General features: G+C 41.8%; 4 protein-coding genes and 1 pseudogene across 6 annotated transcripts; 4 read left to right on the top strand and 1 right to left on the bottom strand.

Annotated features, from left to right (window-relative positions):
- Window positions 1-7305: 7305 nt before the first annotated feature.
- LOC108102991 (zwei Ig domain protein zig-8) lies at window positions 7306-165327 on the top strand. Of its 2 annotated transcripts, none has more exons than XM_041819047.1 (9): window positions 7306-7612; window positions 44701-44781; window positions 82025-82098; window positions 106411-106560; window positions 120673-120842; window positions 143558-143768; window positions 154558-154685; window positions 155825-155993; window positions 162419-165327. In XM_041819047.1, exons 4-9 carry the CDS (start codon window positions 106512-106514, stop codon window positions 162739-162741), a joined length of 1050 nt encoding a protein of 349 aa, XP_041674981.1. In that variant the 5' UTR covers window positions 7306-7612; window positions 44701-44781; window positions 82025-82098; window positions 106411-106511; the 3' UTR covers window positions 162742-165327. The 2 variants fall into 2 exon arrangements, with proteins under 2 accessions (XP_041674981.1, XP_041674980.1); XM_041819046.1 differs by lacking the exon at window positions 7306-7612 and adding an exon at window positions 7722-8547.
- Window positions 73070-74585, top strand: LOC108102894 (tol-Pal system protein TolA-like). 2 transcript variants are annotated; one of them, XM_017208097.2, is made up of 2 exons: window positions 73070-73146; window positions 73212-74585. In XM_017208097.2, exon 2 carries the CDS (start codon window positions 73237-73239, stop codon window positions 74296-74298), a length of 1062 nt encoding a protein of 353 aa, XP_017063586.1. In that variant the 5' UTR covers window positions 73070-73146; window positions 73212-73236; the 3' UTR covers window positions 74299-74585. The 2 variants fall into 2 exon arrangements, with proteins under 2 accessions (XP_017063586.1, XP_017063588.1); XM_017208099.2 differs by having other exon boundaries at window positions 73102-73146; window positions 73196-74585.
- LOC108102885 lies at window positions 133717-135972 on the top strand (annotated as a pseudogene).
- Window positions 165328-178497: 13170 nt separating the features above from the next.
- Window positions 178498-186427, bottom strand: LOC108103021 (trithorax group protein osa). The gene is made up of 3 exons (XM_017208347.2): window positions 186092-186427; window positions 180649-181839; window positions 178498-180582 (listed from the first exon to the last, which is right to left on the bottom strand). The coding sequence occupies exons 1-3, from the start codon at window positions 186092-186094 to the stop codon at window positions 178828-178830; spliced, it is 2949 nt and encodes a 982-aa protein (XP_017063836.1). The 5' UTR covers window positions 186095-186427; the 3' UTR covers window positions 178498-178827.
- An 18100-nt stretch (window positions 186428-204527) lies between these two features.
- Window positions 204528-206723, top strand: LOC108102896. The gene is made up of 3 exons (XM_017208101.2): window positions 204528-204773; window positions 205174-205413; window positions 205596-206723. Exons 1-3 carry the CDS (start codon window positions 204689-204691, stop codon window positions 205712-205714), a joined length of 444 nt encoding a protein of 147 aa, XP_017063590.1. The 5' UTR covers window positions 204528-204688; the 3' UTR covers window positions 205715-206723.
- Window positions 206724-286695: the final 79972 nt, after the last annotated feature.

Genomic DNA, 286695 nt, shown 5'->3' on the forward strand with positions numbered 1-286695 from the left:
TTTACAAGGCATTTTGGAATGATTGACAGGTGCCCAGAATAGTTTAGGGAAGTCCTATTTATGTTACTGGCCTAATTGGAAGTAGTTTTGAGTGACAAAAAGTAGTCTTGACAAAGGGAAAGCCAAGTATTATTAGAGAACTTGCTAGTTAAGTTGGCTTCAAAATGCTGAAAAGTATGGCCAAACATTAGAAATATGCAGAAAAAATCATATTTTATTAATATTAAATTTAATCAATAATAAAGATCAGACTTTTATCATTTTAGTACTTGATCTTGGTCAGAGAATGTTTATGCTGCTGTTTTCCTATTTACAAAATAATTATTTCATTAAGTTTTTGGCCAACGGAAATTCGAAACTTGCATAAATTGAGCAAAAAAATTCGATTATTTGATTCAAAGCCAAAATGTCAGTGTCATGTTTCGTGTAATTATTAAATTGCGCTTCGAATTTGTTGATTTCCCACAATCAATTTCCAAACGTGTGCTTTGTATTAAACAAAAAATAACAATAGAAACTAGAAAATCCATCTCCCTCTCTTATTTTTCGTTATTTTCACCATTTAATTGAGTTGCTGATAAAATATCACGTTTACACTGTAATTAGCAACTATTTGCCAGCAAATAATCAAGCGATTAACAGGGAAAAGCTAAAATATGTATAAAGTAATTAAATATATTACTTAATTTTTTTATTTTTATATTTTATTTTAGGTTTTTTGTTCGAAATGTTCTTCTTTAGAATATTATCTTACATTATACACGATAATTATAGCTATTTTATTATTATTATTTTTTTTAGAAAATGCACAGACAATGCATTGAAATGTTGGCCTACTTTCCACACCGAATGTTGCCACTGCCACTGCCGCTGCTGCTGTTGTGTTGCATTCTGTTTAATCAAACCCAAAACGCAATTAAATGTGCGCATCGTGACGTCGTCGTCCAGTTGCCACTTGGGAGGCAATCCAAGACAATGGACGTTCTGTTGCAGCCCCAGCCTTCTCTCTGCCCACCGAAAATGTAGCACTAATGAGGCACATGCCACACGCACAAGTCTGCTCCTCCAACGCACCAGCCCCCTTACCCCTTGCCAACCCATTAGTAACACCCACTTTTAAACACTCACCCTCCCTCAACCCCATCTTCCTTACTCACTTTTTGTCCTTTTTTTTTTCTTTTTGTTTTTGTCGCCCGCGAAGAAGTTGCGCTTTGCAGTCGCGGAATTGTCAACAGCAAAACAATATACAAATAAATTGTATTTTATTTCACTTAAGTTGAAAGGCGGCAGCAGCGCAAGGAGCCACGCGCAGCTACGGCAACGTCTTTTGGCAGCTACACGTGGAGAAAAAGGTTAGCTTCTTTATGGATATAACCAAATCGCTTTCGCTAAACGCCAACAACTCAATGTCTCGTTTCACCTCCTTTCTTATACACGCTTATCCGTCAGCGAGGTAGATACACAGATCTCTCTTATGCTAATACATAAGGTAGAAAACGATAACAATCTAAAGCTTACAGTTTTATTCCGCTTCTACCTTATACACTCTTATCTGTAAGCAAGATCGAACTTTTAACCTTATACATATGGTAGAAAAGGATAACAATATAAATATTATAAACACATATCCGTCGCCAAGATTGATAAGGTAGAAAAGGATAACAATATAAATCTTACAATTCAGTTTCGCTATTTCCTTATACCCACATATCCGTCAGCGGGATCTAACTTTTAAGCTAATACGTATGATAGAAAAGGATAACAATATAAAGCTTACAGTTAATTTTTGGCGATTCTATTTGAATGTACAGTGGGCTTCGTAAGCTTATCCTATACCATGAACATTTAGTACAGTGGGCCTATTAAATGACCTACCAATGACTTACCACATATTCTAAAAACATGTCATTAGCCATAAGTTGAGTTCGCAAACTTAATATTAATAATTATAGTTTATTTCCATTTCAATTTCGTTTTTATTTTCAGTATTCTTAATTTTTGTGATAAATTTACATAAAATTTGCCACTGTGTATGACAACAAACTGGCACTGAGACGCAACGAAGATGTTCCAGATGCGGGACTTGGGATGCCAGGATCGGGAATGATGATGGTGGCATAACGAAAAGGGGAATCATGGGGCAAAGCAACTTCAGGAGGCGACAGGAGGCGTTCAGGTGAACGTCGTCACTGACAATGCCGCGTCTTCGTTTTGCTACTCGTCCTGGTCTTCGTCTCCCGGTCTCCAGCCGCCCCAACGTAGTTGCATTTCGTGGCTGTTGCACTAAAACAAAAGAGGCGGTAAGGACAATGGCGGCAGGATAAGCAACAACCAGAGACTGCACAAAAGGCAGGACCAAACAAGGTGCAGCAAAAGGCAGTGGCAGTGGCGGCGGCTAGCTTTTTTGGATACACTTAACCTGCAACATGGAGACTACTTAATCGATTAGGAAAACCAATGGTTGGTGTAAGTATTATAATTACTAATTAAAATTTAATACAGAGATTAAGTTATTAGTGACTTCCGGTTTTGGATAAATGCCAAAGGCAGTTCTCTTGATTGTTGGCTTGTTTGAGTTTTTAGAAAGTTATTAGTTTGGGAAAATTTAGTTAGTAAATTGAGCAATTTTTGAGCTGTTTTTGATATGAAAATTAAGAATTTTCCTTAAAAATATACACTTAACAAGTTATCAAACCCAAAACCCATTAAAACACACTTAAAACTAAACAAAAAGACTAAATTTAAGTCACAAATCTATATTTACGTAAATCAATTTAATGTGCCTTCCCAACGACTTACAACATTCTCTTTCTTCAGTTTGATATGTATATATATATTGATATATATTAGTATATATATTAAATTTACTTATAAAATTCCCTTGAGGGAGAAGGATAAAAAAAAGTTCAGGGACAAGTTCGGCCTATACAGTCAGATATATATTTTAAAATAAATGTTTTCATTTTTGTAAAAGCCTCGAAAAGCAAGTATTTTGCTTATTGAAGAACAGATTCCACCAGGGGATACAAGAGGTCATGGACATGTGTGTCTCGTTTACATATCCCCCATCCATCTGAATATATATATATATATACATAAATTTATATAAAAAACATTTATAAGAAGGGGGTTGGGATGGGTGAGGCGTAGCAATGCGTGGCAGTCGAAGGCGAAACTATATGTAATACACTTGATGGCGGACGCTTAGCAGACTGCTCTTGATTTAAATGAGACCTTAATGGCTCATAGAGAGCGGGGGGAGGCAAGCGTGTCAGTTCGAAGAGGCAGAAGGTTCTTTCCTGCCCCTAGCGACCCAGCCACCCAGCCACCCAGGCACCCAGTTGCCAGTTTGTGGCAAGAAGAGAAGAGGCAGTGGGCCGGATGAATTCATTGCAACTACTGCATAAATGCAGAAAGTTTCCTCCAAGGTAGCCTTGATGTTGCTGCACTTTTTATGCCCAATGTCGAATGCCGCAGAAGCTGGAAACAACCTGCTAGCCTGCCCCTCAGTCTGCAACTTTTACCCACCTGCATGCAACAGAGTTGCAGCTCTTTTTGGCTCGCTGAGTGCAATTTTTTAATGACAACTTTCAGCGGGGTGGTTTGAGGAGGGGTAGGGTTGGTAAGCAGGCAGGCGGTGGGCGGTCGAAAATCAACTTGATGCTGCTCGACGATGCGCGAATCAAGCGAAGTGAGTGCAAAGGGCTTAGGACTGCCACCAAAAAACCAGCAAAAACATCAAGAAAATCTGGGGGAAAATAGGTAGTAGAAAGAACAACAACAACAACAACAACAAAAACAAAAACAATAACGACAACGACAACGGGGAAAAACCGTTCAAGTGAGCAGCCATAAGAGATTTCCCCGCCGCAACAGTCAAGGAATCTGAATCCGAGTGGCAAGTCAGAGCAAAAGTAAAGCAAAGTCAGCAAAGTGCAACGCGCAGGGAAAACAGCCTGAAAGCAGGGCACTGTTAGAAAATAGGTAGGAAAAGGTTTTACTAAAAAAATATAAAAAAACAAAAGTAAATGGGAATTATTTCTAAATTTACAAGAAAATAGTTAAATTTAAGTCCCAAATTTCTGCCCCACTTTTAGAGCATCTAGAGGGGCATAGGGGCATCCTAAGGCTGAGTGACACACTGGCCGAATTCGAGTAGCTGAAGCTGAAGTTGCAGTTGCAGTTGCAGCTGAAGCTGAAGCTGAGGAAATGCCAGCTGAATCTGCGGCTGTCATCTTAATTTGCATGCACTAGCTGGCGGTGCGTGTGTAATTTATTTGTCGCGCGAAATTCCCTTGAACTTGTCCGATGGCATCAGCATCAGCAGCAGCAGCAGCAGCGGCGGCGGCAGCAGCAGGCTTACATGCAACATGCAACATGAGGAGCACTAGCAGCGGCAGCAGCAGCAGGAGCAACAGCGAGTGCCGTGTCCCGGTGCCCTCAGTCTGTCCCACATCGTGTTTTCTTTTTTTTTTCTCTTTGGGCTCGTCTCCTTTGCTGGCTACTTCGTGCCTCATTTGCAGTTGCAGCGCTGCTTGCCTCTCGGCCACGACTGTCGCTCGGAGGTGCCACACGAGCTAGAGGACCCAAATGGAGTCCACATCGAAAACCGCCAGCGCTGACCCGCCCCTTCGATAACGAGTGGGCGAACATAAGCAGAGGCCTCCAGGAAAAGACTTAATTTTTGGGTTAAAAATATAATTTTTTAATTGATTAAGGGGTTAAAAAATATTTTTTAAAATACTAAAAAAACAAGCTAATTTTTATAGAATTTTCCATAAATTAAATAATTTTTTACAATATTTATTTAATTTTTAATAAAAGAAATTGCTTAAAATACAGTCGCGGTCCAAAAAACAGTGCCAGTCCACCAAAAACTCAGCAATTCCCTTATACAGTCGTGGTCCAAAATATAGTGCCACTTGTCGTGCAAAATCAAAACATTGCCTAGAGTTCTTATCTCTAAAAAGTGCGTAAACATCGAAGAAGAACAAGTCAACAAGTCAGAAATTGCGCAGTTAAAATTACGTATATCACTGCATTTGCATATACACATATATACACTTACATATCCAAATGCAAGACCAAAAATTAAGACGCAATTTCTAATTCCAGAGAGCGAGAGTAAACAAAGCCGGCAATTAATCGGAGATCGGGAATTACAGGGAAAACTAGTTTAAACCGGATCATAGAGTTCTTATCTCCAAATAGTGCGAAAACAACGAAGAAGAACAAGTCAACAAGTCAGAAATTGGGCAGGTAAAATTACATATATCACTGCATTTGCATATACACATATATACACTTACATATCCAAATGCAAGCCCAAAAATTAAGACGCAATTTCTAATTCCAGAGAGCGAGAGTAAAGTTCGGGGAGAGGAGAGTCAAAAATTGAGACGCAATTTTTTATTCCAGAGAGTGAGAGTGAAGTTTGGGGAGAGGAGAGTCAAAAATGCCCAAAGTTACACGTACACACCCATGCGCATGAAAGCTACCATCAAAATTTCCCAAACAATGCCGGCTGAGATCGGGAAAAATTCCAGTGCATACTTCCAGTGAATGGAAGATCAATGGAAGTTATGGGAAATGGATAGCTGCTGAGAGCGTTGACATTCGCAGTCGACGTCATAAAGAGTACCAATTTTGGCAGCGGCAGAGGTACCAATTTTGGCAATTTTGAGCATCAGAGGTAAAAATTTTGGCAGGTGAGCATCAGTTTTTGGAGAGCAGTCGTGGAGTGCAGTTCACTGACTTGCAATTGAAAGTGCTTAAAAGTGAAAAGTAGAAGTAGTGTAGTAGTGAAATAGTGAAGTGAAGTGAAGAGAAGTATATATATATATATATATATATACCGGCAAAATGCATCAGTTCCTGGGTTCCTGACCTTCGACATCATGGATTTTAAGGTCGTATTCTGTTTTTTATTATAGTTAATTGGCGTTTAAAGCAGTGAGTGAAATGCAATTAGAGTTTAAGTGATTTAAATATATATATATATATACATATATATATATATGTATATACAGTGGAGTAACCACTTGGTTAGTGCAGTGTCTTTCAAGGTTATTTCAAAGACTTTTCTGAGTTACTACCTGACATTCAAGAAGGCGAAGTAGCTGCACTTTGCAAGGCAGCTTAAGTGATATACATAGATTAGTATATATGTACATGTATATAAAGTGGCGTACCCGAAAAGTTAGTAGTGCTTTTCAAGGTTATTTCAATGACTTTTACGAATTACTTGGTATCCAAGGAGGTGAATAGGCTGCATTGGTACGTCATTAACAGTTATGTAGTAGAGTGATATACATATACATAAGTACATATATATACATAGGCGTGCTAATAGAGTTTGCATAGTGCTTTTCAAGGTTATTTCAATGACATTTATGAATATTTGACTTAGAAGAAGCTGAAGGCGCTGCACTGGCAAGGCGGTTTAAGTGATCTATGTATACATATATATATATTTATGTACAGAGGCAAGGGTATTTCAGGGACTTATATGAATTACTTGGAGAAAATTGCAGTTATGCTTAAGTTGTATATATATATAAAGGTTCATATATATATATATACAGTGGAAATCTGAAGCAGCCAAAAGTTATATATTAAAGTGATATAGAAAAACATATATATAGAAGTGGACATGGAAAGAGCTTGGATTATTAACCCTTTAGGTCCACTTTTTAGTTTTTAAGTTTTTTTTAATCCAAATCTTTGCATGCACACCCACTGTATATATGTTTTTTTTGTAAGACTTTAATATTTTAGCACCCTTAACCCTCAACATCATTTTTTTTTTTTTTTTTTTTTTTTTTAAATGGTTGGTACCTTAACCCTTAACCCCTAACATCCAATATTTTTTTTAATTTTTTCTTTTTCTCTGTGCTTTGCAATTAAATATCTAAATTAAAAACCATATTAAAAATATTCAATATATTAGTACTCTTAACCCTCAACATTATTATTATTTTTTTTTTTTTTTATTTATTTTCCTGTGCTTTGTAATTATAAAGAGTTGAAAACAAAATTTGAAAATTTGAAAACAGGGGTCATTAACCCTTAACATCCAAAATTATTATTATTTTTTTATTTTTTTAAATATGATTTGAGCATGGTTGTAATTTTAAAACTTATTTTAAACTGAAAACAACATTTAAAAAATTTAAAAACAGGGGTCATTAACCCTTAAAATCCAATTTTTTTTTTTTTTTTTAATTAAATTCTGCTCTGCATTTTAGTAACAAATACAAATACAAAATTTAAAAACGAAAACAACGTTAAAGTAAATAAAAAAAAAACAGAGAAAATTGCAGAGTTTTTGAGTTGTTAAGTGTGACAAAATACTAATAATGTTTTTTAACGGGGTTACTTAACCCTATTTCAGCCTCCGGCATTTATCGAAGTTTTTGCTCATCTCACGTGCCAATGAGATCCACACATTGTGTCCACAGATGCCACTTGGCGGCTGCGCAGTTAGCGGAAATGCCACACGAAGTTGGGCTAAGTTAACAGGAGAGGGAAACGGATGTGGAGCAGTGGAGCGCCGAAGGAACACACACTAGCGCACGCACAGCAACGGCCTTCGTGTGTGTCCTGTGAAAATGTAAGTAAGCATGTGGAACACAAGTTCCGAATTGGCCGAATAGCGGCACGAATTGTTGGCCGAGTTTCCAGATTCGAGAGTTCGGGCAATTCAGTTTCGTTTAGGTTATCGAACGTAGCGGTTTGTGCCACGCGACTCAAGACGGATAATCCATTGGATTTGATTCGTTTCGGATCGCCTTGCGCCTCAAAACTCGAATCTGGAAATCTCAAATCTCTCTCTTTCTCTCTCAATCATAATTTAAACTGAATTCTGTCGGGAAATCATATGGAAATTGATATCGTTTGGCCAGAAGGCTTTTGAGAAAAGCGGTCGCGATCGCGATCGTTAAATTGCAATTGTGGCTGGCTCGTCCTGTACCGCCCCACGACGACCTGCCCCCCTGTCCCCGCCAGTCCAACCAGTCCATTCCACCCCCTCAAAGTATAACCGTTAAAGCGAAACCAAACCAACTACTCCTCTCCTCCGCCCCCCAAACAACGCCAACCTCCCCCGCCTTGCGGGAAATTCAGAAAGCGTCGTGTCGGAAAACGCGTGCCGCCGTCGCCGCCGCCGCCGCCGCTGCCTCTGCCGTCGCCGCCGCCAAATTGCATCTGTTGTTTGTTGTTTTTTTCGGTTGAGTGTGTGAAGAGTGTGCTGTTCTATATAAACACACACACAGGCAAATATAACACATATATATAAGATATATATGTATGATTTTTTTTTTTGGGTTTTTCTCTCAATTGACAAGAAAAACACGAAAACAAAAGAAGAGGAGCAGCGGGTAATTCACAAGTGAAACGTAAACAATGAAAAGTGAGACGACAGGCGGAAAAGTGAATTCCAGTTGAGAAAGCATTTGCAGTTTGCATTTTGCATTTTGCATTTAGCATTTTCCGAAGCGAAAGCGAAAAGCTAAGCATACTTTTGAGCCTGCCCCAATAACTCAAAACGTAAGTGTTCTCTCTATGTGTGTGTGTGTGTGTGTGCATGGTTTCCCTGTGTGTGTAAGGATGAGCCTTTTAAAGTCCTGCGGCTGTTGCTGCCAAACCAAAACCAAAACCAATTCTAAAGGGAAATCTATTTAGAAAAAAAGCGCCAAAGCAAAGCGTTGTGGGAAAATACTTGTGGTTTTCCTTTTAAGTGATGTTAAAAATTAACTTGATGTTTGCTTAAAAATAAAGATTTTCTGCTAAGTTAAGAAATTAATGAAAATTGTGTTAATAAAAGTATAAAATTTGTTAAAAATATAACTTAGAAATAACTGAAAGTGTCTTAAAAAAATTTATGGAAAATCAGTTTAGTTTTTGCTTAAATTAAATGTTAACAAATACTAAAAACTGTTATTATTAAAAAACCACTAAAAAATGTGCCTAAATGTTGGATTTTTCTACGTTTTTTAACTTTCAAAAACCACAAATTTTGACTTCATCTTTGGGAGTATCAAATATTTATCAATGTATTCCGTTAGTGATTAATTTACAAATGATTAAAAATCATAATCAAATCATATTTAAAACCAAGTTTAAGGTTATTGACCAAAAACAGAATCCAATTTGGCATTTTAGCAGCCAAAAGAAAACTTTCTTTGTCACCTGAAATTTTGTGCTTAAAATATGAAAAACTTTCCCAAACAAAAAAAACCCTCAAAAGTGCAAGAAAAATTAAAAATTTATATAAAAAAGCCAGAAGTAGGCTGGGGAAAAGTTTGATCTGCGATCTCTCATCTCCTCCAACTTGCAGACAAACAAATTTCCATCGACACTAATAAATATGCTTCACATTGCTGTCTCAATTTTGGATTTTCCTTCTACTTTCGTTTTATTTTCTTCTTTTCTGAGCCTGCTGCCAGTATGGAAAACTTATTTGAAGAATTTTTCAGAGCCTGGAAAATAGGAAAGAAAAATGAAAGCCATCCACACCTGAGGCACAAAAATTTTCAAGTTGATTCTTCTCCATGTGCCGTCGCCTAAAGAGTCGGCAAAATGTTTAAGGCAAAATGCTGTGAACTTTCACTCAATTTATTCGAACTTTTCTCGCCTGCCTACGGATTTGCTTTCCTTATTTTTTTCGTCTCTTATTTATATATATATATATCTGGGTATATATATATATATTATATATTTTTGCTATACCATTGGGTTGTTGCTTTCGTTTTTGGTTAGCAAAAATCGAATCAACGAGAGGCAGCAGCAGTAGGGGCATAGGCAGCAGCAGCAACAGCAGCATTGGGACAAAAAAAAAAAAAAATATATATATATATATATAAAGAAAAATGCGATAATTTAATCTGGTTTAAGCTGCGAAGGCTATAGCCAGGCATAGCCTCGGCTCGATTCTCTCAGGACTCTTGCCTAGCAGACTTTTGGTCGCGTCTAAGCAAATTAAAAACTTTTGCTCCCGGGCACCTCCCGGTCGGTCGTTCGTTCTACACATTCCCATTTCCCTTTCTATTTTTTTTTATTCTCATTTTTTGATATTTTTCACCGAAGAGTTTGTCACGTCTTTTTTTGGCAATTTCTTGTTGTCAAATTTTTCTTCTCATTTTTCTACTCGTTGTTGTTGTTGTTGTTGTTGTTGTTATTCCTTAGTCGTGTATATTTTATATGCATAAATTGTGTTTATGCTAAAAAATCCAGTCGGCAATAAAGTCCGCCTTCAATTTGGCGCAATAAAATGTGAAAATGTGAAAATGCGAAACAAATGCGTGGCAGCTGACGAGAGCCTAAGAAGGGAAAAAGATCTTCTTGGCTATCAGAAGGTTGCAAGATGTCAATTGTATGGAGTGTAAATGGGGTTTGGGATTCGATTCGATGTAGGAAAAAGAAGAAGGTACCTTATCTATATGTATATATAAGATATATACTGGATTATATGTACTTGGGCCATAAAAAGCTGACATAAAGCAAAGGGGGGGAAACCTAGATGGAAATCGAGAGAGACGGGCACGGCTTATAAATATGCGCGACTTTATGGCCTTTTTGGGAAGTGTTATGTGCGAATTTCCTTTCGCATTCGCATTCGCATTTTCCCCGTTTGCCTTGCTAGCTTGCTATCTGTTTTCTGGCTTTTCTGGCCAAGCAGCAGCAGTAGCAGCAGTGTAACACCTGCCCCGCTTTTCACTCGCAGGAAAAGCTAAAAGGAGCAGCTGGCATTGCTGATTAAAGTGCCAGTATATAGATATATATACTATATACTCTATACTCTACCTATATTGAAGGCAGAACGCACACTCGGCAAAAGTCAAAACTCAAACTCAAACTTGAAACTTTTCTGTGTCGCCTGCCGCCCACCTCGTAGTCAGCGACCACGCCTACGTGCTCTCTAAAACAACAAAAAAAAAAGAAGAGAAAACGTAGGCGGGAGGCAGGCGCTAAGTAGCAGGTAAGTGCGGCAATAAAAATAAATGGCAATCGCGAGCCGCGCATCAACTTTTTCGCACATTTTATTGGATACGCCATGAAAGAGCTGCACTGGGGGAAAAGAGAAGGGATAAGAAGGCAACAAGTTTTTCTAGCTAAATGATAAATTTGTTCTACGATAATCGGAAAATTTAGTCGAAGATGGAAACTTCTTTTAAAAAAGAAGCTAAGTTTGTAATTTCTTTAAAGTATTTTTAATACCAGAATGTGTTGTATTTATTTAAAACTTATTGTTATTTAAAGAAGAAGTTTCTAATAGAATTTTATGTTAATGTTAATGTTAAAACTTGTTAATTTTGTTTAAAAATTTATTAAAAAATGTACAGAAGTTTATCTTTATTGGGAACTCATTTTGATTACATTCAATTTGCTGATGTTTTTTCATCAAAATTCTTATTTCTTTCATAGTTTTTCTCTCACATCTAAATGTCTAAAAAAAAAGTATTAAAATTCTTTTTAAAAACATCTCGCTACATACTTTTGTTAGCTATTTTTTCTTTCTGTGTAAACATAAAAACGGAACATGAACCTGAACCTCAGTGAGAACCTTGCCATAGAAAAGGCTATTGAATGTGGAGTGTGGCAGCGCTTCTAGAAATGGAATAATATTGAGAGTTTAAGGGAGATATGCATGGAGATAGAGTTGAAGTGGGAATCAGAATCAGAATCAGAATCAGAGTTTATATATATAAAAAGTTGTTGTTAAGTTGGGGAAAGGTATCCTCGAAGAATATGGAATTAACGGAATAAATGAGGAGAAACTATAATGGGAATGCTTATAGAAATCACTTTAATGTTTTATAAATTAAAAAGTGATTTATTTCAGTCTTAAAAACTGTGGAAAATCCAATATTTATCTTTATTTTCATTGTTCATAAACATAATTGTCTATTTCTTTATGAACTTTTTGTGAGGAACATTAACTAATGAAGTTAATGATGAAAATATTTCGTTATCCTTCAAACTATTTAACGAAGTTCCCACTTTCCACATTCAATAAAGGAAAGTCTAGCGGAATAAACCCTATAAAATCTCCTATAACCCCCCTCTCTCCCAATCTGTGGAGAAATCGTCGCTTAGATATTCAACATAAATGAGCTTCTTCTATGAGTCTCGGGCTGATTGTGCTTAAATATTTCATAAAGGTGAACGCATTTTCCGCGTAGTTCTCGAGGGCCCTTCAATGCTAGTTTAATTTATTTCGATCTTTTATTTTTCGAGTCAAGTCGAGCTAACATTACCTTCCCAACAAGCAGAAAAACAGAAGTAAAAACAAGGTCTGTCTGTCTGTCTGTCTCCCAGGGAAACGTTGTTTGCCGCGCTTATAAATGCCATAAAAAAAAAAAAAAAAGAAAACGTCCATTACGGGCTAAATGTGTTTGCCGTATATATTTCGTTTCGTTTCGTTTCGTCGAGTGGGTTACACGAGAGTTGCCAACTCCGGCGGCCATATGGGCAATAACCCAAGCCGCCTCCCCGCGCCCCGGCAACTGCTGGTGAACTCCTGAACTTCCTGAACTCCTCCTCCTCCTACCCCCCCCCCCGAACTCCTCCTTGAACCAACAAAAACCTCGCAACCATTCACCGACTTATTTGCATTGTAATGCGAGCCGGGAGCGGTGATCACTCATGGCAGGTGTCGACAGTTTGTTTTTGGACAGCTATACATAGCAGGAGAAGGAGGAGTAGCAGCAGCAGGAGGAGTCCTTCGAGTGATGAGGACTTAATGCTTACTGTTGTTGTTGTTGTTGTTGTGGTTGTTGCTGTTGTTGTCCTTGGTCGTAATGTGTTATGTTATGCGTTGCAATCCACGATTTGATTGCCCCAGATTATGGTCGTCGTCTCTGTTTAGGTTTGGAACGGTGGATTATGGCCACGGATTCGCATGCCATCAAGAGTCGTCCTGAATTTGACATTCCATCAAGGGGGGGGACTACGCTTTTGTGGAATAATTGGTCATTACAAATGCATTTGTTGAGGGGGCGATGTAATGGCTGGAAATGAGGAAATTGTTGCAGCCTTTTGGGGGGTTTTCGATATTCTGGGTTTTATTTTTGAAGGAATTTAAGATAAAAGTCTTGATTGGGGGGGAATAATATTAGAAGGGAAGCTATTTTTATTTGATTTCTTAATAGATATATTATCACTCAATACTAAGTTTAGTCTCTCTTCGAGGTTAGTTGGAGATTTTACCATAATGAAAGCTAATTTGTTGGCCAAATCATAATGGCTTTGACCATCCAATGGCTATCCATCTGTTTGGTGTCCATCTATCAATACGGCGGTTTCCCCTTTTATGTTTTTCTATTTTTTTGTTGGTGTCTTGACACCCCGCTTTCATCCTTTGGCCATCGTTCAGGCTTTTAGCCAAGTGGAATCCATAAATTTGGCTTGGCTTGGCTTGGCCAACCAAGTTGGCCGCATTAAATTTGAATTTGCCAATGGTAAATCTTGGCCAGTGAGGGGAAGTATGGTGCACATCGGATGGGATCTAATAACGGACATATATCATTCTGGTAAATAGTGGACACCGCACTACTAGTACTACTGACCCAGGCTTCTACCATTCAGGCATCTCATTTCGTTATGCAATCTGCCACCTCTTTACCACCGCCCACCGCCCGACCCTCTCTATTTAGAGAAGGCGGCGGCATCCTTCTGACCGGAAAGACCGCGAGGACAACGGGAAAAGCAATAAACTTGTTTGTATTTGTATTGCACTTATGCGCTGATTGCTTTTCAGCGCAATTTGCTTTTAAGCGATTTCTAGTGAGAGGACTGTAGGTTGGTTTCCCTCTCCCCCCTCTCCTTTTCTTTTTTGTAAGTCCCACCCCTGTTCAATGCCGCCCACCTGTTCATCTAGAAATACTCTACCCTACCCCTTCGGGCCTGCATTTTGGTTAGTTAAGACGCAGCTCATCAGCGTTCTGCATTTTCCATTCGCCGGCTCATTACAAGACGAGTTTCCCGAAGACAAGAAAGGAAAAGCGAAAAAAAAAACACCTTCTACACACACCACACATACATGCACATTGGTAGGATAACACACACATACTCGTAGTAGGATAGGAACACCCACACATTGACTCTTACATCCTGGCACTCAGCGATGTTTGCCAACGCCTCCAACGCTCCGCAGTGCACACAATCCCATACATTCCACAATCGAGGCTCTCGAACCAAATTTACACTGAACGGAAACTATGAAGGGGTTTGTGCTTGCTGGTTTTCCCATTTTCCAAACGGGAAAATGTCCAATTTGGGCGAACATCATCTCCTAATAAGTTTTAACTTTTATCAAACTATTTCATTTCATAGACAAACTATTTAGTTTTCTCTCAGTGCAGAGTTGGAAGTTTAGAAGGTGTAGAGAAGGTCCTAGTCCTGAGTATGGCTCTTCGTCCGGGTGCCGGTCATGTCCATGTCCGTATCCGTGTCCTTGTCGGTGTCCGCCGCTTTCCCCATGTCCATGTCCATGTCCGTGTTCGCTCCGCTTGTTCATTTTCAATTTCGTTTACAGCATAGAAAATTTTGTGTAGTTTTTTCTCTGTTTCTGTGCTTTCCATTTTATTTCATCTTCATTTTCATTTCAACGACTGGCCGGCCATCCCCCTTAACACCCACACCATCCACACCGCCCACCACCCAGCGCTTTTCTTTTCTTCTTTATTGTATTTGTTGTTTCGATTGGTGGGGAAGGGGAGGGAGACTAACCCAAGAAGGATGCTTGCCTAGTTACTTACTTTAAAACACATCTATCTCAGAAATACGGTTCGAACGGCTCTCCTGCCCGTTGCTATCGCTTTGGCCGTGGCTGTGGCTGTATTTTTAGACTCCGGCCATTGTCATCTGATTTGGCGTAATTGTTTTTGCAGCGACCACCGAGAGGCAACGAAAGCAAATCGGTTATCTTTCCATTCCGGCCAGTAATGGTCCTGTCATCTGGTTGTGGTGGCTGCAGCACCAGGAGCAGGAGCAGAAGCAGAAGGATTCAGGATTCAGGATTTTCTATTCTGTATTCTGGATTGCTGCTGCTGCTGCTGCTGCTGCTGCTGCTGCTGCTTCTCCTCCGTAAGCAACCAAAAGCTGGCAAAACAAACCCACTAAACGCTGTCGGGACATTGTTGTCCCTCGTCCATTGGAACACGTTTGAACGGGTCGTCCTGAACGTCCGAACGGTGGAACGCCATTTAAAAGGATTAGGGGCATCCTCTGGTGGCTTGTAATCTCATCGCATGCAATGCTTTTTCCGCTCTTATGGGGCCAATGATATTCTGTGAGTGTTTTGTAGAGAAACTCTTTAAAGGATTGAAGGGAAATTTCATGTGATTTTCTTTCAAATTAAGCTGATACTTTCCCCAAACTAAAACTAAAACTAAAACCTTCATTTATTTGTTTTAAGTGATTGCCAGTTTTAAATTTTAATTTCGAAAGCATTTAAGTTAGACAGCTTACGTCTTTTTAAGTGCCATCATCACTTTATCAGATTCCATTACATGCCTATCTATATATGTAGATATATAGATATATCTATTGAAATAATAATCTGTAAATCCTTGAACCTTGACTGATTTCAATCCCGAATCCATTTGGCAATCCAATGCCCAAAGACCATTGAGAGAATGGCATGTGCATGCAGATTGCAACATCCATCGATGATGATATTTTAATAATTTGCAGCAATCTATTTGCTGTCTTGCATAGTTTATAATGTTATTTGTGTTGGCCTCCTCGGACAGGGCTAATCTGTTGCCTGCCAGTCAGCCAGCCCGCCCGCTCTTGGTCAAATTGTTGTTATAATTCCCGTGTTGGTCCCTGGGCTTGGGGATTATTATTTAGAGGATGGCACTGGAAAGTATGCAACAGAAATTGTTGCCATTGTTGCCATGCTGCTGCTGCTGCTGCGAATTCAATAAACGAAAAATGGGAAAAACGCAAACGAAATGAAGAAATGAAAAGGCCAAAGAAGAAACATTTCAAACATTCCAAATTTCCATTCTCTGCCATCTCTCCATTCTACCAAGTTTCTGCTTTTCACTTTCCCCAGCTCTGTCAGTTTTCTCTGGGTTTTTCTTGTTTTCCCGGCATAGTTTCGGCTGCTGCATTTTTGTTTATTGTCATTTCGGTTGCTCTTTGGGCCTGTTTAGTGCTGCCAGGAATGCCCAAGCGCGGGCTTGTTGCAATAACTGCTGCGCATTATCCTTTATTATATGGCCGGCATTAATGTTTCCGTTTGTTGTTGCCACATGGAGAGGAGCATAAGGGGGCTGGGCTTTGCACGGAAAGAAGATAGGGGGCTTAAGATGGGGGAAAATGGAAGGAAAACTGTTGTCCTTTAACAAGTGATGGTAATAATACCCCAATTCATTATCCATTTCCCTCAGTGCATTGAGATGAAATATGCAAGTCGAGTCGAAGTCGCTTGTCCACGGTTTACTCTGGCTCAGATTCCGATTTTTATACTGTTATATTTTGGTCTTGAACCCGCACCGATAAGCTTAAGGATACTTTGGCCCTGTTTGTTTGTTTGTTTGTTGCTGCCTCTCTTCTTCTTGTATTCCTTCCTTCCCCCCTCATTTGCTTATTCTTAACTGATTTCTGTGTGTTATTTTTAAAAAGGAATTTCAACAATTGCACACGCAATCCAGCTCTTAAATAATAAATAAGCCAAGCCACGCACAAGGCTCTGAATTGGGAGGGAGGTAGGTAGGTAGGTAGGTAGGTCAGCTCCTTTCGTCCTGAGCACATGGCCAGCCGCAGGACGATTGTCCTTTTGGCCAGCTCAGCTGGAGTCTGGGTTAAGTGCGGCATTAACAATCAATTACAAGCATTACGAGCCGTAAAACTGACGCATTGACCAAATACCAACTCCTCATGTCCTGTGAATGCTTGCTTGCTTGCTTGCTAGCAGGACATGAGAAGTTGGTATTTGTATGGGGTCCTGGGCGAAAAAAGGATGGCATTACTTACACACACACACAGACATTGCCATGTACCGAAAATGGCGTTCGCTGTGAAAAATGTTGCGTGCAAAGTAAACCCGAACGAGCAAAAGGGAAATAGTAATGGGAATGGAGATGGAGGATTGAAAATGGGAATGGGAATGGGAATGTGGATGGGTATGGGTATGGGTATGGGGATTGAGAATGCGAATGGGATTGGGATTGGAAGCTGGAACTCGGGTGCTTGGTAGAGAGGAGCAGCAACCTCAGTCTCAGCGGTGTCTGAGTTACGGTTTGTTGGCTCCTCGTATAATAAGCCAAGGGATATGGCCACGAGGAGAAATGGTGGCTGTTGTCTTACAAACGGCAGCTGCATTCGTTCCGAAAGAAGATATATACATATATATATATATATATTATATATATTTATTTCTGGATCACTCCCCAGCTGGTCGGTCTTGGGCTGAAAGGAGCCAGAAAAGTTGGAAAACATATAAATAGCACCTCGAATCATTTCCATTTCCATTTCCATGTAATAAACGTATAAAGGATGCAACTTAAGTAGCAAAATAATGGGGTAGTTAAGTTGAAAATAAGAAGAAAATGCAACAGGCGGATGGGAAGGCAATTGAAAATATTACGTATACGTAATGTGAAAGGTCTTTTTTTTTTAGATAGTTTTTAAACTGATTAGTTTTTAACGATATGAACTTGAATTTCTAATTAAATTTCATGAATTTAAGGCAGTTTAGGGAGAAAATGTTTGAAATATATTAAAGAGAAAGAAACTGCAACAGGCGGATGAAAAGGTTATCAAAAATATTACGTATACGTAATGTGGAGGGTCCTTCTTTAGTTAGATTTTGAACTGATTAGTTTTTTATGATATCAACTTGAATTTCTAATTAAATTTCAAGAATTAAATGCAGTTAAGGGGGGAAATTTTTCTCATCTTCGTTAACAATGGCCTAGGAATGCACCTTATTGCATTTCTAATTTGTCCTTAGAAGAATATTTTTAATAAGAAACACTCTTTCGACCACAATAAAGTTGAAATACCTTGTTCTGGTTATTTCTCTGTATATTTTTTTTATTATTTTTCTTTCACTTTTCATTACGATTTCGCTCTTTGAGATCGCTGGATGAAAATAGCCAACTAATTTGAATTTTTCGAAAGGCAAATCATCGAACGGAGACCCAAATTCTCTTTGCCTTTTGTCAGGCTATAATAATCTTGGATATATATTTCTATATATGTATCTCATCTTATATCTCAGCCTTTTTTCTTAAGAATAAAACGGCAAGTGCGAGATGATAACCTCAATGCACCTACGCATAGCTTTTGATTCGAATTCTGATTCAGATTCTTCACTCTCTCTCCATAGAGTCTCTTCCATTTGTGTTCAATCCTATTATATGTTCGTTTTGCCGAGGATTGGGGCTGGAATTTAATTAACTCTCGAATGGCAGGAAGGAGGAGGTGGAGGTGGTCCACTTGGACACCCCCTCAACCAACTTGGCCAAATGAACCTCTCCTCCAGCTGCTCCCCTTGCCAGGGTTCCTGCTCATTAGTTGATGACATTCTAAAGGGGCTCCCAGACATTTTTCCTTTGAAGTGCATTTCGAAAATCGTTTTCGTTCTTTGTCTTTGGTCCCCCGAAAAGAAAACCCTGTCTTGTCTTTCTTTTCTTTTCTTTTCTTTCCATTTTTATTTCTGTTTTATTTTCATTTTTATTTCTGTTTTTGTTTCTGTTTCTGGTTGTTGCTTTCGCACTTGAAACGACAAAACAAACGACGACGCCGAAGCCGACGCCGGCGAAATAATACAAATAAATTTTATTGTGGTCAAGTTATACACGCACATTGACCCCCCTCCCCCCTATCAGTAGCGCACACAGTTACAGTTTACACACACACACACAGACAGACAGGCAGGGATAAAGATGCAGAGAGAGAAATAGGATATAAATCTTAGGGAAAATCATGTTTGAGTTCAACTTGGAATAGAAATGATTGCCATAGAAAGAAGTTACCCAAAAATACTTCTCCTGTCTTTATTTCTCTCACTGTACCGATATACAGGGACTGAGACAGTGTCGGCCATCAAGCAAATGCCAGACCAGACGCATTGTGCACAGATTTATGCCGCCGCCTGTCTTACCACACCACCCTCCCCACCCAATTCCCATCCTAGTTGGCCATAAAAAATGAGTTGCCTTTGGTCCGTCCGTCAGCTGCTGTTCGACTCGACCTGCCCCAGTGGTTTTATTCTATACACCCGCCATGGTGGGTGGCCCACCGCCCCCGCAGCACTTTAATGGCCATTGTTATGCCCGTTATGTTGATTATAAGCTTCGCTTTTCTCTCTCTCTCTCTCTCTCTGTCATACAAACGCCCATCTCCATTTCCATCGTTTTTCTTTTTCCCTCCAAAAAGAAGAGGGGAGAAAAAAAAGGAAGGAAAACCGACCACTCCAAACTTAAACAAGCTAACTGCATAGAAGCGTGTAAGCCTCTGACATTTTTGGGTCTAAAAACGCTGCCATGCTGTGCCCCCTTCCCCCTTTCCCACCCCAGCGCAGCACCTTTTTGGAAATAGAAAAAAAAAACAACAAGGAAAATGAAAATAAAAAATTTACTAAATTTGAATTTTCGTACTGCGCCGAAAGGTGTAAAGCCTGATGAGGGTTAAGCGGTGTCCAGCTCTGGGCGGCGACTATGTGGGATATATGCACTGAGAGAAATTTCTAGGAGTTTTGCAAGATTTTTGAAAACTTTTTATGTGAAATTTAAAAAGTTTAAATGTTTGGAATTTAAAATTAAAAGTATTTATAAGACTTTAATTGGTTTTTTTAGATGATTTTTTGGTGGAAAATTCTTTGATTTTATAAAAGATTTTGGAAAGAAACTTGGAATTTATTTGAATTAAATAAGAGAAAAGGAAGGAACGAGGAAGGAGGAAGGAAGGAGAAAGGAAAGGAATAAAATCTTAAATATTTCTTAGATTTTTTTAAAGAAATCAACATCAAAATCAAATCAAATTCGTTACTCAAGCAAAGTCAACTTAACCAAGAGCAAGGATCTGTTTTCTTTGATTGTTTTGTTTATTCAAATTTACAATTTAATAAAATGTTTAAAAGTAAACTTATTCGTTAATCTTAAAATGTAAAATATTAATATTAAAAAAACAACTTTTTTGGTTTTTAACTTGATTTTTAAAGCCTTTTAGAAAACCTAAAACAGAAATATTATAATTTCCTAACCTTTTGTTACTTTAACCAAAAATCAAAAAATTCCAAATAAAAAGTTGAAAGAGGGTTAGCGGGGGGTTCCTAAACTAGATTAGATATATCTACCATATCACTAGCAATATCCCCCGTTTTCGCTCAGTGCATTCGGGTGTGTGTGGTGCTGTGCCAGCGGAAATGTTTTTGCCTTGTCCCGCTGACGGAGCACAAACCCGAAAAGGGGTGGGGGGAGAGGGTTAGGGAAAAGCTAATGGAAAGGGCACTAGCGGTGGTTCCAGGAGGGAGGGGGTAGAAGATTAAAAAAGTATATATAAACAACATTTCATTGCCGGGGCAACACATTCAGCTTTTCCACTAAAACTCCCTCTTACCCCTTATCCCCCCTTAACCCACCCACCCTCTGTTAGAACCCTTCTGACCATCCAACTGACCCACCTGCTGGACGCTTTATATTGAAATATTTCTGTGGCCATGCAAATTTAATTCGCTGTATGAGAGGAGAACAAGCGAAAACCGAAACCGAAACCGAAACCGAAACTGAAGCCAAAGCCTCTTGGCCTGGCCCCATGTGTGCTAATTGGCGGTGCCGCCAAAACCAGTGGTTCTAAAAGGGGGGTGGGGTAGAGGGTTTGGTAGGTTGAGAGGTTAAAAAGGGTAGGGGGTGTATAAGGGGGGAGGAGTTGAGGGGGGATTGAGGCAAAGTGCGGTGGCGAAAAGAGCGTTACAGAAACAAACGAAAACAAACACGGGCGGGGTGGCGGAGGGCAAGTTAGTTAATTTTTTAGCATGCAGCTAAGCTGCAAAACTGCTCTTCAGGCGGCACAAATGCACAGCCAGAAAATAAGGGGAGAGGTATTAGGAAATATAAACTCGATCTTAAAAATCATATAAAGCTATATATCTCAGATAGAAAACGATGGCAAGATTGTCATCTTTTGATTTTCCAAACATGACTGTTGGAAAAGTGTCAAAATCCATCGCCTTTTCTGATCTTCACCTCTTAATTTTAAAGTCCTGCAACATCAACTGGCTTTTCCTGAATACTAGTTGGTTTTGGCCAAAGAAATTTGTCAGTTTTTGCCGCCTCGTTTTTTCCCTGCTTTAATACCTTGATTTTTTGGCCTTAAAGGATGTCACAGTCACGCCCATTCCGACTCACACCTTTTCGGAGGCTGCAAAATACATATATATCCCTTTTTTTTGGGGGGAACTTTTGAGCCTGTCTGCTTACTCAAGGCGGCCACGCCTCTGCTGCCTGCCGCCCATCTGCGGTCGACAAAAGGCTGCTGAAGTGGGAAAGGGGAAAGGTTAAGGAGGGGGGATGCCTAAGGCTTTGTGGTTGGACTTTGGCGTTGTTGCTGTTGTTTTTGGTCCTGTCATTCCCAGGATGATGCCGTAGCCACAGGATCAGAGGAGAGGAGAGGAGTGGAGTAGCCAAGAGTCCACAAGGAGGCAGGACGGCAGGCTGGCAGACCGGAAGTGCTGCATTGCGTCCACTTCCGGGGCTCTCTTGGCCATCTTATATAGAGCCCAAGCCAAGCCAACCCGAAAAACCTCATCTCATCCCTGCTACTAGCTACTTGGCTTGACTTCATTTAGTTATTCCCTCTCTCTGGCCATCTCTCTTGCCTGTTTTCAGTTCATTTAACATGCCATTTGTGTTTGGGCCATATCAAGAGTGGATTTATTGTTGTAGTTGTTGCATAAATTATGCCGCTTTTCACGCACTTTTCCACACGGTGACCGCCGCTGGATAAGCTGGGCTTGCGCCATGCCCATCCATTTTCCTTTTGTCTTTCGCGGCAAACTTAAGTGGCCACGATTTTGAAGGACACTTAAGTTGGCTGGCAATGCAAATGGCTAATAGAAGAGATTTTTTAATCGGTTGTTGGGTTAGTTTTGTATTGGAGGGGTAAAGAAAATCATCAAGGAAAGGGGTTAAGGAATGTTAACCCATAATAGCTGAGACTTTTATGTCTCTTATTTGATAATCTTTTCGATTTCGTGGATTATTCTAATCTTTCCTCTAAACTTTAACTTTTAGCCTGCTAAGAAAGCAAGAAAAGTTGTTTTATCAAGCATTTTCCTTAACCCTTCTTAATAATTTCTTTAACTGCATATGAGGAAAATTCCTTATATAATCCCGTCCATTGCCCTAGTTCTTTGCTCTTTTCTCTTTATCTAAGCCAGTTTCGGTTCCGAGCCAAAGTCATCGATCAATCTATCTCGTGGTCATATCTAAAAACTCCAGCCTTTTGTCAGCCAAACTGTGAGAACCTATCGGAAAATCATTGCCTGAAAATCCCCATTTCGGGTTAAACAAAGCTCTGAGCATGCAATTCGTTGTCGTCGCTGCTGCTGCTGCTGCTTCCGTTTGAACTTTTCCATCTTTTCCAGGCAGAATGCAAATTGCTTTCGAAATAATTGCACTGACACGAGTGGGGGGGGGAGGTGGTTGGGTTTTGGGTGTTTACGGATTGAGTTCAGATTTCGGGCGGCTGGCTAGTCACCTGCCAAAGCGCTCAAAATATATATATTTTCTGGCCATTTCCTTTTTGCTGTCAATATAGAGATGTGGGGAATGTGAACTTTCTCTCGTAGCTTCTCTGTCGTTTTAATATCTAGAGGAAAAAAAGGAGGAAAAATAAAATAAAATAAACCACTAAACAAAGGGGGGGAAGGGGGGTGGTTGGGAAGGAAAATTCGAAACAGATTCCAAATCTATTTAAAAGTTATGGCCGCAACTATTTGCGGGCTGCAATGGAAACGCCTTTTTCTTTTTGCCTTGTTTGGTTTTTCTGGTGGTAGTGGGGTAGAGGGTGGTGGTGCCGTGTGGGTTGCTGGGTTATAAGGATGTGTAAGGATGTCAGGTGGACTCGACTCGACTCGACTCTGTATATGACCAGGGGCCAGCAATGCAAAGTGCGACATGCAAAATTGTGCAAACTACCTACCCAACCCACCCCATTGCTGCAACGCCATACCACCCTCCCCCCCCTGAAAAATATCTCTTTCTCTCCCCTCATTCTCGATGGCCACTGAAAGTGGCGCTGTTGATGATGCCGGGTGACGTTGCCCAAACTTTTTGACACTTTAAAAACTTTGCCATCACACAGACACAGACACATGCAACACATACTAATACCTTAACACCCAGGACATACACACACACACACACACACACTCTGGCTCACACATATTTGGCAAGCCTGGTTTTGAAAGTTACGTTAAATGGTTTTAAAGGTTTCGGTTTTAGGGTTATGCCAGGGTTGCCAACTTGTGGCTGCCACTAAAGTCCTTTCTCTCTCTGTGTGTGTGTGTGTGTGTCCTGATGATCCTTCTAAATTCCTCTCACCTATGTGAATTAATTTTCCTTCACTCTTTTTTTTTTTTGTTTTGGGGAATTTTGCAAATGCTTTTCCACACTGCCTGACGTCGTCGTCGTCGTCCTTCTCCCTTGTGGGTGTTTCCTAACATTTGTCAATAACTTTCCCATTGCGACAAATTTTTCTATTAGCCCAGAAATTTTGCGGCCTAGCGCTGGCATTTTTGTGTTTGCATTTTTCATATTTTTCTATTGGCCAACCTAATGAGAGAGACGAGACTCTGCCCGGTGATGAATGACGTTTGTTGGGCAAATATTTGGGAGTTCTGTTTGGCTTTATGCTTATTGGTAGTATTAGCTTTGCTTTTTGGTTTATTCAAAGTTGGTATTTAGGCGAAAATTGTTGCGGGAAATCTGGGAAACAAGAAACAAGAGCTTTGATGATGGTTGGTGTTAAGTCGATGGGATTACCAAATTATTTGATTTATTTTGAAATGTTTTTAGGGGAGTTTTAAGGTTTTTTTGTGTATTTTTAAATCTTTTTTTTACATTTTTCTAACTATAAAATGTTTAAAGGGCAGTAGAAGTTTGAGCTATATAGGTTTTTATCAGGTTAAGCTAAGATTTGAATTACTTTCCCCTTTTTTTTATTTCTCCAAAACCAAGGCAATGTCCTGCCAAATCTTTATCCTCCTTTCCTTTCTCCTAACTTGTTTGGGACTAGCAAAAGGATTTCATTGCTGCTTTTGGTTAAAATTTGTTCTTAAACAAAAGGAAAAGATTGGAAGAGAGCAGAAGGAGGCATTCCTTCTTTGCGGCTCACCTATAATAAATACATGAGCTTCCTCTTTTCTTCCTCCTTCTTCCCCCCACCCTTTTCATATTCATAGACTTACTTCCGCTGCTCAGATCTGGTTCTCTTCTATTACTACTCCTTCGAATAGGGTAGGGCATGGCTAGGGCTTCTTTGACTGACTTTCTTTGCTTATTCCATAAGCTATATAGACCCAGAGCCGCCAGCTCCTTTGGGTTTTGGCTTTGATTAATGAATCTTTTGGCAAATGGTGATGGTGAAAGAAGAAGTCCTGCCGCTGCTGCTCGACTGCATTTTGCCTCAATTTGTCAGAGATGGAGAGGGGAGGTAGAGTTCTTTCTTTCTTCCTTAAAAAATATTTAACAAAAAAAAAAAAAGGTGACAATCTCTGGTTGAGGTTTTCTCATTAGAACAGCCAGTTTTGGGCCAAACACTCTTCCTGTTTTTTCTTGGCCACACTTTTGACATTTTCCGGCGTGTAATGAAAAGCAATAACATTTTCATAATTCTCGCCACTTCTCGCCCGTCCGTCCGTCCTGTTGTGTTTGTTGAACATCATTCAAATATTTGCCTCAATGATTCGTTTCATTATTCTTTGTGTGTTGCTTTTTTGTGTTTGTATTTCCTTTTTTTCGTTTTTTGAATGTACAATAAATAAAATGATGATGGGAGGTTGGTTTGGGGTGGTTGGTTGATGGAGAAATCTGCAAATGAATCGCTCTATTATGGTTGTCCCGTGATGTCCTGTTCAATGTCCTGTCACATACAAATATATATATATTATATAGAGAGATATATATATATATAGAAAGAGAGACAGACTGAGGTACAACTACAAACGATGCCATTTTTTATCGACTGTCATTTATTTATTATTTATTTGATATGTCCAACTCGATTTTTTTACTCGCCGTCGCCGCCGACACCCGCCTTACAGCTTCATTTCGTCATTTTTTTTTTGTTTTTGTGGCTGGTTGTTTGAATTTATGCTCAATAATTTAATAGGACATCAGTTTTATGGCTTTGCTGCTTGCTTGCTTTGCCGCAGGAAGGGGTAGAATCAGCACCACCACTCTGCCGCATGGCCTACGCAGCACTAGCATCAAATTTTATGACTGAGGCGATGCCAATTTGTGAAACGCAATCAAACAAATAAACAAAAAACACAAAAAATATATAAATAAGGAAAGGCGGTGAAGGATGTGAGAGATGTGATGTTGCTGTGACCCCGGGAAGTTGTAAATTTCCGTAATTTACTTGATTGCCCCGGCAACCCTGGCCACCTGTCGTTGCTTCCTTCTCTATCCTTCAAGTAGGAAGGGGAGGAGGAGGCTGGAAGAGCTTTTGAGGAGCACCATCATCAAGGTCCTTGTGCGCGCTACTCTTACTCTCTCTCCCAGAGAAGCCGACAATGGCACATAATCAACGAAATCGCGCATATTAAAATTCTGAATGAACGCGCATTACGACTTCACACATCTCTCCGGGAGGCGGGGGTAGGGGGGTTGGAAAAGAAGGAGGAGAGGGTGCACAGTGATGATCAATCCCCATTAAGGTGGCAGAAGAGGATGGGGTTAGGGGTAGGGAAATTAAAATGAAATTAGATATTAAAAACATTTTTAAGCAGCAAAATAGGTCGAACCTTTGTAGGTAAGGCTAGAAAAATTGTACAGAAAATGTTTTTTATATTAAAAAGCATACTTTTAGGCTCTTCTAATATAATTTATTAACTAAAAAAACTTTAACAATTGAAATAAAAATTTATATTAAGAAAAGCCTCTAAAAAAAAATGGGTTTTCAAATTATTATAGCATACTTTTATGCGCTTCTGCAATATTACAAAAATTTTCTTAATAAATCGAATAATATTTATAATTCGAATAAACCTTCAAGTAAATACCTTAGAAATAGCAGCATAACCTTTGATATTTCCCACACAGATTTTATCACAAAGAATAACCTTAATAAGTAGTCTGACATTTTCAACCCAAACAAAGGGAACAAATTTAAGGCAAACCTTGTAGAAAAGAAGCCGCCCGATTAGATCTAGATCTAGAGCCCAAATCCCCATGAATGCGGCGGGTGCTACCCACTCATATTGCTCTCGCTCTGGCAATAAACTTGGGTAATTGGAAATGTTATTTCTACCCAACAACAACAACAGCAACAACAACAATAATCAAAACCCTCTAAACTCCTTCCCCTTGCCAGGCAAGGCCTAAAATATCGCGTATACGCCACCAACCGACTACTGGTCTTTTGTCACTGGGTGTTGTTGATATTTCATCGGCTCGTTTGTGCTGCCACTGCCTCCTCCTTTGATTACAAACACATCAACATTTAACACAATTTGCATTTTCATAGGTTCTAAAAAGCAGAAAACAAACACAGATATACAAACACACACAGACACAGAGACACACTCCTACATACATAGACAGTGAAATAAGAAATGAGCCGAAAGTGAAACAAAAACCGGCAGAAAAAAAAATTGGGAATGGTGGGTATGGAGTTTCCCAAAGGAGGCAGCGGGTAGGCGGAAGAAGAAACGGAACCGGAGCCAGAACCCGAGCGTTAAAGAGCTTTCTGAAGAAGGGTAGCAGAGGGGTGAGAGAGGGGCGGTGGGACAGCTCAAACGGAAACGGAAGCGGGCGCTTGCATTAGCGGAAGTTGTCTTACAAGCGACAGGCGGTATTTCTGGGCTGTGCTCAACTGCCAGGGATATTACGAAAATAATTCGCGAAATGAGAGAAGAAAAACCAAAAATAAGGAAAACGAAAAACGAAAAAAAATAAAAGGAAAACCCTGCTCATGAGTATTTCCCGTACTCCTCTTCCACCTCCATGGAAACTCATGCGGTTGATTTGGCAGCACCAACAGCCAGCCAGCCAGCCACGCCCACCTCCGCCTCTGCTGCGGCTGTCATATTCATAACAACATTTAAACATGGGCTCAATTCGAAACCAACTTTTAGTCACATCTCGCAGTATGTGCTGCGGCATATTGGGATTTATCGTAGGTGACAAGGGTGGGGGAGGTGAGGTGAGGTGAGGTGAGGTTTGTAGTGCACTGAAAAAAATGGTTATATGAAATAATGATTAGTAGGTTGTTTAGTCATGTTAAAAGCTTTCTTAGGGGTTTTCTTTTTCCATCAAATTGAAAGTTTTTCATTATCAAAGTGAAGCGAGAAAGTCATATTAAAGGTTTTTCAGAGGGAAATCTATCTAGTTTTGCCCTTGTTAAACGGTTTATATGAAAGTTAATCTAACAGCTTAAGATTACTGATTATAAACTGAGCTAAAAAGAAGGAAAGGAAAGTTTATTGGTGGTATACCATGGTAGTTTTCCATCGTATTCACTTTTTCTATCCCTTTTCTAAGCTGATCTTTCGATCTTAAGGCCTTACTACCTATACATTAATCTCTTTTTCTTGCCTTTAAGTGGCTGTTAAGTTGTTAGCTTTTAATACCCCTCAATCTCTCTCTCTAATAATAGGTATCACCCATTCGATCACCTTGTTCTCCGCTCGAAGCGTGTGTCATGTTCTTTTTGAGTTAAAGTTTACTTTTCTTGGTGTTGCTCGACATTGTCTTTTGGCTCCTTTTGACACGTGCGTTTCGCTGGGTTGTTGTTGCCACCCCAAAAGGACACCCACTCTAGACCTCCCTACCCCCCTCCTTTACTACCCTGCCAGGACCTTTATTTATGATGTTCATTTGCAGAGCTTAGCATAACTGCCAGCGAGTGAGTGGGAAAGACAAAAAGACAGAGAAAGAGAGAGAGACAGAAGGCGGCTCATAATTCAGGACATGAGCTGGGAAATGTTTGGTTTTCAGCGGGGGTTGGGGAAGCAAGGCGAGGGCTATTCCAGAGGGAATTCCAGGTGGTTCTATAGGGGAAACTCCCATCTGAGTTTTAGACCAGAAGGGGGGCGGTAGTAGTAGGTGCTATAAAAAGAAGTTACAATGCCAAAACAACGGAAGCGAATCGGAACGGGTAGCAAGGCTAGGGCTTGGGCTTGGGCTTGGGCCTCTCCTGGCCATAAACAAAGGCGAATTGTCGTTGCCTGTCGCCGTTTTGTCATCGCCTTCTAAATTATGTCACGTAATTAAGCTGCATTAATGTGATAGTCCATCCGTCCCCACACAGACAGACATCTTCTTCTATATATCTTTCTATCTATCTATCTCTCTTTCTGTCTATATATAATATCAAGAAGTGTGGAGGGTAGGCAGGCTGCCAAAGGGGGCAGCATGTTAAATGCGTAAAATATTTTTATGCCCAAGCATTTAATTAAAATATGCTCGTTCGTGAGCACCGTGCTTGGCTGGCTGCTACTGCTGCTGGATCTCTAATAGCCCAATAGCCTTGGCCCGAAAATCATCATCATCCGGCCGAGAACTGGCTTGCTTGGCTGGTGGCTCTCTGATCCATGAATCCTTGGCCGAATCCGTTGTGTTCATTCAATTCCAGTTGCCAGTTGCCAGTTGCCAGTTGCCAGTTTTTATATTTTCGCATTTACTCATTCTCGTTATTCGTGCACTGGGAATAAAATTGTTGAAAGATTAAAGGGAATTAATTGGTATTTGGTAAGGGGAATAGCTTAAAGGCTTGCTTAAGGTGAAAGGTGAAACATTTTAAGGGACTTTACAAGAATTTGTTTGGCCATAAAAATCAACCTAAAATATTTCTAAAAAATATTTTCATGAAAAGACAGATATTATTCTGACTAAAGATTGATCTAAGCTTAAAGTTTCTACCTTACTTTGATTAATTTATTCCTTTAACTTAATATTTTACTTTATGAAAGTTTCATTTTCGGTTTTTAAAGCGGAAAAACTGAAGAAAATTACCCACTTGATGAATTTCTCTCACTGCTTCGATTGTGGCTATCTCATTCCGTAATGTTTCCACTTCATTGCCTATCCAAATTTTGATTCATAACAACAAGAAGAACAACCACAACAACAACAACAGCAAGGGGGTAAAATACAGCAAAGAGAGGCCAAATACCACTCCCCCTTTGAAAATTTTCATTAAATTTTTAACCAAATCTGGCCATAACAGGCACCAGAAAGAAAGAAAGCAAAAAAAGTGGAAAACAAACCACAAATTGCCAGAGCCGAGCCAGCAGAGCGACTCTCGCCACTCGCGACTACAAATTGTTATACAAAATGGCCAATTAAACTGCCAATCGCGACGCCAAAACGACGACGCCTCCCAGGGGGGATGGGGGGTTAGGAAAATTCTAGGGAAAATATAGATGTTTGGCCGGCAAAAAAGCGAAAGCCAACGATTTCTAATTCGAATTGCATTTAATGCACAGTCAGAGGCAGACGCAGAGGTACAAGCACAAGGCAAACAAGTTGCCAAACAAACAAACAAGCAAGCTGACAAATAGAAAATAGAATATGGAAAATGGAAAATAGAAAACAGAAACAAAGAGTGAAGAGTGAAGAGTGAAGCTAGAAGCGAAGATGAAAGCAACAGCGGGCAGATGACAAATAAATAAACCAAACAAAGGATGACAAAGGCCTAATGCAAAATTTAAAACAATCGAATGACGAAAATGTTGTCTACGTTTGCAGTCATTGTTGTAGTTGTTATTGTTATTATTGTGGCAATGTGGCAATGTGGCAATGTGGCAGCCACCTCCACTTGTTGTTGCAAATGCCAGCTAAAGTGTCCACAAGTCACAGGCCTGTCAGCCATATATTATACTCGTATATAGATTTAGGCTAACAAACACACGCAGAGATATAGAGAAAGAGATAGTGATGTGGAAAGACTTTCCCTCTCTCACTGTTGATATGATATTGCGTATACGCCGCGTTGAAATGTTTAATGGTTTCCACCACCCTCTTAAGATTTTCCACCCCTTATTTTAATGGATAATTTGTTTAATTTTTGTGTGTCTCTTTTTTACCTTTTGTACCTTTACAAGGGGTAATAGGCATGTCCCGTTATTTATAGACAGACACACCGACCGTTCAACCCCCAAAACAGGGCGGCCAGCAACCATCGACCACCACCTCTTCCGGCTGCCTTTATTCCCATTAATTATTTTCTATTTTGGTTTGAACGCTGGCAGACTCACCTCTACTCGTATTTATAAAATGAAAACGCGACGACTTTAAATAGTTGCCGTAATCAGAAGTAGGTGAAGAGTGGCGAGGGGGAGGGGTTGATATTGATTTTCCACTTTTCCAAAAAACCCAAAATACTTGCTTTGTGAATTATTTATGAAGTTGTATAGCCTAGCAGCAGCAGTCTTATAACAATAGATACTTCTCATTGCCGACCCACTTGGAAAAAACCTGCCGAAACTCGCAACTTTTCAGACAGAAAACTAATTTTCCCTGGCACCCTACTTAGAGGGCCAAAGCAAACATTGAAGTTAGTTTTGAAATTTGTAATGGAGAGAAAGTAGCTACATTTCCTTTGGCTCATTCTGCGTTCGCTGTTCGCCGTTCTGTGAGATGTGTGAAAATTTCACTTGGCGCGCAGCTGAGTCAACGCTGCGTATGTGTAACCACTTGGCCAACCTTCAACCGCCGCCCTCCCTTTGTATTTTGAAGGCGTCCAGCGTTTTGCTATTTTAGAATCGTTTCGCTGGTTTCTATATATGGTATTATATATTCTATATATATATTCCTATTCCAGTTTTACACTCCTGCGTCTCCCTTTCTGTGTTTTTTATTTAAATAAAAAATTCTTTAATTCCAGTTTAATTTCCATATTTCTATATCTCTTTTTTCCTTGTTGATTTGTGGTTTCTCCCCTTCTCCTCCTCTCCTCTTCCTTTGACAAAAAATATCTCTAAACTAGCGGTGGTGTGGCTGCAAATTAAATGTTGTTAGAAATCTATTGCCTTGCTCTCTCTCTCTCTCCTTGTCTCTCGTCCTGCCTACCCGCATCTAAACAATCCTGGGCCAAGGACCTTCAACCCACCTGAGCCAAGGGCAATATAAGAGGAGGTTTAGCACAGGGGAGGGGGTGTTATTGTTGGGACATAGGGGGTGCTATCCAAACAGGACGCCCTGCAGCTGTTTATTTGTCAGACTCTAAATGATTTTTAATAGCGCAATTGAAAGAGTCGCCAAGTCGCCAAGTCGACTCGACTCGACTCAAGTCACTGCCCGCGGCGGCTCGAATGCAGGTGGAATGGGGTTGGTGCGGTGGGGGGGAGGAGATTGCCATTCCCGGTCGATTTTTTGGATAAGGAGGAGGGCGGACGATGTCTCTGCCAGTACCCAGTACTGATATGTTTTGAGGGTGTGATGGGTTTGGAAGGGGTTTTCTCTTTGATATTTGACTGGGAAATCTGGAAATGTGGTATTAGAGGTAAACATATATCAATTTGATCTTTAAACCTTCATATATATATATAGTATTAAGGATGATCAATAATCCTGTAAACCTTTCATTAGATCTATCGATCTTGTAAATATCATTCAGCAACCTTGATTTATGATCCATAAATACCATAAAAAGTTTAACATTTTCCTCTAATAGCACCCTTGATTTCCCCCATCTTGTATCTCTTTCAACTTTGCTGGCTGGCTGGCCATTATAATAATTGATTAGAAAGTTTATGGAAGACGAAAGTCAGTCCGAGTGTATTCCCTAAATCAGCGTTTGGTCAATTGAACGGCTAACAAGCCGGGAAAAATGTACATTTTTGGGATAAGCCATTTGGGGGTATCTTGAGGTCGAAACTCAGAAGTTCTTCGAAGCTGTCTTGTTATTGTTGTTGTTGTTGTTGTTGTCAGCACTCGCCCTGTGTTTGCCCTTGAATATGAAATGGAAAACTCAATGGCGCAGGCAAACAAGCTGGCAAACAAACAGACGAACAGCAGTCCGCTGGGGGGCAAACTGTAGGGAGGGAGGCGGTTGGCTGGCAAGGAAGAAGAAGGCAGGGCAGTAGAAGGGCAGGATGGAGATGCTCAACAAGAAGATGCCAAGGAGCAGGGCAGAACTGAGCTGAGCTGAGAACAGCAGACAGGAGGACACACCTCAGGGTTGTCAGGTAGCCGTCGTTGTCGTCGCCATTTCTGTCGTTGCCTCGTTGTTGTCTCATTGTTTTTACCTTCTGAATGGTTGAATCCTTCAAGGCGAAGGTGTCCTGGTGTCCTGGTGTCCTTTTCCCGCTGTCTTTCTCTCCTGGCAAGTAGCTGTCATCAGCTGGAAAGAAAAAGGATAACATTACATTTCGATATCGATGGCAGTATGAGCTGATGGAGAGTAAATAATTTTCCGCTCTTAGTTAATAATGATTGGTAAGCCCCCCCCGTTAATACCACAAATGGGAAATAAAATAATAACTAAATATTGTAGTTCGGGGATGGTAGGTCGGTGACTAAATGCCAAACTGCATTACATGGCAAATGAATAATGCATTTCCACGCCAATTTCCAAACAGAAATATTATTTATTTACTTAGAGTTAATGGCCCTGGAAAAGCATTCATTCATTTATGTTTTGTGCTTAGTAGCTTAACTTTTTTCGGTTTATTTTATAGAATTTCTTACTAGCTTTTAAATTGGTTTGGTTGGGGGAAAATCAAATGAGAAGATGGAACTGAAAAGCGTTCTATGTGTGAAAACTCTGAGCTATCTGTGCCAAACTCCTTGATTTTATGAATTGGATTTAGCAGAATCCATATCGTCGATAGACTAAGCCATATCTTAGCACTTGTCTTATCAGTTTTACATTTTCCTTTCCGGTTTTTCCGCCCGCTTACTAAGCACTTAGTCAGTCATCGCTGGTTTCCCCTCCTTGTGTGGAGTCTTTGACGACACCCCTACCTACACACACTCCACTCCATTTTCCATCATCGCTGGCATTTCCGCGGGCACTTTTCCGCACTCTAATGAGCTTTGATGAGCGATGGGGTGTGCGTTGTGATTGCGACACTCCCATAGAGTTTTCCGCACCCACCCTTTGGGGGGAAAAAAGAAAAAGAAAAACGGAATGAATGATGAATTTCAATTGATTGAGCCTGCATTTTGGCCAACGCATCAACGCAGATTAAATCTACGTAAATAGCAAAGATACAAGAAAATAATACAGAAATAATATCAAAAATGAAGAGAGGAAGATGGGATGGAAAATGGGTGGAAGATGGGATGGAAAATGGGATGGAAAATGGGTGGAAAATGGAGTGGGTGGGAGCCCCATGAAAATGGCATTTGCTATTAAGACGCATTGCGCGACAATCAGCCGAAATGAAAATATATTTCTACATGGCTAAGTCAGTCTAGCCGTGGAGGAGTATATAAGCCTCCATCGAAGGCAGCTGGTTTGATTGATTGATGGATGATTGGCAAGCTTGATTGATGCTTCTGCTGGGCTTTTGTTGTTGTTGTCGTTGTTGCTGTTTGTTTTCTTTTTGTGGATTTTGATTGACAAGTCGCGTGGGATTCGTCAAGGCAAGGGCGGCGGCCCCTTCTCCTCCCACCAAAACCAATCTTGGTATAGAGAGAAGTCCTAGAGAGGCTAGAGAGTCTAGACACATAAGCCACAGAGCCAGTCATAGACTGAGCCCCAAGGCAAAAGGTGAATGAGTTGCACGATTGGTAAGAAGAAAGTCAAGTCAAGAAGAAAGCCAAGTTAAGAAGAAGAAAGTGTGGTAATGGGAAAGGGGAAATGGAAATGGAAATGGCTTGTTTGAACACCGCTAAGTGCTGCATAAAGGCCCGCAAATAAGTTATTGGCTTTCCTCTTGGCCGAGACACAGCCAAACAGTTAACAAACGCGACAAGTTAAGCGGGCCAAGTTAACCCCTTTGCGACAAAGTGTCATTCGATATCGAGACAGTGGCACGTAAAAGGCTTAACATCCTCGCTTAACTCGCTGCCAGAAAGCTGAAGAAAAACCTCTGCAGGGGGGGGGAAGTTCTTATGATTAGTCAGTGAGTTGGTAGATGAAGGTGAATCTATGATTGGATTTGGGAAATGGAGGGAAAGTGTAGGTTTTTTATAGGAAAGTTATTTAGGGACAAGTTTTATGAGGGAATTACAGATTTTTCTAACATTTTCTGAGTTTATTCCTCATTGGTTTTCTTTCCCATAAAACTTGAAAGATCTTTCAAAGTCCACGAGTTTTATGTTAAATGGCAGCTAAAGATCAATTATTTTTTAAGAGGCCGCCCTGCTTTCTCTGTCATTTCTCCAAAAACCACTTAGATAAGAGCCTTTTGAGAGCCTTCCTAAACCATCCCGAAAAAGCCCAAAATAAAAGAGAGATTTGCTGGCTAGGCAGGCAGGCGCAGGCAGGCAGGCTCTGGGAAATGTGGAAAATTCTTAGCAAATCCAGCGAATAATCGTATTACACGACGACCATCCCAGCGACAGACATTACTCGTAGATAAACTGGCTCTGGCGTCGGTTTGTTTGTGGCAAAGACAAAAACACAATCAGGACATCAGGAAAAAGCACAAAAAAAAAATAAAAAGAGAAAGTAAAAATGTAGAGAGAGTTGCCACCAAGAAAATAATAAAAATAAAATGGAAAATAAATAATAAAAAGCGGGGCAAGGCAGGCAGGCAGCTGGGCAAACAAAAAGCAATGGGAAACGATGCCCCAAAACGGCAAGGAAAATCGCTAAAGGCCTCTGGCAATTACCACATGCAGGAGGCCGCCCCCTTCTCGCCCTTGATTTTTCCTACGAGGCGGCTCTTCTTTCATTTTTCGACCCCTTCCGCTCCCCTCCCCCCCCCTGACACCCTCGCGTAATGGCCAAACCAAAGTGTTAAAAAATGCTTTAAAACGAAAACGAAGAGGAGGGGAGGGGAGGAGGTTTGGGCGGAGGAAAAGCCTGCAAGGAAAAGGCCATACTAACAAAGCCAATTCACATTTTTTTCGAGGGGGGGGGGAGGGATAATGTTTTTGGCCAAAGCAAAACCGATGACAACTCGTAAAGGACATTCCGCTGCTGTTGTGTGTGTGTTAGTAAAAGTGTGTAGGAGTATGTGGGTGTGTGTGTGTGTGTGTGTGTGGGTATTAGTGCGTCCTTGCAGATTGGAACACTTGTTAAGTCATACGCTCGATTCGCTCGTAACAAGCCACAGTGAAAGAAGGAAGGAAAATGGGAAAAGAAATGTGGCGGGGTTGGGGGAAAAGCCCACTCAGCCGCCGAATCTCCTTGGTTTCTCAGGTTCTCTAGTTCTAAAGTTCTCCAGTTCTCGCAGTTCTCGCAGTTCTTGCCTGTTCTCTGGTGCTGTGGTGGTTCTCCAGTTCTTAGCTTCTTTTCAGGAGGTCCTCACAAGGACCTCTCGCAACTCACATCTCTCGTCCTTCGCCTCGCCCCATTGCGTTTCAAGTGTTAATTTGAGATCCCTGTGGCATAACCAGGACACCAGCACACAGACACATCCTGGAGGTGTGATATGTGCCTCCATTGTGAGGATTGCTAAAGGGGCATGAAGGAGCAGGAGGTTGGGTTGGGTTGATGGGGGCAACTCAGACACTCAAAAGAAAGGAAACGAAGAAGTTGAGTCAACTATATAGAGCCCAGCGTTGATTCCTTTGGCTCAAACGCTGCCAACGCTTCGCTTGCCTGCCTGCCTGCCTGCCTTGGCAGAACGAACGAAACCATCAGCCATCCATCCCACATCCTTTTGTTCTCTTGGAGTGTTCCATCACTACACTCCCACTTGGAAGGGAAGATACCCAAACTCAAACTCAAACCCAATCCCATTCTCATTCCCTTTCCCTTTCTTATTCCCATTCTCCGTCGCCACATCTCGAGTGTCTATCTTATTCTGTGTTTGAAGTAGTTTAAAAGCTTCAAATTTTCATTGACATGATTTGACCACGTTGGCTTGGGGGGCAGGCAGGATATATATATCCTGGATCCTTGGGAGAAGGTACTTGAGAAAAGGGAACAAGGCAGGGGCTAGCCAAGTGTTGGGTGTAATTAGGTAATATAATATATATTGAAGTTATTGTGATGACCAATTGGGTGAAGAGAGGAGGAGGAGGAGGACGAGGAGGTGCATTGGAAAGTCGAGAGTGAGGAGTTTCCATTGGTGTTGTAGTGCTGGCAGCTCTGAGAGGGTGCTAAGGATGTGTAGGTCCTTCGACTAGTGTGGTTCCTGTTGGTGATACGAAATCGATATGAGGTTTGGGTTTTGGGTGGTTTGGGATGGATGAGTGAATAAGTTTAAGCCTGAATAGGAGTTATTTCTGGTAATATCTACTACCAATTGGAGGCAGTTTTCCCGCATTTGAATGCAGAGTTAACACTCATTTTTAACTCCCTTTTTTTTAATGTAAAAACCAAAACCAAAACACATTTTGGCATTCACATTCATTGGCTCGAATGACACAACCAATCCATAATGAGCCCAATGTGCAAATCCCCAGCGCGGGCTTTTCTCGTCAGATTAAACGATTTTCAAGGTTGATCCGAGAGTTTTCCTTTCTTTATTTTCTTTCCTTGCCATGACATGGCACGCACTGTACTGTAGCCGCCTACCTGGTCTGGTGGTGGAACTCAGCACCTGGCTCCGGGACTCTTTAAGCCCTGTCGTTGGGTTTTGGGGAACGTTCTCGCCTCGCCTCGCCTCGCTTCGCCTCGCTTCGCCTCGCCTCGCCGTTTCATGACAAACGTTTGTCAACATTCTTTAAATTGAATTTCAATGGATTTTCCTTTCGCTTGTCAACGCACGCAAACAATGCCATCCATACCACCACCCACCTACACAAATACACTCTTCATTTTGTGTGTGTGTGTGATGAAAAGGTCACGGGTTACAAGGGTTAGGCAGCAGAGGCAGCTGGTGCCACCCACATCTTCTACTGTTACACCGCCGCCCCCTTATCAGCCACCTCCAGCTGACATCCGAGCCGGCAAACAAAAAGATCTCACGCATCGGCCCCTTTTTCATCTGGAGCTCACCTGGCGCGCTTTAGTGCACTTGGCAAAAAGCTATTAACGGTTTTATAAAAATAGAAAATGGCACAGGGGGAAAATTTGGGAGGGTAGGAAAGTGTGTGTGTAAGGAGATGGGAAATTTATGGAAAATTAATGAAATATTTTAAATATTTTTATTTGCAACTTTATAACATTTTATTCTTCTAAAAAATGTTTTTAAAATTAAAAAGTTTTTGAAAGTTTTAAGCAGTTTTTAGTAGCCTCTACAAGGAGTAGGAATCTTTGATTATTTTTCTTTGAAAATGTTAAGTTTCTGATCTTAAAAAAGGGGAAAAAGTGATTAGTTTTGATGGAAATTTTGCATGTGAAGTTTTATGGCAGCTTTGCAGCTTTCCCTCTTGCAAATTTTAATTAAAGATTTTCTCTAACTGTAGGCTGCATAATCCGACGTTTGACTTTGTTTCGGTCAGCGGGGGTGCTGGAAGTTTTTTTTTATTATTGTTTTTGTTTTTTTTATTATTTTCCGGCACTGCTGCTGCTGCTGGTGGCTGGCTGCCTGGCTCGCTCGCTCGCGATATTGTTTTGTATGGCGGGCGGGCGGGCGGACTACACTTTGAAGTGCATTAGCGCGTAATTGATTGAATTGAAGTTCCAGTTTCAGCGGCTAACATACATACAGGGGATGGGGGATGGGTGGCTAACACACACCAACACACATACACACAAACACATACTAAAAAGAAGGCTAACACATATACAAAGTCACAGGACGGCCATTTTCGTTTATGGGGCATTTTGTATTTTGTATTTTGTATTTTGTATGTGAGTCGCATGGTAAAACAGCTTGGTTAGCGACCAAAAAGCGAAACAGGCATGGAATTTAAATTATGTGAGAGGAAAATGTAAAAAAAAATAAAATAAAAACAGGGTAAAGGACATTAGAAAGAGAGAGCAAATAGGGCGAGAGGAGAGGGAGGTAGAGGGAGGTGGGTTGAAAGGAGTTAAAGGCCAGGATCGGCAACAAAGCGTTAACATTAAACGCCATTATTTGCTGTTTTTTTGGTGTTTTTTCTTGCCTTTCTTTCCAACTTGATGCTTTAGCTAAAGGCTAAAATGTCAAAGGAAAAGTTGTTGGCTACGACTGCCACGCCCCTTTAATTTATGGCAAATTCTCCAAGCTGCTGCTGCTGGTTTTTGTCTCATGTGGAAAATTTAAAGCCTTTTCCGCATTGGAAAAGAATATTTAAGAAGTTTTTTGATTGAATCGAAAATTGAATTGGAAATCCACTTGCCGGCATTTTCTATGCAATTGTTGTGTGAGGAAAATGCCATGGAAAATTCTTATTTGGGAAAAAAAAAACATGGAAAAGTTATATATTTTTTAGATTTCGTGAAAAGAGTTTTGGTCCGTCCTTGAGCTTTGTTTTTTTTGTTTATGAATTTTCCTTTTTCCTTGAGTTTTTCCTCTTTTTTACTTTTTCAAAATCGAGAAATGGAAACAATATCAATTTGGCTTTGGAATTACCTCGAGCGAACTGGTTAAATAAAGGCCTTTCGGCTGAGAATCAGCCCCTTGGCCAGTTTGCTTGCTTTTCACCTGTGAAAATCTTTGGATTTTTCAATGAAAATTGATGAAAATCCCTGTGAAATGGCCGCAAATTTGCCGCACACAGCCACAGCCTCACTTGGATTGCTTAAGTAATTAAATGCCAGAGTTATGTGCTCTCAGTTTAGGCTATATATAGAGGCAGGCTATCTATATAGATATAGATATAGATATATATTTACCTATCTATCGAGTGCTAGAAACTGCAAAAGGAAAAGTCAGCTGTCGTGCATAAATAGCTTGAGCTTAAAAAGCCCAAAATAAGACAAAAAAAAAGGAAAAGGAAATGCAAAAGTGAAAAAGAGAAATGAACGAAATGAACTGCAACAGTTTTCCGGGCACAAAAATAAATAAATAAATAAACAAACTTCATAACAATTTCCACTCGAGCTGAGATTGCAAATCGATCGATGTGTGGTTGATGATTGAGATATGGAAAGGGGGAGTAGGAGTAGGGAAGGAGCAGGAGGTTTTTCCACTAAAAATTTGAATATTTTACCAGTTCATCATTTTCACTTTTCCTCTGCAGAATGTATAGGCATTGGAAAATAAATAATTAAGGTAATTCCATCTCTGCGAAGTTTGTCGTTGCCAATACAGTAAGGACTCTTAAAATGTCATCATATCAGTGTGAGGAGGTGAGCTGAAGAGCTGAGCAGAGGCGGCAGCTTTGGAATGTGGCAGATCTGCCAGCTCTTCCTTCCTTCCTTCCACAAGCAAACTCAATTAAAAACCCATTGATTGAGATGAGTAGACTATATAGTAGATATATCTCTCTCTCTATATATATATATAAGATGTATGAGTAAATATAGCAAGAACATATGCTCGTTGGCATTATTTATAGCCCAGCAGCAGATTGCTGAGAAGCTTCGCTGCCATATGGTGGTGTTTTCCCCCCCTTGGAATAATCCTTCAAAACGCAAAAAAAGGGGGGCAGACTTGATTCTCTTGGCTACTGCTGGCTGGAGGATTTGCGAATGCAAAGTTGATAATAATTAGATTGATTACAAAGGGGTGGAGGGAGGGGGTGAGTAGTTGTAGTAGTTAAGAATGAAGGGTCTCTGGTCTAACCGTCCATCCATCCATCCATCCATCTGCTGGCTAGGAAAGAGGATTACCCTCGACCAGCGGCTGCGGCAGGGAGATGAGAAAACCGAGAGAAGGAGAAGGCTTAAGCTCATATCCACAATATTTTCTACACTTCAAATTCTAATTCTTATTCAAATTCCAGACAAAGCACAGCCAGGGAGAGGAGGAGAGTTGTTGTTGTTACCAGCAAAAGTTTGGTGTCAGAAGAAAGTGTGTTAATATTTTAGTATGTGCTGGGCAACAATCATCTTGTTTTTCCAACTATTTGGTTTAAGTGAACCTCCCAACCTCACTCCCTTCCCTGCTGGTTTGTTAGGAAAACTGATATAGCCCTAAGTCAGCCAGCTCTCTCGATTAGTCCCAGGTTTTTTGTGTTTAATTGATGAAAAAACAGAAATGGTTTTATGATTTCATGGGAATGTGGATTAAGTTTTAGGTTTTTTAAAGTGAATTTGGTTTTGAATTTAAGGAATAAAGCGAAGGAATAACCTATTTGATATAGAAATGAGTTTTGGTTTAATGTTACATCTTGAATTTAAAGGGAAATATAGTCTCGAAATTCTGATTTTAGATGTAGGAGAACCCAAATAATCCAGCCCCTCTTTGAGCTTGAGATCTTAATTTGGAACTTCCATGAAATTTCTTTTCAATTCCGTTGAAGTCCCTCGAATATTCCCCTCACTACCTTAATACTTCTTCTTACCACAAACCACAAAGCAACTTTAAGAGTTATCCTTCATTTTTCCACCTTCAAAAACATCCACATTCGAACTCACCTCGCCGGATCCTACGAATGACCTCCGGCTGTGGCAAGCAGCAGGGGCATTACGAGGGTTCACAGGGTCGCGTTCACATACATCGTTGGGAGAGTCATGTCAGGGAGTCAAATGCAGGCGCCGTGGCAAGTGATGCGTGTGGTAAATGCTGCAGGACACCACCTCCCCTCCTGGCCACTTTTACAGCAACGCCTGTCCTGTCCGTTGATTTTTTCTGTTCTGTTGTTGTTGTTATTGTTGTTGCAAAGGCATTGGGCTTCAGACAGGCTCCGCGCGCCATCGCTCGTTACAAATCATTTTAATGCGGTTACAACACAGCGCGCCCTCTCAGAGAATCCTGCAGCCTGGCTGGCCTGGCAGGGCTGGCAGGGCAGAACCTTCACCGCCGCCCACAACCGCATCATGTAAATAAAAATTATGAAAAGTTGTCGCGGCAGCGCGTGGCAAAATTCCACATAAGTATGCATTTAAAAATAATTTATGGCAAACGAGAAGGAATGAATCAGCGGTAGGAGAAGGGGAGAAGTGGGAAGTGGTGGCAGGATCGCCGGAGTTTTCCTTTAAATGGACACAGTCGGCGGGACAAAGTGCGCTTAATGAGGCTCAACGCAACGCAACAACATGCCGCAGCAGCAGCAGCAGAAGAGAAAGGACGTGCCGCAAAATTTCAGATGCCTTAGCATTTTCCAGCTGCCATTTTCCTTTTTCCTCTTCTCTTCTTTTTTTTTTTTCATCATAATTTTTCAACGGCATTTTTGTGCAGCACTTAAAGCCTGTCAACCGGTGTGCGAAATGCCATTGGGTTTCGGTTTCTGCGGTCCATCAGGATCAACGTTTTGGGATTAATTAATGATGCCAAACGTCCATTGTCCGCTGTCCCCTGTCCCCTGTCCGCTGTCCGTTCAAGCTGCTCTCTTCTCATCGCATGAAAAATGCGCATAAAATATGAGCGTAAAATATTTATAAAATCCATCCCCACTATACATGCGAGTGTGTGGGTGTGTTTGTGTGTGTCCCGTAACGTTAACTGTCATTGCAGTTTGCGGCTTTTCATTTTTTTTTTGTATTTTTAAATATGCTTGCCCTTTAAGCGGAAGGGGGGGAGTGAGGGTGAGGGTGGGTTACTAGTGTGCATGAGAGGGGGGAGAAATGAGTGTAGGCAGGTCCTGCTGGGGACATCCAAGTCCTGCCAACGTCCGTGGCCTAGAGCCGGCAGCGTAGAAATTACATTACATTTTACAAGCGACAAGAGGGCGTTCTCGGGACATTCAGGAGGCCAGCCAGCCAGGCAGGACATCATCCTGGCCAATAACAAACAACTAGAGGGGGCGTTCAGTTTGTGTGGCAGCATAAAAATTTCAAATATTAACATAAATTTGTACAATGAGGCAACAATTTGCAGGCAGCAGGACGAGAAGAAGAAGGGGGAGCGGGAAGGGGGAGCCTCCTGCAGTAGTAGTAGTGACAGCGCGACGGTGGGCGTGGCCTGGTGTTAAATATTTTGTAATAAGCACAGTAAACCGAAAGGCAAAACAAGCTGGAAAATTTATACATACGGAGAGGCAGGCAGGCAAGGCAGGCAAGGCCAGGCAAGAATATGGCCATAAGGATGTATCGGTGTGTGTGTCTGTATGTGTGTTAGTGTGGTTCAGGATACGCCAGACTGCCTGATAATGGTTCAATTATTTTTCCGCCCTATTTAACTGCAAGTAAAGCGGGGCGGGAGCGGGGTTGTCCTGCTCGCTCTCCCCCCCTCACTTTTCCCCACCCACCATTTTTGCACAATGGTCAACCAACCTCAACGCTCCCGGATATGTTGGACAATTTTCCGGCCATAGACGAGAGGAGACGTGTGCAATATACTAATACACACACACACACACACACACACACACACTAGCACTCACACACACTCTAGCACTCACACACCTACAATACTCGGACGGATGGACGGACGGACAGAAGGACGGATGGACTCTCTATCGTTGGCTTTGCCAACCGCAAAAATTTGTCACACGTCATATATATACATATATAAGGTTGGCCAGCCACGCCCTCTGTTCTGTTGAAGGCTGGCGAGGGGAAGTGAAAGGCCACGCCCCAACGCGCCCACAACTGCCGACGAAGTGGAACAAAGCGCTTTATATGCGACCATTGTCAGTCCGTTAAATGCGACTCAATTGGTTTGCCACAGTCGTCCGCTCAAAAGGATATGGCGAGGATGGGGGAGAGAAGGGAGAATAGAAGAGAGAGAGAGAGTCCTCCAAAGGTGATGTCCATGAGTGACCTTTTGGGAAGCAACAAACATTTCCTTCCACTCCTTTCCCCGATCCTGCATCCTGCTGCCTGTCGGCCAAGCAAGGCGTCGAATTCACAACTCGAACTAATTAACAAATTATTAATGATGTTGATGGGTGGGGGAGGGGAGTAGGGAGAGGTGTGATGATGGAGGCGAGGCAGAGAAGGATGGAGAAGGTGTGTCCGTCCTGTCCAGGACAGTCGAGTGAAATTTGCAAATGATTTTCAAACGCCTAGGCATTTAACATTAATTAACATTAATATAGCCATCCGGCTGAGCTGTAGCTGTAGCTGAAGGTATAAATAGAGTCCTTGACTTGTGCCCCCCCCCACCTTCCGATAGCAGCTTCCTCTTTCACCTCTTAATAACTCAGTTAAACAGCTTATGGGCACTTTAAGGGGTCCGCAAAGTGTTGGATGTTGAACTCAATGGATGTCTCCACCAACAACTATCCACTATCCACCCACCCACTGCGAACATCCGCTTTCTCGCCAAGGCTACCTCCCTCCCTCCCTCCAAGCCGCTGCCACTTCTCCAAAGGATCCGCTCGTCGTTTCCTGTGTGCACTTTTTTGAAATTCTTTGCGGATACAGAAATTTAATTTCCTTTGTAGCATTTTTATTGCTATTTATTATTATGATTATTATGTAGCACTATAGACATTTTGTCGGCCCCGTGTTTGCCAGACTCTGGGACTCTCTCGCTTGGTCCAGTCCGCCATCGTTATGACGGTCATAAATTTGTTTGCCCGCCCGCCGCCCCCTGGCCGATGTCGTCGGCCGGTTGGGTTTGGGGATATCGATGGTTGCTTTGGGATGTGGATGGTGGATAGGTTGGATGTTCTCTTCTCGATGGCTGCAGTTTGGTGGAGAGAAGGGTTCGATATGCAAACAACAATATTTGCGCAAATTGTTTGCTGTTCAACGATGGCAAGGGGAGGAGTGCCTGGCCCACTGTTGCTTCGCCTGATTATGTTAGGCATTGTGTGGGTCCAACAACTGCTTGTAAAACTATAAAGTTTCATGATTTATCCGAAATCGGCACTCGAAGGGGGGGTGTAGAACCAAAAAAATGTCTGACTTTGTAGAGCTGGAAGAGTGGATATACTAACAGGAATTAGTAACAAGGATTAGGACTTACTAAGCTGATTTTATTTGGAGTTTGAAAGGGTTTTCCATGGACTCGAAGGTTTGGGTTTCAGTTTTGATTGTTAATCAGGTGAAGGGTGAAGGGTGATTCATGGATGGATGTTTCATCTGTTTTCAAGAAAGAAAAGGCTTTTCCTATCTGTGTCAAATAATGATGTATCATTATGATGATGATTTTGTTACATTAACTCAAAAGTTCATAAGAAACCTTCCTTTTAAGCTGAAACTTACAAGATTTTCCTAGGGATTAGAGACCAAGTGTGGTGTGTCCTTGCCTTTGGCCATCAAGTTGGTCGCCTGATTGCGAATCTTTTTGGGCAGAGGCAAGTTCAGTCGTTTGGTGGCAGCCTCTCAACCCTTGACTCCTTATCCTGGGATTGGGCCAACGCCGCAGCTGCCGCCGGCACTCAAAATTAAACCGCAAAATATTCGCATATGAATATTCTTTTTTCCTTTTTGTTTTTTTTTTTGGATCTTCACAGCTTGAGCCGTAGCTCGTCATAATTTCCTTGCGTCTCCTTTCTCATCATTTTCTTTGCTGTTTTCTCTTTTTAGGCCGCGCCACAAGAAGGAAAATCAAGCAGAGGAAAAATAAAAAAAGAAACGGAAAAGTAGAAACCACAACGACGACGACGGGTGAGTTTCAGACGCAACGGGGAGCGGCCACGTCGCCGGCGCTCGATAATGAAGTTGAATGTGTTGACAAGTTTATTTGCTTAATTTTTGCTCGGCACGCCATTTTTGAGATTCCATTTGGCGGCGATGGCGGGCGGCTCTCTCTCGGGGCCCGTTTCCCGAAAGAGGCCACCGGGAGCAGCGCGGCCTTCGGTCCAAGTTTTCCCCAATACAAAATGGTTTCCCCCAGGGGGGGGTAGAAAGAGTAGGCGGCCGGGGCGGGCATATAATACGCATTCGACGCGGGGCGCGGCCTGCTGACAGGCGGCCCTCCATCACAATGATGAGTCGCGTTGATAAATACGAAACGAGGTTATGTACACGGCGATTCGTGGGCGTCTGTGAAACAAGTTCAATGCGATCCAAAAAACAGTGAAAACCGAAAAAAAAGGGGAGAGTTCTCGGAAAAGCCAAACCTGAAACCAACCCACCCATGAGGGGCAGGTGGGCTTGGTGGGCTTGGTCCTTGAACTCACTCATTTCCCTCTACGGATTTTCCCATAGCAAATAAGTGGTTATTCGTGAAAGTCATAGGGGTTACTACCCACCGGTTACCGGAAACTTGTTTTCCAAAAAAAAAAAAAAAAAGAAGGAGGAGGAAAAACCTCTTCTGTACAACATTTGTCCGTTGCAGATATGCTTTGTGCTCAAATTGCTTTATATAACCAAAAGGATTTTCCATTTTCCTGCCAAGTTTTTTCTGCCCAAGTTAAATGATAGTGTTTTGCCTGCTTAAAGTTTTAGGTTTAACTTTAATACAAGGCTTAAGACTTTAAATCATCTACGAAAGCCGATTAGAGTTTATCATTCGTTTTGGTTTTGTTTTTGTGGGGCGGTAGAATGGGTTTCTTTCCAAGACTTTTGTCTGTTTGTCAAGGAAGTTTTTAGAAGGTTTTTCTGTTTTAAAAATATATTTAAGATAAAAATCAAGGAGTTTCTAAAGGAAAAACTGCTAAATAGTTGATTCGAAAAACTGAAATTGAGACCCAACTTGTAGTACTTTTTCACGTGCCACGAATTCAGACAGCTAATCATGATGGGGGCGGGGGGAAGCCTACTCCTCCGCCCACCTACCCTTCTGCCCACTCCAAACTTTTTAGCCCCTTCATCCGTGTGGCCCTGTCGTTGGCTTTGTGCGGCCAATTAGAGCGTTTTGACGCCGCCTCGGGTCACTTTGCGTGCCATTTGCTTATTTTGCTTTATGCATTTCATTTCCCAAATTGCGGTCATAATTTTGTAGCTCACGGCCTGCCCTTTGTGGTGAAAGGGTCTGCCTGATTCGCTATGTCAATTGCAAATTGAAAATGCTCTCTCTTCTTCGTTCGTGGCTATGAAATGATGAGAAATTGCTTAGGAAAAAAGAAATATTGGAAAGAGGAAAGAGGAATCTTCATGTTTTTCAACTTAAATCAAGTTAAAGAGTATCCAATGGCTGGCTAGCTGTGAGGTTGAACGACTTTGCCCTTACTTTGCTTGTGAAAGTAATAAAATAATTATTAATTATGAACTGGCATAAGCACACACACATTTACACACATCAAGGCGCCTCTATTTGCGGCGTGTGTAAATATTTAATTTGAGCATTGTGATGAGGAATGATGTGATGACCTGGCAAATGGGCATGGCTAGGCTGTGGGCGCCCATGAAAATAATGTTCGTTTATTGATTTGAAAGGGGGGACCAGCAACCGCCAACAAACGCTAACAAACGCCAACCTGAATGAAATTATATTTTAAAAACCAAACAAAACGAAACGAAACAGTTCGTATGAATATCACGTATGAATACGACCCAATGTACTTTGCTCATCTCTCTCTTACTGCCCTTTCTTTGGCTGGCTTTCTCTGACAAAACGAGGCGGTTAAGGGAAAACCGAAAGGCCAATTACTTATGCCATTATAGCAAAAGGAAACCAGGGGCGCATTAAGTACATTATGCACTCGGTACTCCTGCTGCTGCTGCTGCTGCTGTTCGTTCCTACTGTTGCCTGTCACACAAGCTGCCAGGATCATCTGGTTGGTTGGTGGGTGAAGAAGAAGAAGAAGAGGTCCTGTGAGGGGGGGGGGGCGGACATAACTGGCAACTGGCAACTGGCAGCTGCATATATTAGCCAAGTTTCGCCCTCGTTTCTAGGCTTCTTCAACTACTTTCTCTTGGCTCACGTTCGTTCACTGCTCCGCGCTCAGTTCGTTACACTCTTTCCTGGCATGTACGAGCTGGGCACGACGTCCGTTTCCAGGCAGTTAGTGGAGGAAAAACCACTACTACCCAACTACCCAACCACCCACTATCCACATCACCTCAAACGATGGCAGCCACGCCTCGAAGTTCGCTCAACGGAAACGGAAATAATTTGTCATTTTATTTCTATTTTATGATTATTTATTTTATTCCAACGTCGAGTTTTGTGATTCAACTTGAGTCTTAACACAGACACAGACACAAACACACACACTTGATCACACATACATTAGCATTTGGCTTTTGGCCACGCTAAGGGACTTCCGTCAGTCCGTCAAGCGGCTGCCTTGCGTTTCAAGTGCCACAAATTGTTGCATACTTTACAGGGCCTGTCCTTTCTTGACATCGCACAGTGGTGGGGAACTAGCTGGGCAATTCCTGTAATTAAGATGTTCGAACTCTAGACTTGGCTTAGCTTGAGGAATTTTCTGTTAGAATTTTCTGCTGGTTAGGTAACAAAAATGATGAATTTTCCTGGCAAAAATAAAATTTCTTAAAAATCTTTGAAATTTCCTTTTTAAATCAACAAGCACTTTAAGGTTTGTAATTTGTAAAGCAAATCCGAAGAGGGGCAAAAAAGTTTTTATCATTTAAAACTATAAATCCAATTCACAGTTTACATTCATCATCTTTACTTTTTAGCATTTACATTGGCATTTCCCTTTATTCGTTGGCCACACAAAATAATATTTACCAATGCTGGCTATTTGTTAAATAAACAACAAAAAAAAAATTGAATTTTTCATGTCGATAAAAAAGGCTAACCAGAGGATATATTTAGTATGAACGAAAAATGACGTTAATCGCTTTTTATATTCAGTCAGTTCCAGTCCGGACTTGACTATCATCTTTCCTGGCCATGGCAAAATGTTCTCTCATCGTTTATATTTTATAATGAATTTTCCATCCTCCTCTTTTTTTTTTCACTGACACTTTAAGTGATTATATTTAACGAGCAATTGAGCTTTCGAAGTTTTGTAAGTGCAAAGGCGATTGATTAATCGTTCAATTATTTTCGGATTAAAGTAAAAGGTTTTTGGCCACTGTGCTCTGCTGGTCAGCTAGCTATATGTCTATGTTGGGTCAGGGAAGGGGGTGGTTGGTAGGGGTAGGGTTTTATCCGATCTCTGACTGTGACTGCGACTACGGCAGAGCCTATCGCTTACTTGGGCGGCATACTTAGTGGGCAGCCGCCAGTCGGGGGGCAGACTTGTTGTTTATGTCACATTCCTGGGAAATATATATTTTCCACTACTTTTTCTTCTTCCTTTCTTTTTTTTTTTAGCTTTGTTTTGACCACATTTCTGTCGTCGTCGTCGACGTTCTTGTTTGCTGGCTTGTTCAACAATCTCGTGCGTAATTTTCACCCCTTACCCTGCCTCCCTCTTAGCCAGTAAAGTGTGTCTGTGTGTGTGTGTTTGTTGTCACTTTATTTATGGGCTCGCTTAGGCTGTCCCCGCCGTGCTTCCAAGTTACAAGTTCCCAGTTTCAGGTTTAGTTTGGCATCCAGTTACTACACACAAACACACACACACAGGACTCGACACTGACTCTGGTTACTCCACTGTCACTCTGCCACTGCCTTTGCCACATTGCGATTCTGTAGCTGACCACTGATACAGTGATTTTTCATGCGATGATTAATTAACTAAAGTCCTGGCCAGTCCACGTTCATCCTCTACACTTCTGGCCATTATTTAGGCCCGCCGCCGACCGACGCCCATAAATATTTAGGCCAGGTCTGAAGTGGGTGTTCGGTCATTGGGTTGGGGGTTGCTCTTGCTGTTGGGGTGCTGCTGCTGCCTAGGTGAGTGGGCGTGTGCTGGCGGCGTGTTTAATTTCCACTCGAGCACCTTCAACACGCCGCTGCAAAGCGCAAAGCAAATTGAAAAACGCAAAAAGAAGAAGAAAAGAAAGAAAAAAATATGACAAAAAAAAGAAGGAAAATAATAACGCAGCGGCAAGGCGGCTCTGCTGCTGGCTTTCTGTGTGGAAAATACATAACGAAGAGCAAAGCGAATTACTCTTAATGAGTTGGAAAATGCAAACAAAGAGCTGCATAAAGTTGGCAGAAATCGCACAGCCGCCAGTCCGACGACTTGTTGGCCAAAAGTGACGCTGAATAAAAAATGAACGCCGCCGACCGCCGCCTCCCTCTGCTTTTTGGCCAGGAAGTGCGACCAAAGCGGCCGGATATTACAATACAAAACGAAAGAGTCAGCCACAAGGAGAGAGAGAAAAAAAGGAAAAAGAAGATGGAAAATAATAAAAAGGAATCAAATTAATGCAAACAGTTGAGTGAAAACTATGAGCTATGTCGGCCGGAAGGGGGGGCGATGGAAGTTTGAGGGCGTGTCTTGGCCCGACCCCAGTCAAGCGACAACTTTCTGGCACATTGTTTGCATTATATTTGAATATTATTAACAGAAAAAAAAGAAAACGAAAACGAAAAAGAAAAAGAAAATAAAAAGCAAAGCCAAGTGGCTGCTGGAAATCCACAGAGAGATAGCGAAGATGGACATACCCTAGAAGCTTCGCCAGGCATCTGAGGAATGTCCTTTAATCCAAGGAATTTGCTTTACTTTGCTTTGCTGATTGTTGATTGCTGATTTACCATTGGAAGGAAAAGATGCCATCGAGAAATCAGATCGCCATTGCATATTCCAAAGTGCAGGAAAAAGATGACAACAATGCAGCCACTTTTAGTCCTCAAATCTGAACTCTGGCCTCTAGAATCTGCCGCTGCCTCTGCCTCTGCCTCTGACTCTTTGTGAGCTCTGCCCCATTGCCCAGTTGACAAATGCTATTGTGCCCCGTACCCCGTGCCCCGTGCCCCTTGCTGCTTGCCCTGTTAGAGTATACATAATGGATGCCTTCATTTCCGCTTCCGAATGTTGCTCCATGGCCTGACTTTCATCGTCCGCAAGTACAAGTACAAGTACAAGTACCAGTACGAGCGAGTGTACATGGAGAAAAGGGCATTATTAAGTCATGATTTTGCTACTCAAGATGTAAGCGCAGTGATCATGATGTGTCTCGGATTTATTTCGAAAGCCCAGATGAATATTAGGTTTTTTTTTTAGCTGTCCTCAGGGGGAGCTCAAAGGATATCAAGTTTAGTAGGTTGTTATTTAAATCTTAGAACGCCTTAAGAAACTCTGCAAAGTAGGTTTCCTTAAGGGAGTTCTCTGTATTGAAAGCAAAATTCGTAGATCCTGATTTTTTATGCTTGATTAAAATCAGTTTTTTGAAAAATGAAACAAATGGGCCAAATATGGAATGTGATATCGGTGTTATCGGTTTTAAATTTACATTGCAACTGCATTCACAGCTAAGAATCTTAATTTCTGTCAATTTTTCTCAAAGAAAGATGATGTTACCCCTTAACGAAAAAGCCAAACTGGGCTTATCCCGATTTTCCTCTCACAACGATAGCATTTTTCTCATAACTCCGCAAATAGTGGTCGGCCCATCGTTGAGTTTGTAATTAAATTTCCCAGAAAATTGCATTCGCTAAAAAGATGATGTTACCCCTTATCGAAAATGTGATTTTCAGATTTGCTCCCTCAAATGGTACTATCTTCCCCATAACTCAGGCAATAATAGTCCAAACATGGAATGGCATACCTCATTGAGTTTGTAATTAAATTTCCTACATAACTGCATTCCCACCTAAAAATGACAAATTTTTGCAATTTTTCGCTAAAAAACATGATGAACCCCTTATGAAAAATTTGAATTTTGGCTTCCTTAAACTCGACACTGTTTTGCTTATAACTTGGTCAATAATGATCCAAATAGGGAATGTAATACCTCGTTGAGCTTGTTTTCTTATTCTTATCAAAACTGTATTCACAGTTTGAAATATTAAATTTGGTTCATTTTTTGAAAATTTGGATGATGGACATAAACCCGTTAAAAAAGATCACTTCTTTTGTCAGAACTCATAATCCTGATTTTTGCCCCAAAAACATTCAGAATGCTTCCCACAACAAAGTCAAAAATTGTCAGAGTATAGAATGTCATATATCGATAAACTCGTAATTTAAATTCCAACAAAACTGCATTCACAGTTTAAAATGTGAAATTTTAACCATTTTTCAAAAGAAATGATGATGTTACCCCTTATCGAAAATGCGAATTTTGGTTTCTCCAAGCTCGATAGTACTTTGCTCATAACTTGGCTAATAATGGTCCAAATATGGAATGTAATACCTCGTAGGGCTCGTAATTTGATTGCCATGATTCCCAATTGGCTTGCATTCAAATCTGGGAAACTTCATTTTTGGCCCATTTTTGAAAATTTTGATGATGGTACCCCTTATCGAAAATGCGAAATTTTGGCCAAAATTTAATTTCACAAAATCGTAAAACGAGTGATAGGGGTGGTTAGTATTGGTCGTTAGCAGCACAAAACAGTCGTTCTTTTGGCTGTGAGTTTTGTTTTGACCCAGCAGCTAGAGCTAAAAAGCCGCAAAATTGCAAAAAATTGATTTTTTCGAAATCAACCCAAAAGGAGGGATTGGGCTCGCAAGGTTAGGTTTTTAGGATAGTTTGTAGCCAAGTTACGATGGAAAAACTATGATCGAATTTATACAAAAGTTTCAGTTTGATGAAAGGTAACATCGAAGAGTGCGAATCTTTTAAAGTTTTTTATATGGGAATCTATTTTTTGAATTGCTCTAAAAAACTCTCAATTTCAAAAAAATCTTCATTAAAAAAAGCCCATCAAAAGTTGACCTAATTTTAGTAACCTCTTTGCCGAACTCTACCCTCTTTTTTCAACGTGTACTCTGGCGCATGAGGCATGAGAGAGGGCAATCAAAGCGCCAGTCATGCCGCCGCTGACCAGTTTTGGTTTTTGGCCAGTTCATTTTCGCTGGCCACTTGAGCAGCTTCAAAGCCATGAGTTGCTAGTTGCCTGATGCCACATGCGGCGGCCGACGCTGCTGCTGCTCGGCTAGCTTGGCTGTTTAATAAAAATGAAAAAAGGAAAAAAAAAAAAATATATCAGAGTCTAACATATACACTCGCATGCGATACTTGTCGGCTGTGATGAGGATGCTCGGATGCTCGGACTTTGGGACGGACTGCAGGGGACTGTAGGATGGCAACAGCTGCGGCTGCCATAGTTGAAAGCACTTAATTATGTGCGAACATTTTGTGTAGCATACTTCAAGGCCATTGGCCGAGACATGGACATGGACATGGGCATGGGCATGGACATGGAGTATAGCCCTTCACAGTCGAGTCATTTATAATCGCCTGTGCTTATGGCCTGCCATGCCTACCCCAAACCCCGCCATATACCATCAAATTGTGGCAAGGTCAGACATTCTCCTCTGAGCCACCCCGCTCAGTCAATGTAAATCAAAGACACTTTCTTTTTTGGTCACTTTATCAGTCAACAGAAATCTGATTGGTTTTTTTTTTATATTGCGAGCGGAAAGGACAAAGAGGACCTCGACGCTATGTCAATGAAGCAATTTCTGGGCACACTGCGGCTATCAGGCAATTATTCCAGTTTTCTGACTTGCGGCCTGGCGTGGTTGGAATGTCGAAAATGTAAATGGAACCTCAGTCAGTGGTGGTGGTGGTGGTGGTGGTGGGGCATGGAAAAAAGTTGGTAAATCACATTCAGACAGTTGAAAATTCACATCAATCTAAAGTTGCACATCGTGTGGCTGAGGGGGTTATAGGGTAGCGAGAATATGTTACGGGAGTGAGTTATATATAGGGAATGATGATCGATCTGGAGATCCCTATAGGTTTGGTAATATTACGCTGAAAAGTATGCTACATAAAAACTAACTTTGATGTTAACTAATTTTGTGAATATTTCCAAGTCATTTGCTACTTTCGAACTTCCCTTCTGTATAGTTATTATCAGAACTTACTATCTATATAGCAACCTATCAATCTAACTTCTATTTCAAGTGCGATTTTCTAATGAACCCATCGCTCATGGCTGGCACCTTTCAATTTATTAAGTCTGAAGGTCTTCTCCCTTCGCGTCCACCACCCTCTTTCCAAAGCAGCAAAACAGGGCTTCTCCGAATTGGAGGAGATTTGTTGACTTAATTTGTGACCTCCTCGCTTGGATCACCAGCTTATCCTGTTGCTGCTCTGGCTTTTGGCTTCCCTCCCCCTCCGCCCCAAAAAGAAAAAAACTCCCGGGAGAGTAGTACCCCTGATCCCACACACCCAACCGAATCCAATCCATGGAAAAGCTCTTACCCGCCTCGAAACTCCTCGAAAGTGAATCGCTGTCGCGCACATCCCGAAAATTGTGAAGTGCTCACTCTCACTCTCGCACTCCTCCTCTGCTCCTCTTGGCCATAGTCAACGCTGTTTATAAACATTTTTATTTGCACATTTGTTTTATGGGGCATTTGCTTTGCTTTCCGGATGATGCACTTGCTCTGTCCGCCGCCGCCATCCATCCATCCCCCTGCATCTCCTCCATAACACCGCCATCCCCTTATATTCCCTCACTTGCAGTTTTGGGATTCGCTTTTGCTTGTTCGCTTGTTGATGTTGCAATAGCCAAAAAAAAAGGAAAGTGGGGAAAACGATGGTGTTGCTATGGTGGAGATACCTCGGGTTCTTGTTGTGGAGATTATAAGGATTAAGTCCTGAAAGTCCTTTTAGGTATTATCCATGATCTTTACTTTTCCCCTTCCTCTTGCCTTTCAAACTTGAAACTTTCTTCTGAGAATCTTTGATTTGGCCTTCTTTAACCAAAACTTCCTTTAAAATAATATACCCTTTAGACTTTCCACAACACTGGGTATATAATGTGGGTGGGTGAGCGATGGCCAAAAACAAGCTGTGCATAAAAGCAAATGGCAAAGGGCGTGGCAGTGTGGCAGTATAGCAGTGCCATGCCGATGATTGTCGGGAGTGCTTTATTCGATTTTGGACCCCGGCAATGGGTTCCGTTCCGTCTGTTCCGTCCGTTGCGATCCTTTCCTTTCCGTTGTTTTGCTTTAATTTGCAATGGCGTGGTAAATCGTTCATCATAAATGTCAAGAGATTTTCAGCGCGGATTACGATGCTATGGGATATATACTATATATAGATATATATAGTATACTATATATGATGGTGCTGCAATATGGATGTGGGGTGGCAGTGGTGTTGGTGGTGATGGTGCAGTGGGGCATTAAGTGCATTTAGTCGAGTAAAAATTCCATAACAATATGACAAGAGGAATGGAATCTTTGTGAACTTTGAAGCTGAGTATCGTCAAGATGATTATGGGGATAGTGGGGGTAGGGGGTGGTTGGGTAGACCTTTAACCTTTTTACTTGTTGCTCGTTGTGTTGTGTAGTCTCTGGGGGAAGGAGGGGGATAGGGATGGAGATGGGGATTAGGGAATGTCATGTCCTGCAAACATCCCGCCTCGACGTCATAGTTCAATTTTAAGCATCACAGACAGCTGAAGCATTTTTGCTTGGCATTCTTTTTGGTTGTTGTTTGGTTGTTGATGTTGACCATGGCATGTTTGACAATTTCCACTTTCCGCTGTGGCTCCCAACCGGCTCTGACAGCTCTCTCTCTCTCTCTCTCTCTGTCTCACCCTCTTTCTTTCTTTCTTTCTTTCTCTCTGGCTGGTTGTTTCTGTTTCTGTTTCTGTTTCTGCTTTCCCTCGATCTGTTGTCACCCTAAACATGCTTTAAACAATCAAAACAAACGGCTGGCAGGGAGTACCAACATCACAAACTGACACAACATTCACCAACACACACACACACACACACACACACACATGCAGACACAGTTTCTTTCTGCGTTGTCAGTTTTAATAAATCGTCATGTGTGTGTGCGGGTGTGTGTGTAGGAGGATGTGCATGTATCACAGTGAAAAAACACACAAAAAATGCAAAACAAACTCCTCTTGACCATCAACAAAATGGGGCAAGCGAAGCTTAACAAAAGATACTCGGATGGATGGATAGATGGATGGATGGATGGATGGCGAAATGCATTGAAAAAGCGATGGAAAGATGGTTTTAGCAAGGGTTTTCCCCTCCCCCGATAGTTGTCATTGGAAAGTAGGAAATGCGTTGAGAATATGTCAATGGGAGGGAGGGAAGGGTTTAGGGAAAGGATATTAAATGATGTTGAAAGAATTTGAAGGAACATTTTTGTCCTTAATTAATGTGAAATATGTTGAATGTTTTTCACAGCTCGAAAGGTTAAAACTTCTCTCAAAAAAACCTTAAAATAGATTTTCTTTTAACCCTATAAAGCCTAATTTCCAACCACATAAGAACACGGAACCGGAAGTGGTTAGGCAGCAAATGGTAAAGGAAATTGGAAGATATTTATGTGGCAACTTTAAAAAAGAACATTGGCCTCCTCCTCCCACACGCAACTTAACCCCCTTCGATTACCACACTTTTTTTTCTTTCTGTTTTTTCCACATTGGATTCCGTGCGTGATATTTGCGGCCTTTGGCGGCTTTGGCGTTTCTGTTTCCGTTTCGGTTTCTGTTTCTTGGGCCTCGTCGTCTCGTGGCCTTTTGCTGTAATTCAACTAATAAAATATTTACGATTTCGCCCCGCTGCCAGGGACAGGGACCTGGAACGACCCCTAAGAAAAGCGTGTGGTGGTAGCAGTAGTGTTAAGAAAAAAGGGCCATACCAGATGGGTGGTGGTGTGTGGGGTTAACGAAGATGAAGCCAAAGTTAAACAATCGACGCATTCGTGTTTATTTTTACTTTCAATTTTCTCGGTTTTCCCCATTTCTGTTTATTCATTTTTATACAAATAACACTCTAGACTATTGGGTATTACCACCTAGCTGTGGGAAAGCTTTGGGGGGGTTGGAAATTAATTCTTTTGATTTTGAAAGGGAAATCTTGTATGCAATTTGTAGATTTTGTGGTGGGAAAGTTTTCTGTTGTTGTTTGAAAATAAGTTGGAAAATTTTGAAATTTGTATGAAATTCCTAAGGAAACTAAAGAAGAAAAGTATCCTTAACTTTTCTTTGATTATCCTTCAAGGATTCCTGTAAATTTTTCCCTCACTTTCCCATCTTAAATACTAGTTGACAAATCTAATTTGAAATTAACTTAATGATGACGCTTGGCAAGGGTATAGAGGAGCCTTCGTTAGCCTTCATCTTTTCACTGTTTGCCCGCTGCCGTTTAATAATTATCAACGCATTAGTGGGCGTCTCTCTCTCTCTCTCTCTCTCTCGCTCTGCTTTCCTTGCTTTCATCTACCTTTCTTCATCTACTTTCTACTTGCTCGCCATCAGCGCTTTCTCCACTCCTTTTGGCACATTCTGTGGGGCCAGGTTGGCAGCCTCAGGAAATGCTCTTGCCGCTTAATTATTCACGTTTTGGCTTGTAATTTCCCGAATGAAAAGGGGATTGGTTGGAGAGAGAGAGAGGGGGTGTGGGTGCTTAAATGAGGGGGTGGTGGTGCGGCCTGACACTTGTTGGCCGCCGCCAGTGTGGTTAGACGGCGATTAAAGAAGGAAGCTGCTGCCGCCTGCTGGAGGCCAGAGCACGCCGCCGCCGCCGCCAGCATATTTAATTAAATTCTAAACTCAGCACAAAATGCAGTCGAGATGGAAAGAGTGGGAAAGAAGGATAGAAAGAGATAGAGAGAAAGAGAAGAACAAAAAAAAAGTAGAAGAAAATTATAGAGACAAAGGGGGGCAAAGGCGGCAAACACAATCAGTGGGAACTTGGCAAAGGGCAAATACGAAGAGAAGTTTTTCTTCTTCTGCTGTATGTGTGTGTGTCTGTGTGTGTATTCTATTTGCATATGTATATGTGCATGTATCTGTGTGTGAGGTTTTTTTCTTTACCTTTTCGCCATTTCCTCCATTTTGACTTTGTCCTTAAAAGCGCCTAGAATTATGCAGCGAAATATTCAACAAACATTTTCACTTCATTTCGCCACGACGTCGGCCATCGTTAGCAGCTGCTCCCTGCCACGCCCCCTAACTGTCCACCAACGCCTCCGCGTCCGCCCATTGTGCGCTGCAACTGATTTTAATTACATTTAATGCGAGACACTTTTCTTTCTTTCTTTCTATTCTTCTTTTTATTTTTTACATTTTCATATACCCATCCCCCCCCCACTAACTACACTCCCCCAGGCAGGCAGGCAGAGACAGAGCCGCCACCTGCTGACTACAAATTTTTATTAATGTTAAACGCTAGTTATGCCTCTGCCACGCCCCCGTTGGACTTCTTTTCTTATGTTTTTCCCTTTGCATATTCATGACAGGCGGGGGGCGGATGGGTCCATGTTTGTTTGCTCATCAGCCGAAGAGACCAACTGTCAGGGTGAAAGAATGAAGGAGAGGAGGGGGGAGTTAGCAGAGAGGAGACAGAAACAAGTGTAACCTGGCAGAATGGCGTGGGGTAATTGCTAAGTAAAGTTTAACAGAAAGTTGTAAACACAGAGAGCAGTGGCGGCGGCGGGAAGCAGTGGAAACTTTGCAGTTAGTTGATTCCCCCGAAAGTATGCAACATTGATTGAAACAATTAAAGTAATCCCTAATCGACAGAGAGGACTGGTTTATTCTTTGGCAGGTAGCTAAAGCGTAGTTTGTGTGGTGCCAGTGCAGGTATCTACACTAGGAGAAATATTTCTAAAAAATATTTATTTAAGTTAAATTAAAGAAATTGAAGAATAATTGAAGTTTTACAAGGCAAATGCAAGGCTAAAAAACGCTGAAAAACGCTTAAGAAGTCTTTATTTAACTTAACTTTCCTTCTTTTTACTAGAAGAACATGAAATTTCTCTATCTGCTGCAAGCTCGATGCATTCAATTTGCTTTCACTCTGCGGTGACCGTTCATTACATTGATTCCCAGCACAGATTCCAGCCCAGCCCCCCCCTTTCGAGCCTTATTTTTGTGCTTTTTGCGCCATTTAATGGCATTTGTAGCTGCCTGCCGCCTGCCGCCTGCCTGTTTTTGCAAATTATTGCCACCAATTCAGACATACACACACACTCACTCACTTACTCACTCACACACAAACAAGTTGCTGGGGAATTTAATGCAAAATAATGATGCGCCGACCGATGCTCATCCAATGTTGGGCCAATTTTCAATTTGATTTGCATGTTCGGCGGCGGCACCAGCAACGGCCAATGGGAGAAATCCATTGGGGAAAACGACATTGGGATTCGGAATCAGAATCAGAATGAGAATGAGAATCTGAATCAGAGCAACATATATAGACCAGCCGATGATTATTCGCAGTCATTACGACGACCAGGCCATGGCTTTTCGTTAGCGTTTATTTATTATAAGTTTGCCTTGCTGCTGACTTAACTGATGGTGACCGTTTAATGGTGTTGTTGTGAAGGATGAACTAGTAGGAAGGATATTTAGTGGTTTTAAGTAGGGAAGAAGGATACAGAAAATGCGCAGCAGGATAATGAAACTAAGAGTAACTTTCGATTAAATTAACCCTGAACTGGCTTTCAAAGGAGGTTTGCCTTGCCATTTTAAAGGAATTTTATCGAATTCACTTTAAATTAAGTTGTCGAATGGAGAGTTTCAAGTAAGAAGGTGCAGAAAGGTGTTACTAAAGTCGGAACTGAGCCTGCACTGTGTAGCAAAAAGAGGTTTAATAAGGGTTTAAGGAAATCTATAAGGTTCGAAGTCCTGAAATCTATTAAAACTTTTGGAATTTTAAGAACTTTGTAAAGGAAGTTTGAGCTTAAACTGGAAAATCTATGTTAGTTTTTTGGCCCCAAAAAGGTCTCCTCTAAGATTACCTTCGGATATTCGATTACATTCTCGAATTTAGGAAGCATTTTTCCCAGAAGTCGATTAATTATTTGTGATACTCAAGCGAGGCGGGGGTTCGATCGATTAACTTTTAAGGCAAACAAAAGGCAATGCAACGCTCCATTGGCAGAGGAGTACAAAGGGTGCAACGGGTAACTGTGTGTTGCAGTTGCGTGTGGCGACAGGCCACGCCCTGGTACCCTTACCCCTAGCCGCCCCTCCTGTTGAACACCCAACACCACCGCAGCAGCAGCAGCTCACTCCCCCCGGTGGCGTGTGCGTGATTGGAAATGAGTTCGAATTAAATCGCGGGCGGCAATTAAATGAAATGAAATTTCCTTCTCAAAAGCCGCGCCGCTCGCCCACAAAAGTGTGCTGAACAGTTTAAACTGAAACACACGCAATGCTCACACAGACACAGACACACACGCACACCACACAAGCACAGGGAGATAAACTGAAATCAATGACAAAAAAATACAGCGCTATCTCTGGCCAGGGGTGTGCGTGCGTGTCAGTAAAAGGGTGCGAGTGTGTGTGAGTGTGTGTGCAGCGAAACGAAGACTCGAAAAAAAAGCAGGAAAGGGAGCCAAGCGAGAAGGATTCGAATGAACAAGGAGCAAGCACTGGCAGAAATATTGGGTTGCTGCCTTTAGAAATTTGGCAGGGTAAGCTGTTAGGAGGAAGCTGGATCGCTCTATATCCTTTTGGATGCACTTTTGAGAGATTTTTCAGGCTCTAAAGGTTGAGGTTGCACCTTCTTTATGGAAAGAGTTTTCCCCTTCTTGCCGTTTGTTTTTCTTCAGTGTTTAAGGTGTATGGGGATGGACTGCTGTGCTGGTGCTGGGCTTGGCTTGAAGCCACCATCGATTGCTCTTGTTTTCTGCTGCCCTGCCACAGACACTGTGCCACAGCCACTGTGCCACAGCCACTGCTACTGCTGTGGTGTTGCTGTAGTTATTGGTATCTGGTTGCCGTGTTAATCTGCTTCCTTCCGCTATATTTGCGCGGCATATTTACGCGAGGCGGGAAGCGTTGCTGCCGCTGTCGGCGCAGCAGCTGCTGCTGATAAGTGCAGCAGCCGTGACAACGCGCAGTGCTGCTCGACAAACGTGCTGACAACAACAAAATCAACAAACAAGCGGGCAAAAGATACGGCAAGAAGAAGAGCCTCGTCCTTCTCAGCCCACTGTGTGTAAAGCCACCAAAAACACCCACCCACCTTCCATTTCAACTCCAGCGGGAAGGCCTTTTTAACCATGTGGTGTGCGAGTGTGTGTGTGTGTGTGTGTGTTGGGCGTCGAAAAGGGGCAACATGACGAGGAGTCAGTGAGCCAAGGACTACTGTTCGCTCGTCGCTTATCCTGCAAGTCAGACGGTGAGCTGTTTAATTAAACATTAGGCTGGCAGTAAGAGAGAGAGAGAAAGAGAGAGAGAAAGAGGTTGCAGGTTGATTGCCGCCAACGTACAATGCGGCGTATGAGCAATGTGCGAATGCCAGTTGTAGTTGCGGTTATGGCAGGCATTTTATTCCGGAATTGAATCTGCCAGCGGATAACAACTGATTAAGTTTACACCCAGGATGGGTTTCTGTATATGAGAAGTGACAGGGGAATGTTGCGATGGCCTTCTAATGGGTTAGAAGTTGGTCGGAACAAGAATTGTATGCTAAAAGTAAACATGTTAAGTTTACAGTTCTAGAGGTTATAGATTGACTTATCAGATGGTAGATTTCGAAGTCTGAAAGCCGTAAGCTGTTTCTGTGATAGCTTTGCCAAGGTTTCCAATGAAAGTTGATCCAAAATTGCACTTTCTTTACCCATAACTAATGGTGATCATTAAAATTTCTTAGCTTTATCCTTGAAGCTGAGAGTTACTGATAGCTTATCCAGTCCCCCAAGATTGGCTTCTCTCTCTTAAAATGAAATTTAAAAATAAGCAAATTACCAATTAGTGCCTGAAATCCCGTAAAACTTGATTCCTTTACTGGATTATAAGCCATGCGGGCCAAATGCCTGAGTAATGGGATATTTGGCCAAGAGAATTGGGAATCTCCTTTGCTTGTTATTCATTGGGGCAACTAAAACCGCTGCCGGCTAACCAAATTAGTCGCAGCTCATCAATTTCCGTCATTAACTTGAAGTGAGTGGGATCATGCTTGGGGTGGGATGGCTTGGTGGTGGTGGGGTAGGGTCATGGCCAAAAGCAGGTCTGGCATCTTGGTGACGGGGGTGTTAGGTGATATATAAGGGGGGGAGTTATTGTCAAGGCCATTGGTTGCTGCCTTTGCCTTTGGCATTATGACATGAGCACTTGTGACAATACGCCCAGTCACCGATACATCCTATACATATATATATATATCCATATCCATATCCATATCCATATCCATATATATATCGCTGCATTATTCATGCGTCGCTTTGGGTTTTGCGCTTTCCATTGTTGTTGCTCATTTGGGCCGCTTGTCTCGCACACTCTCATACATGAATGTATATACATAAATACTAAACACACACACACACACATACACACACACACACACACTCTGGCGTACATAGATGTGTGGTGTCTGCGCTTAATTACATTTCAAAGGTTATTATGTAATTAACCTCGGCCCTGCCTGCCTGTTCGCCTGCCTGCTGATGGAGCTGTCACATTTCATTCCCAAAACTTCAACATCTCGAGTTGCAGGCTTTTTCTTGTTCATTTTTTTTACTTTCCTTGGACGATCCTTGAGGAAATCCTTTACTGGAATTCATCTGCTCCTCGCTCGCTCGCTCGCTCTCTCGCTGACTTGGCTTACAATCAACTTATATTATAGACCTTAATTAATGTGTTCATGTTCTCGCTTTTCTTTCCTGTCTTTTGTTTTTGTTTTTGTTCCTTATGTTATTTGGCGCCCTTCATTCTTGTTTTTTCATTTCCCTGGCACGCGTCAGAATTTGGGTTTTAAATATTTCCTAACATGAGCATCCACATCCTGCTTCGTCGTCTCCCGCTTTGACTCGGGAGCCCAGCTTAACGGAGTTTTCCAAGGCTTGCATCATTTTCCATCTTTGCTTTCTGTGTTTTTCATTTCTGCTTTTGGGTTTTTCTTGTTTTTCTCTCTGGCTTTTTTTTCTTTATTTGGATGCCGTAAAATTTTTCAAATGTTCTTCATATAAATGCGGCATATTTTGCCCCTTTTCTTCTGCCCATCTGCCTTGCCTGCCTCCCCCCCTGTCATACCAACAACACGTGGGCGTGGCACAAGCTAGTGTACAACAAAGGCCAGTCAAGGCCATCTAAAGCACAAATACATATAAACAAACACACAAACACACACACATGATGTGTGTGTGCTTAATGTTGGCGCAAAATTAAAATTGCGTTTTAATAGCAACAAGAACAACCAGCCAGGGGGGGGAGGAGGAGGGTCTGTCAGCAAAAAGCATATGTAATAAGGGTCTGGCAAGGGGGGGGGGAGGGGTGTGTGTGTGACTGCCATGAGGGTCTAAAGTCGGGATCTTCCTTGCTCGGCAGACCTGAGCTTAATGCCTTTGTATTTGGCCAAAACAAATATGTAATAAGCCGCCTGGGCAATAAAGGCTAGATTTACTTTCCAAGCCCAATCAAATAAGTTAAGGAACATGCATTTTCTGCTTCCTGAATTTTTAATATATATTTTTTATACAATTTTTTAAGGATTTTTGGTGGGTGAGTTAATTTAATGGATATGTGGTTAGGTAGAAGGAGATCTTATGAGAAGATTTTACTGAAATGCTGCCTTAAGTTATGAATTAGGAGACCAAGAAAAGGTGTTTATGAAACGAAAGAGTATCAAATATCAAGTTGAACTTATTAAGAAAACCTAAAAATCCCCTTTTTAAGCAGCCTTTTAGCTAAGAGCATTCACAGTTCGCCTCTACTCTCACTCTACCCTTATCTATCGCAGTTAATTTGGTCACATTCTAGTTTCTGGGTCGACCGGCGTTTGCTATTAAATTAACAAAAATGTGTCTGGGCCAAAGGCAGCAGCACAGCAGCAGCAGCAGCAGCAGCAACAATAATAATAGTGGCAAAGTGCTAGTGCAGCTGTGGGTAGTAGGTAGTAGGTAGAAGGTAGAAGGTAGAAGTAGCAAAGCCAAAAGGCGACAAGGCCAAAATGAGTCGCATACTAATGCAAAACTGTTGTTTGTCTGGTTTCTAGGATGCTTCAGCTTCTTGCTGTTCTGCTCCTTACTGCTGCGCTCCATCCTTGCAACACTCGCTCTCCTCTACTCTCCACTCCTCTCCTCTCCTCTCTACCCCTTACTACCACTGCCAATGAACGCATTAGAAGCCAGCCAACAACAATAACAGCGTTAACTACTTAACAGGCACATGTAATACGCTCGCACCAAGAGTACCACTTACATTTTACATTTGCATTTCGGTGGGGTAGGATTTGTAGAGAGGCAGCGAGGGGGGGGTTAGTGCACAAGAGGGGGACATTAACCCCATGGCGAAGCTTTTGTTTATTTGTGACCTGTGGCCGGTCGACAATATGCGGTACTCGAAAGCCAAGTGACGACACGACAACCACACAAATCAGACTGCAAAGTGATTAAAGTTGTCCTCGCACACCGCACACAGGCTTGGCCCCAAAAAGTAGGCAATAATTTGTGCACAAACACTAGGACAGGAGGGGAGGAGGAGGATTTCCTTCTGCAGATAGAGCGAGCGCACTCATTACACTCGCACTCCTCTTCCTCGTAACTGTCGCATTTAGTTGGCTGACTTCGCTGGCAGTGCATTAAGCCAGAAGCAGAGTTAGAGGCAGAGGCAGAGGCAGAGCCCATATGCCACATGCCACATGCCATTTGGCAAATGACGCGTTTTAAAACGCGACTGCGACCATAAACACGCGCCAAACGTTTCGAAATGAGCAAAATGCGAGGAAAACAAAGTGGGCCAATGTGGCAATTGACTAGGAAAGAAGAGTGACTGATGAACGAGTTTTGCGCCAGTCAACGATGAGGGTGGGGGAGGGGAGGGAAAATATTGTCTCTCTGTTTATTGGTGACTGCAGAAAGTGATCTTGGGAGGGGGAAATTATCCCTATTTAGTTTAGTTTCTTTAAAGATAATTGGGTGGAGAATACAGATTTCCCCATCAACTATCTATCAATTAAAGCCCCGAAAATATTCAACTCGGAGCTCGCCTTTCTCGCCTTGCCTAATGACGTTGAAAGAAGGCGAAGTATTAAATATTGCAAGAACTTTTGGCCCCGTTATCATCCTTTGTTGTCTTTGGCGACCATAAATGTTTGAAGCTCTTGTGTTCGTTCTTGTCGTTCGTCGTTTGTCGTTTGCATGGACAACAACAAAGTCACAAAGCCTTCCAAAAACATATACTACTCCTGCATGGCATCAGCCAGGGCAGAGATCCTGTCCCAGGACTATGATAATGTTTTGCTGCTGCCGCCGCTGCGTACCTTCACTTTGAGTGTATTATTTGCAGCACATTTATAATGATATCAGCACATAAAAAGCGTGTTATTTGCCAACTTAAACATAAGCGTATCAGCCTGCAACCGAACGTATAGTAGAGAAGAGTCGACGTTGTCGTCGTCGTGTATTTTCCTCATTCCCATTCTCAGTGGTGGAGAGAGGAGAAAGACAGCTTATAAATATAGTACGTCGTCGTAGCACGGCGGCTTGCCTCTGTTGTTGTTTGTCAAACGTTGTTAGCAGCGCAGCAGTGGCAGCAGGCAAAGTCGACTGAATCTCCTAGAGATTTCCATTTTGCGGAGGAAAGGAGAAGCGAAGCAGCTCTCTCTACAAGCTCAAAACGAGACCACCACATCATCAGCTTCTCCAGAATCCCCTGCATCAGCTTCTCTGCATCTCTGCATCTCTGCATCAGCTTCTAGGTGGCAGCAACTGTGTGGCAACGTCAACAAGCGCCGGGGAAATATTCACATGCACACACGGATTTGCCTAAGCGTTGTCAAATGTGTGTCCATAAACTCACAGGGACACACTAACACACACACATTTAGCCAGGATCGCTCTGGGGACCTGCATACATATGCATTAATATATATCCCTGTACGTGTGTGAGTGTGTTGGGTGTGTGTTTTTGTAATGCGCTCCAAAAACTATCAAGAACAGCGATGGCGATGGCGAAAACGAAGCCCGCAAAAGGCAGGACAATAACAAGACCTGTTATACCCCCCTTTCGCCTCTTTTTCCACCTTCTCCCTTAAAAAAATAGAGGGAAGTGCGAATACAAAAAGGTCCTCTGCTGCAGGACAGGGAAATACCCTGAAATGGAAGTCGTTTTGAAGGCATTCTTAAGAAGATTTAGCTGGAAACTTGATTAGATATTATTCTTGTTTTAAGGAATTGTTTTGGTAATGCAATCTTTTGTTTATGAAAAGTATAAATCAGTGGGTTAAATCCTTAAATATAGTAACCTAACTATCAGGCATGTGAGTTGGTGAAGAGATAAAACCTTCTTTGGGGTGCTTTTTAAGATTAGGCCTAAGACATATTTACTTAGGACTGTTGAAAGTCATTTTGATGATTGTTTTTAAGCTAGATGTTGGAAAAACAAGGCTATAATCCTTCCCAAAACTTTACTCAAACCTATAAACTTTGATTTAAGTTTAAAAAACTACAACTTAAATCTTGTTTATTAAAAAGGTTTTTCTCCTCCGTCACCTAAAGCCACTCCATTACTACTGAATCCTTTCTTCTAACACATCTTTTATAGTTTTCATTTTGTACAAACACAAAAAAAAAGAAAGAAAATCCCAAGTTAATTTAAAGTAAATCTGCATTATGGCATTATGTGGCATTTTAAGCTGTCTTATCAAATATATTTTCGTAATAGCTCAGTTTGTGATAAAGCCCGTTCTGTGTCATCACTGCCGCGCGCTAAGCTGTCCGCTTTTTCTCTTCCTTTCGTTCTTGTCTTTTTTATTTTCCAGCTGCTGCTGCCCCTAGATTTTTCCTCTAACCCTTTCTTTGCTGATGCTTCTTCCTTTTTTTTTCTGCTTGCTTCTCTATGCGACGTAGCACACGGGGCGCATGAGTAATCTAGGCAGCTTGTGCTTTGCATTTCCGCTTCGTACCGTCCCGTCCCGCGCCGCCACGCTCTTTGCTGCTGCATCCTTTTTATTTACTTTTATTCCAGCAACCCATGATAATATTGTTTGTGTGTGTGTGTGTGTGTGTGTGTATTAGTGTGTGTGCTTGCTGGTTTATTTTTGGTATTTATTTTTGGCATTATTATTGCATATTTTGTGTCGCCCTCATCCTTCCTAACCGTGTTGTTTGCCCTGCCTCCCTCCTGCCCACTCTGCTCGTTTTCTTTTTCTCGCGCGCGCTTTACGTTAATGCGAAATTTATGCTTCATGCGCTTTTAGTTCTGCACACCCCGCCATCCCAGCCCCCTCGGGGAAAGCAACAGCGCCCTTGCTTACCCTGCTTTTAGATTTTTGGTATGCGAAAATATATTCGCCGGCATACACTCTGGGATAAAAATGGGAGCAGCGAGCGAGCGTTTCAGGTGTTTTCCGTGGGCGTGTGCGGGGGTCCTGCACTCTTTCAGCCTCCCCACATCTGCTGTCCGCATATTGATATTGACCGAAAAATATCATCAACACACGCGAAGAGGCAGTGGGGGTTGGGGGGGGTGTGGGGGAGGCAACTTGTTTATCCTGGAGAAGCAGCAAAGCAAGAGAAATGGATAAACAAATACATAAATAAAAAGTGCAGGCAGCAAGGGAATATATCTGTATATCAGTATATATATATATATATCTATATAGAGACCACATATAGGAATGATAAAGAAGAAATGCTGCTGCAGGAGGAGGGAAAGTAGCCAAGAAAGCTAATGATGGGGCGTATGAGTAATGCGGCAAGATGGGGCGTATGAGTAATGTGCTGCGACTGGGTAAATAGGTGGGTTGTTTGTGGTTGTTTTCCTTTACTATTGGGTATTTTGTTTTTTCTTTTTCTTTTGCATTTCGCAAGAAAAGCAATTCTAAATTAGTTTTGTAATTGCAAAGATTGCCAAGATGGAAAAAAGGAGGGGGAGAAATGCAACAACAACAACAAGAACAACAACAATAACAACGAGAAGAATAGCAGCAGCCTTGAGACACTTTCTCGTTTTGATCAAAGAGGATTTAGCAGGACAAAAGAAGCTGTGGAAAAGGAATGGCGGGGGGTTGGGGATATTGATGCTGCTGATATACTTTTTCCACCTTTCATCTCTCCTTGCACCTTTTCAATTCACTCTGGCCCCTTCATTATATTCCTTCCTTTCGCTTTCAAAAACTTCGATTGCATATCGGTTACGATATTCTCCTTTCATCTATGTAGAGTATGTATATGATATAGTATGGCTGGCCTATATGGTGTGGTATTATAACCACGCACCGCCAGTCTCCTTTCAGCGAGCACTTTCCGTGTGGCGGCGCTCGCTCTTTGGGCGTTGGGTCAACCCATTTCGCATCCCGCTTAATGGCCACCACTTGTCGTGTTTTATGCCGATTTCATTTTCATTTTCATTTTCATTTGACTCGCCACGTGCCAGGGCCAAGTGCATGCCTGGCTCCTCGGTGAACTTTTCATTCCACGAACCATACAAACGCACACTCATACACTCATACACTCACACACACACACATACAGAGGGAAATATGGTCACAAAAACACACACTCATGAGCAGCAGCATGAACCACTCTCACCTTCTCCACTCTTTGCCCACTTTCAAATAATCATAAAAGAACGACGCTGGAAATTTATTAAGAAACTTGGGCACTAAAAATAGTTGCCAACATGGCAGGGGGTGGTCTTCTGAAGGGTGGGTGGGTGATGCCCTTTGGTCGGGGAAGGTCGTCAGGGAAATATGCCGAAAAAAAACATGAAAGCTGATTTGATTTTTTAATGTAAATTAATATTTATTTTGATTTTGATTAGATGGTGAGTTTAAGGGGGGGAGATAATATCAATTTGATGTTAAAATTGCTTCTATTTTCGATATTTTTTAAGCTAAGAAAGATCGAAATATGTAGAAGATAAGCTTATGTATTAAACATAGAAAATGTGTAGAAATATATACCGAATTTTGTATGTTTTTTAGGGAGGATTTTCCGGCTTTTGTTAAGGAATTTCTAAGAGATGTTTCTTGTTTTTAAAGAATAAGTTTGCTCCTTTGTTAAATCCTCAAAAATATGAAAATTTTTAACATATAGAAGAGATATTTGAAAGGTTTTCATAGGTTTACTTAGCACAAATCGAAGAACGCAAACATTCCTAAGAACCTAAAAAGTATAAAAACTTTCAAAACATCTTCAAAATATGCCAAACTGGCAGAAACCAATAATAGAATGACCATTAGAGGTCTTAAAATTCAATTTCTTGGCCAGAAAAATCAATATTTTGCCTCTCTCTAAACTCCTTCTGTCGATTTAATGTGTCATGAAGAATTTAGCAAAGGAAATTTCTTGGTTTTCCCTTTTCTCATATTTTCTTTTTTTTGGTTGTGTGGTGAAATGTTTTTGGCCATTGCCCGCCCGCCTGCCCGGTGGCTAGGCACGTTCATTAACCCCCATCTTTATTTTTTTTTCTTTTGGATTTTTGGGTTGTGATCCCTCTGAGAAAAGTCCTTGTCCTCGCTAACTAACTGAGTCGCATTCTCGCCCTTCTACTTCTTTCTTTACTTTCCTAGCCATTGTCGTCCTGCAGGTTTAAGAGGGGTGGTGGTGGTGGGAGCGGGGAGAGGTCTGTTAGGGTAGGTACTACTTCCTTTTCCTATTTCCTATTTGGGTTCGGCTTCAGCGGCCTGTGAAATCCTTTTAATGGCATAAACGGGTTAAGCATTTTGGTGACGTAAATATGAGAAGCAATAACAACATCACCATTGGGTGTGTCCCCTAGACTCGGCTATCCTGTCTCTGTCCCTGTCCTGTCTCTGTCCCTGTCCCTGTCCAGTTTGTCCTGTTTGCCTGTCGGACATTGTCTGGTTCATCCCGGTTCTGTAAGCCGCCAGCTTCTGCCCTCCTCCTCCTCCCACTCTCCCTCTTGGCCAGAACTCGTTGAGCTTTAAAGCCTGAATTTCAGTTATGAGCAGAACGTGAGTCTCACATACAGCTGGATGAAGCTATACACATGTACATCCTCCTGCCCACACTTCTTCTTTATGTGTGAGTGTGTGTCTGCATGTGTGTGTGTGTGTGTGTGTGTGCATTGGGCATTTTTCAAAATGGCAAACAAAGCGCGCGTGACAGGAAAAAACGGCCAGCAAATCGTTCACTCAGCCTCAGAAAAACCCAAAATCCATTTCCCTCACTCGCACACACACACACACTGGTGCCTTCTTCCTTTTGTTTCACTGTGTGTGTGTGTTGGTATGGAAGTCTGCTTGTGTGTGTGTGTGTGTGTGTGGCAGACAGTTTGCCAAGCATTTGCTTAATTTAATTTTGCCTGCCTCATCGGCTGGCTGCTGTTGCCTCGTCCATTTTGAATGTTTCAGCCTCTCCTCTCTTCACTTTGTCGAGTGTGGGGTGATAGGGTAGGGAGGGGTGGAGAGGGGGTATTATAGCAGACTTTAAAACCCTTCTTCCTCAGAGATTTCTCTCAGTGCCGGCTTCAGTGGCTGTCTTGACTTGCAGTTTGTTTTCTTAAAATTTGCAATTAATCAACTTAACGTGTCCGAAACGGGATCGCTCTTTCAGCTCACTCTTTCAGCTCAGCTCATTCAGTTCCCTCCTTCAGCTCCCCTCATTCAGCGCTCAGCTTACGTTAAGCACACCAAAAGCCGGCAAAAACCCAAAGGCACTGAACACAATTTACTCACAGAAAATCAACAATAATGTTATAACAGTCTTGGCAAGAATTTAGGTTACTGGGATGTAGTTTGTTTTGAGATATTTTGATTTTTGTAAGGAATAATAACAAGTTAACTCCCCAAGCAATGGGTTACTGGAAAAGCAAGTTGAATATTGGAAAAGTTAACAGTTAAGTTCTGCTAATTAAAGCTCCACTCTCAGACTTAAGAAAAGGGATTTCTTTCAGTGCATCCAATAAATTCCTTGATGCATTTTCAGATGAACGAATCTGAGCTACATGCTGCTGCCAGTATGTGAGGTTCTATCGTTTATCTGGTATAATCGAAGGGGTTGGGGAGGGGAGGGGTGCAGAAAACCCCCTACCACTGTGTCAACCTCCTTTGAAATCCCAAACCATGCCATGCCATGAAAGTTGAAGGCCAAAGCCAGAGAAGGTGACAATTGTTCATTTGTTTGGTCCTTTGTTTATCGCCAAACAGTTGACAGCTCTGCTGCTGCTGCTGCTGCTGCTTTGTGGGGCAAAAAGCAAATGGAAGGGAAATTAAGTGGGGAAAAGGTAGAAGAAAGTGGAAAGGAGGATAGTGGTGGAAAGTAGAGAATAGAAAGGGAAAACCAGATGATGGCTGGCTTTCTTTTTGCAATTTCAATTGTTGGCAGGCGGCTGCTGCACTTGGATAAAAAATTAAGGTGGTTTGATAAAGAATTCGATGAACTAGTTTGGGAGTTATCGATAGAAGCACATAATTTATCGATTATTATTGCTTTATTACTGAAATGTCTTGTTTGTGGGGGAAACACCCCAAAAAGTATGCTATAAAATAGTGCCAGGAATAGTTCTCCCATCTAGCAGGTCATGGAAAGTACTTTGCTGCCTGTCATTTGTCAATAATTTTGAATTAAAAATCCCAAAACTAAAATCAAAAACTATATCTACTTGTATCAGGCATTGTTACCTTACTTTTCCCTTTGCACATTCTTCGAATATTACCTTCGTGTTCTTATTACTTTTTATTCGAGTTGTTCTTCGACTGCAATTCAGAGCATTCACAGGACCATGAGAGAGATACCAATTAAATTGAAATAAAACTCCCATCAACACTTCCGTGCATTTAGATTTCCAATTCCGTTGCCTTGGCTTTTGCTTTGGGGCAGTGCTGCTTCTGCTTCTGCTGCTGCAACAATTTTTGCCATTGCTGCTGCCTCATTGCCATTTGTGACTGGCGATTGAGTTCCGCTCCCCAGGATGCCAGGGCACTTTGGCACTGTGGTCAACACAATCAGGATGCAGTCATCGCCAGTTGGCACTCCATTGCTCACCTTCCTACCTACCACTCCTTCTCCTCCTCCTCCACACTTTCTCTTCACGTGGAAATTCTCTCGGAATTTTTAGCTTAAAACCATCCTTCGTGTGTTGTCCGTCCACCTCCTCCTTCTCGCTTCTCCTACAGCGCTGACATAACTCCAAATGCACTTGCTGACAGTCATTGAAAACACAAACTGTAGATTATGCCACTGCCAGGATTCTCTCTCTAGTCCACCTTCTTATATTTCCCTCCTGGCTGGCTAGCTTGCAACCAGGCAACCTTGCAACCTGCCATCCTGGCATCCCAGCATCCTAGCACTTGTTATAAATCACAAAAAACAAGTAAAAATAAAAGGAGAAGGAGGAGGAGAAAGGAGCAGGAGGAAGAACCCAAAATTATCTAACGAAATGTGCTGCTCGAGAGCATTGGAAAAACTCGAAGTCTAAAAATATGGCAGTCTAAAGGGGGCGTGGCATTGGCCAGGTAAGGCTACCACCTACCTCTCCACCTCAACTTTTGGCTTAAATGTGCAGCATTGCAGAAAATATTTCCAACCAAAATGCTGAGGCTGAGGCAGAGGCTGAGGCTGGTTTTTCCCCTTCTCTTCTCTTTTTCTCTGGTCAGTTTGGCAGTTGGTAATGCGGTCAGGATGTGTGTGTGTCCCCTTCACCACCCCCCACCCCCCCTCAATCTGTTTATAAACGTAACAATGACCGCATTCTTGTCTCTCTGTGTGTTTTTTACTGAGCTGCCCTCGAGGAAGGACCTTTTTTTAGCCGAACATCTCAGCAGAGGCGGGAAGGAGGAGCACCCATCCACACACCCATCTACCCGCGAGCCAGCATTTTCCACTTTCCACTTTCTCATTTTCCATTTTGGCCATTTCACTGGCCGCCGAAAGTGCAGCAGCAACAAAGTTAAAGTTTTCCTCTTTTTCTATTGACAACTGTGCGGCTTTTGTGCCAAAGGAAGAGGAGAGGGTAGGCGGTTGTATCCTTGCAACACATCCTTGCAATAGCAGAAAGCACACACCACACCCATATATATATACACACACCCAAACACCCAAACACCCAAACACCCACACACACACACACACACACATACAAATGAGCAGCTGGGAAAAATGCCGCTAGGTTTTTACGCGGCAAACGATGGCTGGGAAAAAAACATTCCACTGCGCCAAGCAAACAGCCACTGGCAATTGGCAGAAGCGCTCAATCGAGCCAAGTTGAACCAAAAAAAAAGAGATAGCAACGGGGAGTGAAAGGGAGAGAGAGAGAGAGTGAGAGGCTGAACTGAGCCCAGTTAAGAGGCGGCAGCGGGTTTGGCTTGAGGTCGCAGCGCCGCATTAAAACAAATAAAATCAAATAAACGTTTATTGCACTGAAATGTTTACGAGGCCAACAGCAACAGCAACAACAACAACAGCAACAACAACAACAACAACAACAAAAAGAACAACAACAGCAGCCAGTCAGCTATGACAGCGCTAAAGTAGTGAAAATCTTGCAATTTAATCAGCCAACTGCCCAGCCCAGTCCAGCCCAGCCCCTGCTTCAACAGCCAAATGATGGACAAATGACCAAATGGCAACTACATTGTAGGGTTAAGAGGGGTGGTGGGTGGTGGAGAATGAGTAAGAAAAGTAACCCAAAGTGCTTGTACCTCGGACTCTGACCTCTTTTTAATTGTATTTTTTCCGGTCATCTGACACTTTGTGAGCTCCTTTTAACGGATAAGGAAAAGGGAAACAACTTGATGGCAACTCTGGAAATTGATGAGTGACAAAAGTTGAGTTTGAAAAGATTTTTAAAAGATTTTCTTAAATTTATAAATATTTTTAAAAGAATTTCTTATAAAATTAACACTAAAAGTGGCAATCTTTTTGGTTTTCCCATCCAAACTACCCTTTGATGTTGAGGAAAGCTGAAAGATGAGAGTTTAATAATCGAAATAAAAGTTAGGTTAGCTTATGAAATTTTCCCAAAATGCCATCCAAGTAGGCTTTTCATTTCACCAAAAACCCATCCCAAGTAGGCACTGACTTTTTAGGAATTCCAGCTCAGACCTGATTCCCCTCGTAAGCCTCAGTTTATTCATTTCGCTCGAACTGAAAGCAACTAAAAATAATTTTGGCTGTAAAAGTACAAAAAAAAAAAGAAAAGGTTAACTTTTGGTAAAAGAAGAAAACATTTTCCCCAAGTGATTTTCATGATTCTTAACAGTGACCTCTCACGTTAGATTTTTGCAAAGGAAAACTCGTAGAATGGATGTGAATAAGTTAAAGAAAATCGAGAATGAGGTGCGCATCGGTGGCAAGGGGTCGATGCGTCGCAAGCATAAGCATGTTCAGAATTCGCCAGCGGTCGAGGAGAAGCGCTTCCAGATGGCTCTGGCCAAGCTGCCGTTGAATCAGCTGCCCGGGATCCATCAGATCATCTTCGAGATGAGAGATTCCAGTGAGATTGTTGTGCTGATGCCGAAGGTTCAGGGCTCGGTGACTAGCAGTGTCTATGTGATGACCGGCGATGTCTTTCGCAATCCGCCGACAAGCTCTTCGTTTCTGTCAAAGGAAAGGAAGAAGGAGCAGAAGAAGCAACAGCAAAAGCTGCAGCGCGAAATAGAGCGAGAGCGAGAGCGAGAGCGCCAGCAGCTGCAGCAGCAGCAGCAGCAGCAGCAAAAGTCTTGCCAAGAAATTAAGCAGCAGAAGCCGCTTGCAGCCAAAAAGCCGAAGAAGCCACGTCAACGCCTTCGCTATCGCAACAAGAAGGCCCAACAGATGTTGGCCATGGCCGAAGAGGCTGGCAAGGCGTTCGCCCTGAACCGTCAGGAAGAAGATCCCAAGGCTGGTGGGGATTCGTTGGAGGCTTCCCAGTACAATGGCGGTGATGATGATCGTGATATTAGCGCCTTGTTGGACAATCTCTTGGAGCTTGGATCATCGAGCAATCCGAACAATCTAGGAGGGGTATCGGGTGGTGGTTTCCTTTTGGGTCGTCTCCCAGTCGGTGATGATGCTGGCTCTTCGCTAGATTATGGCGAGACTGAATCGATCCAATCGGACAACACCAAAGTGCCATCGGATGATTCTGATTTCGATCAGACCATTGTCGGTGATAATGAATCTTTGGGCAGCTGGTGTGTTGATGGTGATGATGATGATGAATCTGAGAACAATCAAGGCAGCGGTGGTGGTGGCGGTGGCGGTGGCGGTGGCGTAGGTGGCGCTGTCAACCAAACCATTGACATTGATGAGTCGTACGCCCTGCCTCCCTTGGTGTCCATTTGGTACGAAACGGATGATTTTGTCTTTGAGGATGAAGAATGAAGAAGGAAGTCCTTGGTTCTTTCGTACACTTAAGAAAACAAGCTGCTGCTAGGAAAGAAGCTTCTTTACACTTTTAATACTTCCACTCTCTTCCAACCACAAAACATCAAAAAAGAAACAAAATTCATGATTCAAAATTTGACATTACACGCGACACTACACTGACTCTCAAATTTTGGCATGAATTTTGTATACAAATTTTTGCTTGCTGTTGTTGTCGTCCTAACGCCAAATTGTCAGCTTTCATGGAAAAAAGCAATAAAAACGAATACACTGAGAGAAATAAAGTGGTTTCTAGGGGAAATATTTCTGATTTTACTTTCTGGTATTTCTTACCACCTGCCCGCGCGCCTGCTTGGCTTTCACTTTCACTTTCCCTTGGCCCTGCTGCTTGTCCGCTCAAAATTTCTGAACGCATTAAACGAGAAAAATTCATACAAAATTCATTTAGCTGGCGTTTAAGGGGAAATGCCACGCCCCCATACTACTTATCAGAATGTCGGAACTACTAACGGTTAGTGGAGCCGAAAAGGTGGTGGAGGAGGGCGGGCGGTGGGAAACTAATCTGCGCCTCGAAAAATGTACGAAATTAATCTGCACATAAATTAAGCATTAAAATTTAATATATTTGTTTATGGGGCCTCAAAGTGCGGCAAGGCGGGGAGTGTGGAGAGAGGGGGCGTGCCGGATGCGGATGTGTTGTGGAATATCAGGAACATGGCATGTGTGTGTGTGTGTGTGGGTGTGTGTGTGTTCGTGTTCGTAGTGGTAATAAATAAATAGCAAAAAGGTAATAAAACAGATAGCAAAAAAGGAAAAAAGGAAAGGGAAAGCACAGCAGAAAAAGTGTTTGGCGGAAAAGGATGAGGAGAAGGAGGAGTAAGAGGAGGAGTAAGAGGATGGTAGACCATGTGCCCCATGTCGTGGGGATGTGGAATCTGCCAACTGGTCGCCCATTATCGTATTAGCACATGCCACCAGTGATTATTATGAGGTGTCCTCCTCCCTCCCTTCCCAGCTCCCCCCTCTTTTTAGCCTTTGTCTATGTATGCGTGTATAATTAATTTTGCACCCTCGCTTCTTCTATCCCACCACCACCCCATCTACCATCCCTATCGCTACAATTTGGCCTTTGCTTTAGCTACTGCTTTTCCTCTTCATGCTTTCGAGGAAACAATGGGTTTTGGGGGCGTTGTGAAAGCTGGGAAGACCACGGCTCGCACTCGGTTGGCCAAATTGGGAGGGAAATCGGAGCTTATGCCTCGCCAGCGATATGCTGTTGTTGCTGCTGTTGCTGCTGCTGCTGCTGCTCTTTCTGCTGTTGCACTTTAATTTGCCACAAGTTGGCCCATAATGCATATGCATTGGCAGTGCATAGAAGATAAATTGGCTGTGGCTAATGCTGATTAATCTGGACATGGCTTAGATTTTCTAGTTTTCCAGTTCTCAGTCCTAGAAAAGCTGACGTGTGACGTTTTCTTTGATGGATTTTTCACTAGGCCTACCTTGTTGTGGCTGTCAAATAGGTTAAGATGAAAAATTAATTCAAAATTTATTGAATTTTTATACCTGTTTTACACTGCAAGGTGTGAGGATGATAATTTAAGCTCAATTCTTGCATTTCTTTTGTAAAGAAAATCAACCAGAAATTACTTCACTTTGTGTGGGGAAAAATGTGTTGGAAAATGTTGGGAAAACATAACGGTATTATAGCAACAAGAAATCCAAAGCTAAAAGCCAGATAAAAGCCTCGAAAATGTCAAGGAAATGTTTGGCAGACATTTTTATTTGATATTTTTATGGGATATAAAATTTCGTTTCGTTTCGTGTCTCGAAGTGAGGCTTCTGCTGGTAGCTTAATGTTGGACCAAAAACTGACTTGATTCCCTCTCCGAAGAGCAGATCAAATGGTCAAAAGAAAGTCTAAGCTGCCGGTGGTGAGATACCATGCCAGCAAGTGGCTTACTTTGCATGGTCTAAAGTCTAAAGCTTAATAACGAGAAAGCAGCTGCTTTCCTTTTTGTGTCAGAATGGGGAGAAACATTGATGAACTGTGTGGAAATTCCCAGGAAATAGTTTCGCTTAACAAAGGTTGTCATTTCGATTTGATGACTATTGTCGAACATTATCAGCCATAATTCATAAAAGAAAGTTATGTGGGGTTGGGGATGATAGCCAGTGGCAGAGGGGAGGGAAAGGGGAAATGGAAGATGGATGAAGATAGATGAGAGCCCATAAGAACACATCTCATTAGGCTGAGTGAAAAATAAACCTAAGCGGCTAGAGGACACCTACTTGGATCGGTTGTTTGGAAAAGTAAGGCTAGTAGGATAGGATAGGATAGGAGAGGAGGAGGAGGAGGAGGACGAGGATGATGTGGGTTAGGGAAGAGCTAGTAGCCACCAGGCTGTCTGTTCTGTCCTGTCCTGAGTTTGTCGCCACTTTTGTTTGGACTCTAATGAAATACGCATTATTTGGCCAAACGTCTGGCAGTTTTGGGTATTGCGAATTTAATATCTGGCAACAAGGTTGCTGCTTCAGCGCCTCCTCCTTCTCCCTAGAAGATGAACCACGACGACGTCGTGGTCGTCGCCTGTCATCCGCAAACGATGCCATTCATTTTAAGTCACATGTGTCACATCCTGGCAGAGAGGAGCTGGAAGAGGAGCAGCCCCCCTGATTCGAGGGACATTGTGTATTGCGGTCGACAGAACTCTGTCCCAGCTCTAGTGCTCTACTCTTCCCCGCTGTCCTTGTACATATCCTTGGGCTTAAGTGTTTATTAATATCGAGTCGTGCGAACCCGGACATGTGTTGGCCCCAAATTGACTTTGCCCGTAAATGATAAGGTCGTCCCCATCGTGCGCGCAGCCTGTAGTTATTGTAACAAGCCGTTTGGGATTGTTATCGAGCTTTTGCGAAGACAACAGCTGGTCACACTACATGCACGTATCCCTCCCTAGGAAGGATACCACCAAATAAGAAGTCCTTCCTTTATGTTTCTTCGCTCCTTTCAAACCGTTTCGATTCGATTCGATTCCCTTCGATTTCGATTTGGTTTTCGTTTTGATTTTGAGTTTGGTGGTAAGGAGAGAACAACGGCAATTATGAACTCGGCGCGTCCTTCTAAGCGCTTCTCACGATCCCAAAAGGAGGTCACGACAGGGTTAGCAGAGTGTGGATAAGGGGTGGGGAAGGGGGGTTTGAGTTGGTTCACAATGAAAGGAAAAGTTGGCCATCCTCCTACTCCTCAGAGCGCTCTTCAATTATTGTAATCCATTTTAAGAGCTGCGCTGCTCTTCTATCAATAATTTTCAATAGTAAAGATAGTGGAGAGTCCTTAGCCTAGCCTAGCCCCCCTTTCACATTTCTTGTCCTTGCCAAAAATACTTTTGCTAAACTTTACCCCCCTTCCCTTCCTCCTCGCCATCATAATGAAAAGAACGAGCTATGTATATAACCTGGCCTAAGGAAATACTATACTGCAGGATGCTTTCAGGCCTTGGCAAACGCTGTGGGGCACACACACACACACACACGCACACAGAGATACTCACCCATACAGACTCGTAATGTCTTTATATATTTTTGAAATTGCTTTGCTATTAAAACAAAATAAACGACGCGACGCGCAACTTATAAATCTCGTTTGAAAATCAAGTGAAATAAATGCAGTGGCAGTGTGGCAGTGGCGTTGGCAGGGGGAGGGGAAAGTAGAAGGCGCAGATTGGGTGGAAAATCTGGACCGGAGTGGAAAAACAGAAAAGTAGAGAGAAAGGAAAAAGAAAAGAAAAGAAAGAGGGGCTGAAAACAAAAGCGCAAGACAAATACGAAAGAGATATGTACGCGAGGGATGCCTGCCTGCCTGAGAAGAAAAAAGGGTGAGGAGTTGGGGTAATAAATTCAACTTTTAGCCGAGTATGTGTGAGTGAGCACACACACACACACACACACATGACACACATAAATAGCAGCGTAAGAAGAAAAACCTTTCGTTTTACACAAAGCCAAAACAGTGGAAGGACCTTTTTCACCGAGCGCCCAGTTCTTGGCGGTTGCGACTTTTAATTTTATTGCCAAGGTCCAACGGGGTGGAAAAACACAACACACACACACACACACTTCTATACACACATTCAGACATATAAAAATTGTTGGCCAATTGTCTGTTTTTGGGGTCAGCTAATAATTGGTTGAAAGACTACTAGGCTGCTGCTGCTCCTCTTCATATATCACTGGCGACCCGAAGTTGGTTGCTTTGTAAATAATTGCCTGCCCGCATAAGTATGCTATGCTATGGAAGATTTACAACTTTGCTTGGGATTCTCCCCCCCCTCTTTTCTCCACCCACCATTCCACAACCCAATTGATTTTTGGTGTCTTAATGAAAATATGTCAACGCAGTCAGCCGGCTCTCGACCAGTTTCTCATTTCAATTTTAAACATTAATTTTGCACAATTCAATTTCGCTGCTCATTGTCATTGTCGTCATTATCAATGGAAGGCGGAAAAATCAACAGCGGCAGCAGCTTGATTTTCTTAGCCCCTCCAACTCCCCCTCCACCTCCACCCACCCCACAACTTTTGTCATTGATGAATGCCTTGGCGCGCCCTGGCAAAAGTTTCTCATTTATTTCCTGTTTCTTTGTTGTTGCTTTTTATTTATTGCGTATTTTTCTAAGGATTTGACTTCTAAGGTTGCGCCTTTTTAATAACTCAAAACTCGCATAATTTCGGTTCAAAGTTTTCCCCTCAAGCTGATTAGAGCCGTCGCTCCGCCTCGCCTCACTTCATCTTGCGGTGGCGCAAAGTTGAGTTTTACTGTTCTCGTTTTTTGGCTTTTGATTTGTGAGCGTTATGTAAATTCATTAAGCTGCTGCCTAAGCCTCTGCGGCTTAGTAGTAGCCAAGCCCCACCTGTTTCGGGGCCCTCTTTTTCGCCAACCTACCAACCAACCACCCACTATCCACCATCCAGCCATCCACCGACAAAAGGCCAAACAAACAAATTGATAGCCAGACTTTTGCTCAGTCGACTTTTGCCTTGCACTCACAATGCCGTGGAAAGTTTTCATTATGCATGTGCGCCAAAAACTTGGCAAACAAAGAGCGCTGAAGCGTGGTAGAAGGTGGGTGGGGGGAGGGGAGTTTAAGGGGGGCGGGGGCTTAAGAAGTGGTTTTGTGAGAGGGGGAGGGGAGCTTAAACTTTCCCGGACGAAGCTTTGGCATAATTAAAATGTTTATGCGTTTAATTGCAAATGAATTCGAGGCGAAAGTTGCCAGCAGTTGCAACTGAGAGAGACACGCACACACACACAGACACACACACTCAATGACAATTGGTGTATCAAATTTTCCAGGCCTTTCCCCTTCCCTCCCCACCACCAATGATTTCCTTACGAATGGCAAAAGGATAATTGCTTTGGGCTCGCTCAATCGGAAAATTGTCTTTAAAATTTAATCAACAAGGAGCCGCCGCCTTTTCCTTTTGGTCATGTGAGTGACATGAACACACACACACACACCAATTCATAGACCACATAGATCCACCCACACAACCGCATTTGAGAAACAGATATGGTATCCTGCGTTAATTTATGTCTCGCTACTTATGACATCACTGGCCAGGACTTGCTTCCTTGCCTCCCTAACCTAACCTCTATTCCTGTTCCTCATTCAAACCGCAATGTCTTGGTCCTTGGTACTTGGTCCTTGGTGACAAGGAGACAAGCGGAAACGGGGGACCAGTTAGTTGAGAGTGGCTAGCCGCAGGACTCTAGGCCAGGAGCAGGTTTCGTGCTCTGGCCAGGACATTAAACAGCTTCATTACCTGCAAATTTCTAAATCAAATACGACGACGAAACCACAGGCAGAGCAGCGAGCCTACCAAAAATTTGCTCACATCTTCCTTCTGCGGAAACTTGGGAAAATCTGAAAATGAAATTGGGAAACTGGGAAACTGAAGCCAAAAGTCCATACAATTGATTAGCCAGCCGGCAGTGACAATTTGCGGGTTGGGTATGAGTTTATGGATGCTGGATTCATAGAAGATCGTAGGTATATATAGAGACATATATATATATGGACATGACCATGACCAATGGAGAAGTATAAACGATGTTTGTTCCCAAAATTCTGCTGACAGGACGAAAATGTTGCGGTTAATGCTGCCTGGTCTGGTGGTGGTGATGGTGGTGGTGGTGGAGTGTCCTCAGATTTTCCAGATATTGAAGAGTTGGCCCCTCTGAGGGGGGTAGGTAGTGTGTGTGGGTGGTTAGAAAAGATGACAAGGTTTAATGGTGGTTAGGTAGGAACGGATGGAGGGCATTAACTTGAGACCTAGGACTTGCTTGGTTGCCAGGGAAACATTGTGGCGGCTGTCTGGTGGTGGCCCAATGGATGAGCAGCGTGCCAGTGTCTATGTCTATGAGAGATCTTTTTCAGATGGAAAAAGCTCATTAGTGAGGTGATTTGATGTTTAAAAATATAGAAATGGATCGGTTTTAGGGATTATTTTAGCGATATTCATAGACTAGCCTATGAGTTAAGGTGGAAATAGACTTCTTTCTCAGACTAAAAGTGTTTTATAGAGTAACTATTTTTAGTAATACCAAAATTATCAAAAAGTAATCGAACTTTCTGGACTAAAACACTCCCCAATTACCTCCCAGTAAGTAACTCCCATCTTGGTTAGCTTTTTCCTTTTACGAAAGAAATTCCCCATTTTCCCTTGTAAGATTTCCTTCTCTCTCTCTCCCCCCCTCAAAACTCCTTTTATCCTTGTCCCCCAGCGGAGTCGCAAAGTGGAAGAGGAGGCCCTTCAGCAGCTCACTTACTGTTTTACATTTGAATGGCTCGGCAGGTCTCCAATCAGTCTCGCCTGGAGGCATTCTTCTAGTTCATTTAATGCAATTTGCTGTCATCGTCACCCAATGAACTTTCCTCGCCCTCGTCCTCGTCATCGTCATCGCCCTTGCCCCCTCTCCTGAGTCAGCGATAGGATCTGTGTGTGTATTGTATTGTCCTGTTGTGAGTCCCAGGTGGGCTGAGCTGAGCTGGGCTGGGCTGGGCTGGTATCCTGGCAAGGACATCACTCCATTCCTTCTCGCTCCTGTTATCTTTTTCAGCTGCAACAAGCCAAGCAACAAAGCCACCAGAAACAAAGATATTTTGTGAATGTAAAAGTATACTTTGTATATATATATATACTGTAGGTATGTATAAGGTGTGCGAGTGAGTGTGTGTGTTGCCTTGTTGTGTGGACAACAAACACCTGCCCCCAAGAAGGGCAAAAGCAAAAAAACAAAACAAAAAAACACAAAAAAGATAAAGAAAGCGTCTTGAAATGAATTCATCCCTGGGGACTTTGCAGCGACAGCGACAGAAATTTGTTTACGGTTTTTCGTTTTTTTTTTTTCTGGAAAAAAAAAGAAGGTGGGAGGGGGTGGTAGAATAATAATTATATCCCAGGTCGGTTCATCATCGGGATGATGGCATACAAAAATAGCCGAAAGTTAATGAAAGGCCTCTCTGTTGCTGTTTCTGTGCCAAAAAATTTTGAAATGCCAACTAAAATTATGCAAATATCGTTTAGAAATGCTTTTAATGTGTCGTTTGCCTCACCTCCGCCCCTAACTTTCTCCTCTTCTTTTCATTAAGTGCTAAGAAAAAATACTAAAAAGCAAAAAACTAATATGGCTAATATTTGATTTTCTTCCATTTTGCAGGCCAAGAAAGGAAAAGCCAGCCCAAGTCCAACACCCTCTCTTCGAGGTAACTGCAACTGGAATTAACACAAAAGGTAAATTTGCCCTCAAAACTTTCGTGGCGTTGGCTGTCCCGGCCATCACCTTAGCAGCCAGGGCAGCCAGGGCAGCCACTCAAAGCCCCACAAAACTGTCGCGCACTTCAGCGTTGCTCCAGCTAAGCCACTTATTTTAGTTGGCCAAGAAGATGGCTGGCTAAAAAGTGTCTTCTGAGGGCGCCTGTTTGAGTTTGGGATACGCTTTGTGGTGCTTTGTGGAGGGGGTTTCATATAGAAATATTAAAATATAAAGATAAAGATATATATTAATCTATATATTATGTAGAAAATATTTAAAGGAAAGAAGATTTTTTTAAGTAATTTTATATTTAAGGATTTTATAATCATATTTATCGTCACCTAAGAAGGATAGTCCGTGTCCTTCCTTGCTGTTAGCTTTCTTGGTTAGATTTTTGATTTGCTTCAAAAATATGACTTTAGCCTGAGAAATCTTTAATATTTCATGATATTATCACAAATGCTAAGTTTTCTTTGGTGTCGCTAAAGTTTTAACTGATTCTTGCAAAGGTACAGCTTGGGGTTTTTCCAAAAATTATGAAGTTTGAAATCAGAAATCAGATTTAGGCTAACGGGATTATCTTAATAAAGAATATTTCTTAAAGGCTTAACAGCTATGGCCGGGCTTACTGTGATCAGTGATGAGTTGTTAGAGATTTGTGATCTTTAATTTGAGATCTGTACTCTATGATCTTTCATCTTTGAACCGAGATCTTTGATCTGTGATTTGTGTTCTGTAATTTGGGATCTACAAACTGTGAGCTTTGATCTTTAATCTCTCTCTCTCTCTCTACTGAGACTTGATGATGAGTAAGCAATCTCTGATTTTTCATCTTTTATCTTTAAACTTTGATTTGTGTCTTGAGAGTTCCGTCTTTACTTCCATAGGGTGAGCTAAGCTAGCTGTCTTCCACATAAAGATCTTCCTCAGAAACGTAAATGATCGACTAGAAGTTATACAGCGATTAAAAGAGTTTCTTGACAAGTTATGAGTGATAAAGATTTCCAAATAGTTTTCCATTTTCCAAGTAGAATTACAAGAAAATGCCTCTTGCCACTTTGCTTTATTATTTAAGAACTTGCATGAGAGAGTATATCTGCCTTCAGGCTCATATTGCCCCATGAACTTGCTGCTGCTCAATTTTTGCCACGCCAACGGCAATGCCATCATCGCCCCACTCTGAAACCAAATTCCGTATCCTTTAGCCGCCGTTATCCTTTATCTAGAGCGTCTGTCAGGGGCTAGTCGAGATTCCGACGCTTAACGAGCTGCACTCCGCGATGGGAAAAACTATTTTTACGCTTGCCGTTTGCTCTGGCCGTTTCCTCGTTTTCCTTTTCCCTTTTTCTTTTCTTTTTTCCACTCTCCTCCTTCTTTTTATATTATTTTTCTAAGCTTTGCCTGTACCTTCTGTGTATGCTAAGTGAAATTTAATGCTGTGGAAAATTGTAAGATCTCCGTACTAATATTTATTTTCATATTTTTGTGCTGAGCTCAACCGCTTTTCCTGCTTTTCCTGGCTCTCTCTCTCTTTCTCAGTGTGTGTGTGTGCAATAATTTAATTGCAATTTTCCATTTCCATTGCTGGCCCAAAATTTCACACACAAACACAGTTTTATTGGACCAAAAACACTCATCGAATGGGTTGGGTGTATGTGTGTGTGTGTGTTTATAGCTACCTACAAACACACACAAACACACACACACACTCATACCTAACATATACATAGATATATATTTGTGAAATTAGTTTTTCGGTTGGCTTCTATTGTTGTTGGAGGATTCGTGTCTGTGGGCAAAACTAAATTGCGAAATGATATTACCACAATATTATTACCAGTTTTTCATTGTTGCAATAGTGGCTTTGGTTTTTCGGCCACGTGGATAAGGCATAAAGTATACAGAAAGCATGGGGGGCGGGGGGAGAAATGGTCAAATGATCGCGGCTGCTGCTGCTGCTGCTGCCATGAGAAGGTTTCGAAAATTTAAACAAACACTCGAACGAACGAGCGAACGAACGAACGACCGAACGTGTTGGCCAAAAGCTGGCTTTTCCTATACCTATAACTTCCTCCCTCCCTCCCTTTAGGGCCTGATGAAAAGGAGAAGAGGCGTGGCCGACTGGTTGGTTTTTTTTTTTGGGCAAAACGGAGATGGCTAATGGCTAATGGCCCGTGGAAACGTGCCTGACTGCACTGATTTGATTTGCCCAGAATTTCCCAGGCAGGATTTGCAGATGAAATGAGCAAACATTTTTATGAACAAGTGCCGAGGGTGGCTGCTAGTCGATTTCCATCTGTTCCTCCGCCGCCTCCTGTACTTCTGCCCGTTCAGAAGGACTCACATGGGAGAGTGTGTGGGGGGGTGGTCATAAATCCTATAAAGATGTAAGGGATCTGAAGTTTTTAACAAGTCAACGCCCTGCCCTGCCCCCAAAACCAATTTGGCCGCTGTGAAAATTTCCATTAAGTTGAGGTAGAGCCCTCTCCTCTTTGCATGTTCATTAAGGCTGGCGCCTGGCCCGTTGCAGAAATTGCAAGTTGCAAGGTGCTAGCAGCAGGTAGCAACTTGCACGATGCAGTTTTTTGCATTTTGCAAATGCATTACGTATACGCCGTGTATTCGCGATGCAATCACGCCGAAAATTCGTTTCCATATATTACACAAACACATGGAAGGGGGGAGGGAACACGCATTTGCTGAACGGATGTGTGTGTGTGTGTGTGTGTGTATGGGGGGAGTGTATGTCCAAGAGGGGAGCGGGCGTGGTTCATTCGGTAGGCGGGGGTGAAATGCTTTTGATTGTTTGGCCCTGCCAGTTATTTATATTTGTATTGACTGCATTTTTGGTTTATGTTGCAGAAGCTTGATGGTGTGGGACGGGTTGGGGGATGGGTGTTTGTTGCATATTGCCAGTGGTGTGAAATAGCCAGAGGGGCCAGAAGGGTAGAACGGCTTCGACTCTGGGCCATGCCACTCTATTTTTCTGTGGGCATTGCGGCAGCTCAATTTCGTTAGCTCGTGTTTTGCAGTAGGAAAAAAGAGGATTCTCTTGCCTTGCTGCCCTGCTGCCCCATCAGCTGGCAGCAGCTTTTACTTATTGTTCTTCTTGCTTCCTCTATATATGTATGTATATGTATGAGTATGTGTGAGTGCGTTTTTATATATGTATGTGTATATAGAAAATGATTTTTTGCAAATGCCAATTTTTGTTGCCGTTTGTGTTGGCGTGCCGTGGCTTGTGTGTGCATGCATTTGTGTTTTTTTTTTCTTTTTCTTCTTTGCACTGCTCGTTTTTGGCCAGTTTATAACATTTTGCATTTTGGCCCGGTTGCTGCTGCTATTGTTGTTGTTGTTATTCAGGTTTTGGCAAATTGGTTTACAGGCCGAAAAAGAGAGTGGCAGCAGCAGCAGCAGCAGAAGAATCAACAGCAACAACAATCCTTAGGCTAGAAAACTGCGTTGAACATGCAGTTGCTGGTTGCTGGTGGTTGCTAGTTGTTGCTTTTGTTATTGTTTTTATCGTTGTGATTGCTGGCAAAATATTTATTCCCCTTTTTTGTTGTTGTTGTTGTTGCATCCGTGTTATAGCAGCATATTGTGATTCACAAACACTCAACCACTCTATCTAGATATATACACACATCCCCCTTCCTATATAGATTTATTTTTCACCCCTTTTTGGGCATTTTTCCTGTCCTCGAATCATTGCTGCTAGCTAGCCAGACGCTTTTCGCACTTTTCACTTACAAACTGCTGAAACACATGTCCGGTAAGGGTTTAAGAGACAATCGAGGGAAGGCAAAGCTATATATATAAATCACAAAGCCAAAAGTTTTAAGTTCCCCAGCAGATGAGGCGGCGATTAAATTGCTTTTCCACAAAGGTTTTTGGGCTAGCAAATATGAGAGTTTTCCAGAAAGTTACCTCACATCATCATGGCTTTGTCTGGGAAATTGTAATAAGAAGGAAAATGGTGAAATATTTCCCAATAATACCTTAAGAGGTTTTAGTTTGGTTTAGAGGTTTAGTTAATGGCTCTTGAAAAATATTTGAAAAATAATTTTCTGGATAAATTTCATTCTTGAAAGTTGGGCACTACAACGGAAACTAAGACACTTCTCTTATGTACGGAAAAATAACAAACTTAAATTGCAGAAAACTGACAATGGCAATCCCCCAAGAAAACTACAGAAACATGGAATAGTTTCTTGGGGAAATGGAAAATGTTGCCTTTTACTCAGATATTTTCAAGTTGAAATTCCTTAAAATTCCAGAATTACTCGCTCTCGCTCTCTCTCTGTTCTTCGGCCAGCAGCTGTAGCTTTCTGTGGAAAAAGTAAGCCGCAGAATAAATAAACAGAAAGTGAAGAAGAAGATGTAAGGAGAACAATGGGAAAAGCCAGGGGAAAATTGGGAACCGCAGCGAATTGGAAAAAGTCAAAAAGGAAAGACATATATAATATGTATATGTGTATGTGCATGTGAGGTGGTGGTTGGCTGTGTGTGGGAAAGCTTCCAAATGACAAAACATTTCAATTAAATTGCAATTTGAATAAATTCCTAGCAGCCAAAACACAAACTCCATCTTCCAGTTTTCATTCTCCGGAAAATGGCAAAACAAAAAAGGCAGAAAAACTAAAATGAAAAGCAGGGAGAAAACAAAACAAAAAAAGAATAGCGAATGAAACGTAACAAGCAGAAAATTACATCAGCGACTGTCCGAAAGTCGAACGAAAAATGCCAAAAACAGCAGAACACAGAGAAAGGACATTCAAGGGAGAGGAGAGGGCATGGGAAATGGGAAATGGGGAATTCAAGGATCCCCCAAAGTACAGTGAAACGCACCAGCATCAGAAACTAATTAAGAGAATTGCAATTGACAAGGGGTTAGCGGGGTAGGGGGCGGCCTGAGTCCCCTAGAAGTCGTCCTGCGTGTGCTAGTCGCGCATAATGAGCTCCCGGATTCGTCTTGAGTCGCCGCTGCAGCAGCCGCGGGCTAAATCAGCGCTTTAGGAAATGGAAAGCTATTAATTTCCCATTTCCCGCTGATCGAACCTGAGATGCTTCTCGCTTTGTGGGTTTATAATTGTGAAATTTGAAACTTCATTTATTAATAGAAAGGTAAAGGAAGGTGAGGAAAGAGGGAAATTATTGGGAATTTATTAAGGCGCTTGAAAGTAGGCAACAAAAAATGGGTTTTCCCAAAACAGTACAAATTTCCCCACATAGCTGATGTGCCCCATAGAACTCAGCAGAGGCATTAAATACTATAAAAGCAAAAGCCACACTGGGAGGGAAAACTAGAGGAAGAAAAGAAGAAGAAAGATGTCAAGCAAGAGGGGGAGGAGGGAGAGAGACAGAGATAGAGACAGAGAGACAAACAGTTGAAGATAGAGGCCTTCTATCGACCTCAATTCACGGGCTCTGGCTTCAAATGAAATTGTAATTTTATACAAATCGCAGTGGCAATCGTTGGGCAAGAAGCACAGAGAGAGAAAAAAAAGGGAAGAAGAAAAAACACAACCAGGACGAGGCGGAAAACTTGCGGAAAAGTAGGAAAAGAAGGGCGAGGGGACGGAGACACCGCACCGCCGCCATACGTGCCTTGGCTCCATAGTACTGATGGCCTTCCCCTTGCTTTCTCCCCTCCTCACATTGGAACGTGACAAACGAAATCTCCTATTTCCTATTTCTACCTTTAATTCTGGCGATGCCCCCCCTCCTGCTGCAGCAGCAGCAGCACCTTTCTTCCGCTTTCTCCTCTGATGACCACAATTTGTAGTCATTGAGTGTGCCAAGGAGGCGACCTGAAGAACCAGATTTTCTCACACAAGAGTAGGTAGTGGAAATGGAGGGAAATCCTTGAGCGAGCGAGCGAGAGCAGCAGGAGGCGGGGCAGGGAAGAAGTTAAACTAGGCGAAGCGAGAAGACACGAAAACGAGCCACTTGTGTTGTTCACTTAAATAGTTGCAAGTTAATTAAGTTAAAATATGGCCAGGCACTGCCAGCCAGCAGGAGAAGATCGTGACAGAGGCAGGGAGGATGAGGAGGACTAAGGACAGAATAAGCACGAAGCACCAAGGACCAAGGACGAAGAACGAAGGACCAAGGAGTAGCCAGTGAAGAGTGTCTATTAAACGAAAGTGCACAACTCGAAAGACAAACTCTCTTGGATCCAGTTGGCGTTTCTTAGCTTTGGCTAACGGGGCGAATGTGTGTTGTCGTCAACTAATAGGCAAGATGTCCTTAAGTTTATATATGTTTGCGTGTGTGTGTGTGTGTGTGTGTTGGCCTGCATTAGACAAATCAGAAGGCGTGAACTAAAGATGATTGAAATGGAAACTAAGGAGCAGAAGAGGAACTCAAGACGAACAGCGGACAGTGGACAGTCGAAGGAGCAGAGGCTAAACCTTTCACGACGACAGTCGTCGGAGCATGTACATGTCCTTCTTCACTTGAATCATAAGTAATTATCCTGTCAAGGGCCTTGCAGGGTTTCAATTACTAAATTTATTTTTCGGACAACTTCTATGACAAGTTTTCGTGTTGGTGCTATGAATCTGTAAAGATTGTCTTTTGATGTTGTTTTTTAATAACAATTTTGCCAAACAGCACGATTCTGCAGGGCTGCAATTTCCCATATTTGCACTCCAGAATTTGGTCAGTCCCGATTTTCCCATTGATGTGGCTGTATTTTTCTCATAACTCAGCCAATAATGGTCGTACCTCATTGAGTTTGTTGTTTTCGAATTCTTAAAAGATTTGCATTCACAGTTTGAAATGTCAAATTTTAGACCATTTTTTCGTTTGTTGATGATGGTTACCCCTTATCCCGATTTTCCCCTCAAAGTGACATTATTCTTTTCCTAACTAAGCCTAATGGTGTGAATATAGGATGTCATACATCACTGGACTCGTAACTAAAAGCACAACAGAACTGCATTCACAGTTTGAAATGTTAAATTTCAGCCATTTTTAGAAAATTTTGACTATGGTACCCCCTTATCAAAAATTGGATTTTTGGGTTCTTCAAACAAAATGCTTTCGAATTTTGTTCATAGCTAAGCCAATAATGGTCGAATGTGGAATGTAATACCTCGCTGAGCTTGTTTTCTTATTCTTATCAAAAGTGCATTCACAGTTTAAAATGAAAAATTTGGGCCATTTTTCGAAAATATGGATGGATGATGGTACCCCCTTATCAAAAATTGGGTTTTTGGGTTCTCCAAATTCGAAAGCATTTTGTTCATAACTAAGCCAGCCAATAATGGTTCGAATATGGCATGCCATATCTCGTTAAGCTTGTATTCAAATTCTTAACAAATTTGCATTCAAGGTTGAAAATGTAAAATTTTTGTAATTTGATGAATGCTTAGGAGGATGATGGTAACCCTAAATCGTTCAAATAATGATAGTGATCCTTAGTTTTCGTTGTTAGCTTAGTTAAAAACAGTCACAGACAGTTTTAACTGCCTGACTTATTTTGACCAAATTAGAGCAAAAAAAAACCTCTAAAAATGTTTATTATTTTTGTCATCAGACTTTAACTTTGAACTTAACTTGAAAAATCAGTAATTTAGCTACTAAAAAGTAAAAAAGTAAAGAAATTGAACAAAGAAAATAGCAAATTTAAGATAAAAATCCATTATTAACCATAAAATTATTAAAAAAAAAACAATAACTTTAATATGAAAATAAATTTAAAAGCTGCCAGGCTTCAAGGTTAATCATAAAAAAGGCGAAAAGGGGAAAAAATTGCTGTTAACCCCCAAACTAATCAAATTTAAAAAAGGTAACAAAAAGTAGTAGCTGCTGAAAAGTGTGGAAACTTTAATTACCTTTAATGCAACTTTTTAGCAATCAATCTCTTTTTTACTTTCTGCTTTTCTTTTTGCTTAAAGTAACTGTACCCCCTCAATCGAGATTCGTATTGATTAAAAAGCAATATGGGAAAAGTTGTCAGGTTGTGTCTGTCGGGGGTGGAAGGGGAGAGGGAGGTCGAAGGAGGACAGGGACGGGCACGGGGACGAACTTGTCCGCAACTTTAGCTGGTGGCGGCATGGCATCCCCATAATTATTGAACTGAAACTTTCACCTAGCTGATGGTTGTAATGAGAGACACCACCCAGAGTGCCACGCCCCCTCGCTGTGTGTTTTCTAATTAGTTTTTAATACATTTTCCCATAGATTTTCCCATAGATTTTCCATGCATATACGTAGAGTGATGTATGCGATACAAGCCGCTTACACGGGATCAAAGCCACTCAATCACTAATTAGCATGCGAAGAGGAGAGAGCTTTCACCTGGCTATTGCGGCTTATGTAGCTATATATCTATATATATATATCCTATATATAGATATCGATGATTCCCCATAAATAATGGTTAGTCTAATATTTTATGTAGACGACCCTGTGAATTAACACTAATTGCCAAAGCCGATCACCCGCCCACTCCTTCTCTTCCCTTTTGATTTTGACTTTTCCGGTCATGTCAGAAAAGTTTTTGCTTGTTTTTCCAAGCGGGTGATGGGGAGGATGGGGGGTGATGTGAACAGCCCAAGAAAACCAAAATGTGCGACTATTTTTATTTTTATTTTTATTTTTATTTCGCTTTGCTTGCTGCTCTGCCGCCGCCTTTTCGAAACTGATAAAAACAACGTTTGCCTTTTCGACAGCCGTTTGATGGTTTTCTTGCCTCGAAAATTCTGCTGTGGTTAGCACTTTTCCAGCAGAGCAGCAGCAGCAGCAGCCTCCTCCTCCTTTCACTCTACTATCTCTCTTCAAGTTTAGTTGTTGTTGTTGTTGTTTTGAGCCGGCATTGCGTGACAGCCATTTGTCTCGCTCCCCACTCTTACTTCTATATATCCCTGAAACTCCATGCCACGCCTCTCTTGAGTGGCCCCACACACGCCCATGAATTCTTCAGACCCACTGAGTGCCTGAATGGCAGAGGAGCAGAGGAACAGAGGAACAGAGGGGCAGAGGGACAGGCTGACAGAACTGGCTGACTGACTGACAGCGAAATCATTGAAATGTCACTTGTGCTGTCACTTTCCCCAGGCTTTCTTGCGGTAGTGGGTGGGTGGTAGGGTTGGTATTGCGATTGTGGGTGGTGCTACACGCAGAAAATCATATAGTTGCTAATAAGGAAGGCAAAAAAAAGTGAAAAGAAACTTTAATTTCAAGGCAAAAATGGTTTTAAGAAAGTTATTCTTCGAGTTTTTCTTACGATTTAAACAGATTTTTTGGTTATAGAAGTTATTTTTGGTTTAATTTTTCATTAAGAAAGTAAAAGTAAAGCCTTGAGTGAGATTTCCTCCTTTTTCTCAGTGCACTTCGCCTTGTGCTGGTGCCACGTATTGGATTTCAATAGGAAGGGGGGGAAAGATTTTCCCCCACCCAGTCACTTAATGTCAGTTAATTGAGCTCTGCCTGATGCCAGGCATCCTTCTCCCCGGCCCCCTTTGGTTTTTGCATAGGATTAAAATATCCTTTGGCTGTGTGTGTGTGTGAATGCCACGAAACACGCCGGCAAACAAAAGAAAATTAAAATCGAATTCGAAAATGGGTTGGTGGAGGGTGGGGTGAGGTGGATCGCCTGGTGAAAAATGTGAATGCGAGTGGAAAATAGAAAACATTCTGGGCTGGGCTTGACTGGCCTGCATGGCTTGCCTGACTGGCCATGCAGGATGCAGTTTTTTAATTGAAATTGCACTCATCATCATCTATCATATTTTCAGTGCTGGCAGCGCTATTTTTGGCGACTTAATTAAATTGCCAGCCCGGCGGCGGCACTTGCTCTACATCTCTCCAACCATAATATATATTCTATATAGATATATATATATATTTATTCGCATTGCGCATGCATATTCAGGAATTGTCACCTGAGTGTGGGGAATGTTTATCTATAGATACGTATAGAGGCAAGCATAACTGACTGAACATACAGAGATTAGTCGCTTACCTTGCGGAATGGCCTGGGATGCTTGGGTTTTTAAGTGAGTGATAAGTCCCCAGCTCTCGGACATCTCAATCCCCCCCTTTCCAGGAACAGCAGGTGCAGGTGTGCGTTGTATGCATGCACATGCTTCGTCTTTTCACGGATTTTTCTACTATTTTGCTTCGGATATACATTTTTGTTTACGCACCTCGTTTTTTGTGTTCTCAGTTCTCGATTTTCTGTTCCTGTTTCGGTTTTTTATTCCTGATTTTCTCTCCCTTTTTTGGCCGGGCATCATCGGGCATCATCATCATCGACACTAAAAGCATTTTCCGTTTGCCGTTTGCCGTTTTCCCCAGTTTCATGACTGCCCCTAAAAGCATGCTGCATAATTTTAAGCCCCTGTGCAGGACCCATGCAAATGCATTACGTGCCCAGGCTAAATGTGTGTGTATACAAGAATGTCTTGCCGTGTGTGTGTTTGTGTGTGTGTGTGTGTTTAGATGGTATAGAAAATATTGCCTGTCAAACATATCTTTGGCTTAATTCATGCGTTGCCACACCTCTCTTGCTGCGCTCCACCTTACTCTACCTTGCTACCTACCCAAAACCCTAGTCCAGAATTCAGAATCTAAAATCCAGAAAACCTAAATCGTGAGTCGTGAATCCTTGAGTCCTGAATCCTGAATCCCGGATCCAACTCAATCTCGCGGCATATGCGGGCGTGCGTGCGTGCCAGGATGCTGATGGTGAACCAAAAATCGACACACACACATACACTTACCAATACATTGGCACACGGCCATAAGCCATTTGACGTGGCACGTGAGTCAGCTTATGAAAATCAAATTTCTATACAGAAACAAACTGGAATATGAGATATATGTTTTGCAGCCAGCCAGCCAGCCAGGTCCTAGGCAAATGCCCCTCGAATGATGGATATTTCTTTGGCAGGCGGAAGGCAGGAAGAAGGTTGATTTGAAAAGGATTCCCACCCTACCTCTTAGCCTCTCGTCGTGGAATGTCAAAGGTATTCGCACTAACCTGTCGCGCAAAATTTCCATCATTTTTGGGTCACACACCAGGAAGCAAAAGGCGGCTTACAGAGTTAAAAATACACACAAGACTTGGTCATTAATTTGAGATTTAGGAAGATAAATGAAGGTTTTGGGTAGATTCTTACTTAATTTTATGATTTTCCAATATAGAAACGGCTTCTTGGAATTAGATTCAGTCAGCTCTTTCTTGTTGATATTTCTTAGAGTGTAACTTGAGCCAAATATCGTTTTCTTTTTTTCTATGTGTGGCTCGCTGGCTGCCTTAATGGGTGGCTGGCCTGGCCTGGCCTGGCCTAAAAGAGTTTTCCCGATAGATCGTGTTTGAGATTTGTATTTATTATTCCACTTTGTGCGGGTTAAATCAAATTTGCATATAAGACACATCGACTTTGGGATTCGCTGAATACTTCTACACCCTCACATTCCCACTTCTTGGCCGCAAAACGCTGGGAAAACTTGATGAAAGACTAAGAGCCCGGGCGCGCGTATTATAATCAATGGCTAAGGGATGAAATGTGTGTGTGTTTGTATGGATATGTGTGTGTGTGTGTGTGTGAGTTGTGAATTGAGGTTTTCACTTGAAATTGGTTCGGTTCGGTTGGGTTTAGCTTGGTTTGGTTTAGTTTGCTGAATGGATTTTGGTTAGAGCGCCAAGTGCGCTGCTGCGGGTGAGGTGCCATGAGGGGGAAGATGTTTCTATTGCCGTTGCTGTTGCTGTTTCAAGAGTCCCCCGCAATCCAGAGAGTAGCATCTCTAGAAGTAGAGCTGCTGTGTGCGTGTGTTTTAATCATTTCACGTGGCTGGCTCAAGGACATGATGCTATATGTGTGGGTTGGCCAGGAAACGGAGCCTCTTTTTACGCCTTCCAATCAGTTGTTGTTAGTCAATCAGAAAGTGATGATGGTGGTGTTGGTGTTAGTTAAGGGACGCCTAAAAGCCGGCAACAGTTTTCACCGTGTTTGACTGAACTTAAATCAAGTCTTTTTCTTCTGCCGCCCGCCTTCTCCTCCTCCTCTGAGTAGTTGCCCGGGCAAAGTTTTCCACTCCCGTTTAGGTTGTTGTGGCCCGTAACTAATATAAACATGCATGCCAGCGGGCAGGAACTCCTACTAGTACTCCGTCTCCTTCTGGCAGAGCCCCCAACCCCTTCCTTCCTTTCTTCCTTCCTTCCTGCGTGTGTGTGTGTGTGTGTATGTGTGTGTGTGTGTGTCTAAGTTATTGAAGTTGATTGTGGCTGCTGTCCTTGTTTGACTGCCTGCAGCGAACCAATGTGGATGTGTGGGTATCTGGATGTAGATGTAGATGTTGGCTAGGGGGTGGTAGTTGAGGGGAGAGGGGGATAACTTGGTGTAGACCACAGAATGCGTGCACGTTATGTTTACTGATTGAAGTTCAAGCGTTGGCCAAATTAAATACAGCAAACTAAGCCAAAGAACGAGAGAAAATAGTAACAACCCAGGCAGGCAGGCAGGCGTAAAATAAAGGCAAAAAGAGTAAAACGAACTAACAAACACCCTCGAAGGGAAGAAAAACAAGCTTGGGGCTAGTGGAAAATTCTATGAAAATTATTCAAATGAATTGAAATTGGTATTTTCGTAATGAAAATTAATTTATTTTTTAAGGGGAATTTTGTGTTTTTGTTGATCTAAAAATTAGATAAATTATGGTTAGATGTTAGTCTTGATTTTCAACATTTACTAGTCTATAAGAAGATGTTAAGAAAACTTGCAAAACTTCAAAAAAATTAAGAAAACTTAAATTAAAATATTATAAAAATTATTCAAGATTCCTATTTCCTATATAAATCGTAAGATATATCCCCCGATTTCCCAGAAACTTCTCAAAACGCCTAACGAAATCCTTATTAGAGAATGCAAGGACACGCATGTAAATGTCAAAGTTAACTCCCTCGCCAGTTAAAGGGAAAGGCAAGGAAAGGGAAAGGCAAGGAAAGGGAAAGGCAGGGCAAGGGAAAGGCAAGACAAGGCAAGGAAAAGGGGAAAGAAGAGAGGAGAAGGATCTTCCGGGGGGCAGAAAACCAAAACTGTAACCAACACATGAACAGCAGGAGGCAAAAAAACAAAAAAAAAAAATGCTGCAGAAATGTGTAACAAAGCGTTGCTACTTCATTAAAACCGTTTGATGTGCGTGAGTGTCGGTGTATCTATGAGTGTGTGTGTGTGTGTGTGTTTGACAGTAAGATGGTGTTTGTGTTAGTGAGCTAAGGCTACGCATATGTCACGTATTTGTTTTGCAGTTGCTCAAAATTGTCCCCCAACTCGTGTGTGTTTTTCTTCTCATCTGGCTGACTGGCTGACTGCCTGACTGGCTGGTTGGGTAGAAGGAAAACTCTTGTCATTTTCTCGTTGCCTATTTTTTTTTCTGTCTGTATTTAATGAAAATTGCTCAGGTTGCAGCAAAAAGCTGCTCGTTTTTGTTTACCCTTGCAACCTCACTTCTTGCTGCTGCTGCTGCTGCCTCTTCTTGCTTACCTCCGTCAGTCGCGCTTGACGCATATTAAAACCGAAGTTGCAAGGCCCTCACACCTACTCCCCCTTCCAATTTCATTCTTTTCTTCATTTTCCAGCCACACATTTCAATACAAAACCGTGTCAACTATGAAAAGGGGTTTTCTGCTCAGGGAAAATGAAGGAAAAGCAGAAATAGTAGTTTAGGGATTATCGAAATTTTAAAGCCAGAAAATGTGGCTAGAAGTTTAGGCTTAAATTCAGATTATTTTAGGCAACTTTCTCCTCTCGCGTTGACCGATCAATTTTTAATCAATTAAGTAGATGTGTTTATTTTTTATATTTGCCATAAAAATTGAATAATAAATTGGAACAAGAAAAGTTAAGACTTAATAAATATTGGCATTGCCGAAATCAAAAATAACATTGAATAAATTGCAATTTTTGATGCGATTAAATTAAAATAAAAGTGAAAGCTAAGTTTGTTTTTAATTATGCTGTAGAGAGCGAGAGAGAGGCTTCTTTTTCCTCTGCTCTAAATTTTAAATATATAATGCCTTAGTTTATTTTTTTAATATTAAATTAGGTAAATATTAAATTAGTTTAACGAGTTTTTATTGATTCGATTTTTGGGGGAAATGAATTTGTGTAGAAATTTGAGTTACTTTTGGGTTTTAAAGTTTTTTGCTCAAGTTCCTTTTGTTAACTGTTTATTTTGATGGCATGTTAACTTGGCTAAAATGCTTTATAACCATTAAGATTGATACATATCTTATATAGATTTATGATTCTGTTAAGACAATCAGGGAACTTCTTCTGGACTGAACTTATATATCGAATCGAATCTGCAATCTTGGACGACATTCGAGTTTCCTGGAATTTGGTGTCGTTGAAAATGGTTATGGGAATTCGGAGAAAAACGAAGAGGGGAGGGGGTGGTAGGGGAATGGAAAATGGGTGGCTTTTCTGAACGTGCGTTCCACTTACGCAGCGCGACGGTAACGGTAACGGTAACGACGACGGCGATGCTGGCGACGCTTTTAGCAGTCGCATTATGCATGCAGCAATGCCGCGCGTGTATGTTCCCCTCCTTTGTTCCTCCCTGTTTGTATATGTGTGTGAGTGTGTATGTGAGAGAGAGGTTTGTATGTATGTGTGGGTGTGTGGGTTGGCTTCAGCAAAAAGTCCAAAGTAGGGCATGGCACTTAATTGAAAAACTTTTATGCGGTCGACAACGCAGCGAGAGAAGCGAACTCACTCACTCGTTGGGGATGGTTGGAGGTGTTTGGGTGGGGGGGAGTGAGTGAGTTCAGGAGGGGGGCAGTAGAGAAAGACCAACGGACCAACGGACAGCACCTTTCCTTTAGAGCATCCCCAGACCGAAAAAAGATGCTCCCTCCCCCCCGCCATCCTCATCCTCATCCAACGGCAATAAAAAATAGTTTATTGTGGCCCAGAGAAGGCTTTGTCCTTGTCTTATATTCCTCCTCTCGCCTGCCTGACTATTTTGATTTTTCCCCACATTAAACTCGGCTCCCCATCATTTGCAAGAATGCCACTCTATATGCCACAGGATGTGTGCGAGTGTGTTTGTTAGTGTATGAGTAATTTGCATATGCACACAAAGAGATAGATGGGGGCAAGCTGGCGGGTGATATGCCAAGGAAATAGGTGGATATATCATATAGAAGATGGTGGGATGGCCAAAGACAATATGAGCTGGGCGTTATCTTTCCCTTACTGCAAAGGCAGATTGATTCGGTCTTGGCTGCTTATATATAGTTGATATAATCAATAGGATGGAGTTAAAGCTGCTTGAAATCAACACCTACTTGGGTTTAATGAGAGGTTAATCACTGTGAACTAGAAGTTAATTCCTCTCTTAAGATCCTCTAACCAAACTAAACTTAGTCGGACTTGGCCTTCCCTCACCTTTTCTGGTTTGAAATATCTCTAGGCAATTTAACTAGTTAGATGGCTGGCAAGTGGCGTGCGTATACGTAATATTGAAAAATATATTACCCATACGCAGTGTTGCCATGAACTGTGCATATCCATTTTCCAATTTAGAAACTAAACTATGTTTTCTCTTTCATTTTCATTTCCATTTTAGTTTTCATTTTCATTTGTGTGTTAATCTAAATTTGCATTCAACATCTGGCTGAGAGCAGCTGTGTGGAAGTTTGTTGGGCGGAAGCTCTAAATGATTTTTAATTGCAATTTCTTTTCACTTTTTACTGGAGTCCTTACAAACGTTTTCGATGAGTTTTTTTGAATGATAAATGTTTAAAGGTTTTTTTAGTATGGTTTTATTTTTTTGGATTAATAATGAAAGTTTGCACCGGAAAATGTGATTAAAAAATGGGAAGTCATAGATGGTTTTAGTTGAATTTAATAGAGTTTTCCTTTTTGATATGCATTTCAAGGTGTTTTATTTCAAGGTACTTTCCATCTATTTAGTCGGTTTTTAAGCTCTGAAGAATGGAAAGCATATTTGCCCGATTTCTGACCTCCTGCAGTTGCATTTTTGGTAGCTTTACAAAGCGCAACCATCATTAAGAGGCAAATCTACTCGATTTCTGCTAGCTATGCTTTCTACTTTCTTTCTTTGATAAGCTAAAACTGCTGCAGCTGGAAAAGGGGAACGGGCCAGCCATTGGGCCTAACATTTTAATTGGATATGGATTACACGACGTAAGCGTCTCTGGTTGGGATTCATTGGTGGGATGAATTCAGTTCAGCAGCAGTCTGGTAGTAGTCCAGCCAGTCTGTTTATCAATGGACCAAAATTGCATCCTCCTGCTTCCTGCTACTCGCAGCAGCACCCTTTAGCCTCCTCCTCCTTCTCGATTTTTCTCTTAACCCACCCTACTATGGCCCGTCGTCAGCTGGTTGGTTGGTTGGTGTGGTCCATCCAACATTTGTGTGCAGCAGCGAACACAATGATGAGGCCGCTGACGACGTCCGTCCGTCCGTCCTCGTCATTCGCATCCTTGCATCGGCATCATCGCCATCTCTTCGTTCCTCCGTCATCATCGTCTTCCTTGCTCCGCATCTCGTGCTCTCCTGCTTTTGAGATTTTCCAGGCACACACCAAATGAAAATCCAAAGACACGCAGTCACACACACACACACACACACACACAAGTGCAACGAGTGCAATTTTCTGCCAACTTCGCCGCACATTTGTGTGTGCAGAATTGTGGATGGCGAGGGAAGGAAGGGAGGGGAAGGGAAAAAAAGAACATGGGGGAAAAGCGCAAAATCATTACGATTTGAATGCCATAAAATGCGTTTTCTAGTTTCGCAAGGGAAGGGGGGTGTGTGGCTTGGGGGGGGTTCTGGCCAAAAAGGGACAGTGATCGGGAAGGAGAGGGCGGCGGTTAGGTTTGGGTATTGTCTGCTTAACCGCAAAGTGAGCAGGAAAATGTCTTTTTTAGACGACAGCTAAACACTATTCAGTCTATCCGCCTGCCTGCCACACCCACAAGGAGTTGCACACTACCACCCCACTGACATAATAAACTGAACTGTCGGAGACATGCCACGCCCTCTATGGCCCGTCCTTTACACCGCTTTGCTTTCCCCACCCCCGCATTTCCACGCCTCGCTCCTCATGCAATTGGCAGAAGGAAACTCAACACACAAAAGGCGTCGCGTGTTCTTGGTTTTTCTATTACATTTTCTATCTTTTTTTTTTTGTGCTATTTTTCTTGTCCCGGTCAAACTGTTGGCAAGAACAACAACAACAAACACAGGCCAAGTCGATTGCATTACCAAAAACAGAAAAAGAAAGAAGAGGACACCTCACCTGGGTTGTTGCAACATTGATTTCGCTTTCACTTCAGGCCAAAAGCGCTCCCTGGGAAACAGAAACAATCAAATTCAGCTTAACGACAAGCACTTGACTTACACAGCCAAGGAGACCAAATAAAGGCAGGTTGGTCCCTGTTAAATGGGACATCTTTCTGATTCACGAACTTGGTTAGTGTCTGTGTGTCTGTGGTTAACTTTCGTTTGTTGTTTGGCTCAAGATTAGAGCTATTTTATAGGCCATTTATTATTATAGGGTTTTCGTATTGGGATAATCGATGATAATGGAGTGGAGGAGGTTTTGGAGATTTTGAGAGGTAACTTATAGTATATTGGAGTTGCCTTTTTAGCTTTGCTTACTTAAATGAGATTTGAGTTGAGAAGTTTAACAGAAAGTAGAGCTAATTTTTACCTTTCTTTTGCTTTTAAGTGAGTTACTTTCTGATTTTAACATCATATTTTCGTTCAATCTAAAACTCAAGCTTACTTTAACTTAAAATGCAAACAATTTTAAGTAGTTTCCACACTAAATTTTAACTCCAAATTATCAAAAATAACTTGCAGCTATGGCTGTCAGTTTGGATTTTTCAACTTAACTTAACAAATTGAAATATAAAACAAGAGAAATTTATAAAATTCTATCCCTCCAAGAACTTGATTTCATATTATAAAGGTAACTTAAGACGAAGTCCAAACTAAAATCGAAGCAAGATGAGTATTTTTTGATATAAGCCAATTAGTAGTGGCATTAAAATTGCAAGAACCTTTTGTGATGTTGTTTGGACTGTGCCAGCTTCTGCTTCGATATTATTATCATTTTTCCTAAAAGGCATTGCATGGCATTGCAAGATAAAGTTCTCTGTATATCCATCGTTATTGAGGCAATGAACATACTGTCATCCTTAAACTCTTCTTCGTTTGGGACTGCATCCCCTTCCCCATCCGCATCCCCATCCCCATCCGCATCCCCATCTCCATCCGCTTCCCCATCCTTGCCCATAACCATGGATTTTTTATTTTCCTCAGCTTTTCTGGCTGTAACCCACTTTACAACTTCCTCGAGTGCCGGGACTTCCCAGCCATATCCGTTCGTTTTCTCCCCTCGAATAATCATAAACTAACGGCGCCTCAAAGTATGCAATGCATGTGCAAAACTATGCTCGTGGGCAAAATGGGAATGTGTGAGTGCGCAAGTCTGTGAGTTTTTGTGAGCTGCAGAAGGGCGAATTAAATTGCATTTTGTATTGATTTCAATTAAGTTCTGTTCACTTATCCGGTTGAAAGGGGTTGGGAAGGGGGAGGGGTGGGTGGTGAGGGGGCAAGGAAACTTTTGCCGTGCAGCTATAGATATATATATATATATATATATATGTGTGTGTCTATTCAGAGAGATATATAGATGTGCCATTCTTGGCTTTCCTGGCGACTCGAGTGGCGTGTTACGTATACGCCTCGTTGCGCATCAATTGGCTGTGAGGGCTCCCCTGATTGATTGTCTAATTGTTTCGCCGGCAGAAAGTGCAACGGCGCCTGGTTTCTCCCCTATTCCAGCCGTCCTTAAATGATTTCTGGTTTGGCATTGCCAGCTTTATCTCACTCTCTATCTATCCTTTCGATTTAATCCCTGGCCCTGCCCCCTTCCCCACGTAATCTATTAAAAATGTGATTTTAATGCCTTCTTAATATCCTTAAACATGCTCAGAAAGATGCCATGTTGGTGATATGGTAGCGTGATTTAAGAACATTCGAAAGAAGAAATCAAGTAACTAGATATTTATGTCCTTGCCTTCAGTTCCCTGACAAGTCCTCAGAAGGATAAAAGAAACGCAGGCACGTGTGTCGCTATATATAATCCTTTTCCGCCAAGAAAATGGAAAATTATTAATCTTCACCGAAGCTATTTAAAGGCGCTCGCGGCACATGTCGCCATAAATGACATTAAAATGGCAAATTTGGCTTGTAAATACCGCAGGAATTTGCAATTTGATTTGGCCTTAGCCCACTCTCTCTCTGCCATTTCCAACGTGGAATTTAATTAATGGATTCACTTCGCAAAAGCGTCTAATCGTAATGAAAAGTAATGCGGCGGCCCACACACAAAATTAAAAGCCAATTAAGCGGTGACGAGGGCGGCAGGGCGGTGGTTAGCATTTGCCATAACTCACCACTCTCCTTCTATCTTCCTTCTATCAACCCCATGAAATGCAACCGCTCCTGGACTGGGGCGCCATAAATGCCAATCATTGCAGTGCGGGCCAGCTCCAGTTTCAGGTTTTTCCTTCCAGGACCTTCTCCCTCCTTCGACTTGGCCAACACACAGGGAAAAAAAAACAGAGCAAAAAGGCAAGCGGGCAAAAATAACAATTCAGCTTTTAATTTCATTGCTTTGAGCACTCTCCTGGGATTCGCATGATAAATGGCGCCGGTCAAAGCCAAGCCTTACGGAGAAGGGAAGGGCAGGAGTTGGGGTAGTGGTGGGGTGGGAGTAGGTGGGAGAGGTAGCTGGCACAGTATACCGGGAGCAGCCAAGTTCATTCACACGACTTGTGTAAAGTCGAGTCAGTGCACTGAGAAAAAGTGGCAAAGAAACTTGAAAGAGTTTTTGAAGGTTTTTTAGCCAGAAATCTTAAAAGAATTTCTTAAAATTTAAGTTGATTTTTTGAATTTATAACCAAAATCTTTAGTAATGATTAATTTTAAATGCTTAAAGAACAGTTTTTCCAACTTAAAATATCTAAAACCTAGGCCCTTATTTTTACCAATGACTTTTCCCAAAAACAAAGTCCAATATTTTTGGCGTGCGCCGCGTGAAATGCCATCGCCCTACGCTCTACGCTCTACCCTTGTGGTAATCCCTCAAAATATGTTTCTGGCCAATTCCACGAATGGCTAACCCTAACCCCTAATCGAACTTTCAAATTCGTGGCCAAAACTTTTATTTTGATTTCTAAAAAGTAAAAATAAATACAAAAAAACGTAGAAGGAGAGGAAGGCAAAGCACTGACCCGCTTGATATTGTTTTAATGAAATTCGAATCGAGTCCCGTCCCACACCTCGCAAGTGGCAGCCATTTTGTATTTGCCTCAACATTTTAATCTAATTTCAATGTTCTTGCCACCCCCCAACCCCCCTTCCAAAAAAAAACGTAAAAAACGGAAAGGCAACGGTTTGGAAACGTTGAAAAGTTTCACCCCGGTGAGGATGGAATTTGCAAAAGGTTAGACCGAGGGAGGGGTGTCGATTCGCGTGAAAAATTTTGTGGTCAGTTGGGGGGATGATGGCTTGGCTTGGCTTGGCTTGGCTATATATATAGATTCCTATTCCCTACTGTTTCGCACCCCCCTTGATTTCTATTCGCCTGTCAAAGCGGTAAAGTTAACGCCAATTGCCAAACGCTCTCAATTAGCTTTGATTAAATGGAAAGCAATCCTCTCGTCCTTGCCCGTCCCGAAACCTTTTCCTCTTCTTTTTTGAGCTTTAGCATGGGAAAAGGTATTAACATAACTCTGACAAGGGGTTCCCTGCACTTGGCTGGTCCATAAATAAAGCTTAGTTTGAAGTGTCCAAAAGGGAATGAAAATATCCAACAGGAGCAGCAGTAGTGTTGAGTTCTGCGAAAGTGCGAAAATTTGCGCTAGTCAATGTCATTTTACAGGAAAGTGTTGCATACCCAAAAGGCGTTGGCTAGGGATTTTTATTGGTAAAACTTTAGTTTTGGGGGAATTGGTGATGAAAATAAAAGAAATTAATGACTTTTTATGGTGATTTTGGACTGGGTGCAGTATTTTTTTTTAACTAATTATGATGGTAGTGATAGAATCTTAAAGTAAAATCAGAATTTTAAAGCCTGAAAAAGTAAAATTTACAAATAAAAGCTATTCGGAAATACAATTTGCCCAACAAATTAAGAAATGTCACCTCTAAAAAGCGTACACAACTCGATTTCAATGGTTAACAATCATTAATATTGCTAAGACTGAAACTTCAGATGGGAAACTTTCAAACGATCAAGGAAGGGAGTACCAAACTCTACAAATTGTTGCAAAGCCCTAGGCTGGGGCAAATTCCTTTCGAATTTCGATTGGGACAGATGGTTCTTCTCTCGGTGGCGGGAGTCATGGTGGTGGTGCCCCTTGGTAATTGTTGGCACTGCAAAAGGATTCCCAGCTCTAGTCGTTTTATTAGGATTTGATTTGACCCGAAATGTTTGCCTTTGACAGCTTGCTGCTGCCATGTTTTTCTCCTGGATGTTTGGTCCTTGACTGTATTTGGCCTTTGCGTTCTCGCGTCACCTCTTCACCTCTCTCTCGAGTGCAGCTGGGTGACTGGGTGGTGGTGCCCCTTTCATTTACATTTTGCAGTTTGCTTTTTTGCGCCTAATTAAGATGACCAACGATGCAGGCCATAGCCAGAGTTAGGAGCAGGGCCAGGACCTGCAGTAGTAGCATCAGCAGCAGCAGCCTTTGAGCCAAAAACTGCACAGTGGCTTCACTACTGGTCTGCCCTGGCCCCGGCCCCGGCCCTGGCTTATTATCTCATCTAATTTACGGGGCTTCCCCCCCCCTTGCTCACTTTTTCAACCTCGTGCCAGTGCCAGTGCCAGTTCCAGTGCCAGCTAAATGAAATCAAGCCGTGTAATGAGCAAAAAACTTTCTAAAATGTGCCAATGCTCCCCGAGCAAGATGGAGTCCATAATTTTCTGTTAACGAAAGCACCAAAATTCCCTCCTCGCCGCTTGCCGCTTGCCGCTTGTCTTTGTTACACTGTGAAAAGTGCAGCGTAGTTTTGGTTGAATATTTGGAAATATTTGATATGATTTTCTTAAGGAATTTAATACTAAAATGAGGATCAATTTCGTATTAATATTGATTTGAAGTTGTCAGTTGAGAAATTTTGATTAAAGTTATGTTATTTTTCATATTTTTAAACTTATTTTAAATAATTTATGTGTCTTTTATTCGATATTTTTATAAATAATTTTTGTTTATATTTATTAAGCTTAGAATCTTGCTAAATATAAACATAAATCATCTGCCCTTTTTGTGTGAATATAAAAAGTAAAATTAAAAAATGTATAAAAATATTTATAAAAATCTTTATAAAAATATTTATAAAAATCTTTATAAAAATATTTATAAAAATATATCAAAAATATATATTGAATCCTTTCGCAATTTATTTACTTTTAATTCGATTTAAATGGATTTTTATTTAGTTAAAAATTTCTTTTAAAAGCTAAAAATTTGATCAACGTTTTCCTGCTTAATAAATAAGTGCTTAAATCTGTAAGAGTATATAAAATATATTTTAATAGAAATAATTAGCAAATAAAAGGTTGGAAATTATCAAAATTTTAAACTTATATTAAGCTTTAAAAATTTGTAAAATTAACCACTTTATATAATATGTTAGGCAAACTCCTTAACCCGTTTTGTAAAATTCAGCCAATATTTCTAGATTAACAGCCTTTTAAGTTACTGTAAAATTTTAACTTATTTGAGATATTAAAATGAGAATTATTTTCTAAACTAAACTAAAACTTAAATGAACGGCCATATTTTTAGAAGAATTTAAAGTTCTTCGAAAGTTTTTGAGCAAATATTTTTGGATAACATGCTTTTACTATAACATTTTAGCTTTTAGCTTTCAAAAATGAAAATCAACTTTAAATTTTCCCAACTAAGTTTCTTAAGTTAACCTTCTTAATTTTCTTAAAACTCTCCCCTTTTCTGATAAGCTACTTCAGTACACTTTTCCCTGTTTGACAACATAAAGCGATACATTTTCAGCAATTAGCAGAATAAGTTTTAAATTTAGCTAAACAAATTCCTTAATTAACCAAGCAAAATGTTTCCAGAGCAGCTTTTTCTTGGCTTGAGTTTACCTTTGCCGTTTGATAAAATATCACTAGAACTTCACTTGATTGATATTTATCTTGATGAATTCCTTAAACTAACAGCAATATTTCTCTGGGATAGCTCTTTAGTTTAGATTAGTTTTTAGCTACTGCTTTCTCTGCCTGCATTTCTGCATTTCTCCTCTACATTTTAATAAAAACAATTTCGCGCATTGCGCTGCCCTCCTATCTGCTATCTGCTATCTGCTATCTCTGCCATGTGAAGTGGCTAAAAAATATTCAGCGAGCTGCTGCTGCGACAGAATTGCAAAAATTTTAATTGTCGTCCGTTGTTGTTGTTGTTGTTGCTGTCGACATCATCCTTTGCATATACCCCACACATATACATATACACATATAGATTCACATTCATATGGCCGGGAGCCTGAAGCATGGAGCCAGAGACAGAGCCGGAGCCGGAGCAGGAGCAGGATATCTGCGCTGCCGTGTGTCCTGGGCAATGTTAATGTGTCCATTGTGCTGGTTAACAAAACCAATTTGCCTTAGTGGATTTTTATGTTGCGCTTCGGTTTTGCAGTTTTCCGGGGCAACAACAACAACAACAATAACAACAATAACAATAACAACAACAAGAACACTTTTGTTTTGCGGTTTTCCGGGTTTTGTTTGTTTGCTTGTTCGTCCATTTGTCAGTTTTGTTTCCCTGTTTTCCCTGTTTCGTTGTTTCCCTGTTTGTTTGTTTGTTGTTTCGACTGGTTATGAACTTTTTGGCCATTTGTTTGGGCCATGATTTGCTTTTAATTGCACTTTGCTGCTGCAGGGCTAATTCGGCGAAGAAGAAAAGGCTGTCATTTAGGGTTTAGTTTTGGGGTGGGTGGGTTTTAAAGGCTGTTTTTGGTTGTTATTAACTAGGCGAGAAGAGGAGGTGTTAGTTTTAACTAGAAGAAATGTGTTAAAAAATGTTCATTTTAATGTCTAAGATTAAGTTTAAGAAGAAGTTTCTGCTCGGAGGGAAATTTCTTCAAAAAATGTCAATATTATTTGAACAAAAAAAAAGAGCTTTCTTTAAGTAACTTTTATTAACTTTAGCTAACATTTTCATTATTAAACTTAAACTAACTAATGTTCTCCTTTTCCCTTTCCAGCCATCGCAATTTAATTCAAGTTCCTGACAACACCAACTTTGGCCGCCGTGCAGAGTGCTGAGGATCTGAAAATATCTTGAAATTTGGTGACCGAAACCAAGATGTCGACACATTGCCTAATCTTACTGGGCATGATGTGTCTGCTGGCAGGTGAGTTTAAACTATGTTCAGGGCGCAAAGGCGGCTCTTGGGCAAGGCGTTCAGAGAATTTCTAAGAAATTTCCCTCTAAAAGGGACATTAGTTCTCAAGGGGGAAATGATTTTTAGGATCGCGTTTTTGAGTCGCAGCCAGGCAGAAGGTATACGTCTCCTCTTCTGCATCTTCTTCTTTCCACGAACGCCCACTGAATCAGAGGTAGGGAGTGGGTGGGGGGGTTGTAACCTCTTTTGCATGCGCGGCACGTAAAAACAATTTCGTTTGGCTCGGGCATCCGCGACGACTGCAGCAGCTTCATCAGCAGCAGCAGCAGGAGGAAGAGGAGGAGGAGGAGGAGGAGCAGCTGGGACAGCATCCCGTCCTGAAATTGTTTTAAATCATCAACTCTGCCATCTATTTTATAAACTCAAATTTAAAATAACAAGCCGTAAGCGTGCTTTGATTATTGTGGGCGTGGCAGGAGGTTATAGAATATTGGATGTGGGAAAACAGGGAAAGGGAAATGGAAATAAAAAACGAAATAAGGGGCAGCATTTCAGGGCATTGCAAATTGCAAATTGAGCAGAAAAGCATTGAGCTTAGAGGGTGGATGGGATGACTTTGGTGTTGCAGGATGGGAGATGGGAGAGGAGAGGATCCAGGACGACTGTCAGGTGTATCCAGGAGAAGCGAGCAAAACACAATGCTCGTTAAAATATGAGTAGTTCGATTGCAATGGGAAGAGAAGTATCCAAGAGGTAGATAAAGTAGATATAGATAAAGATAAAGATATAGATAAAGATATAGATATGAATCAATTGAGAGTGCAGCGAGCCAGGCAGAGTTATCCTTCCTCCTTGGTAAACACAAACTAAATGAGTTTTGTGCAGCCAAATGAGAGTGATGGGGAACCTCATTTGATGCCTTAAAACAAATCAATTATTTTAGTTTATATTTTTTACTTTGTTTTAAACCACCAAAAAGCTAGCCTTTCTAGATGTCACCTTCTCCTCTTCTTTTTTTGGGGAAATTAATGTTCCAACCAACGACGACGGATGGCAATCAATAAAATGTCAACCCAAGGATTGGTCTGATTAAAGCTGAGAGCTTAGCCAGCCGTGGGTTTGGTTTACTTCTCCAGAAGTTCGTGCCTTTGTTCCTTTCGTGTTTGGCTTGGCTTTCACCCTGCTCACCCCCTAGTCCCAATCTAGTCTTTCCTTTTCCCCCTCCTGGAAAAGATCAAAGGACAGGCTGCCTAATGACAAGCGCTAAATGGAAAGTAATCAATAATTTTATTGACAAACTTTTGCCTAATGCAATTGATTTGACTCGACTCGACTGGAGTCGGCTCTCCAGGTTGCATGCCTCTACTAAATTGAATAGCAATTAAAGTTGGGCGAGGGATGGGGGTCTACCACCCTCCCATGGCTAACGATTAAATGGGTCATCGCTTGGCTGGCAGCTGGCAGCTGGTGCTCTGACCCCGATGATGGCTGCGATGAAAGAATGTTGCGTGTATTTGATAATTATTAGTTGATATTATGCAACAGGTTGATGGGGTCATCAGTTTATGGCTTAATGAAATAATAATGAAGAGAGTTCAGGCTGGAATTTGACCCACTTGAAGTTGGGTTTTATGAGTATTTTCTTGGTTTTTTATGGGCTTTTCTTTAGGGAACTTTTGTTGGTGGAGTAAATTCTAGTCACTGTGAATGCTTGTTTTGATTTTCAGTCATTGTTTTGAAAAAGAAATATTAAGGGAGTTGCATCTAGAAGTTAGTATACTAACTACCTCCAGTCTAAGGTACTCTTTCTACCTTTCTAACCTTTCTCAAACTGACATGACATATCCCCTTCTACCCCCAAACCTAGTGATGGCCCTAATGCAGTTTTAAGCCTTAACAAAATAGCTTTCAACTTAGATTCCTCACAAATAGCCAGAGTCGTGAGTAACGTCTTTTCAAGAGCTATAAGAAGAAGTCCGAATATCTTTCCCCTTTCCCCTCCTCGACCAACTAGGCCGCTGCTCATCATAACCCTTTTCGGAATCTGGAAGAGACTCGTCTCGACTCGAGTGACATAAATCAGGGCAAAGCCACCTCCCACCTCCCACCTCCCATCTCCCATCTCCACCACAACCCTATCAGCATTACAATCTCAACTCACCACACTGGCCAACAAGCACAACCGCAAGTTAAATAGTTTCCAGAGCGGGGTGGCCATTATACAGGGGGGAGGAGGGGGAAAAATATGAAAAATGCCATCAAAATGCCGCGAAATGAACTCCACGAGAAATGGTTGACTTCTACGACTTGAATGAATGACTGAATGAATGACTGACTGACTGAATGAATGAATGAATGAATGACTTACTGACTCACCGAATGACTGACTGAGTTACTGGAACTGACTGAAAGACGCTGGGCCATTTATAACGGGGCTTTTGGTAGGGGGTGAGGATTTGAAGGGTTTCTGGGGTCTCCTCAGTTCTCAGTTCTCAGTTCTGGGTTAGATGCCTGGCCAGGAGGGTTTCGTCGTGGGCCATGTTCCTCTCTGATGCGATAAGAATAATTGGAATGTCAGTTTAGATGCGCGCACGTAAAATGCGAACGCAAAGCGACACATACACACATCCATTGCCATACGCCCAACCGCCCAACCCCGCCCAATCGCCCATTGCCCCTGTGTGCAAGGCAGTAGTGGGCGTGGAACAGCTGCATATGTTGCAGGGCAGGCTAGAGGTGCACTCGAGGAAATTATTTGGGATTTTTCAGGTTGATTGGTTATTCATTTTTGTTATGTTTTTTGAACTTTTAGATAGATTTACTTAATCTAGATAGTTTTTGATAATTTGAGATAAATTATGATTAGAAATGTTTTAGAAATTTGAAAAACCTTAGGAAAGTTGATGAAAATATAGAGAAGCTTACTAGCTTTAGAAGATAGTTTTACCTTAAAAGAAGTATTCCAAGTTAAATCGCAAAAGTGAAATCATCTATGAAGTATTTATCAAAGTTTTTTGGCCATGTTTTGGGTTTTAAAAGAATTTTTAAGGATGCCTAGGCAGTTTTTTTTTCATGTGTTATTGTAGTAAATACAGGACAATACAGTTGCAGCAACATAGCTGCTGTTGCTGCTGCTGCTGTCGTCGTCGTCGTCGCCGGCGCACTTGGCTGAACAATGACATAAGTCTAATGACAAGCAGAACGACGATGACGACGACGATGGCCGAATAGCGAATGGCAAACGGCGACCGCAAAGCCACCACCGCCAAGGGGAGGAGGAGGAACAGCAGGAGCAGGATCAGGATGAGAGGAGGAGGTCCTGCAGAGGAGGGTGTTGCTTCAACCAGAGCTTCAGCTGCTGCTGTGATGACACTGACAACAATGACAACGCTGACATGACATGCTAGGCGGGACGAAGGGTCGGTCGTTGGGACAAGAAACTTAAAAAAAAAATGTGAAAGAATTTGGAAAAGAGCGGGAGAGAGGAATGCCAAGTTGGCCATAAAGAAGCTGTAATACCCTAAAGTATCCGAAGGAGACGAAGTATCTGCCAGAAGGACATTGGGCATTAAATTTTTGCAACCATCAGATACAAAGGAAGGAACTTGAGATACATTTTCGAGAGCTTGAGAAAAGTGGCATTTGCGGTGGCAGTGAATTTGATTTCAAAGCTTATTTTGGGGTATTTTTTTCGTAGATTACAGTTGCAGTTTCTTCTTGGAAAACTAAAGGAAAATCTTTTTAAATTAACTTTTCTATAGATTAGTTAATGGGAATACCTTAACATTCTTCCAGTCCATCATCTCTCCCAGATATCAAAATTCCACCAGAAAGAAATCAAATTTTAACACAGCGAAGGGTATCGGTGGATGAATGGCTGGGTGGTTGGCAGTTGCCAGAGGTAGTGGGTAGGGGGTAGGGAGGGGAGAGGGGGTATTACATGAGTGGGCGATGGGCGATGCAAGTGTGGGTGGACAGCGGGTGGGCAGTCTAAGCATAAATTTAGCTGCATGCTGCGGTCAGCAATATGCGTCCATGATAAACGAGCTGGGGGATAGGGTTTTTCGTCCAGCTAGGGTGGGCGTAGAGGGGGTGGGGTTCTAGTAGGGAGCAGTGGAATGGGAGGACTCTGCCAGCCAGCCGTGCCCATTTATCGTCCAAATTGAAATTGAAAATCAGGCAGGCGCAACGCGTTGGTGGCAAGGGGATTCCCAGTATCGAGAATCAGGAAGCGTGAATCCTGGAGGTTACTGGCCGGCCTGCATCCGATGGGTGTCTGTGTGTGTGTCGTGAAAAACGGCGTCATGATTAGCTTGTTGCGCATGCGTTGTGGGCGTGGCCTTTCCCAAAAAAGGGATCACCAGGAGAGGCTTCTGCTTGTGACAGAATGTCCTCGAGGAGGCGCCTGGCCATAAACTGGACAGCAGCAGCACAAGTGGTGACTCATTTGCCACAAAGATGTGGTTGTTGTTGTTGTTGTTGCTGCAGCTGCTGCTGTTGCTAGAGTTGAAGTTGCAACTGTTTTCGATGTTGCTGGCGGTCGTTGTTTACTGCTCCTCGTCGTTGCCGTTGTTTCGCATACTTTTACTGGCCACTTCTCTAATATCTAGAGTTTCTGCTGATGTTGCTCTTTCTACTTTTTCCCTGTTGCAATTATATGTGGTTGTTGTTGTTGTTTGTTGTGTTGCAAGCGATATTGCTGCTGCCATATATCATTCCAGGGCTGCTACTGCTGTGACTTTTGAAAAAAAGGAAACATTGAAAACAAGTCAAAGAATCGTTTGTTTCTGTCGGCAAAAGTCATGGAAAATGTGAGTTATGCGTTGGGCGAAAATGAAAGAAAGGGCAGACAAACCCTGAAGTGGGTTTAAAAGGAAAAATAAAAATATGGAAATGGAATGTCTGTCTTGGTATTTGAAAAATATAAATGAAGGAATCATGAAAACTGCCTGTTTTTTAGAAGAAAATGTTTTGATTTTTTTTTGATAATTTTCACATTTACCAGAGGTAATGTTGTGGCAAGAGGAAAATTGTAGAAAAAAGTTAATAATTGTAGGGATATTTTTACATTTTACTGAACTTTTAATCAAGATTTTTGATATAAAAATAAAATGAGTTAATATAAAGGATAAAACCTTTTAAAATAAATACTACACGCCCTTTTTTTTATCATAAAAATTATTAATAAAATCTCTTGAAAAGTTTTCATTTATGACCAAAAACTAAGCCCACATTTCTGACTCATAATTTTACAATATTAAAAGTTCAAAAGTCCATTTGATGTTCGTTCGCCACGTAACTTGGCTTTTCCCATTGATGGCCAATTTTTGGTAATATTTTTTTGTTATGTCAAAAAAGGAAAAAAAAAGTGTAAGAGGAAAGAGGAAAAAAAATAAAACCGGAAATTATGAAAAGGAGCCAATTGAAAATGTAAAATTGCTGAACTTGGCACAAAACTCATTTGACATTCAAATGGCAGTTGAACATTGCAGGGGGGTGGTAGATGATATAGGGGGTGAAAGGAAGAACCCATTGAAAGGTTTTTGAGGGAGGGAGTCTACAGATGGGTGGCATTTTCACTCGCTTTTCGCCAAAATGCGAATCGCCAACGCTTTTGGCTAGTTTTCTTGTACGCTCCGCTAGTCAGCCAGCCAGCCAGCCACTTTTCCCTAACATTTTCCATTTTTTTTTCCTTTTTTTTTTTTGATAAATGTCATGGGTTGATGGGCTGGCAGGGCCATTAGGCGACAGCCTCTCAGCCCGGGTCAACAATATATTACACGCTTATATGCAAATGAGTTCAATTTCTGACCAACCGAAAAAGCATTATGGACTGGACTTGACTGCGAATCGTGTGGGGTGGTTTTTCCAGGCTGAAGAAAATTGCCAAGTTAGTGAATTATAAGAAGGCAAAAAAGAAGCCAAGCAGGCTGGATGGAGGGCAACTGCAGAAGCGGAAATGCCGGGCAAAAATTGAAAATCTATGCAGAAGGGGGGAGGGGGGAGTCAGAGGGTCAGCAAATTGCCCGCCAGCAGTATGGATTTGATCCTTTAGGTGTTTTGCTGCGTGTGTGAGAGAGTGTGAGGTGGAAAGGGGGGTTATAGCTTTTCATATAGGAAAAGCTTAAAATTTGCATAAGAAACCCTAAAATGAGCTACCCAATAGCATGCTAGACTGGCTGGCCAATATTATATTAAATGGGGGTATCAGTTTGCGCTTTTCTGAGACTTTTTCGTGGAATTTTTCTTGAAATTTTCCAAAGGATAATGGCAGATTTTTAGAATTAGTAAATCTGAATGTTAATAAAAGAAAAAAAGCGGTTTGTTAGGGGAAAACTTGTCAAAAGAAAACTAAAAAAGTAAAAAAAACATTTTAAGATTTTTCAGACAATGATTTTTCATTCCAAAAACCTAATTACCTTGTTAATTATAACAAAGGGAGATTTTAGATAATTAAATTAAGTCCCTAAGTGGGCGCTCTTTTGTGTGTTCTTTCAGGCATTAAATTGGTCAACCTATGACGAGCACCTTTGGCCTTTGGCCTTTGATTTCCCCCCAAATCTCTGATTCTGTGCAATTTTCCTTCTCTTTTCTTTTCTTTTCTTTTCTTTTTTTTGTCGCCCTGAAACTATTTCAATCAAAAGAAAAACTTTCAATTGGCAAACCAAAGCGGCTGCTTCCTCTTCGATTTGAATGGTAATCTTTGGTGCCATGGCCACGCCTACCGCCGCCTTCTGTTGGCATATAAAGAGCAAAGCTAAAGCTCAGCATTAAAAAGTTTTTCGCAGTCACATTTTCCCTTGGATATATCTGTAGATATTAGTCATCTAGTCATCTCGTCGCGTGGCACTTTGGGCGCTCGTTTTTGTGCATTTTATCTCAGGGTATCATGCGATTAACTTTTACATAAATGCCTATCAGCTGCTGTTGCTGCCCCACCACCACCCACCCACCCAACTCCTTGAGTCCTTTGGCAACTGCTCCTGCTGCTCCTTTTGCCATTTTCCATTTCCCATTCGGTGTGACGAGGCCTTGACTCATGTGACTTCTGCTACGGTTGGCACTGAGAGAAATGGGGAGGCAAATTAAGAGGAAAGTTGAAAAGAAATTAAAGTAAACTTTAGATTCAGAATGGGAATTAAGTACAAGATTATAAAAGAATTTTCTTAGCTAAGGAAAATGTTCCCAAAGTTTGAAATTTTTAGCTAAATTTTTCTTTGCAAAATATTTTTTTTTTTATCCATCGATTTCCCGCGGAGTAATATCTCGATTGGAAAAATATTTTCTTGAAAATGACATGAGAAAGATGCTGGCTGGCTGGATGGCTGACTTGGCTGGCAGCTCATATCCCAAAGATGAAAGAGAGCGGCGGGAAAAGCCGCGGATCTATCTCGATGGGCAGACATTTAAAGCGGCGCGACATAAACGTCAAGGGTTTCTGCCAGCGATAAGGAAAAGAAGAAAAAGAAGAAGATGTAGAAAGGGGTATTGGGAGTAGGAGGAGGGGAAGGAAAAGGAGGCGGGGAAGAACCTCCGCCAGGAAGAGGAAGCCGAGGAAGAGGAGAAGCCACAGGCAGATGCTTAGCCCCGTTGACAATTTTATTTGCATACTTCTTGGCGCACAGGGCGACGGGACTTATGACGCATGACGGAATGATTGCGCCCGCTTCGAGTGCTTTTCTTCCTCGCTCTCACTCTTCGACTTTTCCCCAACTTTCCTTCCACACGCTGCCTTTGTTTGTTTGCTTCTCAGTAGAGGGGGGTCTAGTGTTAGTTTTCCTTTTTTCTTGGCTAGCAATCGCTTGCGTTTCTCGTTGCCAACTCAATTAAAGTGTCCCCCTCCCCATGGTGGTGGTGTTGTTGGCAGTCACAGTTTTTGGCAGTTGCGACGACACACACACACATATGGGGAAAAGAAATACCAAACACCCAACCAACCACCCAACCCCATCCACTACCATTCCGAAAAAGTGGCCGAAAATGCCCGCCAGGGTTGCCACAGTCACGAACGAGAGCACTGCATTTGATGCGTTGTCATTGACTTAGCTTAGCCGCTGACTTTTCGTGGACAATTTTCGCAACTCCAACGATTCTGTGATAATCCCAATGAACGGTGCTGCCGCACGTACCACCTCCCGCCCTCTGTGTATGTTAATAAATTATTTTATTTGCTTTAAAAACCATAAAATTGGCATGCCACATGAAACCTCATGATTCGCAACGCCCTCACACACTCACATAGTCACACACTCACACATACACACACTGACAGAGAGAAGCAGCGCTTAAGTGCACACTTAGCCCGGCCCACACTGCGTATGATAAATGTTAAAAGCAATGGCCAAGCCGGCAAAACTCGACGCGCGTTCACTGGACCACAGAGCCAGCCTTTTTCGGTACTCTTTTTTGGAGAGGGGGTGGCAGAGGCCCGGGCATGCCCCAGTTTTTCAGGTTGTTTGGGCAAAAGGCCGAGCAACAGGTAAGAGGAAAAATAAAATTGTATGAGGAAAAAACAAGTTAAGGGGAGGGTAGGGAAGCAGAGGGGGGGGTGCAGGGGCGGAGGGTTCAAAAGTGCTCAAATCGCGCGGCGGTAACATAAAAATGCCCGTTAAATTGAGCTTGGCAAGAAAAAAGGAGAAAAAAGAATCAGCAAAGGTGGTGTATATGCATATGCAATCGGCCTAGAATTGAGGCCCAAAGGGTTGAGAGTTGAGAGGGAGATAGAAACAGTTGGAGCGAGACAGACAATCGATTGAGGGCCAACAATGTGTGTGTGTGTTTGTGTGTTTGTTGGGCGGCATTAAGGCCATAGTTGATGCTTCAATCGAACATTTTTATGAGCCTCGCCCCGCGGCCAAGCTAAAAAATTCCAAAAATTTATTATACCATTTATAGAATTCTCGCCATTGGTTTTTCCACAAGGCTTTTCTTTTAACGCGCCCAGCAGCAGCGCGAATGCAAATAAAGAAATTACTTTTATTAATTTGATATATAAATCTGATATAGGTACTATAAGTAATCGTCGAGTTGGGAGACCATTTCCTCTTTGTTTTTCCATATGCAAATGGGAAATGCGAAATGGGAAATGGGATTTTTTTAAGGAGGCCAAACAGGAAAATATAAATTTTTGTTGATTATTATTTGGGCCAAAAAGTTTGACGTCCGAAATAAGTGCTGATCTCTGCTTTTTTGGGAATGCAATTTGCGATTTTTTAAGGCTTAAGTTCAGGGGGCTGTTTTTCTGACGAGTTTAAATAGTTTTTATAATGGATTTTGCTAGTAAGCTGTTGTAAAGTTTTTTAAATTTAAATTTTAAATTTTTTGCTTTTAAGATTTTTAAATGGAATTTATTTTGATTTTCCATTAAAATTATGGAAACTGGAAGGGAGGTTTTGCGAGGTTTTTCTATATTTTTTATATTTTTAGGGGGTTTTAAAATTCGTTTTTAATTTGCTTGCCCAAAAAAAAGGGCCTCTCATAAAATGTTAGAAAGGCCTATCAAAGGCGGCGTCTTTAATCAAGTTGCTCGAATGTCAGCGGAGGGCCAGGCAGTAAGAAGGGAAGGAGCAGCATCACCCAGCAGCGCACCTCCCCTTCCCTCCCCCTGTCATGCCATCACTTTTGTTATCCTGGCAATTGACAACTTAACGATGCCTTGGCTGCTCGGCTCCCTGAATGGCATGCTCAAAACATTATCACGCACAGCGGGACAAGTCGTTGGATTCCAGGATATTGGAATGGGCACAAAGGCACGTGAAGAGGTGGAGGGAGGGGTGGAGAGTTCATGTGTGTTGAAAAAAAAGAAGAAGAAAATGGCCATAAAAATGCAAAAAGACAAAGGACAAAGGACATGTGATTGCTGAAGGCGCCGCCCGTGCTCCTCCTCCTTGTGTGTTTAATAAAAAAATTATGAACTTCAATTACGCAGAGGCGGAGGAGGATGACACGGCCGGCGCTGGTGGCGGCGATAGGCGAGAGTTTGAGGCGCCGCAGCGAGTGCATAAAACGCTGAACAAATAACAGCAGTCAGGATAAGGAAGGGAGGAGGAGGAGAGGTGGTGGACAGGGGGAGTGGGGCATGAGTGTGTGTGTGTGTGCAAGTGTTTGTGTTTGCATAACATAATTCTTTCTGGCAAAGTTGTAAAAACCCAAAACGAGGACGTGTCATGTGAAGCCGGCCAGGCAGGCAGGGAGGCAGGAAGGAATGGGCCAGGGCCCTCTTAACATTTTACCTAAGTAAGCTGAGCCTGTGCCAAATAATATAAACTAGATGTGTCAGGGGGGAGGAATGGTTAGGCACTTGAAGATACCCTCTAAAGAAGAGGAAGTGAGTTATAGGATAAGGAAAGATGGAGTAGTAATGGGTACATTTTGAATTTAAAAAATCATCTTTAGGATGAAAACTAATCACCCTTAAAGGTAGTTAAAGAACAAATTCTTAAGGAAAACGAATTTATAGACATTTTAAAGGGTACCAGGAAGTCCTTCTTATCACTGGTGGTGTTGGCTTATCTGTGTTGTTTGAGGGCGCGAGTAGGCCAAGAAGGGTGCTGCGAGTGGTGTAAGTGTGACTGTACGTGCATGTGAATGGCGGCCATAAATCAGCTGACGACAACCAAGGGCAGCCCAGGATCAGAGGTAGTAGGAGAATGAGTAGGATGGTGAAAGGAAGGGGGGGAGGGGGGTGGTGTGTCACCCCAAAGGACGACAGACTGAGGGTTCGCCTTTAATTGGCTTGCAGCCACCAAAGGCCTTGAGGAGGCCAGGTTAGGTTCTCCCTACACAACCACCCATCTACCAGAAACACCCATAACCACCCCCTCATGCTCATCAGCATAATCGTCGGTGTAATCGTCGCGCAAAAGCGCTTGTTCTCTCTCGTATCTCGTACCTACCTTGCCTACCAAATAGAGAAAAGTGTCCCAGAGATCGGGGATGCCAAAAATGGCACTTAACACTTAGCAAATGTCGCCGCCAGCCAGCCAGCCAGCCAGCCAGCCAGCCATTTTGCCCAGCCACACTTCCCTGCCCTTCGTTACGTTTCGTTTCCGTTTCCGTTGTCGTTTTCCTGGTGTTTCCTTGTTGCTTATTTTTTGGATTTTTAGTTTTCAATTTGATTCTTAGATTAAAATGTGGGAATGTTTGTTTTAGTTTTGGTTTTTAGTTTAAGTTTTTGAAAGAAATCAAAGAAAGCCAACGAGAAAAGCCATGATTAGCCTCCTAGTCCTGGGTTCACACTATCGAGTCTTTAATTAGAAGCTCAAATAAGCATTTAATTATAATTTTAAAAACAAATTACAGATAAAACACATTGAAATATTAAATATATTTAAATTGCTTTACAAATTGTTATCATTAAAGTATTTTTTTTTCTTTATAACAATTTTGTTGACAGCAAAAAAAAGCGATAAAAAATCTTCGATAATGTTAATTAAACTGTCATTGTAAATATTTTCGCCTGTCTAGTTTGCATAATTTCACGAGCATAAATTTGTTTAAGTTACGGCTGAAATATTACACAAATTTTCAAGAAATTTAAAGAGGGTTTCGCCCATCGGTTTTTCGATTTTTCCCTGCTATTTAGTCATCCAAAAAAGCAAACCGACTTTTCCGTCTGCCTTCTTGTCCTTTGAAATTTCTTTATTTGTGAACGCGCATTGCCATTTCACCCTTTTCTTCTTTCGCCTTGTGAGGGTGAAATGCATGCCTCGAGTCAAGCTAATCTGCTGACAGGTAGTGCGCACAGTCATGTCTGTTGCAAGTTGCAGGCTGCACATTGCACATTGCTGGTTGCAGGTGTCTGGTTTCAGGTTTCAGGTTTCAGGTTTGCTGATTTCTGTCTGCTGGCTGGTGGCAGCACATTGCAAGTGGCATTTGGGAAAGAGGAGAGGAGGTACGCTTGCTGCTCGCCCGCCCCACTGTATATTTGTTCATGGGAAAGTATGTCCCCGTCCTCCTTCGCCTTCTTTCCTTCTTCGTGAAAACTGTGAAACTTATCTGGCCTGGCCAAAGGCACTCTCTGGTCCGTGCCGTGCGCCTCATGGGCCTCAATTTGCTACTTCGGGGCAGTTATCGGAGACACCAGTGTGTTCCCAGCAGCAGCGATCCCCCCAATCAAGTACCACCACCCAACCATTTTCCATTGCCAAGAGAAGAATATTCGTGGCCAAGGAAGGAAAGCGGTGCGGAGGGAGGAAGGGAGGTACAGCATGTTACATAAACTGCTTACAGAACAACAAACAAGCAAGCTCCTCCTGGCCATATAATATGGGCGTTTATCATTTAATTAATTGCCTTTCGGAGCCATTTTCATTAAGTAATTTTCGCCTTTCGCTGTTGTTTGCTTTTCCTCGTTTTTCTGGGTTTTTTTTTTTTTGTATTTCTTCCTTTCTTTGTTGCACTTCCCTTGAAGGGAAAAGCTGCGGGAAAATTCCTGAAAGAGAGGAGTGGGGAGGAGTAGGAAGAGCAACAGCTGTGGAGCCAGCTTGTAAATGTAGTTGTGGAGGAAAGCTGCACGGAGAGAAATAAGGGGTGGGTTTGTGGGTTTATTTTAAAGGGAAAATCAATGATTTGGAGGTGAAATTTGCTTTGAGTTTGATTTTAAGATTTTATTTGAATTTTTTAAGAGCAAAAATTACTACAAATTGGCCAACAAATGTTATGCAAATATTTTTTTATTTTTTATTAATTAATTAATTAATTTAAAAACTTAATGATTAGGCATCTCTAAGCTAAAAAATGTTTAAATTTTAAGCAGGTTAAAACCTTTGCTCGTTTTTAACATTAAAACCGTTAATAAATCTTTCTCTTTTTTTCATATTAATTATAATTTATTGCCATAAATCGTTTTTACTTTGCCAAGCCCAAAGATTAAACAAACTAAAAAAATGTTTAACAATAATTTATAGAATTTTTTAAATCTAAAAAAAAAATGTGAAAAGTGTTTTTTTGAGAAATGGATATGGCATTGAGGAGGAGGAAGTGATAGCTTTTTCAGCGTGTCCATAAATGTTTTCCTTTTTTTTCTCCTTTTGTATTTAATACATATACATATGCATATGTATGTGTTGGTATTGGTGCTGTATGCTGTGTGTGTGTGGAAGTTGGTGGGAGTGTGTAGAATGGAGAGCCGTAGCCGGAGCCGGCTTTCGATCGGCTCCAAATTGCCACTCGTTGTAAAGTGGCAATTAACGCCACATGACGCTGTCAACAAATGGCCCTGGCTAGGCATTACACACTCCTCCCCCCCACCCCCTCCCACAAGCACTCGTATATATATACCCACCCACCTATACACTCACAAACACACTGATATGTGGGGCACTTACAACACTTGTTAAGTGCATTTTTCAATGCTTGCCCCCAGGAGCTGCTTTTGTTTTTTTTCGGAGTCGAAGTACAGCAGCAGCAGGTTTAGAGGGCCCAAAGGGGGGTTTTGGCCCGGGGCGGGGGCCTCGATTGTACTAATTTTAAAATTATTACTTGAGACACGGCAGCATTTTCAGGGGAAAAACTAGAGAAAAACCTATGAAAAGGTATAAAATCCGATAACAAAGCCATTTGCCGCCCATTCTATGGTCACGCCCAGCTGTCATTTCGAGTCATTCGAAGAAGGGGTCAGGTGGGCAGGAATGGGGTAGGAGAAAAGGGGGTAGAGTGTAGAAAATAAGGGCTCTTCGTAATTTTGGACATAAGCCTGTCACGACTGTCATGTCCTCCGCCAGCAGGTCGTTATTACTATTATTATGTTAGACGAGAAAATAAAAGCCTGGTTTAGTGTTAATGGCAGCAGAGCAGAGCCAGTCAGTCGAGAAATGAGTTTTGGGATCTTTCAGAAAGATGAATTGGATGAAGATTTTTATAATATTTAATGATTTAAAAGCAAAATGTTAATAAGTTAACGACGACTAAAGAAATGAGAATATTTGCCTAATGAACTTAATCAAGAACTTTGATTCGAGAGTGAAAATTAAATTTATAGTTGGAAATTCCTCGTAAATTCTCACCCTCAGTGCTAGGGCTCTGCTTCTTAGCTTTCTTTCTCCCTTTTAACCCCCTTTTAAGTTTTCATACTCTTTAAGCCCCCAACTAACTGTTGTTTTTCTTGGCTCATAATTGCAGGCTACACGAACGGCGCCTCGAAGCGCTTCTTCACAGACTTCCTGCAGGATTTGCCGACGCCAGGAACTGGTGGACCGACCTTCGACACAACCATCGGAACGAATATAACGGGACTCGTTGGCAAGACGGTGAAGCTGACCTGCCGCGTCAAGAATTTGGGCAATCGCACGGTGAGTACGCACTAAAATGGATGTTGATCAGGCAGTGGGCTGGGCGGTGGCAGGATGCAGCAAGTGGAAGCTGTGCATAATAATTTTAAAGTACTTGACCAAAAAAGGAAAATGAGAATAAGATGGGGGAGGGGGGAAAAAAGGGGAGGGCGGAAAAAAGTAAAAGTTTCGTAGGGCCAAAACTTGTCAAAAGGCGTTACGCTTGACAGGGCGGCGAGTGCTGCTGCTCCTGCTCCTGCTGCTGCTGCTGTTGTAGTGGCAGTTGCAGCTGCAACATGCCACGCCTGCATCCGCCTTCAGCTGCCTCCTCTTATTTTAAGAAGGCGTGGCTAAAGGCAGCTGTCGCCTGTCGTTTTTGGTTTGGATTTTAGCCGGGCCCCTCTGGTGGTTGTGTGCTGGCTGGCTGGCTGGCTGGTAGGATTCTCAGTGGAAAAGTTGTAAGCTACCCCCGCTTTTCATTATGAAAATGCAGCTGGAAAATGCATTTGCAGTTGCAGTTGCCGTTGCCGTTGCCGTTGCCGTTGCCGTTGCAGCTGTTAAACAATTAGCAAATTAAACTTTCAACTTTCAACTCTGGCAGTAGCCAGTCGGCTAGCGAAATCAGAAAACAATGCCAACGAGAAGCGAAAAGGAAAACAAAAAGGCGAGGCGAATGTTTCTGTGTTCGGTTCAGTTGAGTTCGTTTTAGTTTAATTTAGTTTGTCGTCGTCGGTACAACGCTGCGTATGAGTGACGTGAATCGCGGACACAAATTCCAACCACTCTCAGGTCTCCCCCTCGCCCCCTCGTACCCACCGCACCCCCCACGCCTTTTAGCAAGTTTCCTCAAGTGTCGCGCGGCCATAAAACTTTCCAAATTTTTACGCTTTGCTGGCTTATTAGGTGAGTGGCGGTGGCGGCGGCGAGAGAAAGAGAGAGAGTCCTGCAAGTCCTGCAAGTTGGAGTCCACTTTTTCGCAAACCCCTCTGCTCAGGGCATCGCCTAAAAGCCCAAAAAAAATAAAAGCGAAACTTTTCGCCGCTAGCTTCCCGTTTTAATTTCAGTTTGACAAAGTGAATGAATGACTTGAAGCAGCTCAAGTTCCGTTCATAGTTTTTTTTTTTGTTTTTTGGGGTACAAAAAAGGGGTCCTCTGGCCGAGAGAGAAGGTGGTCCTCCTGGGGAATTTTTGGAAGAGGGAAGTTTGTCAAGCAGCGGTTATGGACGCGCGTCCAGCTAATTACAAGTCTCGGGGAGAAGAAGCACCAATTAAGTACAGTGCCAGCTCGATATCAATTACTCCATTCCGTTTGTTATTTATCAGACCAAACTATCGAATTACACCCGTGGGAGTTGGGAGTTTTGAGGGAAATTTAATATAGTTTATATGGGAAAAGGAAGTCTAGAAAGATCTCTCTGGGCTGGCTCTGTTTTGTTTTAGGGAAAAGTTTAAGGGTATTAAAGGAAGTGTAAGGAAAGGCCTTTGAGTTTTCTTTGCAAGAATTTAGATTTTTGTCTTTAGTTTTGGGAATTCAATCAAAGGTTTTAGTTTAGTTGGGCCTTCAACAATTTATTTTAAACTTCATTAATTATCATTTAATGGCATCTTTACTTTCATTAATAATGTTAACTTCACTTTGCAATTTCTCTTTTGGTAATCACATAACTTCAAACAGCCATAAACTGAGCCGATTAACTCGCCAGCATTATAGCCAATTACTTAGCTCATTGAACTCCAACAAGTAATTTCTGTTACCTGACTGGCATAAATCCAGACTTCATGCGAGACTTATTGTTTTCTCCACCCAAATATTCATATAATATATACCCAACTATATAGTGAATTCCCAACTTGATATATGCATTTGCCGCCGCATGGTCTACTTTCGATATACTAAGTAGTGGCAAGTGCGTTGGTCATCGAAGCTGATGAGCTGGCTAAATACTGTGTAATTAATCACCGAGAGCCCAAGCCAGCTTGCCATTTATTACGAGGCTGCTCTCCATTCTCAAGATATCAGTTGATTTTCCTCCTACCCCCCCAAACTCCCAACCTCCCAACCTCCCATCCTCCCGGATGCCTTATTAATCAGAAGATGTTGTTGGATGGTTGCTGTTGTTGTTCCATGAATTATAGAAGCATACGATGGCCGCAAGTTTAGGGATTTTCCAGGGGGACCTCTGCGAGATGAAGGTCCTTGCACATGTCTCTGTCTCTGTCTCTGTCTCACTCTTTCGCACTTAATGGCCAACAATTTTCCATGCGATTAAGCAATTTTGCATCGCGACTCTTTTTATGCAAAACAATAAATGGCGCCATAAAGTATGGAGTACATTTTTGGCCCCCAAAGCTAAAATCAATTTCATATCCCGATGGGAAAGTACCGCTTGAGGGGGATCATTATTTATGCAGCCAGGGAGAGGAGTTTGCTGTTGGTTTCAAAATATAATTTATTAAGTTATTAGTCGGGAATCTAGAGGATATATATATCTATTTATGATCTGTAACTGAAGCTTTCTTCGATAGATTTTCCATAGGTTTCTCACTAACTTGAAGTGATTTTCCTTAGTAAAAATCTCAACTAGGCCAATTCCGGAGAGATTTCGAATTAGAGGAATGTCAGGGCAGGGCAGGGCAATCAGGCGACATTAAAATTTCCCTTTGCAATTCATTAGCAAACGCGATTTGGCGGCAGCCGAGTGTTTATTAACAAAGCCTCCACTTAACTTTGCTCGGGTGGTTTTTGATGGGTGGCGGTGGCTGGAAAGTTGGTTGGTGGGTTGGTTTATGTCTTGGTTTTGTGGGGTAAAAGGCTGTGGGTGGTAGAGTGGGTAATGGGTAGTGGGTAGGGGATGGTAGGTGATGACTGAAGGAGCATGTCATTTGCGGTCTTTGAAAGGCGACGACCGCAAGTCAAGGCTCCTTCGACACCGCAGAATGCCAATGGCTGCAGATTGGTGGGAATCTGATGTGAGGAGGGAGGCGAGGGTGGAGGGTACATGAATGGGTGCTCCAAATTCTCATTGCATGTAGTTCATTAGTGTGTAATTGTGAGGGTGTCTCTGTATGTGTGTGTGTTGTGTGTGTGTGCATATATATGTAGTATAAATGTATGGGTGAGTGGAATGCGCATCGATTTGCATCAATTGAATTGTCAATGCCCTGAGCAATGACCGCAGCCACAGAAGGAACAACGACAACGACAACGACAACGACGACATCGACATCGACATCGACATCGTGACCTGACCATGATGACTGAGAGGGAGAGAGAGAGAGAGGAGTCCGTCCAGATCCCTCCCTGGTACAGTGGCCAGAAACCACAACACATTCTCAATCTCAAGCCTTTGAAAAATATTGATTTTGTCTTTAGTTTAGGTTTGAGTTTGGTTTTTTCAAGGATGCTTTAAGAGCTTGTTTGTTTTAAGGAAAGCTACTTGGCTTGAATATTAAATTGAGTGAGTTTTAAGATGAGTTGGTTAAGGAAGTGGATTTTTGGGAAATTATAAGGGAAATATTTGATAGGAATTAGGAATTAGGAAATTAGTACAGACATAAACCCAAAAGTTACTTTACTACAAATAGTTCCTATGAAAAGGCGAATTTTTAAAGCCTAAAATGGATTATCTTTTCATAAACGCCATTAAACCTTCTTTATGCCTCACTTGGCCAGCTGAAAGAGAAGAAACTCCAAAGGAGATGGACCACTGTATGAAAAAGGGGAATTGCCTTTTCTTTTTGTTTTGGTGGTGGCGGTGGCGGTGGCGGTGGCGGTGGCGGTGGCGGTGGCGGTGGCTGGTCAGACCTCTGGACCCCGGACCCCCTTTCATTTCTCAGCAACTGCAATTGAAATTGTTGCGGTTGATTTTACAAGTAAATTGTCACTGCCAGTTGTAACCAAAACCTTCACCCTCCAACCTCTATCCATCCAACACCCCCCGTGGATGCAGCAGAGAGCCTTTTGCCCCCGAAAACAATTGAAAATGCAATTTAGCGTGTGAGGTTTCGCTGTGCCCCTGCCTCTGCCCCTGCCTCTGGCTCAACTTCTACCTGGTCCTTTTCCGTTTCGTTTCCGCTGTTCCATGAGGCATCCTTGCATCCTCTTTTTTTTCGCTGGCCATATCCAATCTTTGGCCTTTTGTTTTCCAAATGGACACCGCACTGGGTCCATCACCTGTGCCCTGCAGTTTTCCCCTTTCTCTTCACCTTTTTTTCTCGCTTTTCACCGGTTTTCCTCTCACTGCCATTGCGATTTCGATGCGTTTTCGTTTCCCTTTCACAGCCATGGCCAAAAAAAAGAAGAGAAATGAATGATCTGCAGGCACGGCAAGAAATGTCCTTTTAAAGGGATATTTTTGTGTGATTTTTTTGGTGAAATTTAGAAAGTAGAAATAAAATGGAAAAAAAGCTAAGAAAAATCCTTTTAAGCCAACTTAAACTTTTTGTCTTAACAAAACAAATTCATAAAAGTCAATATTTAACTGAATTTCTTGCAAAGAATTCTTCAAAATTCTTTCAAATTCCTCGAAATTCTTGAAAGAATTTAAAAAAAAAAAGCTAACAGCTATTTTTTCGGTGAAAAAGTTTTCTTCTCCTTTTTTCGGCGAAAGTCAAAGCCTTTCTCCACGCACAGAAATAAATTTTAAAAAAATTGTGCTTCTTCTTTTTGTTGTTTCTTTAAGCCATATGTGTCTGTGTGTGTGTATGACTGCCACGCCCACTCACTTTTGGCCTGCTTTGACTGGCTGTCTGTTTGTTTGCTTGTCGGCTTGTTCAACGGTACAGGACCGAAAGCAACAACAGTTTGGTAACAGAAATGAAGAAGAACTTTCGGGAAAAGGAAGAAGAAGTGGAAGTGAAAAAAGTTGAAGAATGTCAACCGAATGACCCCACTTTTCACTTGCCACACCCCCCGCCCGCCTTCGCTTTGAGCCAAAAAGGGAATTCGTAGTGCATTCATCAAATTAGTTTTAATACTCAGTCCGGAGAAAGTCTCGGAGACTCATTAAAAAATCACTTTTTCTAGGGTGGCGAAAGTTTTCCTTGGTAGGAGATGGGGGGAGGAGTTTATCTTTCAAAAAAACATCGATTGCCACGCCCTTTCAGATGTCAGAGCATGCCACCGCCCCCAATCAAAAATCAAAAAATATATTTTTATAGCTAAGAAAAAAAAGCTGAATTTCCCAGAGAGTTGTAAGCGTGTGTGTTGGTGTTGTCATCGCTTTTCTTTCTTTTCTTTTCTTATTGTTGTGTTTGCTCAGCCGTGGGAGGCCAAAGTGGGCGTGGCACTTTGCCTTGGCTAAAAGCAAATCAATCAAAGAAATGTTTAATATTTTTCGCTAGGCGCTTCACGTGGCGCGCTGACATGAAATCCATTCGAACGTAAACGAAACTGAAACTGAAAAGTCGTCGTCACAAGTGGGGGAAAGTGGGGAAAGTCGAAAAGCTGAGCGACTGTCATGGCAGCGCAACAACAATTGTCTGCCTTTGTGTCAGCTGTCAATTTTCCATCATTTACTTAGCTGCTGGCAGGGGCAACGCGTTGAAAATGCCATTGGAAAAATCTCTTGGGCTCATGCGGGGCGGGCTCTGAGTTTTCTTCTTAATTTTGAAGGGCAGAGAGTACAAAGGAAAAACCAGCTAATGATCTCAAGTGGGCTCTTTACCCTATCTTAACGTGAATTCCTAGGCATTAGGTAAAGGTTTTAACAAGGTGGAAAATCAGTGGCGAAGGGGGAGAGATTTTAGCACTCTTTTTCAAGGTAATATTAAGTGGAGTTTCTGGAATTTGATTTTTTTGGGTGCACTTGGAGAACATATTCCATTAGTAAGCCCTATTAAAAACCCAGATTTTAGTATTCAGATTATATATAATTCATATAAATTTCAAAATGAACGAAAAGTATTAGTGAAAAATGGAAATTGCTATGGAAAATGGAAATTCCATTTTGTTTTTAGCTCTAAAAGCTAAAGGCAAATACACTTTTATAGGGAAAACAAACGCACAGTTTTCCCTTTTAATCCAGGACTAATGAATATGCAAATGCAGCCAATAAATTCCACCATTTTCTTGATGTGCTTTTTCCTATCATCCCCCCGCCCTGTAACTGCAAACAATATAAACCCAATAATATATAATAAATGGCTCGGGTTGTGGAAATTAGCGGGGGTTGCCAGGTGACATGTGTATGAAAGATATATACCCTACTATATCCATCCATCCGTATGCTGCTATATGTATATAGCATATCAGCCATGCCCTCGCCATCGTTTATCTTCGTCAATGGTTTTTGATTTACGTGCCCGGTGATTGGCTCACCTTAGCGAGCTTATTTCTATCTATGGATCCTTACGGGGTCCTTTACCCCCACTTGGCCTTACGATAATGTGCCGGGTCAAAGGTTGAGACGCGGGCGGCCATCCCAAGCATTTAAATACAATTTCCCTGGCCCGCAGCTCAAAACAAAAAATGAAATAAAATAAAATAAGCGAAATTGCGTTACGTTTACGACGTGCCCCCAATCCAGGACACGTGGATAGGTAGGGATCTCAGGACAGCGGATAGAGGGGTAGTCCTTCGATGCTTATTATTATTTCATCTTGTTGTTGTTGTTGTTGTTGTTGCCCAGGCAATTTCATTCAATTTCGCTTACAAATTTTCGACGCCAACGGCAATTGAAGCCGGAAAGCAGCAAGGCAAGCGAAAGGGGGGAGAGAAAGGGGCGAGCAACAAGGGATAACAACCACCCACCTGCCGGAAGGGACTCCTGCTCCCTGCTAACCTAACACCCCTACTTCCACTCCCTCCCCCCCCTTCGTTTAGCTCGTTAGGATCGGACACTTGCGGTTTATGAAAAGCTGTTGCCGCCGACGCATCCTGGAACGTGTCCTGCGAGTGTCATTAGCAGCAACGCCCCGGCAAATCAAACAATCCTGGTTAACCATAAATTCTGTGCCCCCTTAAAAAACCGCTGAGAGATGTGCCATTGATGGCCTTCTTATGCTAATTTGCCAGTGTAAAATTTTCATATTTATAGAAGGGGGGAGACACTCCTTTTGTTTTTTTATGGGCCTTTGGCTGCGGCAGAGACAATTTGTGTGACCGATGAGTCGTATGAGTAATATTTTGCGTGTCTATATGAAAAATTCATGCGACTTGCAATCGCTCTGTTATGTTGTATATATATATAGATATATATATACGATATACGAGTATATATACCACCCACTCTGTATATGAATTTCCATCTTCGTAGCAACCAGCTCTTGCAGGCAATGGAAAAGCGTTTTTGCAACAGAATGATAAATTATTCAAAATGCAAAACGTTGCGTATGAGTGATTTAAAGCAAATACAAATTGTATATATATATATATATATATATAGATATGTAGATATACTCCCACACGACGCACAAGCGGAAAATGCTTTGAAAAATGCGTAACCATATGGGATATGTATGTATGAGCTTGTAGATCTGGCCAGGTAAGAGAGTGTGTGCTATATCCCAGCGCCTCGCCTCCTCTCCTTCTGAGGGCTATTTCGATCTCTTTGCATATTTATTGGCTTTCAGCACAACATGTGTAGCCAGCCACGACGCCACTACACATACCCTTCCTCCTTCTGCTTCCTTGTCATGCGTACGTTTTATTAGCATACTTCTTGGCATGGATTCAAAATAAGGGAAAAACTGGATCGAGAGGGGGGGGAGGGTCAATGGAATAACCGATTTGGGAATGGGCTAAAGCTGACCCCAATGACTAGTTTTATGCAGTTTCTATGCAGAAGTTAGTATACTAAGATCCTAAGCAAACAGATAATGGTCTCAAATAGTCTGTGTTATGCTGGATATATCTTTCGATTTCGTGCTAGCTCTGATTGCCTCAGTCAATAAAGCAAATTGCAACATGGAAAATAAATTGTATTTGTTTTGTACGATTGAGAGAGGGGTAGAGAGAGGTGAAAGGCGAAAGACGAAAGGAAAGTAATCCATTAAAAGAGGAGAGCTATTTCATTGTCACTCAAATCTCGGCCAGAAATGGAACATTTTTAATGACTTAACATTAATAATGGCAAATCAGTAATTAATACTGCCTTGCCTGTCATTTAATCTGAAAATAAAAACCGCTGAGAGAGCAAATGGGTCTAAAAATAGCTGGAAAAATGAATGTAAGATGGTTTATGGGCATCACTTTGATGTGCTTTTTAACAGTCTGCACTCACTTCCTTTCCCCTAACCAAATAACTTTCTAATTTCCCATCTAAAAAGATGTTCATGAAGTTTACATGACGATAGCGCGCCACCTATTGGGCATTTATCGATGTCAAGCCGCCCATTGAGTTAAGGTCGGCAATCAATCATTCTTAAACACATCGCCCGGACACCACCACCATCTTGCCAATCAGGCTCAAGTAAAATCTCCTTGCCCTGCCCTGCTCAGACTTTTCCGGCATTTTCCTTACGTGCCGTGCCGAGCTCTCACTCCTCTCCACGACAGCATTCGTGCATCTTATTTATTGCTTTATTAAACAGCAAAGGCCAGAAAAGAATGAGAATAACTGGAAGCAAGGACAACAATGGCAGGCGGAAAACCCAGACCCCCCCACCCCCACCCCCTTAACAAACAATGGCCGAAAGCCAAACTCTCTTTTCTTCTGCCAGTTTTTAACGCCTTCGAAATGCTTCGCTTTTTCCCCACAGATTGTGACTAGTTTTTCACCCTTTTCTAATTTACTTACACTTGAGGAGTTTTCCCAAACAGAGAAGTGAAAACTTCTGCTTTATTAGTGGGTGGGATGGGGAGGGAGGAGAGGGTAAACAAAAGGAAGTTTGGAAGGGGAAAGACAACAACGTTCGTTTTTGAATAAACAAAACTAAACATGACGAATTGCTGGGGTTTTCAGGAGGAGTTTTGTGGGATAAATTCAAAAGAAGTTTGAGCTTTGATAAAGAATTCATAAATTATGAAAAGATAAGTTCGGTAAATCTCTATTAGAAAGGGTAAATTTGTAAGAAAGATGTATAAGTTTGAGGATGGAAGCGCCCTTAAAATCATTGTTATTGATACCCTGTACATGTTACTGGGTAATCCTACTAGATAAGCAGCAAAGTTAAGCCAAAATACAAACCTAAAACAACTTCTTGGTAAGACAAAACCTTTGTCTTAACCTTATAATTGCAATCTAAAAACCAAAAGTCAAGCGAAAACGAATTCTAACAGCAACTGCAAACGACAAGCGGCGAGTTGGTGGAAAAAAAGAGGAGAGGCAAGGGTCGCAATTATAATGCCAGCGAGGAATGTCACTCCGAAATGGCATAAATCATAAATTACACGACGAGCTTGTCAGCGGCACTCTCGTCCTTAAATATCCCCCGCGCTCTTCTTCTTTATTTTTTCCTCGTTCCTAACTTGGCCAAGTCAAAGGGGCAATGTTGTCGTAAAACATTTACACGGCGAAAAAAAGAAATGGGACAAACTGCGGCCGCAATGCGCTGGAAACTAAAAACCGAAACAACCGCAAGGATATGCCACAGGAAAATTGGTAAGGGAGTGGCAAGGAAGGGAGATGGGCGGGGCGGGGCGGGGCGGAAGGCAAATGAAAACTCTGTCATAAAAGTTGAGCACAGCGTTGGGGGTATTTGTTGCATTTTAGTAAGAGTGAGGAGCAGAAGGGAGGTGTAAGGATGTAGAAAGGAGTCCTTGCAGGTGATTTCCTTCGCTTGTCGCCAGCGGCAACTTAGCTGTCAGTTCAGACATCGTTTTTGTGCAAACTTTGTCAATGTCGGACCGCAGTGCAGGTTGGCTTCTCCTTTCTCCTGTTTAGGATCTTGGGATCGGCGGGCTAATCTTGTCCAGAAAAGCGGGGGGGAGTTGATTTCTTTCCTGGACTTGGTCGCTGGGCTTTGTGGTAGATGGTAGATGATGGCTGGGGGAATGGGAGGCTGTAACCAGGAACAGCCATAAGCGAAACACGTACGCCGACCACCAGCAACCCACCACCCGCACTCATCGCAGGGCGGCACAAGGTCGCCTTGGTGGTCGTGGTCTCGGCTCGTTGTCATTCCGCAGGAGTTTTAGCATTCAGCCTTATCCCCTCTCACCTTGCTTCAGAAATCTACAAGCAGTTACACTGCAAGAAAAGTTAGTTAGAGGGAAAAAAGGGGGGATAATTTCTCAATGAAATTATAGCAACCGATAGTTAAGCTTACTGAAAGCTTTACCCTAACTAACTGATTAGTCTACGAGGTGTGTTCAAAAAGTAAGGTGACTCTTCAAATTTCGCGAATTTCAAATTTTTCGATTATCGATTTTTTTGTTTTGTTATATTGGTACACTCTTCCCTAACATCTGTACCAAGTTTCAATGGAACATCCTCTTTTGTTTGGTTGTGAGAGGCGTAAAGTTACAAGTTATTTTGCGAGCTCGGCGATTTTTTGCTATCGAAAAATATGGATCAAAGGATTTGGATTTTTTGGCCAAAAACAACACCACAATAATGCCTCAGCCACCATATTCACCGGATTTGGCCCCATGTGACTTTTTCTTGTTCCCAAAACTGAAGATAATCGAAAAATTTGAAAAATTTGAAATTTGAAAAGTCACCTTACTTTTTGAACACACCTCGTATAACTTCTAAAAGGTTTCGATAATCGAAAAATTTGAAATTCGCGAAATTTGAAGAGTCACCTTACTTTTTGAACACACCTCGTATCTGTTAGAAAACCTTCACTTTTTCTGCTTTCTTAGAAACTTGCCACTGCCCCCAATGCTGCATATAAATCTTTTCGCTTTTCGCTTTTCTCTTCCGCAAGATTAGTTAAGAATTCGATAAGTTTTTCCCTTCGTGTACAGTCCAACTGGTTGTACTTACACTTGATAGGCTTCACGTGGAACGTGTTCTTGTCCATGTCCGCGTCCTTGCACCGATGTCCCGTTGTCCCGTTGTCCCGTTGTCCCGTTGTCCCTTGTCCGGATGTCCCCGATGCCTCGATGCTGTCCTCGACAATTGCCGCGCGTAGAAGTTTTCCCAAGCCAACACATTCCAGGGGTGGGTCCTGGGTCCTGGGCTCTGCCGTTGCCAGCAAAGAAAAGCGCTGAAAAACATTAGAGCGAAAGTTTGCTCTTAACGAAGCGTTCAAGTGGAATAAGTGGAACAAATGCGACCTTGCGCCCACGAAGGAGGTTGGTTTACGTGGGCGGTGGGCGGTGGGCGGTGGGAGGTAGGCGGTAGGCGGTAGGCAGCTCTTCTCGATATAATCAGCATCGTCGTCAGAGGCCGAACAAAAGGTGCGCTTCGAGAAGGGAGGAGCCGCCCACAGCAAGAAACTGAGGAAGATGACAAGAGTACACTGAGGGAAATGATGAAGGCTTATCATGGATATTTAGATGGAAAGTTTTTCAGTTTTTAAAACTGATTATCCTGTGATTTATCCCTCATTGTTTGGTCGATTCTTTTTGTACTTCAACCTCTTAAGTTGAAAATTCCAATCTCACCCTTTTTCTCTCAGTGAACGAATAAGATTGTCAACTGGGGAGGGAGTGAGTGGGTGGTACACAACGTTCATGCTGTGCTGTGATACCCCTGGGCGATACCTATTGATGTTTTCAGAGAAGTTGATTGTAAAATAATTGAACAACAGGCTGAGCAAAGTGCCACAGGCAGGCAGGAAGGGAGTGCTGAAAAGGGGGCATTACATGGTAGCTGGTGAATTCATTGGTTAACTAACAATGGAGGCAGCTGAATCGGGTATTCAGGTTCTCTGGTATTTACAGATGCCAACCGGGGAACATGGTCAACAGTTGAGTTTATTTTAGTTGTTAAACGAAATGATTATTGCATTGGCGACGATTCGAAACTCTTTCTCTCTTTCTCTGGCAACATGTGGCACAAGTTGGGTGGGTGGGTCAGTTTTGGGGTTCAGAAAGAGGGAAAAGTAAGCAGTACTTTGTGTTAAATTGATGGGGGAAATGAAAGGTTCTACTGTGAAGTAAAAGATTTCTTAATAAAACTCCAAATAGTAGAAAATATAGAAGATACTTTTTCCCCCGGAAAAACAATGCATATCCAAAGATTATCCGCCCTGTTGGCCAATTTAATTATGGACTAATTTCTTTTCTCACGTATCATTTGGGCACTTTCTTGATTTGGGGAATAAATTTCCGAGCTGCCACAGGACACTTCCCAGAAAAGGGCCCAACCTATCTGCTCCTATCTCCTCCCCCGAGAGAGAGATGTGTCGTCAGGACAGAGACAAAAGAAGGACCTAAAACCTCTTCTAACCTAACCCAACTCCCCACCAAAGTGACGAGCTCCCTCAAGGCCATTGTTTGACAAGGACAATCTCTTCCTCTTCCTCTATCGCTTTAAAGGCCATGAAGAGGAGAAAGGCGGGACAGGACAGGACAGGAGCGAGAGAGCCAAACTAATGAGTGAACGTGTTCGAGCAAATTGGCCCTAACGGCATTTATCCCGAACCATAAACCCATGGCAGGCCGACCGACCGGGGGTGCCTAATCAAACCCCCAGACCAAAGTCCCAGTCTCAGTCCCTGGGACGACGACATTTATTGACCAAATTAAAAGATGCATAACAAAAGCTTTGTCATGCCGCTCATGCTTGGAGCTTGGAGCAAGGAGCTCGGAGCTCTGAGCTGTCTTAAAACTTGGTCGAGCATAAATCATAAAAAGCAATCCATCCCCCACCCGCCCGGCTTTTCTCACCGAAAGACATTTACTAACTAAAAGCGACGTCGTCAACTAACAAACAGTAATGAAAACTTTTAACAGAGACAGCCCACACCAGCCCCCTTCTCCCACCCATGACGACAGAAAAAGAACAACTGTGGAACTGTAGAAGATGATCTGTGTGTGAGGAGGGGGGGAGATATACTAGGGATGGGATATGGAAGGGATGTGGGTGAGGGTTATGATGGGGATGTAAGCTGAATATGGCCAGTATATGCCAGGGAACTGAACAGGAGTAAGAAATTCAAAATAAATTAAAAGCAATAATGCCCATTGAGGAGGCCATTCATGGTGGGAGTTTTTGATTGGCATCTTTCTTACTATAAAGATAGATAGTGGGGCGAGGGGACTCTCCTTAGAAAGTTTTAATCTTAAATCAACCAAAGGACAAACGACAAACGACAAACGACAAATGTTTGCAAGCAATTTCTTGTGCTTAGCAAATGTTTACCCAATAAATTCCATTAAAACTAACAATTGGTTTACTTTTTAGCTTAAATGGGCAGTGTCAGTGAGGAAGGGGAGGAGTGTTAAAGGAGGAGGAGGAGGAGAAGTGTTAAGGGTGCTATATGGGGTGGCAAACTTTCAACTTGACTTGGTAGTTTTGTTGCTGCTGCGGTGACAGGAGACAGCCACCGCAGCAGAAGCTGGGAATGTCGAAAGCCCAAAGCTGCACTGGGAAAAAAAGGGATTTTAAGGCAAGGAAATGTGGCATTTTTTCAGAGATTTTCTGTCCCTTAGTTTTGTTTGAAGTTTAAGAAAGTTTTCCAAACTTTTTTTTAGATACTTTTCTTTCAGATATGGAAAATCTTTATCAAGGAAAACCTTTCAAAGTAAGGTTTAGCAAGAATTTCAAAGGTAGTTAAGCTAAGTTTTGGTAGATTTGTAGCCGAAAACTGTCTTTACATCCCCCAAAAGAAAGATATATTGGTATCTCTTCCTAATTTATCAGAAAATCAATCTATTAATGCAAAACCCGTACAGATTTCTCTCAGTGTCTTGAAGTAAATGAAGAATGTGAAGAAAAACTGGGTTATGGCGGGTTAAAAACAGCGCCGCGTAAGCCCTTCGGATGGGGTAGCTGGCCTAGCCATGCGTAGGTGTCGTTGTAAGTGCCGGAAGTGGCTTTTTGCACAGTTTTCTTGGTTTTCATTCTCTTTTTTTTTTGGAAATTTGTTTGGCTTTTCTTTTTTTATAGTGGTGGTGGAGAGGAGGGGGTGTCATGGTGTAGACTCTGGATGCACGCGCGACATGCATAAAACAAAGCGATGTGAGAGCCAGAGTGAAAATAAATAAACATGCAACCGGGAAAAACCCCAGACACACCAATTTGGGAATGGTGATCGTTGAAAGAAAGGAGGGGGGAGGTAGGAGGTAGGAGGGTAGTGCAGTGCCTTGTGGGGGCTACGTTGGCTGCAAATTGGGGAGTTGTGGCTGCAAATTGGTTTTGCCTTTTTTGTTCTTGCAACACCGCGCGGGCGCCGCTTGTAGCGAATTTTCCAACATCAGTTGTGTGGCGCCTCAACCAATAAGCCAGGGAAAAGCAACAAAAAAATAAAGACAAGAGAGGAGGGGGAGGAGGAGGAGGAGGAGGCGGAGGCGGTGGCGAAGGCGGTTTCAATTGCCAAAGTCAAATAAACTTGAGCTGAGCGCGCGCTGAGCCAGCAGTTACTGATAAGGGCTTATCACCAAGTTCAAGCCAGCTTCTGGCTCTATTAAGTTTACGTAAATCAAAGGAAATCTGTTTGGGGAAATGCTAATTTTCGAGGTTTTGGAGGGCGAATGAGTGGACCTATTAATTGGTTAGCAAGTTAAAGATTTCTGGTTATTTTAGAGAAATCACAAGACTTAAATCTTAAGACTTAGTACTATCGTCACGTCAGACTCGATGAACAGCAAAGCACCCTGATGTCCTCCATAATTTCGGGACTCCAGAGCATCCGTCTTATTCGCCATACTGCGCTTTTGCTCTAATTGGTTCAAAGACGCGCAGCTGAAGGTCCTATTGGGCGGATACCTCTTTTCCTGGCTGTTCATCCTAAGTCTGACTTTTGTTTCCAATGCTGAGATGATTATCTTTGGCCAGGACTTTCATGCCAAGCTCCTGCCGGAGATCCTCTTCTGCTTCTGTGCAACCACCAGTATTCTTTTCTAACTCGTGGGCCTCTACTTCTTGAATAGGATCTCAACAAAGTACTATTCGGTGCAGGTGTCGACAATAGGTGCGTCTGCGGCGAAGAAGGGCGGCAAGAAGTTCAAATGAGCACAAAGTTAAGTTCAGTCCTGGGTCATATATGCCAACTTAAACATTCGAATACCTTTATTATACTTTTTAAATAACATTATTCACACGCTTATTTTTCCCCAATTTTAAGTAGTTTTTAACGTTTTTCGCAGGGCCGCTAATAGATAATATTTTGATATATTTTATAACTATTTGCGTGTATAAATTTAACTTTAAAAAGAATATGCAGGGGACTCTTGGGAATTATATAAAAAAGAAGGGCTTATTATTGGTGTTTTTCAAAGGTTTATGTTAGTACTGAAAAATATTTAAATCTGTAAAAATGTCTTTAGATGGTGTTTTATTCTTAATTTTTTCACTTAATAAATTGCATTTTTAAGATCAATTCAAGATTTTCTGGGACTCTTGCAAAGTGATGAGGATTCTTCTATTTAAAGTTTAAAAAAGAAATCAAAACATTGAGTTCCTCTTTTTAAATCTTAAAGAAAACCTCTGAAAATGTCTAAACAAAGTTAGTTTCCCATTCTTAAACATTATTTTCACATTAAAAAAAAGAAAAAAACACAAATGTATAATTTTTATTACCTAAAGTTGTAATTTTGTTTTGTGAAGAGGAAGGAAGGGAGTGGGGAGCACCTCGCCATAAACCTGACATAAAAATTATTTTCAAAGTGATTTTAGTGTCTTTGGAGCTTTTTTTGAGTTCTTCAATTGATTGACGATTGAATTTGGGTCGAGAAAATTTGTAGTTTTGTTTGCCAACTCGGGGAAAACTCTAGAAAACTTTTTAACTTTGCAGGCAGGAGGCAGCCTGCTGACTTGGTGTTCGCTCTCCTTGTAGATTTCCACGATTCCCACTGCGTTTTCTCCGCCATCTCAGTCCAAAAATGAATGAAAACTGTGAGCTGCCGAGGAAGAAGAAAGCGAAAAAAGTTAAAAAAAATTAAAAAGAGGAGGAAAAAAATAAGAAGGAAGAGGAAAACAGCACGAGGAAAATGCCAATAAAAGCGGCGAATAAAGAAATGAAAATCGCATTACAAGGGAAACTAAAGCGGGATGAGAAGCATAGCTTTTCCTCTGCTCTCGGTGATGGTGATGGTGATGCTGCTCCTTGCCCTTGCCCCGTGCACTTTTCCTTCCGAAGCGCCGATAAAGTCGCCGTAACCAACCGGGCTTTCTTTTTCTTTCTTTTCTTCTCATTTTTGTTGTGACAAAAAGATTTCTGTTTCTGGTTTCTTTTTTCCACTTTCTGCTAGGGAATACTCTTTCTTTAGGTTGAAGACTTTTGGGGGAAGTTGACGAGGTTTAGTTGGCCATAAAACTAACTTTAAACATTTTAAGAATAGAAAATAAAGAGGTTTAATGTGTTTTAAAAACATAAATTAAACTGTAAAGCTTAAAAATTGCTAGAAATAAGGTTTAAAATGTTAAGAAAGCAGTTAGTTTGATATTATGTTAGGACATATGAGGACAAAATCCGAGAAGCTAAAGATGATATCAGATGATGAGCTGCGAAATTTGGCCATTGGTTGGATCAATGAAAAACTTGAAAACTTTTTCGAGAAATCTTTCAAGGAACCAATTAGCTTTATAATATACATTTTGTCCTTAAAAATAATTACAATTCTTTCTAATTTAAAGCATAACCCTTACTTGATTAGTTTTACAGGGCATTTCCAATGCAGTTTTCCAAAATGTTCTCCCTACCCCACCCTTGTTTTTCCGCTGGCACACTCACATATCACGAAGGACAACAGCGACATTAGGAGGTTTCAGGATGCCGCCGCCGCCGCCGTCTCCGCTGCCCTTCTGATGATTGGCTGGGTATGGAAAGGGGGTGGTGGCTGGCTGTTTTAGTGTGTTTTTTGAGAGAGGGGAGGAGTGAGTTGGCATTCCTTAGTCGCATTGGGACTGCGGCATGTGCTTCATGTGTCCCCAAAGCCGCGCTGACAAGTTTTTTCCACGACGCTTTACTCGCTGGCTGTTTTTCTTTGCTTCGGCGACACTTTGTTACCCACACTGGTTTTCCACAGTTTTCTTTTTTTTTTCTACTCTTTTTTTTAGTTAGTAGGGGAATCTAGTGGCGTTTTATGTTTTTCATTTTTTATTTTTTAGGTGCCTGGCTTAAAGTTTTGCGCGCTGCGTGAAACTTTTTAGTTGGCTTATATTGCTGCCCTGCATCGAGGTTGGGCGATAGAAACGAGCGCAAATTATGAGATGTCCTTGCTTTTGAATATGCAAGGAGCTTTGCTTTCCCTGTACTTTCCCTGAGCTTTCCCTATTTTCACTTTCACTCTCTCTCTCTATGAGCCGCAGTTTTTTAACGGATTTTTCCAACCGTTTTCCCTCGCATCACCACGGCTGTTTGCCGAGTTGTTTGCTTAGTTTATTGTTGCCATTGTTGCTGCACGTGAGAGGTTGCTGATTGGGACTACTCACTGCTGCGATGCTGCGCTGCTATGCTCCTACACCTGGCAATAACCACCACGGGTGGGTGTAGGGTGGTTGGTGGGCTGGTGGGCTGGCAACTGAGCTGGGACTCTGCGCTGCAGTCGAAATGAAGTGCCAATCAGTGCCGAAAACAGTCACCCACCTGGAGCTCAGGGGGTGGTCGAGGTCGACCTTTCTGCTGCTGCTGCTTCTTATACACACACAAACACACACACACATAGGAAACAGACAGACACAGACACAGACACAGTCTCATAATAACAACAACAACAACTCACAAGTCATTTTGGCAATCTTCTTTAAGGAAAATGAAGGAGGATGGGTGGTGTTTGGGGAAAAAACTGTCTTAAGATTTCCCGGGACTCTCGTGATTAACAATGCTTCGAGTTTGCCTTCTCACAGAGGGGGGGGAGGGGTATAGATATGTATATAGATATCTGATATATCGCTGAAAAGATTTCATGACTGCCATTTACAAGGCATATTTCTTGTTATTATTATTCTTAGTTCAGCATTTTCCGGCTTTTCAGGCTTACAATCTATTCTTTGTAGGCCTTTGTGGGTGTTTGATTTATGAACCTCTTTGTGAACTGGCTAAATCTAAACTTGTTTATTAGTGAAGGTGATTAAGTTAAGTTTTGGTTGGTTTTTAATATATTTTTTAGTCAATTTTCAGATTTAAATTTGCGCTTATTGAGTTTTCTGTTTGATTTTTCTTAAAGATTTTTTAAGCAACCAATTTAAGCTTTAAAAATTGATAAAAAACGAGCTTATTTACTTGGATTTTTCTTGCTATTTTTCCAGCTAAGCAACATAAGCTTGGAAAATTCGAAAATTCGTGCTTATTAAACTGGATTTTTCTTCAGATTTTATTAACTAACCAATCCTCGTAAAGACAATGCTGGAAAATGTCTATAAAAATGCTTAGTTACCTTCATTTTCCCAAAGACTTTTCCACTGTTTATCTTAATTTTTTAAAATATTTTTTAAACTTTCTTCATTAATCTTAAACTTTAAATTCCCTAAAACTTACTTTAGCTTATTTTGCAAACTAAATCAATTTCCATTTAATTTCCTTTCACGTGTTTTGCTTTCGTTTTAATTTGATTTCAAATTTAAAGGCAAATATTTTGCTACCCAGCAGCAGCAGCATCTCCCAATTTACAGATCCCTATTCCACCTCCCCCTCTTCCATGCTCCTCCTCTTCCACCACCACTGCTTCGATGGCATAGAAACCTGACTAATGACACTTCCGTGATGTTGGCCAGAAAATGTTCGCTAAATAAATTGAGCCCTGCAAGCAGCGCAAGGCTAGGCAAGGAGGCGGAGATGGGAGGTGGTAGATAGTGCAAATAATAATCACATTAAATTAGAAAATTCTGCACTCATAATTTTGCTCATTTCTACTCCTGCTGCTGCTGCTGCTGCTGTTGCTGTTGCTGTTGCTGTTTTCTGCTGGATTTTCGCTTCCTGCCAGAGGGCCACGCCTCTTTTGGCAGAGAGAAAATAGGGGCAGGAAAGGGCAGGCCGTGGATGCCAAAAAAGCCAGAGGCATATTTGAAATGGCTGGTAACTGTTTTTATATACAGAAATGCCCCGCCTGCTGCCAGCTGCCTGCTAGCGCTAGCCAGGGTCGAAAATGGGTTGTGGAGATTCAGATTGGGGAAGGGGATCGGACTGGGGGCTTTGGGATTTTGCACCACTTGGGTGGGGTCACTACTTCATTTTCTGGAAAACAGACAACGCGGAATTGGCGGCAGCTGTGCTGGTGCAGTCGAAGTGAATCGAAATCAGAATGGAAATATATTGCAGCAGACAATAATGGCTACAGATTCAGATTCAGCTTCAGCTTCAGATCATCATTATCCCCATCATCATCATCATCATCATCATCTCTTTGGAAGTACAACTGAAAAGCCCACTTCACGATTTTTCCGAAGCAGCGGAAATCATTTTTGGAGCACCATAAATTGCGCTTCGCTATTTTTGATTTTTGTTTTTCGATTTTTAAGCTGAATTGCTGTTTGGGATGAGGAGTTGAGTGGAATGCGAAATCCAACTCGAATCAAAATGCAATCAAATTTATGCATAACAATATTTGGCGAGCTCAAGGACTTACTTGGTGGCAGGCAGACTCTCTCTCTCTCTCTCTGAACTCTTTCTGTTTCTCGATTGGCAAAAAGTATGTGAGTGAGTGAGTTTTCGCCAATTACAGTGGAAAGCGAAACAATTTGCCAGCATTTTTGAGGTTGCCCAACATCAGCTTTTTCCATATATGATTTGTATATTGTATTTGATATGTTAGATATTTCTTAGGATATATATCGTTTATATACTCTGGCGATTAAGTCAGTTTGGTTTTTGTGATATAGATTTTGGTCTAAATCTTCCTCTTTTCCCCTTTCCTTTTCATTATCAGCAGCTTTTTCATATTAAAGAAAGCCATTTCAGGAATGTTCTTTGTCCTGGAAAATATTTGAATTCATTTAGGTTATGAAAAAGCAAAGTGATTTTTAGTTTAAAGTTACTTTTAGTTGGGATATTCATTGGAATATTATTTCATTTTTGTAACTAAAGACAGAGACCTTTGAAATTTATGTTGGCCCTGCTAAATGGGCCAAGGCAATCGCCACGGCCCCCTACCCACCCGCCGATACTTGCATTTCCATTCTCACACATTTCCTTGCCAAATGATTTGGCCAGCCGCCAAACTGCACTATCTGACAACAACAACAATAGCAAAAGGTGCAATTTGCAAGGAGAGAAGGAGGAGTAAGAAGGAGGAAGCAGGGTGTTAGGGTATATCCCTTTATATATAAAGATGATGATGGTAGCAGGTATGGGGTGGCAAGGGGCGGTTTATGTAACAGAATATAGGACAGAAAAAGGGTTCCCAGCCTCCTCGCTTTACCATTTGGCATCCGCCGCATAAAATCAAAATTAATTTGCTAATAATGTTGTCGTAATTATCTAATTGCCATCACAGAGAATGCCCAGAATGCACCACCCCCTCGTCCCCTCTGCCCGTTGATTTCCTGCAAATTGTACAACAAATTCATTAACACAACCGAAAGCCGCACAAAATAATTACAGACTGCGCTCGCTGCGTAATGACTAAAACAAACATACTTAAAACAGCAACTAAAAAAAGTTGTAGAATGAGGGTAGAATGAGGCCTGAAATGATGGCCGAAACATGGCAATTTTTGGGTGATTTTGCAAGAGCATTAAATAGGCCATTTGGATACGATTTGAGGTTTGGCCTGAAGCTAATTACAGATATTATCATTAGTTAAACGCGACTAACTTTAATGTATATTTTAGATATGATAACTTTAAAGTTGGATCGAACTCAGTCAGTAGGCCAGTCTTAAATCTGATTTCAGCCCCCACATTGAGGTGGGTTTGGTTTCCATTTCCCATAACAAAAACAGAACCAAACTGCTGCGCCATCGTTAGTGGGAAATGCATAAAGCAGGCAGCTGGAAACAAATAGTCAGAGGGACTAATATATGTGTCCACCCACTAGAATTTTCAGCAGTTAGTAGAAGTAGAGTTTGGGAACTGGGACTGTAACTGGGACTGGGACTCGAGTAAACTGAATTTTGAAACAAAAGCACAATTAAATGCTTCATCGAAAAGGGGGAAAAGCCAGCTAGAGAGGGGGAGTCCCTTAAAATAATTACAACTGCCAGGGCGTAGAGAATGAATTGACTTCGATGTTGGGAAAGCTCTGCTGCACAGCGAGAAAAAGTAGGTAGTGAAAGGTTTCTATTAGCTGGAAAACTATCTGAGAAGATTTGGGATAAAAATCAGAAAGATATTTTGAGTTTTAACAGCTCACCTTTGATTAACTTTTCCAAGTTTTTGAAGTAAGATTTATCAGATATTTGCTTGTTTTTAACTTTAGAAAGTATAAAAGTATTTGAAATATATTTTTAAATAATATTTTTTATATATTTCATTGGCAATAACCCTCAGTTTTCTCACCGATTCAGATTCCCTTCCATTCAAGTTTATTCTCAATATAAAACCCCTCAAACCTTAGCCAGCTTTTCCCAGTGTATCTTTTCAAGTGCATTCGAAACAGGAAAATATGAAAATGTGTGTAGTGCGTGAAGAGTGGATGAGGAGGGGTACGAGGAGTGTATTATTGGCAGAGGGGGACATCTGCTCTCACTCCGCTCGCTCCATTTGCCAATCATCCCAAAATTTTCGATTCCAATTCGCATTTAAACATGCAAAAGCCAGGCGTGTGCGTCCATGGGTGGTCAGTACATATAGATATATATATGTAGTATGTAGATGCGGGCAGGAGTGGGAGAAAGTCAACAAAATCCCAAATCCCAAATCCTCAATGGCGGAGCCCCTATCCACACACGCACACCATTACCACAGACCACATTCGATGTCAACGTTCCGAAACCGAAAATCCTTTTTCCCGCACCCAAATGCGATGCGCGTTTGTTGATTTGCTCGAGTCGAGCCCCTTACCCCGCCTACCCCGCTATTCCAGCGCGAGTTAAGCGGCGCGTAATTATGGCCAACAGTTAAGAGCCGTCGAGGGGGAGAGGGGGGTGAGATAGCTGGTTGAGGGAGATGGCGATTCACCATAAAACTCAAAGAGCATGCAGGAGCGAAGAGGAGTCGTCCTGGACTTTTCCACTATTCCCACAAAAGGCAGCGTTCTGGCACGATCCTCGAGGCTTAGCAGAAATCCGACACTGGGAAGAATTGTTTATAGTTCTAAGGTTTTTTATTTAAATATTTGATATTAATTAGGGGATTATTCCAAATAAGAAATTGGTAATCTAAACATCATCTACCAGGAAATTTAAACGAACGCATAAAAGTATGCTATAAAAACATATCTCAGTGCACGCTTCGGCCCAGCCACATTCGATTTCAATTTGGCATTTAAATTGTTTATCGCTTGACAGTCTCCGGTGGTTCGTGCGTGTGTCTGGGCATGGCGGGAAGGATGTGCTTTGTGTCCTGTAATCGGGCAGCAGACACATACTCATACCCACACACGCATACACACACACGCAGACACACACACACGCACACACACACACACACACACACACACACACACGCACACACACACACAGAGGCCAACACACAAGAGTCAAATCGATAACTAAGCGCGCAATTAAAAGCCCCCAAAAGTCAGTTGTTGGCGCTGCTCTTTGGAGGCTTCTCGACGCCATTTCACCTGTCGCCAGACGCCGGACTATGTGCTGCCCTCTTACTAACTCTAACTTCTCTTCCTCTTCCGTTTTGTTGTTGCAGGTATCCTGGGTGCGGCACAGGGATATACACCTGCTGACTGTGGGCCGTTACACCTATACCTCTGACCAGCGATTCGAAGCCATGCATTCACCGCACGCCGAGGATTGGACATTACGTATACGCTATGCTCAACGAAAGGATTCTGGAATCTATGAATGTCAGATATCGACCACGCCCCCAATTGGACACTCTGTCTACCTTAATATTGTTGGTGAGTATTCGTTGGTGTTCTATGAAGTTTACTTAAGGTGTATCTGAAAGTTTTGAAAGTTTTTTAAATCTCTAGAGGATGGATTTACCAAATATTAGATTTTGAAAGTGTAACCTTTATAAAAGGTGCCCCGAAACTACATTTTGAAAGCTCATTCTTGGTGTTTTTAATAAGTTAACATTTGAACTTAACTGCTTAGTTTGTCTCAGGTGGAAATTTGGTAAAGTTTTGACATTAAATTGGAGTAAGAAGTAACCTGAAACTTCACTTCAAACACCCATTTACCCTTAGCCATTATAAGCCAAATAGCAAGTGTCATACCTCAGAGAGTTTGTAACTTAAGTCTCAAGCAAGCTGCACATTTGTTTTGCTTGTTTATTAAGATTTTTTTTAGATTGTTTTTAAGGAAATATAACATTTCCCCAAATCAGTGTAACTCGAAAAGCTTGACAAATTCGCCTCTAACAATGGCATTCAAATATGGAATATCAAATTCGATTGAAAGCCTTGTGAGATTCTCTGATGAAAGTCAAAGTATGAATCGAAGAATATATATATATATATATAGGAGTATATGGGATATCCAGTCACCTAGTCAGAAAGTCGCTACAAAAGCAGAAACCGCCTCTCCAAGCCAAAACCACATTTAGTAGCTTGTCCGTCCCCATTATTGTATTAATTCCAATTCCCACTCCCCTTCCTTATCACATCCCAACGCCACACAACTTAATCAAGTCGAGTCGTTATTTCGCTCAGTGTGGTCTCCGAAACGGCTGCCAATTTGTATGCCGTGCACAGAATGGCTACTTTCTCTTTAACTCCCCAACTACCCATCCTCCCTCCCTCCTCCTGTCATACTCAATCTCCATTTCTATCTCCTTCTACACGGCCAGAGAAAAGCCATCTTAACCATCTTGGCCATCCTCTTCCTGGTCCACACAGCGCTTTTAGTTGGCTACGTGTGAGTGATTTGCCAACTACTTTGATGTTTACACTGATATCCAATCTGGTGGCTCAGATACACACCCAGACAGAGAGACAGAGAGGCAGTTAGTCCAACGAATGTTGACCACTTGATGGGGTATCTATTTCCGGGTCTCCGTTTCAGCTACCTTATCCGGACATCCCAACCAACCAACCCCCCTCCCATCCAAACTGGCAACCTCCATAGCATTTCCACTTTGCCGCGCGGTGTTGGTGTTGCGCACATGTTTGTGTCGTTTTATGGCAGCTTTTGCTGTTTGATGGATTCCCCTGGGCACCATTTGCACTTTATGGCTTTTCACAGGCCGCCGCCACCGTTGCTCCTTACACCCCCCTTAGCTCCCATCCCCCAATGAACGCCCAACCAACGTCCAGGGGACGCGTGATGATCTGAGATGGAGGATGTTGTCGGATGTAGGATACCAGATACGAGATGTTGGGTGCTGGTAGCTGGAGAGGAACTGCTGCTGCTGGCCCAAGGTGCTGGTGTGCTTGTGGTGCTGCTGCCTCGGCTCATAAATCACAACTTATGCGGCAAAAAAGGCGGCGATGCCAAGAAAACGTTGCCTTCTTTTGAGGCGCCACAAACTAATGACACGACACACAATATTTTGCGTATTTTAGATTTACTTTGTCATGACCGCAGCTGTGGTTACTGCTGCCGCTTCTGCTGGGTAGAAATGGATGACTTACAGCGAGAGAGAGCGAGGGATCTCTCTGACATATACTTTTCATAAGAGGACACATATTTAGAGGGCAAAAACAGCTAAACTTCCCATTTATATACAGATTTTGCTTGATGTTTTTTGTTGAGTAAATAGAATGATAGGTCTCAGGATTTGATTTGATTTTGTTTTGTGTGATAAAAAAGAGGTTTTGATTGATAGAAAGAGGTTACAGAGGTCCAAGTATGTTGGCCGTATCAGAATCAGAAATCAGTAATTGCCAAAAATTTGATATTTTCTTTGTGTTTTTTCGTTTGTTACTTCAGCAAAAGTTAAAAATTTTAGCCTTGAATGCAGATGCATTTAGAAATGAAAAAACAAGATCAACGAGGCATTAAATTCCACACATTCGACCCAATATTGGCTTAGTTATGAGAAAAATGCTGTAGCTCCGAGGGGAAAATAAGGAGAAATCGGATTTTCAATTTTCTATAAGGGTTGCCCCTCATCTTTTTTTGTGAAAAATGGCACAAACTTTCAATTTTTAGGTGGGAATGCAATTTTGTAGGAAATTTAAATGCGAACTCATAGAGAAATGGCATTTAATGTTTGGATTTTTAGTAGCTTAGTTATGAAGAAAATACTACCAACTTTGGAGGGGAATCGGGGCTAATTTATTTTCGCATTTTCGATAAGGGGTACCATCATCAAAATTTTCAAAAAATTGATCAAATTTGACATTTCAAACTGTGAATGCAGATCGACTAGAAATTTGAAAACAAACTCAACGAGGTATTACATTCCATATTTGGACCATTATTGGCTGAGTTATGGGAAGAATACTTCCACTTTTGGGAGCAAATGGTGGGGATAAATCCACTTTTGCATTTCCGATAAGGGTCATTCTGGTAACATTATATGTTTGAATTTTTATTTATGTTTAAATGCTGTTTTGCTGAAAATTTAAAAACGAATCCAACTTGGTATGGTATTCCTTATTAGGACTATTATTGGCTTAATTATGGGAATAATCCTGTCAGTTTAAGGGGGATAATAGGGATAACCCAAAACTAGCATTTCCGATAAGGGTTAACATCATATTTTATTACTAATAATTTTCAAAAATTAAGATTTTTAGCTGTGAATGCAGTTTTGTTGGGAATTTGATTACAAACTCGTAGAGCTATGACTTTTAATATACCCATAACTTTTAGCCATGTTATGAGCGACTTTTCACAAAGAACCACATTATTTTCTCTCAAAAAAAAAGAATATTGGTGAAAAACGTCTTAAAGAGATTTTAAAAAAAACTATAATTTGCTTTGCACATTTTCTCAGTTTCTTAAATTCCAAATTAAGAATCAATTAGCGTATATTTTCCTCTCGAATTTCCCTAGATACTTGGCAGTCTCTTCCCTCCCTCACCTAACTTTGGGCAGCAACATTTTTGGGCAGTCGTCCCCTCATATATTAGGCTCTTTGTAGATATCAAATTTGAATGTAAAAACATCCCTCGCTGCTGCTGCTGCTGCTGCTGCCTCTTTTCAATGCATAATTTGTTTTATTAATTGTTGGAAAAATTACGAGCAAACTTTGCCAGCGTGGCGAGCGAAAGAAAAGTTTTCATTTTCGGACGATGGTTGAAGAGAGGCCCTCCCTAGCGAGGGAGGGAGCAATGGAGCTTAGACCAGGGCAGGACTCACTCAGGACTCACACTCGGAGTCAGTGTCAGGCCGAAAAGCAAACAAATATGAAAATAAATAATGCAAATTTGTTTATTTTTCACAATGTCACAATATTTGAATAGTAATCAAAGCACACACACAGAGAGAGAGAAGGAAAAGTTGCAAGGGGAGTCGTCGGTTAGGAATAGGAATCAGAATCCAAACCAGAAACGAAATGGTAATGGGTGGAGGCAAGGGGCAAGGACGAAAGATGACAGAACGAAGGGACGAACATGTGTACGGTTGCATGAAGCAGACTATAAACATAAACCAAACCATTATTATAATGTCAACACAAACACACATAATTCCACTTTCAACACTTTGCCTTTGGGGCTCCAGTGGGGTGTACATATATACACACTCGTACTATATATATATATATCTGGGGATATGGATATGGTTAGGTGGGGCTGCAGGGCGTGGGCGTTGGTTGCCAACTGGGGCGTGGCCCTGCCCGCAGTCACGCACAAACACATTTGCGGTTGCTGTGTTTGGCCAGAGAAATCCAGCGAATTTCTGCCCAGGCTCAAGCTCTTATTTGGGGGTTTTAGATTGAAGATCACTCTTGGGGATAGAGCACTGGGGCACTGGGGATTATTTAATTTTGATTTCATTTATGAAAAATGTATAAATAATAATTATTATTCATTAAAGTTGGTAAAAGAAGAGCTGTAGACTGTCTTAGATTCGTCAGATTGCTAAGTAAAATTTAATACATGAGATAAATCATGAAGAATACAGAATTCTTCTTCACATAACAAACTTTCTAATAGTTCAACTTAATAATAACTCCCAATCTATGCTAATTTCTCAAAGTGTACCCCTTGGTATCCTTTAGCAGAATGACTAAACGTTGGCATTCGTCGTTCTTGTTATTCGAAATGCCAGTACGTAAATAAAGTACGTCCGTCGCTGTGTCAGTCAGTCAGTGGCTTCATGACGAAAGCTTCGTGACGAAAGAACCCGAAATATCAGTGGGCAAAGGGGGGGAGTGAGTTTTTAGCAGAGAGGGGGACAACGACGACCGACAGCCGCCGCCATGAAATTGGGCGATTCCAAAGGGGGTGCTCGAGCAATCGCTGGTTAAGTTATTGGTTTTGTGGGGTGCGACATGCGATGTGCTGCGATATGCTATGCTATATGCCAAATGCCAAATAATTCAAGTCAATTTCCTGGACAAGCTCAACGCCAGAAGAAGTTTTATGGCATTACAAGGGGGGGAACAGCAGGCGTCACCAAATAGAGAAAGGATATATCATGAATATGTTGATATATATATAGGAGCAGATGCAGGGAATATGTGTGGTGAGGAAAATGAGAAACTATACTTGAGGGGGAAATTTTAACTTAAATTAAGGTGAAGTAAGAAGTAAAAGGGGAAAAGGGAAATAGGGGAAAAAATATCCCCAAAAAGTAGGCAATAAAAAATTTACTTATGATAAAAGGGAACCATTTTATACCCCTAAAACCACCTCCTTCATGATTAATTTCCAAACCCTACTGACTTTTCCATGTCACTTTCTCTGCCCAACATTTATTTGCCAAAGTGTCGGGCGGAAAAGTGCACCGGAAATATTATTGGAGTGACACAAAAGTCGGGCTTAAACTGTTGACCCGCACACACACGCTTGCTGCCTCTTCTGGACTTGCCACACACCATAATCACAAAACAATTCCATGTGCCGACAGCTCTCAATGATTATCAAATGTGCAATGATTTCTCGACCGACCAAATCGACTCCAATCGAAACGAAACGAAACGAATCGAATCCATCAGAGTTATTCCACAGCCATATATATAATATAATATGTATGGATGAGTGTGTGTGTGTGTGTGTGTGTGTGTGGTGCATGCATATTGAATTTATAATGCACGGCTGATAGATTCTGGCTTTGCATCCTGTCAACTGCAAGCTGTTTGCCAGTACTGGGTGAGGACTGCCTTTTGTCCGATCGGACAGGCGGAGTCAATCAATGGACATGCCCAATTCAACATTTATATATAGGTTGGAAGTGGTGGTTGGGGGCAAGTTCATAAGCCGCTGTACCATGTACGTGCCACCAACCGACGTGGCAGCGGCGGCGCCATCCTCATTGTCCTTTTGCTAACACATTGTTCCAGCGCCAAAAGAGAGAGCGCTTGTTGCGCTTTGCCGGGGGACCAATTTGCCATTCAGCCATTCAGTCATTTCAAATTGGCCCAAATTCCGAACTTAAAGCCTAACTATTTGGCTGAAAGGGAAGGCCAGAAGCAGTCCTAACTTTATAAGACGATTAACAGAGAGGGGGAGAGAGGGAAACCCCCTTAAGACACATGGATTTCCCATCATTTTCGAGTTCCAAATGGGTATCGCTTGGTCGACTTTTAGTTCAGTTTGTTGGCTTGTTCAGAAAGTTGAAATATGTTGACGGTATCATAAAATCGCGCCTCGTAGAACAATGGCGACAACGGCAACAAATTTTATTACCCACAGACAAAGGAGTAAGGGGCTAAGGGGAGGGGGGAAAGAAAACATCAAGGTCGAGGATCCGACCAAAAACTTCGGGACAATTCAATTGAAAAAGCATAAAGGTTTATGAGCGTGTAAGCCTTTGCCTTTCGCCATCGCCATTGCCTTTGCCTTTGCCTTTGCCTTTGCCTTTGCCTTTGCCTTTGCCATTTTTCGATGTTTCAGGTTTTTGGGTCTTTGGAGAAGTGGGTGTAGTTGCTCTCTCTAAGTGGGTGCTTGTGTGTTGTTATAGGCAGCATTACGTTAACCTTTATGGCTCAAACGAAAACCTATAAAAGCCCCAACGAAATGGTGACAGTTTTATGGTTCGGATTAGAGATTTCCAAAGGGGGGCGAAGACGAAGCAAGCTAGAAGAGGGGAGATAGTTTAGCCTTAATTATTCTTCATTATTGGGCTTTATAGTCCGATTTTCCTTCTAAGTTTAGGAGATCTTAGGTAAAGGAATTTCGGTTCTTGAAATAGTAATAGTTGGAATTTTAAGTTAATGTCATTAATACAAGTTTCTTACCTCGATTGGGGACCATTTAGCTTGATTTCCTTGACATATCCTAGCTATCCTACCAGATTGAGTGCTTTAAAATTGATTTGATTAATATAAAAAGTTCAATTGCGTACTAAACTCCACGTTTCCTCGCTTTTTAGTACTCCTTAAAGAGGTTCTAGACATTTTCCCTGATATTTCCACACACACTCTCGTATCGCAAATATCGGTTTGGTTTTCCTTTTTCCAAACAGACATTAAAAATCGGCTTGTAAACAAGCAGGAAAAAGGAGCGCCCCCGAGTGGGTTGGTGGCTGGTCGTGAAGGCGACCTTTTGAGAATCATTTTTCGGGGCACCACCGCATATACACGTTTGATAGGTTTTATTTGTATTTTTATTGAAATTTATTATTTGATTTACATGCCTTTAAGTGACAGGCGGCAGGAGCGAGAGCCACACACGCAGAAACACACGCACACTCAGCCATTTAAATTTCAGGGTTGTTTTTCCTTTCCCAGTTTCCCAATATCTATATATATATATATATGTGTGTGTAGGGGAATTTGGTGTTTGCCTTTTGGCCATAAATCACATTCGAAAGCCCCGGCATAAAAGTTGCAAATTAGGCTCAAATGTTGACATGGCGATTAATCAAAGTGCAAGGCGCAAATGCAGCAACTAATTCGATAAGAGGCAGACGACGAGTGAGTTGGCCTGGCTATGAAATCGAAAGGGGTGGAAGGAGGGGGGAGGGATTCCAAGATACTTGCCCCAGAGGCACCGAGCAAGGAGGAGGGGTGGGGCACATGAATCATTCATAAGCGCCGTTTACACTCCCAAAGACTCTCCAAATTACGTTGATTAATGAGTTGAAGTTGCCTGGCCAGCCCAACCAGCCCAACCAGCCCGCCCAGCCCTTTTGGCCAGCCGGCTAGTGGGGCTCATAGTATCTCTCAGCCATGGCTGGCTGTTTGCAGTTTGGTCACGCACTTGGCACAGGCCAAGGTAACTACAGACGAGGTTGAGATGGTAGCAGCGATAAGTTTTTATGTTAAATAACCCTTTGAGTTCAATCTGATTTCGATTTAAACTTCATTGTTAGTCTAAATTTTTGCACTCTATCTATCATTAATGGTTCTAGTCTTCTTGATTCAAGTTTAAGGATTGCATTTGTAAAATTAATAGAATTTTGGTTGGGATTTTATCACTTATAAATCCCAAAGAAGATTCACTTTCATAATGATCTCCACTGTAGAGTTCTAAAAGTCCGATTCGACTGGTAATTGAGTCGGTGAGTGGCGATGAGGAATGGGGATGGAGATAGGGATGGGCATGAGGATGAGGCAACTAGAGGCACTGGCACTGAAGGAAAACTAAAAATCACCAAAGATAATCCGTTCGGAATGCTCCAAGGAGCCGCCGCATGACCGACCGAGCTGTTATGGCTCGCATGGAATGCTACGGATAGATATCGCTCGCCTCCGCCCCTCCGCTCCCCACCCTATCTTGGCCAAATTAAAAGTAAAAAGGTCATAAATTCCTCTTGGGACACTCTGATGATGGGAATGTGGAGAAAGTGGTAGGCGGCGGTGTGTTTGTTGGCGGGTTATTTGAATGTTCTACCGCATGAATGGCATAAATAATAAACCTGCTGCATACTTCTTGGCGCTACATACATACACACACACACAAACAGCAAACTCAAACGCAAACGCAAAATGCGAAAGCGTTTGATGATTTCCAGCTGCTCCCTCGTGTCGTATGCGTAATATTTGTTTAATATTAACTCGCCGCACGCATACACACACACACACACATACACGATGATGCCACGCCCAGGGCCTACAGACACAGGGCCGCCCACACATAACGCCCACATGTGCCGAATGACCCGCAATTTCCTACGCATCTCCCCCTTCGCCAGCCATGTCCTTTTTGGCATTGTTTTTAAAGGCTCCGGCCAAATTCCATAGGGTTGTGGGTGCCGTTGCCGAACCAGTTTCGGATCAATAAGTTTAATGTGTTGCGAACGGCAAAGTTTAAATTGCCATAAAAGCTGTCGGCCAAAGGTATATATGGTATATATATATATTTAAATATATATATATATATCTGTACAGCATATGAGGTAGAAGGGCAGTCAGGTATTCAGGTATAGAGGGAATAATAAATAAGGATGTGCAAGGGGGGGAGGGAGAGCACGTATTGAAACCAATTGTTTCGTCTGAATGAATATTTTAGGAACATAAAAGTTTGCAGACTCTAGCGGGTGACACTTCAAAATTCAGTAGGAAATATGGCCAACCAGTTGCCTTGAGGTTTAGCGGGGGGTTAATTTTAGGGGGCCTTGAAGGAGGAGGCTTTAGAATTTGATAAGAGATGCCTCGATATCTTTGTTTTATATCACCAAATATGTTTCTTGTTCTATCATTTCTATAAAGTATATCAAATTGTTTATGAAAAATAAATCTTGGACAATCTCCAGTTGGGAGCTGCTGCTAATAGCCATAACCATATGAGATGACTTTGTTGTCTGTCTGTCTTGTTTTTCGGGATTACTAAATTTCCCTCTAAAACGTTTCCATTTCACTAACTTTTCGCTTATGGCACTAACAGCAAGGCAGCGAAGTAGCAAGGCTTTTCCCATCCATGAGAAAACCCATTGAGTTTCGTTTTTTGGTGGCAAGAATCTTCCTTTTTGCGAGTTAAACTTTTTAAGCCAGGAACTCACTCGGTTTATTCGCAGAGTTAACTTTGGAGGCAGCACAGCAGCAGCAGCAGCAATGCACATCAAGTTGACCGAGTATCCTTGCTAGGAGATCAAATCTCTGTGGCAAATGGGTTACAAATGCAATGGGTTAGTGGTAAAGGGGCATGGGGCATGGGGCATGGGGCAAGAGGGCGAAATCACACAGTGCGGAGATAACTGCAAAGCATAAAGAACTTCAAAATGGAGATTGAGAGATACGCTCGAACGTTGCATGGGGAAAATGGAGCATAACCCAAAAAAAGAAGAAAAAAAAAGGAAAATAGATATAAGGGAAAACCTCTAGCAAACCTCCCAACAACCGCCCACTGTCTTGAGAACGAGTGGCAGCCGCCATTTGGCAGTACATAACTTTCACTAACCTTTAGCGGCGTTTTCAGTCAAGAAGAGAGGAGAGCACATTACCGTTAGCCCCGACTACAGTAACTGCAGTTTTACACACACATAGACATAGTCACACAGCTAGATTCTGACACACACACACACACTGATGAAAGTTGTTCAAAAAGCGGAAGCGCTAAAGCAGCCATTTTGCTGCTGCTTCCAGAAAATGGTGTGAAGAGTGATGGGGGAGGGGGCGGAAGGAGAGCGTAGGACGTAAGAGGCAGTAAATGGAGATGGTGAAGCCCAAGAAGAAGAAAGCTGAAGGAGGCAGGCAGCAGGCAGCAGGCAGCAAAGAAATCCCAATTTATTAGCATTGAACAAGGGTAGAGAAGAGCAGAGCAGGAAAGGCTATTTACACAGAGAGAAAAAGGGGATGTGGTCTCCCTCCCTTTACTTACTTTTATTACTGTAACTGTCAGATTATTATTTCCTTTCGTAAGCTATAACATTCTATATAGAAGTCCTTTCTCTCAGTGTACAACAGCATGTAGAAAAGTGCTTGGAGTGGTCGAAAGAGTGTGAGTGGGGGAGGGGGCGCTGGCAAGTTAAGAATTTCCAATTTTAGTTTCGGCCAACCGAGATTTCAATCAATGTCCTTGAACTAATGACACAATTTGTTGTTTACTTTGGCCAGCATTTGAATTTGAGATTTCTGTTGTTCTTCTTTCTCCTCCCTCTCGATCTTTCCCTTTCCCTCCTGATTGGTTGTCCCTCTTTTTCCGATGTCACTTTGCATTTAATTCAGCACACTTTTTGTGCTTTCTTTTTATTTCCATTTTGGCTGCCTTTTTTGGTTTTTCCCTTTAGCCTGTGTTGTGTTCGTTCGCTTCTGCTTACTCGAAAGTCACAAATTGTTTTACGATGAATAAGAAAGTAAACAAACGTGTAGATGTCAAATACACACACACACACACACGCACACACACATGTGCCAAGGGGGGTAGAGGGTTGAATTTGAAGAGGGGTGCGGTACATGCAGACATCCATTCTGGTTACGCGCAGCAGGAAAGAAAACAATTTAACGCAACGGTAGATAAACTTTTCTTAAACAGGCTCAGGACGACTCCTAATGTCCTTGGCCTGGCCCTTTGCCTTCTGTGTTGTGCTTTTCTTTTTGTTATTTTTTATTGTTTTTCAGGCTTAAACGAAAATGAGCTTTCAAAATGTTTTATGTGCCATTTGTTGTGTGTGTGAGTGTGCCGCCACAGCTTATGAAATGATTTTTAACCCAGTTTGCTTTTGTTTTTCCGTTTCTCCTCTCTCTTTCAGAACCCGTCACCGACATCATCGGCGGTCCCGAGCTGCACATCAACCGGGGATCCACCATCAATTTGACTTGCATTGTGAAATTCGCACCGGAACCGCCGCCAACCGTCATTTGGTCCCACAACCGCGAGGTGAGCCCACAAAATTCATTTTAACTTCATGTCCCCCAACCCTCAAAAAACATCACAAAATACCAACAAAAATACCAGAAAAAAAAAAAAAACAACCGCAACGAAAAACCACTTGACATGTGTGTCTCTGTCTGTAAAGTATGAATATTCATGGGTTAACCCAAGCTTAGCTGTATATTTGGATATTATATAGGAGAAAGAGGGAGTTTAGGAGTGGCATTAATAGTCACATTTGACAAGGGTCCTTCCTTCCTTCCGGCTGACTTCTTGGATTTTTATGATTATTAGTTATAGTTTTGGTTATCTGCCTTCGAGAGTAGAAACTTTTAATCGATTGACAAACGACTAGCAATTCCTCTGGGAATTTTCAGTTTCCCATCTCATAACTTAACTGCTGTCAAACTATCACCCCTTCACCTTGAACTAAGAGCCAGAGTTAACCATAAAAATGTCCGAATGTTAACTTTCTAAAAAATAAAAACTACCAAAAGGAGGCTTTCTTTAAAAAATGTTTAAAAATTTGTTTTTAAGACCCTCAAAAAACCCCAGAATATTCACCACAAAACCTTATCCCTAAAGAAAACCCAAAACACCTTTATTAAGGTACCAAAATCTTTGGTCAGCCGTAGTCAGTCTCCTTCCACCAAACTGGTGATGTGTCCTGTGAGTCTCCCAACTTTTCTTTTTATAAGCAAATGTCAAGGAAATTCTGTTGCCGGTTTCTATTTTTTATGTTATTTTTGTTTTTTTTTTGGTCGAAATAAGAAATAAGAAATTTCCCTGGCATAACGAAGCAGCTTTCGGAGCCAAAGCGCACCCTGGCTTGACTAACACGATGTCATTAATAAAAATTTAACTAACATGCTCGTTCTGCCAGGGGCCCCAGGATGCTGCCCCAGCCCCAGTCCAGCATCCCGAAAAAGTAACAAAAACCCAAACTCACACAAATACTATATAGTACTATAGCCACAACAACAACAACAACAACCACAACAACTGCAAATGTAACAATTTCGCAGGAGTAAAAAACCGAAAAACGAAAAACTGTATGTCCTGGCACTTAAGCTGTTTGCCTTTCTTTCTCTCTCTCTCCCCCTCACGCAAACCAACCCACTGCCGTGGTCGGTTATTTATTTCAGATCATAAATTTCGATTCACCTCGCGGCGGCATATCATTAGTCACCGAGAAAGGTGTGCTGACCACCAGCCGGCTCCTGGTGCAGAAGGCCATCAGCCAGGACTCGGGACTCTACACATGCACCCCCTCCAATGCCAATCCGACCTCGGTGCGCGTGCATATCGTCGATGGTGAGTAGCCCGGTATGCAAAACGCTTTGCCTTGCCTAAATATGAGTGTTGTCCTTGCTATATGGATTCTGTTGGGTACACTGAGATAAAAGTCTATAGGGAAATTTTAATAAGATGATGATGAGTTACAGAAACAGGTTTGGGGGTGTACTTAAGATACTTCTAAAGAAAGTTATAGAAATGGCTAAGCTTAACAACGCAAAGTGATGGATAGAAAGCAGTTTTATATGAAGGAATATTCCGAGAAAGTAGTTAAGAAATATATTTTTAAGAATAAGGTAAATGGCTAAGCCTTATCAGCAAATATGATAATCAGGATACCATCTAAGTTAGCATTTAAGGCTCAGTTTTAGTTATTTTTTAGTAAAATTTTAAGTGATAACTTCTTAAATCACAAAATTTGGGAGGTATTTTTGTCTAACTAAATGATATTTTGAAAATCTATAATCTAAGTTGAAAAATGACTGCTCTAGATTTAAGTCTTAAGCTTGCTTAACTTTTCCTTTTATCGTTATTGATCTTCAAAGGGTGCCTAAAAGTAGGCAATAGTATGTAAGAAATGCATAAAATTTCTTTAAAATCAAAACTTAAACTTAAGCATAAGACTTAAACTCAAAGCTTAAACTTAAAAGTAAAAATGAAAACTTAAGCTTAAACTTAAAATATTTAACTTTATTTAATGCTTTCTGTAATCTTCTCAAGTGATATAGTTATCTAGTTCTTAAGCTGTAGTTCTTTCTCTATATAAATTTTCCTCCAGTGCATTAGGTTAGTTTCCCAGAGGCGGGCTAGTGGGTGAGAAGGAGGGGTAAGGAGGGTAAGCTGGGGAGGTCACTTTGCTCATGGCCCGGCACAGCAAGACAAATGTGCGGCGCCCAAAAGTCAACTAAGCTTGTTTGGCTTTATTTGACAGACGAGCGCGTCCAGTGATTGACGACAACTTTTTCTAAAAGCTCGACGACGAGAATATGCTGTGTGTGGGTGGTAGAGGGAGGAAGTTGAGTTTCGTTTTCCATGGAATGAAAATAGCTAACGGGGGGTGCTTACCAACAATTAGCTAGCCGGCAACAACTTTACGTATGAGCAATCTGCTAGTTAGTTTTTCGTTTCGTTTCATCTCGTTCACTATCGAACGGGAGGGTTGTTTCTGGAAAACTATACAGGACCGAACCAAATTTGAACTTTTCCAAAAATCATTTGCTTTGATATTTCCAACCAACAGGACAGCTATAAGCTTCTTAACGCAAAACGGGAAAACGTAGGATGTTAGTTTCGGGGTTTTGGGTATTTCTGGTAGAGAAACTAATTGCGGTATTAACTGCCCCGTAAGCCAGGTAGGTTTTTCGGGAAATCAGAAATATGTTTGGGATTTTGCTAAAGATTTTTTGGGAATTTTTAAACGAAAGGATTTTGGATCTTCATGGTAATGGAAATAGTAAGCTTGAGCCTAAGCTAACTTCTTGATTTAGAAAGCATTCAAAAGACTACATTAAGGTTAAATTAATATTATTTTCCCATATCTGGTAATTAACGTAACCTAAGTTTAGTCATAACCTATTCATGTGCTTGATTTTTTCTGTTAAGGCTATCATAAATGTCCAATTCCATTGGCTCTTGAAGTTAGATCTCCTCAATTTGTAGCCAATATCTCAAATTTTCTCTCTCACACACCCACTCACTCCTATACACACACACACATGGTAAAGTCAAAGAAAATTAGTTAGGAAAAACTTTGAGCATCAACATTTGCGCAAGTTTTGACTCGTTTATGCCGCAGACGCCGTCGCCTTCTTCTCTCTCTCACTCTATCTCTGTTTTGCCCCGAAGGATTTGTTCAGTTTTTGGCCTTGCCTTGTGGCCCGTACCGCCCACTGTCTTCCGCCCGGCGTTCGCCGCTTCCGCTGGGGCCGGAAAAAAGCGCTTACAAAGCAAAAAGTTTAACAACTTGAGCGCAAATGACTTTGGCGTGTAAGCGGCACGCTACAACAAATACGCCATGGAATTAGACTAAAATGGCAAAAATAACAAAAATAACGAAAAAAACAACAAAAATAGCAACAATATGGAACAGAAGAGGAGGGGGAGGCTAAAGCAGCAGCAGCTAAGGCGCAGGCAGAGATGAGAGTGTATAAGAAGAAGAACTTGTTAAGTGGAACAACTGCTGAAACTTAAGTAATTAACACAAGTTGTTTGCGCTGAACGTTGCGGGCGGGAAAGCGCTGCAGGGAGGAGGGCCTGGGTTAGATATTGATGAAGATGGGGCGGGGGGGGGGGTAAGCTCCTACCCCCTTTCAAGTAGTTTATTTAAAAAAAATATCTAACAAGATGCAGGGGGGGAGGGTAAGCAAAACTAATCTTCGACAATCAATCATCAATTAGGCATTATTTTGGTGGCAAGTCTTGGAAAATATAAGTTTTATGGCTTGTGAAATCAGATCTCAGCTAGTTATTTGTTAAGTTTAAAATATAGTTTAAAATATATAATAATTGAAAACATAATTTAAGGAATATCAATGTATTATTACCCGCTTTTTGCTGTACTTGAACTTCTGTTAGTGAAAAGCCAAATTGAAATTGGCACACAAAGAGTGCCAGCGCGAGAGTGCCACTTCCGCAGTAACGCCCCTCTTTTTTGATGGTGGATTGAAACTGCTAGGTAGAGGGAGGTCCTGAAGATTATTTCCCCTTCCGTTCGAGTCGAACTCTTTGAGCGGCGGAGCATACCTAAGTCGGTAAATGAGCTTTTCAGCAAAGCATCCCATCGCATCGCATCGCATCGCATCTCTTAGTAAATGAGTAAAGAAATCAAGAACACGAAGTCGGGCCAAGTTTTGGTATCTCATTTCGAAGTCGAAGAAGGAATTCCATTTCATGCTTCAAGATTCGATTACAGCTTAGTTTTTGGTTAAATGTTAAATGCGAGAGAAATAGTCAAGACAATGCCAAATATTATTGCAAATTTAATGCGATTGCAAATCAAGGCAGAGCAGGCAATAATTGAAATTTGAGATTTACATCGTAGTTAATTGCTTGTTTTGATGATTTGAGGTGATTAAGTTACCCAAACTGGACAATGAAAGATCATTAACGAAATCAGTAATCTGGTTAGATAACTTCAAACTGGCATTGTGTTTTCCCTTCGTACCAAGAACAAGGCTGTCAGCCGAAACAACGGACAAATGCACTTTGGAATTTAATTCAATATTCTACGATTTTCTACAGAAGTGTGCTTTCGTTTCATTGTCCCGACTGTCATTTCGAGTTCATTTCTTAGTTTTGAGTTTGCTTCGAAATGGCACTTTCCTTTTGCAAATCAAAGTTCATCTCTGGTCTAGAGTTTTCCACAGAAGATGGCTAGCAGCCCTTCTCTAGCTGCAGTTCACTAGGAAAATGTATGTATTTTTGGTTTTAGTTTGTGATTTATGTTTAATTTTCTATCAAAGTCATGCTCTCTTGGTCTCTACTGTACGTAAATTATTATCCTTTTTCATTTTGATAACCCAATTTTATTAACGTGATGGGTTTTAATGCTTTTTTAGATTATTCAAATGTGAATTTAATGAGATTTTTTCCCAACAGAGAAATGAAAATGAAAGCTTTCAGCTTGGAAATTCTTCTCCGAAACTCTTGAAGGAAAGTCAACTGCTTGTGTTAGTTAGTAAAATCCTTTCCCGCCGCCTGACCTTAGTTTTGCATTATTGATAACTCTCAGTCTAGCTTCAAAGCTGGAACACAAAGCCGCTTATATCTATGTTTATTTTCTCTCTTTGGTGGTCCTTTTTTTCTGGACTTGTGGCCATTTAAGGCGATCATTACACCTAGCCAGTCAGTCAGTCAGTCAGTCACACACACAAAAGTCGATTTCTGTGGGGGGGCAGCAGCAGCAGAGGCAGCACATCAAAGTCATTTTCATTAATTGAACTGCTGCTGTCTCAGCTCTATGGTCAAGTCCCAAGTCCAAGTCAAAGTCCAACTTTCGGTGGCAAACATGGACCAGTGGACCACACAGAATCCCGACATCATCCTCCAACCACCCCCCCAATCCAATTAAGTGTACTTTCTATGGCGCTTTTATCTGCAAGTGCTTGCTTTTTAACGCACTCGAAGGAGCGGGACAAGCTGAAGCGCTCTGATGATGCCCAAAAAGTAGGGACGGGTCGGGGCGATGCGGGACTTCAGGCTGTCATAAGTGGTGAATGGCGAATGGCGAATGGTGAATGGTGAATCGGCGACAATTCATTGTCGTTCTGCAGGATGGAAGGACTTGAGGACAACACAGGACTCTTAATTACGTCAAACCGTATTATCTAGGGGGATAGGGAGGGAGGAGGGTTTCCTCCCCCAAACCCAGCCACGACTTCCAGTAATTAGTGAGACTTTGGACAACGATCCGCTCTGCGTCGAGTTATTGGCGTTGTCGTTTAGCATTCGGCATGGAAAACTTTTGAAATGCTCTAAGCACGTGGTGGTGTGCTGTGCAGATGGGATATGCCAGGAGGTACAGTGGTTATAGGGCTAAGAGTTACTACTTGAGTCGCCAGTCCAGTCATGGTATTTGATTTTAGGAAATGAGATAGTTAAAGGGGTCAAAAGATGAGGCATTTTGGAAGGGAAGTTAAGAAGTTGTGGGAAAAGTTAGAGGCTGATTGTTATTATTAACAACTTATTATAAGATAAATAGATAGATTTAAGTAATTAATAATATTTTTTAATATTTATTTAACATTTTTCAAGTACATTTTGTGCCTAAGATTAGCTTCTTAATCTTTCTTAAGCTCAAAGACATTCCTGGATTATTAAGGAGTACTTTTCATATTTTTTAAACTACTTTAAAGGATTTTAAGATTTAAATATATTCCCTTTCTTAAAAAATCCCTAAAAAATATTCCTCCAATATCCCAAAAGATCTCATATCCTCAATCTAAAGTCACTTTCCTTTCATTTTCCTTCAAAAATTTCCCAGTTGCCAGTTTTATAGCCTTGCAATGGCAGAGTACGCGATAATCAGCATTCAGGTCGAGGAGAAAGTGCTTTCACTAGGTAGTATTAGCACACCACAGTGCCTCCCAGTCACACACACACTTGCGCACTAGCACGCACATTCAGACACACACACATATTAAGACAGAGACACAGACACAGACGGACTCTTAAGTAACAGCTCATGATGGGCATCAACGAACTCGTAAAGGACGAACGATGCATGATAATTGAAGCTGCAGAGAAGAGGCTACAGAAGCTACAGAAGCTATATAGGAGTAGATGCTATAGTATCCTCCGTCTCGACGACAGACTCTTGCGCGCATTTCATGCCAAAATTTATGGCTCCCTATCTGCCATCTGTTGGGGCGGGCCTCTTCACCCATCACCCATCGCCCGCTTACCCACCCACCCATCAGGCCAAACAAAAAATCCCCTCCAGAAACACATCCACATCCACATCCACCTAGTCAAGTGCCGCGCCGCCCAAGTAGTTGGGCAGTTTTTGAATGCTGCTCTTGTTTTTTGTAGCCACCGCTCGTTTTCCTCCTTCGCTTATTTTTTTTTTAGCCAGTCTTGGCGTTTTTATTGCCGGCAATTAAGTTAATAGGCAATAAAGCTTCTGGATTTTCCAAAGGGGGCAGTGGCAGTGGTGGGAGAAGGAGCAGAAGCAGCAGCAGTAGCAGTAGCAGTAGCAGATGCAGATCCAAACTGCAGACCCGTCGTCGTCGTCGTCTCATCTCGTGTTGGAATCAATGTATTTTAGTGGATCTCTGCGAGATGGGCTTTCGCCTTCAGTGCATTGGCTGGCCGGCTGGCTGACTGGCTGGCGTTGAGTCCACTTCCAAATTAACTTCTTGTGCTGGCTTTTATTGGTCTTGTGGCGATTTCCATTGGCATGGCATGGCTTGGCTTGGCTGGCTGTTGATTGTTTTCCAACTATCCCTGAATAGCATTTTCCACGAAAATTTATTTGCTGCTTACACTTGGCAGCAGCTTTGCTGGATTGGCTGGCTGCCTCTCTGCTCTCTAAAGTAAATCAGTTGATATTGAGAGACTTTTATGGGGGTTATTGGAGTTATTTTAAGCCAAAAGTAGTTCAGTTTTAAGTTTATTTTTAAGCAAATTCATTAAAAGTTAAGGTAAATGTTTAAAATGAAAGGAAAAGTGCACATTTGTTAGATGTTCAAAGGGAAGTTATGTCTTATCTTGTACTATATACTGAAAGATAATTTAAAATTTATGAAAACTTTCCTTTAAGGTAAGCAAGGATAGATTCTTAATATTAAAAGAGTTTTTGTAGGTTAGGATCTGATAAGTTAAGGAGTTTTCCCCTTAACAAATATCTAAATGTAAATCGCTTTTTGCTGCTCTTTAATGCTAAGACTTTCAGCCACCTTTTAGCCTTTTGACCACTGATCGCTTTTCCATTTTCCTTTCTACAGGCGAGCATCCGGCGGCCATGCATACGGGCAACAATGGCAACTCTACGGCGTCCCAGCCGCCGGTACTGCTGCCATTGGTACTACTCACCTGCGGCACGCTGATGCTACTCCAGTTGGTGGCCTGCTGTTCCGCAGCCATTACGGCCGTTGCTCTCGTCCCAGTTACGCCCCTTGGTCGTAGTAGCGCCCAGTCGATAAGGAAGTTCATCGAGGAGACGGCAAAGGGACAACGAGGAAGCAACCGAAACTGTCAGGATTTGAAGGAAATCGTTGAGGATCTGAGCCGCAGACGGGTCGAGTGGAGTCCAGTGCTTGGGACATAGCTCATTGGAGGATCGAGAACCGAATCCGAAATGCCAACAGGAATCGCATATTAGGTTCAGAGTCCACAATCCTCTCTTGTCCCCCTTGTAACTTTAAAATCGCTCTGTAACTTGGTTCCCTGGATTTCGGTTTTCGGTTACTAGTTGCTGGTTGCTGGTTGCTGGTTACTGGTTACTGGTTTCCGGCCTATTCGGTTTCCGGTTTGGTCCTGCTCTCGTGTCCCACCTATGGGCCATACACTTTACTCCAAAACGCCACCCCAAACGAAAGGACTTTGTGAGCGGGCTGGAGCTTATCCTGTTATCACTAAATTAAGTAGCCGCCAGACTTGGTCCGCAAAAGGAAAAAGGAAGAGGCGGCCCCAAAGATATATACACATATTTATCAGTTTTTTTTAAAGCTAACCACAGATAGATATTGCAAGTTGCGGGGATAAAGAAAAGCGTAACAAGTGCGGATCCAAAAAAAAGGAAAAGTCAGCTAGAAAAATGAAAGCAGAAAGCAGAAAGCAGCGAAATGGGAGAGGTAAGCAGTTGATGTTTCGTAAGTCAAGTCTGGGGTCAAGTCGTACAAGTTTTTTGGGAAGGGGGGCAGGTAGAAAGAACTAAGGAAAACACATACAACCATAAACACCCACACACACACCCATACACACACACACCTTGTAAATAACGCAACTCGCAGGAGATTTCCCTCTTCCATCGATGGAAATGGAAGTGGAAATGTCGAGTGTATGAATTGATCTATTTAACTTTTCTTTTTGTTTTCCTTTTCGGCTCGTTTTAACTTTAACACAAACATACACACCAACATACATAGACACCAACACGAAACCCATTCTCTAGTACAAGGATAAGCTATAGGTGTCTAAACATATATAAATATATATATATAAATTATATATATTATATATAAATAGCAGAGCCAGGAGGAAGTTTTGATGGGTAACCCCTTGCGATTTGAGGCAAGTCTATAAGAGTATAATAAAGAATTTTTTTTGATAACTAGCCATAAGTTCAAGACTATAGTAAAATGTAAGCAAAGGGAAGGAAGGGAGAAAGGTAGAGGAAGTAGCTAAAATGGATGGCAGGTTAGTAGGGCGATTGTTGGAGGAGTTCAAGGTGTAAATATATAAAACAAATCAGCATATAATTAGTCTATATATACATACGTATTTTTTTTTGTTTTTTTTTTGTCGGCTACTCCCATATATGTATATCACAGATCAGAATAATCTTTAACCTATATATGTACGTGTATATATATATAGGAAATTTTTGATGTGTTTAGGGCCTAAGGGATATTACTCATTGTTGTATGTTTGATGGAATGATAAGGAAAACGAAGAAGAAAACACAAAAGGAAAACCAAGAAAAACCAAAAACAAAATGCCATTGAGAGCAGATATTGACATAGAGAACTAACCAAAAACTATCCAGTTAAGGCGCATATTGCTAATTCAGCTCTCGAGTATTTAAGTGTCTCCACTCACTTTCTCTCTCTCTCTATCTATCTCTATCTATCTATCTCACTCTCTCTCTATTTCTATATAAATCTCAAACTGAAAAGAAAAACCAAAAAAATTAATGAAAAAGAAAAAGAAAACGAAAAAGGAAGTCAGAAGACAGAAGACAGCCACACAGTAACTGTAACTTTAAGCCAAGCTAGTGGAAAGATAGAGAAAGAAAAGAAAAGAAAAAGAAGGAAAATCAGAAGCAGATCCGCGATCCCACCCCAGAGAAAGGGTCTAACCCTATCCCAGAATCCCATAAAACTCCCCGTAGAAAACTGGTGATGAACACCACCAGGCATGTACGTCATTCTCATACGTTTTCGCTCCAAAAATGAAAAACCCAAGAAAAGGAAAAACCAAGAAGATAATATTCTGAATAATCTCCATACTAAACGTAATTAAATGGATATGAATATGAATATATATATATATATATGGATGGTACCACTTAGTATGCATAACTATAAAAATGAAAAACAAAAACAAAATGAAAATGAAAATGAAAAGAAAAAGAAAAACCAAAAAATGGGATATATATTTTATGAATGTGATGACGTTTAGCAAATTGAAACCAAAAAAAAAAAAGAAAATAAGAAACTATATTGACAAAACCCAACAAACAAACTTAAGACCAACCGAAGAAAATTCTGAGAAAAATCATGGAAAATCAAGGAAGGAAATCCCTAGAACGTTGAAGAGCTCCAAGTCCAAGGATCAATATCAGAATTATCATCCCAAAAACCAAAATCAAACCAAAAACAAAACAAAAATAACAGAAGATAAAATCAAGAAAAGAATTTTCACCCTTTGCCCACGGTGGGGGATCTCTGCAACCGCATTTAAACTAAACGTAAATGTATTTGTAAATGTATCTGTCAGTATTTTGATTTTCCTCTCCATCTAACCGCATGCACTTAGTCCTTAAGCCGAACTTCTTACAACAACCCAGAAAGTACTAATAATAATACTAATACTAATAATAATAATAATAATACTAATAATGAAGAAGAGTGTTTAAATGTTTATAAGCAAATTGAATGTAATTCAATATCAAAAAAAGAAAAACCAAAAACAGATATAGTAAAAAGAAAAATCAGTAAAAAAAAGTAAAGAAAATGAAATGCAAAAAAAAAGAAAGGGAAAAGGGAAAAGGAAAAACCAAACGAAACGACACAATTTCTATGTATAAAATAAGGTGAAATAAAGTCCATGTTGCAGATGCTAAAAAAGAAAAACCTATGAATATATGATGGTAAATTGTAATTGAATGAAAAGCCGAAACCGATACCGATACCGATACCGATACCGATTATATAAATATGTAAATGATAAGCGATAATTAAAAATGTGTTTGAACCACCTCCCCCCGCCACCTTTCTCCACACCCTGGTTATATGGTTTTATGAAGCTCATTTCGGATTTTTTTGCATTTCATTTTCTTTTTTTTTTTAACTTTGTGATGGGTTTTCCTCTTGTATTTTCCTTTTTTGTTCAATTAAAGTTTTTTGTTGTGTTTTTTGTTGTCTTTTTGTTGTCTTTTTTATGTGGTAGAGTTAATTAAAGGAAAAAGTAAACACAGAAAAATGCGCAGAGAGCAGGCAAAAAAAAAAAAAAAAAAAAAAAAATAAGGGAAAAAAGGAAAAACACAATTTTAAAGTAAATATGTTAAATACAATTTTAAGCATAAACAATGGCGTCAAAAGCAAACAATTTTAATGTGGTTAAATAAGAAAAATGAAAATGAAAAATGAAAAATGAAAAGGAAAAAAAAGCAAAATGCCCAATTCAATGGAAAATATGTGTGTGCGTTGTTCCACGTTAATGAAACACTCGGGACACTTTGAAATATTACAATTCATAATAACTATAATTACGAAAAACGAAAAGAAAAACCAAAAGAAAAACCAAGAAAAAAGGGTAAGAAAATGGGTTATCCTACCATTAAAGTGGAACAAGAGTTACGGATTAAATTGCATAGGTCTAAGATCAAATTAACGAAGGTTATATTACCATATTACCGAAGGCCATATACATACACTCTACACACACACACTCATGCACTCACACACACACACATGCACTCTCATTATCATGAGCAGAAAGACACATACATTGGAAAAGGATACAAAAGATACACACAACACACTCACACACTCACTGACATAACCATGCAATTTGAGCCGGCAAAACGAGAGATTCGATCAGAAAGAAAAACCAAATATGAATTCAATAAAAGTGTAAAAAACAAAAAATGTTGCATTTTTTATTTGGATTTTTGGAAAGAAAAGGATATAGCGTGCGTGCGTATGTGGATGGAAGTATCTCTGCCTTGGAAGGAAGTGCCCTTGGAAAACGTAAAATGGTAATCAGAAGAGTGGCAATAAGGAGAATGGTAATATGGAAAATGGTAATACGAGAGCGGAAAATGGTAACTAATTATGATAATAATTTGGTGATATTTTCAAAGGATTTTTCAGGATATACTTTCTTGATTTTTTGGTGGCTCTCCGCTGGATTGGATGCTGATTTGGAATTCATTTGGTTTTATGTTTGAGTTTGGTTCAAAATTGATTCAAAATTAACAAAAATTCTGCTGAGAAACCCAAAGGAATTGTCAGGAAAACAAAGTTCATTCCCAATTCAAGAATTTCCTGATTTTTACTGTTCTTAAAAATATCAAAAATGAAGGAAAGAAATTAAATTTCTTTCCACTTAAAGAGTCCGTCTGCTTAAAAACCGATTGTCCCTATCCATTTTGATTTATTGTAATTAATATTTAATTTACTAGAAGGCTTCTTCTTCTCCCTCTCTGCCACCGCCACCGCCACCGCACCGCCGCCCGTCTCTTTCACTTTGTGCATCTGTCTCTGTCTGTGGTCGCATTGAATGTTTTATTTGATTTAATTTCGCAGTGTCAGCTATGATTGCATTGCATTTGCCATTTTATTTGTCTTTGCCCGCTCTGGCTGGCGTATTTCCTCTTTTTTTTTTGTTTTTGCTTTAAACCCTTTTTTATATTTTCCATTTAACATTTCTGCAGGACTCTTGCATATTGCCTTGTTTTTTTGTAGTTAAATTAATTTACATAATGCATGACACTTTTGAATCATGGACGACGTGGACATGAAAGTAGCAGCCGCCGCCGCCAGCTTAACTTTCACCCATTTCCCCTTTCCGCCACCCCCATTATGGGACCTACAGAAATCGATGTAAATGCAAATGGCCATAAATTACGACTCCCCTCTGTCTCGGAATATTAACTTAATTAGTTGAACGTTATTCTTTGTCTCCTTCACTCCGTCCGCTCCGTCCGCTGCGACCACGCACTTTTATTTGCGAATTTAATCGCAATTTTATTAAATGTTTTTATAATGAGACTGAACCAGCCCCCCAGCCCCCTACCCCACCCGTATATGAAATATTAATAATAATATCCCAGATCAATATGGGAAGAGGGGGAAGAGCGAAGAGCCAGAGTATGCGATTGAAATCGTTGTCATTGTCTGACAGTTTTCATTAAGGACCTTAACGTGGCGTCCTTAAAAAGAGCGATTGGTGGAGAGAAGAGAGAGGGGAGCAACACTAGTGGACTGGACAACATCCGGCCAAACAATGTCCGAGAGACATCGGATAATGTGGCTCCGGCTTTGTGAAGCTCATTTTGATTGCATTCCCTGCGTCGACTGAAAGCCATCTGATTGCGTCAGTAAACTGGGCGGAGGGTTCCCTCCTCGGTGGGATAAGTCAACTTGGGATTGGGAAAGAGGAGATCGAGATCGAGATCCATTGTAAAGGCTAGCCAAAAACTTAATTGGGCATTAATCGTGGGGGGGGAAAGAAGGCAGCCAGCTGGTGTTTAACAGGGGAAGCCTTCGGAAATTGATAAATATGTCAGGTATATATCAGGTATATGCCTTATGAAAGAAAACTATATTCTGAGAGAAGGAGATATGGGAATTTTAGTAGATTTTTGGTTTTTTTTTTAGTAACCAAAGGAAAGAAGTCTTCTTGCATTTTAAATATGAGTAAGTTAGCTCATTTTGTGAATATTTAAAGAGTTTTTTTCAAACATTTTGGCTTTAAGAATATTTGGGAAGGGTAATAAATATATTTTCTGCTAGTAAAGCTTAAATTAAATATTTATTTAATATTTATAAAATATATTTTAGCAGTCAAAAAGCCAGAAAGAAATGGAAAAGTCTGAAGAGAAGTTGTAGATTTTTATAAAATATTTTTCAAAATTGCCGCCCCTCAAATTCAAGCTAAAATTATTTTCAAAAACTGAAAAGAAAGACTCAAAGAAAGTTGCTAAATCTGCCTTTTCTTAATTATTTTCCCCTTAAGTACATTTTGTGCCAAAAACCTTTCTCATTTACCTTTCACTCAACCTCAAGCCATGGCCGAACATTTTTGTTTCTTAACTAACCACCTTTCTTGGCTGAAGTTCTTTCTAACAATGGCAAGACGACCTTTTGTACTGATATTTTTCCCTTTAACTAAACTTGCCCCCTGCAGCTGGTATCTCTGTGAGAGTGTGTGTGTGTTCGTTTGGAGGTCCTCTTAACCAGGGAAATATCCTTGCCATTGTATTGTCCATTTGTCGTTGCTTTTTATTATTATTTACGCTCGTTTAATTTTTCCCATGCCTTCTTTATTCGCCGCTCTCAAGTATTTTAACAAATTTTACAACTTTTTAAGCGGGTCTAAGCGTCTACGGCCACCTGTCACACTGCCTATCCACCCACTGTGATCCCCTCCTTTTACAGGCTTTGACCTGCTCCACCATCGACCAATCTCCATTTGGCCTTGGCTTCTGATGGCCAGTCCTTTTCTGGCCTAAAGAAGAAGGAGGGCGGGCGGCTTGCTTAAACGTTTTGTCGAGCATATTTGTTGGCCATAAATTAACACGCCGCGCGCTCGCCTGTTTAATCTTTTTATGGCCCGGCTAGGTCATGATGTCCCCTCTCTGCTTCCTTTGGTGACCGACCACCACCACCCTCCACCCCACTGAAGCAGTCGAAAAATTTAATAATTTGCTCAACATTAACCACTTGGCGGCCGCCTGTTGTTGTCGTTGTCCTTGGAACTGCTCCTTGTTGTTGTCAACGTTTCTGCTTGGCTTTTTTTTTCTATTATTCTTTTTTTTTTTTATTTTTCCTGTCCTGTTTGCTGCTAATTATAAGGGGATTATTTGCTTATCCCTCGAGGTCGAAGGTGGGCGGCATAAATTCACAGTCGGCAGGTGGAGGGGTGGAGATGTACCCCGTTATTGTCCGCCCCAGCTGTAAATTAACCGCCTTGCCACACCGCCCATCCATTCGTTCATCCACTCAAGTCTGCCATAAATTCCCAATTAAAAGGTGTAATAAGCGTTTGTTCCGCTTCGGCTATGAATAACATTTTGGGGCATGGACCCCACTGCCTTGCCCCTGTTCCTGCTTCTGTCCCTGCCACCAACTTCATCTCACTTGTCAGCAGCTGCGACTTTGTAATGCAATTGCAATAAAACAAACTACAAAATGGCCAGCGGAGGGGAAAGCCCATGGGCATCCAGAATAATGGTTAGGTGGGTGGGCGGTATATGATGGGTTAAACGAAAGGTGGAAGCACAGTGGGCCCAAAAGTAGGTTTGTTTGGGGGTAAAACTGTGACTTGGAAGGACAGCGAAATCTTTAATTAATCACAGGTCTAGTCAAGGAATCAGCGTTGCTTAGGCTGTGAAGTAAAGGGAGAAGTTGTTTGGAAAATGGAAAATGCTGAAAAGGAAAAGTCTTGAAGGGTATAAGGAAGGGTTGAGTTATGAACAGATGAGCTCAAGGAAAGGGAGTTAACTATGAAGATGAAAAGAGTGACAAGGAAAGTGTTCGAAGATTTTCCTAAACTTTGAAAGAACTAACTAAGATTTTTCACACTATTTTTCTACATTTTTCATAATATTTGTTTTGCTTTTCTCATGAAAAGATAAGAATTTTGTCCGAAATTATATAAAACAAAGGAGAGTTCTATAACTCTTAAGTTCTTTGTTCTTAGTTCTTAGTTCTTAGTTCTTCCTTTCACCTAAAAGATCTTAAAAGGATCTTAGCTTGACCTTATAAAATGTTCTAACTATACAGGTTCCACCTTTCAATCCTTTCATTCTTTTTCAAAGATTCTTTCCGTTTTTAAAATATTTATATTCCTCTTTATCAATATCTTTGCAATTACATAATTTCTTTAAATGAATCTCTCTTTTCAAAGTGAGACTTTTTACTCTTTCAAAACTCCATACAAATGCTGCTAATAGGATTGACTTTTTCCCAGATAACTTTTCCCTTTTTCCCAGCTTATAAAAGAGATCCCAATTAGCGATCCTTTTGGCTGCTGTTGCTACTTTTCCACTGTGCCCTTGTGACCTGACCGACCCCTCAGGGCAATTAAAAGCGGCTTCGAAGTTCACACAGAAGAGTCACAAATTATATGCGCATTTAATGAAGTGTGCCAGAGGCACACACACACACACACACACTCATAAACACACACACATTTCACACATGCGACTACGTGCAGTCATTAAACAGCCAACAAAAGCTGCCCACCGACCGACAATTTCTCACCTGTTTCCACCCCGGTCAAAGGTCACGCGCTGGCCGGGCCAAAAGGTCACTTAAACAAAATGAAATGAATAAATGCATGAGGCGAGGTAGCGGCAGGACTTTCAGTTCCATCACCATCGCGTATCTCCACCTCTCCCCATCCCAGAGAAATGGGAAGGGTAAGAAGGATCGCCGGAGTCGAATGGCCAACTAAACGGTTTGTAATGGACGCCTTGGCTGCCGGGATTGAAACTTAATTGCAAAAATTTTAACAAACACTCGCAGCAATAACAATAATTTTAACCAACTGCAGTGGGTGGACAAGAGAGGGTGGTGGTGGTCCTTGGGAACATTCCCTTTTTTCGCCAGGACTCAAGATTTATGCGCCACAGACTGAAATTAGAAACGCTTTCCTTGCCGCACTCGCCTCGCCGTGTGTCCTCGTTTTCTTCTCTCTTTTTTTTTTGTTGTTTTTGGCCAGCAGTAAGCAAGGCAGTGCCCCGCCCTTCGCCCTCCGCCCACCGAAGAGGTGGTTCTGGCCAATGGCCATTAGTTGTTGCTATTCGCCTTTGCCGCCGCGGCGACAAGTGCACTTTATTAGCGCTTTTCATTTCGCTCCTTCGAAGCCTCCTAGTAGTGTCCTGCTGGGTTTTTTTTTCTACTCCTTGTTTTCCTTGCTTTCCCTGCCCATTGCCTGCTCTTAGCCCTGCTTGGAGCGAGCCATTTGGCATAAATGCGTTCATTAAAGGCACATTGACACGATGCCTCAGTGGGTCAGAGCATAAGGACTCGGCGAGGTCCTTGCCTTGGCCAGCATTTGTGGCAGGAAAAACCCTATTTATTGGCGCTGTGTGGTCGAGGTTTTTGAGCCATAAACTTGGAAATGGACATTAGGAAATGTTATATTGTTAGAGGCGGTATTTATTAGTGATATTTAGTAAGATATTTAGAGGGAATAGTAAATAAATGATATGAAGAAGGTTCGTTGTGCAGTTTCTAAGGAAAACTTAGATGATTTCTAACAGTTTGATGGACTTTTCCCATCACCCCATAATCATAGTTCCTAAATTATTAATCAAGTTTTTAAACCTTAAACTTTATAGTCATGACTTAATGAACCTTGTTAGCTGTTAGCTTTTAAGCCAGTAACTATTAACCCTTAACTAACCATAAAATTGAGATAACTTAAAGGAAATTTGATTTTCTTTTATGACCTGTCCAAGAACCTGGGCATTATTCAGAAATATTTTGCCATTTTCCTGAAAGTGTTTGCTGCAGCAGAGAGTGGCAGGAAATTTAGCACATCCACTTCCCTGGAGAAATTGTGTAATCGGTCAAAGGGTCCAAATGAGCCGGACACTCTCCTTGCCTTGGCTTGTAACGGCTCCAAGCTCTCCTAGCAGCTCCTTGTTCTTTGGCACAGCTAGCCCAGCTAGCCCAGCTAGTAGCGCCTTGACCTGTTATTTATGCTGACCGCAGTCACGTCCTGGCTAAGTGCTCATGTGTGTCCCGTCCCGCGTCCCCCTTGACTACCCTTCTCTTCTCTTCTTGAATCATGGTCTTTTGACCCCCCCACCAACACCACCTTTTGGGTGGCAAGGAACACCCCGGTGTATTTGTGTCGACATTTGCCGTGGCATTTATAAAATTGTGCATAATTTAAGCTCAGCAGTTGCGGGTTCCCGTCTGCCTGCCTGCATGCCTGGCTGCCGGTGCATCGCCAAGCAAAGCAGAACAAACCAAGCCAAACCAGAGTGACCGACCACATGAATGATGGTTCCCGTGGAGCCAGCTAAAGGATAATATAGAGAGAAGGGCACTGTGAGAAAAAGGGACATTGTGATTAATTCAATATCAAAATGATAACTTATTAAGAATGGAAAGAAAAAAACTGATAACCAAATCAAGAGATATGCCCTGATTTAACCCATCTTGACCTCAACATTTCCTCTCACATCTCTGAAATTCAAATCGATAACAAATCGATTAGCAAATTGAATCACTAATCCGATTAAACTGATTCATTTCTTTCTGTGTGTGACTGTGACTGTGACTGTGAGTGCGAGTGCGAGGGGGGCAAGCTTTACGTCTCCGCCGGCGTCGACGCAATTGCAATTGCAGCTGCGCCGGCGACATTAGTATGAGGAGAGGGGCAAGAAAGGAAAAGATGGAGATGGGAAGTGAGCGAGGAAGAGGACTAGTGGAAAGGAAGGACGACGCGCCAACACGGCAACTTGAAAAGCATAATGAAGGATAATGAGTTCTTGATTAGTACAAAGTGGAAAATTGTGTATTTTTGCCTTGTCGCGCAGTGCGTATAAGCTTTGGCCCATCATCAGCAGCAGTAGGGGGAAGATTCCTCCTTTCAACGACGACGACGACTACGACTACTACTACATCCCTACCCCCCCTATCAACCCACCCCTCCCACAGCCAGGCACCAATTAACTGTAATTAGGGTCGCCCAGTTTCTGCGTGACCAGAGCAAACAAACACCAGCAGCATTTGCGGCAGGAAAGTAGGTGGCGGCAGCGGACCATTTGGTCGATTGCTGCTTTGGTTCTTCACCGAAAAAGTGGCCAAGAAACCGATACCGCACGGCTTTGCAGATACTCGTAAAAAAGGGCAATGCATTGGCCCCGCCTCCTGCCACTGGGTAAATACCTAAGTGCAGAACCAACAACAACAACAACAACAACAAAATAGCAATACGGATTGGGAATCCTGATACCCGCATTTCACAGCTACAACGACCGTTCATATTCCAGCCGCGTATACGTATTGCGTATTACGTATACGCCGTGTAAACAGTATGGCCGGCCCAGACCCTTTCAAAAACACCGCATGGCAAATAAGAAGAATCAGTGAGTGGTAGAAAGAAGAGGCGGAAAAAGCGTTACAATAAAATGCTGAAAAATCAACACAATTTTCAGCACTCTTTCGCTTTTATGCCCCTCCGCTGTTGTTCTTTTTTATTCGTTTTATTTTTTATTTTAACTTTACCACTCGGTCGGTCTGGTTTTTCCCAACTCTTTATAGTTTTATGTTGCAGGAAGTTGTTGTTGGTTTTATACTCTGACGGTGAAGGGTTACGACGAGGCAGGAATGTGAATCCAAAAATATTGAAAATTAACAAAAATAATAATAAAAAACCTTTTAGGGGTTTAAAATCAATCGATTTGCTTAGAATTCTCCGATTTTTATTCTTTAAAGAGTCCCTTAAAATGTATTTTAAAATTAAGTTTTATAATTCAAAAGTTCAGCTATAATTTATCCTTAAACTTCTATAAAATCATTTAAAAATCAATCACAGAGCATTTGAAAATAGTTTTTCCCATATAAAATGGATTCAATTTTCTCCTTTTTTATATGAATTGATTTTCTTGACTGTATTTTTGTTGGATTTCCGCATTCGCATGCAAATCGACGATTAATCAAAATACCACTTTCCCCCAATTGTTGCTGCAAATTACATTTTTCACGTTTTTCGCGTTTTTCGCTGACTGAAATGACAAATTTACACAATTGGCAGCCGATCAGGCATTGGCTGGGTTGATGGGAGCTGATGGGGCGATGGCAATGACGAAAGTCAAATTGCGAAAGTTAATGGAAATAAGTGAGAATCGAGCGAGAGAAGCCGCAGCAGCAAATACATGCAACAACTTGTCGTGTCCACTCTGGCGTCCTCTCGTGAATTTCGATTTCCATATATAGTATTTGGGAGAAGGAACACTGGTTTAATAAGAGTTATACGTACGATGGTTAAGAGAGTCTTCCCGCATTCATTTGTGGCAATGGGAGGTTGGATTTAATGTGAATGCTATGGTGGAAGTTGGTGAAAGATTAACAGAGATTCGACTTTAGTCTAGATAATGTATGATTTTTATCAAATATTAAGTTGGCTCTTAAAAAGTGTAATTAAAAATTGTATAAATCCGCGACTAGTTTTTCCCTTCAACATATTTTATTTGCTAGAATTGCATCCAATGGGCCCCCTTGTTCTTCTCAGGGAAAATAGGGCGTACCTGCCTCCCTCCCTTCAAAGCCTCCTTCTAGGTGCTGCTCATTTTGACTTTTTAATAACATTAATTAAAAGTGCGCAAACTGAATGAAAGCGCTGCCAGCGGACCGGACCAGCTACGCTGCTCTTCCCTCCGCCTTTTCTCTGTCCATGAACTAACCATTGCCCTCTGTCCGTTCCTCAGTTTGGCCGTTTGCCCGTCCGTCTGACGAGCCTTCCGCGTCTGCCATTCCCTTCGACGCCTTGGCAAACAAAGGTAGCGGCTACGTGGAACGCAAATGGAGCAAAAATTAACTAGAAGTAGGGAACTACAGAGAGAGAAAAGTCTAGAAAATGATTTAAAATTAGTTTTTTGTCTTCATTTTCTAAAATTCAAGGGTCTGTTTGGTGGGAAACTAGCTAAGAAGAGCTCTAACATTACCTTATTAAAAATCTATGCTTTTTTTTCTTTGCATTTTAAAGTATCTTTTCTTTTCGTTCAGTGCAGGTGAACGAAACGAAATCAGTAGCAAAGGCAAAGGCAAAGGCGAGTCCTCCATGTTCAGGCCCGAACTGAAGCAACCAAATATTAATGAATGGGTAAATAAAGCGGCGAGAGCTTCAGCACCAAGCTAGCCAGAGCTAGGCAGCAACCCACCCACCCACTCGGAGGTCCCATACCACCACCGCCTTTCGGGGCGTGGAACAACTCATCCTCGTGGAAAAGCCAGGCACGTCTTTCATGCCTTTTCCCTTGGTTATATAACGGTATAAATTTCTAGTTAATTAATCACCTTTCGCTTTGTTTATGGCTAATTTAATTAATTTTATGTCTTTTATTGTTCCGTGTTGCTGCTGCTGCTGCTGCTGCTGCTGCTGCTGCTGCTGCTGCTGCTGCTGCTGCTGCTCTCTGGCTATAGGGATGCGGATACGGATACGGATGCGGATGTTATGGAATTGAAATTGAAATTGAATTGGCAGAGGAATCGGAATTGAGCTTGAGAAAACTAAGGACCCTCTGCTTAGTAACTCTAATTAATGGTAAAAAGGATAACGACGAGTGAGTTTATGATCTTTACAGCAGTGCGCCTGAGTGAGTAAACTGAAATATTTTCTTAAAAAGAAAGACATAGTTTGACAATAGTCAGTGAGAAAACTTATCAGGGTGATAGGATATATAGGTAAATCGATATATATATTCCATAGGTAGGGATAGCCGTGTGTTCCTGAGAAACTATATGCCTTAGAGGTATCTACTATAGGTAGTAGAAGTAGGTTTTTCATATCAGAAGCTAACTCAAGAAATGATGGCCTAAAATCTATTTAACATAACAAAATTTCTACATTTCCCAAAAGCAGCAACGTTCTATGGCATCGGTGGATTACTATATGCTTTCGAATTATTATTTTATATTTAATTTAATTTTCTTTGCTATTTTCATACCAAAATGAAAATGGCTCAACGTGGGATGAGAACAAACAACCATAACGATGATGTATGCCTGCATAAGCTTACATCTACATATATGACAAACACAAAGAGGAAGAAAACGGAAGTTAATAAGCCCAGTTTTGGAAAGTCTAGCTAAACTAGCCCCATAACCTTGAATGAATTACCTCGCCCATGGTGGTAAGTGGCAATCATTCATTTCACTTTAAAAATAAATTCTAATAATGATAAATTTATCTCTTTTCTATATTGCAGCGAGGAAAAGTGATAAAGTGAAAAAGTGAAAAAGTGAAAAAGTGATAAAGTGATAAAGTGAAAAGACAAGTACAAACATACTACAAACTACTACAAGCAACAAGCTATATATACGAATTGGAAAATGGAAATGATAAACTGAAAAACGAAGATCAACAATCAAATTATCCGAAGAACCATCTTTAATAATTGTAATGCGGCGGTAAGGTAGGTGGGAACTTTCTTTATCTCTCTATATTGCTATATTTTTATATCATTTATATCATATCAAATATATATTAAATGTTTGGCTTGCCAATCTGATTTTCATATATATTTATCGTATATATAAATATGTATTTTTATATCTATTTATGTATACGTTAATATATCGTCATATGTATATTATACATAAGTTGATGTACATATTCCTGCATATAGTATTTCTATATATATATATTATTACTATATATGTATAGATTAAACCTATGTTTGTATATACATCAACATATATACGATATATCTATAACGTCGATACGTACGGCGACGTTGCATGGTTTCCAACATTGGCTTACTTTTCAAAAATTTTCTAAAAATCAATATTTTTGCTATTTTCATGCAAACATGAAAATGGCTCAACGAGGGATGAGCACAAATTTGCAAGGCAAATATATGAGAAGTATACCCAAAGATGTTTTCATGGAAAACTGTAATTTTCCAAAATCAAGGTAAACTTTGAAATGTATCGACCTCTCTAGTAAGTTGGAGTGATTTATTTCCCGTTTCTTTAAAAACAAATTCTAATAATGATAAATTTTGTTTATTTACAAAACCAAATGCCACCACGACCGCATCCTGAGATGATCAGAAACATCCATGCACACCCATAAGCATTCTGACCCGCACCAACGCGGTAGCTGTAATATGTATCGAACCAATTTGCTAAATTCCTTTTGCTTAAACAAATTCTAATAACGATATATTTATCCTTGCATGACGCCAACCGGCGCACCGTCATCTTTAAATCATCTTTAAATCATCTTTAAATCATCTTTAAGTCATCTTTAACTCATCAAATCAACGTAAAGGTCGGTGCCCTTTTTATATTTTCCCTTGATATACATTCTGAAGAAATCAAAGGATTTCCTTCCAACGCATATTATCCCCTGAAAAACTGATACATTTGTGATCATAGAACTCAGAGTTCTGATCCAACTTCTCCAATGCTTAGATTAGGGAAAGACCGAAACTGAAATGAAAACGTACTTTCGCCTTGTTTGGCTTGCCAAATGGCTGAAAGTCATTCTGATTAGTTAGAAAAATGCGTTAAATATGATCAAAGCGATCTGTTAAATGAAAATGTGTTCTCCATATTACTGCGTCTACAGTGAATACCTACGATAATGGAATCTTTTCTAAATGTTATTTAGCACTTAAGTTAAGATTTTATAAACGTAAAAATGTATTCACTGTAAGCAAAGTAATGCTCTCTATAAGAATTCTCTAAAAAATCAGGAAAATTGTGTTTCAGAAAGCACTAATTTTCCTTAAACTTCTTCAATTTTGTTGTGGAGTGTAAAAAGTTACACTTGCTGTTGCATTATTATGCGCATTTTAAGATTGTTTTACCCCTTCGAAAGGCAAAGGCACTTGAAGGTGCTGCTGTATGAGAAGCTCTTTGTCGGCGTTTTATAGACAACAGCAACCACGCCCCCAAAGATCATCTCAGCCTCCCACCGAGCACAGTTCATTTGCCTTCGGCTGCTGTCATGCAGTTTTTCACCTTTTTTTTTTTTTTGTTTTTTATTTCTTGCCATGCTGCCTGCCATTGACTTGGCGGCTCTCCAACTTGCGATTTCAGCGATGACTTGGCAGTTGGTGTGAGGCAGCTTTCCACTTTTAAGTACCTGAATGGGTCTTGTTTCTGTATACATATACATATTTATTAATTGTTTAAAGCATAAAATACAATACAATGCTATAATAAATAAATTATTTATTTTAAATAATTTTTATACACGAGCTGTGCGAGCATGAAAAGGCACTTTTCATGCGGCGAGGCAATACGTACGTACACCTCGTCGATCCGCATGTTTAGCTTCTTGGTTGTTCTCTTTGTGATTTTTTTTTATATTTGTTTGTGTGAGTTTCTGTGGGATCCCCCTCCTGTCCCCGCGGACTTTCACTTTATGGCAACTGGGGGACAGATGGAGCTCTCTGGGCTCTTAGCTCTTAGCTCTTAGTTGATGAAGATGAGGCAGCAATAAATAGGTTCAAGCGGCGCTGATGAGTTCGATGCTAACTAGTGACTGATGACTAATGCTTGGCCTCCTCGTCGTTGACCACGATCGGTTCGATCTCCTTGACTTCGGCCGGGGTCTCTTCCTCATTATCGGGATTCTCAGGGAGGACACGAACCTCTACACGATTCGAAGAGCTCGAGGACTGTTCATGTTCATCATTGTCCTCAGTATGGGCCTGATCGTGTTCCTGTTCGTGATGCTCATCAGAGCGACTCTGAGCCTTGTGATTCTGGGGAAGATTCTGCTGGCTGGGCTGCTCGATGGCAGTGAGAATGGACTGCAGCAGACCCTGGGAGAGGATCTCCTCGTGGTTGGCATCGCCGGAGGCAACACCAGGAGAGTTATTTAGAGATCCACCGAACTGAACTTGGAAGTTCTGAGTCGGCTGTTGGGAATTCAGTTGGATGCTCTGTGACTTTTGGGCAGAAAGGACATCGAGTCCATCCAAACCAGGCAATTGATGGGGATCAGTGCCATCGGGAAGAGCAGCGACAGCATTCTTCTGTGAGGCATAGCCAGTGTGATCGTAGTCAATATCGTTTCCGGATGGGGGAGGGCCATAGCTGTCGGCTGGTCCGGTGATCAATTGCTGGGTGTGCTGCTCGGCCACGGGGATGCTCTGAGAGATGGCATTGTAGGCGCCAGGGGATGCGGCCGATACGCTGCCGAAGTGCTGTTGAACCTGCTGCTGAACCTGGTAGCCATTGCTGCTCACTAGATTAGGGCCATGTCCGCAATCGTGAACGATGATGGGCTGGGGCTGCTGCACCTGTTGCAGCTGCTGAACCTGTTGCACCTGCTGCAGATTGAAGCGAGGGGCCTGCTGGGGCAGGGGAAGTCCCTGGGAATGGAACTGTGAGGCACTGTAGCTGTTCTCCGAGTGATGGTGCTGCTGCTGCTGCTGCTGCTGGTAGAAAAGTGGTGGTGGGGGTGCGGCGGGCAGGTACTGCTGCTGGGGTAGTGGAGGTGGTGGTCCCAGGGGACGAACATTGGCCACTGGCGGTGGTGGGGGCAGGTACTGTGGCTCTGGTGGTGGTGGTGGTCCAGGAGGTCCGAACTGTTTCTGATGAATGAAGGCAGGGCCGGGCTGTGGGGCAGGCAACTGCTGCTGTAGGATCACCTGGGGAGCAGATTGTGGCGGCGGCGGTGGTGGTGGTGGCTGGTACAGAGCCTGTGGGGCGGGCAGTGCTGGTGGTGCCGATCCAGCCAAGGGAATCTCATTGGCCGCGGGTGGAATATAAGTGGCTGGCTGCTGCTGGGGCTTCACTCCAAACTGATCCAGATGCTGGACGGTGGCTCCAATAGATTCTAAAAGGCCGACGGGAACAGGGGGACGATAGGCCACCGGCTTGTTGGGCTGACCGGCTCCGTGTTGTGGGAAAGGTTGAGGATTTCCGGATGGGGGTCCATACTGAATGTTCACATTAGACTGAGAATGCGAGTGGGCGTGGCTGCTGCTGCTGCTGCTGCTGGTGAGGGCAGCGAATTGCGGTGGTGGAGGTCCGTAGTTACCACTGGGAGGTGGTGGAGGAGGTCCGTAGTTGCCACTGGGAGGTGGTGGTGGTGGTCCGTAGTTTCCGCTGGGTGGTGGTGGTGGTGGTCCGTAATTTCCACTGGGAGGTGGTGGAGGTGGTCCGTAGTTTCCACTTGGTGGTGGAGGGGGTCCGGAGTGTCCGATTGTCTGGTACTTCTGAGCATGCACCGAACCGGGGGCATAGGAATCTGAAGGTGGCTTGGAGTACGAATCATCCAGGGAACCAATGGCGGCCTTTAGGAAGATATTATTAAGAAAGGTCAAGGGAAGGGAAGGGAAGGGGGGTAATCTCCAACTTACCTGCAGAGCTTCCGCTTCAATGGAGTTGCCTCCGGGTCCGGTGATCAGATGGGCTCCATCGCCGCCGCCCTGAAGGGCCACTGCCACGAGCTGTTCGTCCGAGAGTCCGTCAATGATGCTTCCGCCGCTACCGCTTCCAGTAGCTCCCACACCCACTGAGGCACCACTGTACTGGGTTCCGAAAGAACCGCCATGTCCCTGAGCCACCTGGCTGTAGCCACCCTGGGTCTCAATGTGATTCTGCTCAACGTAGGCACCGACTGGAGCCGGAATTGGTTTCCAGCCATCGCAGGCCGTGTGGAAGGGTGCCTGGGATCCGCTAACACTGTGAGTGTGTCCCGATGAATCGATCTGGATCTGCACCTGTTTCACTGGTCCGGGTCCACTGGGTCCACTTGGTCCAGAATGTCCTCCGCCGCCGGTCAAGATGATCGTGGTGGCTGGTCCGTTTCCGTTTCCGTTTCCGGGCAGGGCAACAGGCAATGGGGGTGGTCCGTAATTTGGTGGCGGGGCATCGAAGATCTGCTTGGGCGGCAGATTAAGTGGTCCGGATGCAGGTGGTCCGTACGAAGTGGCTGGCTGGTGGGCGGGCTTGAACAGAGGTGCGGAGTGTGGCGAAGGCAGCAACTGAGGGGGTGGTGGTGGTGGTCCGTATTGCGGCTTAGGTGGTCCGTATTGTGGTGCCGGGCGGTGCTGGATCTTCAGTGGAGGTGGTGGGCCGTACTGTGGTGGTGGTGGTCCGTACTGGGCAGCCGGCTTCGGTGGTGGGGGACCATATTGTGGTGCAGGCTTTGGTGGTGGTGGTCCGTACTGTGGTGCCGGCTTGTGCTGGATATGAGGTGGTCCGTAGAAGGGCTTTGGCACTCCGAAGTGGGTCTTGATCTGTTCGTGGAGGGAGCCACCGCTACCACCACCGCCGCCGCCTCCTCCGCCCAAGAAGTTCAGCTTGGGTGGGCCATATTTCAAGGCAGGAGGGCCGTATTCGCGGAATGGAATCTGCTGTGGCACACCGTATTCCCGATGGGGTATGTGCTGTTGCTGCGATGGCGGTGGTCCGTACTGGGGGGCAGGGCGTGGCGGCGGTCCGTATGTGTCGAATCCGGCCTCGCGGCGTTTAAGATCCTTGCCGTTGAGCACCGCTTGGGCGGCGCAAAAGCAGCAGGCGGTCAGCAGAGCCACACGGAGGAGCATCTATGGGTGGGAAGAGGATTGTGGGAAATGTGGGTGGTCAGTCATTTGTCAAGATGGCATCTAGCGGGAAAATAGCTGGCCCCGAGCGATTGGACCGGAAGTTAATCTCCTCCAGGGGGATCCCCAGACAGGAGGGGAACCATAACTCAGAAAATCAAGTTTATAAACTGGCCTGGCACTGCCACGAAATATTGTTTATCATTTAGGTGATAAAAATGAGTTTGCTGTCTAGAAATGGGATTCCAAAGGCGCTACTCTTTCGGTTTATAATGGCAAGGAGAGTCCATTAATATATATTATAAGTTTAAATCAGAAACTTGAAAAGTTTTGATACTAATTCAAACCTCGTCTTGTTCTACTAAAGCTGTCTCTCTGAAAATCATCATTACTATTAAGGAAAGGGTATCTCATCTTCACCTGGTTAAATCTTAATCTACTTTTCCACCTTTTTTCTCGTTGTTAGAAATAACAAATGATTGCAACAGAAAGAGTTGTAAGGTGAAGGGTTAGTCGGCTAACCGACATCGTAATATCCATTGAGTGGCATCCGCCCAAAGTGTCTCTAGTTTCCATTCATCTCTGGACCTCAACAACCCCCTTAAACCCCCTTCGTTTTTCATTCGCGTCTCATTTGTCAGCTGTCTCGGTGACCTTTTTGGCCGCCGGCAACTTGTCAAGGCTTGTCAGGGGTCACAGTTCAACGAGTTGGCAGTCCGGCGGTCCGCAGGTCCTGGGTTCACGTGCCGCCTCTCAACCAGGTGTCGTTTTCCGTGTGTGTTTTGTGGGTCAACCTCTCTCTCTTTCTGACCAAGTATGTAACCATAATCTGCGCTAATTTGCAAACCTACGACCTGCCACATTTTACTCCTCGACTGTCAACACTGTGCAGCAAGGTTGAGTTGATGGATATTTAAATATAAAAACATTTTAATTGAAAAATCTGAACTTTTGCCTTTGGTTGGCTAAGGTCATCTTCATAAAAATTACCAAACTTTAATAATTTAAACTATAATAGTTTTTGACCTAAAAAAAAAGGTGTACAAATTTAATTGATAAAAAGATTGCTAAATCTTTAGCCTGGCCATTAAGCACTTATCACTAAATATTTTTTGGGCAACGAGGAGACGTGCTAATTGATCCATTACGGCCAAGTTTGTTGCGTGGTGTAATTGCTGGCATTGCGGTTGCCCAGAAAACGTTGGCGTGTATTACGCTCTAATTAAAACATAACCCGGCCAGCCACCAGACTTGTCATTACCATCCCATCCCATTCCATACTCGACTCAACGTCATTATCAAACATCATGGATGTCGCCGGCGCTCATCATGATCATCAATAATTCAGCAGGCGAGTGGCAAAATTCGTGCCAAGCCAAACACTAATTTATATATATATTTAACTCAAAAGCCAAAACAAAAGCACCGAAAATTACCAATTGGCCAAGATGGCAGAGAGAGAAAGAGAGAGGGGGGTTAGAGGCCATTTAATTGGTTTTATGTTTAACAATCAAAAGAGGCAAAAAGTAAAGCAAAAGGCAAAACAAATAAGCCACTCAAAACGGGCCAAAAGCATATCAAAACGGCGCTTCTTTCAAAATTCCACGCACAGCACGCGATTTGGCCGGTTGGTCGGTCGTTCGGTAAAATGCCAATAAAAATGGCAAAAAGGTGACGAAGCTGGAATGCCCTTATATAAGAAAGTGATTGGAGTAGGAGTTATGTAAGATGTGAAGGTACGAGTAGTATCGTTTCCGGGATGAGTAAAATGTTTTTTTGGTCAATGAATCAGAGTTTTTTACTGGGAGAAAAAACACAAATCTTAGTCATGAGTTGGGGATTTATATAATCCAGGATATAATTTCATGATTTACTGCAAGATGGTTGAAATTTCTAAAGAAATACTTTTCGATTTTCCATAAAATGTTCACCCTTTCTACTTCCCCTTCATAGAGTCAACTAATTTAACTCAACCTTAAAGATACTTTTGACCTTAAATGCCAGAAGCAGCTCATCAACTGCTCTTATGCAAATCTCTTACATAAGAAATCTGAATTGGAAAGAACCAAAAAAAAAAAGAGAAGAAAAACCAAAAAAACCTAAAACCATTATCCATCTGCAGGCCAAACTGTAATAGCCAAGTTATTACGGCATTTACCTAGGGATTGCATAATGCGGGGGGCAATCAGCAATCTTTGGAAATGGAAAAGTGCACCTCAATGGTCAGCGATGCGCATTGAATACTGCGATGACGACAACGGCTATCACAATAAGCCACAAAAATGTGTAGTTACAACTTCTTCTTCTGCCTTTTTTTTCTCCTTTTTTTTATGTATTTTTGGCCAGCGGCGGCGGCGGCGGCGTTAAAATGTCATAAGCGGTCGAAACGGCGAAGAAGATACACAAGTACAAGAGAGAGAAAGAAAGAAAGAAATGCCGAAAAGGTAACTTTCACTTGGCTTCGGGTGTATCTCAATATATTTCCATGTATCTGTCCGCTCTGCGCTGCGCTGCGCGTATCTGTGAGGTTCGTTTCGTGGGGATGAGTAGGTGTCACAAATGTTGGCAGTGAAATTATGCGCCGCATAATGAAAATACATTATAAAAGAAATGGCAAACAATTAAAGGGGCTGATGGTGTGATGGGCAAGAGCGTATAGGGTACTCTAAAAGGGGGGGGAGACGAGACCTATCTCTGTGCCCATTGTCTGTGAACCGTGTGAAGTGACCCGCATGTGGCCAGCACTTGCAACTCAATTCCATTGTGGATGGGATGGGTTTTTTAGTGGCGCCTTCATTTTTTCTTCTCTTCTTGTTTTTCTTTTTTTTTTTTGCCTCATATACGAGTCACTAAGGCAGTGAGCCGCATAGAGTACAGTTAAGCTCGAAATAATATGTCTTATTAGATTAAATTAAGTGAGTGATGAGCCAAAGTGTAGGTATTTACCTATAATAACTCTTTGGGTTACAAAGTTAAGATGTTTCTATAGCTCTTCTTGATCTTGCAAGGTTATAGCTTTAATCTTTACTGTCAGTGACCAGCAGCAATCCACCACCTGTCACTGGTCACAGTTTACGCTTTCGGTCACTACTCTATCCCAGTCACCACTTTCTTCTGACCAGCGTTCGATTTCTGTTCATTAGCATAGGCCACAAATATTTGTTATTGATGCTAAACAATTGACAACAACGGCAGACGGCAAACAAATGAAAACCAGGCAGAAAGGCAAAGGCAGAAAAAAACCAAAAAAACAGAAAAACAACAGAAAATATATATAGAAAAAAAAAACAAAACAGAAATAAACAAACAGAGTTGGGGCCGGCAAAACTTTCACTCTCGTCGAGAAGACGTAAATTTAGTTCGGAGATGAACGCGACACAAAAACCGGGCAAGAAAACACAGCCAGTCAGTCAGTCAGGAAGTTAAATCCGGAATGGGAATGGCCCAGAAAAAGGGTTGGCGGGGAGGTGGTCCGGGCCGTAAGTTTTTGGCCACAGCTGCCTTGCGTTCTGTTTTCCCAAAAGTCGAGAATCGTAATCTGCGTTAATTAAATTTCCCCTGCCGCCGAAGACAAAAGGAAAAGCCGGCAAATGTGAATGCGAAATTATTTATGAATCAATTTCGATAATGAATAAATTATGTCCGGAGACAGGAGCCTCTAGCCTCCAGCCTCTGTCCCGCCCCCTGACCCCTAACCCCCTGCCAGCCTTGGCCAATGTACTGAAAGCAAATGAATAATCTGCTGCTGGTCCCCTGGATTTGCCAAAACAATCCTTCGGATCCTGCATCAATTTTCGTTTGCAGCAATTTGAGGCAACCCTCATCAATTAGCAAAAGGTCGTGTCGCAAGGTCAGAGGGCCAAGGCGCAGGCGTGCCCAGCCAAAAAAAGGTAGCATTTGTTGCAGGGGGGAAAATTGGGATATTGATATGGATTTTAACGGGACATAATTAGATAGTTTGAAAACTGTTTAAAATTTTTATTACACATCTTAGTTTTCACTCCCCTCTTGACCTTCCTCAAGGCTTTTTCCCCATTAACTTTGAAAAATCTCTCTGATTATCTCAATTATTCTCCGTGTATTTGGATTTTTCCAAAGTTTTCTTTAGGGAAAATCTATTGCCGGGTGCTTATAACTTTTACTTTCGCTGGCATATCCCTAAAGTCCCTTGGACTTTTGCTCCTAATTGGGATTGTGTTTGAGTTTCTTCCGTAATCCTTTGCACTCGAGTCCAATTAGGAAAGCGATTCTTTACCATGCCAGCTGCTGGTGTTGGTTATCCTCGGCACAAGGCAGCACTCGAACAAAAAAAGGGTGTGAAGTTTCGATACGGCGGCGGGGGCACTTGCAACACAACAACAGGATTCCAGGACTCGTTAAAAAAATTTCAAAAAAAAAAAGATAGAAGTAGCTCGTAGCAGCAGCACACACGCGTAAAACAGATCACGGGATCGGTTCGGAACGGTTCGAATCGGTACGGATCGGCGGTATATGGGGGGATAAATATATAAGTTAAAGATTTCGATTTTCGGAACTGATCTCTCTCGACACAACGGATCGGCGACGGCGACCGCTGCTTGTCAGTCGCGAGTTGAAAATGCTGCCGCTCAGATGATAACGCCAGCTCATATAGGTAATAGCCCGGCCAGCGTCGGCGTCGCTGTAGCTGCGACGGCAGCTGCGCAGCCGCTGTAAGAGACCGAATCCGAATCCGAATCCGAACCGAAACCGAAAGTGAAGAAATTTCGTAAAGCCCGCGAAAGACGCTAAGACGGTACCGTAAAATCCAAATGAGCCAAGAGCAAGGTGCCGCCAAGCGCCAAGCGGCAAGCGCCAAGCCAAAAGGGACAGCAGAAGCGGCTAAAAATCAAGAGATTTTCCCTATTTTTCTCTGTAGAGAGAGCGAGAGAGAGAGAGAGCGACCAGTTTTGCAACATTTTTTACATCCATACCTTGGCATCTCGAAGGGGAAGGCAAGCAACCTTGCCACATGGGGCAAGACTGCCGCCGCCGCCGCAATTTGCAGTGCCAAGTGTCATTTTTTTTTCGGGGTTTTCTTATTTGTAAGCCAGTCGAAGTTGAAGATCCTCCTTGTCAAAGTTCAGAGCCTTGAACGCAGCTTAAAAGCGTTTTTCGAGTGACTCAGTCGGTATGGCTCTTGAAAATGTAAACATGACAAGCTTAATGGGTTTTCCGAGCGAGCGAGCGACATTTCCTCATGATCAGCAAGTCGCAGACAGGAAACTAAAGGCAGAGGCTGCATCTTGGAACTTTTTTTAGATGAAGTTTGAAGTTTTTAAAGGGTTTCCTTTAGGGCTCAACATTCCTTAAGATTCGCTAATAGTACGTGGACTAACTTTTAGATTTCTTAAATATTTTATCTCTGCTTAAAAAGAGGAAAACGGGTATTTAATCCCTTCTCCCTTCTCAGCAATACCAACTTATGATATCCTAAGAAGGCCTGAACTCTAATTCCTATCTATCTAGGGAAGAGAAGAGGTATTTCCCAATGAAGTTTGATCTTTCAAGAATCATTTTAAAGTATTTGCAAAATATATTTTGTTTCTAAAGGCAATCTTTAATAACATTTGCGCCATTCCCCTGTTGATAAACTTTAAAAAATATAACAAAAAACTTGCAATTTGTTTACAATCCATCCATTCATCTCGTATGTGTTTTCTACCTCATTTAAATTCCGATGAAAAATTCATTAAATGGCCAGTTTTACTTCGATACGGATTCCATTTCTATTTCGATTAATATACAGGCGCTATTTACATAATTTCCATTTCATATTACTTAATAGTCTCGTCGTCGTCGTCGTCGCCGCTGAAAGGCAAAAGCTGATTTTCTAGGTTGCCGTCGCCGTCGCCGTCGCCGCCGCCGCACTCGCCACTCTGGTGGATATTCATGAGTCGCTTTAATGGGCCAACCAGCGGCAGTAGTAGAACAATGTCAACACACTTGCCACAATGTCCGATACTGGAACTCTTTTTCCCATTCCTTTTTTGTTTTTTTTCTCTTTTTGTTCGTTTTGTATTTGCCCCATCTTTTCTACAAAGTTGAGTCATAAAAGTGCTTCGGCTCTTAACTTGTTGAAGAAGTTGCAGCAGCCGCTTGAGAGATCAAGTTTTCATCTTGGTGACCAAAAAGGGGTCTGTTTTTGGGGTGGGGTGGTGAGATGAGGCGCTGGTGCTAGTGCTGGTGCTGAATATGGGGATGGAGATGCGCGGCCTTCGCGTGACTCGATTTCGCTTTCATTTGCATTTCTGGGGCCACTCTTTTCACTGAATTTGTATTTTGGCTCAGTGGCAGGCGGCAGCCAAACCATCATCATCATCATCATCATCATGATGCTCCTCATCTGCATCCCAATCATCAGCAACAGCAGCAACATCATCATCATCATCTCGATGATCGTCATGGTTATCTCTCAAGAGTCCCCAGCCAAAACAAAATCCAGAAATGCGCTGGCTTTCTCGATTCGGGGAATGGAAATGGGTAATCCACACTCCTGCTTCTCCTGCTCCTGCTGCCTTAGTGGCGGACTGCATTTGAAAAACCAGAAAAGGATAAAGGCCTTTGTTGGCAACTAACTTTAAGATACTCTTTCCGGGAAACTACAAACTTGAAGCTTAGGTAGAGCTCTTGGGCTAATAATCTGAGACAAAAATCCCCTCGAAAATCCATCAATTTTCATGTATTAACCTAGTCGCTAGCCAAAAGCAGATGTTAACTTGTAATACCCTCTGTTAGGGTATGAAAGAAATCCAAAAATTCGCACAAACCCAGTCGCCAGACGCCAGCCATTTGGCTACTGCTGACCCTCTTCCCTCTTGGCCAGGTTACTTCACAGTTGCTGTTGCTGCTGCTGCCAAGTTTGGACTTCCTGCTGTTGCATCTTGCGGGTGCCGCATGGCCAGCATGTGACCAACAGCAACTGGCAACTGGCAACTGGCAACTAGCAACATGCAGCAGCAATATCAGAAAACAGCAGCAGCAACACAGCAACAGCAACAACAGCAACAGCAACTGCAACCAGTAACTAAGTGGCAATATTTTTGGGCCGCATCTGTTGTCCGCTGTTGCTTTTGTCATTACACATTTAAAATATCCCCTTGTATATATATATATATATATATATCTTATATATCTATATCTATTGGTGTCTGGGAGTGTGTGGGTATATGCAGCTATATAGTTTTTGTTTTTGGTCGGTCGCAATTATTTGCGCTTTTACTTCCTCGAGTCTTGCGTTGATGGCTACTTTCGTTTCGAGCTCTAAATGGGTTCATCGGAAAGAGAGCCCTCCAGCTCTCGATGATGATAAGGGTCCAAAAAAATGAAGACAAACTTGGCAATGCACTTGGGAGACTCTCAAAACGAATTTTCAATTCTCTTTTAATTTGATTTATTAAAGAAAATAAATAACTTTAAAGGTTGCTTTAACTTAATAATGATTAATAAAACTTAAGAGCTAAGGGGCTGCCTTGATAAGTTTGTTTTGGTTTCTCAAAATCACTTTCTTTCTTTCACAAGGAATGTATGTGGGTAGTCCAAAAATATCCAAATTTAGTCATCTTATGTGATCTATAAAACCAAAAGTGAACTGATGAGCTAATCTTTGGAAAGATGTGTGAGGCAGCTTTTTAAGTTGTTAGGATTTGGAAAGAAATTGCAAAGATTGTAAATGTTCCACTCATTTCTTTGCACTTAAGGAATCTTTATTCTTAGGGTTTATAAGTCTTCTTAAAATATATTTTTCAAAATATTATCAGGAGATAAAGCCTAACAGATAACAGATAAATATTTTCCCAATTCTCTATAACCATAAAAATTTGTTTTATGTTTTTATAAGCCATCTTTCCCATCATATCAACTGTCATAAATCATTGAAAAATCATTTTAAAAAGGAAAGGGCATTCAAGTTGATTGCTTTGTTAAAAACAATCAACAGTCAAGCTGTCAAGTTTTGCATCAAACAAACTCATTACCCGTCAACATTTTCCTTGACAATTTAATCTTTCATTCATTTTAAACTTAAACAGATAACCTAAAGACAACTTCTTCAATACCGAAAGGCTCTTACTTGATCAGGATTCAGCTTTTAATTAAAGGAAATAAAAATATTTAATTAAAATAATTAGGAAATTGGTTTTCTAGTTCGCTTGACTGAAACGTAAGCCCCTGGGAACCTGAACCTCGCCTGAACCTCGCCCCTGAACTTGTTCCGATTGCAGATCCCCATTCCGGGGACCCAGATCCGAGACGGCGAGTCAGAGACACGCACAAAAAACAATTGGGAAAATATTTAAAGAAGTGAAATTGCATTCCAATGTCATGAGGTGTTGCCGCCGAGCTGCCTGCTGATGCTGTTGAGCTGCTGCTGCGCCTAGGCCTCGCCCACATTTTGGCCTCCGTTTCGGTTTCGGTTTCATTTTTTTCTTCTCAGTTTTTTTTTTGTCAGACGTGGCGAGAGAGAGCCCTTAACTTGGCTTCAAGTGTAGCCGCACAATTATGCGGGTCCAGTCTCTCCCTGTCTTCTGCCCCCTTCTTGGCCAGCAGCCCCCCGCCCTCTCTTCCCTTTTCGCCGGAGTCAGTCATTCATCGCCGAGGCCTCCGGCTTTATGTCATGACGCAGGTATTACGCAATCCGCTTTCTTCTCGCTGTCTTTCATTCTCCCACAGAGGCACAGTGGTTGCTGAGCAAATGAAATAGGAAAAGGAAATCTTGTGATCTTGCAGGTGGGTTTGATTGGAAATTGTATAGGTTGATGTTCATGAACGTGTGATCTATATAGAGAATTAGAAGGATATAATATGTTTTCCTTAGGAATATCTGTTAAAGTTAAGAAAAACATTCTGAAAAGGTTTCTTAACTCGTCTTTCTAGGATACTAAAATATCTTATGAGTCATAGGAACAAGTTTACTTCAAGTTTCCATGCCGTTTCCATCACTTTTACTCCACTGTTCCCTGTTGCTATGACACTTGACGTTACCGTGTATCGAAGACCTGAGCTCCAGCATCCCAGCACACCTCAGCATCCGCTTCTTGAGGGCAAGACTCAGTCAGTGGGATGGAGATTGTAGATGTAGATGAAGAGATGGAGAGATGGAGATTCGAGATGGAGACAGATGGAGGCCAAGCCAAAGCGATTTGCAATTTGTCATGCCGCGTGCCGTGCTCCAAAAACCATTGATTGCCAAGCACAATTGGCATTGCCATTGCCATTTCCATTGCCTCACTTTCACAACGCTCTCTGGTGTACTTCCTCTTCTTGGCCCAAAAGCCTCCTCACTCCTCACTTCCCCACACCCCCCGCGCACTTATTTTAGCCCTGTTTATTTCTGTTGGCTGACTGGCTGGCTGGAGCTGTTAGTTTTGTACCCGAGTCTCGCAATTCGCTTTAATTAATGCTAATTAAATGCGCTTATCGCCGCGCCTCGGCTTATCAGCGGGTGCCCAGCACACTACGACTACAACACTCCACGACACTCCACCGACTCTCCGATTCGGTCTCGGATTCAGATCCGCATCCCCGATTCCCTGGTCTATGTTTTGCCATTCGGCCACCATTTCCCCGGATTCCCAATATTCCGGATTCCGAATACCCCATTCTGCCGCATGCCTTTCGAACGCTTAATTTTATGTTAATCAGCAACAGCCATTTCCCATTTCCCATTCCCCAACTCACTGACTCCATCTCCCAAACTCCATCCATCGCTTCATCCGTTTCCCAGGGCCAATGCAAATGAGCCTCGTCTTTGGATTCGTCTTCGCAGCCTCATCTCATCTCCAGTCCCCATTCAGCAGCCAACATTCAGTATTTACCATTCATATTCGTACTTATGACAATCAAAAACGCAATGCAGAATAGAAAATTCATAAATATGTTTATGCCGAGCCCAGCAGTTGGGACATTTTTGGCAAGGAAAGGCAAGAGGTTGGATTGAAAAGTCGTTGGATTTGTTATCTTAATATATGGGTTTATTTTTTTATGGGACATATCTTTACACTGCTTAATTATTTGATTCTTGTTCTCCTTTCTCTTGATCTCTGAAGAGGCGGCACCCAAACTAAGTTTAATCCTAACCCAAAAACCAATTCCCCAAACTTATTTATCAGCCCACTGCCGGCAGACAAAGACATATGTATGTAAGCCAAGAGTCGAGCCGTAAGCTAGTGACTAACTGACTTGACTCCTGCAGCCTATTGATCTGCCAAGCAACCTGCCTTAGTATATTCATGGCTGCGGTGAGGGGGATTGGGGGGTGGGAGGAGTATTCAGACCTCGCATAGTTAACGCATCCTCGGAAAACATTTCCTACATAAATATCTCGTTGATTAACTTTGAATTTCGGGGGCGCTATGTTGGCGCCCTGTCAACATTTGCCATTTCAATTTGGGCGCACGCATCTCATTTGCATTCCCAATAAAGCTTTTCAAGGCGGAAAAGTGGGCGGAACTGGTCGGGTGGATAGATTCCGGTGGATTCTGGGATTCGGTGGATTCCTCATTATGACACTTGAGTACGTACGCCTTTTAGAACGATTGTGAGGGGAAGTGGCAGTTGGCAGTCGAAGTGGCAAAAGTGGCAAAAGGAACCACTCCCAATTTTGTGCTTGTATGGTTGGTTGGTGGCATATGAGCACCACCACTCCTTCTCAAAGTGGCAACGCAGATTTATGTTGCGTTGCCGCAACGGCCATAAATTACCATATTAATCGCCCCGAAAAAGCGAGGTGTTAAAGTCGGAAGCGAACGAAACCCCCCCTAAAGCCCGCCCAACCAATATCCAAAACGCAATCTTCCAACGAGGCGATTTGAGATGAGTTAAGATGAGCCCGACATTATGCAGCTGGCCATGTCCATAAAGCATGCGTCGGTTGTCTATTGACTGACTGACTCTGACTCTGACTCTGAAATGGCCAAAAAGGCCAGCATAAAGAAACGCTCATCTGCCTTATGCGTATGCCGTATAGCAAGTGTCTTGGCCCTCTCGACTTTCACCCATTGCGCAAAATGTTACCTTACCAGCCATTGAGGAGATCTCAGGCCAAGAGGAGTGCCAACCAAAGCGTTGGGAGAAAGCATTTAGGATTTTATTCAAAATATATTTTAATTTGTATTTTATTGATATTAATATTTGAGATTGGGTAGACATTTTTGTTTATCCAAGTTACAAGATTGAGTTTAAATATTTCTAGAAAAGTAAATACAATTTAAGCTTGCAATTTGTAAAGTAACTCCTTGTCGTTATGATAAGTTTACGTTCTTTAAACAGTAAGTTTTAGTTTGAAAAACTTTAAGGCCGGTAGATATTGCCTAATAACTTGACCTACCTAAACTAACAATCTGTGAACAAACATTAGATTTTCCATCTTTAAGCTGAGGCTAAAATTATAGTGTTTACCTGCTATAGTAGCGGTAATTTTTGTTTGCTTTTAAGTTAGTTTCAACCTTTATTTATGTTGCAACGACAGTGCACTGTAGTTCAAATCTATATATCTTCGATATGTTTTTGATCCCAGGAAGATATCTGAAATATCATAAAAACTGCTGGTAACCTATGACTTTAATTATTTCTGAAGTGATTTCAAGATATTTTCTTGCAAAGTATCCCAACTAGGTAAAACCTTCTCAAAGAAGATTACTTTAAAGCCTAAACTAGTACTAGTACTAGTAAGATTATAGTTCCTCCAAGTTCAGATTGCTCAAAAATGATTTCTTAACTTCCCAATCACTTCCCAACCACTGTCCACTATCGAAACAAACCAAATAATGGCATGCGAAAAGGGTCCATAGTGTCGCCACCACTCTCTTCCAATGAAAACCAAAAAACAGACGAAAAAAAAAACTATTTTTCCGGGTTCGCAATTCGGGGAAGTCTCTCGTTCGCACTTGTCCCCCGGTTATGTCATCCCGCCGGATCTCGGGTACAGCCCTCCGGCACAGGGCATAGTCTGTCACCTGCAATCGCTAATCACTCAAGTGCCGGGCCACAACAGCTTCACCTCGAGAGTTCAATTCCACTTGAAGTCCAACGGTAGCCAGTTGTGTTTTGGCCGTGTTTTCCATTTCATTTCGGCCGTGTGTTCAATTAACTTTCACTGTTTCACTGTTTTGCTGGCTCTGTTTGGCTGTTTGGCTGTTTGGCTCTTTCGCTGGCCAACGCCTCGAGGCGCCCTTCTCAACTTCTCGGCTCTCAAAATGGATTTCATTGCACGCATTGCTTTCGATTAGCGGCAATCCAAAAATCAACATGGGCGGAGGGAGAGTGTTCCAGGGCGGGGAGGGATACTTGGGGTCAACACCTCCAATTGTGTTTTTGGATTCGGTGGTGGTGGTTGTGGTTGTGGTTGGTTCATTGTCTAATCGGTCAGGTAGATTGGCCCGCCCGATGGCGGTTCAAAAGCCAAACAACCCGTCAATCCCGTCAAGATGATCACCCCCACGGGGGAGATCAACGGGGCGATCAGGGGCGTGGCCAATTTTAAGATCCCACGGAGGAGTCACTCAATCAGAGGGGTCAGTGGATTACACAATGCCCCAAAGACCGATCGAAAGTTTTTAAATAATTATGGCCAATTATGTACTCATTATCGGAACGGTTTGCTGCCTGCTGCTGCCTGCTCTGATGGTCACATCATTAAGACTCTTGATTAAACCGTAAGCTGAGGGAAAACAATTTAAGTTACGTGATTAAATTCAGTTTTAGTTAATTGGGGGGGATAGTAAAGATGTGCCTGACCTGATTGGCAAGGTAAATAAATCATGAATATGATTTGCCATTCAAATTGGAAATTGCAGTTAATTCGTAAATCAAAATAGCACTAAGTTCGAGATGTGAGAAATTATTTCGTGCACTTGAAGAAGATTTTTGGTGCTCTATCACTTCTGTCTGTCATTATCTTAATATATAAAGGTTTAGAAAGGATATTTCATGCCTAATCCCCAGATCTTTCAGTGCACTATCTCTATTGTTAAGATTAATCCTTGCCCTATTGTTCCAATACAGCTAGTTCATGTGATGCCTTGAAGATTTCCCAAATCTATAGAAAATTGATTGGAATATATTTGGACTTGCATTTCCTTAGAATTTCGCATAATCAGATTTCATTTTAGCTTCGACGTATGACTAATTTTCAAGGTATTATTTTCCTAAGCCTAAGCTCGGAGAATCTCGGGTTTCCATTGTTCCTTGGTCCGCTGTTAACTTGGCTGTTATTCTAAAACAAATGCAGCAGCACACAAATAGCCAAAACCAAGGACTTGCTTTCATCGGTGATGATGGTCGGGGGGGTGATGCTGCACAGTTCCCACATACCGGACGTGAGGCATTCTGTTTGCTTTCAACACCGCTAACCATTCTTATCCCCAAAAACCGACCACGGGACAGTGGGCTGTAGGAAGGGAAACACTTAACAGAAAGTTTAAAATTAATGGGAGCATATTAGAAGGTTATAGATCGAAGATTTAAGAAAGAGATCTATACCTTAAGAAGGCATCCTTGATCTCTTCTTTCGCAAGGCAAAGTGAACTTAAAAGATGTTCCCCCAGTCTCTTCCTCCTCCATCTCAAAATGGTTTCAAATTTCAATCACTTAACTCCACTTCCTCTACCACTGTGCACTGCCTGCCTGCATTTCAACGGGACATGGCTGCCATGGAAACTTTTGAGAGCAGCCGCAGCAGCTTGCCATCGAGCATCGGGCATCGAGCAGCAGCAGCAGCAGCAGCAACAGCAGCAGCTGATTATGCGCTGTATGCTTTGTGTTTGATATGTCATAAGCTTGTTTGCCTGCACTGCATGCATGCCAGAACAAGAATCACTTGGAAAAATTGTATAATAAATAAGAAAATATTATATACAGGGAAGTAGGTCAAGTTGGATTTAAATCAAAAGGGGTTAGTAATTAATAATAAATATTAACACGTTTATTATTTGCTAGAAAATACTTTTTATAGTAAGTCTGTAAGTCCCCAACTAACCCATTTCGTAGCACTATGACTATAATAACTTCAATCTAATTGCTGTTATGCCATCGAAATTTAATGTTTTAATTAGGAAAATAATGATGGCATAATAATGACAACCTTCATAAAAACTAATAGTTGATTTTTCATAATTAACAATTTAAACACATTTTTCGTAATTAAGAAAAACGCATCAAACGATTTTATCGTTAAATATTTGCCAAATTGATGTTTAGAGATCGTGTCAAAGTGATTGTGCTGATGGAGAAACCTATAGCCCAGATGACCTCATTGATCTTCGAAATGATTTCTTTCGGTGCAGACCATATGGCCCACGGTGAGGGAGGGGGGTTGGATACTAAAGGGGGGTTGTCGTAGGAGTATATAGTGGGTTGCCCAAGAAGCATCAGCCACATGCGAATTTTATTTTGCTTTCATTATTATTTTCCTCGGTTTTCGCATCTTTTTCAGTCGTTGTTGTTGTTGTTTTTGTTTTCTGTGTTGGTATTTGGGCGAAAGTGCAAACAGCAGCGCGCTCTCGAAATGTGCAAATATCAGCCAGTGGGCTCCCAGGTCTCCGTTTCTCTCCGCCATCCGCCATCCGCCATCCGACAGCCACCATCCACCATCCGACATCCACCATATTCCACTATCATTTGGAGCACGCAACTGCGGTCTCTTCGGTCTTGAATGGTTGGTTTTTATGAGCGGCAGAGAGGAGAGGGGAAGGAACGTTGGCATAGGGTGCCAAAATCAAATAACATTTGCCGTAATTACACAAGTACTCAACTATATTTATGCTTATTTATTTGCCCAACAACTGGCACACAAGCTCCAGGGCGATGTCTTTGGATCAGCTATAGAGGGGACTTGGTTGGGGGGGGTTGCCATTCGGACCATGGACCCCGCACTTTTCCTTGCCACATTTTTGCGTATGCAAATATTTTCACATCTCAAGGCACTTCCGCACCTTTCGCTTGGGAAATGCCCTTGCCAAAGGTTGAACTTAAATCTGGTTAGTGGAGTTTCTAGTCGCTCTGATATCTTGATTTAAGAAATTATCATTATATATTCTAAATAGAAGGTAGATAGAGCTCTAAGTAGTATAGTAGGACCCATATAAGTAGCTCTATTTAAATTCAGGGAACTAACATATCTTCGAGTCGCGAGAGTTTACTGTCACCAAGGTCAGTGTATGCAAATTTCGCAGTGCCTACGGCAATGTTTTCCGAGTTGCCAACACACAGCCACAGCCCTGCTATTGACTTTGGGATGCTGCAGCGCCACCATCCCCAGGCCCAGCAATCTCAGTCCCCCTCCTCGAGTAGATTCCCATACCGAAATCCGAAATCCAAAATCCCTCGTACCCATTACCATTACCCCTCGGATTTGGATATCTCCGACACGCTTTCCCACCAACTGTTTTTGTTTGTCTACCTGTTGTCTGTTTAGACTTGGTCTGGGTCTTTGGAGTCCCATTCCCATTCCCCTTTTCGGTCACAGTGCATAATTGAAATGCAAATAGAGAGATGCCCCTCTTCGCCCCACTGCAGCGCTGTCAAAATATGGCAGAAATTAAGCGAAGACCGATCCGGGCAAATCAAGTGCAAGCCGCCGTAATACTTTTTAGGGAACTCTTCCGTTGCCCAACTCTGGGCAAACTTTTCAGACTCACTCCATGATGCAATTATCCACAATGGGCCACTTAACACTTGGGCGTGATCGGATCAACCAGAAAAAACAACATTGGTTGCATAAAACGATGCTCGCTGATCTCTATGATGATGTCCGGGATTCGAACTAAAAAAAACATTACCCGAAAAAGGGGCTAAGCCCAAAGAGATTCGCTTGCTTAGCTTGTTAGATGTTTATCCAGCGATCCCCTCCTCATTTTGATATTACCTTCTCCCTCGTTTGTTGTTCAATTTGGTCAAGAGAAAAGCGTTGGTAATCAGCGGACCAGCGGACCAGCGGACCAGAGGGCGAGCGCCCTAACGATAATGGGGAAAAGAGTTTGGGGTGGGGCATTTCATAACTCTGAAAGTAAGTGAACTGAAAGATGTTACATCTGGCTAAGCAGCATGAGCAGTAAAAAGGGTGAACTTATTTCCATATGTTAAGTAAGATATTAGTTACAGAATATATCCACTAACTTAGGGCAGACATTTTGCATGAAAATCAGTAACTGATAGCCAACTTCCGTCTTCTGATAACTTCCTTACCTGCTCTCAAGAGCTTTTCTTTAAACACACAACGTAATCCCCTGTGAATGGACTGAACCACCCCAGGGAGACTTATGCAACTGCTATCGAAGCGGGCCGATTGTTTGGCCCGCCTATCGATTGTGCGACAGAGTTTTGCATAATTTTATTGGCGCCACAACGGGGGCAAACAATTAAAAGGCAAACAAAATATTGCCCCCAGCGGTGGCAGCAGCAACATTGATGACAATGACAACGCCGTCCGTCGCTCGTTGGTCAATTTCATTGTGTGTTGACTTTGTAATGACAACGAACAACGAACAATAAACAATAAAAACAACAAACAAATCGGGGCCCCCGACAATGGGTGGGCAAATAAAATGATTTAGTCGCCTGGCATAATCATTTTTGCCAGCTGATAGCTGGGTTCAGGATCTCGAGAGCGCGCACTCGCTCTACTCTAAACTCTGCAAATCAATTTTACCCAAGTTGCATATAAATTTCCATGCCACCACCCCCCATTGGCAAGTGTTGTTGGCCAGAAGGAGAAGAAGAAATTTTGGCCCGAAGTTTTGCTTTTGTTATCGGCGGTGGCCGTAAAAAGCCCCCATGTGATGTCATATCCATGTGTATCTTGTATCTCCGTCGAATGTCTGTTTTGTTGTTAAGTTTTTCTCTTTTTTTTTTCTTTGGTACGGTAATCAACGAGGAAAACTTGGAAAACTCAACAGAGGCAGCCGGAAGTTTTAGGGATGGGTGAGTGAGAGAATTTTCGAATTTGGAAAATGGTATTTCGCAGGGGAAGGGGAATCATTTCATCGCGAAATTTTAAGAGGTCAATTAAAGTTGGTAAAAAGTATTTAAAAATGGGATTTTAGAAAGATAATTACAATGATTTTTAAAGGGAACTTTTCAATAAAAAATTAATTCATTTAGTTGTAACTTTAACTGATGTATATTTTAAAATTTATTTAACCCTTTCCCTGCAATCACTTTTCCCAAAATGTTACACATTTTATGGGTAGTAGTGTAATATCAAGCCAAGAGGGCAGGCGGCGGGTCTTAATCAAAACGAATAGTTTTCCTAGGAAAACTTCATAACCTCTAGGACAAAAATGAATCGCATTTGCCAGAATCCGAGATGGAAACTGACTTTTGATTAGTCTGAACGACGGACGACGGACGACGGACCGGGAAGGTTGCCCCCCCTGAAACAAACAAACAGTTGCCAAGCAGTTTGGCTAGCTGTACTGTTCCGTTGTTCCTTGTTGGTTGTTTAACGTGAACGAGTGTATCTGCTGGTCGTGACCCCCCTAGTCCCTTAATAGTTAAGGAGTTCCCTTGGCAGATACTTAGATGCTTGGATACTTGTGTAGGATGGACTAGATACTCAGCAGATATCCAGTTATAGGGGGGTCAGTAGGGTCCCTAAGAGAGACACAGTCAAACTAACTGGCTGGCTGGCTGGCTGGCTCTTCCTTCCTCAAAGTAATTAAGCCGAAAAAGTATTTGGTATCCATGAGATACCCATAGCTATGGTGGGTATGGCCGCAGTAACCGAGCTTTTGTATCTGCAACTGGAGAGTTGCTCTCTTGACGCATTTGCATGCTTATTACTTATTCTTTATGCCGTTTGTTTGTTTGCTCTCATTTGGCCATTTTCCTCCCGTTTCCTAGGACTCCAAAAGCCCAACCCTCGCCCTCGCCCATCGCCCATCGCCCATCGCCTTTTTGCGTGTCCTGACTTTGACTGTGCTCTCGTCCTGGATTCGACTCCTCGTCTCCTTGTCATAATTCCAAGCATTTAACATGTTTCTCTTGTCCAAATTGTCAGAGTTGTCAACTTGTTTATTGCATTTCAGTTTGTCATATAAGCCAGAGCGATGTGGGTGCGCTTTTCCCGGGGAAAATGGTAATGGAAATGGATGGTTTGGGTTTGGCCAGTCCTGCAAAACACTTGGAGGATGGACGGGGACAGGCGGCTTACGACTCGCCACTGCCACTGCCCCTCCTGAAACGTTCCAAAAGTTTTCATTGACGTTGATGAAGTTGTAGCTAGCTAGCTGCTGGTGGCAGTGCCAGTGTGCCAGTGCCAGTGCCTGTGCCTGTGCCTTTTGTGGCTTTTGCATTTTATAGAAACTGTCAAATAATAAAGCTAATTTGCATATTTTCCGCAGAGAAGCGTTTGCCCGTTTTCTTTACACACACACTCTCTCTCCCTCTGATCTCAGGGAAAACTAGCTGTGTATATGTAGTGGAGAGATTTTAGTTTTTCAGTTTATCTCCTGCTGCAGGGCATTAAATGGGAATTCCTTAGGATTTCATATGAATTCGTCTTATTTTTCATGGTCTTAATAATGAAGCCGAGCATCATCCAGTCCTAGCCCTCTGGCAGGGAGATAGGAATCTACTTTATGGGCAATATGATAGTGCCACAAGTTGCAAATTGAGAATCAAATTTAATTACTGGCCTTCTCTCTATTAAATGGCTTAAAGTTGTCTTTGCTGCTGCTTCGAATTTTGATATATGAGATGAATATTTCGAAAATATATTTTCGTTTCCTAATCAAGCATATTATTTTAGTCTAAATATTGGCATTTTTTTTACATTTTCCCAACAAATAACTTGTGTAAATATGGGAAGGACAAACATAAACAAGCACGTCAGTGGTGTGGCACCACCACCACCATCCTCGCACTTGCAACAATAACTTTTAGAGAGCACAAATATTGGTTTTTGTCATTACAACAACACATGCCCATCCATCCTAGAGCAATAAGAATAACAATAATAGTTATAATAATAATAATAGTAGTAGTAGTAGTAACAAGGCCAACAGAACGGCATTTGTTAGCCAACTTTTTTCTAAATAAACAACATTTTTAGGTTGTAATAATAAATTTTACATGACATTTAGCATAATTAAAGGGAAATGCGATGATTTTTAAAGTGAAAAGAAGTTTGTTTATTATTAACATATTATTAGGAAAATGAAGTGAAGGAAATTTAAGTGCCTTTACTTGGGTTTGTGATTTTTAGGAGGATGTGAACGGAAAAGAAGTTAATATTTAGATTAAAGAAATATTTAGAGGCCTTAACTTGACTAATTTTAGATTCATTTTAAACTGCCACAAGTTGGCAAATTTAAGTTTTCATTTTGTAGTAAGCAGCATTAGAATGTATCTTGTATCTGCATTAAAATAGATACATTTTTATATAGCCAAAAGGTGGCTCTAAGCTGCACTTTTAATAAGCCTGTGCTAAATATATTCTGACTTAAAAATGTCTCAGAACTACTGATTCTTAGAGTACTAAACTACGAGAATATTTTTTAATAATTTCCTTAACCCATTGGTAGTTAACCCAAAACTGCCTTTAAAAGGCCAATAACCTAGCCACTTCTATGTTGATTTTAAATTAGAATTCCCCTTAAATTTCACGTCGCAATTCCCTGATATTTCCCATATATATATATCCATATTTGCACTTCCAAATTACAGCCACTAGTTAACTAATCGCCATTCACACTTTCAAATATGGAATATGGTCAGGGCGGAAGTTAGCACTGGTACTGGTTGGTTGCCATTGCCAATTGCCGTAGCATTTTGGCGGCAGGGCCAATTGGTTTTTAGCCCGGCATATACCATGGGTCGTAAATCAAAGCGGCCACAAATAAATATTTTAAACAAAACAAAATGCTTTTTCGATGGCCATTTCATCGTTGTCGTGCGTTGCATTGTTGTTTACGAGTTTAATTTTGCATATGCCCCTTGTGGACATGCCCCCAAGTGGTGGTGGTGGTGGTGGCAGAGGCGGTGGCCCCTTTCACCACCACCTTCTCTGAATTGGCCAGAAAGGAATTTCTGTTGCGGCATCTCATCCATTTTTGTGGTCAACTTCGACAATGGGCAATCGAAAGGTGGTAAAAGGTGGGGGGTATAGGATGTAGTGAGGCAGTGAAAGGGCGTCAAAGGAGGGGGAAGGGGGGTTACGCAGGTGCGGTATCTGGGCGTGGCAGGCGTTTAATTGAGGTCACTCATCGCGGACTGGAAAGTAGTCGTCGTCGGACAAGAAGCAGAAGGTGACCTGTTTACCCACAAGACGAACACGAACTTCAAGATGCTCGGACACAAGGGGAGAGAGAGTCGAGATAAATTCCAACGAAACGAAAACCAATAAATAAGCCAAAGATATAGAGAGGTAGATTCAGAGAGAGAGAGGAAGAGAGATGTGACGATGACGCGCGTGGTAAAAGTAATGCCTCGTCTGCGGTTACGTCACATGCGTCTATCAGATACGCGCAGGTAGCGACGCTAGCGCCGCCGCTCGATCGCCACTGTACTACACTGGTTAAGCTTGTTAAAGAAAACTGAATTATAAAGGGGGAAGGGGAAGAGCAGCTATTAGGCCAGAAACTAATCACATTTTCTTCACTTTTTCTAAGATATTTTTTGGGGTTTCCATAGAATGAAGATATTTTAAAGGAAAAACTACTTCTACTTGCTTTTATGGTTTGCAAGTCGAGCTTAGAAATTAAGATTATTGATGGTAGATTCATTTGAGATTCGGTTAAGGATAGGGAGATGAAGGTTTTGCCTTATAAATATATTTTATAAAGCTATTTGCTGCTCTTAAAACTGTCAAACAAATTGAAGTAAAATATTTCTCAACAAAATTTCTCAACTAACACATTAAATTTAATAACTTTATTGCAAACCTTCGAGTATTTCACATAACTTAGCGCCGTGAATTAAAAATTTGTCAACGAGCTGCACTCGTTTTTCGAGTTGAACCTTCAGATGTACAGATACAAATTGCCGAAGTGACTGGCTTACAGATTAACGTGTGGTTACTTTTACCTCATTGAAGTTGTGACGACACGGCGTGCGTGAGATCTGAATAGAGGGCGGCGGCCCATCCATCTTGTTATCTGCAAGTACGCATTTGTATCTCGAAAGGGGATATATGCTATATGCTATATGCTACATGCTATATATCTGCATCGCCATCAACATCTGCAGCAGGTGATGACATCACTTGTGTAACTTTTTGTGTCCGAATGTTGGTGTGTTGTTAGTGCGTTGTGTGTGTGTGTGTGTGCCTGAGTGTCGACATGACAAGCGGATTTGCATCAAAAACGTGCAACAAATTTACAAGATAATCAACACAGAGCGACGACGATGGGGAACACATAACGAGATACACGTACTGACAGATACTCACTCGAATCAGATGCAAATGCAAATGGGGGGAGGGGGGAATCAACATCGAAATGAAAATTAAAATTAAAAACGAACGAAAACGCCAGTTACATATCATATTTGTTGGTTTTCCCAAAACTAAAAGGGCTCCAGCTTTCATCGCTTGACCAGGCTTAAACCACCGGGCTCAATTCACTGGTCAGAAGCAGCTGTCGCTGCTCTCGGTGTCAGTTAATTAAATGAAATTACCTTTGGGAGAGCCATTTCGGTTTCAGTTTCAGTTTCCAAGGGACTTTCGCCTGCCGACCTGAGAGAAAGTCTTTAGATATCAAAATCAAATCCGATTGAGATTCGCAGACGATAGATCATCATGAGTCCTAGAATGTGATTTTTGCACTAGCAATCCATTAGCATAATGGGAAAAGAGATCAGATTGTAAGATCAACTGAAGATCAATTAGCAACTCTCTGGACTCGAATCGAAATATGAAACACTTTTACTTTGCTTTTGGCGTTTCGCTTTAAGCGATTAACAACCCGAAACCCGAAACCCAAAACTCAAATCGAAAACAACAAAAAACCGTTTCTGATGTTTGTTTTATGCGCATAATTCGAAATTTATTTTATGTCTTATTAATTTTACATAAGCGAACGCGAACGCTTCCGCGAGTCTGGGAAAATAACTTTTGGATGGGATTGGGATTGGGATGGGATGTGGGGTATAGCTAGCTTCATGGATGCTTCAGATGAAGCAATTAACAGCTGAAGACGACGACGTGGAAAGAAAAGTAAAAGTTGAAAAGGTTGCAGCTGCAGGTGGTGGTGGTGGCGGCGGCGCTAGTGGTAAACTTAAAAATCTCAACAAAAAATCTGAATTGATTTCTCGCTGCCAATCGAGAAAATGTGTCAAACTTGAAAAATTTCTTGAATCCGACTGCGTGGGAGTTTTTCGGCTGAGTTTTGCCAATCAAGTTGTCAGACAAGAGACGACCACCAATCGAATGGGAATCGAACAATGAAATCGAATAGAAATAAAATTTGGTTCACCTTTTTTTGTCTTTACGGCCCCCGTAACTTTCATTGGTTTTTCGAGGTTTATTTTTTTGGATTTTGGTCTACTGCTGGAAAGCTGAAATCCCCTCGATCTTAGCCACCACCAACTGTCGTGTGTCATTTGGACTTGAGTTGAGCTTTTGGCCGTTGTGTCGTGCTGTCTCTGAAGAGCCATCAAATCAAATCAAATTATATATGAATTTGTCACAAGTTGAAAGCGAAAGCCGCATCTCGATGACGCCCCGGCAGACAGCCGTCCGCCACACTCGATCTTCGTTTTATAAAGGTTTCCTTTGTTGCAGTCGACGTCTGGCAGTTCCAGCATCAGCATCATCGGTCACTCGGCTATTGATATTCGATATTCGATATTTGATTATATTTTTCTTCTAAACGATCTCTTTGAGTTTCATTCACTCAAAATGTTAGGCATACGCAGTGTGGTCTTTGTTCTGCTGATCGTTATTTTGGCTATCGTTTTGGTAGTCGCTAAACAGGAGAGTTCATGTAAGTTGGCGAGTGGCTAGTAGTGGTTTGTCAGTTTATTTGGCTTGCTAAAAATATTTGAAAACTACTTAAAAGTCAGTATATAAAAATGATATTAACTTCCTAAATTTACTTAATTTTTCATGTATAATATTTTTATTTATTTGTTTGATTTAAACCAAGAATTAATCTTGAATGTTAAATGATCAAAAATAAGCTTCAAAAATGCACTTAAAAGAAATGCTAAAAATCCAAAAAGTTGCCATAAAATTTGAGCTTATAAAATCTTAAGTAAAAATCTGTAAAGAGATAAAAAATTCAAAAATGTTCCCTTTTAAAGCCAAATAAAGAGAGTTTCTAACCAATTTAAAGCCAAAACTAAGACCTAGCCCAGCAAATAACTAATTTATGACTCTGTTAGCGCGTCAATTTGGTGGCCAGAATTTTGGCAATGGCCTGGGTGGTCCCTCATTTGGTTCCGGAGCTGGTTTCGGTGGCCCGGGACCCGTCGTTGCCGGATATCCGGGACAGGGCTATGGGCCACCGGCAGCACTACCGCAGCAGCCGCCCGGCGGTGGTGGTTGCCCGCTGTGCGATTCGTCGGTTTATTCATATTGCTCCCACAAGATGGTGCACGATGCCTGTTGCTGTGATTTTCCAGGTAATTAATCAAAGGCTCCTCGGACCTTTGGCCTGTGGCCTTTGGCGACAATTTGTTTATTTATGTGCAGGCGGTGTTGTGTTGTTTTTTCTGCTTTTTTGTTGTTGTTTTTGTTGTTGTTAATTGCTTGCATTTATTAATTTTATTCAATTTGGCATCGTCATCGTCGTTTTAACCCGCAGGCGGTGCCCCACAGTTGAGACCGCCCCAGTGTTTGTACTACGACTGCTCGCTGCTATATGCCAAATCCTGTTACGAGCACGCCCTCATCAAGAACTGCTGCTGCAATAATCCCTACTGAGGTGGAGAGTACGGGAGAGCCGAATGCCGATTGCCGATTGCCGAGTGATTTGTTTGCACTTTTGCCTTAATTTATTTATTCAATCGATTTAAAATGACACGCCCGCCCGCTAGCTGTGGGCAGCTTAATTTTTAAATCAAATTCCCGCGAAATGCAACATTAAATTAAGTAAATTATTTGAAAACCAGAAACGAATGCTGTTCGCTTTGATTACTGTCTAAATGGGGGAAACTGAGGCGGCCCACCTGCGAGTGTTTTAATTGAGTTTTTATAATTAGCAAAGAAAAATATAAAATTTATTAAATGTTTAATGTTAATTTATATTGATTTAAGAACTGCAAGAAAAGGGAAATCAATATTTGAAATGGAAGAAAAGTTATCTTTATTTTTGTTTTCTGCTTAATTTTAAATATAATAAAAATCAAACATAAAGCATATTTAGCCTAGCCTGCCCCCCACTTGACCTAACCAACTAACTAACTTCATAATTTCATAAATAAATATTTTCAAACTACATTTACAACTCTGCGATTATCATTAAAGCCTTGTTTTAATGAGCTTAACAAAATGCCGAGCCAGCCATTACATTTGGCTGCCAAAAACTTTAGCCCTGTTTTTTTTTTTTTTTTTTTTGGGCAAAACATGATTTAATTTCTGTTTTGTTTCTTTTTTTTCGGTCTAAGCCGTAAATTAAATACATTCTGCAGCTGCATTGGTGGGCTGCTAGCTGCTAGCTTGCTTGTTCGCCGGGATTATGAGGCATTAAAAATGTGTTCAATTAATTCATGGCTTTTGTTTTCATTTCACCTACTCGCTGTGGCTGCTGTTGCTGTTGCTGCCTCATTTATCAATTGTCGCAGTTCCACTGGCTTACCTCCCTCCCCACCACCCTTTCCCTTTTCAGCGATATATAGATATATTAGCATAATGAATGTTTTCTCTCCAGATTAATTGATTTTTAATACGCAGCCATAATCGGCGCACGAAATACGCATCTACATCCGATATGCATGCAGATACTACAGATTTGTTTGTTGTTTTTGTTGTTGTTGTTGTTGTCATTATCTAATCCCAAATTATGTGGCTTAATAAATTATTTACAAACAAAAAAAAAACGGATATTTTCTAACAGGGAGAGAGACAACTTTCCATTTACACGCACATTTAAATTTAAATTAATTAGTTCGAGCAGAAAACCGAAACCGAAATAGGGCCCAAGAAATGCCGAAAATAAATAAACAAAAATTCATATCTCCCTCTCTCTCCGTCTCTCTTTTGATAAATAAAAACAAATCTCTGGAAATTTCGTTGGCGATTATTAGATGACAGCAAAAAAAAAGTAGAAAAACTTCTCAGGGTTCCTCCGCGCTTTCTTCATCAGTCTCAGTCTCAGTCTTAGTCTTAGTCTCAGTCCCAGCTTCAGTCCCTGTCCCAGTCCCTTTCCATAAATCTAAAATTATAAAAATCTCTCGTAATCCAGACAGCAACAACAGCAACAGCAACTGCAAATCCAAGGCGCGGCAAGAAATATTAGCATATTACATAAGAATTTTCACTTTCATTTAGTATGACGAGGAGAAGGTGGAGGCCAGGCAACCATTCCCCTCGATTCCATTCCATTTGAGATGACGAAGTTGAGAGAAGACGCCTCTCGGCAAATACTTTTTGCTTGATTAGCATAAATCTCTATATTAAGTGGCTCTCGCCCTGCCCTGCCTTGCCCTGCCCTGCCCTGCCCTGCCTTTGCCCCCTTCTACATATACAGTATATAGTAAGATATATATTTTTTGTATTTTGGAGATTTTTTTGGGGAGTCCGACTGACAGGCGGCAAGGCCGTTTTTGGCCATTGATAGAGAAAGCTTTATACCCTAGCTTCGTACAGGGTATTACGACACTGGCCAGCTGTTTATTAAATATTTATGGAACTTATTAATACCCCATGAATCTGCTAATAGGATTCGTATTCATGATAAATCACCCAGTTTTATGCGATTTAATGGAGATGACTAACAGAGGGGTCTCAATGCAGCTCATCCGGGTTTCACTTTGATCGAGTTTTGAACTCGAAAATGTTGATCGTGTTTGGTCTTGAAGTTTTCTATAGGGAAATGATAACAAGTTTATGTTGATAATATATAGAAGATAGAAAACTATTTAGAATTAAGAAAACAAACTTAACTTTAGACAGACTTTGAAGTTTCTCCATCCTAAAGTTACCTATAGAAAGGGCGCCCATGAAGGGCCTTACCATTTCGGCTTGATTTAGCGGGCCAAAGTTGATCCTTTGGCCCATTGGCGCAACAATTGTCCGGGCAATCGAGCGAATGGCCACGCCCAAACGCTTGCCGCATTGACAGTTATTGGGCGAAACAAACTTGACTTGGCTTCTGTTTCTTTTTTTCTCTGCTGTTGGGCCAAGACGACGGCTGATTGGAGAGGTCCGAGACGAAGGATAATGGCGCCCAGGCAAGGGCAACCGAGATAATCACAAAAGTTTTGTAATAATTTCAATTTTTTCCGGCCACTTCTCTTCTTCCTTTTTCCTCTTCTTCATCTGCGGTTCGGTTGGGATTCTTTTTTTGCCGAATGGATTTTGCTTGCCGTTTGCACTTTTCTAACAATTTCCCTTCGAATGAAACCTTTAATGGATTTCAAAAGAAAAATTTATTTTGACAATGACAATGAATTTTCCCTGCTCTCTCTCTCTCTCTCTCTCTCTGTCTTACACATTTCATTTTATTTATTCATCTTCAGGGCTCTATTGTTGTTGTTCTTGTATTTTTTTTATTGCCGTTCCAAAAGTTTTTAATGAGCGCGCGTTGAAATTTTATCTGCCGCTCAACCCTCTGAGTTTTTCCTTTTTTTTTCGGCCCCATTCCCCGATTTCTTCCCGCTCCATTCTTTAGTTTCAGTTTGGTTTCGTTTCGGATTTTTGTTGCTTTTGCCTTTCGTCTTTATGAAGTAAAAACGCGGGACACGTTTACTTCATCAAATGCGCTTAATTAGAATTAGCATCGGAATGTGGCTCTTCTGGGGAATTCCATTCTGTTCTGTTCTGTTTTTTTTTTGGACTTGGGTGAAGGAATACCCAGGAAGTGCCTGGGAGAAGGAAGGTCCAAAGGATTCGACAATGAACTATGTCCAACAACGGCGGGATATGGGGCTGTACGTACTTTCCATTCCCAGGTAAAACCCGGAATAAGCGGGGAAGAATTTTACACAAATTTTTTTGTATTTTTGGAAAATGTCAAAGCAACAGTAAGAAAAAAAACCTTCAGGGCCAGGAAAATGTTTGAGCGTTAGGCGAAAAACAATAAAGGCAATATTTGTACGGGCTTCTGATGCATAAAATTTGTTGAACAAGCTGCTGTGGGTAATGGCACTGAAAAAAGGTTTGTCCAAAAATGAAAGCCAAAGGGGAAGGATACAGGATACAGATTCAGAGCGGTGGAAACTGATTTCATTTGTTTTAGGTTCGATTTTGGTCAACCAGTTAGATTTGTGATTGATTGGTTAGGTTTTAATTCTATGTAAGGTTCCTAATGAGATATGATAAGTTTAGCACAGTTAACGTGCCTTTTAGGTCTACCAATGATGGCCAACCCATCACCTTTTAACTTGCCATTAAGTACATCAAATTTCTTTCCAATTTGTATTTGAACTTCTTACCCTGTCTTGAAACTAAGAATTTGTAAGCATCTGAGTTGTATATAATTAGTCTGCATCCTTCCATTAACGATGGGCTTGCTATATGTATATTAGATTTGGATTATTTTGTCAGCGAACTTATATTTTGACATGATATAGGCCTGCTAGGAGGTAACAAGCCTGTGCTTGGTGTCGTTGGGCCACTTGTTTGCACTTCTTAAAGTGCATCTACGTCCAACAAGAGATTTGGAAATATATCTTTGCTATAAAGTAAACATAATTAGTCTATATTCTCCCATTAAAGATAGCTTTCTGCTAGGAGGTAACAAGCCTGTGCTTGGTGTCGTTGGGCCACTTGTTTGTACTTCTCAAAGTGCATCTACGTCCAACAAGAGATTTAGAAATATCTCTTCACTTTTTAGTTGATTCAATATGAGAACCTTAATCGATGGAATGTAACTTGAACATATTTTATCTTGGCTTAATCTTAACTTTGTTGGTTTCATACCTATAAAAGTATATTGCCAAGACCTAACATGTCTTTGTTACTTATACAACGTCATGAGACCTGCAGAGCATGTGCATTTTCTTCGCCTCTAAAGGTTTTGGCGTTCCATTTCCCCTGATTTCCGAGGAAGACTTAACAGTATTCGCCATGCTTTCTCCAACGATTTCTGGGAGATGTCTCGAATGTACATTAGACTTCGCATCGTAATCACCGCAAATGGTGTTATGCAATCAATGCCCCATCGGGCAATTACAAGCACACGCAGCTAAATAAATAAATATTTGAAAACAAATTATGCGATTGCGATTGCGAATGCGATTGCTGCTGGCCAATTGACAAAGAAGACGCCAACGGGGCGGATGGGTAATGGTCCACAATAAGTTTCCATTAACTGGCTGACTTGCAGAGATTATATACTATATATAGAAAGAGAGAGAGAGACGTCGACAACGACGCATATAAACATAATTAGCGTTCATGTCCGAAGCTTCTCATTATAATGACGACGACGACGATCGCGTGAAGGATGCGGCGGGGCTATGGCTTTGGTCTCGAACTCCGTGACCATTTCTCACTTTCGGTAAATTAAATTCGCATAAGCAAAATCAGCAAGAAAAACGATACAAAACTGAACATGAAACTGAAACTCAAACTGAAACCGAGACGAAACGAAATGGCCAAAAAAAAAAAAACAAAACAAAACAAAACACTTCCAATGGCCCATGACAACAGAAATAAAAGGGGGGAAAGACCTGCAGAGAAAGAAAATTTGTAGAGAAAACATAAATTTTAACTATTTCTTAGCTGAATAAAGTTCTTAAATGTTAAAAATGTACAAATATGATGGAAAACTTCATAAAACTTAGCGAAAAAGTAGGTAAGGCTCCGACTTTTTTAATATAAGAAAAGTAGAAAAATTCTTAAAATATTTTTAAAGTCACCAAACACCTTTTAGATGCTAATTTCTAGCACACTTTCTACCCACTTCTTTATTACTTTACCTATTTCATTATCAAAGTAATTACCAAACGCGTTAGCTACGTATTTTTCTCCGAGTGTACAGTGAAATGAGACAAACATTAAAAATGGCAAAAAAAACACACAAAAAAAAGCTCCGCAAAATGCTTTAGGAGCCGGTGAGTTATTTTGGTGGGATCTCATTTAAAGCTGGCCATAGCCATAGCCATAACCGCTTTCAATCGCGTCGAGTCATCAAAATTGCCAGCAGCAGCAGCGACTGCGATGATGATTACGATGACGATATTGTTGACGACTACGACGAGAGTGGCTTGAATTGTAAAAGATTTAAGATACAAATATACAGTCATAGAAACGACACAACAACAACAACAACGGTCTAATGATGCCGAAAACTTTTGAATGAATCATAAAACTAACAATTGAATACAAATCAAGCGAAAAATGAAACCAAATAGGAAGAAATGCAAAAGATGCAGAAATCTAACTAAGCACTAAGCGCCCTCGCTCACTCCTTTATGATGTTAAGTGTGTTTTTTGAGAGGGCAAAGGAACAAAAGAGCTTAAATTGGGTGTGGAATTTGGCATTGTATTTTATGGCTAAATCAATTTGTGAAATATTCATGAGATTAATGGGCTTAAAGTTAGATTAATATCTTGTTATATGGAAGAGGTTAAGATCAGAAACTATTTGTAGCAGTGCTTGTAAGCCAAAAAAGCTGTCTAAATTAACTTAAGAAATTCTTTGCTCTTCATTTTTATGATTAAACTAAAGTAATAGATGCTTAAGCTTCCATTTCCAAACGATCACTCAATCACTCCTTCACTTCTCAATAATAGTAGCAACTAACTTTAAAGAGTCAACCTTGCAAAATTATGTTTCACAATGGCCAAGAGGTCGAAAAACACAAAGGACCGGACCGGACCCATCAGGCAGGATTCCATCCAATGACCAAATGAAAGGGGCTTTTGGGTAAACATCCAGCATCATCCTTGCTCCGGAGGTGCATTAAACTCCCAATAACAATGAGACCGAAAGATAGATCAACTGTCTGGGATGTGTAAGACCCTCCTTAGTCCTAGATAGGAAGTTGCCCCTAAGTGGGTGCACATGTCGCTGTCTCTTTCGATGTCAAAGCATGTGCGGAAGTGAAAATCTCGGAACTAAGAGGTCCTGTCAAGCTTTGCTGGACTTTCGAGATACTCCAGGGGGATAGGAATATCAAATGGTAAATGAAGTTAGAATTTGGGTAACTAATTGTTGTTAATTTCAGTTAATAAACCACATTTTGCTAAACATTTTGTTTTATACATTTTTCAAATACTTTTCCCAACAGTCTAAAATACCATTCTTGGGGTTTTTTCTGCAAGAGTATCTCGAGAATTCCGTTGGCTTTGTTAGTTGCAATTGTTTTGACCCAAACAAAACAACAACAAAGGGGGCAGCCCGAGTTGTAGATACTTTTTCGCTATGTTCATTGTCTGTTTTTTGCAATTCGTTTTGCTCTGTTTTTTTGGGTAGGGATAATGGCTGGTTGAGGAGGGGGGAGGAGGGTCTGGATTTTCAAATGTTTTTCCTGGCTGAGCGCTCATTTTCTAGCCGTTTGCCGCCTGTCCTTTGGCCCCTCCTTCTAGCCCTAGCTTCGTCTTTGTGCATACGCGACTCGAGGTTGGGTTGAGGGTCCTAACAAGGACAATTTGCTGCACAGCGAGAAAAGGTCTTGAAAGTATTTTAAATATTTTGAGAAAGTTAGAAAGTAAGCAATGAGATACATTTGGGATAAAACTGAAATCTAGTTTATGAAAACACTATTTGTAAGGTGAAAGAAAATTTATTGAAAAGCATTTTTCACAGTGCACTAATCATGTCTTCTACTTAAGAGTGTGTTTAATATTATAGATTATTTTATATTTTTCTTAGCATATTTATTTATATTACTTAACTACTTCAGCCAAAGCCATCTTCTCAATATACATTCCTTCTATGCACACACATTTTCTGCCAGTGCTTGCTGCATTTTTGTTGTTACTCCTGTCATTCCCCTGTCATTCCCCACTGTGCTCTCCTGCTCAGAGCTTAGCAATGCAAACAAAGACAACAACAGGCAGACGACGGACTGAATGTAATTTCTCCTAAGGACATCAACTAAGCAAATACACGACTAGTAGTGGGTTTAGTTGCCTCCTCGCTGACTGACTGCACATCCTTTTGTTTTTTTTTTTTTCTTCCCTACCTTTTTGTCCATGTTTGGCCGGGTTGTCGGGGCGGGCTGTGTGCCAAGCCAGGCATTATTATTATTTCATTTTTCTATTATGTTTTGTTTCGTTTGGACGGTGTATTTTTCCATGTCCTTTGTCATGTCCTGCGACTTGCCAGCTGCAAACATTTTTCACCGCTAGTTTGAAGTCCGTCCTCCTGCATTCTCTCTCGCCGCCATCTCTCACTTTCGCTGTCCAAGGAACAAATCAGTTTATGTTACAATTTTCTTTCGGCTCTTTTAGACGCCAGGGCGGAGGGCGGAAGAGGAGTTTTCTTCCAACACACCCGAAACTTGCCTCTTTATTTTCCCATTGTTTCTTTTTCACGCGTCTAAAGTTACACAAATAAAATAAAAATTTGTTTCGACTCATAAACAATAAGACTGACAGGCGACTGTCGCCGAAAGGACAAGTGGGCGACGAGAAAAAGGACACCGGCCAGAGGCGGTGGCGGTGGCTGTGGATAGGAATCGGGATAGGGATGGGAGTGGGTTGGGAGTGGGGCGATGGCTGAAATCAAAAGTGGACCTAAGCTTGGCTTTGGCTCGCTGTCAGCTGTTGTCAAATAGTTCTTGTGGAAGAGCTTCTGCGGAAATGCGGAAATTCTCAAGAAACTGTCAAACGCAGAATTTTCTTTTCTTCCGAACTTTTTTTTTTGGTTTTTCTTTTTGTTTGTTTTGAAATTTTTAAGCAGACTGCTCACCTTGAAAATGGCAAGTATTTGGCTATTATAAAAGTTGGTTTTTTAAGAAGTTGGAAGCTTTTTTAGGGTCGAAGGAGTTATTTGAAAGGTCATTTTCTTTCCTATCTATTTCCTTTTTTCAATATGTTGTTAATTAATAATAAAGTTTGGTTTTCTTATAGAGTTTTTAATAAATATAGACATAGATATATATATATATGAATCATACAAATCAAGGATATTCATGCTTATTTAGGGCGCTAAAACTTTAAAAGGCTGCCAAAAAGTAGGCAACAGTATTTTTAACAACCAGAAGTTCCCCAAAAACTTTTAATCACCTGTAAATGTTTTCCCAATACCCAAATATTTCCACAAAATCCACCTATTCAGCCGCTGAATCAAAGAGAAAAACCGAATCGAATAGTATGGTCCGTCCTGTAAATTAGAAATTCCTCGAATGTCTTTGTGATGTGATCGCCAAGGGATTTATGGGGGAAATATCAAAAGGCTCTCGACAACTGACAGATACCGATGCTGATGCTGATGCCAATGCCGATGCTGATGCTGATGCTGATGCCTATTAGAGGAGCTGGCATCGTTAGTCAGTTGCCATAGTTTATTAAGCCCGCGGACGCAAGCATCATCATCCCTCCTCTCTCTGTCGTTCTACGAACATCTGCCTGTCTCTGTCTCCCTCTCCCTTTCTGCTCGTTCGGTTGACTGATGCACGGGACTAACATTTTCGCATTTTCGGTTGCCTTCAGCAGCAGCAGCACGCGTTTCGCATTGGCATTGGCAGTTATGATGCGGTTGCCTTGGCTTCCTTCACATCTCGCATCATTTGCTATGGCCACCAGAACCTGCCACGCCCCCTCTACTGCAGACAGCAACAACTGCATTTTCGAGCTTCTGTTTAACCCGTTTCTTCGACCATCTTTCTCTCTCTTTCTGACCATCTCTTTTTATACTTTCTGCCACGGCCGCCATTTTTGTGGGCAACGGCTGGCATTTTGTGTTTGCTGGTCACGTTGTTGCACTTAATTGTCGAAAGTTGTCAGCACCGTTTGCCTGCCGTTTGCCAAAGCACCAAAACCGCCCAGTTACGCCCATTGCGCCCACTGCCCACTGGCCACTGCATCCAGCACTTTTGGCCATTCCGTGCTAATTGCTAGGAGTGCGTGAATTGCGTGAGTTTCTTTTTCTCTTGGCGACTCGCGACCGAAATCAAATGGTGGAAATTGGCAAGGGGAAGGGGAAATCGGTGGGAAAATCACTGGGAAATTTATAATTTTTTTATAATTTAAATAATGAAATTATGAAATTATGAAAAACATTCCTTTGTTAATTGATTTTCAAATATTTTTTTAATGGTTTTAATCCTGGAATGCTTCTTCTTTAAACTTGAAACCCAAGCTGGCTTAAATCAGAACTTAACAAGCTGAGATCCAAATGGGAAAATCAATCATAAATTCAATTTTTAGCTTAGTGAAGTGCAGATCTTATTTCTCTCTGTGTGATGTGGCGGCGTGTATAGGTATAGGGTAGGGTATGGGAGTGCCTCAAACTTGGCCATAAATTTCATTGCCTTGGCTCCCCTTGGTTTTTATTATTTTTTTATACATTTTCTGCGTTCATGTTATTTTCAAGTTTTGTGGAAATAAATTATGTTCTTGTTGTGTTTTATCAGGCGGAACACGAGACAATTGCCTGCTGCTGCTGCTGCTGCTGCTGCTGCTGCTGCCGCCTCCCTTAGGAAAATGACGAAAAAAGTTTCCGCTTCGCATTTTCTTCTGTTTTTCCTCCTCAATTTTTTGTTTTATTTCAAATGGAATACAATTTTTTCGCTGCCGCTGCATTCGATGGAAGGCATTGCCGACGTCGTCGTCGTCGTCGTCGTCGTCGTTGACGGTTGCTACACATGTCAAACTTTCTTTCATATCATTGAATCAGGCAAAGTTACATAAAACTTTTCCTCGCCTACAAGTATGCAACAACATTCAAAACGGCAAACTTGAGCCCCCTTGAACGTGCGTGAGTGTGCGTTTTGCGCTTGCCGTGGTGTGAGTGCGCGCAGATACAAATCTCAAACATTCGAAACAAATTTGCAAAAAAAATAAAAGAAATAAATGAAAAATGGAATAGAAGAATTTTCATGTAGAAAAGAAAAACCTGAAACTGATAAAGGTAATCGTATTGTTTTCATTGCCTTCCCCGGTAAACTCTTTGGCCAACTTCATTTCTGCCGAAACCAAATTGATATTTAAATTTATCGTTATAAAGAAATAACTTTGTCTGTGAAGGACTTTCGAAGAAGATTAAGCGCAGAGGTGAGCTAGATTCGATTTTGCTTCGATTCTCATTGACTTATTTTGAGAGAGTTTTTAAGGGATTTTACTCTGTCTTAGACAAAATAACACCAAAAGAGGGCTTACCAGATATATCAGTTTAAGAGGACAAACTAAAAATGCCAAAATTATTATGAATTTTGAAATCCTGAATCAGGTCAGGAATTCACATAACTCAGAAACCCAATCCTCTTACCAGATATGTTTTGATTCGTCGTCGTCGTCGTCTACGAATTGGCTTTAATATGGCGCCAAAATCGTGTCGACCCAAACACAGAGTTGGCAATTGTCGCGGGTATTTTGGTCCTTTGACCGAATCCCTGAAGGAAAAAAAGAAAGTAGGTGGAGGGAAAAATAGCGAATCGCTGTTAAATTCGCATGGCCATGAATCTTTCGGTTGGATTCCTTTGTGCAGCCAGGTCCTTGCAAGGCAATCGGCCGTCGGCAACCAGACCACAATAAATCGTTGCATTTTCCTTACCAACTTTTGTATGCCCTGCCCCGATGTAAGACGGAGGGTGGTGGCCCTTTTGGGTTGGGTTGTGGCGAAACCCGGTAGCTGCATTGACACTATTGACAGTTTTATTGCTGGCAAACGTCATTGGCCGCCCCGCTCTACCTGGCCCCGAAATACAGCAACAGAGAGCAGAGATTCTCAGATACAGATACAGGATTCAGAATTCAGGATTCAGCGGAAGAGGGCCCAAGCATAAATTGCAATTCCCCACTTGCGATCGACATGGAAATATATTCGCTGCATCGTGTGCATCCACATCCACATCGACAACGACATCGACAACCACATTCACATTCACACATTGCATGCCTTGCACTTTTGTGCTCCGCCGATTAATTGCAGCTGCCGTGGGGATAAGGGTTAAGGGATAGTGCCTTGAATTCCAGGCATGATAAACGCCTTCGTTTGACTTCATTTAAGGGATTCTTCGAATATATTCAGGGTAAAGGTAGATATGGGCTTAGTTATGGAGAAAACTTAGGGGAACTTGGGATAAGCTAGATGTTGCATTTTCGATAAGGGGTAACATCGTCAAAATGCCATTCCGATATGATATTCCATATTTTGACTTTCTTTCACATAGTTGTGGTGAAAATACATGTATTATTTTTACGAAAAATCAGGATAAAGGCTTCTTACAAGAAAGCATTTCTAAACAAGAGGCAATTACGCCCGTTGAACATCTAGTTCATTGTTGATTCGTAACCATCTCATTTGTTTGACTTTGATCCGATACCTTTGAGGTGGTGAATGCAGTGGAATAAGCCCTCTTGAGTTTGCGCTTGACCTAAAGAACTTACTGGCTTAGAGATCGGGGTGAAAGAGGCCATGAATTTCGGTTTGCCCACTCCCGCCGGATTCCCAAGCTGCCTGCCTGCCTGCCTGCCTGCCTGCCTGTCTCGGGAATTTCGGTATGTTTGGGAGTCGGGGTAAGCGGCTTAGAGCAGTCCGGGGAAGATAACGATACACTCGACCGCCGCCGCTGCTGCCGCCGACAAGCGCACTCCGCACTTATCATCACGAAAATTTCCCCTCCGCTGACCGTAAAATAACCGCACAGAAGGCATATACTGAAGTGCCACCAATCCAGGGGCGGACTATACTGAGCTTCCTTTTTTCCTCCCCCCGGTCGGGGGGCGGACGTTAAATGCTACAATTTAAGCGGATTTTACAATGCACAACATACAAAGGCATGTGTCGGTGGAGCAGCAGCAGGTGCGGGGGAGCAGGCGGCGGTAAAATGGAATATGGGGAAATGGGATGATTTTCCGGAGGGACGAAGGTAGGTAGGTGGCTGGTGGCTGGTGGAGGAGCGAGTGTCCATTAAATGCGCCATGTGGGAGCTGCTGGCTGCTACAAGATTGCTTGTTTGTTCAACTTGTGTCTAAACATTTTGGCCAAAGCCAAGGAGGCTTTCAAACTGTGATTCCCAAAAGGAAGCGATGGAAAGGTTACCCTGTGAATAGGTTTCCTAAGGTGATGATATTTCTCTTTTTGGATAATCTTAAACTGATCTTAGTCTTTCTATACTATCTAAATTCCATGCCATAGATGTACTTAAAGTGAGACCCAGTAGTAGTGAAAAACCTCTCAGAAAACGTACATATCATAACGATATGTCGAGTACTCAGTACTAACAAGGTCCTGGCCATCATCAGTGTAGGTCCTAAGTCATTGTCTCCTCAGGCCGGAGATTGGCGAATTGTATTTGTATTTGGGTCAGTGTTACTTTTGGGCCCACGATAAACGTTGTACAAGTCTCATTTCTAGCCCCTCTTCGGTCCTTGGCCCTTATGGTTTGTTAGCAAGGTTGTTGTCTTGCAAAACGTAAAAGGCAAAGGCAATGGCCAGAACGAGACGAGACCACAGCAGAGCAGCAACGACGAGAACACATTGCCTGGTAGTTCTCATTTCATTTTGCCTTTTTAGCCTCGTCGTGTACGAGTATTCTGGCCAAATAAATTTCCCCAACAGATAAATCACATTTTGCCCAGAACCAGCCGACCGACACACACAGGCAAAGATCTTTTGAGAGGTTGGTTGGGTGTAGGTGGTGGGTTGTAGGTGGGTTGGTTTGGAGATGCAAGGAAAACAATTGGCCAGCGAGGCGTACATTGTAAAATGCAGAGCCCATCTCGCATTTCTGACTATTGGTATTGGCATTGCTCTGGCAACCCTCGCATCGAAGAGGGTCTCGAATTTGAGATGGCACTGCAAGAAAGTTTGTCTTACTTTCTTACTTATTTTTCAGATAGAGCTAATCTATATAGATGAAAGACTTCCAATTCAATATATTATATATCTTAAATCAGATATATTTCCATAAGTATTTCTCTCACTGCATATTTGCCAGCTCATACCGAAACTATTCGGTCGCTTTGGGAATGGCTCTAGTCTCCAGATACACCGAGAAGTTATTAGTTAAGTTTTTGGGCTACAAACATGACCGGGCCGGGCCGGGCCATCAAAGAGGGGCGCACTGTGCACCGCCGTTGCCGCCGTCGTCCCGCTCATATTTAGTCGAGCGGCGGCCCTCATGATGCCGAGATTGAAAATTGTGTACAAATTTTTGGGTTTTTGTTTGACTGGCCGGGCCTGGGTTTTTGGGGGCTAAGATTTGGTTTTCATGGCAAAGGCATGGCATGGCATGGCATGGCATGGCATGGCTTGGCTTGGCTTGGGTTGACTATTTGCACAAGAAATATTGATTGTTGCATGTAAATTGACTTAAATATGGCTAGGGTGGTGGGTGGTTGGTTAACCCCCCCTTAAAAACTACACACACGCACAGTCGGTCAGATGGAAGATTTTATCTGCTGGTAGTTGGCATTGATGATGTTGCCATTTCGGGTTTGTCTGCTTAAATTGGCCAAAGGGCAGGCGGCAGATGGGTTGAGGCAACCTTTTGGCAGCTTTTCCAGCTACTTTTCCTGCTGCTGTTGCTGCTGCTGCCTTTTCATATGGTAGCAGTCTATAAGAATTTTCACAATTTCAAACTTTGAGTAGACCACCCCTCCTAGATTCTGACCTCTGATCCCATTTGCGTTGAGTGTTTAAATTACACTAGAAAAGTCGGGGATAGAAAATAATTACAATTTGATTCGATGCCGAAATACACTCACACAGCAGCAGCATAAATCCCTTTTTATTTCACTTTAATTGCGATTAAAATTCCAGTCCACAGTACAGTACACAATCAATAAAGACCCCAAACCGTTGTGCTTAATACTGGTTTTAAGCTTGTTAAATGATTTCTGTTGGCCAGAAAAAACATTCAAGGGCATTTATTAAAATAATAATAGGCATATGAAAAGAGTTTAAACTGATTTAAATTGAGTCGTAACCGCCGCTTCTTAACCGGTTAATTATTTTTATTTCTGAAAAGCAAAAAACAACACTCATCATGCTTAATGAACAGCTCTTAACCCATGGGAGACATTTTTTATTAATAAAAAAGTGATTTAAATATTAAATTAATTTTATATTTATTACAAAATTCAACTTTACTTGCATGCTAATTAATCACCTTCTGATTGATATAGAAATCATTCGAAAAGAAGAAAAGAAAAAGTCTCCCCTTTCACTTCACTCTTTTTCGAATCTGTATGGGACCCTTTCTAGCTCCATCTGTTGGCCAATTTATCAAGGGCATACGTCTGTCGCACATGTGTAAGGGATTTGTATTTGCCGGGCTCTGGTTGATTGCCATTGCTTTTTGCATTGGTTTAACTTTTGCTGATTTCTGCGTGGCGTTGCTCCCTAGTCGAGTGCTGTTCTGCTTCCTAGCCATCCCAACAACAACCATCCCAGGCATCCCAAATGGCAAACCACCTCCTCCTGCTCCTCAGTCCCCAAACTCACAGCCTGGGAGTGGCGTTCTTGTTGCTATAATTCGATTAGATTTTGTTTCAGATTACAGATTCAATTTAAATTTCAATCATGAATTGTAGCATTTTGCAATGGCAGAGACCAGAGGGGATTCTCTGCAGCAGACCCCGAACCTCAGACCCAAGCCCAGTTACCGATTCAGAACCCAGACCCAGACCCAGACCCAATGGTATGGGCTGCGTGTTTGCGGTTTGATTTAGATTTCATGCTTGTTAACACATCGTTTGCAGGACCAGAAATAGTTTCTCGTCCCTACCATCGAAGCTTTAAGTTCGACATAGCTTCTCCTTTGGAATTCATAAGCGAAATGAAAGGGAAATCGTAAGGGGTCGAAGGGGGAGATTGGGGGGGATCAGAGGATCAGGGGAGACTCTAGAAAAGAGAGAGGGACTTCTGTCTGGCTTCTGGCAAATCCAATCAACCAGCAATTGCAATATAAACGCGTTGACAAGGAATTCGGGGTCTGAGAAATGTCGGCCACCTGACAGCCGCCGCCGCAGAGTCCTTGGCGAAAGCGGAACAGAAACAGGAACAGGAACAGGAACAAAAAGCATAGTAGAGAGTGAAAAGGTTGCCAGGATGATGGTTAGGACTACGTCGTCGACGACGACTAGGACAAAGGCCGGCCCCCTCACAACCTCGAACATCCTGGCTAGTAGTAGTAGTAGTCCCTCCGCCATAAAAGTTAAATTTTGTGGAAAAATGCATTCATGTGCATCGAGCAGTGAATCCGATGGAGCCTGCACTGCAACGGTGCCCACTGCCATTGCCACACACACTCACACACACACATACATACATACTTTCCCGGCACATTGTGTGCTTACATGTGTCGAAGTCGCATCCGCCGAAGCTCATCCACACATCCGTCTCTGGCCAGGAGGATCCGAACAGCCATCGGAGGGTCCTTCTTTTGCCCCCAACTCTACTATCCTCTTTCATGTCCATGTCCTGGCTGCCGCGGTCCTCTGTCTTGTTGCCATTGGCAGCATTCCATGAAGGATGCGTTGCAATACGAGGCGCTTAGAAATATATTAGGGAGTCCAAATGTGCCCCCTCAAAGTGCACTGAGAGAAAATGAGGATAGATTGCTGAATTCTAGAAGAATTTCTTACATTTCACGGCCGGATTAGAGAGTCTCTAAAATGGATTCTGAACAAAATCTGCCATTAAGAGTGTTTGAGTCCAATACAGAAATGAAAGTATAGCAACTTTCTTTCAGTGTATTGTCCTCTAGCTGTGTGTGTGTGTGTGTGTCTCATCTCAAGCGGTTATTTAGCTCTCGCTGCTGCCGTTGACGTTTTCGCGGAAGTATTGAAAACATATTGAATGCTATAAATCTGCCTCGACTTCCACTTTGCCTGCCTTTCACTTCCACATCCCTCCGTCTCTTCCGGGCGGAGCAACAAATGACTGTCCATATGGCAAAAGTGGTTGGATATTAAAGGGGAGGAGAGTATATCTTTTCACCCACCAACCATATCCTTGAAGTTCTTAGCCCTTTTCGGATGATTAGTCTATACCTTACCTTCATGTGTTCCATTCAATGGTATATAATAACAGAAAAGTTGCATTTGCTAATAATTTGTATGTCTTTTGGAAGCTTCTTGATACTGCTAGCCAGCCAGCGAGTCAGCCAGCCAGCCCATAGCACCTCGATTCAACTCTATAAACCCATCTTTGTCAATAGAAAGGATCTGCCACACTGACTGCCTCGCCCCTTGTTCCCATCACCACCCCATCATACCACCCCCGTTGTCACCCGTTCGACTTGGGTCGCCAAGGACTCCTCTCGCTTGTGGGCTGCCAATCAATGAATTAGATAAATATTTTCACAGCAAATGGAACGTAATGAAAAGCATGCTTAAGTTGCTCAAAAGCCAACTCAAACAAGGCGGCGGTGGGTAGAGCGAATCATCTGAGCAGCCAACTCGAGTGCATGGATAACAACAACAATAGCAATACGAGGACAACTAGGACAACAACAATACGAACAAGAACAACAAGTAGCGGCTGGATACTGGCCGATAAGTTATCGAGCCGAGGTCAGGCCAAAGGCGGAGCAATTAATCATCAACAGAGCAGCCGAGTTGGCCGAGTTGGCCGAGTGGCCGAGTAGCCACGGAAATATCAGGCAAGAAAATGTCAAAATGCCAATTAATTAAATTATGCCCAAAGTCCTGCTGCTAAGAGTGCACTTGAGCGAGTGCCCACTGTGACCAAAAAGGCTTACGAATCGAGACTGATACATACAAGCTCGTATCGAAGGAGCAGGACTACTACTTCGAGTGTGGAAATAACGAAGACAAAGGCCGACATACATGACATATTATTCATTTCGCTCGAAATTGACACAAACACTTAGAGCAACAATAACATGCGCCATTTATTCATGCAGCACACAGTGACGGAGACAAAGACTCAAGGCGAAGATCAGTGGTGGGTAGAGATGTTCGACAGAAGCGGTGTTGCAAGAAGGAAACTCCTTGGATTGGATTATGGAAAAGTGAGGGATCTATCACGTAATGATGGAACCAATAAGACTTTCATTACCTCTATTAAATTTATATGAAAGAGAAAACACCCCTTCTCTCCACCACCCCTGATCGAAATGGAGAGATGAAGCTGAGCTAAGCGGGCGTAGGATTGCTGCTTGCTCTGCTCCTCCAGTCTGAAGTTGTTTGCTGGCCATATTAGAGAGACAAAGGGGACGACGACGACAGACAGATGTACATATGTCAAAGGGAAGGATACGGACGGCAAGGAGTCACGAACTGTATCGAGTTCTGGAGAGGATGTCCGGATGTGGAGGAGGGCTTGGCCAGGCGTGCAGCAACAATATGTGTTTCCTTTCCGTCTGCAGTTACCATTTCCGCTTTTCCGCTCTGTAGACGAGAAAAAAGACTTGACAGAAAAATACTTCGAAACAGCTGATACATATATATTTTTGATCATTTAACACTGCCAAAAAGTGTTCCTTTATATAGCTGAGAAGAACTTGAAAGCTTTTTGAATAAATTTTTCAATTATTAAATTAATCAGCAAATAATTCCTGAAACCAAAATCGTTTTGTTTTCCAGTTTTCCAAGCTCGAATTCCGTGAATTTTTAACCCAGACTTTGTTCAATGTTTGATTTTCATTCCGATGGAAAGCGGAAAAGTGCTAAAAATGACAGAATTGTTTTATTTCGTGTGAAATTGATATTTAGAAGCTTTGAAGTGCCGGAAATGACACTTAAGCGGAATGTGTTTTCTGTTTCCATCAGATTGATGTCAGTTTGGATTTCATAATATCAGAAAAATATATAAAAACCAGAATAAGTACCACTAATGATTGGTTATTATTGAGTATAAACTTCAGCTTGCTAACTTAACTGACTTAACGTACTTTCCTCAAAGGTTTAAGGTTGAAAAATGCCTCGGAAAGGAAGCATCCTTTGGGCTACCTCATCCCTCATACACACACGTTTGTCATATTCACAGCTGTTGTCATTCGAGGAGGCGTTGTCTACTTAACTAGCAGGCTCTTCACACACTCAGATACAAATGCAGGTTACAGGAAAACAAAGCGACTCCTGCGATTCTCGTTATCATCAGAGATGATGGCGATGGAGTCCTTTGGCTTTAGCTATCTATATAGTTTTTGTATATGTTTGGATCTGATGACATGATGAAAGATGTGCTTAGATAAAGATATCTAACTCCTTAAGAGTGAAACTTTTGTTCTGCTGCAAAACTGCTATTTCCTCGGATAAGCTATTAAACTTCTTCCTTCTTAACATATCAAATACTGATTATTGCTACCCATAGAGCCATATGCTAGATAAATACCTCACATATATCCTTGCCATCACTGACTGCGAGTCCGATGATGGTATGAGGCTTGAGTCTGGGAACTCGGTCTATTGACAAATACGCAATTGACAGTTTGCAGCACGTAGCTGCGTACAATAACATAACAGGCACGAACGTCAAGAGCAACAGCAACAGCAACAGCAACAACAGCAAACAGGACACGCATTCGAAGGAAACACATACCCTAACACACCCTAACACCCCCACAACAAACACACAACAATGTCACACATATGTGTGCGGGTGTGTATGTGGCATATCCTGGTAATAGTTGGCATTACAACGCGTCATGGCGAAGGAGGCTGAAAATTGATGGCACGATGGCAGTTGCTTTGGGTTTTTATTAACTGCCAAAGCCCCTGCCTATGCCCCTGCCTCTGCCACTGTCGAAACGGAGACAAGTGTAAGCGAGCAATTATCAGAAACGGAGGCGGCCTCCTGTCACGGAAGGTTGGTTGAATGGCTGCCTGGCTGGCTGGCTGGCTATATTCATGACTCTGGGCATTTATGGAACACCTGATCAGAGGTGGTCCCCGGGGTTGGAATAACCATTTTTAGGATTTTTTCTTTTTGCTGTTGTTGGGACTCTAGTCTCCTTCTTCTCTCTCTACCTTTATCCTGTATCCTTGAGCTAGGAACTGGCAAATTTATGCTTGCACACCCACACCCATAACACACACACACACACACACACACGGGCACAACTCAAATAGAAGCTGCGCGCAAATAAGTGTGCTACATAAATTGTGCTCATTTGTGCGGGCCACGACGAAGGACGAACTTTCGGCAATTTGCCTTGGCGTGACCTGAGCCAAGCAATTGCAGCTACCCAAAAATTTTGAGCAACGCTAACTGCATGCAATCCCCGGGAAAATCCCAAGAAAATTCCATTAGCACGGGGCGAAAAATCATTGTTAAGTTTGATTTAAAGGTTGAAGGAAAAGCGAGGAAATGTCTTGAAGTTAAACTTGAATTTAGTATATGGATTATATAAAACATTATTCTTGCTGATAATTTGGTGATTAAATAAGAGTTTCTCTAAGTGCATTCCATGAAGTTGTAAGAAACTGCGGCAGCAAAGGGACGACGCGACTTAGATAGCTCAGGTGTCAACTTTCCCCGGGCAAAGTCGCCGAAAATCGTTAATAGAACCGAATGCTACCAAGTTTTTGGCCGCCGCAGTTGATTTATTCGCAACTACGAGCTGCTCCTAATGATCATTCATTTGCCGTGCGAGAAGCTGTTTATCTGCAAAAGGTGACCCCAGAATAGTCCCTAGTTTTTTCCCTGCCTGCCTGTCATGCGAGATTGTTGGGGGGGGATACCATTAGGAGAACCAAGTGAACCGCCTGAACCGCTAGAACCACCACGTGGCCGTAGGCGTTGAGGCAAAAATATGATTCATGTCAGAATTGTCGTGCGTATAAATGAATATTTGAATTATTATTGTTGTCGTGCTACGTGTTTCGGTGCATGTTTCTCTGTGTGGGTGTGTGTGTGTGTGTATTTCCATATGTATGTGTGTGGGTGTGCTGTGCAAGTTCATAAATTATGCCAACTTCCTGGGACACTCGAAGCCACGGAGCTGCCTGGCCTGGCCCAAAACCAGAATGCGAGTCCAAGCCCGAATCTGGATCCCCAATGTCCAAATTGGGGAGAAAGGCAGTGAGACAATGTACTGGAAGAAAAGTTGATGATTTAGGGAATGGAAATAACTTTGAAATCTGATCTTTAGACTTTCTTTAAAAAGATATTTTAGCCTGGATGTGTTGTTTCTTGTTCGATTAAGTTAAGCCAAAACTAATCCTCATTTTGGCTCTGTGTCTTTCAGTGAGAGAGTTAAATGCTGGGCATATGTATTAGTGCTGGCTTGCGTGTTGGTGTGTTGGTGAATATGTGTCACCTTTTTGGCATTGCTAGGGTCACCTGCTCATCCTTGGATCCTTGGGCTTTGGCCAGAGCTTGAGCTTGAGCAGATAAGCATAAGTTTTAATGTCTCAATTGGCATTATTACTATATATATATACTCGTATATCACTCTGTCTCCCGTTCACCTTCCTGCCTTTCTTCTTGCTTCATATGTGCGTGTGTGTGTGTGTGTGTGTGGAATCACTTAAGTTTGGTTTTGTTTTTCAGTTGGCAAAACTCGGCTTGAATGCATAATAAGCGTGTTCTCTTTATGGCATACAAATTCAACGACGGGGAGGTGCCGTATATACTTCTTATATGGACACACACACTCACATACTTTGTTATATTATGTTGAGTGCTGGCTATTAACTTACACCGTATGAACGTGCGGCACACGCGGCGTATGAGTGATAAATAAATGATGCGCCGCCAACAGGCCTAGAGTCAAGGCATTTTGCGTATCGAATATGGCCAGGGATTGGCCCTGGCCCAGGATGAGAATGAGAATGGCAGGGCAGAACAGAGCAGAGCAGAGCAGAGCGGCGGGTTCGTTGTCTTTCGATATTCGAAATAAATTAAAAACTTTTTCAATTGCATTTCTCCGGCTACGTGCCCCTTGTAAATCGTGCCCAAGGCGGCGCCCCCTATAGGCATGTACTATATACACTTACACTTATACATTCATACGAAATTGGATTATACAATATATATATATATATATTTTATATCACGCAATGTAAGGTGCTGTATACAGTGCAGCTTGGATCCAGATTTAACGATCCACAAAGGCTTCTTGAGAATGCCCAAGACCAGGAAGTTTAATTGGATGAAATATTCATGGAACTTGGCTAATGAAAATTGATTAGGTATTGGTAATAAAGCAGGTTTAAGCTGGCAAATTTAAGATTTGTAAAGCTCTTCTATGGTCTAAGAACTTTTGCCTTTAAAATAAGTTGACTGTCTACTTGAAGCCAAAGAAAAGAAGTTCATTTTCCATGACGATGTTATGAAATAGTGAAAGGAAAAGGGAAAATTCCACTAACTATATGTACCACCTGCTTTGCCTTTGATGATTTCCCTGGCACTTTTCGCTGGATCTTCAAAAATTACCCAGCATATTCAGTTGTGGTTGGCAGGGTTTTCCAAGTGGTTGCGGCTTCCCGGTGAATTGCCTTGGCTGTCGTGAAACGCACTGTAGCAGCTTTACACACGCTCATTTTCAATTAATTTCGCCTCGGCCCCCAACCAATTTCCTCCGCCTCCGCCACCGCTTGCTCTTCTCAATTCAATTAAGCTTATGAAAACTTGAAGCACCAAATTTAAAGCATCATTAACACTTTCATGTGTGTGTGTGTGTGTGTGTGTCGGGGTGTGTATCTTATGGCATGTGGCATGTTCGTGTTTTATAATAAAATTAACAACTTTATTGCATTGTCGCCTCCATCTGGTAGAGAAAGCCGAAGGAGCAGCCAGCCGCCCCGAAACGAGAAAACGGGACTTTAAATGTCCCTTAAAAGACTGCTGTGTCTAGCCAGTGAAAGTGCAAGAAGGTGGTGAAAATGGGTGGAAAAGTGTGCCTCTGAGAAAAGTTGATCAAATCAAATTGCGAAAAGTCCACGATCGCAGGGGAAGTTCAGCAGCCAATGTCCACTTCGTGGTCAAAGGCTATCCTGTGTCCCCTTGGTTGACCTGCCTGGCGTTGAACTTACGTGGAAATGGGCCTTTTCACACCCCTGATTGCTAGCTTCTGTCCTTTTAGCCTTTTCACCGCTCGGTGATTTTTCACTTGACCGCCGACGACAGCATTTGCGACCGAAATTGTTTTCGCTGCACTTGAAAAGTGCAAGTTGGAAAAGAGGATGTCTAAATTCAGCCAAGAAATGCATTAGCCAGGAAAAACAAAGCTGCACTGGGAATAAAAATGGGGAATAGAAGTTGATTTAGTAAGGAAATTCATAGAATATAAGGCAATTCTATCCGAAACGTAATGACTTTACAGAACATAAGACATAATCCTGCTCAAATAAGCCCCAACTTAGTACCAAGTTTTATCTTTAAGTGCATGGTCAGTCGCCAGCTGTGCAGTCCTTAAGCCCCCATGAACAGGGAGAGGATATTTGACAAAAGGCTGCTGGCCTGGGCTCAAGACCTCGATGAGATTTAGTGGCAATCATAGGGAGAGAAGGGCATGGCATAACATAGCTTTCATTGATTTACGCTAATGCATTTTTAAATGCAGACCCCAAGATTCTTGGTTCCACAACAAGGTAACCACTAAAGTTATGAGCTGCTAAACACACTCACACACACAACCAGAGTTCCAAGATGGCAAGATATAGCCCCCAGACAGGATACTTTAAGTCACCTAAGTGCGAATAAATCAGCAAATTGCCAGACGAGACGACGACAGGGAGGGGGGCAGAGTGGGGGAAATAGCTGGAATAGAGTAGAGCAGCGTGAGGACGTGGAAAAGCACATTATAAGCTAAAATTATTATAATCGTTGCATACTTGCAGGCGGGCTCAGTTCATAAATAATGGTCCACAGCCCAACCCCGACACGGCCAGAAACGAAGTGGCATAAAAAACAGCTGGAAAGAGCTGACAAAAAGAGTAGAATAAAAAGAAGAAAAGAAGCTCAAAGTGTAGCCTGCACTTGAGTTCTATATAAAGTCTACTAACTAACTGTAGGAGAAGAGGAATCTTCAAGATGCGGGGAATCTATCAGGACTCCGAAACCTTAATCTTGAACAGAAAACTGTTTAGTTTTCCATCTAGATTGGAGATATATAGCTAACAGTATTATAATATTATCCAGCTTACAAACTTCTTCTAATTTTAACTGACTTACGTACTTTTAAGTTTAACCAATTGGCATTAAATTAAAAATGAACTGCTTGGGAATCTCTTTTCTAAAATCGCATCTTCAACTAATTAAAAAGAACTTGGCAGGCACTTGCTTTAAAAACTTGAGCATTTATTTATAATTCATGGCCTTTTGCTCAGCAGTTTCGACACCTTATCGTAACAAACAGGGATCCATTTTATGGCAATCTAATTTTGTTGACCGCGGCCAATAAATAATCAAGTTTGGCGAAAGTTGCACTCAGTACTTCATCTCTCTCTCTCTCTCTCGGTCTATACTTTTGGCCCCGAAGGAAGGATACTCGTTGGAAGCTTCTTAAAAATGTCTTTGCTTGGTCGGTTGTCCTGCAAGGATGTGGCTCTCAAGTCGATGCTGCAGTCAGCTTAGCTCAGCAGCAGCAGCAGTTTCACAGTTTCAGAGGATTCAGAGGAGCAGGATCAGGAGTAGGGGCAGGGGCAGGGGCAGGGGCAGGGGGCAGGGGCAGGGGCAGCATACTGTGGGGCAGCCATAATTCAAAAGCAGCCCCCAGGGGCATGGGGCTTACACCTTCAGTTAATATCTTGTGGGTCAGATCCTTGCTGGACTTTTTATCGGTTTCCTTCTCCTTCTCCTTCTTTTTTTTTCTTCTTTCCATGCAGCTGTCGTTGGTTGTAGAAAAATCCAAAAAAAAGAAAAGAGAAGGAAGGAAAAATGGAAGAAAAATGTTGCCACTTTGGGAGGCAAGCTAAAAATTTATTCGATTCGAAGAGTAGTAATGATAATCGCAATAATCATAATGCAAATATTGCATAAAGCAAATTGCCGCAAATATTTCACAAATGCAATGGCAAGGGGGTAAACTGCTGATTGCAGTTTTTGCTGCTATATGTCTATATATAGACGGTATATATCTTTTATTTATTTGCCACTCCATTGTTATTGTTGATACTGATGTTGATGTTGATGTTGATGTTGTGGCGTGCTCATTGACTCGCGGTTCCCACAATGGCCATTAATTTGTTTACAATTACATGGATTTTTGCTTTACCCGCTTTTTATGTATTATTATTTACCCGTTTATTGTTTTTTGTGCTAGCCATGTTTGGGGGGGTACAGGTGGGCCAGGGATTTTTGGCCACCGAATTCCAGGATGTGCAGTGAATGAATGAGATGGAAGTTTGGCGGCAGTGTGCGTGGAATTAGACCGAATTCGACAAGGGAATGTGAGAAAAAGAAAGTCAGTGGCAGGGAAATACAAAGGAAAGGCATTCCAGAATGTCGTGGTCAGAATGAGAAAGGTTTTTCTTAATTACTAAGGAGGGTTGAGGTAAAGGAAAGTACTGAGAGACGAACAAAGGAAATTATTCATAGAATTTGTAGAACATTTTGAAGAACAAAAGCAGCTGGCAAATTTTATAGAATTTTATCAACTTTAATATTTAAAAAGGAAGCTTCTAAGAAGGTAATAGTTTTTAGCAGAAACTTCTGACAGAGACTTTGCAAGACAACCTTCTGATCGTTTAACCAATTAACCACTTTTATTTTTTCCCTTTTTTAAATTCTATTAAAAGTTAACCAATTTGGTTAGTGCCCTGAACCCTAATAGAAGAAGACGACTTTTGCTGGCCTTTGTTAATTCACTTTAAATGCAATTAAGTTTTTAATGCTTTTTGATTAAACAATGTGTGCGCTTTTGCAATGGACGAGATCACGGAGGTTGCCCTTTTGTAATGAGGCTATTGTCAGGCGAGAGCAGATGTGGTTGATTTCCAGCGCACGGCCAGTGTCATTTTTGTTAATATTATTATTATTATTGCTACTTTCATGCTTTTGTTGTATGGCGTCGGCGGCGGCGGCGGCGGCACCCTGCCGTTGCCATTGCCGTCGCTGTCGTTGTCGTTGTCATTCGTTGTCTGACGCTGCCACTGCTGCTGCTGCTGCTGCTGTTAATAAAGCCATAACAATCGACATCATAATCATCGATGTCATTGTGAGTAAATAATTGTAATTAACCTCGAAATTATTTTTTAATTTATATTTTGACGTTGTCCCGCGCCCGAATTAAAAATTAAACGGACAAAAAGTTCACCATCAGCGGCAGCAGCAGCATCATGCGATTCCGCTGAATGCAATTAAAAAATTATTTCCTTTTTTTCCAAATGATTTACTTACAAGGCATAATAGAGCGTGATCGGGCAGATGAATCAATGTGGCGCGAATGGGATCGGCAATTGGCCGAGGACACGGCAACTGTTTAAATGATGCCACTTGTTTTTTTCGCTCCTTTTTTTGTTTATGCTGCTCCATACAATTTTAATTATTATGCCAAGTGCTCTCCAAATTGATTTTATTTTCGGACCAGAGAGGTTTTTTAATACTAATAGGGTTTTACGCGGCGGATACGTGATGTTGGATAACAAGGCGGCGTATACGTGATTTCAGGTTTTTGTTGCAGCTTTTCGGTAGTATTCTGTTATGGATAATGGGAAATTTTATTAATTATGAAAGATATTTTAAGGAAGGGTAAAAAGAAAGTTAAAGGAGGAAAGGATATTTCTAGTTACCATCCCTAGAACAGATTTTCTAATTTCTGTGGCTTCCTTGAAACCAAAATGTTCGAAAGTAATTTACAAATTTGAATTTAATGAATAAGTAAAGAAAGTATTTTCATTGTAAGCTGCTATAATGCAAAGCACCCTAATAAATAAGCCACTCTCTAGAATGAAACCCCAATAATGAATGTAAAAAATGCACACTTGTTTGCTTTTTTATTCCTAATGAATCCTGCCCTCAATCCTATGCACCCGAAAGAACCCCCTCGCGCTTATGCATGTTAACCGACGAACTGAAGAATGGATAAGGTGATTTGTATTTGCCCTCTTTGAGCACCAGCGGAAAAACTGAAAAGCTATATATGCTATATGCTTAACACAGAAAACAGAAAGAAAGAAAGAACCGCTGCGCTTCCTGGTGCTGAAATCAGCTTTGATGGGAGTGTTATCTCTTCATCAGTAGAAGCTCCCTTCTAACCCTTCTAACCCCCCAAAAAACGCCACACTACTGACCACTCGCTGCTGACCCTTGGCGCCGCCGTCACTTGGCTGCCATTTTCAGGTTTCGCAACTTGCCAGTTTTGTGTGTTGCATTTTCTTTGCGTATTAAATTTGCATTTAATTAAAATGCCACAAACTCTTAATGAGTCCGTCCCGACACTCCAGCAACTTTTTACATTAGTTAACGTTACACGGCAACGCTCAAGGCTTCAGGTTACGGCTACCGCTATGCTTCTGCTGCTGCTGCTGCTGCTGCTGCTGCTACCGCTCTTGATTCCCATTGAGCCAAAAGAGCGCGAAATATGCAGGCCAACCACAAAAAAAAAATGAAAATAGAAAAAAAAAATAGAAGAAAAAAAAAACAGGAGTTTGCGCGGTAAGAAAATTGTGCAAATGACCAAAAGTTCAAATGCGAATGATTTATACGGAAGCAGTGGGAAAATAGTGGGGAGGAGAAAGAAAGGGAAAAAATAAGGAAAAAAAAGGCAGCGGAGCAAAAAAGCATTGCATACTTATGAGGGCAGCCGAGCAGATCCCAGCGATTTGCATGGCGAACAGTAATTGTTGCCTAAGCTGGATGCAACGGCAAAGTTGCATATACTTTTTTTTTTTTTAGCAACCTTAGATTTGGTTTCCCTCCGAAGGATAAGTAGTTTTGCCCCTTAACCCCAGACATCTCCATCGATTAGCTGAGTAATTTAGCAGGAGGACTAACCGAAAGACTTTATAAACTTTATAAACCCAAAAGCACTTTGACTTTGTAGCATATATAGCATTTAAATAAACATTTTTTACCCGCCAGACTAATGGCGGTCATTTTATAAATATGATTTAGAAATGCATTAATAAATTCGGGAAAGTAAATAAAACTCATTCTAATCACAACCGAAATGAACTTAAATCAAATATTGGCAATCGGAAATAAATAATTAATTGCCCATAACTAGGCAAAATGAATGCAATATGTTGTATTTATTTTTGGTTATTGTTCAAATATTACAGTCGATTATTCACACAATTAACATTTTATAGTGGAATCATAGTGGTTAGAAAAATGAACACCTTGCTGGTAGATAAATCACATTTCGGTTTGTTTATGCTTTGGGTTGGAAGGGAAATCAAAGAAGATGGTTTTTAAGGCAGATTAGATGGATGGTTAATAAAATATATAGATCAAAAATGACTATTTAAGTTATGAAAAGTTGAAAGGAGTAGAGGAAACTATTCATTTAAATCACATTTTCAGGGGAGAACTACATTCAAACTCGCTTATGGCTTTGACCATTTCATTATGATAAGCTCATTGATAGAAAAACAACTTAATATTTAACGAAGTAACGTTTCTTCTATAATATATACTTTTATATCAATAAAACTAAAGTCTTCTTGACTACTTCATTTAAGTTTGATAGCCAAAGACCGAATATTTTTACATTGTGCCCCTCTCTACGGCTGAGTGCATTTTCGGGCCCAGACGCATAGCAGTTTGATTTATTTGCTGTGTCAAGTGAATTGCAAATGCAAAACTTTCTAGACACACGAGTGAGTGTGCTGCATGTTAAGTGTAAGTTTCAGTCCTCTACCCCATCTACTCCCCTGGTAGAAGTCAGTCGGCCAAAAAGACAGACAGACACAACAATTTGTGGCTTAAACGAGTCAAAAGCGTAGCGTGAACTTTTCTAATTGTAAAATTGGGCCGTGTACATAATACATACATATATCCTGGCTATAACTCCGGATTCTGTCACTACTGCATTGCTTCTGTTTTTTCCCCCTATTCTGCCTGCGCCCGTGCACGTGTCAAGTGTGCCAGGCAGTGAACTTTTTGTATTAAACTGTCAATGAGCTCTGTCTGTTTGCCCACAGGCAGCCTTCGCGAAATGGCACACTCGCGGGAATCCTGAGACCCAGCGACCAGTACACACTGTTCTCTGAAATCACTCAATTTTGGGGGATGTTAATAAGATGATCCCTAAACTGTAAACTAAATAATCCAAAAATTAACTTGAGAAACCTTCACAGCTTCTTCAAAGTTAAGATTGAACATTCAATCAAAAGTACCCTCAACTAAGCACCAATTTCTCGCACTGCACGAGAGCAATTGTTTGTGGAAATATGTAGAATGGGATGGGATGGCTGACTGGGCTGGCTTGTCCTCGGCAGTCAGCGAGCTAGAAAAATGGCAAAGCGTGCAAAACAAAAACATTGCCAATGGCATCAATTTTCAGCGTCAATTTTCCAGGGCAACAGAAACAACTGAGACACAAGGAGCGCGCGTACTTGCCCTTTCCCTTTCCCTTTCCCCTACCCTTTCCCTTGCCCCTTATCATTTCCCCCCCATCTCTCACTTTATGGCCATGTGTATTTTTCGGCTTTGTTTGCTTTATTTAGGCTGTTGTCTGTCTATTTACTCAAGTTTGCATACAAATGCCAAAGAAGCGAATGAGTGAGTGGAAATTTAGGGGCCATGGGGAAAATTCTATGAGAAAAACTGAAGAAGGAATACACTTTAGCTTGGAGGAGGAAAATAAGAAGAGATAGTAAATGTATTTTTCAAAAATTATTTTCTTTGAAACCAACATAATTTGATGTGAATTTTATTATTGAAAAATTCCCAAAAATTGTGGACAACCATCCTCTGAGAGCTTTTTAATTAACTTGGCTTAATGAAGAGCCGACAAAGTTGGCAGTATTAAAAGTGTAAGAACCCCCCCAGGAAAAGGGGTTGTGTGTTGTCTTTATTGTCACAGTTAAGACACGCACATTTCAGTTATCTGCGGGAAAAGTTGGCTAAAACAGGAAAAAAACAAAGGAAAACCGAAACCGAAACAGAAACTGAAAGATGGGACCGAAAGTTAAGGATGAAGAAGGGGGGAAGGAAACCAATTGGAGGAGTGGAGGAGTGTGGAGTCGTCTTTAATGTTATTAAATCAAAGCTAGCGCTTGGCAGGCCACAAGTAATTTGGATTTATAGCGGACTTCTTAGCCATACCCCAAGCAGCCAAGCCAAGCCAAGCCACCCACACTTAACCCTCAATGAAAGCGCAGCGAAACATTTCTTTCTTTCTTTGCTTTCTTTTCACTTGGTCAGCTTTTTATTGGCAATGCAATGCAAAAAGCAGCCTCGGGTGAGGCGGGGTAGGAGTAGGTTTAGTGTAGTGGCTGATACAGGGGGGCCGTATAAATATTGTGGCAGGAACGAAGGATGAAGGGTCAGCTTTGGCAGGAGTTGAAATTTATTTGCTTGGCCTAGCCAAACTGAGAAGTGCACTGTGGGGAAAAACTGGCAAAGTTTCCACTTTCTAAGACACTTAAATGTCCTGTTAAATGCAGGATTTTTGTTTATTTTTTAAAGATTTTTATCCTCATTTTCATCGTAAAGAAAACTAAAAATAATTTGAATTTTCCTTCCTTGACTTTTCTCTCACTGCCACAAACTAGTTGGTGTTGCTTGGTGGGCGGGAGCTGTTGACCTTTGGGTGGCTCACAGCCGAATTGCCTTTGTGTCTACGGATGTAGTGTAAGTGTGGGTGTGTGTGTGTGTGTGTGTGTGGATCCTTTGTCACCCACGTCTCAAGTCCTTGCAGCTTCAACTTTCCATTGAAGAAGCGCCCAGGATGGTAGCTTGTGTGAGTGGAGCATGCCAAGGGTCATCCACAGAAGCACTCACACACACACACACACACATACAGAGAGAGATGCGGCAATCACCCAGAGACCAACATACAACCGCATCCTTACTCACACACATACAGATTAACACTTCCGTTTCGCCCATTTCCGGTTTTTTATTTATTTCATTGTTCGCTTCCCGTTGATTCGGCCTTTGTCTTTACCTTCGTCGCATCTCAACCGAACCGAACTGAAAACGAGCCCCGACCTCCTCCTCCACTCCGACCTGATCCCTTTGAGGCTACTCCCTGCCCGGCAAGTCCCTGCCCAAGCGAGTCCTACGAGTCCTGCCTCATGTCTCGCATTTTTATTTCAAGCAACTGATAAGCTTCGATATAAGAGGATTTCAAAGTGTCTTAAATAACGCTTGAGCGCATTCTGTGTGAGTGAGCCGCTGGGACTGGACGGGAGTTAAGTGAGAAAACTGAGAAGGGGACTGCAGGGTGGACGGCACATACACAGAAGGGAGAAGGACAGAGGACGAAGGACATGTTCCTGTGGCTGCATTTTTAGCTTTGGGCCAACGTACAATAAGCCTATATCTGCCATCTGGCGAATAAGGAGGAGAGTGTGGTGCGAGCAAAATGAGAAAAAAGAAAGGTGTGTGTAGAGGAAGTCGGGACAGCTTTCATTGTGTCATCCTCGCTGGAATCCCTGACCTGGACCTGCTCCTCTCGCTCCTCTCACTCCGCCCACACCAGCCACTGACTTCCTTTATTCATTATGGGTGTGAATAATATGGCCCAGCCCCAATACTACGCATTGTAAATGACGGCTGGGCAAAGCCAGTCCGGAAAGTAGCAAAAGTGTCGTCGGGGGCAGGAGAGGGCACATGTGCTGCCAAATAGTTGCAAATTCTATGCCTGTGAGATGAAGGGGGTGATCGAGGAGTTATTGGGAGTAGAGTTTTGTAGGATTTGTAATTGAGTATAAGTAGGTTAGAAATCAGATAGCTTTATGAAAAAAACCTTGATGTTAAGATCCGAGGCATCAACTCTCAATCTAATTTCAGAACTTAACAAACTCGAATTATTTACTAGTCAGAGGCAAGTCCCTATAACTTTACACAAACTGCCTGCTTACCTGCTGATTTCTAGAGCAATTAAAGCCAATTTCCATCTGATTCGATCAGTTCAGATTTCCAGATAATAAAACTCCTTTGCCCCACCTCGCAATGATGTTCCGTTTTCCGCACACCGAACATCCTTTTCAGCTGCCGCCTCCGTTTGGAAGAGAGAAAAAGGTTTTCACCTTTATTTGCTGCATGCTTCATTGAATATTTCCCTTTCGTTAGTGAGGCAATGAAATGTCTGTTATAAATGCACACACACACACACACACACACACACACACACACACACTCTAACAGAAGCTGGAAAAGTTTGAGACAGGCTCACACTCTCACACTCGCACACACACTCGTATAGTTTATAGTCTGGCGCTATCAACACTTTAGGATCTCGTATGTTAAACCGACTTAAACACATAAGATTTATGCCTTTTTTCACAAACGTGTGCCTCTTCCCACCCATGGACATACACCCACTAACACTCTGACAGATACTACCCACACACACAAATACATACACCTTGGGCTAGGGTCTTCATCATTTCCACTTAAGTGCCATGGAAAATCAGGAGCCAAAGGAGCGAACGGGAATCGAAACGGGAAATGGATGAAATGGGATGTTGGGGGGCAGCAGGCCTTTCTTCCTTAGTTAGGTTTTAGTAGTTTGAAAATTGGATTTAAAGTTAGGTGATACTACTGCTTATGGTTCTATTCTATGAAGTTAAGGATTTGATTTCATTTTATATAGAATTTTGAAAGGAATTTTAATGTAAATTCAGTGGGAAATGCCCTTGTTAATTATTGGTGTTTTATTTCATCAACCGGCTGCCAGTTACTAATATAATTATGGGAAGTATTTTAATGCTAATTAAGTGAAGTATTAATGGAAGTATTTAAAAATAGTAATTACTTGATTATTTTCATTTAATTTCATTAAATGTGAGAAGTATTTTTCGGTTTATTAACTTTTTGTTAACATTTTAAAGGGATTTAACTTTTGATTTGCATTTCCAATAATTCTTCTTCAGGAGCATTCACAACCGTCTTAAGTTTTTCCCATTTTTTAGAATCTCTTTTCTAAGCTTCCAAAAACCCACCCTTAAAGATAACCCTCAAGTTTTAACCAACAACTTTCTCATGTTTCCCCTTAGAAAGTTGCAATTTTTTCCGCTTGCCTCGTCTGGCGATCGTTTGTCAAAGATTTAAGCCAATTTCGCCAACTTCAGCGGCGCCAATTGACGGCAATTTAAAATACATAAAAATTTCAGCAATGCCATAAATAAGTTAGCCAGCTTTCCACCGAAACTGCAGCTGCAACTGCAGCCGCCAATCCGCTTCAGTCATTCACTCAAAAAATACCCAAGGCAAACATATCTCAAAAAACCAAAAAAACGAAAACGAAAACGAAAACAAACAAAACTGCAAAAGGGAAAAAGTAACAAAATGTGGGAAAATATTTTGGAAAATCTCCACGACAGGCGGCGGGAGGGGTGGGTTGTGAGAGGGGAGTTGAGTGAGGGGTCGGTCATAGGATATAGCGGCAATCCTGGCATTGTTGAAGCAGCAATATAGCAGTGGCCTGCTCAGGCACTCCCAACCTTTGTTGTGTCCCCAAAAGCAGAGTCAAAATTAGGCTTAGGCACAGATTTCCTCCTCGGCCACATCTCTTTCACATCCTGCAAATATATTTCTTTCGGTCTTTTGGTTTTCAAAATGCTCTTACTCTCGAAGGAAAGGGTCCTTAAGGTAGTTTAGTTTGGAATTAAACATTTCTTTTGATGATTTTATATATATTTAGAAAATAAAACTCCAGATTTAGGGGAAACGACTACCTCTTTGATACCTTTTCTGGTTTATGAAAGGAGATTTTTCTGATTTTAGGCAATGTAATGTAAAGAGTTTCCCAATTTTCGTGACTATCTTTCAAAGGAAAAGTTCGTAAAGGGTTGCCAAAAAACTAACTTTAAAATAGTAAAACATATTTTGACTTCTGCCAATAAGGTTTATATTTTTAGTACCTCTTTTCGAACAGACTTTAAGGCCACAAAAAGGTTAGGGTATCCTTCCCGTTCATCCCCTTGAAATCCTATTGCAGATTTTTCATTTTTTCTTTGCCTTTGCCCACTCTCCTCTCCTCGCTGTATGTTTGTTTCTCTACATTTTTTTGCAAACAAGAAGAATCGCAATTTGGCTCGGCTCACTGGCTATGCCAGCCTGTGTAGAGAGGACATGGGAGATGGGACCCAGGACGAAGGACATGCATGGATCCGTAACTACGACAACGGCAACAAACACACACACACACATCTCAGAACCAAAAAACCCAAACCCACCACTAAGCAGAGCATGGCAAAACATTTTTGTGGTCAATGGGACAAAAACCTATTTAGATAGTAATCAAAAATGCTATTAACTTTATGCCAAAAAATTTTACAATGTCGTGAGCCGAAAAAAAAGCTGCCCAAAGAGAGAGCGAGAGGGAACGGACGGCCTGGGCAAATATATGCCCACAATCGGACATTGACTACTGTCATGGTCAAGGTAAAAAATGGAAACTGGAAAAGGAAGAAAGGTAGAAAGGTGCGTTTCTCTGAAGGCCAAGAAATGTGGGAATGGGTATGAGGTGGGAGTGGAGGGATGAGGCCCCGGCCAAAGTAAAGTAAATAAACTTTTCAATTCAATAGTCAAGAAAATCCGCACCATAAAAGAAAACAAAGGCATTTGGCCCATTTTCTGCTAGAAGGGAGCGTCCAGTCGGCATTAAAATAAGCAAAAACATTTGGGATTCCGGTTTAGGAATAGTTTTTTGGACAAGGGTTTGGCTCTCAGGGAGGATGGATGGGGGGTGGGGGTTTCAGAAGAAGGACCCAAGGATGAGTCTTGCTTAGCAGCTTAGGTATTTGAGTGTTTTGTTTTCAGTCTCCATGAAATATTAATCTCGCTCCTCTTCTTAACTGTCCAGCATCATCGCGTCTAATGCAAAACAATTTAATTAAAAGTGCTAGTTTAGTACTAGTGAATGGAACTCCACCTAAAATACTAGTTAGTTTAACCCCCTCAACCCATTCGCATGGGTTAAAAGCAAAACACAATAAAAATCGAGCCAAAAGTTGTAAATATCGCTCAGCGTGCGTACGTGTTGAGAGTCCGAGCTCTCCTCGTAGACCACACGGTGGATGTGATGTGTGTGTGTGTGTGTGTTTTTCGGCCAGGGTCAGGATGGTCGGTTGGTCAGAATGGTGGGAAAACCCCCGCCTGAGGTTGGCTTACCCAGCTAAGCTTTCCAATTTGTGCTAGTGGTTGGGCTAAGCCCGCAATCGACTGCGACTTTGGTGTGTTTGTAAAGGTTTTTCCAACTTTTACAGCAGTAAAATCGTTGGATTTATAGCCAGTTGATCGAGCTAGATCTGCATGTTAGCGGTTCTATATAGATTCTGATACAAATTTGTACAAATTGAGGCTTAAATAGTCTTGCTAATAGTGAAACTTCAAATCAGAATGAAGACTAAACAGCTTCTACGGTGGCAAACTCATTACAATTTTCAGTTTTTCGGCAAACTGATCTCTGCTCCTTGAATTTTCCACTTGAATTTTCACTCTCAACTGGTCTGTGGACTAAATATATAGAAAGGATATAGCAGGGGGATTACAGGGGACAAACTTTATCTACAAATCGTTTGCATCGCAGATCAGGTTTGTCCACACTTAGCCAAAACTTTGGCCGTCTCATCCGGAGTCCTTCTGCCCGTTTTTCCGGCATTATCCCTTTTCCGGCACCTTGGCGACTTTTCACATTTGCATTTCCTTGGCCCCTCCCTCTCTCTCTCTCTCTTAGTGCTTATGTTTTGGCCAAATCCCCTCATTTTGCATTCTTAAATGCTTTGAATTTGATGCCTGAGTTGGCTGACTGCCCTGCCCCATTGTTGTCCAGCTCCCTCTCTTACCCTTGTCTTCTGTCTTCTGTCCTGTCTTCATCCTTCTCTCCTCTTGTTCTTTTTGTTTTTTTTATTATTTTTTGTTTAGTAGCTACACAACTCACTTAAGCGGCTCTTAATGGCCTGTTTGCTGCCACGCCCCCTCCCTTTGCGCCCACGTTAAATGCGCAAATAATGAGTAAAATAAATAGTTGCATAAAATATTTGTAAATTGCCTGAAAACTTTTCGCTTCGGCTTTCTCCGCATTTTCACTTCCAAAACGCTCGCGTTTCGCTGGCGCAAAACTTTCATAGTTTCATATTCATTGGGCAACATGAAACTATTGGATGGCAAGGATAGTGAAGGAGGGGATAAGAGGGGAGTGGAAGAGTGTTGTGGGTGGGAAAAGTGTGGAAACTGCGTGGCATTTTCCTCAACGTCTTAGGCATTAAAGTTAATTGCCAGGAAGCAGGGACTTGTATTTGTTTCTGAGAAAAGCAATCGGTTTTATGAGAAGCAGAAAGAAAGATTTTGGGGGAATGTTTTTATGAAAATATTTAAGAATTAGTATTTATGTTAATAATGATTAAAATATTAAAGGATTTATGAACTCCCAAAGAAATGTGTTGGGTATATCAGCTTCCTATTCCCTTCCTTTTTAAATTCAACTTTAACCTTCGATTACTAACTTGCTAAACTCTGCATTATAAATGCATAAATCGTATTTTTTGCTGTTTGTTTTTCTGTTTTTTGTTTTTTCTTTTTGTCCATTAAACGATGTCAATGCCGTCGTTTTTGTCGTCGTCTAGACGCGATTTCATTAAAAAGCAAACACACACACGCATCAGAGGCCACGCCCTCGCACGCCCACGCTTATGCCCACGCCTTATTTGATTTTTGCCAACGGGGGGCTGTTTCCACAACCAACCACTCTACCACTCAACCACCCAACGCCTTGATGAGCCATGTTTATGCCACCAGAGAGTTTTTAATTGAAAATAAAGAGTTTAAGCAAACATCAAAAATCACACATACGCCATGTTGGCCGGGCGCTGTCTGTTGCCGTTTAATGACTTCATTTGTGTGGCAATGACAGCTGGCTGACAGGCAGCAACAACAGCAACAACAGCAACAACAACAACCGCAGAATGTCATTTTAATAGACTAAACAAAAGGCTCAAATAAAAATTAACAGCATTTGGTGTGGTGTGGTGTGGTGTGCGAGCGCGAAAAGCGAGGCGTTTGTGTATTTTATGGCAATACTTTCGGGCTCATAAAATTTTTAGAGTATCCACTTTTGGCCAGTTTGACGATCATCGGTGGATATTCGTTTTCGAGTTGCTTTTTCCGCGTAACAAGTGGTAATTTTTATTAATTAATTTAGCTTTTCTACCCTTGCAATTTTCGGTTATTACTTTGGTTACATCAAAGGATTGCTGATGGTGGAAAGGTAAATGAAGGGGGAAATGCTTTAGGTTTTCTTTTTAGCTGTCTATGTGAGGTTTTCTTTAAGTTTTTCTTATAAATGTTGCAGAAGTTATGACAGTTTATGAAATGTTTAGATGAGATTTAAGGTTTATATTTTAAGTGAGTTTTAATATCAAACTTAACTTGGGAAAACTTCCTTGTGCAATATTTTAAAGGCTATTTCACACATTCTCTTATACAAATATCCTCTAACTTCCTCTAGTTTCAAATTCCAGTTAGCACAATAATGTTTAACCCAAAATCGCTGATTATGTGTAATGGAGTCACGAAATGCCCCGAAGGCAGCCTAACGCGCCTTACCACCTTACCCCTTACTCACCCACCAACACCGCGCAGTAAATTTGAAATTGATTTTCACTTAAGTGTTATGCTGGCTGATAGGGTGGCTGACTGGTTGGCTGGCTGGCTGGCAAGCCATCGAATCGAGTTGTTCGTCAAACAATGCCTATTTGCATTCGGGCACATTTATATTGCATATCCTTGTACACAGGATGGAGAACAGCAATAACAACAACAACTACTAATACTATAGAAAACAACATGAACAACAACAACAACAACAATGACCGTTGGGCATGGCAACAAAGTCAAAGTAATTTCCCTAAGTAAATTCCAAATAGTTAGATGTGCAAACCACCCGTTGGCTTTGTCTACCCCTTGAGCCATAAGATTTTTATAGTGTTCTCTAACGCCCCGCCTCCTGGCCACGCCCACTAACATGTAGATGGATATGGGAATGTATATATATAGGTATATATTATATATACAGATGAGGTCAAATTAGTAGCAGTAAAGGTGGCTGCATGGGGGTTTTAAGAACTTTTATAGAAGAGAGATTTTTCATCTTAAATTATATTACCAGAACTCTGTTTTAAATATATAAAAATACCTTTAAAAACTTATCAAACCAAAGGAAAAACCCAAGAAAACTCTGACTTTTCCTTTACCAGGAACCTTTTAAAAGAAAATCTTAAAGAAAACTAAACTGCGATAAAAGCCTTAAAGGTGATGGTTAAAGGGTTCTCAAATGTGCTATTAAATTGAGTTGTACTGTTCACACACACGCACACACACACACACACTCATACGCACGCATTCGTGACCACGCCCTCTTTTGCCCCCATTTCAATTTGCACGTTTCGCATTCTTATCAATAGTCAAAAGCTAGCCTCATCCTCCTTCTCCTCCTCCTCCTCCTCTTACCCCACGCACCGAAGTGCCGAAGAAGAATGAAACTTCAGCTGTTTGTGGACTAACTGACTGACTGATTGACTGACCTCCAGATGGCGGGTTCTGCTCTGTTTTCCTCGGTTTTCCATGTAAGAGGGGGAGAGAGCGAGGAGGCGAGATAGAGGGGGATAGCTCTTTAGTATGCCAGTCGTGTGTGCGGCTAGCTGGAATGGTTCTGGCCAGGCTAAGTCCTTCAGTCAGTACACCAATCCACCAGTCCAACAGTCCACCAGCCCACCAGCCCACCACCAATGCAATCCACCAATACTCCATTTATCCCGCCTGGCGAAAAGTTGCCTCGTTTTTCAAATTTGAATTTACTGCCTTCGTCGTCGTCGTCCTCCTCCGATTTGAGCAGTCAAAGTCAGTCAGCCATTCAGTCAGTCAGTTAGTCATTTTGGCTGGCCAGTTGGATTGCAAATGGTCCACGGCCAGTGGGTGTGTGTTTTTGGGAGGTGGTGGGTGGTCTCTCCCCCCTCCCTCACATCGTGCTCATTCGTTCATTCATTTAGCCGCTAATCAAACAAAATTGAGGCATGCATTAGTTGTCTGTACGCACCGCAGTGGCTGCAGGCATTTGACTTATACAGTGGGTACTACAAGGATTCGGAGGGATATAGAGGAAACTATAAGATGGTATAAGCTGGAAAGTTAGCCTTCCTTCAGTAAGGCAACCACTTAAGGAATTCACCTCAACTTCAACTTCTAACTTAATAAGTAAACAAATTACAGGAATTAAAGGAAAGCAGCGAGCCTTTAAAACGTTTTACAACAAGGAATGAAGGAGGGGGGAGATATAAATATATAATGTATATATTATCAGAAAGTGGCTTGTTTTCAAGGAAGCGGCAACGTTAATCCCTCGCCAGACAGGAAGCAAAATTAATTGAAAAATTGACTTAATATTCAACCAAATACCGATTGATTCCAATCGGGTAATTTGCGACGGCCTGTGTACCTACCAATTTCCACAGCAATATCAACGTTGCGTTTTTTTATCCCATTGCACAGTGGTGTTAGTTTTGGGAAAGGTTGAGCTGCAGTAATAGGAACTTTACTTAGATATTTCTCAAAAACTAAGCCATTTTTATGCTCCTTAAGCATCTTCTTCTAAATTTGTTCTAAATTTGTTCAAAGAAAGAAGCCACTCTTGCCCAACTTAACTCATTCCTTCATAGTAACCTTCACTTTTTACCCTATCTGATAGCCACTGTGCAAGCACCGCAGGACGAAAAATCACTTTGGCTTTATGTCGATGTATTAATTTTTCAGGATTAGTGAGCTTTTCGCTTTCGCGTAAAGACCAAATTATATAGCGATTCTAAAGTGGAGCAATGCAATTGATTTTTGTCATCAAAACGAGTGGAAGTAATCCACTGTCAGGACGAGGCTAATTCCGTGGCTGCGGATGAGGATAAGGAAGGAGATTTTTCGGATGATGATGGTATAAAGGGTAGGAGGGTGGGGGGTGATGATGGGAGAGATGGGGGTGGGAGGTACGTATTGCTACTCTGCTGCTGATGATGACGGTGGAGGGCAATGGCGCACGCGCTGCCCGTTAATGGTCGCTGCCACAGTACCAACGCCTGCTTACCACTCCTCCTCCACCCGTTGTATTTTTTGGTCCGTTTAAGGGCCGCTCACGTACGCAAATAATGTCGCTTTCAGGCGGATGAGATGAGAGGCGGCTGTTGTCGGTTTGCTAACTTTTAGCCAACTGAAACGTGATTTGCCGCAAACAAATAATTTTCTATAGCCCAGCCAGGCAGTCAGTCGGTTTGTTTGGTTTTCCAAAAAGGTGGGTGAAGGAGGGGGAGGTAGTAGAATGGGGAAGAGGTCCTGCGAGCAGAGTATGCCAATATGTGCAGCATACTTTCGGGCATTTATTTGCAGAGATCGCATTTGCGGCAAAAGCGGCAATTAGCACGGCCTCATCTCTCCTCCTCTTAAACCCAATAAGATGAAGCATCGAAACTGCTTCTGGTCTCAGGACCATAATTGGTTAAATAATAATTGGCAAGCTTTAATCGCCCACAAGTGCCATGAGCGGTAATTTCCTGTTTAAATTGGGGAATTTCTTTTTTGGGAAAGTGCGGAAGAGAGAGGGAAATACGAGCATCATCATCGTAATTGGATAAGTTTTGCCGCACTTTAATTACAGACTAATAACAATACGGCAATCGGGCGTAATTGTTGCCTGTTTAGTGTTGCACTTCTTTGATCACAAATTATTGATTATTTTATGCATCCAATTAGGGTCGGTTGCAATTTGTGAAAAGCATTTATGGCCAGGCTGAAAACTTCTTCAAGCTGCGCTGCATGAACTTAATTTATTGGTCAAGAAAAAGGAAGTAGGAGTAGGAATAGGAGTAGGAGCAGGGCGAATGGCAATTATTATGCTTAAAGTGCTGTCAACACTTGAGGCATTAGATTGGGGTAGGTACTGGTCACTGGGAATAAAAATTGAAGGATTTGTGGGACATTCCTTGTTAGCTTCTTCATTTAGACAAGCAAAATGTTAGTTAAGTGAAAGGGAAATATTAAAAGGAAATCCTTTAGGCTTTAAAATCTGTAAAATTTCAAAACGGCATCTCTTTTCTCCAAGTGGATTGGTGGACTTGTCTAGCAGCTGACCAGGTGGCCCACATCCGCTTGGTGTATCTATTTCCCTGCCGAGTGCGTTGATAGCAGAGCTTAGCTTCAAGACAGATTACAGCTTAAATGATGCATTAAAACACACCGATACCCGAGACACACACACACACACATGCACACTAAGTCACAGTCCACACCGGTGTATCCTAGTTTATTATTGACTGCTAAAGAGCCAGGACTTAGCCAGGACGATTCGGGCGGACAGCAGCCAACGGCAAATGCCTTGACATTTAAGAGGATTTAAGGCAGACATCGCACACACACACAGGCAGGAACACCCCGACACGCAGACATTTGGTGTCAAAGTTGGTCAATCAAGGCGGCAGGATGCGGATGATGGTGGGCATGGTTAACACCTGGGCAAGGGTAGAAATTTGCAAAGAAAAAAAGGACTTTTTTGCATCTACGTTTTTGGACTTTTAAGACCATTCACTGGATAGCTAGAAATGCACTCGAAATCAAGCCTATTTCCTAACTTTAGAAGGTAGTAAAAAATCCTTTAAGAAACCCTAAAACTCTTCTTCAAATCATGATAATCATCCATAGGATTTCACAAGCCATTGATCTGAACGTTTGGGGTAGGTCCCCTCGAAGTCTTTTCTCTTAATTTCGATAATTTATCCAAATTTTCGTTTGTGGTTCCCCTGCCGGCACTTCCATTTAATTATAAACACCCAAATGACCAGATAGAGCTCCTCCTTGCTTCTCCTTACCCCTCCCTCCCTAAGCTTCTCACTCCATTTGCCATGATATGTGGGCCATTGTCTTAAGTGTTTTTGCCGAGAGGGATCACAAAAATCCAAAAGAGAATGGGTGGGGGGGGGACTCGGGATCCTTTGTATGTCGTGGTGAATTTTCTAATGCGCTATAATAAATTTCCAGCGTGGAAAAGTGCGTTTTATGCACTCTAATAACTCAAGACTGGACCACCAACAACAAACACTTCAAGCCGGGCAGAAGGAAAAACATTCGTTATAAAGTGCTAAGAGGTTCAAGTGGCCCTTGGTACCTTAAGCCAAATGAAAGATGGTAAATGGGAATGGTAAATGGTCATTGGGGGTGGGTAGAAGGGAGTTGGGAGTGGGGAAATGGCTCCACCTCCACCACCGATAAAAGTCCCCATTCTGGCGCTCTGGCAAAACGGAAAATTAATTATAAGCGCGGACTTCTAGTTAAGATTAACAAACTGTGAAAATTGCTCAGCTTTAATTGAAATTAAGCAGCAGCACTTGAGCCAGAAGACAACTTTGTAGTTTTTTATTCGTGCTTAGAGTGCGGATTAATTTAAATTTATTAGAGGACAGGAGAGCCAGCCAGCCAGCCAGCCAAGTTGGAATTCCAACTTCTTAAGTTGCATTTACAAATTTTGCATTTCTCTCTGTAATTTATGCCACGTCAAATGATTTGAAAATCAGCTTAGCCCGCGCCAGTCAATAACTTGTGTGTGGCAACGCAGGCTAAAATCAACAAGGAAAAATGTTGCAAGAATCCATGAAGAAAGTAGGGAGAAAGAGGAGAAAGAAGAAAGATTTCTTCCATAGGCAATGACACACAAAAGGGCTGTAATGAGGCGTTGGAAAATGTGGGGGGAGGTCGCTGGGCCAGCTGTGGCGATAAGCCTCAAGTGTTGACAACTGGCAGATGGAAAACTTTTGGCCTGAAATGCGCGCCTGGAAAAACAAGCCTACACACTCAGCTGGCTGGCTGTAAGCAGTTGGTAGAGGAGCTGAAGCTGAAGCTGGGGCTGGGGCTGGGATAGAAGCAAAACTTTCTAATAAATAACTTATTAAAATATTAAAGTGAGGCAGGCAGTCGAGCATAAGAAGAAGAAGGAGTCGCATCCTCCTTCCTTCCTCACACATGGCCCTCTGCTTTAAGCCGGCCTAAGCCAAAGTAACTTTTTAAGTTCACTTCTTTGGCCAAAGTTGTCTCTGGATGCTGATGGAGCACAGAAGGAGGATATATAGAGGAGGATATCGGCGGAATGGTAGAGGAAATCGAAGGGTTTAAGTTGGAGAAAAGTCAAAAGAAGTTGGGGGAGAAAAAGTGGCAGTAAAATAAGATATTCGGGAAATTAATTGGGGAAAGATAGATTCCTGTTAATATCAAATCCAGGTTTCTCAAAGAAAACACCTTTTATTGATGGTTAACTAAGGCTAGCATTGCTCTCTAATGGACAAATCTTAATAGGTTAAATTAATAAAAGATTATCATAGTTAAAGTTATAAATCCCACCATTCATTGTGATTACTTTCATTGGCCATTAGCTGATATCTCTAAGCATCTATAATTATTATTAAATTAAATCCCTAAAAAGATAATAAAAAAAAGCTGCGCTTACTGCATAAATCAGATAAGCCACTGTAATTAACGTCACTACCAACTTGGCCAAATTCATTTAAATCGTTAGATTGCGTGAATGGATTTCATAACCAGAATAAGCCAAACATATTCCAGCTTGGATTAGCTAACATTTTAACTTTAAAACAAAGTAAACTCAATAATGGCCGTAACGCAAGCTGAAAATGTTATTTTAAACTAACAAATAAACAGCCGAAACAGCCGAAGTAGTAAAAGTAATAAAAATAAAAACTTAAATTGAATGATTTCCCAACCTATATTTTGCCTGCTTAAATTTTGTGGCTTAAAATTAGAGAAAACATTTTGCATCGCCTGCGGGCTTCGTGTCTGAGTTTCATCGATTGGTAATCCCAATACGCCGCAAGTTCATTCCATCGATTTACCCCTACCTACCACCCACCTAGCCACCTTCTCATGCGTTTAACCTCCGGATCAAATTTATATTTCTCCACCCTTTACTGCCCGGGGTATTAGCAATTGAGCTAGGGGCTTGCGGCGTTTTAGCCAAATCAGAGGGAGTGGAAATAAAAAAAAAGCAAAAACAGTTCAAAGGAAGTTCAATTTTGCTTGTGATTTATGACCACTTTTCGGGTTTAATTTGTCTTTAAGCTCTTAATGAACTAACTAACAGGGGTTGGGGAAGTCTTTCTCTCTAATAGTTATTTATGATAAGCTTCTGAGTTTAGTTTAAGTTACTTGATCAGATTTGTCTTAGACTTGATGGGAATTTTAATATTCCTAAGGCATTGCTGCATTCGACTTGCGTTTTTGGGTTTACAAACTGTTTCATGAGTTGGCAATTTCATTCTTCTCCTTTTTTTTTTCTGAAGGCAACCTGTCAAATTTGTTGACAAGGCCAAAAAGAGTGTTTTTTTTTGTGTGGGCTTTTTCTGGGGATTTGTCAGTCACATGTTGCTTGTGCCCTTAAAAACGCCAGCCAGGAATTATGCAAAAATTGACTTTGGAACTTTGGATTATGAAGCATGGGAAATGGCGCCATTGCATGGAGTGCCAATGGACGAGGACAGGGATTTAAGTGGGGCAGACAGAGAGACAGAGACAGAGACAGAAACCAGAAAACCAGACAATTGGGGTTAGGTGGGTGGGGTTCAGGAGGTCGGTCAGGAGTTGGAGGAGTTGAGGGCTACATAGACAGACGACTCTCTCTCTGTGAACACGTAAAAGTGGCAATAATAAAAACGATAACAATGCAAATACGTGATGTGGGCCTCGAAAGAGATCCATTTCGCCAGGCTAATCCATCATTAGGCCAGGTAATTATGACTGAAATTAAGGGAGTGCCATGTGTGCGTCATAAAACAGGCTTAGCATGGTGGTTTCGATGCCAGATTTTCAGCCAAACTATATATCCCCCGAACTCTCAATATTGTATTATGTCCCAGCAACGAGGGGGTGGGGGAGGGGGGGTCTCTCTCTAAAGCGGGGAGGATAATAAATTTAGCCGTGTGCCAGGACCAGCTGCTTTTCCCACTTTCCATTTATGCAAATTGAAAACTTAACAGCATTTTTAGTGCGCCAGTATGTGTGCAGGAGGAGTCTATCTCGTGTGTGCTTTTCAGAGAGGGGAGAAGGGGATTTTCCGACGGGGTTTTTAGATTCCGTCTGCAACATCATGGATGCGCTTAGGCAGAGCCAAAAGCCCGGCAATTAATCGTCCACTCGACTAACTGACTGTTTCCCTCTCTCCAGTAATTGTGACTGTTTACAGCAGCCAAACATGTCGCATGTTTTATGGCACACTGCCAGGGGTTAAGGATATGGAACTCAGGTTAAGGGGGTTAAGGGTGGGGTGGCTGAATCATTTGCGGCTCGAAGTTTGATACGATGCGGTAAAAGTTGTTTATGACACGAATGTGATTTAGGCGAGTCAACTGCCGCAAATAGGCAGCCATAACGAATGGGTTTTCGAGAATAACAGAAAATATGCCATAGAATCAGACAGACGGATTTTCCGAGGGCGGGCCCTGCTTTTATTTTTATCTTTTGGTAAAATAACTGAAATGGGAAATCACAGAATGGAAAGGTGAGGTTTCTGGTTTTTTGATTAAAAAATATTTCCATTCCTATTACATTTTTTGATAATAAAAGCCTTTCATTAGATTTTAGTCAAGGGAAATGCCTTGCCTTTTTTGTTTGATTTCCTTTGACAAATTTTCCCTTAATTGTCATATTTTACTATCAAATTTCATCAATTTGATTTTATGCCTTGAAACTGAACAAAATTTAAGTAATAATTAAGGGAATGTCGTGAATTTATTCGTAACTTAGCAAGCAGTCACGAGTGTAAATTGACCTACAAAAGAAAATTCCAAGTAAATCGAGGATACAAAATTAACTATTTTAGTTTCGGAATAAGCTGTGGTAAATATATTTGATGCGAATTAATATGGAATTTCTTGTTAAGAGACGAAACTTTATATGCATTTTAATATGCACGGCTGACCCTTCACTTGATTCATAAGTCGTCCTTTGATAAAGTAAAACTGTAGGCTGACATGGCCTCGAAACTTACGTGACAGTTTTCCACTGTGGTAGGTCTTGGGGAAAGTTGGGGATAGATGTAGGGGTTTAAAATAGGTATGAAATATATATTTTTTAAGTTAAGAAGAACTTTACTCAGATATATACCCAGAATTCTTCCATTACTTCAACTACATTTCTATCCAAAAGTCATAGCATACTGCCCACTGTCCTTAAAAATGATTGATAAATGTTACACAATAACAATCGCAATAACAATCACAATCAAAATTGCAATGTCTTTGAGCAACCAAGTTAATTTGGGCGTTATGATGTGCTGGCCTGGCTGTCACAATTATATTAATTACAATTAGCCGAGCCAGTTAGTCCGTGGCTGTGAATGCAAATGGGAATTCTTTAATAATAAGCTGGAAGCTTGGTCCGGGGAAATATCATTTATTGAAGTTGTACTTTCATAGATGTGATCTATCGCAATCACAAATACAATTCAAATTCAAATTATTGCATAAATCAGCTGGTGGCACATTCTGGCCATTCGAAATGAAAGTCGTCGTAATTTGTTTTGTGTTTGCGAAAATTACACAGAGATTACTTGGGGGATGTGGATATAGGAACAGGATAGGATAGGCTGGGACATTATTTGCCAATGCAATTTATTTATGAAAATGTATTTATGCAAATTAATTTGGACACACACTCAAGGAAAGCCCTGGGATTGTGGGCCTGGGCACCAACCTAGGGTTCTCCTTTATGGAGTCCCTTTGAGCGGAATAAATGATTCGGGCCATTGTGTTTTTGAAATAGAGAAGACGACGACGACGACGGCGACGACGACCGCATATAAAATGTGAAACGAATGCAGCACATTAACTTGCAATAGGGTCCAAGGACTCAAGGATACAAGCGGAGCCAGCAGAAGCAGAAGCAGACTCCTTTTTAAGGATGGCTGACCAATGCCACAAATGAACAATTGCCGCAAAGAATACGAAAAATTAATGAAATTCTCGAAATGTGGCAATGTGGCAAATGAAGACGTTTGCCTGCCTGCTTGCTGTAGCTTCCGAATGCTCCTTCAACGTGTCCTTGCCGCAGTGCCCCTCCTTCTCTTGCCCGCCCCATCGCTTTCCCCTTTTATTGTGGGCCTCTAAATTTGCCAAAAAGTTCATTAGAGTAAGACAAAGATGGTTTCTGGCCTTCCGTCCGTCCGTCCGTCCGTCCGCCTGCCGCTTTTCCTTTTCCCATTTCGTAGGCACTCCTCCATCTTGGCCTTCTCCGATGCCAATCCTTTGTGCCTCCACCGTGTTGTGTTGGTTATTTTAATTAAAAGCACATAAACGAGTCGGCCACGGTCCGAACTCCAGGCTGTGCACAGAGAGAAAAGGAAGGTCTATTAAGTGTGGGTTATGAGGCCTATGGCTGGGAAGTTATCTTGAAAAATTAAGTTTTTAAGGCTTTCTTTATTTGGCTAGAATCTTTTTATAAGACACTCAATTATTGATCATTAACTTACGTTAAATACCCTTCAAATTCCATATTATATCAGCGCTGCGTGGAGAGTTTTCTGTTCTTTAAGAAATCATTCGAAGAAAATGACAGAAAATAGAAAGAAAGTCGCAAGCTTTCGTCGTATAACTCTCCCTTTATATCTCAAGTTGGAATATCTAGAAAATACAAATTCCAAGCTTAAAGAAAACTCCAAACATTTTCCAAACTGTACTGGAACGGACTTTGGTCCATTCAGCCAGCTCTGCCCTGCTATGCATGAGCCTGCCGCCTGCCGCCTGCCAACTTGCGGCCACAAAATAATTATTGCAAGGGAAATGTTCTATGAATGGACGCAGAAACTTTCAGGGCTGCTGCTCTCACTGCTCACTTTGTGCTACGCCAAACAATGCAACATGGGAAACTTTTACTCTCCTCTCGGCATCGAGTGGCTCACTCCTTTTCCCCCCTTGGATTTTTCCCCCTGGACCAGGACTCCACTGGCAAGGTGAACGAATATAGAAGACCGGGGGAAATCTTGGCCACAGTTTATATACATACTCGTATATAATATATATAGTCGTCACTCCTGAGGTCCAAAAACAATGCAATCGAAACTTTGAGAGCCATGTCAAATACAAATTCCAGCACTCGAACTGGCAACTCCAAGCTGGCAGTCGGTCGATCGATCACTTTGAAAGTTTCTTTCTCATCGTGTTTAACAAGTCAACACACAGGAATATGCATATTTACAGGGAATGAGTTTTAAGAAGTTGCCAATTTTTATTGCCGGCATTTGTTTATTAATTGGGAGTACTTCTGGGTAGTACTTCAGGAGTTTCAATTAAGGAAAAGCTGTTAAGGGGAATTTAAGGGGTTATCTTAATCACTTTTTGTTGGGAAGTAGTTTGATCACAATGTTGTTCCAAAAATGTTTCAATTTAGTAGAAAATGTAGTGAGCTCTCCGAAAATACTTTCTCTAAACCATATTCATACCTTTATAGCAGCAGCTTCAGAGTTTTCTAATCTCTTACATCTTTCCAATGATATATGATGAGTCAGGGTCTAGCTTGGTTGGGACCATCATCCATAGGGAGGATTAGTGGCCCTTAAAGTTTTCACTATGAGCATCAGCATCAGCATCACCTTCAATTAGTTGGCCCAGTGGCAGTGCTTTTAAAGCATTTAAATAAATGTTCACACCATATTAAGCGTAATCCTTGTCCTGTCAACTCGCCAGGATGCTGGTAACAGAAGGCAGGACGTAGGACCACCTCCGGACTTTTGGTCAGGCTTGAACGGCTCTTTTCTCCTCTCTGGCCGACCCAGTGTGGACTGAACTCTGTGGGAAATTCGGGTTTTTCGGTTTTGCGCTCTGTGCGTATGAATTTGCAACTTAATTGAGTAAATGTGGTCATCAGTTGCATTTCGGCGAAGTTGCGGTAGATCGTTGAAAGGGCTGAGTGCGGGGAAAGGGCAGGGCAGGGCAGGGTGGGGATCAGCGCAGAGGGAAATGGCTGCCATTTGCCGAAGGCAAGTGTGCACCACTGTACCGGAAATGACGACGAGCAGTTGCCGCTAAGCAGCTTAAGCACGCCAACTGAATGCCACACTAGATATGCGGCGAAAAGGGGTTTCGGGGGGATCGGAGGGGGAGCAAAAAGGGGGTCAAAATGTGGGGTCAAAAGGACTTTCAGTATGCCCAACCAAACACCCACCCAAGCCCAGGGGGAGGGGGCACCAGTCGGCACTCTAGGCAACTTGGCTAGCAGAAGGCAGCAGGTTGTGGCCATCATTGACGTGGACCAACGCTCAACCTTGCTCCGAAGTACGAACTTTGGGGCCTCTGAATGCACTTTCAAACTGGGACAACGATGCGTATGAGTAATATTCATAAAGGATATATTATAAAATATTAATCATTTGTACTTAATGATTTTGTATATTAAAAGGTTTTACTTGGGTTTTTCGGTAGACTTTTTAAGTTAGTTTATGGAATTTTTTAAAAATATTACGTATACGCACCGTTGTTCCATAATCATAAAGATTCCGATAATTTTACACCCCAAACTTGAAACTCGTTTCCCACTTTTCTCGCTGTGCACTCCTGCAGCCAAATTACAAAGCGAATTTGCATGTGTGCGGTGGCCGTGGGTCGTGGGCCGAGGGTCGTGGGCCTTCTGGTGGGTAGCAGCTATTTGCTCCTGACTGCCAGGCATCTCCAGAAAAACCGATGACGACGCAGAGGAAGAGAGGGGGGCTAACTCAAATTTCGGCCATTGCCATTTAAATATTAAACGCATTTGAAAATTGCACCACTCGACGCTGCCTGACAACGTAGAGGAGCTGCTGGAACTGGACTTATGGGCCGGATGGAAATATCTGTCCTGGCTTGTTCAGTTCTTTTCCCGTGAGCCGCCTGGCAAAGTTTTTCCAGCCTGAAAATACTTTTCAGAGTCTATCCAAATCCATTACTCCTGGTACTCATGATACTCCTGAAATTCACACAACAGAGTTCATGGGGCATGTGGCATGGGCATGTGGCAGGGCAGGGGCATCATTGCGAAAGGATTCTCAGTACTTTGGCAGTTTTATTTCGTTTCTAATTTGCGCGCTGCCCCAGCAAATTGAAACATTTTGTGCAACGGAAACGAAGTGCAATGACTCCATATCGGTCTGTCGGGGATCTCCTCCCCTCTCCCTTTCCCCTTCCCCCACCAAACTAAACTTAACTTAAAAAAAAAAAAACAAACAGGAAATAGAAGAAGAGAAGGGGAGAATGGGCAGGGGAAACCCTTCCACTTGGCATCTCGACATTGTTGACGACGTCGTCCCCACTTGTCGTCACTCCGAGTGGCTTCCACTCCGCTGTGCAACAGAATTTAGCCGGCTTTAAGGAGCGAGCGGATGAGGGTGATGCACCCAGCTGGGATGGTGGGGTGGTGAAAGCACGGCGTGGTAGAGAGCCCTTCAAATGGCTGACGTTGGGGATAAAAGACCTGCAATTTGGCGCGCCAAATCCGGAAGTCGTTACTAAAAACTTGATCACAGTGGCCAAATGATTGCCTTTGAGGAGAGCTAGAAGTGGTAATCCTTGTTTCTTCATAACGAGGCTAATCTAATTTATTAAACTAGTCTAGGTCAGTGATTAACTTGGTGAAATGCTCGATGATAGAAATGAAGTTTTTAAAAGGTTTTAGAGCTCTTTACTTACAGTTCCTACTAGCCAATCTGGTACTTACCTTTTAATCTCCTTATTTAACCTTAGACTTCCCCTCTTACCAAATTCTGCTGCCACATTCTTGATTCGATTTACATTTCACCCACACATTTACACACACAACGCCCACAAATTAATCCTTTGCAGCATCAAGATGCCTCCATTGAAACCACCTCAAGCCTTCGGAGTGTGTGTGGTGCAAGTTTATTTAATTATGCAAAAGGAAATTTCATTTTTAATGGAAATTGTTTGAAGTTTTGCACACGATTGCCGTCAACGCTGGCTCGCTTGCTCTCGCCCACCACTTCCATTCCCCATTGATTTTTATTTTATATATATGTCTTTATATATATCTGTATTTGTGCACAGATGGGGCAGTCAGATATATATATATATATAGAATGTATAGTACATATTTATACATGTCGCTCTCTGGCTGCTATGATTTATGCCTGCGGGGGCCCAGGCACATCGCTTTGGATTTCTTTCTGTTATTTTTTTCATTATTTCTTTCTTTCGCCACGACTCAAACATATTTATTACCTTTAATTAAAAACGCCATTTGTCAATGCAACCACCCACACAAACACACAACACACAAACACACACTTATACACTTATACAATCGCGACTGTAAGTATCTGTGTGGGTTGGTTTTTCTTTTTGTAGTTGACCGCCGCACGCAGATGTGTGCCGATGTATAGATGTATCCACGTGTCCACGTGTATCGATATTATTAATTGCTTTCAATTAAGCCAACAACACAAAGCACACGGCATCGAATGTCCTGTCCGGCAGTCTGACAATCCTCCAACCAGGCAACTGGGCAATCGGACACCATCGGAATTGGTACTTAAGTTTCACAGATGGATTGGGGGATCTGTGGAACCGCCCTAGAAACCTAGTTAAAACGCCATCAATTAGGGATTATCCACGCCTTTGATTGGCTATCCTAAGGGATCCTATGGCTTAAATCGGTCTTTACTCTGAGTTTCTTAGTTTGACTTGGTTGAACTTCTTGGAAGATCATCTTTTTAAGGTACTTTGGGGGGAGTAACCTCTTGAAATCCTGACTTCTCTGACAAAAACTTATCTGATCCTAAGACCACAGAAAGAAACTCTTTATAGGGATAGTTAGAAAGTGATAATTGGCTAAAATTGGCAGACCAGTAAAGTGGTAAACAAGTTTGTATGCAAATTTTAATGACTTTCTTTATGATATTTTTCGAAATTCAACAAGTTCCAAGATTATCTGGCAAACCTCCAAATAAGCAGTCTTTACCCTTAGAAAGGATAAGTTAGAAGCTATTTAAGATCATATAATAATTATTAAAATGAGGTGGACAGGACAACAGCCAAAACCTTTAATGGTAAACCTCTTCTTTGTGTCAAAGATATTCCTCATTCCTAATGTAATTTCTTCTTTCTTGAAAGTCACTAAAAAAAACCCACCAAGAACCTCTCAAAGCAGTCCTTAACCATCATCCTGTTGAATCTCCATCCCCTTCTCAATTTAAATTTCAATTAATCGTCCTTGAATCCTTGAGGGAAAGATAAATCACATGTAATAAGCAGACAGCCGCTTGCCATGTGGCCGGAATAAATGCGAGTCCATTAGAAATGAGCGATTTGTAGTCATTGCTTAGTTGCTGGCAATAAAAATGAGATCAGAACAAATAAATTTGCTCCTTGTGCTGCCAATGTGTCGGAGGTGGTGAGGTCCTGGTCCTGGTCCTGGTCCTGTCTGTAACCAACCGATGTCCTTGGGCAAACAACAATTGCTCACCGAGTGAAATAATGATGTGGCAACGACATCGATGCAGGCCACGACTCTACGAGCACGGTGCTCGGTTCCTACTGCTGCTGCTGCTGCACCTTTAGCCACGAAAATAAATTCCCCACAACACATGCCACACTAGCTCACTGGCTAAGTGTGTTTGTGTGTGTCTGTGTGTGTGGCTAAACCAACCAAAACGAAGCCATCTCACATATCCCCGCACTTGTGGCCCATGGCAGCAGACTGGCAGCTAAATGAATTTAGTTAGCTCTCCTTTCTCGTTGGCCCCCATCCCCCCCCTTTGGCATCCACTCAACTGTGGCCAAGTTTTTGACTTGGCTTTCCATTCTCGTCCGCATCTGCTCGGCTTGGCCCATAACTTTGTTAGACGCCATATTATCAGCAGCCGCAACGAGTGGCAGCATCCGGCAGAGAGAGAAATTTTCGTATAGTAAACTTCGTAAGAAGTAAGGAAGTCTGTTTCTTGGACTGTTGGAAATTCGAAATGCCCTGAAATATTCCCCCAGTTTCTCTCAGTGCCCGACAAGTGGCAGCTTCTTGGCGAACACAGGAAACTTAACTTAACTCAACTGAGCTGCTCAGTTCAGTCATTTTGCCCCAGTCGGAGCAAGTTCAAGTTCAGCGCGAAGCGCGCTAAACAAATTGAAAGTAATTGGAATGCTTAGAGCAGGTCAAAGGGCAGTTCCTGTAGAGCGAGGGAGTAAGGGGTGAGGGGGGAAGGGATCTAGACTCACACACACACACAACCGAGAGGTTAAACCGGGCCAATAAGGTGCCAAATGCCGTTCTCATTGATGGCCGACAATTTAGCGCTGAAAGGCGATGGGTAAATGGGAAATGGCCAAGTGAATGGGGGCAGCAAGTCCAATCAATCAGCTTGTGCAACAAGCGGTTGCAAGTTGGCCACACTGAAGTTTAAGCTGATCGGACACAAATGGGCTCTCTAATGGTAGTAAATTAGGAAAATGTTACAATTTGAGAGAGAAATTAGGAAGTACTTTAAGTTTAGTTTCGGTTTCCCAAAGGGGGGTGGGTTTCCACATTTCTAAGTTAGCCTTAACAGTCCCATACCATGACTTATTAGGTTTCGATTTAAAAGTGGCATGCCCCTTAAGGAGTATCCTCCCTTTTCTACTCCACTCTACTCTAAAGACCTGACAGCACCCATCAAGAAAGGACATTCTTCCACCTGCACTTTACAAGAAATACAATTTAACCACTTTCTTCTTCCACAAGCAGTCGGTGGAAAAAGCAACTTGCAACTTGCAACTTACAACTCGTCGCAGATGTGGCAAAATGATTTTTTAATTAACTTGGCGTGCTAGCTAAAGGAATGCGGTGATTTCGAATGGGGAAGAGTGTGTTTGTGTGTGTGTTTTCGTGCTGCGATGTTGGTGGAGGAATCTTGTAATTATCTCAACAATGTTAGACCAGAAAACCCCTCTTCAAAATCAAGTCAATGAAAGCGGTCTTTCCCCTGTATTTTGCTGTCCTTTCCAGCGCGACACAAACAATGGCCAACATACACACACACACTTGAATGTCCCTGCATGGGTCCTGTCAAAAGGGGTTTGTATTTGTGTCTGTATCTGTGTCTGTCTCTGTGTATGTGTCTTTGCAACTGTTTGCGATTCGGGCTGCAATTGACGCTGGCCAGGTCCTAGCTGAAAGCTGAAAGCTAAAAGTTGAAGTGCCAGCGGATGGTTTTGGGAATCGTGATCATCGGATAGGGGAAAGGGTGTATGTGTGTGGGGGGGCTATGCTGAATTTAAACATGGCACCAGCACAGCGGGTGGAAAAACGTGCCACACGACGAGAATACAGCGAGGGCGCGGGGAGCGGGGGAATGGGCAAAACAATTTCCGTGATTCGGCAGCCATTGGGCCGCTTGTCACAGCCACCGCTTCAGTTTCAGTTTCAGTTTTGGCTTCACTTGCAGCTGCATTGTGAAAGTGCACTGAAGGAAAATAGGGGAAAATGTACAAAATTCAGATAAGGAAAGATGCAAATTTAGAGAAAAATTGACATAAACTGCAACATTTTTTAGATTTTTAAAGTGGTTAAGCAAGAAATTTACTTTAGGATATGTTCTTTAAATATTTTCTTCACTTCAAATATACATTTTCATGGAAAACGAGGTGTTAGCCTTAACATTTCAGGCCTCCTAAGTCCGGCTCAAAAAAGAATGTTCTAACAAATATGACTTTTAATTTTAAGCCAGCTGGCAGATGTGAAGTTTTCGCGCAGTTTATGCCACTAACCTGCCCCCGCTGCGGTTGCCTGTGTGTGGATTAGTGGAGATGGGGTGTTATAAGAGGGGGTTAAAGTGTGGGGAGTGGGAGGGGGAGGGGGAGGCAATCCTTTCCAGCACGTTCGCTTTTCTCGCTTTGGGAAATATTTCACACTTGCGGCGCAGTCAGCAGTCGCTTTCAATAGACGGCTGCCGTTTCTTTTTTGGCGCCTGTCAGCTCACGTCAGCTAGAGCTAAAGCACACCTCCCCTGCCACACATCCGCGGCCCCCATCCACCCATTTCTCAAATGGCCGAGCACTTGGCGAACAAGCGGCAACAACAGCAGCAGCAGCAGCAGCAGCAGCAGCAGCAGCAGCAACTTTAGCCAAGCAGCCTAGTTTCGAGTTAGGAAATACCCTGGAAAATAAAGTTTGATAAATTCAGAAATCACCATGGGAATAAGCCCCACTCCCCCTACACTCCCCCCTAAAATAACATCAACGTGGAAAATCCACTCAATATCGGACAGAGATTCACACTCCACTGATCCACCTTGGCGAAACAACATTGTTAGTCGGGCTGTCTTGGCCAAGTTGGCCCTTGTTTTTCGCTAGCGAAAATGCAATCGGAACTTTGCGGTTAACACTGTTGCAACTTGCAATCAAAATGACTTGCAACGAACACACACTCCTCCTCATCCAGCTCTCACACTCTTGCAACTCGTTCCCATGTGCGTCCTGCCAAGTTTGTTGTTTAAACTATTGCGAGTTGCACATTTTTCCACTGTAGTGTGTTGCTGTCGTGTCAGCGGCAGATTTTGGCTTTGAATTATGTTCATGGCACGCACTGTAAACCGCAGGCACGCAGTGTGTCGCCCCGCACTCTCCCTCCTCTGCGTACCCTTTCAAATTTGGCAAAACTGTTTTAAGGACGGCGCGACCGTTGACAGTTTTTAATGTGAAAACAATATGCCACGCGGACTAATTGAGAGGCTGCCAAGAAAAGGGGAAATGCACGTCACACTGGAAGAAATATTGTAGAAGTTTGTGTTACAGAAGGAAAGTGTCTTCTTGGTCAAGATGTTACCAAAAGACTTTTATACTGCTTGGGCAGTGAATTAGGGTGGCAAGTATGCCTAATAAGGAGGTTTCACATTATAGTTGACCAACAAAGCGGATGAGTTGTGGGTAATATATGTTCCTAGCACCAAGGAAAAGCTCTCCTTTCTCATATTATTCACTAAAAATACTGATACTGTATATGGTTATAAGGAATATTTAAGATCAAATTGAGTTATGTTTTTGATTCTCCATTAGAACAGTCGAGGCTTTCTATTCAATTTCTGCTGTGCATCTTAAAGCATCTCTCCCTAACACACACACACACTCTGGTCCAGGCACACTAATGGGCTTTGTGCTATGCTTATATGTATGTTTGTGATTGTGTGTGTGTGAGTGTTAGTAAGTTGGCTCACGTCAGCTAGACATAAACCAAACAATAAACAAAAGTTTATGCATCTAATTTAGTTGTGAATGCTGGCAAGTAAATTCGAGGAGCCATGCTGCCGCTCTTGATGATGCACACTGCCAAAATGAGCGAAATGTGGTCCTCCCCTCCCCCCAGCCCCTCTTGCCCCGTTAAGTTTTCCCAACAGCGCCCAGTATTCCCCACCACCAACTCCTCGGCTCCTTCGCCTCATTTCCAGTTCCCTTATCCTGTTGATGGTACAGCAATGTCTTTGGCTGCTAAACTTAATTAGTTTGCTGGCAGCAAGAACGACGATGTCGACGCGGGAAGCCAACCGCATGCGGCATGCCACGCCCACCATTCTTTGTCCCCCTCCTACACCCAAATAATATATATCGCCCTCCTTCACATCCAACAGTTTGTTTTATTGGCAAAAGCGTTGCATAAGCTAAGGCGCGCCTCAGCTTCCATTTTACTTGCGGTCTCGACCATCGCCAAACACTCAACTCAACTTAGCTCAACTCTTTCGAATCTTTCGAGATATACATAGGAAAAAATAAGTTGAATGCTAATGGAGTGGGGTGTGAAAAGGTGGGAAAACTTCAAGAGATATCTAAAATCCCCTACAAAATCAACATAATTTTCGGTATTCTCATAAGTAATCCCTCGGTTTTTAAACCGAAAATATAAAATCCCCCAGCTTTATCGTATTTCCCGTAGTACTTGCAACAATGACAACAAAGTGCTTTTCATTCCATTTGGGATTTTGTGGAAATTTCTCGCTGGCTCAGACACTCACACAAATACACATTAATTGCCGGCTTAAAGTCGCGGCTATTTCTTAAAAGATGGCCCTTGGAAACTGAATGAAAGCAATTATAGAAAATATGGTTTTTTGGCCCGTAATACTTTTGACTGGCTTTCCTGGGAAATGGTAGAGAGAGAGAGAGAGAGAGCTTGAAATCCAGAAACTTTCGCTGCGAATTAATAACAATATGATGTGGCAACTGAAGCTGTTAGTGTGTGCGAAGCGCAGCGTGACTGCTTTTCTAATTAGCTGCGAGAGCAGCAGCAGCAGCCGCACCGAAGAGTCTTTCGTAAAGGAGAAGCTGCAGCACAGCACAGGCAGGGGGCGAGATAGTGTAGAAGGGGGAAGAAGGAAGAGGTAGAGAAAGAGGAGAAGAAGGAGAAGGAACCCCACTTACGGACACCTAACAAGTGGCTCCGGAAACCCGAAACGATGCACAGTGAAGATCCGAAATATTTATAAGTAACTTGATATTTTGTGGGCTTTTTTGGTTTAAGAAAAGGTATTAAAGTTATTAAGGTTATTAATCCTTTTGAAGGTTAATATTAAAATAAAATACTAATTAAATATTTTAAGAAAAACAGCTTGAAAATTATAAAATTCCACCTGCTTCTTACTTTCAAGTTAGTTTGTCTGCAAGATTTGACTGTATTCCTCCCGCACAGTCACCTCCTGCCGCCCCCCATTGTCTGTCCTGCCTCCTTTTCCAACAACTGTGTGTGTGTGCTGCATGCGGGTTAATTGCGTGTAGCTCACCTGGCATTAGCAACGCTGATGTGGCTAATAAACTTGCCGCCTTCACAGCGCCGCCAGTATCTGCAAATAGGCAAAGGCAACAGCAAAGCCAACAGAAAAGACAGGAAGATTCGCCGGAAAACTGGCGAAAGTTAGAAAGTTATTGGGCACAGACCAAAAATAATCTTCTAACAAAAAATAAATGTAAAGAAGCTACTAAAAAGGATCCAGCTGGATCCCTAAATTTTCGCCTTGAGAAGTTGGTTTATCCCGCGAAAAAATAGAAGGAAGAAGGAAGTTTTTGAGTCGATGGAGGAGGAGAAGGAGAAGGAGAAGCCCCATGTCCGCGATGGGAAACCGATCGATCTACTTGGCTGATCAGTGCACTCCAGTGCTTGATTGATTGCCACCTTATTTCCCACTCCAGACCACGGAATACACTCTCATTTCCCAATGCCCATTAGCAGGGCCAAGTTCTCTTCGTTTTTACTTTGCTTACTTGGCCACTTCAGTTGGCGCTGCAAAGTAGGCAACGGAAAATTTGATGGTCACAAGGCCAGAGCAATGCGACTTAGTTTTTGGTTTATTTGAGTAGTGCTGAGGTGGTTCTTTGTAGGTACAATATCTACAAGTTAACATCCTTAAGATCCTTGAAAATCTTACTTAAGATTTTCCACAAATTTCCAGTGTACCAATCACCTTGACTGGCTAGTGAAAGTGCTTTGTAACTTTGGAGATATCTAGGATAAAAGTCAGTACCTTTCACATCACTGCTACCTCAGATACAAACCCCACCTCCCCGCTCCATTTTCGGCTCAATTTGACTGCCTCTTGTCGACGGGAACGTGAGCTGAAAGCCGAACAAGAAATTAACATGACGAGGACAACAGCGGCGAGTAGTCCTGGCCAAGGATGATGACGATGAGAGGATGACGCAGACGATGACCATAATGATGATGAGGCGTCGCTTTACGTTGATGCAATTGGCAGGTAGAGGGGAGTGTGCGAGGTAGGGGGCGGCGTAGCGGCTTAGCAGTAGGAGCAGAGTGGGCGCGGCAGCAATGACCACTCGGAAATTGGCAAATTTGTCACACTTCAGGCCGAGTCGATTGTGTCTCAATCTTCATAAAACACACACCGCTTCCGCACACACACACATGTGGGCCTAAATCTGGCTTTGATTGCCCGCCGTTTGTCGCGTTTGGCAAGGACTGGTAGGGACTAGCAGGGACTGGCAGGGACTGGCAGGGACTGGCAAGGACGAAAGATGGACACTAGCTAATCCAGAACGGCAACAGTTTAGCATAGAATGATAAATATGACAAAGAAAAAAGTTACAGAGGCGGAACTAATTTTTGATTAAGCATTTTATTTCCTTACCCCAATCATTATCTTGAGACGGGAAGTCATTTTTCTTTCAGTTTCGATTTTCCTAGGGAAATTAACATGAGTGTATTAGTGTAAGTTGACTGCTTTTTATACTTTTTTTGGAAAATGTGTAAAGTAAATTGTGAAATGCAAACTTTAAGATGGAATTGCATTTAATCGAATACCCATAAGATGCACTTACCATTTCGAATAACCACTTGATTGCTAATGTTTAAAAATCGGATTTTAGATTTTAGTAAATTCAGAAATGTTGGTCCAAGTAGAAGTACTTGGCCAGGCCAAAGCAGGCCATGGCAGGGCTTAGGCAGCCTCAGGCTAAGTAATTACACATAAATCCACTTGATGGAGCGCAAGGAACAGCGCTCCTCAGCCACTTGAGTCGACATTGATGATGCACTTAGATGTCAGCACACTCACGTGCACAAACACTCACACTTGCCACTTTCCACTTGCCACTTGCCACTTGCTACTTTCCACTTGCAACTTGCCACTTGACACTGGAAGCCAAAAGTCTTGCACTCGTTCGAAAGCCCAAAAACAGTTTCAAGTCATCAAATTCAAAGTTTGTGGAGCCGTTTGCTAGTTGCTAGAAGTCTTACTAGTCGTCGTCGTCAAAGTAGAAGTAGTAGTAGTAGTAGTAGTATGTTCATGTGGCAGTCATAGTTTCCATTACACCCATCCATCCATCCATCCATCCGTCCATCCACATGCACACATGCAACCATCTACATACGTTGCCTCCTTGTGGTTGTGCCGCCCATTTCATGTAACATGAAATGTTAATGAGAAATTTATTATGGCAAATAAGCTCGATTTGCGTTCTGCATTCTGGGTTCTGGGTTTCTGGGTTCTGGTTTCTGCGCTCTGCTTTCTGCTTTCTCTATTCTACATCCTGCATCCTGCATCCTGCATTCCACATCCTGCATTGCCTTGGCTGGGCTGGGCTGGGCTGGCAGGCTGTGGTTCGCTCCGTTTTGGCCATCTGATGGCAATGGCGAAGGCGTTGTTAAGTGCATGTGGCGCGCAATTAGCGCAAATGGCGTAAATGTGCAAGTTGCAACCAACCAGGGGCAGCCACCCACTTACGTTTTGAGTCAGCCACCCATCGGGCAGCCAGCCTTACCCCCAACACCACCACAAAAGCAATGAGCCACCGAACCACCATTCCTACCCAAGGCCCTTGCTATTATTATTATTATTATTATTATTATTGCTACTGTATTGCCATTGCCATTGCGATTAAGCCAACAGAAGGGCAACCATAAGTAGGTAGTCAGGGAAAATTGGAAAATGAGCCACGCGAGCAACGCTAAACTAACAGAGATATAAGAAATTTTTGGCAAAGCAACAGTTTTTCTGGATTACAAACAAGAATTTCATTTAATTGCTAAGCTTTAACTTTGACTAACCACCACCAGCTGTAATATTTAGTTCCGCTCTGCTTAGTCGGTCATCTTCTTGAATGTTTAATGCCTTTAATTAAATTTTAATTGACGACTTCATTAGCATAAGGCAACGGCACAAAAATGTTGTAATTAGTATTGAGAGGGCATTAAAGACGTAACGGGCGGCGTCTCGATATTGTTGAAAAATTTATGGCAGCAGTAGGAAGAGCAATCAGTTTTTGGCCAAAACAGCAGAACAGGAAGTGCCATGGGGGAAAACATTTTCCATCCGCTGGGAGGGGAGGAGGGGTGAGGTATCAGAAAATGAAGCGACAAGCTGCCACGCGATGCCTTTTGTCCGAAAAGGCACCCTTCCTTAGCGCGCACCCCTCAGACCCCTTCGATCCCCTTTACCCACGGCCTCCCTCCCTCCCTCATCCACTTCAATCAAATGCCAGGCGCCGCAATATTTGCGTTTAATTTACCAACAATTTGTGTGTTTGGAGCGTTGAAAATTTTAAACATGCGGTGCGCGTCAAGTGGCCATTGAATCGGCTCGAGGGTCTCGAAATTTACAAACGCGGGGTGGACTTTCGTATATATAGCTGTATATATATATTATATGTACCGGCCTTTTGGGCCTCAAATAAACGAACAGCCGTCGATGGCACACGGTTTGTACTCGTAAACATTAAAATCCCTTGCAAATTAAATCGATAAATGTTTTTGAAGGCGAGATTTTTCTGGCCATTCCTCTTATTTTGACTCTTTTCTGATTTTTAAATTGGTTATTCAGAAAATCGATAATTTGCTGCTATATTTTTGTTTTCTCGTTACCAAAACAAATTTATTGGCTTGTTAAAATGGTCTATACAATAGGCTCGTAACTGATAATCACTGAGAATCACGCTGGTTATGGAAAATTAATATAAATTGCAGGGAGTTGTTGGGTAAAAGGGAAATTATATGGTCATTAGAAGGAAATTACTACCCATATCATATTGATGATAAGCTATAGAGAAGTCATTTAGATGGATTTCTATATGCTTAAAGATTTTCCTAGGAAAGTCTTAAGGTTTTAGACTAAAAACTCTATAAATTAGACAAGTAACTGATGATGAACTAGGAAACTAACCATTAACACTCAATGCCTAAAAGTAGGCAATGGAATGTTGTACCCTTTGAAGTTAAGGCACTTCCTGCTTCGAAATACATTAGTTCCGACTTTTAAACACCTTTCTAAGTAATTCAAAACCTCGACCAATCTTAGACTATTAAATTTCCCGAATATTCATCTTTTTCCTCCAAGTTCGAATTCTAAACCCAGTAAATTATTGCTTTTCCCATCAAGATGACAGTCTTGCTGAATAAAAATTACAACAGCAATAGCAATATCAACTGCAACTACAACTGCAATTGAGGGTAGAAAATAAAGGATATTAATATATACCCCCGATACGGATTCTCAGTAACGTAATTGCCAGGGAGTCGGGGAGGTGGGTTGGCAAATTAAGCCCGGGAAACACTTTCTTGGCAAAACACTCGCACTTGGCCAATGCAATTTCCCTGGCATTGCGACGGGCAAATACTCATGTGTGTATGTCTGTATGCTTGTTTGTGTGTGTGTGTGTACGGACGTGCAGGAATTGCCGTATAACGATTTAATGATTCTCGATTCTCATTTACATTGCCACTTGATATGGAATTCGCGCCCGAGGCGCTTCCCTTCTGGTTTGACGCTCAGGTAACGACATCGGGAGCTCGGGCGACAGCCGTGTTCCCGGCGGCTGCTTACGTAACGGTTACGTAATGTGCACACATCACTTGGGCTGCCGCCCCCCCCCCCCAAAACCCACTCAATGCATCCACCCACTCACTCACAAGTTGCATATACCATATTCAGTGATGGCCAAGCATTCAGGTGGTTCTTTCTTTTTTCCTTTTATTGGTATAATAGAAGTAGGTACAGAACAGGAAATCAGTATAATTTCAATTCAAAGAAAATTAATTGGGAGGAAATGTGTAAAAGTAGAAGCTTGAATTTGTCTTTATTTTTGATGGGAATTATTATTGAGTTTTGAAGGAAAAGAAAGGGTGATTAGGACGAAAGTATAAGGAATGAAGGAATAATCCCTCCTTACTTTACCTATATTGTGTTCATTGATCTTGCATACATATCGCGTCTTCTATAGACCAAGATACCAGACCAGAAACAGATATAGAAATACCTTATCTTGGGTACCATTAAATCGTACCGCCAACATCACTGATTTCGAGACCGCACAAGCACAGTTGGGGAAAAACAAAATGCAAATTTTGCGAGACGGCATCGTGATTGACATTTGAACTGCTAATGAAGCTATCACTCGTCGCACGGAGAAAGTGGGTGGGTATGGGTAGGTAGGTAAGAGTGTGGGTGCAAGTGGGCGGATTTGTGGGTGATTTCAGTGGGTATGTCGTAGCAGTAGCTGTCATCAAGTGGCAGTCAGAGCTGGAGAAGCACACATCCTCCACATCCACTATTTCTCTTCTCTCCATCTTTTTTTTTTTGCTTTGATCCAGGAGGTGAGGCAAATGCTTTGTGTGTTTGGGTGTCACTGTGTGTGCGTGTAGAAATTGCAACTACGTGACTACGTTGCAACAAAAACACACTCATGCCGCAGTGGCAGGGGCAGGGGCAGTGTGGGGTGGAAAATCTGTCTGCACATTGCACTTTAACATTTTGTTTTGACAACTGCGAATTCATCAATGCTCCCCCCCTTCCCTACCACCCCACTGATGGCCGATGCAGATTGGGTTTTTCCGAGTATCCCCGAAAAAACGACACCCCTCATTCTTCTCAATCTCCCCTCGCTGCACAAACACACACACACACACAGAGACACCATCAAACCGAAAGACAATCAAACGAATGCAAATTGAAGTAGAAGCGATTAAGCTGAAAATGGATTTGTGTACTTTATGCCATTGCCAAAAGGTTCTTGAGCTTCTTTTGGGTTTTCTTTCTTTTTAGCCACCGCCAAGGGAAATCCGGGGGAAAAACAGCTTGACTCGGCAAAGTTTTTGTAGGCCGTCGCCACTAAAGTTTGCCACGCCCACTTGAGCAGAAATGTAGAGGGTAGAGGGTAGTTGGTAGAGGGTAGAGGGGAAGGAGGAGGCTGTTCTGATGGCGTGGCTGAGAGTTTTGTGCATTATGCAGCCTTATTGTGAATTTCTGCTGATGCGGCAGAAGGCAGAAGCAGCAGCTAGAAGATTGCAACGAAGAGGAGGAGGAGTGGCCAAAGAGGGGGTGGTGGAGGATAGTGGCAGTACCATCAGGATGCAAGCAGCAGACTAGCTAGCTATAGAGGATACTAGGATATCTCAGGAGCCGACAAATTGCAAATGCCGCACAAAAATGCAAACGCAAATTCTTCGGAAAATACGTTCGTTCGAATGGTGGACCGGGGAGGAGAGAACGCTTTTGCCACAAAAGCCAAAGATAACGAGACAATTTCATGCGACGATAGTTGAGCAGAGAGTTTGATGGAAATCAGCGAGCCAACTCGAAATTCACGACAACGATTACGATTATGAGATAGTCGATTGGGTTTTCTTTTTGGGCCATATTTTCAATTATCATTTATTTATTGATTTGGGGAACTTGCTCTTTGGTTAGTCTTCCATTCTCAGATGCCTTTAACAAAGTTGATTGCCATTTAGCTAGATTTTACATTATTTCAAAGATAAAACTTCAGTTAAAATATAGAAAATGTTTCCAAGTTAATTACTTACACAAAATGAATGATATTTATTTAATTTTAAGACAATTTCCATGATGATAGATATGCAAAATAGCATCTAAAAAGACAACAGAATAGAGTTTCTTTTTCAGCAATTAATCTACCCTCTTTTTAGCCCTTTAAAGTAGAGTTTTCCATATTATTTAACTCCTTCAAAACTCAGATGCTTACAGCCGCCATGATCATCGTTGTTTATTATTTTCTCGGCTGGCAGTTCAATTTGTTACATTGACGTATTGCAACAATGACGATGTGGTTGGTTGATGCAACAATGTCGGGCGTTATCTCTGAGCCTCCAAAGAAGATGTTATGCGTCGATGGCGTGCATTAAACATAAATTTCGCTTACGTCACTTGACTGATTAACCAGCTGGAACATTTGCAGATGTTGAGGGTTAAGGGGGAATGGTGGGGGTTTTTGGTTGAAAAAGGGATCAAAAGGGGGGTAGTGGAGTAGTGGGGTTAAGGAAGGAAGGAAGGAAACAAACAGCAGCAAATATGACAGGGCATGAATTGAATGCATGAAACATGAAAACGCACTTAAACAGCAATCAATTGCACTTTACACGAGATGCACCTCCGGAGGACACTTGACCCCTCGACCAAGCCATCCCATCTACCACCCCTCTCGATAAACTATGCGGGAAAATAACACTAACAAAAAGCAGCTTCTAGAGGAGGAAACATTGAAGTTCGATAAAAGAGGAGGAGGATGCGAAAAACAATATGCACAACACATGCAAATATTTATTTTACTACAACGCAAGAGCGCGCCCCCTTTTCTGCCACGCCCCACAGCTCAAAGTCCCTAGCGATATTTTCCTAGTTTTTTTTTTTTAAGGGGGGAAGGGGAAGGGGAAGGGGAAAGGGAAATGCGAAAAGGAGACGACGACAGCAAACACAACAAAATACGACGTAAACTTTTCCTTCCAAGAAGTTCAACTAGTGAAAAGTTTTCAGCACGAAAAGAGGAATTTTTGTTGTTGTAATTTTTGTATTTTGAATTTCCTTTTTTTTTCGTTTCGTTTTTTTGCCTGGCAGGCAAGATGCGAAGCCGAAGCCGAAGCCGTCGAATTTTCCATGTTTATTTTGAAATCATGCAAAAACAGCAAAATCAAATTATGCAAAAAAATGCGAATGAAAAACTGGCAGCGACAGAGAAGGAAGCTGCAAGATGCTTCTACAATTGCAATCAAAAGTTTTCTCCATTCCAATAAGCAATAATTTGTGCACAAAGGCCAAGGCAGGCAGGCAGGAAGGAAGAAAGTAAAACGAGATCCCCAGAAGTTGACCATCGAAGGGTAATGGTATCGTAAATGCTAACCATTCGTAGTTAATTAATGCCCATCGCTTAATTGCTGTGAATAATGTTAACTCGAAGCGGGTGGGAAGGGGGGGGGTGGAAACTATTAACCCAACAACAACGCATCGCATAAAGTGTCGAATTTCCGTTGGAAGGAAAACAGTTCATTGATTTTCCCCAACTCTCTTCTCTCTTCTCACCTTTCAGTTGGTCAAATAATAATAATAAAATGCCATTAATCAGCTAATGGATTAAAGGTGACTTTCATACATGCACCGCTCCAGTCTCCAGTCTCGAGTTTCAAGTTGGAATTTAATTCTTTGAGTGGATTTTACTATTAAGTTATTTAAACTGGGAATATCTGATTTAAGGGGATGATTATGATTGAGTAATAAGGAGGTTTGATTAGTTAAAAGTTAAATTATTATCTGTATTAAAGTCTGCATTGAATTTGATTGATAAGTCATTTAGGAAGAGCAGTTAAGTTCAGGAAAATATTAAAAATATTCCATCAGAAATATCTCTGGCTTTAAGGACCTTTCTTTTTCTTTCTATATGAAAGGCTGCTAGTTAAGTTCAAGAGAAAAATCTCAAACATTCTATCAGGAAATTCTATTGCTTTTAATGACCTTCGTTTGGTCAACTATTTTACTTTACGACTGCTTTTTCATTAACAAATCTACCCAAAGCTTAAGACAGTCATTTTTGAAAGTTAAAAAAGGATTCCCCCCTTGCAAAATCTAAATCACTTTTCCTGGTGACTGCTTACTGCTGATTTCCCTATAAAACTCTTGAGAAAACCCAAACAAACCAGCAAATTATTGATAGTAAACCTTGCCTCATAAATGTAAACCTAGCACATCTCCACATCATAATCTTCAACTCTACCTCCCCCTATATTTTAATCCCAGTCAAAGGGGGTTAAAAAGAGGTTCAGAAAACAGCTGATGAACCCTGAGATGCGATGCTGACCCCAAAAACTAAGGAAAAACGATAGAAAACCCAACCCGAAGGAAGAACACAGAGAGGCAAATGCCCTCGTTCTCCTGTTCTTTATCAGCTCTGTGAAACTTTGTTCGCTGTGCATCATCAGCAGTTTATGAAATTGTTGCAGCTGCAACACCAAGATGCCCCCAAGGAACCAGAACTGAGGACCTATAACCAAGGACCAAGGACCAAGGACCGAGACCCAGTCATGTTTAAAGTTGCCCACGCAGCTGCTGCTGCTGCTGGAAGGCCTCGTAAAACAATAAAAACACACAACTTGGCCGAGGGGAATCGAATGGAATTCTCGGAGAAATTCTGTAGCAAGTTGGAGGTGGACTCTGAAAGTGCCGAGGCGGACAATCAACATCGGTGTGGCCACATGACGGCAAACAGATTTAACAGCAGCAGCAGCAGCACGCCTAAAACTCTGGAGTGGGTCTATACTGGTCTTTGTTGCTGGTTTTAGCTTCTTCCTGCTCCTTCAGATTGTCACTAACTAGAAACTTATGTGCGATTATAAACTGTTAAAGGGTTAAGCTGGCAGACTAAAGTACTTAAACTACACAAGTTGCTCATACGCCATGTTGGCCAAAGTTGGTTTAGGAAAACGTGTAAGGATATACATATCCTTGGGGGATATTTCACAGATCATTCAAATGATACAAGTCTTAGCTTTACTCTTAGAAAAGCTAGATGAAAATGCTGCCTTCAGGGTTATCCCTGTTGACTACTCGGTTCTCTCTTCAAGTAATACTTCCTGCCAATGCCAGTCCCCTCAATGCTAGTCCCAAAAGAATACCTTTAGGATTAGAATCTTTCGTCCCGTAGTCCTATTTCCATCCACCTGCGTGCGTGTGCACACTCAATCATCCGGCGAACTGACACAGGCTGAGCTGCTCTTTAAGCCGCGTTGGCCTTCGCAGCTGAGCCTATGCAGCAGCCAGCAATGCCTTACAAATGCTAATTCGCAATCTTAATGACAATGAGCTGGTGGCGGCTCTGCAGTTAGAACACACCAGACATAGCAGCAGGTAAGGGTAGGCAAGCGGCAAGCGGCACGCCAAACAATTCTAAAATAATTTGCATATTCCGCTGACTGCGTCACTCGCGAATCGCGACTTGTGGGCTGGAATTGGGTTTGGGCTTAGGTCTGACTTGTCTCCGGGTTTTAACTTGGGTTTTAGCCGGGCTTCTTTTTAGGCTGAGAGTGTGGGTGTGTGCGGGGCTTTTGGGGTTGCCGCCTGCTTGTCATAACTCTGACGACATTTATCTCAATTTCACGCACGCTAAATACTCGCCACACACAGGTACACGGGGGAAAAATGGGGGGAGTTACGATGGAAGTTTGAAAATTGTTATTATTTTTCGGAAAATTTTCTTAAAGAACTGATAGATCTTTAAGGATCTTAGGGAATAGCTTGTATATGAAGATTTGTAGATTTGTCTTTTATTTCCAAGATTCTAAATTACTAAGCACCTAATTTCGTCCAGTGTACAAAGACACATGCAGACACACACACACACACACACATACAAAGCAGCAGCAGCTACTTGGCATAATAATAACCGGGACAATATCCTGGCCACCCTCCCCTCACTCTCCCCTCTTCCTCTGTCCCAATCCTTGCCAGCTCGTCGCGTTGTCGTCATCGCTGTCAGCGTCGCTCGCCTGTTTCTGTTTAAATAATAAACTAAGAAAGCTTAGCGCTCAAATGCAAAGTTAAATATGCAAAATACACACACGCACCAGAGCAGCCACCCTCCTCCCCTTTGTCATTCCCTTCGAAATGAGCACGGCATGGCATTCCTCGAATGGCAAAGGATGCGAAGGAGGATACGATGGAAGGATCATAAGCCGCTCAGCAGCTCGTTGAATGTATTTAAGCATAAATTTCAATTATGCACAAAATAAAAGAGACGCACAGATGAGAGAAAGAGATAGATAGATAGATAGATAGAGAGGGAAAGAGGGGACTCTAAGCCGCTGCCATTAAAGCCGGCAAGTTACCGACTACGGCTTAAAAGATATTCCATCTTGTTTCTTTTTTCCGCCACCTTCACAATGTCCCGATTTCGTTTTCGTTTTCGTTTTTAGGAGCCAGAACAGGAGCTGGGCCCAGCGGAGGAAGCGGGGGGCTGCAGCATTTAGCAATTTGTGTTGATTTTTTTCCCGTTGTGGCTTGGATACAAAAAAAAAAAGAAAAAAAAAACACACATCTCTCAACTCAAACAATCTTAAACCCACACAACGGCACACACTTCGTATACGCGATAAGGAATATGGCTAATGGGAAATGAAGAATGGAAATTTAAATGGGTGGGAACAGCCGAGCGCAATCAATTAGCATTAGGCGGTAGGTAATCGAGGCTCACAAAGCCAAGAATCCTCAATCTCTTCTCTGCCAAGCTCATGAGTTATGACTCCAATCGAGTGGGGGGGGTACCGCACCGAGGAATTACACGAGTAGTGGGGAGGCCTCTTTTCCAAACGTATTCTTGGTATTTTCAAGGAAGAGTATTAGTACTTTCGACTTTCAAAAAATCAATTTTTCAAAAAACATTTTACATTTTCGTCTTTTTTGTGCGAAAATTAATGAAAATCAAAACTTTTAGGTATAAATTCAGGTATAAAAAGAATTCGAATTCAAGCTCAATATGTATCTGAGGTATCACATTCCATATTAGGCCTATTATTAGCTTAGTTATGTGGAAAAATACTATCTTCTTGGGGAGAAATAAGGATTAAAACCAAAAAATTGCCACCAAAAGCTTGTTATTCATATTCCTCCCAAACTAACCAAATAATCACTTCTCATAAAAATAAGATCAAAACATTTCAAAAAGCAATCCGTAAATATGCTTCCCCAATATTGGCACAGCCACCTAGGCTAGGAACTGCCCTTCGCATCCTTTGTCCCAGTTTCGGAGCCCTTGGTGGTGACCATTCCTTGCGGCAGCGAGTTCAAAATCAAATTACATGTTTAACAAACAAACCACTTGCATGCCATTGAGCACACACATCAGCACATACATACATATATATATATACATATAAACACACACACAGTCACAAGCAAAAGGACATTAATGCACCCCCGCAATCCACGGATTGCCGGTCCTATCGCAATCGCAAATGCCCCCAATGCGTTATGTTGCGACTAATTATTCAACATTAATTCTAATTTGATTTGTTTATTTTGTATAACAAAATGTGTTTGCACTCTCTGTGTGTGTATGTGTGTGTGTGTGTGTGTGGCAAGGGATGTTGGACGTGTTAGTGCATGTTGGTGTTAGTGCTCAGATCCTCCCAATAAGTCCCCTTCCCCCAACACACACACACATACACAATCAGTTGCAGGGGAAATTCAATTGAATTTTGTTTGAGCGTAATTAAATAACACTCGCCAGTTAGTCAGTTAGTCAGTCGGTCAGTCAAGTCAGTCAGTCAGTCAGTCAGTCGGTCACTTAGTCATTCCGCCAGTTGGCTGGCCATTGTTTGATGCTCACTCATGTACGCATACATTAACACACATGCAGGTCAACACCCACCCACCCAGCAGCACCGATCTGGGCCGATAATAAAGGCTGGAGAGCTAAATGCAATCGTGCCAAGACTACACAATAAGTGCACTGAAAAAAATGATTAGTAACTAAAAATTAGGCAATATCTGAGTTGGAAATTCTGTTTAAGAGAGATTAAATATTAGTTTCAGGGATTTTAATTGATAAATTTTGGTTTTATTTTTGATTTTCTTTACTTTTCTCTTCTTTTTCTTAAAACTCCTTTCGTCAAGTGCTGCCACTTTACTAGGCCTAACCGTAATTATTGGTCTTTGATTAAATCTTTTCTCTGAGCTTGTTAGGGTGCTCAACTGTATATTATGTGAGTGTGGGCAAGGCAAATACATATAAATACACACACACACACACACATGTACATATATAAACAATCACTACTACACACACACACAGACATTAATCGAGGAGTTGATTATGCCAAAGAAGTTTTGATGTTGTCAAACAAAAATATACAACAAAACACAAGTTGCCGGGGTGTAAACAAGTCAGGGCAACACCATGACCCCATAACCCTTGCCCTGGACCCTCTGGCGATCTGGGGAATTGTGAGGGATATATACAAATATATAGAGAGAGCGAGATGAAGATATATGTGTGGGGATATAGAGGGCGGGGCGTTCATCATCATTGAAGGCGTCGCAGCTGCAAGTGAGGCCGCCAAATGCCAAATGCAAACAGCAAAAGAGCAGTCAGCAGACAAAACAAGGGAAAAAGAGTGGAAAAACAAAGCAAATTCAAAATCAAAGCAAATGCCTCTGGGCGAAACGTGGTCAAATGTGGGAGGAAAATCTCGATACACTTAATGCCGCCTAAGCTATTATCAATATTAAGCTGAAAGTTTAGTGAAAATAAAATCATAAACTCCTTACACTCGAAGCTAACAGCTTAGTAAAGAGCTTAGAAATTAGCAACAACCTAATTTCAAACCATAAAATTGCAGTTTTATTGCAGTTACGTAAAGGCTAGTCATTAAAATTTTAACTTTTTAAACAATAGAATGATTAAATTTCGCCTTGTTTAATGATATTTATACCCGTTACTCGTAGAGTAAAAGGGTATACTAGATTCGTTGAAAAGTATGTAACAGATAGAAGGAAGCTTTTGCGACCCTATAAAGTGTATATATTCTTGATCAGGATCAATAGCGAAGTCGATTGAGCCATGTCCGTCTGTCCGTCCGTCCGTCCGTCCGTCCGTCCGTCCGTCCGTCCGTCCGTCCGTCCGTATGAACGCTGAGATCTCAGGAACTATAGCAGATACAAAGTTGAGATTAAGCTTGAAGATTCTTGAGGTCCCGGGACAGCGCAAGTTTATTACAGCATCCTGCCACGCCCACTCAAACGCCCACAAATCGCCAAAAACTAAAATTGCTGAAATCTCAGGAACTATTGCAGTTAGAAAGTTGAAATTCAAAAAGTATAATCTTTAAATGGCAGCGCATCTTATAGTGGTACTACTATCCGGCCACACGCACCCATACCCCCACAAGGCTCAAAAGACGGTTTTCGGATTTTCTAGAAAAGCTGATATCTCGGTAACTATAAGAGATAGAAAGTTCGGATTAAGCATGTAGGCTTCTATTATGCTCCCAATGCGAATTGTTTTTTTTCGATCAAGCCACGCCCACTCTAACGCCCACAAAACCCGAACAACCAAAAATGCAAAAATCTCAAAAACTATAAGAGCTACATAATTTTGTTTAGGATCACGTTGCAAGTTGCATCCGGCCACGCCTACTCTGACGCCCACAAACCGCGGAAAACTGTGGCGTCTATAATATTGTTATGAATGCCTTCGTTTGACCTTGTGTAACTTATTTCTGTTAATACCTATCGATTTACCAAAGATTTTTCAAATCGGAACATTATTTCGCTATTTATAAAGAAATTAAGTTATAAGGCCTCACATGGGCAGTGACGTCACTATAAGCATACTCAACATACTTCCTCTGACAATAGGTGGCGCCTTGTGAATTTCCACTAGCAAAATAATATTTTATAATTTTGTAAAACAGTAACGGGTATCTTATGGTCGCGGCACTCGACTATAGCGTTTCCTCTTGTTTATTAATAAATTTCTTGTAAATTCAAATACTATTTGTAAAGCAAGAAAACAATTAAATTTTCTTAAATTTAATAAGAGAAAACATTTAGTCTTTATAGTCTTCTTAATATCTTCTCTAATAGCCTTGATGAAAGAAGAAATTTGGCAATTTCCTTTTAATTATTGATGTGGCAAAAGACTTCTCAGTTGGCATTGCAACATTTTTGGGCTTCATTTTTGGGCACTTGAACCCACAATCGAGATAATGAAAGACACACCACACGCTCAGGCAAATGCATTCATTGTTTCACCTTGTGTGGGTGGCCATGTGTGTGTGTGTTTGTGTGTGATGGTGTAAACTACAAAACTTGACCAAAATCGCCAGGCCGTTGCCCATATAAATAGGCAATAGTTTTTGCCAGCCTCACCACAGGAGCCACACCAATGGTAATGGTGGCAAAGTTCAAGGGGCAGAATTGAGGGGTTTCTGGTTTTCGGTTAGATGCCAGCGGGGACGACAACACAGTGAGCCCTCGGTTGTCATAACCGCATTTCCCAGAATTAAACCAGCAGCCAGCAGGATGGCCAAAAAAAAGCAAAAAGAAAGAGAGAAAAAAAGACGAAACCACCGATGGTGAAGTATTTTGTGTCTGTTCGTTGGTGTATTTATGACATTTTGTAATGGAAAACCGCAGCCGTACTCTAATTAGCAAATACATGCCACTCACCCACTTACCCACACACACACACACTAGCACACTCATACACTCATATATGTGAACGTGAGGAGCATCTTTATTTGATATAACGCATACGCAACGGTGGCAGTGTTTTGGTGAGGCTCGGTTACCTTGTCAATGGTTCGCATCGCAAAAACCAAGAAACTCTAATGAGCACATAAAAGAGATAGAAAAAGACACGGACATGCACTGGGAAAAATATATATCGGAATGATAAGATATAAGAAGGTAAAAATTGGTTTTAAGTCCAAGTCTAAGACTTGAGTAGTTTTTCATTTATCCACAGTTATGGGGGGAATCCATTTTGTAGAATTCTAAATAGTAAACTCTCCACTTTCTCTATCTCAACCCATAAGGTATCTCCACTTTTTAGCTGTGTAAAAGGTAATGAGATGCCTTCACCCCTTTTTTCGGCGATTTTGAGGCTCGGTTTTCAAACTGAAAATTTTCGATGGGCAACCACACAACGTGGGGTAATTAGGCGCAGAAAGTGGCAGGTCTGTGTGGCACGTCACCACGTCACATTAAATTGATTAGCCATGCACGCGTACATGTGCCTTTAGACATTAGAGTCCTTCAGCCTTCGTTTTGGAGTATTGAAAAACTCGAAAGGGATGGCAATTACACAATCATATATAATTAATTTTGTATTTCAGTCAACCGTCTCTCAGCGCATCTCTTCTCATCCCAAATCTCAAAAAAACACACTCACACATCCCCCCTTGGTGGCACTCAACAAATTAACCTTTAATGAGCCGCAGAGGAAACATTTTTGTGGGTTGTGCACTTTTTAGTTGATTTATTCCCAACTCCCTGTTTTTGTGTTGTTTTTGTTGTTTTTTCTGTTTTTATTGCTTTTTTCCTAAGCTCTGCATAACCGGAAGGGCGGCTATGTGGAGTGGGCGGGGCAGATTGCAGCCAATTAACGCCAGTGCAATTAATTTTAAATGCAACGCATCAAAACTAATTGCTCAAAACTGAATTAATTAAAAAAATACAAACACAACCAGCGCTCTGGCTAAGCTTTGGAAAACAACAGCTCCGAATGGGAAAAGTGTCAACGTGGATAACTCGATTTGGGGGATACCCTTTGAATTTAGTGTTTGAAATGAATTTATTATTTGATATTATTTAATGAGGAGGAGGAGAGATTTTTACAAAATTAAGTTGGATTTATGTTATGTAAATCCTGCTGTTAATAGGGAGTACATATAAGCTGAGCCTGTTTTAGCTTTGATTATTGTTTAAAGTTAGTATAATAATTTCATCACAATAATATTATGGCTATAAGAAAGGAATATTAATATAAGCAAGGATAAATGTGAACTTACATTATCAAAGTGTCTAAAAGTATGCAATGAAATATTTCACAAGCTGCTATCCATTTTTCTCATCTCATTAACACCTTCTCACTTGACAGCCTTCGACATTTTCGAAAGTGATACTTCAACCGAAATGATTTGTAAATATTAAAAAAAAAAATATTATTTTTAAAATGCACTTAAAACTGAACCTTGAACCTGTTAATTAACTGTGAAGGCGTTTTCCCCTCCGGCAGTGAACGTGTGCAGGTGTGCAGATCGGTCAAAAGTGTGCCATAAATCGTGGGCAGCCAACGGCAGTGCCAGCCGCAAATACCCCTTGCTCCTCCAGGCGGAGATCAAGCCAAAGGCGAGTGGAGAAGAAGGCCAAAAAGGAAAAGTAGACGAAAGGGTGGGGTAGTAGGAGCTGTGGGAGGACATTCGACATTCGTGAGGGCATTTGGGGGGGGGTGCTGGGTTTTGGTGCACAAGGGGCAGCAACAAAGTATGGCGAAAACGGAGGCGAGGCGCCATATTGTTAACAATTCTGTGTGCATACTAAAATGGCAGCAGCAGCAGCAGCCCCCTGCTAAACCACCGCTCCGCCCAACTTGTTCTCCCTCGACGCCGTTGTGTTTAATTTCTTTTTGCCGCTGCCGCTCCGCTTCGTCCCGCTTCTCTCTCATTCTTCTTGTTCTTCTTCATCATCCTCCTCCACCGCTGTTGCTGCTGCTGCTGCCTTTGCGCGCGGCATGCAAATGAAATGTCATAAAAATTGCAACTCGGCAGCGGCACGGGCAGCGACGTCAATGTTGCAGCTGCCACTGTTGTTGCAGAGGGAGAAAAGGGGGTGGAATTTATATAAAAAATAAGAAACCTTTCTACTCTTATTCTTTAAGTTTAAGTATTAATATTTGGACTTAAAGTCTCTGAAATTCGTTTCTTGATAAAATAAATTTTCCCCCAAAATTGTTCTCAGTGTAATGTGGCTATTGGTGTTGCTGCTGCCGTCAACCGCAGCAATGAAGCAGCGACGGAGCGCGCATATTTTTGCAGCGTTATTTTTTTTCTTTCTATTTTTTAATTTTAGAAAAACGCAGAAATATTATTTTTTTTTTTCGCCTCAGCTTCTTTTGCCTTGTCGGCTGCTGTTGCTGTTGCTGCTGACTGCTTCTTCTTCTTCTTTCTGTGGCAATGTTGCACAGATGAAAACGGGAATAGAAAAATGCACAGAGGCCCACACACACACACACACACACATATGTCCTGGGAAAAGATGAAGGGGGCGGTAAGGCCAACGACAGTTTAGAAAATGTGCAAAAGTATTAAATTTCAGACGCCAGGCCACAACAGCGGAACAAAATGGGCTTGGATCCGCCGGGGGAGTGTGCAGGCTTTAGGTTAAGGATTCAGATTGCGGCGAGGAGGTGGGTAGGGGGGGAGGTGAAAGGGTGTAGGGGCTCACAGTTGCGGTTAGTTATTCCCCAAAGACCCACACACAAACGTCCACGCACACCATTGCAAAATCCAAAAGGACAACCGGATGCTGCTACTTGAGACATTACCAAAAAAAAAGAAAAAAGAAAAACAGAATGTAAAACGAGACTGTTGCCCGGGAATTAATTACTATGTTTCCTTGAGACGAAATTCTAAACCGATTGAAACGGAAATCGCTGAATGTTAAAGTTTAATCACTTGGGTTTTCGGTTAATCTGGGAAGTTTATCAAAGCAAAGGATGAGAATGAGTTCTTGAGGGGTGTTAAGTATGGCAAAGACATTTAAGGATGTTTCTTAGGATATATTCGGGTTAGTTTGGGTGATTTTGTTGGAAGTTTTATAAGAATATTTTGTTTGTTTTAAGCTGACAAAGAAGTTTTGATGAGATGATTTGAAATAAATACTTAAAGGTTCTAAAATTGTATCAGCTTTTATCTTTAAGGATAAACTATTTTAAGAAAAGAATATTTTTCCAAAAGAATCTTCAATTTGAAAGGAAAAAAATATAGATCTTAACTCTTCTTTTATTCTTCCAATTATCAGTTTTTTATCCCTGAACTATGTATACCCGTTCCCCCCATTTATCTCTGTCCCTTTTCTCTTCTTCAAAGTTCTCCATTATCCCATTTCCCCTTTTCAAACTTTTCTCCGAGTTTTTTCCCATTTAAACATTGGCGCCTAAACTAGTTGGGCTGTTTTTCCGATTTTCCGTGTTACATTTGCAACTGTTGGAAGAGAAATTTGGTGGGTAGGAGGGGGCAAGAGCAAGAAGAAGACGTACTACCATCTCCATAACCACCCCTCTTTTTTCTGGCACCCCTTTCCACATATGTACATGCACTCTATGCACTTGATGATGATGTTGCTCCGCCTTTCACCATCCCGCCATTCAGTTTTTGGGTTTTCGGACTGCCCGGACTGATGATGACCACAAGCACCGCACACTTGACAGCAGCTAGCAACCCCACTGACCAGCAGCCCACTGCACCACCCATTACCCATTACCCATCACCCACTGACCTATCACCACCCCCTGAAGCAGCAGCAGCAGCAGCAGCAGCACCGCCCGTTCGAACAATGTGCCAAGTGCGTGCAAAGTTTTTCCACATCGGGCAACTTTCATCAGACTCCTCCTCCGCGGCCCCCCTCGACTAGAAATCGGTCTCATATGGTGCTGGTCCTTCTGTCCAAAGAAATCTTCTAGAGCTGAGATTCAGTTAGCCCCCTTTGTGGGCAAGGGCGGAAAGGGAATTATTTCTAAAAGGGTTTTGGGTTAAATTATAATGGAAAGAAATTAAATCACTCTTTGATAGGGAATTAATGTTAAAATTTCTTTAAAAAAATCAACAGAAATGTTACGTTTGGAAGAACTTTTATACGTTAAAGTCCTTTGATTTATTATTAACTTAAAAATAGATTAAAACTACTTAAGCTTTCCCCACATATTCAAAGCCCTTTGAAAACAAGAACGGACACTCCCCTTCGATCCGCCACTGATTGGAAAATTCCCACGAAAATGCTGCTGCCAGAGAGAGCTGATCAAAATTATTTGAAGCTTTTGCAATTTTTGTAATTAAGCGAACAAAGCCAAACATTTGCTCAGGCATTTTCCCCATTGTCTGGACGGATGAGTCGGTCATCGGTGGGGTTAGGGAGTGGGAGTGGGCTGGGCTGGACTGGGCTATGCAGGGCTTTTCGAGTGTGGAATCTGCTGCTGCAAGTGGCAGCTGAAAGTGCCAGTTTTATTGTTGTTACTGTTGCTCCTAACTGCTGCATTTGCTCGTTGCACACCTCCTCCTGCCTGCTGCCTCCTGCCTGCTGCCTCCTGCCTGCTGCCTGCTGTTCCTGTTGTTGTGGCCTGTGCTGTAAAGTTGCTGGACAACTGAAAAACTGCAGCATGCAAATCGAAAAATAATTACAATTGCGCAAAGTTTTAAAACGAACAGACAACTGAGGATGCTGCCGTAAACGAGGGGCGGTCTAAGAGTTATATATATTTTTTCTGTGTTGGATGGGTGTAAATGTGTGTGTGTGTGTGTGGGTAGAGGAGGGGGGGTTGAAAAGTGCCTGATTTCTTTCCGTTTCCTGGACGAGTTGGTGGGGGGGGCTGCATTCAATGTCAGTCCGAATTGAAGATAAACCACATGCCGGGGAAAGGGTAAAGGGTTGCTGGTGATGAAAAGCCTTCGAAACAGTCTCAGAAACTGCTCAATTAGAAGGTTAGGAAGTTCTTATAACTTTTTAAAGACCATTAAGAATTATTTTTTGTACTTTGAGTAATATATATAAAAGGATCATGATCATCATCTAGATGGATTGATATCCATCTGCATAGAGGTTATGGTCTTAAAGGTTGCTAAAGTTAGACAAATTGCGGAATTCTTAGATACTAAGTGTAATTACACAGAACTAATTTCATTTGAAGAAAATGCATTTCATTTCATTTTTGCAGTGGAAAATAGTGGTAACGGAGGGGTAAAAGGGGCTGAGAATGGTTAAAAAGGAGGTAAGAAGGGTTACCCCCTTGGGCATAGAGCGGTTTTGGAAAAGAGCATGCGTGCTTTGACAGAACATTTAGATGGCTTCAGCTTGAGAGAACAGAGGAGTACGAAAAGGGGCGCCTAAAAATGCATTAGACACACACATTTGCCAGGCCAGGAGCAGCCATTCTCTAACATTCTAACATTCTGGCCATTCAAATACACACACACACACGGAGACACTTACCAATGCCAAAACGATAATGCGTTTGTCTCTGTCCTCTAGAATTTCATACTTATAGTTATAGTGCACCTCCTCCCCCGCTCAAAAAAAAAAAGAAAATCCATTCTTCGGCATCCTGGGGAAAGGATGGGGGTTGGGGGTGGTGGCTGTGAGAAAACTTTGGAAACTCATTCAGTGTCATGTAGATTTTTCGTATTTTTGCGTTTGCTCCGACAAAAAATAATTGTTGGCTAACTTTTTGCCAAGCTCATAAAACTGTGGGGGACGCCCCCTCTCGCCCCCTTTCGCCCCTTCCGCACTCCTTGAAAAGAACATGGAACCTCGTCCTGGTACTGGTCCTCGGGGCAGGCAGTTATCCTGGGTTGGTGGCATTTTAAAACTATTGTTCATTTCAAGCATCAAGAAACTTGCCAAATTGTTGTTGAAGCGCTGTCGAAACTTTTTAATTTTGACGCCTTGGCAGGTGGTGTTTCGGAGCCCCATTTAGCTGCTCTATCACCCCTCCTCCCTGGCGTCTGCACCTTTTCCTTCTCCTCTTCCGCCTGCAAAAGTAGGCGTGGTCAGAGTTTTGAATGAAATATCTAAGGTAGGATCTCTGTTAGCATGGGACACGAAATGAATATTTTAGGAGGCATTTAGTAGGAGCTGCTCTTAAAAATGCATCTAAATTATGGAATATTATATAATATATGAAGTATAAATGAAGATTAGCTTCTGTCCCATTGAGTGGAACTTCGAAATGTCATATAAAAGTGCCGAAAAGTAGGCAATGAATAATAATACCTTGTCTTTTTGAGTGAAAGAAAATGGAATTTATTTTTTTAGACATTTTTCACATGTTTGATATTAATTTCTTACTTTAAATACAAGAAAGCAATAAACGGAAATAAGAAATTCCGATTCCGAAAATATGTAACTTGCTAATTTTGATTTGCGAAAGCCAATGTCATGGGCCAATAAGGAATTCAACTTAAAGATGGTTTGGCAACGCTCTTAGCAGCTTCTTGGCTTGTGGACCAAGCGTTTCAAAGGTTTCTTAAGCTTGCCAGTTCCTCCCTTTGGAATGCATTTAGTGGATGATAATTTATTTTCATCATTTTCCTGCGTGGAAAATTCCATTTCCTCATCATGATCAACGGCTTGTTCTGTGAGAAACTCCTGGGAATATTGCTTCAAGTCTGATCGGAAAAATAATTATTTAATTTCCGATATTTTTATATTATTTCAATATAATTACCTAAATCTGGAGAGCCAGAGTGTTCCCTCTTCAAATTTGGCTTTGAAGTTGTCTTTTTATTCATCGTGATTATTCGGTATGCAGCCTTTTGTAGAAATTTGCTTTTTGAATGTGCTGTTTCTACGAGGTATAGATGTATACTGACGTCTACTGAAGCTCTGAACTTGTACAAGTTGACATTTTAATGTCAGGGCCTCTTTGATCACAAAAAATTACCAAATTTGGAATGTCATACCTTGTTGAGCTTGTATTCTAATTCAAATTGGATCTTATAACACAAAACTGAATATTTTTGATAATATTTTATGAGCATTTATGTGACCCTTGGTCTAAAAATTTGGTTTGTCTTTATTTTCCCCTCAGAATGGTTGTATTTCCCTGCTCATAACTAAGCCAATAATGGTCTGAATATAGAATGTAATACCTCGTTGAGCTTGTTTTTTTATTCTTATCAAAACTGCATTCACAGTTTGAAATGTCAAATTTGGGGCATATTTCGAAATGAATGATGAAGGGGTACCCCTTATAAAAAATGCGATTTTTGGGTAGTTCTCCAGACTCTTCCATCAAAAAATCAGAAAGGATTTCAAAGCTTCTGCGCTTGCTTATAGTTCTTTTACAATTTTCTTTTTCAAAAAAAAGGAACAACATTCAATTTGAATCGATTCCAAACTTCCTTGGTAATGTAAAAGCCTTGTCCAAAAGTCAAACCAATTTGCGAATAATTGACTTAATGTAAAATCGGATTTAGTAAATCCTCGATTCGGATCACCGCAAAATCGAAGTTAACTATCGGGCCATATCGGCGGCGACATTGATACCGCTGGTCATCCGGGCACTAATCTCATTTGAAATTCCATTTCGTGCTTAACGGACATTGCTCATACGCACCATTAACGAGGAAGGAGGTGGTCTTTGGGAGAGGGGGTTGGGTTTTTGGAGGGGATTCACAGCGCCTTTGATTCAATTAACTTTGTTTATCGCGCATAATGCATGGATTATCAATATCAATTGACATCAATTTCGGTCGCTGTGGCAACCAATAGCATTAACAACAGAATGGAACAGAAGGGGGGAGGAGGTGAGGAGGAGAAAATGTTTGTTTGTCCAAACACAGCAAAATTTTGTGCCGAAGCGAAGCTATTGATAAGTTTTCCTTTTTTGCTGGCGGCATCGGTCGGTCGGCATTTCAATTAAATCCTCCCCTCGTCTCTAATTGAATTGAACGAAAATTGAATTGAACGTGCGGGCATTTTTGTTCGTGTGTCACTTAAAGCTAGCTGACTGACCCTGTGACCCATTAAATTCCGCCCACTCAACAGCGGGCTAACAATGCAAAAAAAAAATAGCGAAAAAGCGGAAACACAAACCAAAGTAATTTTAATTTTAGCTTGAGATGAGGATGAAGTTGATTGGGGATGACAGAGCAGGGCTGTGATGATGGGGTTGATGTGGGATGGGCTATGGGCATGCAAATATATATATATATATAGCTCTATGTAGCTTTAATTGCCAACAAACACACACACTCTTAACATATACACACACACACGGATAATTAAAAAGTTTTTTGCCTCTGTAAAATGGGAAAAATCTTCAATAAGCAGCGTTCCACTCTTTTCCCATCTTGCGGATAAACCCAAAGAGGACGTCGAAGGAGGTACAGCATGCCACAATTTACGCATTATTATATGGCTGTTGTTGTTTTCTTGATGTTGTTGTAGTTGTTGTTATTGTTATTGTTGTTCATCACAATCCTTGCACTTTCACTCTGTCAGGAAATCACTTTTCTTGGGGTGTTTTGGGATTTGAAAGTGGTTTTGCTTTGATTTTAATGTTTATTAAACTTTCTTTTAAACGATTATCGTAATTTAGAGTTGATATAAGTA

Source organism: Drosophila eugracilis, unplaced genomic scaffold (genome assembly GCF_018153835.1).
Source record: "Drosophila eugracilis isolate 14026-0451.02 unplaced genomic scaffold, ASM1815383v1 contig_124, whole genome shotgun sequence".
In the NCBI taxonomy this organism is placed as follows: Eukaryota; Metazoa; Arthropoda; class Insecta; order Diptera; family Drosophilidae; genus Drosophila; species Drosophila eugracilis.

What these genes read in the sequence shown, in the direction of transcription:
- LOC108102991 (XM_041819047.1), top strand. Translation starts at nt 106,512, where the DNA reads ATGTCGACACATTGCCTAATCTTACTGGGCATGATGTGTCTGCTGGCA. An exon ending in AGAATTTGGGCAATCGCACG is followed by an intron (nt 120,843 to 143,557) that starts GTGAGTACGCAC and finishes TTGTTGTTGCAG; the next exon opens with GTATCCTGGGTGCGGCACAG. An exon ending in TGTCTACCTTAATATTGTTG is followed by an intron (nt 143,769 to 154,557) that starts GTGAGTATTCGT and finishes TCTCTCTTTCAG; the next exon opens with AACCCGTCACCGACATCATC.
- LOC108103021 (XM_017208347.2), bottom strand. An exon ending in TTGAAGCGGAAGCTCTGCAG is followed by an intron (nt 180,583 to 180,648) that starts GTAAGTTGGAGA and finishes ATCTTCCTAAAG; the next exon opens with GCCGCCATTGGTTCCCTGGA.
- LOC108102894 (XM_017208097.2), top strand. Translation starts at nt 73,237, where the DNA reads ATGGATGTGAATAAGTTAAAGAAAATCGAGAATGAGGTGCGCATCGGT.
- LOC108102896 (XM_017208101.2), top strand. Translation starts at nt 204,689, where the DNA reads ATGTTAGGCATACGCAGTGTGGTCTTTGTTCTGCTGATCGTTATTTTG. An exon ending in CGCTAAACAGGAGAGTTCAT is followed by an intron (nt 204,774 to 205,173) that starts GTAAGTTGGCGA and finishes TGACTCTGTTAG; the next exon opens with CGCGTCAATTTGGTGGCCAG. An exon ending in CTGTTGCTGTGATTTTCCAG is followed by an intron (nt 205,414 to 205,595) that starts GTAATTAATCAA and finishes TTTAACCCGCAG; the next exon opens with GCGGTGCCCCACAGTTGAGA.